A 283,527-nucleotide genomic window follows, 5' to 3' on the forward strand; every position below is an offset into this window, starting at 1 on the left:
TGAAGGAAGTGTCAAGGATCTGAAAGGAAGGAATAGGCGGATAAAGCCATGTGTGAGTGTGGTTGAAGAGATTTGATGCAAGAATACCATAAGTCTATAATTAGAGGATTAAATATTACGGTAATAGTTCTGAGAGTCCTGAAATAATCTAACATCAGACTTTTTAATATACAATTTATCCCTGAAGGAAGTAACACTAAGTGTATTTTTGTATTTCAAAACTTAATGTCACTGCATATTAGTGTTTAAACATAACATTCCTCTATTCAAGAGGTTTTTGAAATCTTAAGTTAATTTAGATGAAACATAATCAAAACTTATTAAAGTTTCTAGAAATCTTATCTTTACATATTTACTTACATACTCCTTGTCATCGTCAGAGTAAAAGCTTTATATGAATTATTATGTTATTTCAACACGTATCTTACCTCATTTTCAATCTTTTTGTTACTATACGCTCCAATACGACAGCGTCTGACTGCCTTAGCTAGCAAAACCGCACAATTATAAAAAAGGACGTACATTAGCATAATCTACGGCTTTGATGCGCGTAACTACATCATCACTGCATTTAACTCTAAACAAAGTGTCATAAAGCAGTAATATTTTACTTCATGCTTTCTTTAAAATTATTTAATCAATGCCTTTATTTAATTATAACAAAGATTTTAAAAATATTAAATAAATATATTTTACTCGCTGATTGTGTTTTCACAGATTTCAAATAAAATAACTTGAGGTTTCAAAAACCTCTTGAATGGAGGAGTGTGAGAGTTCAAACGCTCATGTTCGGTGCACATGTGTACATTGTAGAGCGACCTAATCGGATACAGTCGTTGCCTAGCGGCGGGGGCATATGACTGAGAACTCTTTTCGAGAGTTCGCATCTACTGCAATATATATTTTATAAAAAGGGTCTTATTCTTCTTATTTTGGAATAAAAAGGTGATGTTGACTTGATAAAATGATTCGTGGGTGACGGAGAGCAAGAATATATTCTGAACTTTTTCTGAATGTGTCTGGGCGCCCAGGGACCCAGATTATGGACCTAGAGTATTCTAGCGATGAGAAATTCAAAAACATAGGAGGTTCTTTTAACAAAATCGGGTATGTTATAAATATATTAGCATAATGATACCGAAAGGTGCCTCGAGTACTATAAAAATATGTGATATTTTAAGGCCTCACTTTCAAGAAATTCATAACAGGAATGCAATAAAATTGCTCACTGGTTGTAGAGTTTACTCCAATAATTTGGTTTACCGACGCGAGGTTCGGCTGAATTCAGGTTGAGGAGATTTAAGAGAGCTGCGAAGAGATTTTAACGACGGGGAGAAGCGTAAGAGAGAGAAGATGGGAAGAGGAGAAGGAAATGAATGACAGGACTACAATAATTTCCCTTACACATTGATCAAAAAGACAATTGGACAACAGATGATTGAGTATTTTACGGTACGGAAACTTGGTCATTGAGGCAAGGAAATAATCGTACACTGGAGTCTATTTAGTGGTGGATGGATGGGAGGATGAAAAAAGTGAAATGACGGAAAGAAAAGCAAGCAAATAAGTTCCAGGGATAGTGGGAGAGCAAAATATGTCGTCGGGAAAATAAAAGAAAAATTAAGAGTGAACGGGAGAAATAAATTCAAGGCATATTGAGTGGCAATGAAATGTCGAAGGCAGTGTTAGAAGGTAGAGTATTGGGTACCCGAGGGATAGGCTGGAAGCGAATTTTCTTTAAGTGTGTAAATTAAAAGAATGTCATTTTGTTATGCGGGTTTTAGATGATTTATTGTTGTTTCCGATTCGAGTTTAGAGATATAACTTGACATACTAATTGGATCCATTAGCCATTTATAGCTTATAGGAAATTAAGGAGTACATTACTGAAATAAGTGTTAAATGGGAACATTTTTGAGAGAACTCTTGTGCTGAGTGTCTTTCAACAATTACCCAAAAGCGTATACAATGTAACTAATTAGCCACCTATATTCTCAGAATATGTTTAGGCGATTGTTCCGAAAGACCCTTTAGAATAAAATTCTATCACAAGGAAAATATTACATCGATTTTTGATGAATTCACCCTTCGAGGACAAAAACATGTTCCAAAACAAATTAAATATTTTAAATTAGAAGAAATTGTTCATGATAAATCTAATAAGAAGGCTATGATCTCCAAGGCTCGTATAACCTTGGATTATTTGAATGTTCAATGAAGAAAGAAGAATTACTATATGTATATTAGCAGGTATCTTCCTTGAATTTTTTCTAACATATATTTAAAAATTGAAAATATAACTGTTCTAAAGAAATTACAGATGTTCTTCTCCTCCATTTTTATCTTTTGCAGAGGAAAATCGCACCAAGTTAGACTCAGTTGAAATATCCTTGAAGGATTCTTTTAGTCGAGTAGGTTGTGTTTCAAATGGTTCAAAGACCAAAGTATCAACAATATTTTCCTCATGGCTATTGCATCTATAAGCTTAGGTAGTTAATAGTATGGTTTTTATTTTCTTCGCATAATATATTCAGTTTTGTATTATTAATCATGTATTTTGAGTGAAAACAAACGAAGATGTGCCCTGTTTTTAATGATATGACGAATTTAATGTCAGCGCATAAAATATTTTAGTTGAGTATGCATTTAATCTTTTAGTTTTGAATGAATTTGGAAAAATTAAACACTAGGAGTTTTTTTGACTATGCAAAACCTTTTATCTTTTCTTTCAAAAACATTTTCTTATTACGAAAAAATCACTTTAATTAAAACTCATTTCTATCCATGAAATTTATAGAGAAGGTAGCAATGATATTTTCATAACAGAAAGCAATTTTGACGGAAGCATCCAAAGAAGAATATTCAGTGTATCTCACGGAAGAAATTTACGGTAAATAAATTTAAAAAGATACGATATTCATCTTGGTAGCTGGATTTTCATCTCTGTGCACGTGTTTTTGATTGCTCAGCCATGTAACTCCTTGATGTAACGCAAGGATTATGAATTAGCCCCTGCAATCAATAATGTGTACATTTTGGGAAATTCACAGAAAAAAGAATTTCGAAAGAGCTTTTTAATAATGCTAATGCGCTTTTCAGCCTCCTTATATAATTGTAAGGTAAAAGCCCCAGTTATGACATGATAAAATTCAATGAGACATTGATAAAATATTGCAACAATTACCAATAAAGAACCGACATGAGGTCCTTCATGTTGGATTATGTCAATTGCTCCTTTTCTTATTTAGAATTTCAGAACATTGGTTCATTTCTGCAATAGAGTTTAATACTATACTAAATCCTGGAAGGCCTGTGATCAGACAAAATAATTTCAAACTAAGAGTAGTAGTGCACACTTCGAATTAGATGTCCCTATCTTTTTGTGAAACAAGAGTTTAATTTTGATAAGGTGGTCTAAGGGCAAATGGTACGGTTCCACGTTCCATTCATACATTGTTCTGCGAAAATACTGAATACGGCATTCGTGTTTCGTGTACTTAAAACTTAAAGAGGAGAAAACCTGTTCTTTTTTCGATCTCCGACATTAGACTGACTGTGACGGAGAGGAAGAAATACTCATTTATTTGCACAAGACATTTTGCGGTTTAGAGGAAAATCTTCTCAAGGACCTACACAAAAAGAGAAGTTTTGGGTCACGTTCCCATGGTTACAAAGCTTGTCAACAAACGGGCAATGGCAGGCCTGGGAATCTCAATAAAAACCGCCGAAAATGGAAGGGACGGAAACAAAAGACAGATTCAAAGCGCGCTCTACCGCTTAATATTTTTTTACTCAAACGGCTTTTACATCTAGTAACAGCCGTCGTAATAACCTCTTTGTTTCGCTACCGATTTGCAATAGCTTTCTCCCCATTTCTCTTCGGATGACAGGATTTATTCTTTATGTACATGGCTGCCTTTCTCCACCCGCTTGAGTTCTCCTGAGATATGGCCGATTGAAGAAGCGAACACTTTTCAAAGAATCGGAAAAGTGTTCATTACAACTGTAGCGTAGTTTTCAAGTAAATTAGTCGTCCAAGCATTCCATTCAATATAAACTCATGGTTATCTCAATAGTTTCAGCCTCAACTTTGTGGAAGGTCATTTTAATAAATGAAAAAGAAAAACTTTGTTCCAATCCACCACATGTATGTATAAATATAAAATATATATGAATATATATACATATACATTCAATATGCATAAATATAAATCCAGTCCAGTCCAATACCGGAGGCCCCGGTCAGCAGTCCTACGCTCTACCCCCTGGACTACCGCGACCCACATAAATGTACATATATTTATACATATATATATATATATATTTAGCATGAGTCCAAAGACAGCACTTTTGGCCTTTTACATCGGACTATTAATAGTTAGGACATGGTGGACATGACTAAGGACACCCAAGCCCTAGGGAAAGGAGGGAAAACACACCCAGGCGGGAATCGAACCCGCGACCCTTACGTTGGCAGATGGGGACATTACCCGGCCACCACCGGGACCGACATATATATTTTTAAAACATAGAAACACAAAGAAAGGACAGTCACATATTTAGTTTTGATGTTTCGATGCCACAGTCGTGATCATATAACGGACGTTATTTCTGTTCTTTCCAAACGTACCTTAACCGGTAGATTCCCTATAATAAAAATAAATATGCATAATTTGTTTGGTTTTTCCTGAGAAGCTCATTTCTTAGACCACATAATTACGTAAATTCTTATCTTATTCCTTTGTACTACACCCAATGCAAAATTTTCCGCATATCCGTAGCATCAACATTTGTCTCATCAAATATTTCCTTCCATGTCTTCCAAGTGTGAAGCTTTTGCAATAGGAAATGTAGCTAGAAAGGAATAAATTAATGCTTTCCTTTCCAAATAAGTGTTCACCTGTTTAGTGGTTATGTATGAGTCACCCTGTGAAATTCATTCTTCCATTTCGTTGCAGATGAGTAGATGACTCGTCCATAATAATTGTCGTATCACTCACCACCATGAGTTCTTTGAACTGTTGTCCCCCCCCCACTCCCAAATGCCTCTCGCCCCTGACCGTCTCTCTCTCTCTACCCCCAGGTCCGCGGTCGAGCGTCTCAGCACCACTCTTCCTCTTCTCCTCGTGCCGCCGCGCAATGAGTCGGGGCGCCGATGATGGCGCTGGGCTCGGAGGAGGGCCTCCCCTTGCCTCCAATCCCGTCCTCGGCGGCCGCCTCCGCCGCCGCCGTGCCCACCCGGCTCTTCGGGGGCGGTGGCGGGGCGGGGGAAGGGGTTTGCGCCGCCTGCGGGGGCGGCGGGGGCCGGGCCCCGTGCCCATACTGCGGGGCCGCCCTCGCCCCTCCCCCCTTCGGCCACGGCGCCTACTTCGAGGCCGAGGACGTCTCGGCCCTCCCGCGGAGGGGCCTCTCCCCTCCCGTCCCGCGCCTCCAGAGGGCCAGGCGGCCCCCACGTCCCGGCGACCGCCCCCCCGGACACCACGGCTCTTCGCCCGCGCTGCCGCCGTGGCCGTCCTCGCCACCCCCTCGCGGGGGCGGGCCCCGGGGGAGCGGGAGCCGGCAGCGTAGGGCCATCTCGCCGGAGGAGGTGCTGCGTCTCTTGGGGCCCGGGCCAAGAGCCACGTCCCCCAGGAGGGGCAGGAGGGAGGAGCCCCCGCCACCGAGGAGGGAGGAGCCCCCGCAGTGGGTGCCGCCGGTGGACGGTGTGCGCACCGTGACCATGGACAGACCTCCGGACGCCACTGGACAGGGGTTCGGCATTTGTGTGAAAGGGGGCAAGGAAGCCGGTGAGCCGACCGCCCGGGTGGGGGGGTAGGAGGAACGTGGGGGGGTGGAGAAAAGGGGGCCAGAGGGGTCAAGGGGTCTCTCGACCCCCACTAGAGGAGGCGCTTCTAACTCTGGGGCTCTCCTTGTCCTCGGCTGGCGTCCCGTGTGTCAACTTAGAATATAGCAGCCATGGGGAAAATCAAGCAAAAAGTTTCACGTTTTCGACTCTTAGAAGGTTTACAATGGTGCCGTTTGGTTGAGGGAAATCTGTGAATCATGTTGGGGAAACCAAGCGATCACTTTGATAATCGGGACAAATAAAGGTCTTTCAGAAATTCTTCTTGGGGATGTACAAAAATAAAAATTTCAACAATATGCCTTATCCCTAATTCTGCCGGGAGTAAATGGGGAATATCATATTTGAACGTTAAATACATATTTCCTAATTTCGGATACCCCGTCATTACAAAAATGTCTGTAAAAACTGTCATAAAACTTCAATCGCAGAAATATATTCATATCCTTTCGTAATCGGAATCCAGAAAAGTCTCTTACCGATTTAAATTCATTTTATAGAAAGATATGTTTGTGGATGCTTGAAATTTTTATTTAAATTTCTCACTCCATTTAAATTTCAAGTTCTTTTGGAGAAAAATGCACACATTAACACTTGATTCACATCACAATGGGTCTCTCTAAGTATCAATGGTTAATTTACAAAGATTTGCCTATTTCCATCAACCAATTCTTATCCGTGTCATACTTCCTTCGCTCACTTCTTTCACGACCTGGGTTTAAATCTTTAGAGGTAACCTTCAACAGTTTTTCCACGTGCAACTGAAAGAAAGAAGATCAAGGGATATGAGAGAAGGAAAATGCATGCCATGTTCAGGCTGGTGCCTGGTTTCAAGGGTACTAGGCACAAATAAAAAAACCCTGAGTCATTACTAAGGTTATCAAGTCGAAAAAAATACAATTGATTCATTATTTCTCCATGGCCTTAAGGTTTCAACCATATTTCGCCAATTTCCATATTTTCATGCTGATTTCCGTTAAAGTTACAAGTGCTGAGAACGCATGTTACACGAGCTTGATTAAAGAAGTAATGCGAATCATAGAACTAAAAAAAACCCTGCGAGGAGCAAAATCACTTAACTTTGCGTGGCTTTACCGTGAACACATCCCAATGTAACCAGTTAGGAACCAATAGTTCTTAAATTTATGTTCAGAATTGATAATTATTAGACGTTTCTAATTAGTAATATACGAGGTATATCATCGCAATGTTGCAACATTTCAAATGTTAATTTATTGTCTCATTTCGTATGGTCTTTGGATGAGACATGTTTACTTTTTGGTTGCGATTTAAAATGGATTTATTAAAGTAATTTTGTTTCATGGGTTTTGCATGTTCATTTAGTGAAAGATTAGAGAAAAGCTGGAGCTGAAGAAAACCACTAGCTAATAAGTCCTGGATTCGATAAAAGTAGCGTCGACATAGCACTAGAACACGTCCCCATACTTCCTTTTCTCAAAATACACAGGATGAATGAGACGACCTCAAACTTTTGCATGCGTGTTAAGGGGGACTGTTACTTCCACATGCCACCAGGAATGCTTCTGAAGGTCATTTTGCTAGTGGTCTTCAAGTATGTGAGCATTAGGTTTCAGCCTACCCTCGTGGGAGTAGATTGGAGGGATAGAATACTTATCCGCAACCTGTATATGTCTCAGGCTGCTCAGGCGCGAGTAATGGATGGATGAGCAGTGTAGGAAGGACGGCTAAGACAAGGATGTCCTTAAACACCCGTATTTTTCAGTGCCTATGAGGTGAAAATGGTTAAAGACGCATGGGAAGAATAGAAAACAGGAATGAAATATCAAAATTAGGCAGAGAATTTCTTGAATCATTACAAAGAAATAAGTTCATTCCTGATATTCGCTCGTAAATACACAAAATACAAACAATACAAATAAATTCATACAAATGTTTTGTACAGAGATTCAGTCGTCACATTTAAATTGATAAATAATAAATGCATAGGAAATCTTCAAAAAAAATCATGTAACTCTTAATCTGACATCTTAATAACTCCGTTGCGTGCAATATAAATTATTATGAATTGCTAACTATGGCGATTTTCCATTAAAAACCGAAACTACACATCAGTTTAATTATTTTTAATTCGAACAGCTTTAATAAGGGTGGAATTAAGGTGTTCTAAGAATCTGAGGATTTAGATTGAAATTGAAATATTTTTCCTTTTGTCAATCTAAAACAATCCCTAATCCTCCTTATACCCGAGGACAGTTGTAAATTAAGACACTAAACGTTCGAATAAGGAGTATTTTAAATTAATTTTCTTGGATTAAATTCTCTAAATGGCTCTGTTTTGCTGATGAGATACATACATTTTGCGTACACAATGACGGATAACTTTGAGCGGAAAAGCGTTAACGAGTTACCTTAATTGAGGACTTTAAAATGCCATTCTTCCCTCCCTCGCGGTAACACCAACAGCAGGATTAATTAAAGCACTCTCGAAAACCCTGGGACTGCGCGAGTTGAGGGATGATGGCAAACCCTTTTTCGCTGGAGTTTCTGAAAATTGTGAAATTTTGATTTCATGATTTAATTCGTGGAAAGCGAGCGGTCCTCATTTGTATTCCCATAGCGCCGTGGAAGTACCGGCGGATTCCTCCCTCATCCCTTTTAATTACCCGGACAACGCTCAGCGTGAGAGCAGAAACGGAGCCCTTCCCGCACCTTCCGCAGTCTTGAACGAGCAGAGTCGAAACTCTCATCGATTCTGCAATTTTTTGTCTACCATTACCCTATTTTTCTGCATTTTTGATAGTAAAACAGTTTTGATAAGTACTTCGAGTTTTACAGCGCCAACCATTGCAACCAGTCAAGTCTAAATTAAATTATATTCCCTAACAATGAAAGATATTTTTTTTGCGAGAAAATGGGCCATAGGAAAAACATGCCCCGGCAGGAATGGCAAAAAGAGACGTTTGAAATAGCTTCGTCCTTAATATAGCTATTTAATTGGTTACTGCAGTCGATAGTTAAAAGTCTGACATAAAGTTTAAAAGTAGTTAAAGTTGGTCATCAGTTCCCTGAGACCTTTAAAGAATTGGAGAGGATGTTGATTTTTTTATTCAATCGTAAAAAGCACATCAATATCTTTTTTTAAGCGTATTTATTGCTCATTGCATCTTTGAAAGAGGAATTTATTTACGTCAAAACTAAATAGAGAGAAAACTATGACTAATGGTCATGGTGCAAACTTGATCAACATTTTGCAATGCTTATTTCGTGTCTCATGGGAGATTTTCAAATGAACGTTATGAAACTTAAAAATGAATTTATGAGTGTAATAGTCTCTTACCGCATGTGATTTATTTTGCATCTCTCACTTTTTTTATCGACGGGAGTGTTAAGTTTCTTTGGTCGCATCTGGACGAATACGTACAACCAATCGAAATCTTCAAAATATTAAGTCTCATTAAGGTGTGTTAAGCAACCACAGTTTCCAGGACGACCTTTTCTTCTTTTTTGGGAAAGGGAAAGAAGAACTTAGCTGAAGTAATTGTCTCAGTTATCTCCCCGATGGGATGTGCTCCACATCGGCGTCCACATCGCTTCGTTCCCCCTGTCGTTAAAATGTTTACGTGGTGCGTGGTACCAATTAGTGCCCTTCTCGATAAGGTCAGTGCGATTCCCTTAAGAGTGTCACGGTCGGGAGAAAGCCACCGCAGGGTATTGGGAAGCGTATTACGGAAGGTGTATCAGGGCCAAGGGGCCGCTCCCGGTCGTTGAAGGAAGGAAGGAATGAAGAGGGCGGGAGGGCCTCACTCTCCCATTCCCTAGAATCTCCACATTCTGTTGCTTTTGTAGGTGGCGGAGTTTACATTTCACGCGTGGAGCCCGGAAGCGTGGCGGAACGAGCAGGCCTACGACCCGGAGACTCCATCTTGCAAGCCAATGGTACGCCATTCCGTGGAATAACACACGAGGAGGCACTCAAGGTAAGTGTGCCTCCAGGAATGGAGGGGACCTAGAGAGAGAAGCGAGTGAGTGAGCGAGTGAGTGCATGAGTTCCCGGATGCGTGGGTTCGCTTGGGCTGTGTGCGTGTTTCCCTTACTTTTTTGAGTTTTGGGAAGGGAGTAAGAGGTCGAAGAGAAAAATAAAATGCAGAGAGAGCGGCTCCGCATGGAGAGAAGTGGGGGTCAGAGAAGGGCGAAGGGTGTAATGGTGTGCGCGAGTGTTCTCCTCGAGTGGGCGAGGTAAAAAGAGGTATAAAAAGTTAGTTAGTTAGTTATATTTATATAGAGAAAGAGAGGAAAACAAAAGAGGAATGAATCGCGCTCAAGTGAGAGGGGATGGCGATGGCTAATGCTCTTTCGGAGTATGAGTGCGTGCGTGTGGGAGGCTGTATGTGAGTGTGTTTGTGCGTGCATCTGAGGCTCAGGGTTTCTGTCTCTTTCTTAGTAAACTTTCTTTTATCCTTCTTTCCTTTCGTTTCTTCATTTTTTTGGTTCTTTTCTTGTCTCTATTCGCATATGATTTTTTCCCTACATGCATTTATTTCGCACTTTTATTGTTTTTTTTGAACCAGTACTCCTCTCGCTTTAATGTCTATAACCCTGCTTTTGTCGTAATCTGTTGTTGAAAATAGGTTACAGCTCTTCACAGTTAATGGTGTGAGGAATACTATGGAGTTCATAAACTATGTTGTTTTTTTATACTTTCCAACGAGGTGGTAGTTTTAGTTCGTATTTACAAAAATACTTCACTGAATACATATAGAAAGTGTATAAAAAGAATATGCACTGATTTTCATCCTCGTATATATTATACTTATCAATGGTTAACCAAATTTATGAACAAAAGTTTTGATTTTTCGTTTATTTATTTGCCAGCCGCATTGCAAACGGGGTTTACACGAAGATATTTTTTTAAACTATTATAATAAAATGTATTAGCATATTTATTCCCATCACATGTTTCAGAAGCAATTAAAATAGGAGAGTAGTTGAAGACTTGATCCTGCAAATTTGGAATCAGCAATGGAATTTTTAATAATGCACCCATCAATTTGATATTTGTTAATTTAATCGATTATGTATCTTTAGAGGTTGAATTGATAAATATTTGTCAAAGTTTTGCTTCGATTTGGTTATCAATTATTATTTTTGATACTATTTATTTTTTTTAACTGTAGGCTTTTAGGCTGGCAAACTTTAATCTTTTCGTGTGGGTGAATGGGGTTTACGTGTGTAGCAAGTTTACGAGCAAGCAAAAGAGCGACGTTTTATGGGGTCATGCTTCCACTAAAGTGATTGATCACACCGATTCATTATAATTAGTATGCATTTTCAAAGTCAGTCGACTGATATGCCTCCGAGCGGGAGAGAATATTGCCTGGGACAATTTAATGAAGATATCACGATGGGAGTAAGCGTCGTCTGCCAGGCCTGTGGTCAAAAGCATCGGCAAAGTTTGACGTTTTCTAATTGCTTAGAGATTTATTACTTGGATTCTCGTAACTGGGATAGTAACGAGCATACGTTCAGTGAATGATTTGTGTTTGAGCGTTTTGTTATTTATAGCAGAATCCAAAAATCGTCCACGAAATCTTTCCAAGGTAAGGACTGTTATGTGAAGAATTTAAAACCTAAACCATTCATTACATAAGTAGCAAAAATGAGTGCCTGCAAAAGAAATAATGATGTTATTTATATTGATCGCCATTTTTACTCTTAGGTGGACCTTATTTTGATAACATGGGATTCAGTAGCCGCTGAGTAGTCATTCAAGTTGAAATTAGTGAAGCGTTTGGGGTTGGGCATCATGGCAGGCACCCCAATTGAAATCAGACATTTTCTGAAATTTAATCATTCCAAAACACAGCGGCAACTCGAAACTCAAACCAAATATTCACACGGAACACAGTCAAAGTATAATATAGCATGGATGAATACGACGACGAATCAACTCCTTGATACGAACATTTCCTTGTCATTATCCGTGATTTGATTTAACTGGAATGGTTTCGGTGTTCATTTACTTTTTTGAATTTGTGTTCTTTGTGTCGTAGCGAGAGAGAGAGAGAGAAAGAGGGAGAGAGAGAGAGAGAGAGCGAGAGGGAGTGTGTGTGTGTGCGTACGTTTGTTTTGTGACAATTGGACTTGTTTCAATTTTTTTGTTTCCTTCAACTCCAAATTTCTCTTGTGATCTTGAATGTTCCATGATGCTGTTTCGCTTGACGCCGGGGATCGGCGGTGCAGACGCTGAGAGGCATGCTGAGTGGCACGAATGCAGGGTGTGACAAAAGTGGTGGGCTTAGGATTAATGTTGGAAAGAATAAGGTAATCATGAGACGAGGAGGAGGAGAGTTCATTTGAGGAGGAGTGAGCTCTCTCTCTTTTTTGTGGTAGTGAATGCCACGGACTCGCGCGCGTGCCTGAGTGAGCGAGTGAGTGAGCGAATGAGTGATTGATTGAGTGAGCGGTGAGGAGCCTCCGATTTTGGTGCCGGATTCGTCTTCAAGTCGAATGAAACGACTCGCAGGTCGCTTGATGTGAGTGAGGAGACCCGTGATTCGTGCATCCCGAAGTGTTATGAGCATCACTCTACACAATTTTTCGGTCGCTTAAAACGTATATGTATACATGCACTATGTAGTTGAAGCTGGTTTGTCTCTTGCGCGAGATATTTTAGCTTAGAATTTAAGATTGAATTTTGAAGGAAAATTTTCAGATCATTGCAATGCGAAAAACATAGGATTCTGGTTTAATTCCAGATGTAATAAATAGATTGTGAGAGTATTTTATTTCTGCATAGTTTTCGGCATTGACAATAATAGGATGGCAAAATCAAATTAAGGTGATGGTGCAAAATTAAGGGCGCGAATCAACTATAAGAATATAAAACGGAGTTAAAGTTGGGGAATTCAATTCAGTTGAGTTGTTTTGATTGAGTGCTTTGCAACAATTTGCCACTATTGTTAATACATCGTGATAAAATCAGTCGTTGGTTGGAAAAATTTTATTTTCAAATGCGGAGATTGTGTGCATTTTTTCAGGAACAAGTTCAGGGTTCTTAAGAGAAAAGTGATGAAAAATATTGAGTCTGTTGATGCTATCGCGAGAAGAGGGTGTGGTAGATTCGGCCTTGATCTTTTTCGTTTTTATTGATCCAATTTCGTCTTCATCAGATGAATTGCAGTACTGTTTTTGTTTTCTTATAAAGAGGGCTGTTGTTTTTTTTAAATTATTTTTGATGCAATTTTGCAGGTATTTCACCGGAATATTATTTTAGATCAATAAGTCATTTATGATCATGTGAAACTAAATTCGATATTCTTTTACAATTCTCATTGTTCTCACTAGGAATATCAACTGCTACGGTGACAGGATACAGAGAATTAAAGTCTTGGTTTGGTTTTACAAAATATTTTTCAATTTAAATTTCCCTTTAGGTATACGAAAGTGTTACATTAAATGTAGCATGAGTCAATATCATCTTCTACCAATAAACGAGGAAGACAAAATGGTACCAGAGGTTCTTATATAGTTCGTACACAAATTATTGCTTTCCGAAATGGAGACCAGGTTACTTTTGAAGTTTGGCATTTAAATTTCATTTTAAACACTTTGGATGTTTAAAAACAAAAACCATGTTAAGCTATAGCAATATTTATAAAAAAACTTTCATAAATCATGCTTATGAAAGATTGGATCAAAGGTACTTCAATCACAGGACTGTTTGGTATTATTCGTACAGCAAGTATAATATTCGACGAAAGACATTTAGCTTCAAAAAGAGAATGAAATTGAAAGTAGTCAGATTTTTATGAATAATCTACGAATATTTTTATATGAGGTCAATCAAAAGTCTTTATCCATTATATAAATAAGGCACTACACATTGTCTTGGTGATAGTATGCCTCAAACTAAATCTTTTACCAGAATTTATTTGCAAGTCGAGATATTCCAATGAAAAGTTTAACTGATTTCGCATTTTTCCGTTGATAATATAACTTTATCTAACCACCAGTCTGTCGGATTTTGTCCAGTTTTGATGAATAATTTACAATTCATATGTTTATTCCTCATTTCTGGGTATATGACCTCGGCAAAATTCAGATATATCTATCACAAGTAACATTTCAAAGAAAGCATCAAAGATGTATACAACTGAGAATGTTGCATGAATTTATATATAACGGGAATTTAGAAAATCTTATGAAATCGGGCCTTTAGAAAATGGCTTTCTCACGTATTTACCGCCAGAATATTTGCTAGTTAAACCTTATGCTTACTCTCGGCGAGAGACATCATCTCCACACTTTGAGGTTCCTTCAGGAGGAAATTTTTAAAGCGTTACTCCTTATATTTTTATCTCTCCATTTTAAACAATGCACGGAGAAAGAATAAGCATCTCTAGCCGAGTAAGCATTTATTCCTGGAGAATACACTCTTCAAAGGGGTTTTTGTCCTTTCCGAAGTACATGGTGATATTTCTGTACCATTTTGTCTAATGTACTTTTAATGAGTTTGACATTTGAGAGAATACCATTTGAGAATTTATTATCCGCCTACCATGAATAAGAAATCACTGGAAGTAATGTGACATACACACAAACACACTCACTACTGGGAAAACGAAATTGCCAAGGCTGTAAACTTGATTGACTCTGGATCCGTTTCAGGGTGTAGGTAAAACAAGTTGACAAGTTAGGTGACAATTGAATATCACACACTCGATTATTTGAGAGTGTTTGAGAAACAGTGACCCTCGTAAACATCAATCACACACAAACAATGCAAAAATAAATAAAAGGAAACAGACTCACAACCACTCGATCACTAGGGTGCGTTAAAGAATAACAGTGAATCTCGTGAATCTTATTCACAAACACACATTCCCACACGTAGGGTTTGCAAGGATTTCTCCTATGCCAGGGACTCGTGAATCTCGTACAGGAATGAAAAATTCGAAAGGAAAGGACCCAAGTTCACGCTCAGTCTCAAGTTGAATGATCTCTCCTGACGGTTATCATCGGTGAAAATATTTAGCAATCACGTTTATTTACCTTTTAATGGTATTGACTTTTGCGGGAATAAATATACAAGTGGAACAAGGGAACCAGTCTCAGTAACGGGTGGTTTCCTTTAGCGGTGGCATCGATTTATCTTCAGTAAATCTCACCAAAATACGCTATTGCCCTTTTATTCTTTTATCGAAGAGAGATACTGTTCAACAACGTCACCGCAGTAAAACCCAACTTTTGAGTCCTTAGGCTGGCCCAGGTCCCGGGTATTTTTTAAGTCTTTTAAATTGTCACAATGGGCGTTTATGGTGAGCTGAATGCGATCACGAGTAATTATTTAAAATAATGGTTTTATGAAATGGCTTATGAAAATTCAATATTTTGCGCAAAACTCGTTATTCCAGTGTCTTAAAAACTTTTCAAAAGAGTTAAAATCAATTTAAGCGGATCGAAACTTTTAGAAATATTGTTCATATCATACATGACGATCACCTATCAATAATCTGCGATGATTTTATTGCAAATGTTGATTTAGGACCAAGTTTTATTGTACGTTATTAATTGATGTTAAAACGTTTTTTACATTAATTTCTGTACATGCAGTTAAAACAGACTATATATAAAAAATAAATATATATCTATATATATATATATATATATACATATATATATATATATATATATATATATATATATATACATATACATATATATATATACATATATATACATATATATATATATATATATATATACATATATATATACATATATATATATACATATATATATATATATATATATATGCGAATATTGCCTTTGCCTTCATTCTTGATAGTATTTCCCTACACCATTCAAATTAGACGTTCTCGTGACGAAGCTTCCGCAGCCTTTTTAAATTCCAAGTCCCAGTCCGAAAGTGCACATTGGAATGCCGGGCATATGTATGTGTGCATGTGAATATCCTTTCCATAAGCAAAGCGGGGGGAGGTGTCAGGGCATCACCGCTGTCGGTGTGGGTGCCCCACGTGCCGGTCGAGCGTGTAGGCACTTTAAGAGAGGCAGGCGAGCGTTGCTTCACTCCAAATTATGTTGAGTAAGGCCGGAAGTGGAGACAAGGCTGGCGTTCCGCATGACTCAAGCGTTGAGACAGCTTCTCTTTGGAACACACGCTTCGGCGACTGTTTGCCCCGAGGATCGTGTTGAAGCAATTGTGACCGTCGGTTTTCAACACTAGGAAATAGAATCGCAAGAGGACAAGCTCACCGATTCCGACTTCCTTTGCATTGAATAGCTCCACAGACAATGGGGACTAACCTAGGAATTTAAATTGTAGATTCGTATGGATTAGATAAATATGAGACCCTCCGACGGTGAAACTTGATCTTCTCTGGACCAGGAATTAAGCGATGTTGAAAATTGAGGACATTTTTAGAGAAAATTAAATATAGACAACCTAGGATATATTTTATTCTTTTTACGGACGGGTCTGAAAGCATCCATTTAAATTCATACACATTAAGTGATATTGATTGATGATAAAATGTTGATCCTGTGCTTAGGAAACAGTTTGCCTTTTAATTTTATTAACGTGCTTTTAGGCATGCTCATACAGAGTATCTTTTCACCATTAGTTTCAAATACCACTTTGAAATAATTTACTATTTATTTTTTTTGGGTGCTATCCGATTTATGAATGAGTGGCGTCAACATTAGTTATTTCACCACGAAAACTTTTTGAGTTTTACCGCCAAGTGTGTCTCATCTTAGTGCCAATTCTCCCTGCCAAAAATTATCGTTGGCAGGAAAACATTAGAGAAAAGTTGATGGTGACGTCAGTGATGATTGCCAAATCGATTGTGATGGATAACATTCCTCCTCATTTTCAGGATTGGCAGGGCAACTAGTGCCCTCGACTCACCACCATATGACCTCGATCTTTCGTCTCCCTATATCCAATTGCCTTAATTCATCGACCATATCCTTAAAAAGTTATTAAAGGCTTTTGATGCGTGGTTCATCACTAATTCAAGTTATATTTTTCAATACCTGGATCATGGTTGCAAAGAAAGCATTCGGATTAAGGGAAAAGTAGGATAGACCTATGACCAATGTCTTCAACTAGCCTTCATCATCCTTCATCGGTCTTTATCTTTAAGAAATAAAGCAACATATCGAAATCCAATTTTATGATAAGTGAACTCAGTATCAACAGAATAACAGTGTGAAACAGGGAGAAAAGGCCACTGATAATTCGGGCGAAGAACTTTTTCAGGCGAGAGGTTTCCACCATTCAAGTCCCGGAGGATACCGGTTTTCAAATGACCTCCGCGGCGCGTCATCGCACTAGCAACCACTATCATTGAAATTGGCAAGTACCAAGGTAAAACTTTTAGCTAAACTTCTTGGCCCCGGTACAGAGAGGAGGTTCGCCTTGAGACGAATTGAAGACCGGTGTCATCAAAACTTAACGACGATGCTTTCAGCAAAATGACTCGGGGCCTTAAGAAAGTATGGGAGGAGTGGGTTTTGCGAATAAGATTGGCTTTGGTTTTTTTGCCCGGGAGCAACTGGCCTGGATTTTGAGCGTGCGTGGGTGAACGAGAGGTAATGGAGGAAGAAAAAGAGAAAGAGAGATTTTAAAAGTGGGTGGAATAGGAAGGGAGGGATGAAATGGGATGGAGGGGAGGAAGGAGTGGGACGAAGTAGGGAAATGGGGCCTCTTGAGTAAAAATAGAACAACTCTCTCCCTAACCAGGGAGGAGAGGTGATGAATGGCAATGCTTTTGAGACCCTTTTCAGAGGGTAAGAGAGGAATAGAAGGAGAGAGAGAGCAAGACCCAGAGCAGCAGCTCGCCGTGAATACACACTGCTTGTCTCTTCGGTCCCTCCTTGTAGGGGATGTAGTTTTGGTGCCTTTACCCTCCTCTCTTGCTCCGGGAAGTGGATCGCTTTGAGTTCTGGGAGGAATACCACGATCTCGAGTGTATCCCGGTCTTGGGAAGAGGGAGAAGGAGGGAGGGAGAGAGGTGAGGAGGTGTGGTTAGGGCGAAGGGTTAGGCGGGGGGAGGGGGAGCAAGAGGGGGTGTGGGGGAGGAGAGAAGGAGTGAGGAGGAACTCCGAAGCAAGACTTTCGAGGATAAGACACAAGTGAAAGAGAGGGAAGACAAATTCATTAGGCCCCGCTCGTAGCTGCCGTGCCGGGGGAAACAACGGGATAAACACGCTGGGGAAGTACGAAAAATGGGCGGAGTATACAAGCTGGGTGACGAAGCTCACCAGAGGGAAGACTCAAGTCTTAATATTACACTCTATTGTTATTTCTTCTTGAACGGTAGAGTCAAACATCGTCTCTTTAAAAGAATATCTAAGATCTGCTTCGTGTGATCTCAATTCAACGGAGAGGAAAATATTAACAGCAATCTAAGTCCTCTTGAGAGCCGTGCATTCAGAATTGTACAATTCAAGTGATTGTAATTAACAATGTTAAAATTATATCTAATTTATCATACCCACTAAGGTTTAATAAACTAGGTCAGTTATCAAAATAAGGATACTGAAATTATTATTACGTAAGCATATTATTTGCTTAACTTAACTCAATGCTGTTAATCACAGTTGGATGCATATTGAGCGATTTCACAAGAAGGCTTTACGCTATTTTTTGAGAAGAATCAAATATATTTTAAATGATTGGCGTACATATTTATCAGACCAGAGTCACCGCTTGGTGTTCAAGTAGAAATATATAAACAAAACCTTCATGTATCCTTCACAGGTTTCGCAGAAGGTTTCTCAATGTACACTAACCGGTTTCCGTATTGTGAGTGTCATTTATGCATTCTACCGGAAAGTCCTGATGAGTTCGTTTCAACTTCCGCGTGTTTTGTCAAACGCTTGATCCTCGTTAACTCACAATCTATACTTCCTTGCTTACTTTGTATCAATACAACCGTGCATTGTGGGGACTCGCCGCCTCCGTTTAATAAAAAAAACATTCGCGAAAACGTGAATACAACATCATAGAACCGGAGTGAAGACGAAGCTCCACTCGTTTAGCTGCAATCACTTTTTGCAGTGAATTTGAGGGGAATCAGTGATATTTTAATGGGATCCCATTTTTACACTGAGAGGTTTAAAATCCTCCATTACTGAAACAGATACATCAGTTAACCGATTATACTGCACTCTCTACCGACCAATTAACCATTAAGTGGCGCTAATTCCTCTATCAGTATCGGCAAATGTATTTATATAATTCATAAATCAATTAAAAACATCAGGAAAAAGAAACCATATGAGAGACCTGCCAAGCTGCTGAGTGAGAATTGCCAAAGCCGTAGTCGCAGTCTAGGTGATTAGCTAAGTCCAAATATCAAAGGTTGGCCTTTAAGTCGTTATTTTTTTCTAGAGAGTGTTGAGTACCTTGCCAAATGACTCGAGGTGGGCTGTACGGCAGCCAAGTAGAAAAATAATGGAATGATTTGAGGCGTGGCTGATTCACATGCAGGCACATCAGATGCCCTCCCTTCAGTCGCCGGGTCTAACTGTGCCGTAACTCCGCCGAAATTTTTGAAATGGGCTTTCAAACTCATCCTAAATAAACTTTCCACTGTTTAAAATAAAATTTGGGAAAACGGCACAAAATACTGCTGTTATTACTATGTAAAAGATTCAATAGTTCTCTCTGTTTCACTTTCAACTCCAGTCATGCTTTGAAATTTGCGGGGATTATTGCAGACCGTAAAGATTTCGATGATTCTGATGATAACTCTTCCTTCTCTATTGGCATCAATATACGTAAGCGTCTGGCGATGAAAAACTGCTATTGTAATTTGTTCTTTATCATCAAGCGGAGTATTTCTTTACGATGTCTCTCTAGAGAGTTCTTTGCTACTGCCCAATGGCTTGGTTTTGTCTTTGCAGGAGCGTACGTACACTAGAGAGAAATAATCGCTCCTTAAGTGCTGTATGAAATGCATTTTTCTCCGAGTTAAAATAATAAGTCCAATTATCATAAGCACAGATTTATTTTCATTTATACTGTAAAATTTTGTTCACGATATAAAATCATGCATTGGCGGCGGATTGTTTAAATATTCACAATATTCTTTCATTTTTTTTCATACTTTTCTTAATCTTAATACTTACGAATCATTATTATTGCTGCAACAATCACAAGATCAACCTGTACAAAAAAGTATAAAGCACACTAAAATTAACTTTTAAATGTCCGAGAAAGTTCGTTTGGCAATAAAACCAATAGTTTATTTTTTTCAAGGGGATCGAGATGGTGCGGGGGCTAACGTACTGGCTTCCCACCCTGAGGGCGCGGGTTCAAATCCCGGCGGTGTTGAATATTTTTCAGAGGTATCTCGATCCCTACTTGAGGTGCTTTGTGGAGGGCACTTTGAGTGAGTACGCCGTCCGTCGGATGGGACGTTAAACTGCGGACCCCTTGGCGCCTTTCGTAAAGAGTAGGCTAATGCCGACGCCGGGTTTCTCTCCACCCTTCATCCTTTCCTGTCCATCCCCTATGGCGCAAATGACCTTAGCTGTCGGTCGCCTCCCCTAAAAACTACTACTACTTATTTTTTCAACACTATAAACTTTCTATAAAAATTATATTCATGTGATTTTAATTGAATTTTTTTACTTGATTCAGGGTGTAGAGTATTCCTTTTTGCTTTTTTAGTATTTGTTTAGGTATCATATTGTATAGTATAGGCAAATACTTTGTCTGATTGATTAAGTTTATTGAATTCAGAGTGTTTCTTCCTCGATCGCTACGAAAGTTCATCCTAATATATCCGAATTCTTATGGTTGAATGAAAAATTCTATTGCACTCTGTTTGAAAAATAGAAAATATGAAGTTATCTAGGAATAAAATATTTTCAATGATGTACATTCACTAATAATTAATTTGGCATGGATGATTAACAGGACGTAAATGCATTAATTCGGGGAAGAAAAAATATCCATGATTGACCCATAAAACATTCGTTCCCGTGATGTGTTTCAACTTGTATAGCCTTTTTAATAAAATTCTATTCTTGGTTATCTGAGCTGTCAATCTGGAAAACTTCCATAAGAGATTAAATAGAACTTGTTGTTTGAAAGTTAATAAACGCACACATATTCATTTGCTGAGCGGATGAAAAGAGTAAACGAGTTGGCACAGCGGTTTCTGTAAAGCAAGTGCAAAAAGAAAGATCATAGGTTTGAATGACAGGGAGGCCGAATAAAAGGATTTGTAGGGATGGGTAGATCTTGCAGGGGGGAGAGGAGCAGAAATGCATGACAGAGGGAGAAGTGTGGTAAAGGTAATCGTTTCCAGATGCCAATTGCGTGTCCCGGGGGGGGGGGTGAAGGGGGAGGGGAAGAAGAGAGTGGGGTGGGCAGACGTCGGCCTCGCGTAATGAGTTCACAAATCGAGCACCATTCATAGGAGCACCATTGCTCTCCGATATCATTCTAAAATAGAGCTGTATTTGTTAATATATCAATTGGCGCCGATGCATTTCTCCGCATTGTTAAACTAATGAATCCCCTTTCTTAAAGAAATTAACGAGTGTTTGTGACAATTAGTTTAATTGACGGTTTTACCTTAGGCTGATTTTTTTTCAAGTTAGGTAGATTCTTTTCATCATCGGTTAAAAATAAAATCTCACCATTGTCTTTTTATCTGGTAGTTTTCTTAGCACATTTACCCGCTACCTTCGTTTTTAAATAATTTTCTGAATGATTTTCATATAAAGTTACGTGCAGAATATCTACCGATCGACAATACTATATCAATGTATCGTATGATAAAGATAGTTGAAGATATTGGAGCGTAGAAAGTGAAGCTACGGGCTCCCTTGAGAGAGGAGTTATGAAATGTTGCTCGATCGAGGGAATATCGGCTGCGAGAGACGGAATGATTTCATAAACGAATGTAAAATGGTGAATGAAAGAGAGAGAGAGAGAGAAAGATGTGAACGAATTTGCTGAATGATGAATGATGGGGATTTTTTCGTGTGGTATGCGTTGCTTCTCTTCTGTTAAAATTTATTATATGCACAAATGGTTTTAATGGTCTTGCCCTTCACCTGCCTTACCCTCAACAACAGAAATAATGTTCGCCAACTTTGATATTTAAGTTTCGTTAAATATTCTTACTGCAGAGGACTCAAATGTAGGAAGGTCATATGAATTAATTATAGTTTCAATTATGTGATGCAATTGACGTTTTAATTGATTCTACATTTTAAGAGTTTGTTAACGTAATATATGTTGTTCTTTTTTGGGGCAAAGTAAGCCCTTTCAGTGACATGTGCATTTACTCTCCATTCATGTACATAACTAAAGGCTGTTTGTGAAGGTTCCGCGTTCAAGTCTGGGAGATATCTCGTATGATGAATGTCTTCAGTGAAATATTCATGATTGGGTCTATACACATAATTGGGTGCAAAAACACTAGCTTTGAAGTTTTCAACTTTTATATCCTTATAATAAAACAATGTAGGTGATAATCTGAATGGAAAAAACCCCTCAGCTTCCGCAAAAGTGGCACATTGAATGAATCGGTTCGCCATCCATGATTGTGTGAATTTAACCCGTGGTAGGGCTAAGTAGTCTGTTCTTATCTATTGCGTAATACACCAAATTTCGATTCAAAGACCATAGTTAGGTTTTAATAAATTAATTAGGATAATTGCATAATAATGGAATCAGTTTATTCCTTAATGAAATCAATCATCATATTAAAGGCTTCATATTGCACCTTTTGGATGATTTCACCACGGTCCAACTTCCTTTCGGTAGAAAATTGTCCAAGGTGCTCAATAATTCATTCTTAAGACAGTTGATTAAGCATTCAGTGGAATAGTATTGCGTTTTTTCTGATTTAGTTCATTCCTAAATAGTAATGAGAAGATGATTACTCTCAATTGCTATTTCATCGTATCAACTGACCCTATAAATTCAAGACTACCGGAAAACGTATTCCTTTCAGAAATACACCGCACTGTAAAAAGTTCTCCTCAGTATTGAAGTATTCATTGAAGATTTTCAATACCTATCAGTTTCCTAAAACACTTCATTTTCTACTCCTACTAACATTTTAGGCAAATAAAGATTAGAAAAACAAATTTTCTGATGGAAAACTTACTTTGTGATAATTAATTCAATCATTAAAAAAATAAATTTAGCAAAGATATACCAACAAGAAAGTTGGAGATCCTTATAAACATTGTTGACATTAGGTTTCTTTCGATAGGGAAATCATTTTTTATATAAAATCTAATTGTATTTAATTTTCTTGCACATTAATTACTTCAATGAAGGAAGGATTCTAGCGAGGGAGAATCGAGCAGTATAGAGCAGGATAGCCGATCGTTTTAATTCCGCGTACCCATATTTCTTTTGAATTTTTCAGTGGTAGAGAACCCCCAAGGGAATAGCCAAATAAAATTTAAAACATTGCGGCCCCAGGTATTCAATTACAAGTGCCGTTGTGAAGGCATTGATTATTTGCCGCGGCCTTCTCCTCCCTAGCCATCGTGGTTTTGCGGCTGTTGCGGAGGTTATCGTGGTTATTTTCCAATTATCAATTACGCAAAGCTAAGGGATCCTCTGATCAATGTCCTCATTTCGTTTTACGCGTACCAATATACGCTTTTCTGAGTTTTATTTGTTTCTTGGTATATTTGGATCAAATTATAAAAACGAAACATTTGGTTTCCTGCGCATGCTTTCTGCTTGGGCTGTCTGGATATTTTTACTCTTTACTCCATAGAAGACATTTTTCCTCACTACAAACGAAAGGATTAACGTTTTGAGCGCGTATTGGGATAGTTTATAAATTTTTTCCTCATTTTTGAGATCAAACTTTCCACCATTTAAGAAATCAATCTCAAAAAATTAGTTCAGCAAAAGAAAAGGCTAAATAAAAAACGTTAAGAAACTCACGTTAGCTTCCTTTAACCGTGCATATGTTAAAGTTGAATCGCTTTTCAGCTTCATATTCAATAGTTAGGTATTAGGAAACTAGATTTTATGCAAAGGAAAATACTTATGCGTACAAAAACCTTAACCTTAATATTAACTGTTATAGAAACCGTCATAGCTATCCTTCTGCGAGGAATCTAATCGTACAGTAACTGAACTTTTCACGTGAAATTCATATAGTTTTTACATTCTTCAATATGAAATCTACAAAGATAAACCTGAAAACATAAAATACAGGTGTAATTTGTATTCCTTATTAATGAATTTTAACACCTGCTATTGATGTTGAAAAAATATATGTAACCAGTGAGTATATGTATTAACTGAAAGGTTTTGTGAGTCCTTTTTACAGTATAGAGTCGGTTGCCAAATATTAGCAACGTTATGAAATGCAGATTAAACATTCAATTTTATGTTTCTTTCATTGCATCACTATTTTTTCACTTTGATTAATATATAACAAATCTATAACTATTTTCATAACTAAAGGGGAGGCTCAACCATTTTATTTCAATGCTCTGCATTATCTTTATTTAAACATTCATTGCAACGCTATTTAATATTGTATCCATTTTTACGTTAAAGTTGTGCTCATTATTATGAATTATTAAAATTATTTGTCCTATGTTTGTGTTATTCAACTGTAATGCATTATTTGTACCATTATATTTGTATTAGTACGTAAAAATGTCAAAAGGAAAATATTGAGTAAAATAATAAATATTCAATCAACAGTAAAATTAATCTCTTTGCCATAAGTGGTATGCCCGCAAAAGTTCCGGGCCTTGCTCTGATGCTTATAACATTTTATCCCGGAATAATTCCGTGATCTTCATGATTTCAAAACCCAACCAATTTTAAAAACCTCCCTGGGGGTTTTTACTAGAAAAAAATTAAGTCCCCACTGAAGGGGTTAAAATATCTATTAACTCAGGAAAAAATACTTAATCATTTCAGAACAAAACTTTTCATTTTCCAATTAAATATGTGAATATATTCTCCAGAGATATATTTTTTAAGAATTATGGTTTACGATTAGCCGTCGTTCTATTTGCCGCTCGGTGATTTTAATGCCCGTCTTCCTTCTATCGCTTCCTTTCTCTGGCGCCCTCTGTCAGATGCTCAAGTCCTGCCGCACGCTAAGCATGACGGTGGAGAGCTCCCCGCAAGCGTCGGTGCCGGAGCCGCTGCCCTTGCGGCAGCACGCCATCCCGAGGATCCCGCCCCCGTCTGGGTGCCGCTACTCGTGGGTGGACCGCGTGGGGCGGCCCGTGTCCCCGCCCCCGCCAGTGCCGTCCGGCGGCGCTCCACGCTCCCCCCCGAACAGGGACGGAAGCATACGGAAGGTAGGAGGGAGACACGTCGTCCTTTCCCATCCGATAACCACCACATCCCCCAATCCTCGGTATTATTGCATTTAGATATATTGTCTGCTCCCCCCTCTCTATCCCCTACCATCCAAAATTCCCAATGTGCAATTAGACATCCAGTCTGAATTTCGTCTCGAACCAGAGTTTTCCCATCAACATAGGATAGTATTTAGTTTCTAGCCGTTCACTACTCGATTTCCCTGTCTATTGCTACTCCACTCATTCAACTTGATAAATAAATTTGAATCATACTACAGCTGGTGTGGAATAAGAACCTCTTTAAATACTTAGAATAGGGTTGCAATAAAAACTACATTAAAAATGACATGTAAAAATGGAAAATTATTGAATGAATGAGGAAAGTAAAGAAGGGAAATGGAGATAGAGTAGACGTAGTAGTAAATTAATGCCTGCTGACAAAAGTGGACCCTTAAAAAATTCATAGATGGGTATCTACGAAGTACTTAAGTTTTTTCTCACTGAGTATTGCCTTTTTCAGCTCCTGAAAAAAACCCTACCTTTCTCCATGCGGTTAAAATCACCCGGCTGTTTTGCCCATCTTCATGGTTAAACATGATTGTCTGCCAGAGCCCCTAGCCCCTTGAAAGTCCAAGTCCCTCCACAAACTATGTGCCTTCTTCGGTTGATAGGCGTAAGTGGAAAGATGTTGTAGAGAAATTAACTTAAGAAACTAAATTCCTGAACAATCACTCTAATTCACGTCGTGACGATCATGGGCCCTTGACAACCTATAGTGACAGATTGTTTTGTTTTTTTTCCACGCCTCATCCATATTCAATCCCTTTTCGAAACATTTAATATGACTCAATATTGATGCACTACAAAACATATGATATGCTATTTCTACCTAATAACCCTTCAAATAGTTTTTAACTCCACGAAAATTGCCAACAAAATTATTTTCTCCAAGATTACTCTTTATTGAATCCCTTTCCAAAGGATTTCATGACTCAGAAATCCTATGAAAATATCAACAATCCTATTGCCAACATCCAATCAACATCCTGGTCCTTCCTTCCCTCCGAATGACGAAGAGAAGATAAGAGTGAGTACCAGCTTATATTTATCTTAAATCCTTTCATCCCTAGTTTTCTTGTTTTGCGTTTGTCTCTTCAATACGCTCAACTTATCTTTTATCCTCCTCTTATTTATGCATTCTATTTACTTCGTCTTGAATTTTGAAATGATCAAAACCCCATTTTTCGGCAGACTGCTGGAGAATAACGTTGTTCTTTCATTTGCTTGTGAGTTATGAAATGGAGATGATACGCTTCGGATTATAGACTAGATTTTAGCCTCTCTACAATAAGTGCAATGGTTTTGTTCTTTAATCTTTCTTTTAAAAAAACAATAATTTTTTGGCATAATATTTTGGGATTGATCTTATGAATGAAAATGCTTTTTTAGAGCGTCACCTCTCGATTCCCCCCCCCCACCCAAAATAAACCTCCTTATTTTTAAAATCCACAATGTGTGCTCACAAAATATTTGAAGATGTAGTTTTTCAAGATAATTCAACACGCGTCAGTAGTCAAGAGGTTCAAGCTATTTCAACAACTTGAAAATACTGCAGGCGCTTTGCTGGTCACTCAGTGCATGCGCCAACGGGGGTAAAATCAATGCCAGGGTACGTAATAGAAAGTGACAAAATAATGCTTATATTGTTTTCCAAGAGTTCAAGCTTCTCCTGCGTATGCGGGTTCATAACTTATGCCCAAAGCAGGCGAACAGCATGTTGTTCATCAAATGCCATCGACTAAGAGTATCATTAAAGATATCACTCAAATACATAAACAGACATAATTAGCTCAAAATGCTCCTGCACAATTAAAACCAAAAATTATCATCGTTTAGAAACTCAGACATGTTATCAACATAACTCCAACCCTACCTATAGCGAAATAATGGAAGAATCTAATGTAGTCGTATGGAGGTTTTCAGAAGAGTAATCTGATGACTTTATTTTATTTTAGTGCGTATGATATTTTAAATTGATATAGATGATCTGTCGCCGCGGGCCTTTGTACGCATTTAACGGCCTTCTCTAGATTTAATCACTTCACTCTAATTGGATCGCTTGACATATCGTAAATTCAAATTGAAGGCAGCAATGCATTAAATATTACTTTGTTCAATATTTTTTGATTATACGCCAAAGTTTCTACATTAAAAGTCATGGTTAGTGTTTGTGATGATGACACTATCAATTCTACTATTTCCAAATGCATAGCACGTTGCTTCAATTAGTTGTTTTACTCGGACAATGCATTAAAATGCCTTATCAGCTATATCTTTCTTTTGATTGGATATAATATTTATATATTTGTTGGTTTGATATTTAATACCTACTCAGGTTCACTTACTATCACTTCATTATTGACAAAAACTTTTGGAATGATTAGTTTACTATATATACTGCATTACTGAAGCCTGAAAAATAATTTCCATGGAATTGAAAACTTTAAGCCAATAGGTCTCATGCAATTTTCCAATTGTAGGTACGTATCTGCGTATACCACTTAAAGATTCTCTACGTATTTCATATTGAAACTCTTAAGGAAGCTGATTATTGGCATTCCATTTCTTGTATTTGGATCTAGGGGGAATTGAGTTTTATATGCTAGGGTTAAATCCCAGAAGACCTGGCTTTTAGTGGTTTCTTGATCTTGTAGTTTCCCAAGAATTACTTAAAACGATTCATATGGAGTGACTAAAATAAGTTCTCCATGATGTATCCGATGATTTGGAAAACCGTGATCATCAAAGATGTAAGAAATCCAGTCGTTCTTCATAAATGGACTTCGCTTTAAACAGTTGAATCTTCTTTATAGCAGATAGTTAATGCGAGATAATACGAGTTGTTCCAATTACGTAATACAATACGTAGTTTCGAATCATCCAAAAAATGTAACTGATAAATATTGAGCCCATTCATTTCCTTCCTCGTTTCGGTAATCTGAATGAACAGTCCCCAGCGATTCGCTTTTATCGCACGATGAACATTGAGGATATCAGAACCAAAGGATGTACTTTCTTATTGCCTTTGACTTGACAGAATTAACTAAATTTATAAGTTATTTTAAAACTATGAAGGTCAGTGCGTAGGCATTATATTACTCCATTGACTGTTTCCTCAAAAATGCTCCATTTATCTCACTTTTAGATTATCCATTATAATTTTTCTATTTTTGGATAATTTGAAAAAGACGTTATGCAAATATTCTTAACCGGCGGGGGTGCTTTCTCTGAAAATATCCATATTATAAGACAACTGCCGTAAAGAAGGTCACGAGGTCCGAATCAATGTCGTCAATCTGCATGCACCTATGCCTGTATGGAATTGAAACTTTTTGCGGAGAAGCAAAGTCCGGCGTATAGTTAGCTTTCCTCTTGAGCAGACATGCTCAAAGTACCTGGCTCAATATTTTGAGAGACCGGAAATGGATCGCAATCCCGCATCTGTTTTGGCCCAATACAGGGTTTTATCAACTTTTATTGACGGAAGATATTAACGTTCAAGAAAGTAAGTAACCCATTTACAACAGTAGCTACGTTATGACTGCGGCTTTAAAGTAAATTATACTGATGTATTGAATATATATAATAACACTAAATTTGAAATCAATTAAATTGTTTGCATATTCTGCCAGATCTATCCGTATTTGCATAGTCAAAACCACGAGGGTTTATTTTCGCCCATAACACACTCCTGACTCCTATTTGAAAAAAGTTTATAAGAGAGCATTCTAAGAAATATTCGTTCTCAATATTATTATATGGTCATTATATGAACGCTGTTTAGTAATAGAGGGCATGGTAGATCAGTGGGTAGAGCGCTGGGCCCTATCTTTGTCCTGGAGGGCCCTTATTACTACTTCGATTTTATGCGACATGCCTGAGCTCCCTCAGCTACAACCAAGGTGTGTCATTTTTCAAGGAGCAGATCTTTATGGTCCCTGTGTAATGAAATGTATACGCCGTAGGGTTTGATGTTATGGTAACTTTACCTCAATTTATCAAACTAGTCTCGGGTTAAATACTGTTTTTTTCAATTACATCAAAAAAAGAGTAAACAAGTAAGTAACCCGAGGGCTGGTTTGATTTTTGGCTTTTTAACAATATTTCATTAATAAATGATGGATGCACGACTCTTATTCCAAGATTGACTGCATTAATCAGATACATAGATAGCCGTGGGGCACTATTATCCATTTGTATTCCTTTCTGTTAGGTAGAATCAAACCTCGACAATGGTATGTTTATGCGGTGCAGAGTTGAGAAAGTAAAATTGTAGACGGAATTTAATGGAGACGTATTTCAGGCTAATTAGAAAAAAATGAAGTTATTCTTCGCAATGATCCAAGATTTTTATACTCACGCTAGTGGTGATTGGAAGTATCTCATGAAGATCTTTGGTCCTGGGAATATCGAAGACAACTAAAACGGAAACTAAATGCTTGATAGCTATATATGTCTTGCTTTATTCCTAATTCCTATTTCTTGGTAGAAAGTTAGCAAGAATTTTTGGAAGCATGTCTCTCTTTCCCAGCTTCAAGCGTGCACGGAATGCTTTTGTGACATTTTTCAGAACCTTATCTGAAAAATAAGACCACTCTTTAGTCCCTCGAGCCTCTTCATAGAAATCTCTCTTTCGTCCACCACTTTAGCGTTCAAGAGAGGAGTATTTTTTTCTTATATTGTGGTGTACCAATGGGGTGATGTGGAAATGCCTTTTAAGATACCTTGAGCTCATTGGGTGACTCAAAATAAAGAGTCGCATATAGGTGACGCATATTCTTGGAAAAATCCACAGTTTTGAAGATTCACGAATTTTTCCACTTCGGTCTGTATGAGAAAAGGTGGGGGTAGTTCAAATGGTTGGTTTTTAATTTCATACCTTAAAATTTGCATGATACTTGTTTAGTTTTTTTTCAACCAAAAGATTACTCCTTACTTTATTCAGCAGCATAAGGCCTCCAAGACTGTCCGATAGGAGATACATAGTGACAAATGTCTGTGGCATTATACATAGGTATGTATACGTTCTCCATGATTCAAGCAACTTACACTTGGTTGATTTAAAACGCGGTTCGCGTTGATGATTAATGCATGACGGCCCATCGTGGGCTAAACTAATGAATCACTGATCTCATGTCCCCCTCCTTACCTACCAACGGCTGGAGTGGAAAATGTTCAATTGTATCTTGAAAGCAGTGGATGTTTCACTGTAGTTCACATTAAAAATTTTCTCTTTGTACTAAGCCCCTCGACGAGCTCACAGGTACAACATCTTGACGGAGGCATGTTCATGTTGCCCTGTTGTGTGACAGTGGTCCTCCCACACTATCGTTTCTTCCTTCTACTTCTGATGCATTCGCAGTTTGACGCTTGTGATTTCGGATCTCTCGCCCCTTTTCTGCATACAGGTGGAGCTGAGCATAGAGCCGGGACAGAGCCTCGGTCTGATGATCCGCGGGGGTGCGGAATACGACCTCGGCGTGTTCGTAACAGGCGTGGACGAGGGGTCGGCTGCGGAGAGGGCGGGCCTCAAGGTGAGGACGAGTGACGCCCACGCGTCGCGGTCGCCGCTGCTTGCTTCCTGGCGTGTGTCTCCAGGTCTCGGAGGGAGTAGAGTCTTGGGGATTTGAATAGGCATCATTAGAAGAAGCTCAATGGTGCTGGTTATTCTGTCCTAAGGACCTTTATAGTCATCATCATTCATGCGTTGCGAGTTTGCTCGCTGATGAAAAAGCGGTAGTGGGCATGTGGTTGGCGAGGAGAAGCAGTAAGACGTCCGTACAAACTAACTCACTCACTAGCTCTAATAATAGGAAGGAATCTCGGATTCACGAATTCGCAAAGGGGCAACATGCTGGTTTTTATATAATTCGAGCATACGAAACTACTCCAGAGGTTTTCCCCAATAGGAGAATATTCCTTTATACTTATACTATCGACCTGATTACATTGCACGTCACAAACGTTTGAGGAAATTAGACAGCAAGATCTTTTTTAGGTTTTTTTGACTTCATTATTGTGGATATTTCTTTTCAATATCTTGTAAATTAAACTTCTTTTATATTGAATTTTGAAAGATATTTAAAAACATATTAAGTTGCTTAGCTTGATGTTTTCTGGAAAAAGAAGTCATTAAGAAATGAGTAAATTTGAAAAAGTTTTTTATTCTTTGTTAAAATATAATCTCCGTACGGAGAGAGCGTTTTCTGAGAAAGTTAGCAAGCGTACGAATGTAAATACAGCCAACTTCTTAAATAATGTCGAAGAACTTGTTTTTTTTTAATAAAGGTAGTAATATTTTGTAAAAACTTGGAACATTTCATAAAGTATGTACTATAGTACGAATTATTAATTTGACAACTAAAATAAACACTGCGTTTTATACTAACTTGTTCGAGTGAGGTTACATGTCTCCTCAATTCCATGAAGTACTTCGTTAGCGGGTGCAAACCGTGAATCAAATTGCAGGCAATTGCAAGTGATGGATAATTGATCTTTTTGGTTGTGAAGTAGGAAGGACTCTTGCCCAACTGTTTAGGCTAATGATTGCACAGAACAGATTGGTCAGGGATATCTCGTTTCAAAAGAAAGGAGAGCTCAAAATTTTATTTGTCAATGTAATCATATAATTGGCAAATAGAACAGTTGGGGATATAAAATGTTTCTTTGTATAACATGAACTATTGTTTGGTACAGGTCTTGTTATTCACTGCTGTAACAATTTTCGAACAAATAAGCGGAAAAATAAGATTTAAAAAAATTAAACCGGGCGTAGATTTCTCGGCAGAGACTGCCGACTGTCAAAATGGTAGGACGCGGGAAGTCTCCATAGGGTGTAAATCCGAAATGTGTGAGGGTGGAGAAACTCGTAGAATGGAGATACTGTTGGCAGATCGTTGCATTTGAACAATATCCTGCGCATCGTGTCATCTTCCGTGTACAATTCTTCTTACTATTCACTAATATTGAATGTTCTGTGCCTCATTTCTTAATCAAAAACTCATTTCAATTTATTTTTCAGCCGGATGAATTTAAACAGTCAAAATAGTATGGTACTTAAAAAATATGACACAAGAAGATACTATCTATTTGTCCCTTGACGCAAATAATCATAAAAATTATTTTTCCAGATAGTCTCTGGAGCTGGTGGAATAGTTCTCTGGATCTGATGGAATTTGCCTATCTATATTATCTATAAAATTAGGATTAAAGAAGTTATTTTTTTCTTTCTTGACACATAGTTTTTCATAGTCAAAAGAAAAAGAAATGCTCTCTTATCTTTGTATTTTTCTCCAAACAAATTAGAAGTTAAAGCTTATCCACTGAACTTTTCGAGTTCTCAATTTAGAGAATGATCACAGCTGGCTATTATTCCCTTCCTTCGGAAATAAAAGGAAAGCAGGACTGGAACGTGACCTAACAAATATTTTCTAAAGTCCTTTTCCTCAAGTTTGCCTGTCATATCCCATTTGCCTTCCTCCTGAAAATCCAAAGTATTCACATTTATAAAATGAACTTGGTTAGGAAGTTGCGTTTGATGCCACGTTGATTTAGTGAGACACACATAGAAAGTAACGTTTCATTATAAATCCCACAATACTTAAGTTTGTGGATATGTCACATTAGCATTCGGAGAAGTAATTTTCGGCACAAGGTACCTTTAATTATCGTTGGTGAAATGGCTTTAAATATGAGACGGCACTATATATAGTATATGAGTGCTTGAGTGTAGTCAATTAGTAATTAGTTTAGATAAAAATAAAAAGGAACGACTAAACTGAAACTGATTGAAAGAAATAAAATCCCTACGGTATTTATTTCTTTTGTATCAGTGCTGTGATAAAACTGCATACATTATCACAGCCGCGTATAATTATTAGGCGTAGGTCATAGTTGATATTGACATTTAGTATTCAGAACATGGCGTCGAAGTATGTGGATGACACAGACTGTCAATTCGATTTATATCAGCAGTTATTTGTGAAAGCAAGCCTCGGATGCTCCGGCGAAAAAGAAAAAATAATAGCAGTGGTGAGCAGAAGATCCCATGATATTTTCCCATCTTGTTCATCTCGGATATTAAGGCCACATTTACGTTTATCAGTGTGAAATCTATTCTGCCGATATTCTTTCATAAGAGGCATTTGCCGATGGTTCTTTCAGCTAACACAACAGCAAATTAAATGGTTTTGGATAGTTAGGAGTTGAATTTTTATAGTTTTACAGTTATAGCCGGATTTTTTTGTTTCAAGAATTTAATACTTATCTGTATTATACTACATGATGCGACGCTTAAATCCGGACAAATTTCAATTAGAATTCCCCGCCATATCTTAGTTCCACTTGATATCGCTATTGGCGTTCTTGAAAGCTATAGGCATCTAGTAAACAGTCACAGCCTCAAAATGGCCGAGATGTTTCGCACAAGAGCGGAGTAAAATCGAAGAGCCGCTCTTACCGAAAGTGCTCGTGCTAGGCGCTATTTTTGCAAAATAGTGCGATTTTTCTGGTACCCCAGATCAACTGTTTATCATATTTTGGCTAAGTATAATGCTCCGGAGAAGTCTTGAGAAGGTTTCGCTAACCCGGCGAGGATACCTCATTCGAGGAAACGGATGTTTGTCCGGATTCAAACTACGCACCCTGTATTATAAAAAAAATTACCATTCATCAAATTTGAATTAAAAATAATTTAGCATTTGAATATGTGAAATAGTTTATGCAATATACTAGCATCACATTATTCGTAATTTGTTGATTATAATAAAACTAAAAACCCAACCATCAGAATGGATGATTAGGAATATTTATAATTACATTTGTTCCATGAAAATGGTTTTGGTCAATGAAAGCCTTGTCCAAAACCAATCTGCCCTCTTCTCTGAAGTCGAGATTTTAATTTTAAATCCAATCCGATATTTCTGAAATCCCGATGCCAAATTTTTATTTGAAATGCGTTCGATCGCAATTACCGCTCTATTAATTCCTTATTAGTTCAATGGCGTTTTTGTCGACGTGGCTCAATTCACCGCTAGTGAGGTTTTAGCTTCTTTTTTATTTACGTGTGCCCCTTTAACAGTAGGTCAGTGGAAACTTCAAAGACCTTGCTCAAATTTCCGGCGGCTCGCACCCCGTTGTGGATTCAATTCGTTAGTGGGCGGCTTCTCTCAGCCCCGTCGATGGTGCATGACTTCATACCCTATGTATTTCGGCGCACAACGTCCCTGCTCTCGCCTGCGCGATGAGGACACCCTGCTCCCTGAACTCTTGAACCTTGGCCGTTTGACTGCTTTCCCCTCAACAGCCCGAAAATATATGCTCGGAGCTAAACGCAAGAATCAAATTAAGTCAACGGTGACAGACACCATAAAGCGGTTAAACTCTAGCTTTGTAATCGTAAAGGACGCGTTCGAATGACGGAACTTTATCACTTCCTCTCCCAAAAGACCGTTTCTTGAGTAAGAGAGGAGAATTTCTAAAGACGTTTTTCTGCTCCTTCTCACACTCTCCCTCTCTTTCAGTGGAAATGGTGGTCTCAAGTTCATTTCATTTTGTCTCAAGTATATTTCGCGCTTTGCGCTCGTTTGAGACCCCCGCGTCTCCTCATCCCTTTGGTTGGCCCTCGAAAGTTAATCCTTCGCATCTTTACGAGTGGCTCGTAGAGATGCAAAGGATTACCTCTAGAGGACCAAGCAAAGGGATAGGGACCAACCTTCTATCTCTTTGCTCCTTAGAACTTATCGAATTCAGCATGTGCGCTTTTGCATAACTGTTTCGCAACTCGTTATTTTCAAGCGGAAAAGATTTCTTTTGAAGGTATATTTAGTGTAGAAAGAGGTCAATGGGTCGTCAAATCTAGTTAAAGTGAATGGCGATTGTGTGCCAAAATTTATTCAAAAACATCTTAGGATATCTTTTGGTCTGCATACCTCATAAAACTTGATCAATGTTTTTACGGCATTATTCAAAATATTCGAGGAAAAAAAGTTATTTGAGGCATTCATTTTATATTGGAAAAACTAATATTCTAGTTCCCCTTACTATCTATGACCAAAGTGCATACATGTACTCGTAAGTACTCCTTATTCGTTCTTTTTGAACGCTGGAGTTGATAAAATCATGAGCGCCAAATAAAGTGTTTTCCGCAAGCACATTATGTTGTTCATACCGAAGTTTCACGTTTTCCCTTTTTTTCTCCCTCCGATTTTCAATAAATAATTTTTAATATTAACATTATTTAAATGAATTGCACTGAAAGACTTCAGTTCCAAAGGGTTTCTAAATTATCGTGTGTACAATCCTGAGCATTAGAATCCGAGGAAAACTATATTGCTGAAATTGGCAATAAGGTAAATATAAACAGAATTAGACAATTAGAAAATTACATAATGCAATTAGGCTACATCTCAGGTAATAACGTCATTGAATGGTGGTTGTTTTGGAGGTGTATTGAAAGGTAATCGGACTCAATAACTCGAATTAAGGTATGCATAACATAGGTGCATTTTATTTGTTGTCAAAAAGCTTGAATACCATTTCAAAAAGAGGCCTTTGTGCCGATATTGACCATAAACAAAAATCAGGGTAGGATGAAATACATTTGACTGATGACTTCAGTCATTTTGCACAGAATCATGTTAACTTACAAAATATCATTGCTCATCTTCTTCTCTTTCATCCATTAATTATAAATTATCTTTTTTAAAAAAACAATAATCTTAAAAAAATATTTTTCATTAATTAAAACTTCTAAAAATCATAGAATCTACTATAATAGAATATCTACATTCTTATGTTTGAATTTAATCGGAAATTATGGGAAACTGTCGAATTATTAGCATTTTTAGAACGGAGACGACGTGAAAACATGGCCAGCGGTTTCGTAAGGTTTAAGAGAGGGCTGCAAGCTTTAAGTTTCTTGAATGTGTGTCCTTTTACGTGTTTCCCATTTATATATTTGTATTATATCGTGCACCCACACGTATAATTTCAGCTCTTATGTGTGTGTATATGTATATATATATATATATATATATATATATATATATATATATATATATATATATATATATATATAATATATATATTTGGGAGAAGTGAGAAATAAAAAAAAATAAGAAAAATACAGAAAACATATACAAATGATACTCATACGTATCCCCAATTTTCGGAATACGTGTAAGTATCCGGTAATTCAACGGGACGGTTCCGCTCCAATAAAAGTGTTGAACTTAAAATACCCTTGACAGTTACCACACTTTGAAGGCTCAGATAATAGCTTCCCTCTGCTCCTTAGAAATGCCCGCGGACGTCTTATTGCCAACGATCTTATTGGGATTCTGTTCGAAAAGAACAGCTCGAAGATAAACAAAAGAAAAGTGGGAGAAGTATTTGTCAAAATTACTCGCTTAGACTGTGACCAATCCTTTAATTTGCTAATTTGAACGATTGGTTTATGGAAGTCCAGATTCATGGCTTTAAGTTAATTTTATGCTTATATTTCAGTCCTTACATATTATTTTCTATTTCCTGCAGCGCGGATACACCAAATAATCTCCTCTTGCGCCTAATTTCGGTTCAGAAATCGTTCTCTCAAATTTCTGTTCGGGTCGAATGGCATCATAGGAGAGTGTGTGTATGCGTGTGTTTGTGTGTATGTGTTTGTGTGTGTGCGCGTGTGTATGTGTGGATGCCATGAGACCCGCGAATCGGACGCGGACGATGAGGTCGAAATGAGGAGGTGAGCTTCCCAAATGGAATCGACGACCAACCCGGCTCGTTGCTTCTTTGTCTCCGCGGGCGCGCGTGCAGGTGGGCGACCAGATCCTGGAGGTGAACGGCGTGTCCTTCCTGTCCCTGAGCCACGACGAGGCCGTGCACCGCCTCAAGCACCCTCGTCGCATGACGCTCACCGTGAGGGACGTGGGCCGCGTCCCGCACTCGTCTTCCCTCACCGGCCGCTCCCCCTTCGACTCCGGCTTCGGCGCGGGGTTCCCGGAGCCAGCGCCTTACTTGCAGACCACGTCGGACGAAGAGGAGATGGCGGTCGCTCCGGATGAGGAGGAGGAAGAAGAGGAGGAGCAGAGACTCCTGTTGCCATGGTGAGCGAACCCACATTGTTACCGCCCCACCATTGTTGCTTCCCGATTGAGTTGAGCGGTCACTTGCACGATACTATACCCTTAAGTAAGATTCCTCCAGGGTTCGATGAGATATCTTCGGACGCATACTAACGATATTAACTGGCCACCGTGCCTGCATGCTTAAATTTCGGCTATGCTTTTTTCAATAGCATACCTCAATAATGTAACATTTTTAAAACTTTAAAAAATATTGTAAACCAAATGTAGTTTTGCTACAACTCTTTTGATTAATGAACAATGATAATTAAATTAATTTTAATATTTTATGCTATTCAATAAACGGACATTATTTAACGCGTAAAATCTGCTGAAGTTAAAAAAAGACATTCGTCTCATATAACAACGGGTACTTGTTGAAATATATTTCCTTGATTCCCAAAGAAGTGATCTAATTAAGATTTAGTTTCTCTTTCACCATCTACTTGGTTAGGTATGTGAAAAAATTCCAAATTAATAATTTCCGTGGAAGGACATGTTGCGTACTTTTCATATAGTTCAATCGTAAATTCAAAGATTAAAGTTTCTACTGATGTTCACAATCAAGACTCGGATTTTATGAATACTCCATTGGGAAAAATAACTGGATTATGTGCTACACTTAAATTGGCACCAGTATTACAAATAAAATAAATTCGGAACAAAAATGTTTCAAGGTGCCAGCTACAAAACTGGTCTTGTCTATGAAATACTACTTTACAAAATGTACAAAATTTGCATTATAATATCGAATCGATTGAGTAAATTGACATTTAATCACTCTGACCTTTCCATTCACGTGCCCGATTAGTTCGCAATATGGCAATTTTTCCCCTCCGAATGACAATGCGAACGAAGTGTTTAATTAAACGTGATTTTATTCTGTGCTCGTTCATATTTCCTTTTTGACCGTGTCTGCTTTCTTCACTCGATTGAGGCCGCGGATTCGAATCCCACCTACAGCTCTCTTGTCACCACATGCATATTTCTCCATTGGATTACGAGTGGAATTAATTATCTTCCATCTACCTGGAAACCTATCATTTATAACCGTGTGCAACTGTCAAAACTGGGTACTGCAAATGTCACGGACGTTATTTTGACCTCTTATAATTAGAAATTTTAGCATAGGTGACCAAGAATGTTTTTTCACAAAATTTTTCATCCTTTTTTATTCTTAAAACTGAAGTATTAAAAAAAGCTGAAATAAAATGTAAAATATTTTATAAATTAACCGCGTAGTCTTTCATATACCAACTTGCATTCAATAAATCATTAAAGCCTTCACTCGAATACTTCGTCGAGTTCCAAGAAACTGTGGAAGATGCCGCGACAGTAACTTTAAACGGAGTCATCCGCTAAATGTGTATTACAAAGCGACAATTTCAGAGTGTGAAAATCATTCACCTTGACCGGGAAAGTTGAAACCCGATCAAGGAGAATGATTTTAACGCTCTGATATTGCTACTTCGTCGAGGATTAAATCTTGGAGAAGCATGGTGAATTTGATCCTCTCATTGATAATTATAATAATATGATTCATATAACATTAAAATTTGGGATTGTTGAGATTATTCGTCAGTGTTAATCCTTCAGAATTGTTTTTGGAATTTTCATGTCTGAGCTGCACATGTATTTTAAAAATATTTGACATTATTAATGAGCCAGAGAAAAATTTGGTAATGGAAAAATGGTTTTCTAGCTGAAGTGATATTTTTAAATGCATATGAAAGCATGAGCGGAATGGCAGTAGCGTGGAATGGATGGAGGCGGGAATAAGTATGGTTTAGGCCCGCTTGACGATGCAAACGCAAGTACTCTAATACCGTCGAATGTTTCCTCAGAGAGGTTCACTATCGCCAAAAGCTTTTACCGCGTGGGACTCGTAAAGAGTTCGTGGCCACTTCATTCGATCATCCGGTTCCTACTCTATTACAAGCGCTTCTCTCCTCGCTTTTTCCCCCACATTTGCTTCGAAAAAGTTAGTGGAATGGACGCCGCATTTCTTTAAGCATTAAAAAAGGTGCAATCTCGCTTTCATGGGCACAGTTTACACGTCATACAAAGGAGGATAGAATTTGTATCCGCCTCATTGAGAACATTAGTATCACCTGTAATAAAAATCTCTGGAATGAACGAAATGCTTTTGAAATTCAAGATTTTATTGCTATGTTATTAATGGTTGCTCATTTATAATTATAATTTATGCTTTCCAGCATCCTAAAAACTTATCTTGCTTTTAATCTTTGATAAGTGAATATCTAATAATATATTATAAAAGATTGCCCGTAAATATCTATACGGTTTACTCCCGGATGATAAATCAGCATCTATCGTTCAAGATAATATTGAGTTATAGTTTATCAGTGTTGTCTATCAAGGTGATTATTTAACGTCGCTGACATGAAATAAATGCTTTCTGCCGCTCCCTCAAATGTGAGGAACGATAATTGTTTTCAACCAAAACCGCCAAATTCCTTCACATTTCTTCCTGGATATGTCAATATAGCTTTGGAAAATGTTTCCAGGTGGTTTTCTTACATCATTATACACATTTTTGAAAATTACGCTAAGCAGACATTGCTTTTAGTTTTCCTGAGTCTCGGTCAAAGGGACTTAATCAGACGAGAATACCTTTCGGCATTACTTTTATTTATTTATTTAAACCTCTGCCAAAACGACACCAAGAATGTTCTTATTTCCTTGCACATTAATCAATTTTGCATAATCAAATGGCAGAAAAAGTTGTTAAATATTGAAAATACAAATTACAAATGGTATGTGAAAACAAGGTAACCCCTTAGCGGAGTCATAACTGCCTAAATGGCGTGTTAAAAGGGAGCCGCTGGCAGCAGGCGAATAGGTCCAGGGAATATTAGAATGGAGTGGCCAGAGAGTTGAATATGGTGCGAATATGGAAGAAGAAGGAACACTAGGATATGGAAAGACGGAATGTCGGCAAGTGTAGAAGACTACTCCTGACGCGTTTGGGCCGAGGGGGAATACGGATTGAAAAGGAATAAAAAGGTCGTTGGAGTCGAGATATCCGTTCACATTGCTGCATAAGAACTTCATATCAGATGGTAGATGGTGTTAAGATAGGTGTTAAACATCAAGGAAGGATAAATGATATTACGACTAGAATTTCTGTGGGAGGGGATGCAATGATGGGAAATGGCAATAAAGAAATTGACAGGACTGTTGAGTAGCTCCATAGTTTAAGGACCGGTTATGAGTCTGTTTCCTTTTATTTTTTTTCATTATTTGTATTTGATTTAGGTCCACGAAAGTCACTGTTTCCCAAACACACCCTAGTGACCGAGTGTGTGGTATTCAATTTTCCCTTAACTTGTCAGCTAGTTCTTACCTACTCCCTAAACAAATTAAGTGCCAATCAAGTTTACGGCCTTGGATATTTCGTTTTTCCATTGTGTCAAGGCCTTAGGTACGTGAGTTTTACGTCTGCATCATGGATGATTTTGAAAGATGGATATTTAGTCCCCATTTTGAGCACCATGCATTAGCGGAAGTGAGGGAAGTGGATTGAAGGAATTGGTGAACAAGGGTGCAGTCAAACTCCTTTATAATTTTGCAGTTATCAGTATAAAGCAAAATGTTGCATCCTCACTCGAGAACGTTGGCAACGTATGGCGAAAACAGAATGGGTCCAAGAACGCTACCCTGGTGTACTCCATAAGATAACAAAAGTTTTATAAGAGAACCGCCATCCGTTATTACCCGCTAATTGGGGGAGACAAGAAAGTTGTGGATAACACATGAGACGCTATTTTGAGCATTGTAACGCTGTTTACTCTCATGAAGCACAGAATCAGAGAGGAGTGATAAACGGAATTAAATGCTTTAGAGAAATCTAGTATACTCGTATAGCAAGCATCTAGTTGGGAGTTGAGTTCAGAGGTGATTGTGATATGATGTGTAAAAGAACGCGAGATTAATTTGTGACCCAGACATTAAGCGTCATTGATTTATGAGACGGATATTAATATCGAATTAATATTGAGATCTACGATATTTATATATTTTAATGTCGAAATTAATATTACAACTAAGAAAGGAATAAAATAAAATTCTATTTTCCAAAATGAAAACCAATTTTGCTGTTAATTTGTCTAAAGCCAAAATCTAATGAATTGATATGCTTTAATCACCGTAATACAGATCATGCATGCTTGCTCTTTCTTTCATATTGCGATAGCCAAAACATTAAATCGTGGATAAATGTAGTCTGTTAAGTATGAATGACGCCATATAATCAAACAAGTTGTATCTTATCATCAGAGAACATGAACCGATTATTTACAAAAAACTTTTGTTTACTCTATGTAAATTCAGGTGGCGGAGTTGAGAATGTCACAGAATTAATTAAATAAAATCAATTGAAGGAAACGAAGCCCGCAATTACGACATTCCTGGGCTTCCTCTCTCGCTCTCTTTCTCTTGCAAAATCTTGCACGAAGCCATAAGTGAAAAACTGAGCGACAAGCTCGGTGAGCGGGAGGGTCGGGGCATTCAGGTAAGGCTCGGGGAAACAGTCACGCCTCCGGTTGGCGGATGGGTTGGGACGCAGTGAAAGAAGATTAAAAATAAAGAGAAACCAAGTGAATAAATAATTATCCCTCCCTTCCACCACGCCCACACTCTATTCGTCAGTTTGCACCTCTCCGCTCTCCTACCTCGACCCCTCCCCCTCGGTTCCTTTCACCATCAAGTCCCCCACCCCCCCTTGCATCATCACACTCCACGGTCCCCCGTGAAAGAGTATGAAAAATAAAGAAATAAAATGAAACCCTCGGCACAACCCCTTACATATGTGAAAGGGTGAAAAAGAAGTTGAAAATCGTCTCTCCCCTCCCCCACTTTCACCATCTCGGTCCACTTCGGAGGCGCCCCGGATGTGAATCCCCTCTCTTCTCCCATTCGTTCCCTCCCCCCTCGTTAAACCCTCGACTTCAATCCGCTTATTATCCAACCGCGGACTCCCTCTCTCTCTCTCTCTCTCTCTCCCTTTTGCGTCCTCCTCCACTTCCCATCCCCTACCTCTCCTTCACCGACTCCTTTCCCTCTTTGGCCTTTCTCTTAACGAGAAGTCTCCCTCCCAAGCCCACGTCTTTATCCTCGTTATCCATGGCTCTGTCCCTTGGTTCCCTACTTCCTTACCCCCCCCCCCCCCCCCGAACCCCTTCTCCAACACATTCCATCGACTCCAATTCCTGACCCATTCCTCCACCTACCTACCACACTCATCCTCCTACTCCTCCTTTCTCTCTCGCCTCCGTCCTTCCTCCCTCCCTCAGTACTCACTCCCCTCACATGGTATTTCTTATTACACCACATGTTCTCTTCCCCCTTCGTGTCCATTCCTAAATCATCACATCTAGTACATGCATATATGGAGGTGGTCTGAAAAGTTATCCGTCTCGCTCATACATAGTATTATTACTCCCATGATTTTTTTCTCTCACATTGGCACAACTGCGAGTACGCAGACACCATTAGAAATTGCAGAGCCTTTCCATCAAATAAGATGAGAAATGAAAGGATTGAGTTAATGAAGTTAATACATCCGGCATTGTTTGGATTTGAGGTCCTTATGTAGATCGCAGTTTCTTAGAAAATGTGGGGCTGAGGAGAAATTAAGAATTATTTTATTTTGGAATTTTATTACTCGGGTATTTGGTGGCGTGAGCCCAGATTGGTGCAGCGTAAGTTACTATGGAACGGATCATTGATAGATAGAGGATGCGTTTGGTGGATAAAGCTAAGGGGGACGACGGTTTAAAAAGGCAGTAGATGGAGCGATAAGCGCCCCACCCTTTTACTAAGACTTAGGAGAGGTGGGAATTGAAGTTCAGTTTTTTATCCCATATTTGACCGAGGAACTTCTCTTCTTGCTTCTTCGGAATCTCCTGAAAGCCGAAATATAGCGGTAGTCCTTCGCCTCTTCTTCTAATTCTGAAGATGTTAACTACGCTGCATTTTTATGGTTGTACGGACAGTTTCCAAGTGCACATCCAGTCGTAAAGGTAGCCTAGGTGTTCTTGTGAGTACTCGTTTGCTTTGTCGGGGTGAAGTGAGCGGGCGGAGATTACGGTATCGTCGGCATAGAGCACTAAATTAGTATGAGGTTGTGATGGGATGTCATTAATATATAAGTTAAACAAAAAGGGGGATAGAACTGCGCCTTATGGAACGCCGGAGGCGATAGGAAAGATTTCGGAAGAGGCGTCGGACACTGAGGTATGGAAGGAGTGGTTAGTTTCGAAGGATTGTATAATTTTTTGTAAGATAAATTGGGAATGGTTGAGTAGCTATTTTGTGAATGAGTCCCTAGATCCATACTTTGTCGAAAGCCATGGCAACATCTAAAAAGGCAACCCGCGTGATCATACGGTTATTGTGGCCGAGGACTAGCTCCTTGGTTTTTCAGGCAAAACTTGGATATACCATCAGAGCCCGGTGCTTTCTTTGGTTTAAGGGAGTGGATGAAAGCGGTGATTTCCTTAGGAGTTGTTAATCCCGGTTCGCAAATAGGGGTAAATTGTAGGGAGATGATTGAGTTTAGAACCTCGTTTTGTATGGGGGATTGTGCGGTGTTAGTGAAACAAGAGGCTGATGAGCTTGCAAACATAGCCGCTCGCTCCTAGTTTGTCGTTGCAATGGTAAATCGGGGTGCACATTTTAAAGGGATAGAATCTCATTTCTCTGATTGGTAATTAGTGATGTCAATGATTTTAATCGCGTGTGAAGAAGAACATCCTGCAAACTTTTAACCCGCAGTTTGGAAAGGCATAGCAAAGCATTTAAAAAATCACACCTGCCCTCTGGATTAACACCAAATTCCTGGGGTAATTCTTACGGGCAATTATTCCCGAGGAACAGTGTCTTGAGTGGCTCTCTGTCGTAATTTTTTATCACTAAAATTGGAGTACACACTGTCCGCTTTTTGCATACTCCGTTCTAAGTAGCATCTGGTTTATGGCCACTTTAATTTCTCATTCCAATCTACCTTCCCACTTTCTCATTTTCTGAAATCAGAATACCTCCGGTTGGAAAGTGCAGTCCAAAATCTTAAGAGAAGATGTGTTTTCTTCCCTGTATTCATTTCCCCTTTAAAAGTTAAAATTCAAACTAAAAAATGAGTGGTCTATGTCTAAAATCTACTCTTATCTTTGAGTGTATGTATTTTGAATTTTTAGCTTGACGAAAAAACGCCGTAAAAAATTACTCTCGAGTGCCCTTCAATACTGAGCTTTAAAGTGCCTTCCTCCACATTCGGTGTACATTTGTCTCGTCGGCTAGCCTTACAAACTAAAGCAGGCGCACAATTTGCCCAAGCCTCCTAGCACTCACTTCATGATGCCCGCTTCTTTTAGGCATTCAAACTCATTTTATATCCAACAAAATATTTTTTTAAACCATTTAATGTCATTTGTTAGAAATTTTTAAAAGACTATAATATTATCTGCCTACTCTTACAAACCATCAATAAAATTTCATCAGTTAAACTCCATGTTTTGATTTTCCCAAACTTTTTCTCTGCTACCCTTTAACTGGGTACATCCCACTCAAAGCCTTAAACTTGTAATTTTTCCACATTAGCTTTCATTTATTATCCCCTTTTTTAACGTGTCCTGATTGAAATTAACTTCATCATATACATTACTTTATTTTCGTGGGACCGATTAACGTCGCAAGCCGAAAGGCAGATTTTGCATTTGCCTCTCCCGAACACATGACCCACGATAAACCTTACTTTTAAGTGTCGTAACAATAAACAATACATATTTACGTGAAAGTCATTATGCCTGTGAGATAACAAAGGTAAATAAATCCATACACACGTTTTATGATAAGGAGGTGTACGCATGAAAAATCAACGAACAAATAATCTTAAAGAAACCATTTCCCGTCATAAATTGTGGTACCAAAAATATTTTGGCTCCCCTTTTCTTTTCGGCATAGTCTGCTTTGTCATTTGGACGATTAATATGTATATTTATGGCGTAATTCACCCTAGCACTAAATAACTTGGGCCAATAACCAGCTGGGGAAAATTTATTTTCATTATAATTTCGTCAGTAACTAGCAAGTATAATAATTTCTAGTCTAGCAGACGTCGCACACCAGAGAGGATGAGGATAGCCCCCGCTGGACCATTTTTCTGTTCGTAAACAAAGGTATACTCCAGTTTTTTCGTCAATCTTTCCCCATAATCCAAATCCTATTAGTGAAATTAATTCCTTTTTACAATACACGACGCTCTCATGATATGGTATGCATTATTACAATGATAATACTCTCAAATTTTCTATTAAAGCATTTTATAAAGGCATGGTAATAGAGAAGAAATTCATGGAAATACGGTCGTAGGGGATATTATTGAATTGGTTTTGGAGAATATACATATATTTACTGGAAAGGATCGTGTTTTAAAGGATGTTTCCGATTCAGAGTCTGAAGAAGTGAAGAAATGCAGTGGACCATAAATCTTTTATTTCTTTGGATTTAAATGCGATTAAGTTGTAAATCTAATATGCATATAAACCAAAAAATTGTGGCTCGGAATATCTTCTGTGCTTTGGCCTGGTAGTTTCTGAGTTGCAAGGAACTCCAGTTGCCAAGGCATTTTAACACCTAACTCACCATAATGTTTCATTGTCGAGACGCGGAAATGAAGGCCCTGGCCCAATGTCCTTCTGCACACCCGCAAAGCATATTCTCTACAAAAGCTCAGAGTAAACTTGATTAATTCGGTCAACTTACCTCTATATTTCTTGTAAACTGTTGTTATTTTATGGGGTCTACTCCGAGGATGCGAGAAGTGGCTTGCCAAGAGTTAGCTAGGGTTGGTACAACTTTAGCCTCCTACAGAACTAAGCGTAAATATTTTACGTTGGATGGCTAGGGTCAGCAGCTAAGATCATTTGCACCTTTAAAGGGCTGGTGGGAAGTTGCGCCGCTAAGGGAAGGGAAAAGGGCGGCGAAAGGGGAGAAACTACCGCCGGCATGGTTTATCTTGCCCCTGCATAGATAAACACATAAAGGGTGGTATATTTTTTGTAAAGGATAGTCATTTATGTGGCTTCAGTTCAGTACGGTATTATTTCCCCATAAAAAATATCACTGCAACTAGCGGAGTGTACGTTTATGCCCAGTTTGTTTGAGATGAACAAATTTTGAGAGGTTGTTCGAGGTAGCTTTTCCAATTATTTAACGAATTATCCAAAATTCATTTAGTAACATTTTTTCGTTGCTAAAATTTTATAAAGTTTAATTACGAAAATTTGGCAACAAACCCAAAAATTTGTCACAATACATTAAAATTTTTGTAGCGATTTTGTCAATCGACATACAAGTTAAAGGTATTTTCATATTAGGACTGAGGGAAAATGGATCAAGTGTGGAAAAAATAAAAGCGATCACGGAGAAATTAGTCGTATTTATCTCAGTTACTTTGAAAAATGGTTACAGTAGTATTTGAATACTTTCAATTGGTTAAAAGAAATGTCATTAGTGCGGAATTCAGTAGAAGTATTCAGTTTCCAGTGAAATATTTCTTTTCGCCGGGAAGCGAATCACTGCTCTTTGGTTTCCAGGCGAAGGAGTATGCTACAGCAGGAGCTATGATCCACTGGAGAAGTTTTTGAGGATTTAATACAATTTCATATCATTTGGTTATCTCTCAAGTTTCACTAATTGGAATAGTTTTCAATGAAATTTAATTTTTTAACTTCGAATAAAATGGTAGGAAATTACATGAAGCTAGGTTAGCGCTACTCACATACGCATGTGAAGATATAGGAATTGCAACCATTTGACGTACGTAAGCCTGTACGAAAAGGAGTACCGCGGGGATAAAAAATTTTCAGTATTAAAATCCCTATGGCAGTTTTTAACGGAGTCATAAGAAAAATTGAACGGAAGTAAAATACTCGAAAATAATGAAATCAGAAGCAACCCAAACAACGTTTCTCGGAATTATTATTTCCGAGATAGGAACGAATTGTCTCATCAATTCATTTGCAATTCTCTCCCAATTTTTTGTTCATCGAACTAGCTATCGAACTAGAAATAAAAAATATTTCAACTAAATCATTTTTCTTCAGACATTTACGATTGATGATTTTCAAAATGTTCACTTAAAAAAACGGCATATTTCGGGGACATTATCCCAAAGGATCTCTGGAACGGACGAATAAATTGAGTGAATGTATAATGACTACGCCTTTAAAAATTTCATCTCGCAAGTGAAAATTATTCCCGTCGCATTGAATTTATTTCACATCGTTTTGCATGAAGAGAGACCCGCGATAGCGACTCTGTGAAACCAATAGCGGCGTTGCGCGGATGCGATAATTTCCTTTCGGTGAGGACGAAGCGGCGGAGATATAGGTATCTCCACCCCATACCCCTTTCCCCCTTTCTTTCTCGCCCTCTTTTTGTATGTACTGCGATTCTGGAGCGAAATTCCTGCCTTTTTTCAACCCCCTCCTGCCTCTCTCCTCCCCCGACCGGAATTAATTTTTCCACTTCAAAACAAAAAGGGATCGGAGCGGGGAAGTCCATTGTTTTGCGAGCCTGCGGGGCCAAGGCAGCCGGCAGAGAGGGTAGTAGTCGTCCTTTTCTTCCCCCCCCCCTCACCACACAGCTGGGGCGCCTTCCGCCTTCCCGCCCCAACCCAACCCCATCCCCTTTCTGTTTTATTTCCCTAACTCCCACTCCGCTCCCTTTTCCTGTGCCGTCTGAAGCTCCCCCCTCGCACCCCACCCAATTTCCCGCCTCCTCCCTCCCCCACTCCCCGCTGAATACCCGCACCACCACACACACCCCCCCTCACTCTTCCTCGCGATCATTCTCGCCCTAATCCCGTCCCAACCTCAATTTCGAAGTCGGATCGTCCGGACGCGACGCGCCGCGCTAACTCTATTCCCGTCCCGTACCCTTCCGCACCGCCTTCCAATTAAACTCCCTGGGAATCAAGTCTTTCGACGTCGGAAACACGACGGGTGGATCCCCCCTCCAATCCCTAATCCTCCTTCCCAATCCTATCACACAACCCACCCCATCCCCTTTACCCTCCACCCGCACTTGTCCCCATTATGATTTACCCCTCCCCCTCCTTCACCCCCCTCCCCGCGCGGCTAGGAGGGGAATGGATGTCATTTTTTAGGTTAGTATCATTATGCGTGCCGCCGCTAAAGATGTTACTTTGCGTGTTGCCGTCGCTGAGGAGGTTGGGGGGGGGAGCCGGTGGGGGCACCGCAAGTGTGCGGCTGGCGGGCAGACGGCGGCTCGCCCTCCCCCCCCCGCTCCCGTTCCTTCCCCTGTCTCCGGTGATCAGATTCGCCGGCGGAGGAACGCGTCATTAGTCGGGAACAGCCGTCTCCCTCCCCCGGTGGTCTCTCCCCCTGGAGTCCCCCGTCCTCTCTCTTCCGATGAAATCTGTCTGTCGCGGGATTTGCAGGCGTGCATTCGGGACGGGATGAGGGTGAGATCGAGAGGGGAGGAAATGAGATGGGGATTGGTTTGGTGATCGATAGTCAGCGTTTCTTTACACTGTCAGTTTTTGTTATCTCCCCATCCAGCGGATCGTTTTCGCGTGGGATTTTCGTCGGGTCCTCGAGGCGTCGATCATCGGATCGCGGAGGGAAAAATTGGACGTTGGGAGAGCTTCATTTCGTTTATTTTCCCGTGACCGTGGTTGCCCATGGAAACGAGGGAGTAGATTTTTTACGTATTTTTCCGTTCGCCAAAGTCTCGCTAAATTGGTTGCGCCATGGCGTCGTTATTAACTCCAAAGCTGTAATAGACAGTAATGTTTATTAAAACTGTTTGCCACAAATAATTCACACTGAAGATGTTAGTTTTGGATTAGCATATCTCGATATTTTATACACCATTTTTCCGACATTAGGTAAGGGTGTAAATTTCAGTACACGTGCAATAAAATTACACCCAGATGGACTAGATATTTTTCGAATATATCTCGTACTAATGATTCAGTTACTAATATCGGCAATATAAATTCCTTTTTCCAGTTCAATTTGCATTGAAGGAAGGAAGTTATCTTGCCACACCCTGTATAACCTATTAGCTGATCAAGGTTCGAAACGGAACCACTGGAATTTGTCTTGTGAGCCTCAGTTCATCTTTTGTAATGATTTTAGTTCTCTTTTTTGAACAAACACGGACATTTTTTTCATATTTTGGTCATTTCTTTGAAAATGCAATGACGATGAATTAAAATTTTATGCTGAGGTATGTATTTATGTAAATGTTGAGATTTATTTTACAAATATTTTAAATGAACTAAATGAGTGACATAAATGAAGTTCCGGTTAGCTTAATCGTCAGAAGTATCCATAAAAATACCTTTCAAAAAGATGCTTTCAATAGTAATAATAATCGTCATAATTAGTCGGATGAAATTTTTTGAACGTAAAACGAATCAAGGACATGAAAGCGTATTATTTGATAGCATTGCTAAGTTCAACAGATTCAGGCTTGAGGTCGTGGAAGTTCATCATAATGAAATAAGGACAATTTGCACTTTTCCACAGTTTATTTAACGTACGACGCGTTTTAACTCACAGAGTCATCATCAGGTACAAGACTGTTCTTGTACCTGATGATGACTCTGTGAGTTGAAACGCGTCGTACGTTAAATAAACTGTGGAAAAGCGCAAATTGTCCTTATTTCATTATGATAGCATTGCTGTTTGCCGTTTATGTATTACTAATTGTAATGCATAATTTGAATGGTCAAATGATAACAAAATTCAAGTTTATTCTATTATTTTTTGAAGTTACCATTGCCAAACACTGAGAATTTTCCAACTATTTTAATTTGTTGTCTAATTATAATTTATGAATACAATGATTTCATCATTTTAGAGGCATGTAGTAATTAGCTTCAGTATTTCAGAGAAACAATTGCAAATATAATTAATGCAAAAAACAAGCATTGTAGATATAATAATTCAGTTCTGCACGATTCAAAAACATTACGGAGGTTAAGAAAAGATACCACACTCCTAAGTGAATCCATTCATGTGATAACGGCAAAATAAATTCAATTAATTCAGGAGCAGTGATGAGAAAACAGAGCATGAAAGTGGGAGGGAGGTTAAAAAACCTTCTATGCATTTTTCCATTTTTTTCACACTCCGTCCTTAGACTAACAGAATGTTCCTCTTCTCGGGCGACGCACTGGTGAAGCGTAAAATCATCATCAAGCGATGCGTTCTCCCTCTGATCTCACTCAGCCGCCATCACATCAATCCGCCCGCGGCGCCGAAGGGGGACGCCGGATCATCCCCCCCTTTCAAACCTCCCCCTCCCAATCCGCACCCTCTTTCTCCCCCCCCCCCCGCCTGCCATCGCCCCCGAAGCCCATCGCGACCCGGCAGCACAGCATTTTTCGGGGGCGACATGACCTACATCCAACAGGAGTGGGAATCTCGCCGTTTCGGCGAGAGAGCCAGCGGCAGAATTTGAATCAATTAACATAATTTGCGCTCTTGTTTTACTCTTTTCCGTGTTAGGAGACAGAGCGTGGCGTAGATTTTAGGCATTAGCCACCAGACTACGTGGTGACATCCATCCAGGGCGAGTCGTCCTCGGAATCTCGTCAAAATCTATATTAAGTGGGTCATTTTGTGAGAGAGTTATTATCTTAATCAATGACTGGTCGGACATTTTACGTGGCGGGTCGTCTTCTTCCTGGTCCGGGGAAGACATAGAAAGCGTTCAAATCATTTGAAATTTTTAGCTGCATCTTCCCCCTGGGTCTTTGCTACTTTTTCGTAATTCAAGACATTTGAAAGTTTCTTTTCTATAAAAATGAAAACTGTGATGGTGGTGACATCTCACAATTTTGCATTCACGTGTTTTGCTAAACAAAATGACTCGCAGTTTAATGGCCTAATAAAATTTATAATTCAGTCGGGTATTTTCAAATTAATTTTCGTATTTCGCTCCTGAACAGCATTAAAAATGCGACAATCCGTTTTCCGTATCGATTTATGATGTTTTTTGGACTAATTAATTAAAATTCACGCATGTCGCATTTAGGAACCCAGCATTTTTTTAGATTTCTTTTTTAAAATTCTTATCCAATTACTGAAAGGCTCTAACCCTGCTTTCAAGTTTTGGGTGCTAGTTTTTATTTATGAGGTGGAGCCACATTTGGTTTTGTATATCGTACTTGTGAGAGTTCCATTGTCCTCCACGTGAATCGGTTATTATTACAAATGTGACTAATTGTAATAGTGTTTGTACTAGTTACATTTATTGCTACTAGTACTGTTACTAATGTTGTATCATCACTAAATGTTACTAAGTAACCTGACCTTATTCCTAATGCCTCTCTAAGTCTTTTGGATTCGCGGAGAGAATAGTTTTCAATCAATTAACTTGCTAAGATTTGAATGAAATGCTATTTTTTTGTGATATAAAAATTACCTCTTCCATTTGTTAAAATCTAAGATTGACGAAGGGAGGTTTTTAAGTAGGTGAAGTACGAAAATAAGTAATTAATATTAATAAACTCTTTGCATTCTTTTGATTTGCACATTTAACTATTCTAATAAAAATCTTAAAAATGCCAAATACGTGGAGACCCGTCAAGCGTGTTCGCAAAGTATTATACATTTGTCATGAATGTTGTCATCGTGTTAGTTGGGCGCTCAAAATCCCATCTCCCATCCCACGTCGTTAGACGACGTTTCGCTAGAGCGAACTCAGAGCCATAGGATGACGCCATGTTGCACCCACTCAGCTCTGTTCAATAACTCTGCAGGAAATGTTGGCCTTGGGAGTGGGGTACATAGCCTCATGACTGCTAAGGGGCAGATTCTCTGTCGCGTGCAACAGATATTGGTCTGAAAAAGGGTGGATTTAGGATGGTAGTGAGGCGGTTTAGGTGCCGCCTGACCTTCGCCAGCTGGATGGAAGCATGCCAACGGTATACGGGCCGAATGACGTGCGCCCCCGCCCGATGGTTCACTCATGCAGACATCGAGGCGCTCGATAAGAACTTGCTTGCAACCTGGTCGAACCAGTAAAAGGCATGTTAAGCAAAGATTGAGAATATTTGAAGAGATAACCATGCGGAACACAATGGAATATTAAAGTTTTTATTGACAGAAGCCTCTTTTTTGCACATTACCCAGCCGTTTCTTATGTCAACAGTGAAATAATATAGTCAATGTTTTAGGATTGTTTGGGAAATGATAAGAACGCTGAAGATTTATTTGTTTAAGTCTCACATATTTTGACGTCACATAATCAACACAACCATCAAACTCATGAGTCCGGGGCGTTATGAGTTTTACCGTCTGTGCGATTTCTTCATCAACCCCTAAAACGCATTAGTCTCGCAGGTAAGAGGACTTTCTCCGTTGAAATTTTCCAATATCCAAACTCATTCCTTCAAATTTATAAGTTATCCCTAGATCGTTATATTATTATAACGCTAATTGTTCCTGATGTTTTCCTTTTCATTTTAATACATTCTTATGGAGTGTCCATTCGCCTGTTGACTGCCGTATTACATTTGAAAGTTTCATGGACAGTCTTGCACAAGAAAGTGTAGAGAGGATTCCTGAGCCCTTTAAAATGGGTCAAACGGTTTAACTTCCAATCCGACGGACTTTAGAAAATATCCCTTAGTTGTCTCCTCCGAACACCCCGGCGGGATTCGGAAACAGTACTAATCACAAATCTCCCATCGTAGGGATTCGAATGCAGGCCCTCGGCAAGAGAAGCCATTATATATCGATCAGGGTATCGTCTTAGTGCCCTTCCAGAGTTCTCTCATCCACATTCTCCTGCCATACTATAGCTCTTGTTCTCCCATGGTACCTTTCGACGAATGCCATGCGGCGGAAAGGACCTCACCCGTCGAGACCCTGACACAATAATTCCTCATTCCACGCTGTGCCGGGAACACCTCAGCAATCTAATTATGCAATTCAGTGGAAAAAGTCGAAGATGAACCAAATGCAATGATGAAGAAGAGATCGTATTTCACGCAAGCGGAAAAAGTCAGAAGTGGCAAACAGCGGACTCCGCGTCACAATTACGCAATGTTCCCAAAAGCCAATTGTCGTCTCTCTCCTCTCCAGTTAGATTGTTGTGCTCTGGGTTCTTTTGTTACTTCACTTACAAGCGACTCCAATGTAGTCAAATCGGAACTAACTTTTATATCAGTTGATATGATTTCGTTCATTTAATGAACTATAAAGGGGGAATCATAACAGTTTCAGGTTTAACTTTGTGGAACTCCTTCATGATGAGGGTATAAAAAGAAACTTTCCGCATAAATATTCTTTTAAGGTAAAATTCCTAAAAGATTTCAATATCTTACCGCGCCATCCCCGCCCCCACCAAGGTAGTGTTGACCATTGACCATCCCTTAACGAAGGTCAAGCCATTGCAGACAAACGGTCTCCTAATTAAATGTAGAACACAATGTGCGTGTTTTCCGCGGCTATTTCTAAGAGCGGTCGAGTGTTACATTGTGTTCTTCATTTAATCATCATAAAATGAACATAAACTTCCGCAAATTTGAGCAAGAAACCTTCCAATACATACCCTCTCCCTCCCTTAACCCATTTATAGGTTGCTCCACCTGCACTCAACTTACCCCGCCCCCCTTACTCCCCCTATCATCCTCCCCTCTTCGAGCCAGGCTATATAAGTTAGAAGATTTTTTATGTATGTTACCTGATGATGATGCGCAGCATCGAAACCATGGTAGTGAAATATTGAATCTTTACGGTGGAAGGGCAAAGTTTCTGTTATTTTACTCTCATTATAAAGGGGAATATTTTATTACCAACTTTATCCATTCCTGAAGATGAAAATCTCTCATATCATACAGTTTGGTATGACAAATGGTCATCACTCGGGAGGGAAATTTATGCGGCAGCCTTGGCAAGGACGTTAGATGCAGGACCAATGCCCTCGGTCAAGTGGCTATGGTATATTCTTGGAATCGCTTTGCTTTGGAGAGCAGCTCTTCACTGACCTCTTGCTGGGATAAACCTTCGCCGTAATTTTATTGATGCCGATAATATTCTTCTGGTTGACCGAAATCGATATCGGAGAAATATATCTTCCATACTATGTTTTAGATTGATTATGCTAAAATTAAAATCCACGAATTGCTGACGTCGGAGTATTTCACTGTAAGTGTAAGGCAGCACTAAAAAGTTTTGTCACTCAGGTGTGGTCGGGTATCTGTCGTGGACCACGGAGAGTTAACTGTTTACACTTAATGCCTCGAGTTTTCGCACAGTCTATAATGAAATACCGGATTCGTGTGTTAAGCCTGCCTAGAAACATTTTCCAAAATTGGACTTGGGAAGGACATTGGGAAAGGGTGGGAAGAAAGTTGGCGTTCATTTGTTCGCCCTATGTCACGAGGGCGCCGGCCTTCGTCATAAGGGCCGCTAGACGCCCCCACTATCTCCAAACCACTCGGACATGATCGCATTGCGAGCTGTTTGTTTTTTTTTGACGCCATCCCTCTCTTATTTCGCGTGACGGTGGCTTGTGGGCGTAAGGGAGTAATTTGCAAGGGTTACTCAACCGCTTTGACGTCGGGGTCGTGGGAGGGGGGTAACTGGGGGATTGAGCAGACACCCCCCCCCCTTCCCAGACGTACACAGACCACCCCACGAGTTTGCACACACCAATCTCACATGTGCAAATCTCACTGTAAGCTAAACGCGTTGATTCTCGATTGACCCCGGTAGCGCGGACGCAGGACGTAATTCCGAAGGCGTCCGACAGGTGACGATACCGTGTCCCGGTCGAGGCATAGGACGAGCGAGACCTTAAATGAAATCCTTTCCATCACGCCGACCTTTTTTTACCTTCCTCGCGAAAATGAGTTGTCATAATGCGACCAGTCAACTCTAATAGATTCCGACCGCGGATGTTTGGTTTATTCTATATTTAGGGAGGATTGTTATCGCCGGATCGCTACATGTATCCTTAGCAGTTAATAATACAGTATTTATTCAATAGTGAGAGAGGGAGCTATTTATGTTCCGCGAATATTTTTGTATATTTGTGTTATTTAAATTAAATGGAAAATTTTTTGAGGTAAGTTCCCTAGGAATATATGTACTATGGTGTTTTATTTTTCACAGACTGATAATATTAAAGTAGTGGCGTTAGAGTCATATTAATAGTCATATATGTTTCGTTAGCAAGTTCTATATCACGTCAGGTTTATGACTCCATAATTTCCCGCCCATCAATTCTCCTGCAGTGCTCATAAATAAATGCGGCGAAAGGGACCTAGTCAGTCAGGTTTGGGGCCCTGCCTCATTCCACTTGCTCTTGGAGACACCTTAGAAACCAAATTATTTAACTGAATCGACGGTGGCAACCTTGTCAAACGTTTTCTTTCTTCATTTTCCAATACTTTTCATCTCAATCGCCACCAATGTATCACCGTACCGTGAGCATATTGGTATTTGAATAAAAAGTAAGCGAACATTCAAAAAGGCATACAATCCAATCAAAGAGGCGTATCTATTCATTCCTCTGCTAAATTATTCATTTTAATTAGTAACACTGTTTGTCCCTCCCTATGCGTATAGCATATGCATCTCTTCTCTCTGGTAAAACTCGGTCCTGATCGCGCTCTTACTCTCACGACTTTGAGCTTCGACTCCTAAAAAAAAATCCCTTCGGCAAATTTTGGTCCACAATCGGTGCAGGTTGGTAGGGCAACATTCGCACGATCCATCGATACGATTTTCAAATTTGTTTACAGTGATCAGTCACTTTATGTCTGTGTCCGTCTCAACTTTCATTTCTAATATTTCTAGCTTCGCGACTGACCATAAGTTTTTGTCGCAATTAAAAATGTATTTGTTGATTTTACTGATAATTATCGTGCACTAAAAAATACGAAATTCAGAGAAGCACTCTGCCATCTCCACCACCATACTATTCACTCTTATCACACACTTTAATCCTCGGCCGTTGCATGTGATCTACTAAGCAGACGGTATTTTTAAAAATATGCATTGGTTTTATTGTTTAAAGGAGTAAAATATTATATTTAAGCCACGGCGGAAATTATATGCATCTTAATGGATCGTTTCTCGATTAAAACCTCTCGGACTAGGCCTGTAGGGAACCGGGAGAGAGAGAGGCAGGGAGAGATCTCTGTGCATGAGCATATACGTATGTGATCGCAGGATCCGGGTGTGGCGGGCGAAACCGCGACCGCGCGATGAATTCCCATTTGAAGGGAAAGAGAGAGGGAGAGACGGCTTCGCTTGTTGAGCACCCATCCGAAGCACTGTCCCCCTTTTGACTGCCATCAATCTCACATCCCTAAGCGCGCGCGCTCACACGTGCGGCCTTGAATGAACCCTCTTTCCCTATTTATTTCCCGCCCCTCTCCATATCCCTTTCCCCCCGACTTCACTTTCCCTCCTTCCGACTCCCGGCTTCCTCCCCGTAAGGGCCGTCTCTCACACCTTGTGCCCGGGGGCATTAGCACCCCGCCTCGACGACAAATAGCCACGAGCACGCGATGCCGCTATTAAACCGCGTGGGACGACCACTCGGTCAGGGGTGGATTGGGTAGGGTTGGGGGGGTTGGGTTGGGTTGGGTGGGTGGGTGCAGGTGAGGGGGGCGACTCATTGGCAGGAGGGTGGGCGATGGGCCAGGATGGGGGAGAGGTGTGGTATTTGCGAGTCGAAGGTTTAATCAGGAATACGATGATAATAATAATGTAATGTGCCTGGAATCATAGTACAACTCCTTATACGAGGTATGTTCAAAATATACTTATACGAGGTATACATCTACGTATGTACGCAATGCTGAGAACTTCAAACTTTGTCCATATCTATAACAAGTTTGTCCTCCGATCATACAATTTTTTCCGAATAATATGAGAAAATCTTGTTTCGCAAAATAATTAATCAGTACTTTTTTGCTCGTAGTCTCGAGGTTCAGTAGAAATAAAAAGTATGAGGACAAGAGATCGGAAACAAACGACGATGAAAATTTGAGGTCTGAAATTCTACATTTAATTATCCACCGTAATCAACACGAAATTGATCAAACATTGATTTTTCAATTAACAGACAGAAAATATTTCGGGAGGGGGTAGAGTGAGGGTGCGTGGGGTCAAGAGGTAGGGGGGTTGGTGGCTGTGTAACGGCATGATCTTTTCCCCTTCTTCCATCGCGGGGGGGACGGCTCTCCGTTATCGCTGCCCTCGCCAATAGCGATCTTGCGCCGAGCCCCCTGACACATCCCTCCCGTCTCCCTCTTTAATTCTCCGCACCCCCTCCCCACCACCCCAAGGCCCCAACGGTTCGACACTCTCTCATAGGAATCAATTCTTCGTATGCACTCACTCCACGCCGCGAGGAAATCCATCAAACCGGTGGAGGAATGCTCTCCATCGGTTAATCTCTTGGTTAAGTTCCCGTTGTATTGTGCAACTGTACATGCCAGCCGCCCCCCGATGACCTCACCGACAAGAAACATAAGTCAGTACGAGTGATTCTTTTGTTTGGGCGCCAGGTGTATGGCATTAACCTGGCAGGTGTGCAACAAATAAAATCATAAGAAAACCATTAGAGATTAAGATTTATCATTCAAATTCATTTTTTTTACTAGAAATCAAATCCCACTAAACGAAGTTAGTTTTTTACAGTAGGATCTTCGGTGATAAAAGCCTCTTTAATGTAACAGTAAATGATATATCAAATGATCGATGCCACAAATGAGCATTTAAAAACAATCTGTTATATTTTCCAGAAATGATATGTGTACTACTATGTTTTCTCCCCGCGAAATAATTCATATCCAGGGTGCGGCGCTTAAATCCGGACAAGCACGCGTTTCCTCGAATGGAATTTCCTCGACGGGTAAGCGGAACCTTCCGCAGACTTCTCCAAAGCATTACATTTAGCCACAAGATCGTAAACAGTTGATCTGGGTTACCAGAAGAATCGAACTATTTCGAAATAACACGCCCAGCGCGAACACTTTCGATAAAAGCGGATCTTCGATTGTACTCCGCACGTGTACGTAATATCTCGGCCATGTTGGATTATGACTGTTTACTAGATGCCCATAGCTTTCAAGAACGCCAATTGCGACCTCCAGTGGTACTACAATATGGCGGGAAATTCAAATTGAAATGTTTCCAGGTTTAGGCGTCGCCCCTTATATACTTATTTTAAATAGCAGCGTCTGTTTCATTTATAAAATCCTCATTTCTCAAATAAACGCAATTCGTTTCTCATGGCTAGCATGTTCGTTCTCAGTTCAGTAATTTCATCCATGTTCAGTTTTATTTCAAATAATAAATGAGGGGATGAGAAAAGGTGCTTACTTATATTGAGTACGTAAGAGCATCGAGGATTAAAATTAGACTTCGAAATCAGAGATCAGGTCTTCCGAGCTTCAGTCTACACAGTAGTAATTTAATCATTGATAGGTTCATGAGCGGGAATTTGAGAGCTCTGCTCAAAGAGACATTGATGATATCGGCTAATAACCGTGGGGAGGCCAATTAGGGTGGATTTGCTTGCACTCAATGTGATCGCGTGGCTACCGAGGGCTTAATACCCTCTGTAATGCTTACCCCGCCGCCGTTCCATTTCCTTCCTCCCTTTAACCCTTTCATTCCCGTGAAGTGGCTTCGTAAAGGCAGTTATCTTTAGGAGGTTTTTAGCATTTACATACATACACAACAGCAGATTAACGGTGGATTGCTGTTGGTTGGTGGAATAAATTCGGAATTTTTAAAGGCATCTTTAGGATGTTCTAATCAGTCATCCCTTTGGAATACTATGATCCCGATGACCTGTTTTGTGGTACTTTTCAGACAATCCTTCCCCAGACAGGATTTTACTATCTATATCTACATATTCCATTTGGAAAAGATCAACAATCGCTATCACTAGTGAACCTTAGATTTAGAATGAATTTATATTGAGGAAACACCCGGATGTATTCCCAAATTCTAAATGCAAAATATTAAATCTTAACTTTAATATGAAGAGTTAATTACTTTAGCATAAGATTTCGGATCAAAAGAAAAAAGTGTTTGCATCAACTTCGGGGCTCAATTGAAATATTAGAATAACCCGGGACGAATCAATGTTTCAAATGTTTTTATTCGACCTTATCCTCTATCCGATCTCATTCTGAAATCAACGTACGTGCCCTGCTCTTCCTCGTTCAAGTTCGCAGGGGTTCGGGTCCTCCCGACAGTGATGCATAATTCATGGCCACTCGGCCATAACCATAACATTTCATGCCTGTCATCTTTTACAAACGATCTTGAATCGTCCATACAATTACGTCAGTATGAAAAGGTACTTGAAACCGGAAATGTCGTCAGCGAAATTAAACCGATTTTGAGTGGTCAATTAATTACGTGTATGTGTGGAGAGGATACGTTGACTATATGACGCTTGTTCTGAAATAATTTGCAGTCTCGTGTCTCAATCGTCCATCTCCGTCTTCTCTTTTAAACTCATTTCCCGATAGGATATTGAAATGAAACTACGAATAGGTGTGACGTCTGAGGTTAGTTTCCAAGCAGATCCTATGGGTTCGATTCCTGGCGATGGCATTCTCATTATAAGTGATGGGGTAAAAATTGGATAGAATGGGAGTCTCGATCAGAGAATTTTACTTACTGTACCGTTGAAGGTACTTATCGCACCTTAAAGCCTGCATAAAAGGTCCGTGCGCTATTTAATCATATTTTGCTCAAAGCCTACAACTCCCTTGTCCTGAGAATTGCAGATAGTACGACGTCAATGGCTTAACATTCCGTGAGCTTATCACGTTTCTCCTAGGCCGATCAGAAACGTTTCCAGTGTGTGGCGAGAGTTGGAGCACGGTCGAATCTAAGTCCTCCTCCTCTAGGAAGTCGCCTCCTCTGGGAATAGGGTGTTGCATAATTTTCAGGCGAAACCCAGGTGACATCTGGCGTGCGAACGGTAGGTTCCGTCTGGGAAGAGATCGAACTTGAAATGCAAAACGCCTCCACGTGGTGGAAAGACGGAATTCGCCCGATGTTATAGTTTGTCGCCGTATGTTTGAGGGCAGTGCGTGCTCCGGTGCCTCCTGTTTCATAATGCATAATTAACTCTTTAGATTGCGCAACAGTTGCTGTAAATACTTTTTTACCTTTTACTCCTCGACCAAACTAATGTTTGCACGCGTACTCTGATGAATTTCAATATGAGCGTTCCTGTAGAAAGGATGAATTTCCTCAATAATTGGACGGCTGAGTTGAAGTTTGAGTGAGGGTGTATTGAAGAAACGATTTGCTGTGGCCGGAATTGACTGCGCACATGGCGGAGCAGGTGGGAGGAGGCGGGCGATTCCGCGCTTTGCTCCCGTGAGGGGCGGCAGGGAGTGGGACGACATTCTGTTGCATAATTTAAGTTCGCTCTGAAAATGAAATCCATATTTTTTTGCTGGTTTATGTAATATACTTCCATCTAATCTTTTCTGAGGATGTTATATTTTTAACTTGATACGTAGTGCAAGACAAATCATTAGTTTTAGAAATTAGATAATCAAAAAGTACTCATGAAAGTGGCTGTTTAATCGTTTTATATTTCATTTGTACTGAACGAAAATAATTGTATAATCCAGGTTGAGATTGACACGGAAGTGATCGCAGGAAACTTTCAAAATAAGATAAGTGAATGTCAGCAACTAACCATTTGTAATATCGGATATATTATTTATGCATAAATTTTTTTTCAATTATCATGCAAAAATTTCTAAAAAATTTAAGCATCATTGCTTATAAAGGTATTTTAGTACCATTTTGGTGTCTTTGAAAGTTTTTTTTTTTACTTTCGTCGCAAACCTTTTGTTGTTATATTTAGTCGAATATCTTACTGAGTATGTTTTAGACGACTTAATTGGCAAATTACTTTTCAACGGCATGAAACTGCTTTAGTAGAGGTACCTTACAATGCCCGGTGAACAGATTATTTTTGACGAAAAAAACACGCGTTCTCTGCCGAGGTCTGGCGTGAGGCGAAGCATACGTTGAAGGTACTCCACTCTTGCCTAGAGTGGCGTGATGTGCCACTTGCTACACCAGAGTCAACTCAAGAGTGGCGTACTGGACGGGACGTTGTGAAATAATTTTAAATGAAAGCAAGTCACTTACCATCCAGCGGGACAGAAATTTTACCTCCCCACTTCGGTGTAAGTTGTGTAGCCAGTAAATCGGCTAATAAAACATTTACGATTAAGCCGTTTGAGTTTAAACATTCAAGTTTAACCATTTTAGTTCAGAAATGGTTAAATTTCAGCCTAGAAATATTTCAATTAAAATAACTCACATATTTAGAAGCTGGAAGTTATGCAGAAGCATCTCTTTATGGTTTGATGAAAACAGGTAGCTCATTAAAAGCTGTTTGTGTTAATTTTCACTCAGCAGACTTGAATGAAATATCCTCAGTTGCTTCCCAGTCTATCAAAAGAGATCCAAAGTATGTGATTAAAATTGAAACTTGTTTCAGTATTACGTCGGATTAAGTTATATAATTTGTGCAATTTTAGAGTAAAAACTTTGATTTTTTCTTAGAATTAAATTAAAGAACCTCTAAGTCGTAAGACTTGATACCAATGAGGTTTGGCCATTCATTTTAAGAAAAAAAGTTTTTTATGTTGGAATAGAGGATCAGAAAGCAAATACATTACATGTCGTCATTATAGCATTGACCGTTGTTGCTATTGGAGGCTTAACTAAATAATTGTTCTCTGTTGGAGAACAAGAATTCCGTCATGGAGGAAACTAATATATATATATATATATATATATATATATATATATATATATATATATATATCACTTTTTGAAAGTCTCACGGACGTGAATAATAATGTATAACACTTAGCACTAGTGGACACAGACAAAAACACGCAGAAACACACAAAAATAGTGAGTCTCTTTTTTGTGTGTTTCTGCGTGTTTTTGTCTGTGTCCATTAGTGCTAAGTGTTATACATTATATATATATATATATATATATATATATATATAATTTTATTATGTATATGTATATAATTTTATTATATATATATTTATTTATATTTTATTTTATTATATATATATATATATTACTGAGCAGGTATTTGCTGAGAAATATCTTAAGGAAATATCGTTTCCCAAGAGATAATCAGTAAACGAAGTAGAGGGAAAATTAGTCCAGTATTTCATCGCTCACTTTGCAAGGAACACGAACATTTGCGAACCATAGTAGAAGGTTTGAATAAAGACGAAAATCTATCATAAAAATTGCCTGATTCGTAAAAATATGATTGAAGGAAATACAAAGTGGCTCATCACTGCAAAAAAATGAAAATAGGAACCTTTCGAAGTAATGACCATCATATTAAAATGAAAATTTTTACAATAATGACTCCTAATGACTTGATCGCACAGTAATCCTAAAGGTATCGATTAGGCAGTAGAGATAGGCCATTTTTTTCAAGCATGCCTATTTCCCTTTCCCAATACTGGTATCCTTAATGGCATCACTTTCTGGGCACTATGCTCATGTAAAATTCATATTAAATAAATCAACTAATTGATTGAATTTCAAATTTGAGTAAATTAATGTAAGAATGATGCGCAGAAAAATCTAATTTCGAATGCAAATAATTGAGCTAATTAGTCCCTTCCCTTTATCATTAAGCACATTAGTTAAAATTAAGATGTTTGTAAGTAAAGTTGTTCCATCACAGTAGCTTAATTCTAAAAAAAATCACGCCAACCCAACCACTGTACTCGAGATGGGTGGGATTCGACCCCACGGTCCTCGTTCCGCTTGTGAAGCGCCTGCCTCCTGAGGCGCCGAAATTACTCCTAATTGCTTAATTGCACATGACCGCTGGTTTTCAAGTAACAGCGGAATCCATTAACACCCAGCCACTCAACAGAATCTATTAACATTAAAAAGGCCTCGGGATTCAATTATCGTCCTCTTTGGTGGCTTCCATCACCTTGACCCCTTTCGGCCCATGCGATGCCCTTCCTCCGAAGTTTTCCTTCCTCAGTGGACGGGACTTCCTTTGACCTCTTCCTGTCATGCTTCGTGATGGAAAGTGGGCAAAACCCAATGGATCGAATCAGTCGTGTGTCTTCGCGTATTGATCTGCGCCAGTGAGTGAGAGAAGGATAGGGGCTTTTAATTATGTACGGGCCCTTGTGTTTGTCCTTCCGCCCCCCCCCAACCCCCCCCCCACCCCCGTCACGGAGGCCCGCTCCCCTGGTCGTCCCCCCCCCAAGAGAGAGAGAGCGGGGCCCCTCCCCCCTCCTGATCCCTTTGGGGGCCCATCTCTCTTCGGGCCTTTCCCCCGACACTCCGCACGTCCGGAGAGCGGGCGAGGCGAGGTGTGCTCCCGGGACTCCAGTGGGAAGGGGGGAAGAGGTCCGGGGGGGGGGGCAGGCACGCAAGTACACGCGCACGCTGAGGCGGGCCGTGCCGCCCGATCGATCCGCGCCCTCTCTCTCCCCCCTGTCGGGACGAAGGGGGAAAGAGAGAGGGGCAAAACGCATAGGCAACCGCCGCGCGCTCTCTCTTGCCGCCCCCGCAGGTGCGCTAGTGGCCTTCCTTCGTCGTCGGCGGTGGACGGCGGGGGACGCGGTGCCCTGGGCTGCCCCTCGCTGCAGATGGTCGAGGAGAAGGCCAGGAGGGTGCTGAGGAAGTCCGAGTTCGCCACCCTGGCGTACTATATGCGGGAGTACGCCGCCCGGAGGATGGCGATCGACGCCTTCCTCGCTGTCCTCCTGGAGATGCTGAGCACGCCCGAGAAGGTAAGGCGGCCATCTTGTATCCTCCTCCCCTCCCCGTTCGCCTCCGGAGGGTGGAGATAGGAGAAGAGGGGGTGGGGGGAGAGGAGGAGGAGGTGTGCGTGTGTGTGTGTTTTGGGATTCACCTGTCTGGGAGTGCGCAATCACCCACGCCGGGCATGGTACGATATCGGAGGAGAGGAGAGGGACAGCGGGGACAAAGTTGCGCCTCCCCTGTTTCCACAATACAGCCTGTCCTCCCCTCTTGGCGTCACCCTCGGGCACCACCACCTGGGTCCCATCACCGCCTTCCTATATGCCTCAATGGAAATCATATGAAATCTTCCCGACGCCTGAGTAGCGGTCAGGAGAATCCAAGACAACAGTTCCGGAAGCCGTTCTATTCATCGCCACTTCCATCCCCTTCTTCTTCTTCGGCAATCCCTTTCCGCGAGTGCGCCGTACATTTTCGGCTTGTGACAACTCCATAGCGAAGACCGGCATTTAATTTGTATGCACGAAAGATATATTGCCCTTGCGTGGTAACACTGTTTTCTCTGCAAAATCCGCAAATTGTTGTACTGCGTAGTATCTGGATATTGATTGAAAACCGAGTACGCTCAGGTGGCGTGCATTTTTTCCTTCTATTCGGGTGTTATTATTCCATTCGAGCACGGTGACGTTGGAGAAGTAATTTGAGAACAAGTGGGTTTTCCAAAGTCCAAAATTTTAAATATTGCTCTAATAGGATTATGTACTGGAAAACCTATTTTTAATGCTATGCGATTTCCATAAAAAAAATTAATGCGAACTTCGCGATAGGTTCATCATTAAAAGATCGATTGACGTCAAGAACAATCCTTTTGGAGTCTTATCACAATTCATAACTTGTATCCTTAGGAATTCCATGGCGTTGGAAAGATTGCAAATGTTAAAACAGGTGGACTTTCGGTTTAGGCATATTTTACTCTCTCGTATAATTGGGGTACGAGGCTGAATTTTCAACTATTCTTGATTTAACGTGCCTCTTTTTTACTGTATATATATATATATATATATATACATATATATATATATATATATATGTATATACATATATATATATATATATATATATATATATTTATATATATATTTATATATATATAAATATATATATATATATATATTTATATATATATATATATATATTATTTATATATATATATATATATATATATATATATATATTTACATATATATATATATATATATATTTATATATATATTTATTTTTATATATATATATATATATATATATATATATATTTATATTTATATATATATATATATATATATATATATATATATATATATATATATAGAAATTCTAGTCAAAAATATGAATTTGTACTTATTAAATCAAGGACATTTTTTTAAGTTATCAAAGTTGTGATATATAAAACATCTAAAAATATATTGACCTCCACCAAGTAAATAAGCATATTACGTAGGCCAGACAGCCATTTAAAGCAGATTGCAAATATTAAAACTACTTGATACTGAACATTGTTTGTTTTTATATGTCCAAACATTGATGTGTACTCATACACTCTCTCCAATATACACCTGTTGACAAAGAAGACAAACAATAGAATTTTGTTTGTGCTGCATATTTTTTTTAGATTTACGCGTCTATTTCATTAAATGTCTCTTGAAGAATCAATAAACTCTTCCTGGAAATATTTGAGCAAAACAAATTTCGGTGGTTTTCTTTGGTGTTTCGATATTTTAAGTAGCTTTTCTCTCGGTGACTCCGTAATCATTTATCCTCGGCATACATTCTGCTCTTTAAGCAGAATTTTCATTTTCACCTAATATTGACAATTATAACTTCTCACTGCCCGCTATCTTATATTTTAAAATTAAATACCACCAATTCTACGCAGCGAAAATATCATTACAGTCACATTTTGATATTTTAAAACATCTGTCTAGAGTAATATGGCTGTATTGATATCAGTTCATTAATTTACCTGTACCTTATTTGATAAACGTGCGCTAGAAGCTAATAATTGTGTAATTAGTAAAGAAAAAGATATCGAGTTCCTCTTTTAGAGGCTAAATTATTTAGAATTAGTGTTTGTTATTACGTTAATCTAAATTTATTTTTAATCGAATAAAAATCAACCTATGTATTAATGAAATGCGTATATTTTTGATAGGATTTCTCTTAAGGTATAAGAGAGGTTCAAGAGAGGTCAAATCAATAGTACCTCTTGACGAAAATAGGAAATTCGAGAAAAAAAAGAAGTATCGATAAAGGAAAGGTAAGTCTCCAAAGCATTTAAATGTTGCTCTTTCAGAAATCTGCATAAGTTATGTGCTAATATTTCAATTTTAGAACTTAAAAGTTGTAATCAATATCAGAGAATAAATGTAAGGAAGAAACTTCTTCCAAAGAATAATCTTTACTTGATATTTCTCTGACTACCTAGTAAAATTTCAGAGCACAAACGTTTAATTGTTTCGTATTATATTTTTTAATATTAATGTAGTATAGAATATTAACAACAAACCCAAATGCACTTTGAGTAACTTACGTGTAAAAAATATTCATAAAAACATATATTGCCCGGAGGAATTCGGAGTTAATGAAAATTTTCAAATGTTTTACCAGAATTGGCCAAATCTTTTGAGTGTTTTAATTTAAGAGTAAATTGTACAATAAGGATATAGCACTTTTCCAAAAAATAATTACTTGGTGGAAAAATGGTCATATGCCTACCTTGAATGAATTATTTCCACTGAATCAGTCCTGAAAGGGTTTCACTTAATTTTAGGAGGCCTGAATTACATTCCCTTGTTTCTCTCATTTCTCCAGTACACCTTGCTTACGGAACTAAGGGAGGTAGTGGCATTGGAAGACCGCTCTCGATTCGACGAGTTGGTGTATCGGAGGGAGGCGGAGGGCCAGAGGTGTCGGGAGCTGCGTCAGATGCTCATGGCCGGCAATCCATCAAATGCCGCGGCGAGGGTGAGTCCTGCAAGGATTTCTTAAACAACTATTCTGTTTTGAAGTAATATTTTTGTCGACATTTCCTCCAAGACAACCAGTCCATTTTGAATGCTCCGTGAAGAAACTGAAATTAAATTAGAGAAAATTCTAATAAACTTTAAAGTATTGTGAAGCGATGGCCTTTTTAAAGGAGTGATTTGAGGAGGAGCATTTATGTTTTCATGTATTTTCCGAAGGATCGTGACAAAAACTCGAACACACTCGAACTCCTTCTGCGGTTTCAAAGAACTGTTACATTGAATAGGCAAGTTTTGACTGGAGTTAGGGTGTCTAGATTCACTTCTTTGCTTCCGTTTCCGAAATTTATCGGGGTTACTTCCAGTCTCCAGCATCTCGTTCAGGATGTTGTGAAATGTTTCACCCTATTTTTTTGGGAACTCACTCGAGTTCTCATTTTTTAGAACACTCAGCATTTTCAGGCTTCCGGATATGTGCCTACATAGGAAAGAATGACATTTGTCGTTTAGAAAGTATGAAAAATCGATTTTTTTATTTACAGACGGCATTTCAAAGTGTATCGTCCGCAGGGAGTTCCCAGATTTGTGTGTTCCTTTCAACCCGATACCATTTTATGCCTTTTTCGAAAGTTGAATCCGCGAAGCAGTCCTTCATCACGCGAAAATAGACGTAAAATATTTTTTGTGGGGCCATCGTCTGTAAATTTTCATGCTTTTGCTTGGAACTGTTCAATATATTTATTTTCCGAGGCATTTTTAGCAATCAATAAAATAATGTTTATAAACCACAGAATGTGTCATTTTATGGGAACATACCAACTGTAAGAACTATTTTCTTTATATTATAATGTAAATAGTTTGTAGTTGATTTTTAATGAAATTTAAAATGTTTTGCGTTATGTTCTTAGTAGTGAAAATTATTAACGATTCTATGATGCATGCTGAATATTTATTAGTATAGAAGTTATTCATAAACTTTTAGAACTTTCAAAATTTACCTTTCATCAGCACTCTTCAAAGGCTAACCCACCTAGTCTAATTAATACAATAATTGAACGAATTATTCGCAAAATATATTGGTTTTGCGAATGAAGGCCCTTAAACAGGATGTTTATTCCAACTAAGAATTAAACTAATTCTAACTAAGAATTAAAATATTTTGTGTACATATAAACTATTTGGTCGCATGCATGACCAGTTGACACTGTATGATAAATTTAACATGCACCTCGAAATATGCAAAACTATAACCTCGACGAATCTTAATTCCTGTATGAATATTTCGACTTACTGTTTATAATCACATCACTATTTCACTTTTAAAAAAATAAAATTAATTTCATTTAAACCCAAAAGGTATAAAAACTCACCTTTGTCTCACTCTCGCACATTTCGGTCGCGCCACTTGGTGAAGGTTCGATTATCTAATGAAAAAATGTGTGTGACACGCGTAACTTCACCGAGGCGTGACAAAAAGTCGACAAATATCCAAAGGAAACAATTAGGAGAATGGTTTTCAAGGAAGAATGGCTGAGCCCAGGATAGCAAAACACGCGGGTGACTCGCGATGTTGTCAGAGCGACGCGACCGAATTACGAGTCGACCGATCGCCGCGCCCTCCCCACTGACCTCTCGAATTGGGAGGGGGAGTAGTCGGGAAGCGGTGTTGCCGAATTTACCCGGGAGGAGGATGAGGGCCATAGGTAAAGTGAATGGATGCTGATTGAACAGCGGCGGAAGAGAGAGAGAAGAGAGGCTGAAGAAAAACGCGTGACAGGAGATGTGATAGAGGCGTTGCGAGCCCATAATCTCCACGACGCCCCCCCCCCCCCTAACCCCCAGCACCCTAGCGAAGGAGACAGAAGAGGAAATGGGATCCAGCCTCCCGGAAGTGGAAACTGTTTTATTGAGGAATTCCCGGAGAGGGACGCTCGATGGGAGGAAACTCGAAAGACGAGTGAAGCGGCGAGGACTCCTGAGAGAAGAGAGTGGTGCGTGTGTGCGTGGTGGGTGGCGAGTGGACTGAGCCCAGGTGCGGCGCCAACACTCTCTAACTACGTCTCTGGTGGAGGGGTTCATCGGGAAGAGAGCGTCTCCTGTCCTTCGCGTTTGGCGGCCGCCCCACACTCCCCGGGACCCCCCGCCCTCCTTGCTTGGGAGCGCGGGTGATCCTGGGGGTTCGCCGGGGGGGCAAGGTCCGGCCCCACCCCCTCATCTGTTGCGTGCGGGAAAGGAGACCGCGGGGGGGGGGGGGGGAGGCCTCGCGCGCCGGGGTGGGCGTCCCCGCGACGGGGGACGACGCCCCTTGCCCTTCCGCCGCCGTGCCCCCGCCCGCATTGACCCCGGCGATCGATTCCATTCTTCAAATGAGATGGGAGCACGTGCGCCGAGTGTTTTATGGAGGAGTGTGTGACGTATGATTTTGAGGAGGGAGGGAGGGAGGTACTTATACATCGTGGGAAACGCAAGAGGGTTATGAGGAAGGAGAATGATCGTAAAAACGTTATCCATTTTTCGGGAAGAAATAAAGACGGAGGGAGGATGGAAAATATATCCGGGGGCCATCGATAATGGTGATCATATGTTGCTGCCTTGGATGACATATTTGGGGAAAAATGGCGATCATAGCAGTAATTTGCTAACCATTTGTGAATGTTTTTACCTAAGCAAACAGCCATTTATAAGGTTTCATAAAAAGGTTAAGTTTAAAGCAACATATTTTGTAAGAATGTTATTAATTTTATATGATATAGCTTCGGAGAAAATGGGAAGATGGAAAATGTAATGGTATTAGTTAATATATTAAGAGGAATTCCGAGAAACTACGGAAGTTGCCGCAACAGTAAATTTTGACGGAGTCATCCGCTAATATGCATTTCAATGCAACAATTTTAGATTGTAACGAATCATTTTTACACTCTAAATTTTTTGCATTTAAGAAATGGTTTGTTAAAACTTTGATGTGGAGCGTGGTTTTTTACGGCGCGAAAACATGGTCGTTGAGGTAAGACGATAGACGTGCTTTCGAAATGTGGGCGTGGAGAATGTTGAAAATGGTGACATGGGCAGAAAGCAAAACAAACGAAAAGTACTCGACATTGAGGGGGAGGAAAAAGGCATTTTTGGGGGAAATCCAAGGGAGACAGGTGAGATAGATGCAGAGCGTTTTGATTGGCAAGGGGATGTTGAAGAACATGATAGAGGGGAGATCTTCGGGGAAACGGGAGGAAGGAGAAGGGATAGGATAGACATGTTGGACGGCATGAAAGGAGGAAGGAAGTCTATGTAAGAAGGGCTTATTGTAGCGTCGGGTGTCTGGTTGCGTTTTGTTGGGAGAGGCGGGGAAATGTATCGCTGTGCCGTTGTAAGGCCTGTGTTCTTTCCAAATCTGCCGTAACTGGTAGAATACTAACTTGAGTAATCAGAAATATATATTTATTCGTACCGGTAGATTACCTTTAAAAAATATTTATTCGTATAGCAGTACGATTGCATTAACATCGAGGGAAACATCAAGAAGGTGGAGAAGCGAGAAAAAGTCAAGAGCTTGAGTCCTTTTTTGTGTCATTTTAACTTTACATAATTACGCTAGAATCATGAAAGAGAAAATAACTGAGAACTAAGAATAAGAGTGAGCCCGAGTAGAAGAAGCAACCTGAGAAGGAGGGCGCCGGCGGCAGGAAGCAGGTCGGATGAGGAGGAGGAGGAGAAGGGGGCGAGGAACTTAAGGGCGAGCGAGCACTCTCCGATTAGAGAGGAGGCGAATCAGAACAAAAGGTGGATGAGTCGCGGAGAGACTTGTAAGTGAAGGGGTTTTGAGGCGCCGTGGGTCGGTAGGGGACGGGTGCGAGGGGGGATGGTTTTGCGGGTGGATGGTATGGGAGAAATCCCTTTCTCTTGCCGAAGGGTGAATGCACGTGGGGATGACACGGGAGAGATATTTGAAATGGGAGGGAAATACGGGGGTGTGTGTGCCCCGTGGTGCCGGAAAGGAATGGGTTCCTTAGGGCGAATTAAAAAAAAGGAATCTAGCGATGCGTGAAGGTAGAGGAGGAGAAGGGGAAAAAGGGATTGATGAAGGGGAAAACGAAATGATGAAAGGGGTTATAGGCTCTCAGGATGAACGACGTGGACGTATCGGTTATTTCGGGTCATTCTCAGACAACTTCAAATCCTCATTCGGTCCACAGTTCTTCCCTTTTCCACCCTAAAATAAGGAGCCCATGTTTTCGCTCGATTTTGTTTTTGCATTTTCATTGCCATTTTGACACACAAATCTCTTTGCCATCTCACCATATATCATTCCATTTTATTTCTTCATGCTAATTAGGAATTCATTATCCTTCGCGATATGCAAATCAAGTTTTTGCCTTCGGAGAGGTTAATTTTTCTTCTGCTAATGAATTTATTTACCAATTCTCAACTTCATACGAAATATTCAGTTTCAAAACTAATTTTTTTAGTATCATGTTTTAAAATCTTCTGCTCAGTTAGTTTTGCCTTACTTAGCTTCCAACGTTGGGATTTTATTCACGCTTCTTATCCAATTTCACTTCTGCTTAAAATGTAAATGGATGCAATTCACTTATAAATATACCTGGAGAAAATTAAAAGAATTGCTTCATTAGTGCTACTTGATCCTGTCTAGACCATTGTCATAAGTATAGATTCCAAAAAAAAGGACGAAAGCAGCAGATGATTGAATAAGGATCCACTTTTCCTTCTATTTTCCAATGTATATCCACTTAAGCACAGATGGCAATAATATCATATCCTGGACCGGAAGAAGGAAAACTTTATAGCAATTGAACAATATAATTTTCAAAGGCCAGTTATTTATAAATATAATTATTTTTTAGGAATATACGCGTATATATTTCACATTTGAGTACTCTTTCCTCACTTGCAATTTAAATATGAGCTAAGCTGGCCATTTGAGCAATCGTATTATTAGTCATGCATAATATGGGCAAGAAAAGTGTGCGAATGTAACAGTTTGATCATATTGAAGCGTATTTTATTTCGTAGGACAGTAAAGTTCATATCTTATTTATAGTCTAAGGTTACGGTAGGCATGTGAAGGAAAACAGGGAAGAGTTTATCGTCATAATTTATCAAGAAGTAAAGGATTTTACGGATGGTCAATAAGAGGAGGGATTTGGAGGAAATGGACCGGGAACTGATAAAGATTTTTATCAAGGAGATCAAAATGTGATCATAAAGACTGCTTTACTTGAGTGCTTCACTTTATTTATAATGGAAGCTTTTACTAGTTTTAAAGAAAATGTATTCAGCCACTGAAAATAAAAGATACTGATTAAACATACGATATATAATGTGAGTGAAAGCTCTCAGGCGATATCAACCATTACTCTAAACTTGAGAAAATCACGCAAGGAAAGTGAGCGACCGATGTTAAAAAATATTTAATTTTTTTGCGGAAATGATACTGTTTAAAAACCTCCTGGACTCATCATATCCCCGTGAATTTTTTTATGCCTGCCATGCTGTTCACACGCGCCGGGTGCGCTCGGTGAATTGGGGCGTCCACGTATCCATTCTCATCTCTTGGTTAAACCACATCTCAGGGACTGTGACTCTTCATAACGGCGACATTTTCCGAATCCTTAACTGACTTTTCACATTTCGCTTTCCTTCCATGGGATTTATATGCCCATAAAGTAAATTTTGTTCACTAGGCTGCACAGAATTCAGAGCTCTATGGAAAAGAAGTTTGGCGATATTCCAAACGGTGGGATAAAAATTAAATTTCAATGATAACGACGCCGAGTGATTTAAAAATACGAACGGAAGCGAGGGAAAACAAGAGATAAAAATTAGCTTAACTATTTTCAAAGGAGATATCCAAATATATTTTTCACTTTTTCTCTTCTTAGCCTTTAGTCTTTACAGAGAGGAATGATTTCTCGCATCATGGAATTTTGCAGAATGGAGCTTTGGGGTTCCCTGCCTCGTGTAAAAATATTGAAATCGTGTTTTTATATCTTAAAGGGGATAAATGTGAGGTATCGTAGTGTGTCATGAGAATTTTGCTGGTTTAGTTTCCTACCACTGTGCCATGATTTATGTATTAAATACGTGAAAGTCTATTATGGAAGGCAGCCAGTTGAGAAGGGAGGAGGAAAATTTAGATTAATTCAAATAAATTTAAAAGAGTAGGACAATTAAATTCGGCTTTACCATGAGTACCGTCAGCAATTCAGTTATTAATATCCCTTTAAACATATATACCTTATTTCTCACAAATCTCTAGTTATAAGACTGTATTCATGCGATCTGAAATTTTATTCTGATTGAAAGTTTAAGTTCGAACGAGCATAGAATTTATAGTGAATAATTATCATCAACATGCGCTCGAGGAGAAGAAAACATTAATCATCGGTATCTGTCAATGCTTGAATGGATTTGACGCAGATCTCCAGGCCATTTTCCTTTCTAGGGCCCTCTCCATATCCTCAGGTCTCTTTACTTTCGTGCCCTTCATTAAATGCCTGCTTCATATTATTAATTCACAGACCTAGCTTTGTATTCCTTACCCTCCCAAAGTCATCGTTTTTCATTACTCTCATTCCCTCAAACAAACCATTGTGCCTCAAGAGTTTGACAGATGAGTCTGTCTACTGTCATCTTCTCCGTTATCTTCCTTCATCAAGTACTCTATAAACAATTTTTAAGTTTGCCATTAACCCATCTATTTGTTTTATCTTCAGAATACTTATTACATCGCATACAAATTCCTCTCAGCATTTCATTCTTTATAGCCACCATTTGTCACGTATTTGAAGAAAGAAAAATCTTGGGCATATTTTAGAAGGATTTGCAATCATATCCTTGCGTTATAAAATTTCCTTGAAATGTGTCATTTGTAATTTAGTAAGAAAAGGCAAAGATTCCTAGAAGTTGGAATCAGGTACTCAAAAGCCATTTTAATTCGACAGAAATTAGCATTATCAAAAGTTACTGTTGTGTTACCAATATTTTTCTGCCATTATTTCTTGTGGCAGTCAAAAATTGTTGATTTTATTTAATGAATTTTTTTATAGAAGTTTTAAAAATCCCTTTAGATACCACTCACATGGTCATTACTGTGTTCTAAGCAGCATGCAGTGATTTAAGATTTCATATGTAAGTTAAAATTCATTTTCATTGCTCCAGTTTATTGAGGAGGAGATACATAATTTCGGGCTGCAAAAATGAAGGTGCTTCCAATTTGTACTGGAATAGTTGCCATAAAAATTAAAGCATGTAGATGAATATATTTCAATAATTTCAATGGCTTTTTTATTCCAAAAAAATATAATTTTTTGACAAATTCCACGGACACATTGAATTTAATCTGCTTCAGGTGACAGCAAGTAACACAAAATCATTCTATGAATTTTTAACATTTGATAATGGATCCATAATAAAATCAAGATTTTCATTTGTGATGTGAAATATATATACTAGTATATATATATATATATATATATATATATATATATATATATATATATATATATATATATATATATATATATATATATATATATGTATGTATTCTAACTATGAAACTGACAAATTACTCCAAGGTACAATCGATTATGACTCCGCCATTTTAATCTGCCCAAGAGCACTTGACAGATACACCCAATTACGTATCTGCTGTGTTTGATCGTACGGAGTTGGTCTTCATTAGGGAGTCATCTTTAAAATTAAGCCTTGTTGTCGGTTGAAACATTCGTGATTAAAGCGAGTTGCGGGTCGATGCGCTTTGCGACGATTCCAATAGGTTTTCAAAGAGGCTCACAGTCAATCTTGGGCCTGAATATTTTAGCCTAGGTGGCTACCCCACTTTTCTAGTAACGTGAGAGCTCTGGAATCTGTGATGAAGTAGAATTTTGGGCCCTATCCGAGAGAAATCAAGGTTCAAGATGTCACCCGTCAATTGGCAACAAAGTGCGTGGATGTATGTCATTTTGGAATCCACTTGTCTCACTGAAGACAGGACAATTTTTTATTTCTAATTACTATTTAGCATTAGTTGCGAATCACAGAAAATATTATTATCTGGTATTCTACCAGTTAAAGTTAATTTTGGAAGGACACAGCTTATACAATTGTACATACTACAGTAACCTGAAATCGGGCAATACAGTATGTCCCTCTTAAGTTCCGCAAACTTCTTTCCTCCCTTCATTACGCCCAACATGTCTCTCCTATGATTAACCCTTTCCTCGTTTCCTTAACGTTCTCCTCTATATCACAGTCACATCTTGAGGTGCTTTGTGGAGGACACTTTGAGTGAGTACGCCGTCCGTCGGATGGGACGTTAAGCTGCGGACCCCTTGGCGCCTTTCGTAAAGAGTAGGCTAATGCCGACGCCGGGTTTCTCTCCACCCTTCATCCTTTCCTGTCCATCCTCTATGGCGCAAATGACCTCAGCTGTCGGTCGCCTCCCCTAAATACTACTGCCAATCAAAGCGCTATGAATTCATATTTCTTGCCTCCTTTTGAGTTCCCTTAACAATCCTCTCTCCTCCAACACCATTCCGAACACTTCCTCGTTTGCTTTCCTTTCTGTCCACTTCACTTTCTCCATCCTTCTCCACACCCACATTTAAAAAGTTTTCAGTCTACACTTATCACCGTTATTCATTGATAATGTTTACGCGTAGTACAAAATTACTCTCCATTTCAAAGTTACACCGAGCCTTTTCTTGACATCCTTACTCAGCATCCTTGTTATCGATTCTTTCCTCCTGTTGAAAGGTTCTTCGCTTCATGCCCCTACTACTTTGAACTCTTTGGTCCAAAGCCCTTTTTGAGATACCTAAAAGATTTACACCTTCTATAGTTTTTGTCCTCATATTGTAACGTTTAACTTAGCCTTTCTCTTTTTTAAAAACTGCATAACTTTACATTTACATTTGCTCTAAACAGAGACAATGTTATTATAATAAAGTTACATGGAGAACATTTCTTTCGGACTCGAAGATTTTGTACTATTTTCACTTGATTGCTACTTCAAATTTCATATTTCAAATAATTTTGTCATTTAAAAGAGTTCTCCTTGTCGATATCACTTACTTATTCTCTCATACGTACATCCATTGTTCTCTTGGGTCGTCGAGAGGAATGGGAATGTGCATTGCTCTTGCTTTCGCATTACCATGACCTTAATATTTATTTTTATTTTCATGTTTTCAACGCAAGCATGTCGGTATGAAACTAGGAAAACAAAAAGGGGAGGGAGCCTGTTTGGATTGCCCTTTGGTGGTCAGCGGTTGAGCACATGAGCGATGGTCACGAAGGGAAGGAAGGGTTCGTCGGAGGCGGCGGAAGGAGAGGAAGGAAGGCGATGAAGGGAAGGCCGGGGGAAAGGTGGGTGGGGATCATTTACGGTGGGAAAGAAAGCAAAGAGAGTGCGAGTGACGGCAAGCGTGCGCCTTGGAGCTCGAGAGACTTAAGTGTTGCGTTTTGAAAGAACAAGAAAACTCCCACTAGAGGTACTCACTGCGGTCGAGGATCGATATTTACATCTACATAATACCTCGTAAGCCGCCGGAAGGGAGTGAGGAGGGGGGTGTAAGGTCACCAGCCTAGAATGCACAATCACAATTATTGTGTACAATGCACAATCACACTCGGATATTAAAATTCAACTGAAAAAAGCGCGTAGTGATGAATTTTTTGGAAAAAGAGCCATTCCCTCCCGAATGCCTACAGCATAAGAAACACCGACATGGAATGTGTTGACTCGATTAAATACCTAGGCGTTACCCTCACTCACGACCTCTCCTGGGTGAAACATATGAAAGGAATATGAGGACAGAGTAACAAAAATGAAGATTTATTAGAAGAGTGCTTGGCAAATGTGATGAAAATGTCAAAGGAAAATGTTATCTTCCGCTAATTAGGCCTCATTTAGAATATGCTGCTTGCACATGGGATCCTCATAAATTTGGGTTAATTACAGAATTTGATTGCGTACAGTGTAGAGGAGCAATAGCTGTAAAACGTTATTATGATAAACTTAGTAGCGTATCCAAAATATTACAGAAGCTAGGCTGGGAATCTATCACGGAGCAAAGGTTAAATTACAGATTAAATTTATTGCCTAAATTGGAAGGATGTCTCCTTAGCAGTGATATGGAAAATGTATCACTAGCCCCACCGTATCGGAGGCGAGATCACGGCACGAGTGCTCTCATACGATTAAAAGGAAACTCGCTCGCGAATCTGCCAAGAGCTTCTCGACTAATATGAATGAAGATCCAAATCACCAACTTCACACGCACCTTTCTCATTCCCATTTTTTCGATCACAAGTCGATACACATCACTTTTAGGGATACCGGAAGTGCACCGGAAACCTTGCGAACAATAAACCTGCGATCCCTGCCCAACAAGCCCTTCACTCTTGCAATAGTTTCGTCTCTTTTTGAGGTCAAAGAGCGCCTCAAACGTTCGGAGTAATTAATATCTCTTCTCCTACCAGAAGAACTTATGTCATTAAAAACACCCGACCTACCCATGGCGTTCTCATCATAAGCTGCCTTGAGCATGTCATGAGTCTATTTCCCGGTTTTTCCCAGCTCCCCGCACAATTTTATGGCGTAGCGCTGTTACAATAACTGGTTAATGACGGAGCGTAACGAGGTCACGTTATAGAGGTTTCACAAACGAACGATCCGCGTTCTGCAAATCCTTGGAGCCAACTGCCACCGCCTTTCAGCTTTTCCTGTGACTACCTTTCCTTGAACTCAGCCAGAGAAACTGCTGCCTGTCCCTCCGTCTATCCGGGAAAAAATAATTCTTACTACATTTGGGACAGACCTGGTACAAAGCTACTTCTTTCATTTCAATATGTTGAGTAAATTCCATAAACTTACGTCTGAGACAACAAGTTAAAAAAAAAATAACCTGCATTTCAACCTACGGTCAAGTAATGGCTCCCACCCTAATTCTTCCACTTGTGTCGCGACAGTAGTATGTCGTGAGAGATATGCGCTCGCACAGAAACAAGCATAGTACATGCAGTGAGTGTCGTGTTGCAAAACGCTGCGGCGAGAAGGGAAGCAGGGTAGGAAGGGGGGCTTGTGCGTGGTCGAGTGGACGTGCGTGTCCCGTGGTGACGGAGGATGGAAGGAAAACGGGAGAGGAGAAATATCGCCTCTAGACCGCCGGTGGTCCATTCATCCAGCCTCCCTCCGCCTCCCGCCGTCCCTCCCCTCACCCCCGTCCGCTTCTTCCTCTCCCTTCGGGACGATGGACTTCGACCGATCACCGATCCTCAACCCTTCCTTTTCCTCTCTTCTTTCTCCGGTTGAGTTGAGCGGATAAATTGAAAAGTGTACTTAACCTGTTATTGATTTGCGGAAAGATAAATCCACCGGAAAATGATGAATGTTTTCTCTAATGCTGGCAGGCACCTTTATTACTGTATCTATTCGATTCATTAGAACTGATTATGAATCAATGAAGTTGAGTAATGTTGCACTTGCACTCGCATTTGTCCAAAACTGGTGCTAATGCGTCGTGGAGTGACATAAGGAATTAGGTTTTTTCTATTATACGATGCACTATACTTAAAGTTACCTCTGCACGAAACCCTAAGAAAGATCGGTGCACTGTTGATAAATACCTGGGGATTCGCAGCTGGACTCTTAGGGGGATTTTAATCCACAATTTCATGGGCACCCATCAGTGAGGACCCTCGTTTAAGAATGTTACTCTTCAAATTAGAAGTTGCCAACCAATCCAACACGCTTCTTGACATTGGGCCCCAGTCCGTGTAATCCGTGTGTGTTACTTCCAACAGTTATGTTGAGCGAAAGCACTTATCATTAACGTTCAGAAATATTATGAAGAATCCTCGTAATCATTAATTTAAATGAATACTCAAGAGGAGGTTAAGCAGCGCACATCACTTCCAATGAGTTTTTCAGTTGTATTATCGCTCATATAAATTACTTTTCATTCACTAATTGAGTCAAATTTTGTAGTTAAGAAACGTTTAAGTTAGAATCTGTTACATTTTGTTCTTCAATGCATTTACCGAAACACTATTTTGTCGTATTCAAATTCACCTACGTGTATTATTCGACGATCACAATAAGATGAAATACAAAGTAGTTTAACAGAAGGCACAGGAGGTGCAATGAAAGGGATGTTTCGAATGTAAAATTGATGCATATTATATTATCATTATTTAGAATTACGTTGCAATTAAGCGATTTTCCTGGTGGCAACGGTCAAGCTTGGTCAAAGATAACTCTTTCAACGAAAATTACATATATACACGCACTAGAAAAACAGATAAGAGACAGAATATTCTTACATACAATGACACTTCCACATCACATACAAACAAACTTCCACATCACATACAAACAATATTTTAATAACTAAAATGAAGTTTATTACCCAGTGGCTGTTTTACATTTATACTTAAAACTTCTAAAATTGGATGGAAAGGGCTCAAACAAACCTCCAGGCAGCTGGTTCCAATCAATAATAGTTCTATTTAAAAAAGAGTATTTTTTCTTATTTGTTTTTGCGTCTTTATTTTTATCAAGTTGTCTTTTTCCGTTTTCCATATTGACAGCAAGCTCTTCATATTTCAAGTAGCTTCAAATAGTCAGAGATACTTTATACAGTCCATGTCCAAAAGCGAATTAAAACTATGAAATGATCTAAAGAAGGAGACTTGGAAAAGGATAATCGAATTAATCTAATTTGAAATGGGGAATTATTGATCAATAAATAATTAATAAAATATTGCAAAAATCAGCGCCACAACCTTAGTGTAACTTAATATGATGATACCAAGGGGTCGTCATCATATGTCAAAAATAACAATTCCTTAGAAGAAGAAAAGAAAAAAGCGATGGACGTAGTCGTGTTGTGGGAAAGAACGAATATGGCACAGAGCATAATTCACTCCTCACTTAAACGAGAAGTTTACTCATCACCGTCTCGGCAACTGGATGTCATACTATTTTGGGCACCTGTGTTTTCTTATAAAAAAACCAGAGGTGCTATATTTTCTTCCTCATGAAATCTCTTTATCCCTGGCTAACTTATATTTTAAATTGTAAGGCACCGTTCGCACAGCCAAAAGATGAGTTTATTACAGATTATTTACGAAGCTGAATTAATATATTTTTCACAACTCCATGACAATGACATGGCGGCATAGAGACTGCATTTGGCAATTCTGAAGATGTTTGAGACGGCCCTGCGATTATTGTTTAGATCAACAGTTTAGATGCGGAATTATATCATCTAACTAATGAGACTATAGTTATTTCTCTAGAGTCAATATTTCTCAACCGGTTATGCACACAAGTACATCCCCAGTGGCACAGCTAAAAGTACCGTGAAATAGACGAGCAAGTGGATCCAAAATGACTGACTTTAATATCTCTTTGTCATAAGGGATCATTATATTCTTATTGATAAGGTTAAATTATGGGCATATGACGCTTTTTTTGGTGCTGGTTTGTTGAATCGGTGAAAAAGATTGGGAAACCCCGCTCTACCAGTAAATTGCTGTAGTTCACGGAGACGGTGGAATGACTGAAATTAAAGGGCCGGAACGGAGTCCGAGGGCCGATCGTATTTCGGCGAGGGATAGCTTGGGAATCTTGTGGATGGTGGCGATGATGAATATGAGCGCGGTCTCTCCGCCTTACCCCGTCACCCCCCCCCACGCCCCCAACCGCCCCCCCTTTTACCTCCCCCTTTTGATGGATGGAGTTCGTGTGGCGTGGCTTCCCCACCCTCCTCCATCTTCCCCACCATCCCCCTCCTTCTCTCCCCCCACCCCCAGCATCTCCCGAGAGAGTACCCCGCCGAGAGTGACGAGGATTCGGCTCCAGATTCTCTCGCTGCAAATACACTCCTATTTGTAAACTCTGTTTGTGGAGGCGATGGCGTGATAAATTGACTGGTTGAACGAGGGCGAAGATGCCGCGAGGTGGAGCAGATATCGCGATTACATTAAAAGCGCGGACGCTGGAGATTCAGGGACTCACATTCGATTGGTACTTTGAGGTTATTTGATGTGAGCTTCGGCTCGATATAAAATTCCGCCTAATGTGAGATTTGTGTTGAGAAGATGATAAATTAAGCATGGTTCTTAGTAGTGACCTGGAGCACCACTAAAGTGTTTCCAACGGGATCAGGAATTGTTTCAATTTCACCTGCGTCTATGAGAGAAAATATTCACTCGTGTGAACGCTCCCTCATCTTTAGTGACAGGATTAATTACATGTAAGATGATGAAAGGGTGCTTAGAGAAGAGGGGCCGGCCTGTTTTTCGGTCTGAGGAGTAGCCAGCCCTTTAGATAGACTTAAAAGTATTTTCAGCAAAAATACTTTGCAGCCATTTTTGCACATTTCAATCAATAAGCATATGGCTAATTGGGTATACATGTGAACCTCGGCATTTAATTAGTATTTATTGGGATTTTTAAGATGAAAAGTTAATTAATCGGTTATTTAAATTTTTGACTAGTTTTGTATAATATTTACTATTAAAAGTTCAATATCTCGTGTAAGTATAGAAGATTTTAAAAATATTTTTGTGATAGATAATTTTCTCACAAGTTTTTTTTTTAATTGGTATGTTAGCATATTTGTACTGTCATTGGCAATATCTCAAATGCCAAGAGTTTCATCACATAATCCCGTGCATCTTGAATTACCAAAATGATTAACTATTTCCATATTGAATATCTCTTTTCTTGAATCATTGATTGATATATTAATGGCTAGAGGAGCACTGCTGTTCATCTAATAATAGATCCAAAAAAGAACTTACACCTCAGTTCAGTCGGATTGGTAATTTTCAGAATTTTTCCTTCGAGATAAATCATCATCAAGCACTAAAAAGGATGTATCAAACTCAATGCATTCGATGAGACTCGATCAAATATGTCGACGAAATCATCAAATCTCCGGCTCCAGCGGTGTCGACTGCAAATTCAATGCGCCTCGGCGACAGAGGACCAAATACGGTGGAATCTATGGGATTTTTTGATGTTCATTTTTTATTGGGAAACTAACTGTTTTCTTTCTCTCTTTTACTTAGACGCCTTCAATATGCACATCGGTCGAACTCCGAAAGGGTTACATAAAAAATAATTGTGCATTTCGAATCCCTAGCCAATTAAACCTGAAACCATAACACTGTGATTTTCTTAATATTTGCTCCTAATGCAATAGCCAGACGTTTATAGTCCTCAATTATAGGTACAAACGATTAAAAATAATTAGTAGAGCTTAATACGCGCTTAAAAGTGCAAGTATTTTGCAAACAGAGGTGTATTTTTTTACATCTCGCGCCTAGATACCTTGTGAACTTAAACCCTAATGGTTGTGATGAATTCGCTGCTCATATATGTCGTTGATGACGTAATACGAGTAATTGAAAGATTGCTGCGTTTCCAATTTCATTGTAATGTCCAATTAGATTTTGTAACTACGCATCATATTTGTGCCCCGGAATTTCTGCTTAAATCCATCAAAGATATAATTAAAGAGCCGTGCAGAAAGATGACCTTTTCTGTCTTATTTCAATGCCAATATATGTATGTTTGAGCGATAATTTTCAATATCAATGGTGGTATAACTATTTTTACACTCCAGTTAAAGGGCTTAAGAGAAATTTAAACCCTTTGCAGAAGTTTATCCGTAGACTTTTGGAACCATGAGTATATAATCATTTGGATTTAACAGTGAAAGGTGTCTGTTTCACTTAATCGCCCTCAAATCGAATTTTTCAAGGATAAGACCGTCTATCAGTTTTTGTTAACTATGAATTAATAAAGTTAATTATATATATATATATATTATTGATGTTTCTAGATGCTTCGAAAAGATATGGATGTATTAAATTTTGGATTTGAGAAGCCACGCCAGTAGTTAAGAAATGGAGTGAACACGGGACGTTCTAGGATCGTTAAGATAAAAACCAGGAGTTCATGTAACTTTTTGAGCAAATGCTAACACATTTCTCCTTTCTCTTCCTCTCGTGATTTTGAACACTCGGACGCAGTAGCTTTTGTGGATTAGAAGAAAGAAATACTACTTCAGATTGTGAACCCACAGGAATGTTGAGGAGGGATTTTTCTAAGGAACCTTCGCAAATTGGTCCAATCCCAAAGAAGTCGATGTATAGAAAAGTAGAAAGAAAAATATTTCCTTTTAGGAAGATCATTCGCCGGTTAAGGGATCTAGTTTTAACCCCACGGGGCGAGGTTCTTCTCCGACGGCGCCGACCCAACCACCGCCGCCACCGGTCTGTCCCTGGGATGAGGAGCAGCACACCCTTATTATACCTCACCAGAGATAAAATTAAAAAAAAACGGGGACACCCTGCTTCTGCACATCCTGGAAACCCCTTTTAAATCCACCCAGTGAGAGAAGGAGCGAGCGGAGGATCCCTCGTCCCTCATTTGAGCCCAACTAATCGCTCCTCTTATCCAAAACTCCTCGCCGTCTCGCACTCCAAAGATAACCGCTAATCCCAAGACGGTCTCGCTCGGGTCCACACGCAAAAAAAAGGAAATAACACGGAAACCTTCCCAACCACGGTCTCTCCCTCCCTTCACACCCTCCCCCCCAACACCATATCCTTTCCCAACACCCCAATTTTATGAAAGCGATCCCCCCAGCCTCGTCGCTTCTCTTTTTCCTTTCTCCTCGTCCGCCAGATATCTCACCGTCTCCCCCCTTCCCCTCCAGGAGGTGGCAGAGGGGTAAAAGAAAAAGCGCGGGGTATTGCTCGGGAAAACCGACCGCCGTCTCATATTCTTGATTCCCCCCCGCCGCTTGGCCGCCGAAACCCTGAGGGAGCCACCCATCGTGCGCCGCCCCAAACAAAACTTCCCTCCTGCACACACACACACCCACACTCCCTCTCCCACCCTCTCTTCCTCCCCCCTTTTTCCCTCAAAAGTGCTGACCCCATTCCATCCGTATCCCCTCCCCATCGCAAGACGCTCACGATGGCGGCGCGAGTAACCACCTGAATTTCCTCCCCCAAACCCCTCTCCTCTCCTCGCAGAATCCCTCTCCCACCCTCAAATCCCCTCCCCCACTTCTCTCTCTCTCTCTCTCTCTCACACACCACCGTGGGCCGGCCTCCTTCCTCCATCCTTTCCACTCATTTACTTCCATTGGCCACTCCTCCTCCCCCATTTCCTCCCCACGATCTCTCCGTGGGATCCCTCCCAATCCCATTCCTCCACACTCCTTGCTCATCCCTTCGTTTCCATTGGGAGGAATCATCTAATCTTAAGACTAATTTAAACCTTCGCCGGAAATAGGAACCCTCACTATCTTGTCTGATCGCCAGTTTTGGGGAAGGTTTTCCGTATATGGTCCCAAGTATTTTTGTACCATTTTTGCCTCCTATCATTTATTCATCGAAAAATAATCTTCGATAGATTTTGTCAAGGATGAGCGTTCACTTTGATTTCGTTAATTTATTATAATATTTCATTAATTATGCGGCGTGAACGTGGTCTTGCAGCTGGTAGACCGTTCTGCAACTAAACGGAGGACCAAGATACAACACGGAGTGGTTAAGGATACATTTATTCACGCATTGTAGTTTTCCGCATTTTTTCTACTTGCAAATTTCACATTTTGCAATTGAGCTCTTACATATATCAACAAGGTAAGAAGAGATAGAGAATTTCCAAGTTCGATGGCATTACCATTGAATGATGAATAGTGAAAATAAGAGGCCAGAATTCATCAAATTTTAGGAAAATAACGATTATTTAATTATATTCCTTAAACATGTTGACAGTAATACGGATCATGTGATCCTCTGATACTGATCTAGTGAAATACGAGGCTATTACATTTTAAAATGACTCCATATGTGCCCACAACATCGTTCATCAATCACCCAACTAAAGTGTAGAATTTGAAGAAGGTTTTTCCAACTCGAAAACTCATTTTTAGATAACATCATTATCAGTATTTCAATCCAACAAAAAACACATAATACTATATTGATTTACTATAGTCTTCCGTTCATCTCTATAAAGTGTTAATATCTCCAAACCATGATCGGTTATGTTTTACTTCAACCTTAATTCGCCCTCTGTTCTTGTCTCATGGTCTTCCTCGCGGGATCTTCCCTTTAATTTTCCCTTTTATTGAGTTGAAAATAAATCCATTATACCCAAAGGTATGTCCAATTCATCTGGTTTTTATTTTCCGTAGAGTTTTTCATATTATCTTTTCTTTTTTTTTCGTTTCTATAAACTTCCTAGTTTCACAGTTTGTCTATCCGTTTAATCTTCAGTGTTCTTCTTCAGCGTAATTTTTCATCTACACCACAATACCAAGCAAGCCTCCACAAGGGCGTGTGGCGGAATTTGTTAGGTCAACAGCCATGCATGTACAATAACTAAACCACTACTCAGACATCACTTTGATCATGCACTCAAACAAAATTATTCACTCAAAAAAACTGCTACTTGCATGCAAAAATATTTAACAACAGGATATACTCAAATCATGGGTGAACAGTGTTGTAAAAATGTGTCTATTTAAAATGCGTACAGGTTATTGACAAATTATCTGCACTACTAATTATAATTATTCCCTTTGCACCTGCAATCATGCCTATTTCGATATCTAATGGTACGAGGAAAAAACGACTTTTACAATCCTTTCGTTCTTCTCTATATCTTTCTATTTTTACGTAAGTGATCTGATCTACCATAGCGTGTCGGAGCCTGTAATATGTCTTTAACATCTTCGGATAAGGGACCTGCCTGAAATTTACGCAGTAAATTAAACCTGTATTTTAACCTACGGTCAACTAGCGGCTAACATCCTAATTCTTCCAAATGTGCCGTGACAGTGCTACGTTTTTCATAGAAAACTTTTCCCAACCTAGCTGCTCTTCGTTGAACTCAATCTAGTGCCAAAACTATCATCACCTTCCAGTAGAAACTAACTTCAAAGTTTTCTTCAAATGTTTCGCTGCCTCTTTTTTCCAATGTTCCTGGTCTATGGTCCGTTTAAAGCCATGCTTTATTCGGACGTTTTGACGAAATTCTTGCTCTGGGGACAAAACGTTGTCCTATGTATGCTAGGTGTAACACGGTATTTCGAGGTATAAAACGCAGACAGTATTTCGTTACTAAATTTTCTTCATCTTCATCATGAGTCGGCTTTATTCATTGCAGAACCAATTTCTCTATCAGCCAGTATTCCTCCTGCACAATCTTCCTCTGCTTCAAGTGTACCTTCTCTAGTGTACTCACGGATTATCTCGCATATACATAATTAACCATTTTTGCGTCTTTTCAATGCCAATGTCTTATATTTATCGAATTTTTATGTTATAATTTTAATTTAAAGATCGATCGTTTAACTTTTTTGAGTTGCGCATATTCGAAAGTCAATGCATATATAGTATGTCTTTGAAAAATTGAAGTAATTACTTGTACTTACGCGATTAGTCATATCTACCAAATAAATACGCACAATGAAAACAGTACTACTAATTCCACTAGCCTATTCCCCATGCACATGAAGATTTGAGATATCCTGAAATAAGATTGTCACTCAATGGCAATTTTATTTAATTCGATTTTAGATGTCACCATTTCTTTAAGACGAATTTTGGAAACCTTGACGCTGTCATTCCAATGTACTTCTCTCGTTTCGCCTTAATTTGGGAGTGTCATCTCGAAGAGTTTTCACCCATCCTCTCCCTTCCCTCGACCACCATTTTCCATCACCTCCTCCCCCAACCCTCCTTCCTTCACTCTCATCACTCCCATTCTCTCCAATTTCTCCACTCCCGCGCATTTACGAAATATCCTCCCCATTTCTCGCGTGATAAAAACCTCCATCATTGCTCCCCGCATTTGACTGCTCGTCTCCCACCCCTCCCCTCTTCTCCGTCAACACCCTCCCTTTCCCTCTCCTCACTCTGCGAAATCCCTCTCCACTCCGTTCAAATCCTCTCCTCTCTCTCTCTCACGTCCCCTCTTCACTCTCCTCCATCCCCCGGACCCGCTCCCTCATTCTATACGGACGCAGCCTTTAGCTTCTACCGCGACACCTCACGGCTCTTCACACGCTTTAAAACCGCCCTCTACCACACCCTTCCCCCGGCCACCGTCGGCCAGGGTACCAACGCCCATGCTTTCCCTCCCTTCCTCCCCCCTCTTGCCATCACCCGCCTCTCCCTCCTTCTCTACCCCCTTCGCCCACTTACTTGCCATCCTGACAATCTCCGACATCTCTCTCTCTCTCTCACCCTCTACCTCTCCTCCCCCCTTCCGGACCTCCCTCGCTTACTGCGTCCCTTCCCATCGCAAAAATCCTTGTGCTTTCACCAGCTCCTCCAACCCCACCCCTCTTACCCTGCCAGGGTCTCTCATACATGCACACACACACACGCTCATCGTGCTCACGCCATTTCAGAGAATGCGCCCTTACCTCAAAACATCAAACCTCCCTTTCACCTCTCCCCCAATGCCCCTCTCTTCCCCGCCCCTCATCCCCTCAATCCATCCCAGTCCCCCCTCGGTCTCCACCCCCCCGATGGTAAATCCCCACACCCTCTCGAACCCGCAAGCCCGACCGCTTTCCTTGCCCTAACGTCCGACAGCGCCACACCCTTGTAACATTCCTCTGGAAGACCCTTATCCTCTCTCACTCTCGCCCTCCCTCTCTCTCTCTAACTCCCACACTTCCCATTCCACCCCCATACCAAGGACCCATCGCCGCCCCCTCCGACCCAACCCCCCCCCCGCTACCGCGCCGGCAGTTTTTTTCCGTGGAATCCTGTCCCACCCCCTCTCCCTTCCTTCCTCCCCCCTCTTCCCTTGTCCATAATAGCACGCAAACCTTAGCCGCATAACCAAAGCCGTCCCCCCTCCCCGCTAACCCCTCCTCCCCCCCCGCCTCACATTCTCCCCAATAACCCCTCCCCCTCCAATCCAGACTCACTCAAAGGATGCGCCAATCCTGGCGAAGGAATCTTGTACTGTCCGAGGAGATGAATGGGCGAGGAGGAGTGGCGAAGTAAAGCGCTGACTTCACAACCCTTTCGCTATTGAGTTAGCGCACCGAATGAGATTAATGTAGCACTTTCAAATGCATCACTGTAGTAAATTCCCAATTGAAATTGTTTGTATCATCTTCCTTTTTATTCTCATATGCAAAGGAAACTATTCTCATAGCTTGTCCAAACTTCGCTTTATGCTCGAAAAGACATCTCAAATACTGGCGCGTTGGTTATTTCAGCTGATATTGGATAGTGAAAGGTGAATTTAATCTATTGTTAGGAGTATTTTGTTGAAAAGTTGTGAGACAGGGATAGACGATGATGTGCGAAAAGAGGGTTAGGACTAAAAGAGTGATTAAATATGCCTAATGTATATTCGATTGTCTTGGTTACGCTATGCCGCTAAGAGAAATCGTTTTCACCTTTTTTTCATTCGTTCTCGTTTAGGAGACGGTTTTTCTTTCCATTAATTTCTTCGCTTTACCCTACTTCCCTCTAACAGCAATAAGTTATCTAACACATTGGGATAATTTTTTTTTAATTTTGCCAACGCTATCAAACATAAATGAAATGACAATTTTTTATCGATCTGAAGATTTTATTTGACGTTATGAATTCCAAATATGCGTGTAAGTGATTGAAATCCACCCCCTCTTCATCTTCTTGCCCCATTGCTATGCTATTAGAAATTGAAGTCCATGTCTCCTCCCATGATGTCATGCTCTTCATCTCTCTTTCCGCGAGTATTCGCCCCCCATCCCTCCCACCCCCTCCCCCCGCGCACCCTCCACCGCAACAGTCCTCTCCCCATCCGCCACCGCCCGTAATCCCGGATTCGCACGAAGCCCCTTAATTCCGGGCGTACATCCACCGACACGTCGCCCACCAATCCCATTCTATCCCTCCTTTCTCCCGCTGAACATCCCACCACTTGCACGCACTCTTACACTCGTGACTATGGCTCCCCCAGAACAAAAGTGGCAGCACGTACTCAATCGTCATGATAACGACATAATTGCTCATAGTGCAAGGAAAATGTGAGTTGAATCCTGTGCATCTTCTACTCGAAAATAAATTGTTTTTGAGGGATGCGTTTGATACAATTATCGCGCATGATGTAGAAGTTCTCCTACAGCGTATATAATAATTTACCGAAAACGGAATAACGCTATTGTTGCGTTAAATACTTCATTCGTATACAGGTTCCGATCGCGATCATGTTGATCTTTAAAAAAATGTCCAAGTATTATTACTCTCTCGAACCATTATTTTTCTTTTCAAGTACTGGTGAGGATGGATTGAACGGGCGTTCGGGTTCAAAAAGAAAACGTTATGCTGATTTGTACTTAGGACAGGCAGGCATATTTGTCTCGTCAAAAATGGCGAAACAGGAAACCATTGGACAAGATGTTACTTCTCATCTTCCTCCCTCTTATTCTCGTCCCTCTTTCGCAATATCTCTCTCCTCTATTCGACGTTTCGTCCACAATGGGCGGAGCCTTTTATTCCCATCCCTCCTTTTACCGCGATGTCAAACCCTTGTCCTGCCTGGCCCTGGCTTCCGATAAGCCTCGGATCGCAGCGGTTTGAAGGGAGGACTCTCTTCATCCCTAAACCTTTGCAAAAATAGGGGCGCTATATTCAGCATTTATTTCGCCATCCTTCCTCACTTTTCCTTCCATGTTGATACGTACGTTGTGAATTTCATTATTCGATATGTTTCTCAATAGGAAAAAAATGACTGATAAAATGACACTTGATGCAATGTTAGATAATATAAAACGGCTTTGTATTCATATGCATGTGTATACATACGATGATGGCGTGGTCGAAACATTTATATTTTTGTAAGAGCCGTATTCCAAATATTTACTCAGAGGAAAATATAGGTGATGGATCAAGTGAAATTAAATATTCTTGCTAAACAACTATGCAAATATTGTGTAAAAATATTGAAATTGTTGGCGATCATTTTATCACGTTTTATGAAAGTCAACGAGGTAGTTATGAATCAGTGTTAGGACTATGAAAATTTCAAAAATAGGAAATACAAAATTGGTCTGGCCTACGCAGTCGTCGTGGAAGAAAAATCTTTGTAGTTCGCAATCATTTCTAATTATTAATATTAAACTGTGAAGAGATGATTTTCATTTGTTTGGATTTCTGCGTCATCATCTTCTCACTCTAAACATTAATGCATTCCCTGCCTTCTTCCTCCCCCCACCCCTTTCATCTTCACCCTTCCCCCGCACGCTACTCTTTCGTCTCGTTCTCATCCTTAAGTCCCTTCTCGCCCAATTCTCTCCCTTCTCGTCAAGTTTCTCGCAAGAAAAGAATTTTATATAAGATTCCACCCTCGGTGGGTGGTCAGATGCATGGAATTCTCTCCTCCTTTGCCTTTAGGTGGAGGCAGATTCTTCACCCCAGTGTCCCATCCGAACCCTCATACGGTCGGTCACCTTGGACGCTTCATCTTCGTCCCTCGGAATCCAGAAGAACAGGGCACGCTCGTCGAGAATACTTTGACGGGCCACCTCTTTAAATAAAAATTCTAGAGCTCTAAATTTTCTCGACCCTTCACCAGTGAAAAAAACTTTCATTGCTCAAACGTGAAATAAAATAAGATTTTACAGTATCCTCCACTTTCCAGGATGCTCACATGGGACATCAGTTTTTGTTTATACAAAAATCAAGTAATTTTATTGATTATTTTAAAAAAATATTAATTCTGTACAATGTCTTTAACTTCAAATCTAAAGCCTTGTATTTTATTTCTATTTTTGTTGGTTGTGGAAACAGTTGCGATGCACAAATATTTAAAATCCCTTGTATGTATTGGAAGTTTGAGTGACCTAGACTTCATATTTTAGAATATCTACTATAACTACGATAATTCTCATTGAATGCAAGATAAAGTTTACCACTGATGAAATAGTTTCGCACAAAACTTATCTTCCTCTTATTTTTTACTTTATAACATGAGCAAAAAACCGTTTTTGGCGCGTTATTATGCCTATGATGTCGCAATTCTATTGGTAAAGTGATGTCAATTTCCAGTTAACACGGCACATAAATAAAATATGGAGTTACTTCTCCAACGCCTCTCAAGTGATATCCAGACAAATAGAGAGGAGCAAAGAGAGACGACGAATTTTGCGAACATCCTTTGGCCTATCTTCCTGATGAAAGATCGGAAGCCAAGGGAAACAAGCCGAGCGTCGCGAGTGTCGTGGGCAGGGAGGGTTGGGCGGGGGAGGGAGTGCGACGGAATGGGTGTCGGTGATGGGGGTGCAGGGGTCATGAGGACCGCGAAATATCCTCATGGGGGGTGGGAGGGGCGTGAGGGGGAAGTTTGTCGGGGAGGGGGCGACACACGCGGACGAGGCAGGCGTGTGAAGAGGAGGTGGGCTTTGAAGCCGTCGATTCCCTCCCCCCGAAATACCCACTGGAGAAGTCTCGATGCCTCTCTCCACCCCTTTCCTCAACGATGGCCACTGGACCGCATGCTTCTCACCCCCAAAGAAGATACTCTCATCCCATCCTTCACCTCCAAAACGTCCCCTTCCCCGGGGAGCCGTCGCACCCTGGGAGAATTGCCAATGACCACCATTCCGCCACCATTTCTCCGACGGTGTCCGTCCCTTAGCATGGCTCACCCCCCATCGACTCTCGTGCCCACCACCCTTCCCCTCCCCACCCACCCCCCCTGGTGGCTGCTAGACTCAAGCACCCTCCTCCTCCTCTCCAGCCATTCCCCCCACCCCCCTTCCCCCCACCGCCCTTCCCCCCCACCCCCTTCCTTCCCGGCCCCTCTCCTCATCCGTCAATGCCAAGTGCGCGCCGAGAATTCTCAATAGCCCTTCCTCTCCATCACTCGAGAACGCATCTCTGATATCTCTCTCTCCTCGCAGTCTCCTTTAGTCAAATGCTTCACGAAACCTCACGTTAGTTATTTTTAAGTCTATTTCGACATGTTTTGTACTAGGTGAGTAATTGGTCAAAAATATTTAAGTTTTAATGATTACAACTTAAACATCTGTAATCCCATGATTGTCGATGGAGCCATGATCGGCAAATGTTGCAATGTTTTAAAAAGGGTGGAAGGATTTTCCTGTGGTTACTGTTGAATGTCAAACTGTTGAAATTGTGCGTTGCGCGGTAACTACAACTGCAACTTATGCATTACGTTTCGCCGCACACATCTTCCTTTGAAGCCCTCGTTTTTTTCATCTTCTGTCCTTCATGCTTCCTTCCAAAACCGAATTTCTTTCCTCTTCATTAATTATCCATCATTATCCCTTCTATTATGGCTTTTCACATTCCCTTAGCTCTCATTATTTCCTAAATTCACTCGTTCCTCTCTTCTTCTACCACATCTAAAACAAGTCGTCCGCCTTCATTTCTCCCCTAATCATTTTTTTCAAATTTTCTCTCTTTTTTTAATACAGCTGATGGATGATCTTTTATCAAGCACATATACTTTGTGTAGACGGTGGCGGTAGACCAGAGGTAGAGTGTCTACCTGCCGAAGTTCGCTGGTTCGAGTCCCGTGACCGGCAGAAATTTTCAGCTTAGAAAAAAATTTGTTAAAGGTTTTCCGGAACTAGGCAACCACACATTAACAGAAAAACCACAATAATGGTATTTCGGAACGAAACATCGAGAAAAATAGACCCCTGAACCCATGGTTAAAGGCAATAGATTTACCATTAGGCACTGGTTACCCAGACCGAGTGGGTCGGTCGGGTGAGAGTGAAGTGCATGATATCGGCCGCAGCTCTGCGTTTCGGAAGGCAACGGGAAATCACCACATTATTCTCCCTAGAATATGCAGCCATGCCTTGCATTCTAATAAGAGTAGAATATATCAGCTGCAGTAAACCAATCCTAGGTTTGAAATACTAAAAAAAATACTTTGTGTCACTTAAAATGTTTTCCAAAGCTTAGTTCTCCGTTTATAGTCGCCATCAAACTCCTCCCTTTTCTCTCGTAACTTCTTCCCCTCCCCCTCCATTCCGGGCCTTCTCGACGAATCCCTTTCTTCGACCACCTCACCTCGCACCTTCCACGCCCCTCGCCACACCTATCGCCATCCTTGGGGTTTTTTCTCCGTGAGGACAAGAGTTCGCCTCCTCGAGGTCCTTGCTCCCCAGACCCTCCTCACGAAACTCCCAAACCCTTTTCCACGCCCGCCTCTGCGTTCTGGGTCCAAGGCGAAATGCGAAGTAATCGCATTCCTTTGTCCTCCACCAATCCCTATCCCTCTCGTCCTGTGGGACGTTCTAACCGTATGATTCCCCCTCCCGCAATCATCCCCTCCTTCTCGCACCCCTTTCTTACGCCTTTCTTGCCCACTCCGACCGACTCCACTTCACGCTCGCGGAAATTCTACTTGCAGTGCCCACTTGTACTTTAAATCAAGGTGATGGCCGAGAGGGCTGGGAATGGGCGTCGTACACAGCACTGGGGAAAAGGTTTACTCTGATTTGGGAAGGAACAAGCGAAAACCGAAATCGCACACGAAACTGCATGCAAATTAAGCTCCTCTCTAAAATGTAAGTTGGCTTCGTTGGTCTGGTGAAAGAAATTGTAAGAAGTTCAATTGTATTGGAACTGCGGGAAATTCTAAAAATTACGGTCTAGCTCCATGAATTTTGAAATAAACAGCAAAATGAAACTTTTCCATTACTTCCAATCTTCTAAAAATAGCATTTTACCTTTAACGCGGTATTAAGCTGCTCTACATTTTCAAATCTCTTGTGATGCATGGTAGTGCTGGGTTGTGGGTGAAAATCTAGCAAAGAAATTCCCTCAGTATCGCGGTCAATTACGTCCTAAAACCTTGTAGTGTAAGAAGTTTGTTATACACATTAGGTAAATACATATTTTATATATTTATGCATACATATTATATATATAGCTTTTATCTAATGGTAATTATAAAAGTTAACTTAAATTATCAAACAAACATTATTAAGATTCATAATCATAGAAATCGTATTTTTCCTAACTATTTTATGGTAAATATTATTTTTTGTAGAAATATCAAACTTTTGTAGGTAAATTCTGATATTGCTCATAGTGCTCATTCTTCAACTCATTTTTATCCTATTCGTATCTTATTCTTATTTTTTTAAAAAGAGCTCAAATGATCGATATTTTTTAAATGCGGATTGAACCAGCTAAATAAAAAATGTATTTCGTTGCAAATCAGGTCATGTAAAAGTAAACTGTGCTAAGGGTTGACAATAATTCGCAGAGCTATCGTTTTATCGCGCGTATTGAACAGAAGTAACCACCGTATTCCTACAAGGTATTCTCTATTCCCTTCTGCACAAGCTTCAATTCAACTCAGGTAAATCCGTTTCTTTTTTGTAATAAAATAAAGTTTTACAGGCTCAACTTGAAGAAAATTAAGATTGACTGAGCCAGTTCATCTTTTGCCAAACACTTAAACCCCATAAAGAAGATAGATATCTTCCAGACCCTGTGATCATTCTCCGTCCCCTCGCCAAAGCGATATATTCACGAACCTTAGAAATCCCCCTTTCCAAGAATTGGTACCCTTCGAAACCAACGTTGCTAAGAGAATGAATGCTTCCCTACCTATTATTTTAACCTCTCTTTCTACAGATTCCAAACTCAGATTAGTTCACTTTTGAAGCAAGAGAATGGTATTCAAGAGAAGGGCAATATTGTCTGCTAATGGAGAGACAGACAACTAATAGTTTAGTACCTCAGCAAATGCATAAAATTGATCGATATTAATATTCGGTTCATAGTTAACTTGACAGCTAATCCAGATAGACAGTGAAAGACCACGTGATGATATTTTATCAAATCTACGTATAGTTATTCCCCAATGGAGCTCTTTCAGAACTTTGGAACTATAAACAGAAGCTAAAAAGAGAATGTAAGGCATCCAAAATCGATGGCGACATAAAAGGGAAAATAAAAAATATATGTTAATATATTTCATATTATGAAATTAGAAATATTCCTGCTCTCTATAGTATTTTATTGACACCCCCTTCTATTTTTATAATGACTAAAATATCACAAACGGTAACTTTCTTTCTTTTACTTTTTATATATTTGCTTTCCAACTGTAGGACTGAACCGGCTGAAACTTAAGATGCGGAAATTGCCTTTTTAGGCAACTTTACTATTGGAAACGTTCCAAATTAATGGTTACCAGAGCCTCAACTTTAAAATGCATCCATATGGAAAGCAGGTGTCGCCATTTTGGAGAAGAGGTTTCATTGTCATAATTGGTAAACAATCATGGGATTGATTAGGACAGCTGTGTCTAGGCAGCTCTCGAAACGACATATTTATTCCTATAGATTCATCTTCATCCCTGGCAATTTGTTTCACACGCGTCAAACGGGATATTTATCTCTCGCTCATCCAAATAACTTTTCTCCATTAACTTCTTTCATAAATCCTTGGTTTTTAAAATATGTTATGTGCTATTATCCCCTCTTCAATTTAAAAATCTCAATAGATTTCATTCCTTCGTGCTCTTTACATGCTTGTTATATTTAGGGAACTAATTCTTTAAGGAAGCTGATTTTTTTTGCTCTATTATTTCCTGAGTAGGCAATACAGTGATTTGAAAAATAAACTCCTGGGTTGTTTTCTAAGGAACACCTTTTCAGTCGCAAACGTTCCCCTTTTCCAGAATCAGATAATGAGTAACAACTTTATTTCAATATTTCGTATCCCGTGTATAACACAATGTGCCGTACAACACACAGTAACGTATGCCATGACGTACGAGTTGGCGCATTAGATATTGGGCGTCGCTAATATAACTTGGAGGCATATGTGTTCCATTAATTTACCGCAACGCTGTCTCCCTTCACCCCCCGCCCTATCACTCCAATTCCCCGGCCCCCTCGCCGTCCCTTCATTCGCGCGTGCCTTTCGCCGGAGACGGCTCTCCCTTTCACTCCCCCTTTGCGGCCGGAGAAGTATAAAGAGGTGTAGGGGGAGGAGTACAGGGGGAGAAGGAAGCAGGTGGGGGGAGGGGGTGTAGCCCCGCGGACGAGATGGAGAGGAGTGGGGTAAGAAAGGGTTTCGTTCGACCATGCAGAAACGAACGTAACGAGAACGGGAATTAGGGTGTAAGAGATAAGGCATTCGCCTGCTGAATGTGGAGTGAGTGATTCAAGGTACAGGGGATAATAGGAATCGGGGGTGAGGGCATAAACAAAAGCGCGAAAAAAATCCACGGGCCTCTTTTGCACACGCGGAGAGCAACTCCGGAATGTAACAGGTGCTGAGAGGCGTGCTCACTGGGGCGTAAACAATGAGTACCAGCGGCTTTCCTCGCAGGCAATGCAATGACATATGCTAAGGACTGGCTGTACCTTCCCTGTGTATTTCAGCGAATGCCCATCACGCTTGGAATTCATTTTCTGATGGTTTCCAGTTTAATAGTCGTAGGTGACTCATTTTCCGAGATCTTTTTGGTGTTTACGTTTGGTACTTTATGCAAGTAGGTCGTTATTTAATGCTTTTAAAAAATGTCTAAATTAAAGTGCCACTTTACTCGTAGGTTAACTGTTAGAGCGCTATTTAATCTCTCAAAAAAAACCGCGATGGAGTTAATTGGCTGCTGTTAAATGCAGTTCAAATGTGTAAGATGAACATCTGATTGAGAAAAAAGATTTAACAACCCATGATATCATCTTTTGGATGAAGGTAATTCTATACCAAGAGTCACCCATCAGTGGAATTGGACATTAAGAAAGGCAATAATATCATCATGGGTAGAATGCACTTCTTAAGTTTGTCAATTAGTGAAAATATTTGCTGGTTTGGCAATCGATTATTTTGAAATGTGTTTAGATGTTCTGATCATTATCCAGACGCATTATACATGGGGTTTGTGAGGAGAGTTCTTCTATTCACGGTGAGCAGAGGGGATGAATTAGCAAAGATGAAGATGGTATTGAAGGATATTTTGTGATATACTATTTAGGGCTTAGGATTACAGCACCACAGAGCCCATCAAAAACTTACCCTAAGCCAATAGACACTAGAAAAAATACTCTTCTTATTTAGAGGACCCAAGAATTTTTGTGCTACATTATACTCATCCTACCTCTTCTTTGCTCTTTAGATCTGAATTAATGGAATAAAAATAGTAAAATGACTCACAGGTGAGGTAGTTATTACCAATGAAAGGTGTGTGCGGGAGTATAATCGCCATATCCGGAGTATATTGGGATTTTGCGCTGATTAAAATAATAGAGAGTCCGTTTTTTAAAAATATTTTTTATTTTACAATAAGGCAGAGCTAAGACACTGTATTTACCAAACAAACATTTTCTTATAGTGTTTATTACCCTGTATCAGTATTTTGGAAATCAATTAAATATACATGCTGGGCAGAATACATAGTTTGAGTTAGGTATTATTTCCTTGAATATTCAATTTTTAAGTGGAATTCTGAGAGAACCTTGTTCTGGAGATAACAGTTGGTTACATGGTAATTCTTATATTGTCATGTGAAACAAATATTGGCAATTATATTCACATATTTTTTAATATGACATACATCTCTGCTCTCTCGGAGTGCACAATTTTTTGGTAGAGCTTGTAGTTATTTGAGGACACGGCCGACAGATGAGATAATGTGCGTCAGTTGGGGTTGGCGGGCAATTTGGCGGAGATGGGATTTTCAGGAGAAGAGTGGAATCCTCCGATGGCATTGGCCTACTCGTAACTAAAAGCCCCCAGAGGTGCACACACAAATCGTCCGATTTGAAAATCAGCGAAGTTACTTGAAGTGACCGATTGGATGGCCTGCATCTCATTTCCTTTTTTATTTTATCAAACAAAGGATCGCACTTAACCTACATCGAGTGATTACCATGAGAAAATATGCTACCCTTCTCTTTATGATATAAGAAACTAATCATCGACCAGAGAAACCAACGAGAAAGGTTTTTAATTAACCTTTGATTAAAACAACCAATTAAATTCACAGCAAAAAGATGAAACAGTATCAAAAAAGGTTGGTGATTGTGATTATTAAAAACATGTCTGTAGAGATCAGGAGAGAGAAAGAGAGAGAATGTACTTATTACATGGATAGCACAATTTTACCCCGTAATTGTGACCCCGAAAAATCTTCCGCGGAACTCGACCTCAAGTTGAAGGGGGAATGGGGGAAGGAGGGAGGGAATAATTTAGGGAGAGTGCGAGGGACGAAAAATTTCGACGCTCACATCAAAGAGCGGGGCTTCGGTGAAATAAAAGAAGGAAAAATGGGAGGAAGACTCGTTGGGGGAGCAGCATGGGAGAGAAGTGGTGGGTGGGAAGGTTGATTGAAGGGATGTTGAAGTGGAGGGAGGGGATACGGAGGGATGCAGAATGGAAAGGGTACGCAGATTGAGGACTCTGATTTCGTCTTTTTTCGTTATTCTATATTTTCCTTTAGACCCCGCCAGTTTTCCCAGACACCTCTCCGCTCGCTGGATGCCAGGGATGAAAAAAATAGATAGATTTGGGGTTGGAGGGAGGAGGGTTGAAAGGGGAAGGCGACGAGTGGAAAGGGCTGGGTGAGGTGGAGTGGGGAGATGGCGAAACCAATGGCTGCGGCGGGGGAAGGGGTCGTTGGGTGGGATGGAATGGGGGTCTAGGGATTAGGGGAGGAGTATAGGGAAAGGGGCGGTGTCGAAGGAGCCCTCTCGTGTATTTGGGGAAATGGGGCGTAATAATCGCTCCTCTTTTTGGTCATTTAAAGTTTTCGATGGTTTATTCCGTTTTTTTTTTGCTTCGCCATTGTTGGTAGCAATGAAAGGGCTGGAACTCTAACCGGTATACGAGGCGACAGCATAAGATAAACAGGAGAGTGAGAGAAGGAAGGGGGGACGAACATTTCTAAAAAAAGAATGCGTTAAAAAATACAATAATTGCAAGAGGATTAGTCAGCTGCAAATGTGCACGAGGGAAGGGCTTAAGGAGTTTAATGAGTTTATCTGGCAAATTCGGTTGCCTCGTAAATTTTGGGCTGGGGATACATGTAAATAGCATTTGCTACCAAGTTCATGGAATTCCTATGACAAGCGAGATTTTTTCAGTGGATATTATGAAAGATTTCAGTGTATAAAAACATAGAGAAAATCTTTTTCACCGACAAAAATTAGAAACTGGTTGAATATATTTTTGAGCGCGATTATCATTCATGTACCACTGACCTAGAGCGTAAATCATGTTGGTTTTATTCGAGAGAGATGTCTTGAACTACATTTCACCAACGTCACATCACAAAACGAAGTTGCCCACTATAATGTAACCTCAAACTCTTACTCAAATGTTGGGACGGGATATACATCGCAAACCGAGCAGTATCGGTCGTTATTACAAATGAGTGACTGTGATGAACCAGTCTTCGATTGAACTGACACAATGGCTCGACTGCCAAAGAAGTAGCAAAGAGTTTGTACATAATTTGCCATATCCTAGTCTAACCAAAGTTGGATCACTTTAAAAAAAACGTATTTTCAACTCTGAGGAGGGAAAGTTAACTTACCAAGATGAACTCGTGAATTTTCTATCAGAGAGATGATCGGTCAGGTCATTGATTTACGTACTGCAATATAGTATCAATCAGATTTGGCTACTTGAATTAATCGTACAGTATGTGTATGAGACCCATACATTTCAAATTTCAATCAAAAGCACTCAAGCTGAAATCATCATCAATCATAAATTTTGCAGATATACCTTGTTCTTATAGTCGCACATAGAGTAAATCTTTTGACATGGACTGTCCTTGAGGGATAGATCGATAGGCATGAATTCTTCAACGAAGTCTAAAACCTCCATTTGAGGAATTTTAAGGTATTATTATGTTATATAATTTTGATAGAGGCCAGAAGTATGCTATTCCAAGTGCAGTGGAGGGATTTATCGTTCTTCATGAGGGGGATGAAAGATGCTCCCGGCGGCGATGTCGACGTTGTCTCTATTGTGACAAAGATCCAATCTTAATTATCAGAAAAAAACACCACCCTCACTCCGTTAGACATAGATACATATTTTAGTACCCAGCAAGCCACCGCCAGGGTTTGTGGCAGGGGGTGAATACACATCAGACTAATTTTGACCCGAATATTTTTACCCCGACCGTAATCGGATATTATTATTCTGATCCCTTATCTTTCTTGGAAAAAAATTACATCCTATATCTATCTATTTTACTCTTAATTTCTTTAATTTTTATTAACATGATATCTCCTACCGTAGTACGATGGGGGTAATAATACATTTTCAACATCACTGCTAAAGAGACGTCCTTCCAATTCATACAAGAACTTCAATCTGTAATTTAACCTTCGCTCCGTGAGTGATTCCCAGCCTAGCTGCTCTAATATTTTGGATGCGCTACTAAGTTTATCATAATGACGTTTTACAAATCTATCTCTTCTACCCTTCGTGCGAGTGCACGCATGTTCGGCCAAAGAGCAAGGGCTCGTGTTCGCTTCTTCCAATCTGGTTGACTTATCCAGAGCCTCATTCATCCTCAGGAACCGAATGCAGTCCAAGAAAAGGCTTTTCTATCAATGTGTACGAATGTAACACACCGTAGAGATTTACTATTAGGAATGATACTGATACCGACCTCACTGACCTTCGAGTTGAATGCTGTGTTGAGAGTATAAATCCTGATAACATACAATATTGGTTAAAGAATATTCATTCGGCGGATTCTGCATCGTAGATTCGCTTTTCCCCGTGTTTTTCTCATTCCATCGTAAAATAATTACGGCCTATGGACAGTTGTGAGAGACGCTAGGTGCTTACTTTCCACTGAAATTTAAGGAAACAATCGTCTTCAGGCTTTCCATTGGAGTTACTGGACTATTTAAATAATGGAAGAGAATGTATCGGACGTCGTATTCACGTTGCCTACTCCCGAGGAAACGTTAGCCATACGGATTAAGTCACTTGTCTCAAATAGGCGCATTCCTTCTCTGTTTATTCTCAGGGTTTCTACTCTTTCCCCCTGTATTCTAATTCTGAATTTGTTCTCATATATTACGTTAATTTTGGTAAAGTTTTCTGTCGGCTATCCCAGTTTTGTGAATTCAAGGTGTTCTACCTGTTAAAGATGGGTTATGTGCGGTTTCTAACGATAATTATCTTATACGTCTCGTGAGTATATCATCTGGTGCTCTCTGTATTGTTTCCTTCTCCGGTTCTCCATAACTTCTAACCGCCTTAATGATGTCTGAAAGGACAATTCTTTCCTTTCTCCACTGACTTAATATCCATTAATCTAGGGCTTAGGTGGTAGAAGAGACTCCATAGTCCCAATCTCGCACCAAAATATAGACGAATATCTATATATTTATCTACCCTCCCTTCTATCACAGTTGAAAACATCACAGCTAATTTTCAAATCTTTCTCCACCCGCTTTCTCTGTTTTTTTTCGAATTTCCCGCAGCAATTCAACCCTCGTAACCCACCAAATTTAAAATTAATCGATTTTCTTTCTCTTTACCCAGATTAAATCTTCAATTCTTCTCCATGCCCAAAATTTTAAAGCCACTAACTTACAGTCATCCTGTTGCCTCCATGACTAGATATCAGATCAGTACAAAGCTACTAATCTGGCATCTACTACTGATACTAAAGTTACTGTAATCTGTAATTTTATTTTCATTAATTTTCTCCATATTTATATGTATATATCATTTCTTCTTTTGTTATTTTTCGTGCATTTCTTTATTTTTATTTTTTTAATAGTAAAAATATAACATTAGCATTATCTATCTGTAGGTTTCCGCAGGATTTTCACACTCCCCTTCATTTGTGGATGTTTTCCTGCAGTGGGGTTTTTCGTCTAGGATAAAAGTCTTATTCCGTACGTTTCTCTCACAGTTGCGCATATCTTTCTACACTCACTAAATCGATTTTCATCATCTAGTTCTTTTTCTATTATTTAGCATCAAATGTAATTATATTTTCATTGAATATATTTGACGATGGATTAGATGGAAGAATGGACTCTCCATATCGAAATCTTTATTAATATTTTCGTAATACCTTCACCTAGCATATTTTCTATCAGTAACCTAATTTCTATTTGTTAGAATGAGTGCTCATGATTTTAGTGACGAGGTTCCTTACGCTGTCCTTCAGTTCTTCGACTTATGAGTAGGGTTTTATTATCCAGAGCATCGGGGTTTCATTTCGAGGAGAGAATACTTAGCGTTGTGGGGTGCACGAGAGGGATTTGGGGGTGATTGACGAGTCTCTGGCGTGGGGGATGAAAAGACGCGTCGGAGGAAGAAGTGCGATGCCAATGGCGAGGGATCATGAGAGAGAGAGAGAGAGAAGGGGGGGGGGGAACAGATTGAAAGGGAGCCATGACACGAGAGGCAAAAATAACGCCAGGTATGCGACGCGTTGATTGAGAGTTGTGCGCAACAGTATTTCAGACGGCGTAAACAGGAAAAGAGATCTCTCTGACTTTAAAGCGGAAGATCCGTTTAATAATCAGCATCCGCGAGAAGTTTCTCAAATCTCCGTCGACAATTTTTGGTTTGATAAATTAAAGTCTGAACAAGTGTAAACTTAATAAGATGTACAGTGAAGGTTGGTGAGTTCTTCCTCACTATATCATAAGTGAGGGCTCGGAAGTTTTCCTAGATCGGAGGGAAGTAAAAGTGAAGTAAGTTCGTTACATTTCACGTAACAGTCCAAGCTCTGATTCGCAATTGGAAGTTTGTATTAAATTATAAATTAATGCGTCTCTTGATGGCTTGGTATGTCCCTCAATTATTAAAAACATTAAAAGCATCAATGTTTTCATATGCCACTAAGATTGTGTCCTAAAATTTGCTTATTTTTATTTTAAATACTCTATTTCAAAACTTTTTCTATATAATTAAATGTATGCTTCTCATCTATTGCACAGTAAATTTTACTTTAATCAAGGAGGTACGAGTGCTCCCATAATGGTTCCCGTCATGAATTGAGGATACAAAAAGTAATTATTTTTCTTTTTTTATTAATATGGATATCGTTGTGGCGCTACAGATACATTTCTAATTTACAATGTTATGCAATAAGAATGTTTTCCTTTTGCTAATATATTTTAATAAAGAAACATTTTTGGTCCTAATAATGTAAAATGATCCTAAATCAATTTATCACTGAGTAAATTTATGACCAAAATGATTCATCGAATCTAGCTTTCAAGGAAAAAGCGTTGATTTGAATGAGGTCGTGAGTCGTTTTTCAACTTCAGTCAAGGAGATAAATACTATAAACGCTAATTATCATAAAATTCACACGTGATGGATGAAAGATGAATGAAAGGTCCTGTATGACTGGGACTTGAGCCAATGAAAGTTAAACCATTTCGCTGTAAGTGACAGCGGGTGTAAAAACTCCCTATTTTGTGTGCTGTGGCCAATACGATATTTTGGTTACAATTAGTAGGCACAATAAATGAAGATTAGGAAGGGAGAGAATTTTTGGGCTTTGAGAAATTCAAATAAAGGGGAATCATTCAGCGGTGTGTAAAATTTGTCAATTCTGAAGCCGTAGAATGCCATTAATTTCTCATTAAATTCGTCTGAGTCAACGGGTTTAATGGTCAAATTTTGGACAAAAAGCGAAAGGATAGAAATGAAGGTGAAAATTTGATGTCACTAAAGCATTTCATGTTCAATCTTAATTTAGTCTGATTGTTAGGGGAATTCCAGTGCTAAATGTTGTACACGAGATACGTGGTTCAATTACTATCAATTATATTCAGCTACTTTTTTGTTGGAGAAAAATTTTCTCCGTAAGCTTTGGATATCGATCAATTTTCTCAACTTTCGTAGAACTTTCCATGCAAGGGGACTACAAGAATAAGTAGCAGCAACAGCCTAATGCGCGATGTTTAAACATTAACACCTATCCATTACGAACAGTTTGTCGGACAGCTCACTTCACCGTGATTAACTTAATCAACCCCATTCGCCTTAAAATAAAAAGGATTTATCGTTCCATGCTCTCAAAAACAGGCCTCGAAGATTAATCATTCAAAAATGTATTGGAACCCGCACTTAGAAACTGGTAGTGATCAAGGAGTTTTGGGGTAATTTGAAGATAGAAAGTTCAATTTGCCACCTCTCGGAGAGGCTCGTCGGTTCTCGTCCCTCTCCTTAACCACTAAAAGACCCCCCTCACCTTTAACCTCGCTATTCTCCTCCCACACGAGGCCCCAAACTCCTTTTCCCCTCCCCGTGGGCCCAGACATTCTGACGCCCTTTCCGGACCCTCCGTGAGAACTCCATAAGCCTCCCTTCGTCGACGGCGCGTTCGGGGGAAAGTTTTACTTAATGATCCAAGGTGTCGGGATGCGGAAAGGGTGAAGAGGATGGGGGAGGGGAGGTGGCGTCTGGCTCCTGGGCCCGGTGAAAGGTGCACCCTCTCTCCGCCCACCCTCGCGCAGTGGGCGGGAAGAGCGGAAGAAAGCTCCGCGTGAAAGTCCCCGTTCAGTCCATAAAGGGTGTCCCGGCAAGGACACGGAGTAGAGTGGACTCTAAGATCCCTATCTGGAGGATGACCAAATGCGGACGGGCAGGTTGAACTTGCAACTCTCGGAGAAATGTTACTATCTCTAAAAACTATGTTTCTTATTACTTTGGCAAAAACATAATCCATGGTACTTTTGGGAATTTTGGAATTGGATCTTTCCACACGGTGAAACTGCCCCTTGCTAATAGTACTAATATAACTTTGACTTAGTAACATTGTGGGTGGAAACGTTGAGTGATGGCACCAGCTTTCGAATTTCATATACGGGTTCGGACTTCCAGGCCTGTGGATATCTCGTCAGACTTCGAAGGGGAGTTATTTGTTTTTATTTTCTGTTCTTCGGATGAATGCGGGGAGCGAATGATGGGTGAGTGGGGCAAAGGGCATAAGACAGGGCCTCCCTCTCTTGCCACACGGTGTGAAGACAGTGTGACTTTCTCCTGTCATCTCGTCAAAAATAATCAGACTTCCAATCGATGGTACGTCCTTAGATAGGTTGTGGCGAATCAGACGGGTATGCAACGGTTTAGAGGAAATATGCATATCTTGCGATATTTATTGCCTTTCCGTAATAGTATTTATTGCATCTTTTAGTATTGCTAATGTGATATGCAATAAGTTGTATATTACATTGGCATTAGTAAACAATCAGAGAAAATATTGCCCTTATGAATTAAAGATGTGTCTAGTTTAAAATTGAAATTATTTTCATCTAGAATAATTCGTCGGCAAGACAAATGCGAAGGAGAACTTTAATATATTTTCGCCACTAATATTTCTTAGCTAATAAATATAACAATTGTCTAGATCCATCATACGCTGTTACTTCATTTGGGCTCCAAAAATCTCATTATATCCATCAGGATACCATTATCCCTGCGAGTTCTGAAGTTTTCCGTTATGACTCCTCAGATTGATTGTGTCAGCACAATTCAATGCAATCCAACTGTTGTACCAATGACTTTACGAAAAAAATATTAAAAGTAAGTAATGGCAGTAATGAAATGTGAGGAGGATGCTTCTTTCATTCCGAATGGACCTGGCCTGAGAAATTATCGGAATCTATATTCTAGAGGGTTCCGAGGCTGCAGTTTTGTTAATGGATGGATTAAGAACGGAATGTTTTTTCCGAGAGCAGGCGAGGGAAGAAGTGTGTGGAGGGGGATCGACATGGTGCGGGAGCTAACGCATTGGCTTCCCACCCATAGGGCCCTGGTTCAAATCCCGGCGGTGTTGAATATTTTGCAGAGGTATCTCGATCCCTACTTGAGGTGCTTTGTGGAGGGCACTTTGAGTGAGTACGCCGTCCGTCGGATGGGACGTTAAGCTGCGGACCCCTTGGCGTCATTCGTAAAGAGAAGGCTAATGCCGACGCCGGGTTTCTCTCCACCCTTCATCCTTTCCTGTCCATCCTCTATGGCGCAAATGACCTCAGCAGTCGGTCGCCTCCCCTGAATACTACTACTAGTGTGTGGAGCGGGTGGGGCGGTGTGCGACGCGATGCGGGGGAAATCGGAAGTAGCAAAGCGAGAAGCGAACTGTGATGATTGGGTGGGAAGGGAGATGGAAGAGAAGGAAGAGGGGGACGATTGGAAGGGGGAGGAGGGCGTCCTGTGAAGAGGTGGGGGGGCAGGGGGGAACGGGAGAACTGTAGTATGGGTTATTGCGGCGGCGAAGGGTCATCAGCATCCTTTGACGGCGGTCCTTAACCTTTTGACCAAGAGGTCGTTGTTGCATGTGTCAGCAAGGAGGGGGGAGGGAAAAGAGGGAAGAGAAAGGGGGCGGGATAGGGAGGCACCGGGAGGGGGAGGGGATAGTGGGGAGAGTGAGGCAAAGGGGTTAAGAAACCTTGGCTGGTCGGCGTAACAGTTTTCTCCGTCGGTGAGGAGCGTCTTCCGCCGTCTACATCACTTCGGCGATTCGCCGCATAACGGCGAACTCCCGCGTCCATTAGTCCTTTATAAGCGCAAGAGTTAAGGGCGAGTTCGGAGAATCATCGCTTTAAATCGCCGACAGTAATACTGCGTATTAGGGTCTACCTCAAGTTTTTCTTTATCCGAGTTTCATGGGATAATGTTGAGGAAAACTCATATGCCGTTGCTTCACTCCTCACGCGACTAGAGGCCTGGCCTCCTGGAATTCCCAGGGCGTAGTTCTTAGGTGGGAATGGGACGATCATCGTAACACTTGAAGAGGTAACTTGAAATACACAGAAATTTCGCAATACATTTTGTTGAAAAAATTTTTAGAGATTAAGGAAAGCAAGAAGAGTCTCAGGTTTCCATGGTGAATACCCTAGATTAAGATTTCTCGGACTCTAACCGGGTTTTTGTCACCATCAACGTTTCAGCGGCTAAATCCGGCGTCTTCAAACTGAAGTATTGATACGAGCTACTTCAACTGGAGAACTACGTAAGGCTTAGAAATGACGGTGCTGGCCAGGGCTGCTTCCCAGTGGGAACCCGAGAACTCTTCATCCATTAGAAGAGGCATTCTTCCTCAGACTTGGCACATTTTTCATGAAACTGGGGCAGGATTGTCCTCCGCAAAGATTCACTTACATTCCCAGAACGAGTTGGCATGCTTCATGGTGATTTGCATACTCTATATGTCTACGCTGAGGAAACTGTCAAACAAAATAACTATATTCTGGGCCCTGAGTGTGCCATTTAATGCGTCCAAGATAGAAAAGAGTATTTCAAAATGCTTAAGTGGCCCTTGAAACAAATGTCTTTCCTAATAACTCAAAAACTCTGCAGCTATAATGTTGGAGGAATGTGATAGAATTTGTCATTTATATAATTTAACGCAGACAGTAAAGCCAGGAAAGTGAGGATTGGGAATGTGAGAATGGAGCAGAGATACATTTGGTGCAGCCGTCAGTGTGTGTGTGTGTATGTATATATATATATATATATATATATATATATATATATATATATATATATATATATATGCATATACATATATACATTTATATACTTATATACATATATATATATTTACATGGTATTTTATACTTGGACGGCACAATGGAACACATAAATATATATACAGAGAAAACACGTTAAAAGACACTAACAATTAAGATAGTTTGAGCTTTTGACCTTCTCTTAAGCCCTATGAAGAAGGCGTAAGAAAAGGCCGAAGGCTCAAACCGTCTTAAATGTTAGTGCCCTTTAAATTGCTTTCTATGCATGTATATTTTTGTAGTACATTGTGCCGTCCAAGTGTTATTTTGCTATCTTTAGTGCCTCTACATCATCGATATATAAATAAATATGTATATATATATATGTATATATATATATATATATATATATATATATATATATATATACATAGATTATGTGGAATGTCAGTGTCCTTTAACGTGTTTTCTATTCATATTTTTGTGTTCTAATGTTCCGTCCAATTGTTTTACTACTCTCGCAAGTGCTTCTACATCATATATGTGTGCGTATATATATATATATATATATATATATATATATAACAAACTCGGGCAGCAACAAACAATATAAGAACACATAAAAAATCACTCACACGTTATTTCTTCATCATTTCGATGGAATTCAGCTCCGTCTTCATCGGAAGAAATAGAAGTAATGACATGACAAGTAATAAGTGACATGACACAAGTAACGGAGTCATTACTTCTATTTCTTCCGAAGACGGAGCTGAATTCCTTCGAAATGATCAATAAATAACGTGTGAGTGATCTTTTTATGTGTTCTTATATTGTTTGTTGCTGTCAAAGTTTGTCATTCAACACTTCTGTGTTACTTCGGCGAAATCATATGTATGTATATATATATATATATATATATATATATATATATATATATATATATATATATATATATATATATATATATATATGCCCTAGCACCATCAGAATTCTCTGCAACCAAGGCGAAGTGCGTCCCCGCAATGAAAGTGCCCGCCACCAACCCCGTTACGGGGTGATCAGTTGTACAGTAAGAAGAGGAGAATGAGATCAAGTGCCGAAGGAATCGATGGTGAAGGACGATGAAGAGGAGCGATCGACGGGGACAGAGAGGATGGAGGGGGGTGGCGGTCACTTGCCGGCCGACGTCGGCCCATTCTTTCTCGAGGCTTTGTGTCCCTATATCCGCCCCCTCAGGTGACATCGCTAACGGTATGCCGTTCGTCCCCGCTCCGTTGCTATCGTCTCCTCCGCCCTCCGACTTTATTAGCGCCTTTTTCTCCGCCGAGCCACTCCCACATCGCCGGGACGAAAATAGGGAGGGAGTGAGAGAAAAGATGAGTGTGTCTCACCAGTGCTCGGCGGCAGAAAGGAAGGCGATCATGACGACGTGAATGCATCATTCGGGGCACGCGGGAGCAGGGCTCCCGGAGGTTTTTCCCGAGGAGACGTGCGCGATTCCGAACGAGGGGATTGATATCAGCCGCACGCCACTCCTTGCACCCCCCCTCTCCCGCGCCCCCCGCCGCGTTTCCACCTCCCTCACCCAATCGAATGGGGGTAGGGGACGACGCATTAGACGCTGAATCCCCTCGCTACTCCTGTTTGCAGATCGGAAAAAAAGAAGAGGAAATTAATGAATAGATCCACTCCTGGACTTCATCTAATTCTAACCCAAGAAATAAGGTCGCGTACATTTTCATACTTTAAAGTGTTCCCCTTTAAAAAAATCCAAACAACAAATACCTTGTTGTAACCTGGCGGGTGTGTTCTCACGTGCGAGCGCTAAATAATTGGATAAAGAAAGATAAAATTAAATTTTTTTTAACTCTGGCATTGATGTAATTAATTTTTCCTTATAAATCTCTTGTGTATAAAATATCCCATCCTGTAAACTATCTAAGTCATTCTTCGCATTAAAATTTTGAAATAATTGTTTAATGTATGAATATATATTTTATGGTCAATGTGTTTACTTGTGTAGTACCTTGTCAGCCAAATTTATGTGCATGTGTAACGCTTCTCTAGTTACTTCCTCTATCTTGGATATTTTGAATGTAGAAACTTACTGGAAATGCACTTTCTCTTTTGCCTTGGTATCTCATCTCTTTACGTACCTCGACTCTGACTCCATCTGCACCCTGTCAGACCTCAATGCTAACTCACTTCCACGATATCATGCAACTGAATTTGACTTCACATCCAAGACACATTTGAACTTCTTGGCTTACATTTCCTTCTCATTTGTACGGACTCCATGGACTCAACTCCTCTTGGTCACTACGAATCTCTGCATGCGACTTCCAAAGGCATTGCAGTCACCACGCGAAATGTTGTCTTCACGCTCTTCCACCACTTGCACCTATCACCAAGGGATGAGCGCCGTAGAATCCATGTTAACCGAAAGCATATGTCCTCAAGCATAATATTTAATGCGTTGGCACTCCTAAATGAAAACACTGACGCAGAGGTGTCGAGGAAGTTTTTTTTATTTACTACGGTAAACTCTTTACATTTAAGTGTGCTCAATCGTCAGTTCACATGAGCGAGCAGTTACCAGACGTTGTGACTTTACCGTTTTCCCTTCAGGATGGAAAGCAGAAGTATGTATGGCAAAATTTCAAGCAGATTACGAACTTCATTTGTATTGAGTCTTTCATCGGATTCTTCCACATCACAGTATCTTCATCGCTTTAAATTTGAAGCCACATGGACTATAACCCAAACCGGGGATTCAACCCGAGAGCATTCGTTTAACGTTGAATTCGTTGTCATCATTTCTAAATGGGACGACTCCACACATGTTGGTCGGGAAATGAAAACCTCCTGAAAGTGTAACACCTCCTCATTTTAAAAGAAGTATGCTGTGTAAAAAATTGGAGTGAAGAATTCATAATAAATAAGTATTTGGAATTATATTAGGGTTGGAGGAGATACGCCATTTGTCGTACAATATTATAATAATCTTGTAATCTTCGACTTTTTCAAAGATACCACTTGCGTCAGGAAATCGTCAGAGGCTTGAAAGGGTCTAGGTTTTAGAACCAAACGATAATATTTCATGGATGACTGAGTCACACTTTTTTTGTTTAAATTTAGGAAAACGGTGGAGGATATAAATAGCAATGTAATTTATCGTCCTCTATCCTGAAACCCCGAACAGGCACTAAATATTGTTTCGCACATCCAATGATGTGTCCAATAAGGACGATTGAGAAGCGAAAATTTGATGTTCGAAACCTCTATCACAAATACCTCGCTAAAAATGCTCAAATGTGTTCTTTTAACATACTTTGACTTCGTGGCGTACCTAACTACGTGATGGCTGGAGGATTTAGTTTTCCCATCTTTACGCTTGAGTGAAATATTACAGCATTTTCGTGAAATACAAAAGAGCACTTAGAAGTCCGCCATTTCTCAGAATACAAATATTGCGTGTGGCTTTTCTTCTTTTTACGCCATCACCAAACACGACCGCAAGAAGATTTTGATGCCATAATATTCTCTAATATACAGAAATATCTAAACCTTCTGGTGAATCGAAATTTCAGGTTTTTTTGGAGGAGTTAGGAAAAAAATAGAACGAACAACAACTGAAAACTATGGACGATGGCTTACTTTAAGCTGAAACTTGTGCTTTATTCAATTGTTACTCAGAAATCATTCGCTTGTTCCAATCAATGTGCATTAAAACTTTGTAATTACGATTTTTTCGCATTCAATACATTAGTCTTAGTGGCATTTCAATTAGAATATGATCCCTCACGGGCAGAGAAAATTTCTCGCTGAACTACAAACAACTGAATGTAATTAAATGTATCCGCCGCAATTTTGCGCGCACGCCAAATTAATCAAACTCACGATCTCTAGGAAAGAATAGATTTTCGCAAGCTGTCAAAATTACAAATTCATCTGATCAACACAGAGAATACTAACCAGTACGATTCCTATGTTAACATTGATTTTAAAAACTGGCTGTTAAAGAATTTTTAAATTTAATTAATGTGAAATGAATAGATTGAAGAACTGAATTATTTGCCATATCTTAAGCGCTGATTCGTTTTCCTAAAAGGCTTGAGTGTATGATCATGGTCTGTGGTCAAATAAAGTTACGAGAATTTCACGGGTCAACTAGTTTGGCTGATACAATTAGGTGAAAAACTTTTCGGAAAACGTTTCTGCAAATACTCATGGGCGACATCTGAATTAGATTGACGTGAATTGGCGTTCAATGGTGAGCATATTCATTGGGGATGATTAGGAGACGTCTCGCCCTTCCAGCGTTCTCGAAGAACACTTCGTGGAGAGTGGAAGAAGCCGAGACCGAGCTGGTCGACGAGCGAGGCCCGCATACCTCCTCTGTGAGGTCCGCTCTCTTTCTCGACTCCCGTACGAAACGCGACACGTAATCAACGCGCGCGTCGCGAAGAAGACGTTCACCCTCGCGAAGAAAATCTCTCGAAATGCGAATGGGCTTTCTCTCTTCCGCCTGGTGTGTTCTCGAAGGGTGTGTCAGGAAGTACCCGGGGATGGGAGAGAGGCCGCGAGGCTTGGAAAGGAGTCGGGGTAGAATGACCTGAACCGCTTTTGGGGGCATGCCTGGGGCAATTTGTCAGATCGGAGTCATGAGTCACGGCTTCGTCAAGAGCTCCGCGCGCGGGGAGGGAATTAGTCACACACGTCGCTCCCTCCCACCATCTCCCCAAGGCTAACGGAACGCATTTACCGGACCACAAGTACACTCGTGTGTTTCCGAGTGAGTGTAGGCATGATTTATGGGAATTTTGGGACGGCGGTGAGGTTTTCTTGCCTAACCTCATCCGGGTGGAGCAGATCCGCTTTCTCCAGATGGCCCTAGCGTCGTAGTCGCCGTTGATGCATTCTTAATCTGCAATGAAACAGTAAGCGACAACGCAAAAATGATTTCAGCTATAAAACATTGAAATTTATCTTAATAATAGCTGACGCTAGTAAGAGATGGGGATGAAGTCATCAAGACAGAATATTTTGGCGTTGAACTTTGGTAACAATTTTTAAAAAAATAATTTTTGCTAGTATTAACTTTTAGAGAAAGGAAAAATAAAGTAGATAGGAAGGATGATTTCAATAATTAAGGCTTACATTTACGCTTAGAATTAAATTCAAACTCCTACATGTTGTGCCTAATAGTTTCACGGTATCATTTAAATCTTACCTTTGACAGTTAGACTACAAGTAGTATTAAGTGTTAATAGGAAACCATTTGCAGGCAAATTAATTAAAAATATGTAAGCATTTAAATCATTGTGTTATAAAAATTCAATTGACTGCGATGGTGGACTATTTCCAAACACAATCACTGCGAAAACTTCAGATAAGAAATATTTAGTAACATTTACATCCGCAAGAAACATATGTAGTGACTAGTACAGTATAGGAATCGGATAATTAACCTATGAACCCACTTTCAACAGGGTATAATGTTAAAATTCATCATTACTCTAGCATGTCAATATCCTTGTACAATATCGAATTTATTATTCAAATATTGGATAATTTTCAGGGAAAGCTTAATGGACAATAATAACTATAATTCTGGATAAATATATCGCCAGGCAATTTGTCCTATCTCCTTAACCGTAAATAATTCACGCCACTGTACTTCAGCCTTCATGTCCAAAATAGGACCGTGCCCGTAGCTCCTTCATCATGCGACTCGCCCGTATATGTCAGCTGACTGCGAGAGAATTTTGCTTTTCAGCGTGTGGAAGGATTTGATCATAACATTTAATCTCTCAGGACTGACTTTCGCTATTTAATATCCCATAATAGATGCCAATATGCACCGAATTCAGGGTTCGACTATCTATTTGTTGCGTGTCGATACTATGAATTTCTCTGATTAATCGATCGGAGAAATTACGAGAAATCATTAGCTCTAACTTAAAAACTATGTTTGTCTGAATAGTTCGTCGTTTCATAATAGATTATCTGAAACGTTTTCTGCTTCCACCGAGTTGGTTTTGGCGTGATGATTCATGCTTTCTAAAGAAACCTCCTTTCCGATCCTAGAACACCAACGCCACCTGGAAGGAAGCGTTGGCGTGTTCACCAGGGAAAAAGTAGAAAGGGCGTCCTCGTTAGAAGCACCTCGACTCTCTTGACTCGCCCACGAAACGTTTTGAACGGCGCTCAAGAGCTTAAATGGCCGTGCAGTCCAAACCAGAACGCTCGAAATGGGTTCATGTCTCCTCCACGGTGGGTGCAGTCGGTCACGAGGTTTGTAGTTCGGCATTTGCTGCCTACGCAATCCTTGCGTCTCTGCAAAACACCGGACGATGTTCCAAAAAGCATTTAAAAATCTCACTACCATTCTCCGTGTGAATTTTGCTCATTATTTAAGGGGTTGTATCGAATATTATTCTCTGTTATGGCTATGGCAGTTAATGTCTATTGTGAGTGATGATATCCTGATGACATGAGGCTTCGTTTAAGTTGCCACATTTATAATATAAGATGGACATCGTCCATGTCATTTTGAACTTTTCACTTCATGATATAAACTTTTAGATTTTACATGTGGTGAAACTTTAACACGTACGTACGATTTACTAAAATCTCCGAAGAAAATACAATTACCCATTTCGGGGCTTGCATTTGAATTAACTGGCTTTCAATGAGTGTAATATTGGCAGGCATGGATACTAGTTTAAATAATAACACGGTGACTAATCTTCAGGGGGTTTCAACAAAGCTAATGCATTTTTCAGAGGAATATTGTCCGAACGAAAAAATGAATTGTGAGTCATAGAGTTCTTTCGAAATGAAACTTCAAATTTATAAACATTCAGTGTATCGAAAGGCAATTGTTTCCCGCAGACAAACTGTAAGAATTACATAATGTTTAACTGCTCCATTCAATCATTACAAGACTGGGGAAACATGCCGCGAACGCTCAAATTGCGAAAAAGGCTTGGAAATAAGTCGTGTGTTGCGGATACATTCTCGGAAAATAAATTGCATCGACTGATAAAGGTTTCTCAAGTTCACACCGCACACAAATCCGTCAATCCTTGCACGAGGGCGTCCCTCGCCCGCCCCTTCGACCTCTCTTTAAAACCTTCCCAGAATGCCCCTGGTCGTTCATTATTTCAAATCTTGTGTAAATTCTTTGTTCCTCTTTCCGTAGACTTGAGAACCTAAAGTTTTTGTCGTTCCCACGTACTCTATGTGAGGCGTTGATTGTATTGACTGCCAGTTTGATTATGATGCATGAAATTTCCTTGCTTTCCCCTCTTCAATTACTCTATTCGTACTTTGTTTTTGACGATATCTATGTACAGGTTTGGTTGACCTCTTGTTCAATAGTTTCCTCTTTCTAATGTTCACTTTCTCCTCTCCCTTTGAGGATTTCTAACTTACTTTTTTTCTCCGTTGTGTCTTGTGGTTCTCTTACATTCTGAGTATATGAAAATTCCTTTTACAGGTTTATTATAGGTTTGTTTAATATAAATTTGTACTGCGCTACTGACGAATCTCTAATAACTTTTATCATTGTAAAGTATGCTGATAATTAGGTACTTAAGCCGTCTTCCATTGGATTCCTTGAGTATTTTTTTTTATCTTTAGGTTAAAATTATCACACCATAGTTCAACGTAATTTTTCCTGATTCCATGTAAACGCATGCGTTTTTATTTCATAGTTAAAAGCAATTCTGAATTAATTTGATAGAATTTTTGTAATAACTACCATTATTTATACATTTGTTAAAATTAGTGTATTTCTCGCGTTAATAGATGCAGAAGGACTGGAGGGGCACCAAAAGCGACAAACCGTAACTTTTTCAACAAAAGAACGGTTTTTGCCAGTACAGTATTTTCAGACCATTTTCCTGAATTTAAGAGTTGCTTAGAGCCCAACCTGTTGAAATTTTGTAGAGTAATATTTGTCTCCTGTGCTTGTTTTACTTATCGGTATAGTATTTGTCAAAATTAAACAAAGTAAGATGCTTAGAAGGCTTGTTAGTGCCCGAACTCTAATTTGATGTAGATGCCTAAATTATAGAGTGGAAGTTAATTCTGTTTAGAAAATGTAGATTGTTCAGTAAACCCCTATGTATCATTGATGGTATTTTACCTTCAATTAATCTATAATAGGTCAGAATCAAGCTGAGTTTAACTTAGTCTAGCACGTAGTGTTTCCATTACCAAAAATTCCTATAAAGTATTGCTAAATACTGAAATTATGTCATAAATTAATAGGTAGGCAGAAGAATATTTTTATTAGTTTTGCAGATATATTTTTATTTATTTGTTTATTTTAAGTATATTTATACAGTTTAAGTCTAGTTTTTAAATTTGTGTTTAGTATTTTAATGCTGTATTATGTGTGGTGAACCGAAAGCTAACTTGTTAAATATATTCCATTGATAATTAGTGAACGGGATGTTCATCTTTTAACAGTCGCCTAATGAAATATGTTATATGTTTAAGTTATAATATTTTTAGTTGGAGTTATATCATTTCATCTAGTTATATATGGTCAACAGTCCCTATTGTTGACCATTTAATTATTTGTTCTCTTCCGTTTCTTTTGTTTTCTGATATAGTTTAATGATTTAATTAGCTCAAAAACTCAGCTATTATAACCGCATATGGTTTCATATTTAAACTATCAGCAGCAATTACGAAACAATATGGTATCGACATTATTAAAGTATCAGATATTTACACCAATTAGTTTCGAAATTTGAATTTCATCCTTCCAGGAATGATAATCTTTGAGCAACCGTTATCTTTGTCAGGTAATATATATTATTCCGCTAATGAAAATTAACATAAACTGCGATTAGTTCGTTTTAATTTCTGGCCAGTTAAATTAACTGGAAAAAACAGATTCAGTATTTCAGGTAAACTCAGGTTTAGTCAAAGATTCGGAAATAAATTAGCGAAGATATTTTCATAGTGCAGATAACAGACAATTTTTTCAAATCTCTGCCGATCAATAGATGACGAATGAATAAAACTTACTTTACTAAAGTAAAATTTCGACCCTTGAAGCAATGTCCGCACACAGAGCAAAGAAATAAAAAGGGTAATTAAATCAAAACGCGAGCACAGTTGGAAGTGGGTCTGGAATACCTTACGTTGGCATATCCGTTCTTTTACATTTGAAACCTTCATGTGTTGTGAAGTCCATACCCTAGGTATTAGATCCAAGTGGCAGTGAAGGTGGATACGTCTAGTCAATTTGTGTTTTACAAAGTCGTTCTTGGCTCCCCTCCACGCCGGAGCACCAAATAATATGTGAGGGAATGACCAAAGTAAATCGAGGAGTTACATTATCTAAGATAGTTACTGTTTTTAGAACTGTAACTTCAGCCTCTCAAAAAGCTATTAGTCCGATTCCACTTGATATCCGAAATCCGTTAGTGCTTGTGTCAACGTCCCGAGAATTACAAAGCATATCATTTTTTAAGTTTTCATTATTTAAGGATTAGAAAGCTCTTTCTATTAATCCTTATTACTTTATTCAGTGACTCTGTAAAATGTTCAATTATCATTCATTATTTATAGTTTCCTGAATTTGCTTGAATCTTTCAATTATGATTTCTTTTGTTTCTTCCCATGGGAGAAGCGAATAAACTTTATAATATTTTGACTTAATTTATCCCTTTGAAAATGGTCTGAGATAATCTATAGAATGCGCAAAAATCAAATTGAGCAATGATCATATCTATCGATGATAATTTCTACGTCCACGATTTTCTTAATTCATTCCCTCACGCACGCAGTTAGGAAAGGTTTGTTTGGACCATGGATAAATGTACAACGCCACCCATTCGAAGCAGTGAAACATCTTTTACCTGAATCTCAAAATTGTACCCTATTAAAAAAAACCTACTACTTAGAACAATTCTTAAAATCTCCTCTTTCAATCCAGATTCAAAAGATCCATAAAACCTCAGCCCTCGAACATCGCAACACGCCAAACTGGAAACACTGGTTTTCCTCGACCGTAAACACGGATAATTAAGAAGGATAATTCAATTTTATGACCATTTTCGATCACTCTTTTTAGAAAACTTTACTTATTTCATGTGGGTTGTAATTGCAGAAAGTGTGACGAAAATATTTTGAAGTATGTCAGGAAAAATGGTGCCTTCTAGTCCGAAGATCGTATTTTTCTTGCGATTTCCCGCTGGGACAATATACCCTCCGTGAAATATCATCAGGGATAAAATATAAAGACGAAGCCCTCGGAAAATGTGCGGGGTCGCGTGGTCAAGCGCGAGTGCGTGTGCTCAGCCTGGGCCTCACACGCACACACACCCTCTCGTGAGTGTGGGAGAATTGGCAACGGCGGAGCATCATCCCACATTAAGTCATGAGGTCCACGTTCACCTTGGAAGGAGGTGAGCCTGCAGACCCTCGCGCGCGCGTGCAAAACACTCGAGATGAGGAGGAAAGTGCCGTTCGTCTCCTCGCCGTTGAGGACACGGCCGAATTACACGGCCACTCGCACGCACAAACGCATTAAAATCTGTTGGCATGGTCAGTGACCAAAGTAGCAAGACGCACTTTAGGGTGTCCAAAAGGTTAGGGAAGACAAAACGTTTGCCTAGAGACATTGGAAATAAGCTCATGAAATGAACGATGAATATTGTATATTTTTCTTGAGTAACAAAATACCGGAAAAAATAGCCCATTGAGTTCTGTCTTGATATCCTCAATCGCTGTGATTGTCGTGAGATCAGAGAATCATTTTAAATTAAAATCATTAAAATAAAAATAACTCTATAATCCAACGCTGAGATAATTCGAAGAAGACATTTGATATTTCTATCGAATACGAAAGTTTAGCTTTAGTACTACATTTGAATTTGTCGTTTTTTTATAATTCTGAATTAGATTTCAATGCAAGAGTAATTTTTTATGACGATCGTCTTGTCTCTGAGTTTGCTGGAAATATAAGTGATTTAAAAGCCAGTTAAATATGGACACTCTAAACGAACCAATCGTAAGAATTCAACCTCACACAATAGTCACCATTAATGCGTTCGTATGTTTGGCATTTTGTCGTGTCATTTTTTGTCTAACATTTCACCTTCCTGTAAACTGAGCCTTTGGCGTAAAAGAATTTTCACTGCTTCTCCGACAAAACTCTTTATTTCCATCACTCCCTCCGTATCTTCCGCTTCTCCACCACTCTCGCGAATGTGCAGCCCCCTTGGAACTCCCCAAATTTCGTGTTTTTTCTCTCTCCCTCTCTCCACCTAGAAAACACTATAGCCGACCAATAATATTTTACTCGATGTCTATGTATACATAAAATGCGGTCTGTTCTCCTTGAGACTTTGAAGCAGGATGCGTGCATTTTTACTCGTGAAGTTTGATGTATTTTTCACAGTATTTATTAGAAAAGATATTTATCTCCAGTTGTTCAAAAATTCATGGCTCATGATGACAAATTTTAATCCCATATATGCAAACGAGTGAATAATAAAATGAGGTAATGAACATTGTCTTCGATAGATTTTTTATTACCATTTCATTGGAAAGAATTGTTTCACAAATATGTCGAAAATTTTATTTTGAAAAACTGTAATTGATACTCCGTATTCGAAAATAATTGTATATTTTCAAATGCATCACCAACTTTCTACGTCGTATTCGTTCGGTTGATGGAAGCCTTCGATAGTAGTATGTCGGTGTGTTGTGGTCGTGATGGATTATGTGGATTCCCATTCACTTTGATAAAAGGAAAGGAAAAGCGACGAACACAACATTCTTTCATTCATATTGGGGCAACTACGACGTGTTGGATGTCAGTTTTGGCTCTATTAACGTTGTCATCGGTGCAATATAATCCTTATATGGTAGTCATTTTTCTGGAAGACACCCTTTTTTTAAATTAAAACTCTTCGTTTGGAAAAAATCTGGTTAACGCCCTCGAGCCTGTTCAATTTCTTTTCTATCAGCAACGTTTCATCACCATCCATTTCTAGGACACTCTACCGTTTTCTTCAATAATGACTACGCTATTTATAAAAAAACACGTATAATCTGGCAGTTTCGAGGAGAAAAGCACTCTCCGCTTGAGTGATCGTTTGATCGGCCTGCGGAATTCGGTTGTCGATTGCGTAGATTACCGCGTGGTGCGCGTGCTTTGGCGGTTGTTTTTGAAGGGCAAGTGTATAGGGAAACGGAGAGAGGGAGAAAAATGAAAGCGGATGAAGTTAGGGGAGGAGAAAAGGTTGAAAGTCCCAAAAGCGTACCGAGGGTGACGCTTGAGGGGTGATGAGGGAAGATACTCTGTGCGAGGGAGTGAGGAAGGGGAGTTCCTTAATGGTGAGGTGGTGTCGATCGGGTGCGGGACTGGGAGGGGGAAGTATTTGAGCGTGAGAGGGTGGACGAAAGGGGAGTGCTTGTCGCCATGGAGGGAGACGGAGGGACGCGGAGTGTGTGTGAGGACCGAAGGAAAACCAATCGAAGGCCAACCTATGAAAAACGAAGGCATCGAGAGCTTAAAATTAACAAAAAAGGTATTAAGGCTATGGAGATATCCTTTGTTTTATTATTTTTCAAAATTTTTTGCTATGATATCTAAGAAGCCACTCTGTGCCCAGCGTGCCATCGCCCTTATATCTGCCAACGCCAAAATTATCCAACGTCGAGTTGAAATTTTACTTTTTTTGTATGGAATTTTCCATTTTAAATAATCTATTTGCTAAATTTAATGAGTCCGTCAGTATCTTTATTCTATTTCACGCCAAATTTTCTGAGTGTAACCCATATCATTACAGTTATTTTTTCCCGGCACCATCCATATACATTTCCTAACATATTCTCATTCACTGGAATATTTGGTGAAAGAATTAGATATTATTGACTACGTTCAAAAAACACAATTAACATCGATTTCACAAAATACCAGCTTATAAACTAGAGAAGTTTATAAAATTAAAAACATTGGAAACATTTACATAGTACGTTTTGAAATACGGCATATGTCACCAATTGAATCACGTTCTTCCCGATGCTTATCACTTTCCATAATATTTTTAATAACACAATTCTTTCATTCCGAAGTAAGCTTATTGACAAACTTTCTTGAAAATTAAGCAAATATCCGAAAAAACTATATTAATTATTTGTTGAAAATTATTCTTTTAAAATGTACATTTACATGTACTATAAGTGGTTAATAGATGAGTTTTAAAACTCATATTGCTTACTTAGATATCAAGAAATCGCTCCAACAAAATTAGTAATTCCGTCTTCCCTTTGTCTTTACGAATTGAAAAAAGTTCGTTATATTATTAATTAATCCATATTTTCCTCAAATCGAAATCTTTTTTCATCAAATTTTTTAAGTGAGCTAAACTAAATCTTTACTGACAATTTCAATGTGCGGCATATAGTGATACCGTACAACGGAACATTGATATTAACGGGAAAACAAACACAGTTCTAAGCACTCTGGTATTATCATCGTCTTATAATTTTAATCCACATGCAATTTCACAAATCATTCACGCAGACTAGCTTTCATTCTTCACTGCTCCTTAACACGTTTTTTTAAACATCTCCATGTTTTATGATTCCTATTTCAAAGATTTTAAGGCTTTAAATCTTCTTCTTAAAAAATAGATTGACCTTATTGAACTTAGGAAATCGGTTTTCTTCTAATGTGCCGCATATCTTAGTAGGTTATTTCCATTACTTACTCAATCGCTTTATGTCGAAGGGCAGATGCACGAATCGAAATCGATGATTCAATTTTGTGACGCGGACTCATCAGGCCAAGACCGTGATCATCCATAATCGACCATCGATATATCGACAAAGGGTCAGAGTCTCGGCCCATCGCTGATTCAGGTGAACTCGACACATCCGGCCTTCGATTGTAAAAAGACGTCCTCTTCCGCCGCTCATCCCCTCGTCCCTCCATGCCCCCCACCTGCTTGCGCGCGTCATGACGCGCTGACCTCTTTCTCTCTCTCTGTCTCTCGCACCTCCTTTGACCTCACCCTCCCCTTGCCTCGGTCCCCCCCCCACAAAACCTCCGACCACGTGGTGGTGTCGCACTAGGCCCAACGTCAACAGCAACACCACAGCTATCACCGGCGACCCTCCCCCCACCACCCAGCGAACCACCCCCTTCGAAACGCGCCCGAGGGGCATGAGTCTTCCTCGGCGGGAGTGGGCCGCGGCGCGGCCGGCGAGGAATACCGCACGCCCACGAGCGACGACTCCGGCGTGGATGTGAGTGGGCCGCGGGGAATGGCGCGGGGGTCTCCCGCGAGCATCGATCGGGCGTAAGTATCGCCGCCGTTCACACACGAGGGGGGGCGAGGAGGGATGTTTTTTTTAGATATCCCGAACGAGGTGACACGAGAGGACGGAGGGAAAAAAAGAAAGAAAGATCCTGGTATCAGAAAATCCTTCTGTTTTCCCCGAGTGGTTGCCCGCGTTGGGACGTTCTGTGGGACGCCACCGCATCGGGTCCTGTGGGGGACACAAAAGGACCCTGCGCGGTGAAGACCACGGAAAACAAAGAAATTTCAACAACCGTGCAACGGAAATCCACTAGCTAACATTATGGCAATACATCTATCGATGTTTAGTAAGTGTTGAGTGCGTCGATGGTGGCGCGCAATTGGCAGGCTAAAATGTATTAACATAAAGAGCTGCACGCTAGGTTTCATCTCCCTACGGAGGATTGAGCGAGGATCAATCTCAGTCTTAGGCCTCAGAAGCTTTCATCCACTGAATACAAACCTCATATAAATTCAAGTAAAGTTTATAATTGAGAGAGGAGATTATAATTTGAAATAAGTGAACTTTGAAAAAGTGATGATGACAAAAGTACGTAGATAAAACATGGGCAGGATGCAAAATAAATACCCAACCGATTACAGACGCTTTAGTCTTCAATGGTTTTGCAAAGTTTGCACCAAACTTGAAATAGAGTAGCTACGAACCGCCGCACTATTAAAGGTCTTTTTGTATTAATATTCGTTTAGCGCTGGCGAAATGCATTCATATCTTCAATATTTCTCCGTTCATAAGCAAATATTTTAAGAATTCAATGACACGACTATTTATAAAATGTTTCAGTCGTGAATAGTATCAAAAGGAGAAATATAATTTTGCAAATTAGTATTTTATTAATTCATAAAATAAAAAATGGGTAATTTGTAAAATTAAATGTTAAATAAAATAATTTTTATATGCAGAGTATCCATGTTAAACACAAAATTCTCCAAAAGCATAGAGAAACTTTTAACGTAAAAATATACCTTTAAAATTTCAGGAAAAAATACAATCTCTAGTGAGTATTTGTACGCTCTTATAGCATTAGTAATCGTTTTATTTGGTTGGAATCGCCTACATTTGTAAGAGTTTGTTGGCGAAAATGAGCGCATGTGATAGCTAATCTAGTTTCTAAATAAAACATATTCATTTGTCTGTCAGCACGATAATCTTGTAGGTGAAAAAAAAAATGTCAGCAATATTTTACCTTAATGCAAAAAAATCAATCTCTCTGTTCCTTAGATGTTGATACGTGTACAATTATATCACCTACTAAACGATCCAGGAAGAAAAAACACTCGCTGCATAACTTCTGGAACCATTCAACTTGTAGGGAACCTTTTCTCCTTTGTAGTTCGCGGAGTTTATAGTATTCAACGCCAACCAAATCATAATAGGCAGTGTTAAGAATTTTCCTTTATTCTCTTACTTACTCAGTAAATGCCAAGATTCTACTTTATTCTATCATGCAATCGATATGACTAAATCTTAATAATTGTGGTTAACTTTTGCTGATTTGCCTATTTTCCTAGATGCAAAATGGTGTCAACTCAATACTACGTCATAACCACCACATAGTTGATTTAATTGAGTATTCGTTTCGACCGCTGAACGATCATAGATCACTCAAATGTTCAGATTAGTAAACTCTTAATCAAAACCTTCTCAGGTGAGGCGAATAGTAACCTAGAACAGAGAAATGTTGAATATACACTAATGACGCCCGAGTGACCTTCAGTATAAGTACAACTGGTAATTATAATGTAGTCAGTCGGGAATTTTCATTTGCTTCTAGCTTTGATTTTAACATTTTAGATGAAAGCATTCTGTAAGCGGTGTGGTAATAGCGATCTGTCTGGCATTTATGATAAATCTTGTGAAATGAACCACAAGAAACCAGCGCGAAGAGGATTACGATGCAATTTAGTTTTTTCCTCGATTGATTTTTTTCGCCGCATGGATATTAGCTGCTGACTTGATGTGTGTCTTCGGAAGAATCGCTTTGGAAATAAAGACTTATAAATATTCCGGATGCTGGGCTCTCCTTCTCTGGGACCGGATGGCGTTTCTCTATTTTGTGCCATCTCCTCACTAGTGTGAAAATATTCTGTCAAAGCTTCATTCGAGAGTTCCTTAACTCAAACCTCAGCGCAGAAATTCCTTTGCTCACTTACCTTCCGACCGGCCTTATTCCCGCTGAAAGGAAGCACTGTAACTTGCTCTAGCGATAATGGCTTCATAAAATATATATGGCAATATTTCGGATTTGAATTTTTATATTTTCCAGTGCTTCCGAGGAGTTGTTTCCCATTCAAATCGAGAACAATTCCACGCCATGCTAACGGACTCGCCTCCTCATTTGTTTTTTTTTTGCATTGCACATTTACCTTTCGCATCAAATGCGTATAATTGGATTTATTTGAAAAAAACGCATTTGCAGGTTGTCTCAAACATTAGTCCCAAGCATGATAATAGGAGAACATACTAAACATCGCATGTTGCGGAAATGCCTTGCTAACAAACGCAGTTCACACGCAATACGTTTCAATGCTTTCGTTTCATATTTCCGTAAGTGGAAGGAGTAAGTAATCACCTTTTTATTACGTTCTTCATCATCCAATTGCTTAGATTTTTCAATGAAGAGGTAAAGAAAGTGTGGATTATAAGTCGAGAACTCTACCTAGCACTTTGAACTCGAGGATTATTCATGCTAAGTGATCCAATGAAAAATTTAAGCCACAATCGTTCAGTGATGCATGGAATGCGGTTAGCGAGTCAACTTCAATGCTCATCACTCGTCTCAGAGAAGAGATTTTTTGTATGTTCTTTACGTAGAGTGGATGAGAACTTGACGTACTGTTTCCGTTATCATTGGAAGTTTTGTTTATCATTGTTTATGCACTTTCGTTTCACGCTCTAATGCCGTCGGCGTTCGAAATAAATGATCGACCTCGAAAAGTATTCATGATATTTGGAGCGGATGAAATGTAAGTTGATATCCTCTAGTGAAGTCCATAATTCATTTTCCTACGGAATACTATAGTGAAAAATAAATACCAGGTTTGTGTGTCACGGTCCAATTAACAAATCGTATTTGGTCATTTCCGTCTGATGATTATTATGGACAAAAGGCAATCTCATCCACATAGGTGTCCATTCGCACCACTAAGCAGCTCTCTTAAGCTGTGACTATTCATTCGAAAGTGCGCCATTTCGGCTCGGTGGATGTTGTCGGGTATTTTGATCAAAGTGTGTTCCGGTAGTTCGGGAGTCAGGGGTCTGTGGATGTGGTTGAATTACTCCATTTTCACCGTGGATGGTTTATTAAAAAATTCAATGCCAATGAGGGGGGGTGGGATACATTTTTCTCTGGTTTTCAGCCGTCGGAAATCGAAAACTCGACCTTGGGAACGAATCGTTCCCTTAATATAGAATATCGATCCAACCTCTCCTCCAGAGGACATAAACAATATTATTTTCCCGGAAGACTTTAGCAATTTATTTTGCTCCCTCAGATAATAAATTCTCCTATGCAAAATCAAATAGATGTTTACAAAAATTCTCTACCATCAGTTAATATCTACTTGTAAAATTGCATGTTGCAGGAAATTTATGATAATTTTTTCCAAATGTTGACCCAACTGCCTCTTATTGAGTCTTTACAAGCATATTTCGCTAAGATATTCTCACTTTTATCGGGATACAGAGATAAAATATAAATACATGCTTTATCGTAGACAGTAAATATGTTTAACTGAAGAAAATAGCTAAGCAATAAAATCCAAAATAAATATTACGATTGTAACAGTTTTCAGCTGTAAGATATCTGATTCAACGTGAAAATTTATGGTTCCATTGATTTCCGGTCTTTGACGTAAAATATCGATCGGTGATGAATTAGACTATCTAAATTGAATTGGTATTTTTGGTAAACTTTTAACAAATTAAATATAATTTTGGAATTTAAATATTCTTTGTCTCTTTCTAGTTAAATGTTCTGTTTTTTCATTAAGTGCAATAAAATCACAGTCTAAAGATGTCATATCTGGATTTAGTAAAAAAATATGCATTGTTATGACTAAGAATAGGGTAACAAATAATAAGAGGTCAGGTTTCTACGTAACGGCGGGAAGCATAGGGGAGCGCACCCAGGTAGGCCATGATCATGTTCGTGGGACGTGAGTTTTCGTGGGATGGAGCGATGGCAGAGGAGCAGGGAAGTAAGAGGAGAGAGAGGTTAGGGAACGTGGGAGGGAAGAAATTAAAATTCAATGATAGATGACTACAGTGCGTAGATAAAACTCAAATGAGGACTTAAGCTTAGAATTCGAATAGAATTTGTAAACAAACGCTTGAAAGTTTGATCACGGCTATTTGTTAGTTTAGAATGCCTATTTTTAGACTTATGGAATCGAATCATCAAGTTATTACGACAATATTTTTGCGATAAGCTATTTTCTCAAGTTCTTGGTCCTCAGAGTGTTAAAAAAAACATCTCTTGTAAAACTGTTCGTGAAGCACATTGCATATATTAATAAGTATTTGTGTATGTTGCTCTATTCCTCACGTAAGATGTGAATTGTAATCTTTTTCTTCTTTGTAATGCGAAATTCCATGAGGGAAAAATCGAGTGCCATGAATCGTAAGGTCCACTGCCGAAAATTATCTGCAATTAATGTTTTTCACGCTACTAGTAAGTTCTGTTGGTAATAATACGAAGTAAAGATGTCCGAAGTGATTTACAATATACATTCAATCCCGAGAAACCAGACGGAAATCTTGCTGATTTCCTGGTGCGGTGTTACTTTAAATTAATTTACTTTTTTTCGCTAGGCCCTCCTTACCTTCTCTCTTCATATAAATCGACAAATAGTTTTTGGGCGAAGAAATTTCCTTGTTCTAGCAACGGAGTATTTCATAACTCAATATTTAGAAAGTTAAAATATCAGTAATTTCTGAAGGCTAAGCATTAATATGAAATAAAACAGAAGGAATAATCACAATGGGAAATTTATTTTATTGATAGGGAGGCATTGGGATTTTAAAATTCGTTTCTGCGGTTCCTGGAATATCAGTTCTGTTGCAGTTAAGGATATGCCATGGATCCTCTTTCGAACTTTGTAAGAATTTATAGATTGGTTATTGTCATATACATGGCCAAAAATGTATTCAAAATTTTTAAGGAAACGATTCGAGATGTAGAGTATTTGCTTCCCTTCTTAGCTATTTTTTGTAAAAAAAACTTCAAATTCACAACTGTGGTATTGATGAAGGCAATATATCATTGGTTCAAAGAGCCAGCGATAGAAATTGGGGTAATTATTTAATTATATTTCATTCATACTCAAAATTTACAGCTCTTTTTATTTCATGTGCATTAAAATTTTCAATTGCATTGTTTAGTTTCCAGATACTCTGGTATATCAGAGTTAGATGAATTTCCATTAGTGTAGTCACATTGAAGGTAATTTCTGCCTAGTAGTAGAGCAATGCGGATTATTTTGCAACTCTTTGAAAACAGTTTAATATTTTTCATAGTCATGACGAGTAATGCGTCATCCGAATTTGACGTGGTTATTACAAATGACGGATTTGAATCGCGATGTTTGGATCGATAACTCTCGCGAAGTGGGAGTGTCGAGCTTCGATAACGTCAGATGATTTTTTTCCCTGCATCGCTTATGAAAAGCTGGCTTGTCTCTCGATACTACGGTACCATCACCATACACGCAACGATTTAGTTTATCGATTCCAGGAAAAGCTAATGCAGAAATAAATTATTTTATTTGCATTCTCATGCGCTATCCGAGAACATAATAATCACGCGATATTCCGATGGTGAGATGGTGCACGTGAATTTATAAACTTTCTTCTCATCTTCCATTTTGCTTTTATCAAGAATTCCTTATTTTCTAAATACTCGTGGTACGCTACTAAAGGTAACTGGGTTTTTTCTCCGAATATCTTATGTTAGAGAATTAAAATTCACAGGTCGCTACACACATGCCAAAATACACACATTTTGAGAATCTCGTCTCTACCTTTGAAATAATAAAGCCATTTTCATCCCTATACTTATTGAACACGAGACGAGAATGAGAGAGATTTTTGTTTATGACCCAGCAACGCCAGTTTCCTTGACAATGAAGGAGATTTTCACCACAGATTTCAATTCTCTTCTTTTGGTTTCTGTGTGGAAATCCTACGTCAGGGTTGGTGAAAAAACTAAGAGAAGATTACGTGTGAAAAAGATGCTGAATTTTTCATATAATTCTACTTGATCAAAATTTGGTTTTTCAAAGAATGCAACAAAATAATTCCTTGGAGATAAGCATGCGTGTTTTGGGTGTTTTGGCGTCAGAAGCCACATCACACATCCACTGTAGAAAATGGGTTGTGAGCATAGTATATGTTGCGTTATTCTTCTGGAACTGTGGAAAGTGGAACTGTGTTCCGACAGTTTTCAGCAGATATTTTTCAGCGCACTTGATCCTAAGCATCTTCTTTTATTTGGCTGTAACTAATGCCATCGAGCATCCCAAGCCTCCTCTCGTTCCCTCACTTTCTTCGATTTTCACTTCTATTTATCCTTATGATGAAGGAATTCCAAAAATTTAAACCTAAAACTGTCATGTGCATGGCTCTTTTTTACAAGAAAATCCGGCGCAATGTATGCCCAACTCAAGATGTCTTCCTCGTTTTTCACTTCTCTCAGGGCTTTTCTTCCCCCTCCTATTCCCACCAGTACTTCAACCTCCTTCAGTCTTATCAGTCCACTGCGTCTTACACATTCTTTTCATCAAATAAATTTTGAAACTTTTTAAGTACTTTTATCTTTCTTAGGAACTGCTCATATTTCATCGTTTAGGACAGATCCAACTGGACAGATCCTGTTGACTCTGTCAATTACCTTTTCCCAGTTGACAAAACATACGAGGTGGGTCCTACAACTATCCGGCCTGCGTTCACATCTCCGCATTGGTGCTAATCTTCGTCATCCGGGCCGTGGCATCCTTCAAAGTTGTCCCCATTTGATTGAACCACACGTTTTCAGCGAAGGTGAAGATGCCAGTCACCGCTCGACCAAAGACGCGGTCGTTTTCTTCTTACGGCATCACGCAATCTTTTCAGAACTTCAACGTAATATTCTTTGATGATCGTCTGACTTCTTTAGGCAAATTTGTGGTGCACAACACCCTCACAATAAGAAAAAATAATTAAAAAAACGTAATTCGGATACTTTTTGAACATACTTTTTACACCCACAAATGTGTGTAACGTGATTTACGTAGCAATTAGGAAATAAGGCAAAAAGGGACTTCCTCTATTTTATTTCATCGCTAAATGAACCAGTTAATGCTTTGAAGGTAATTGTAATGGAATAGAAACTATGTAATATAAATCTTGCAGCAAAGAAAGTAGCCATTTCTCCGCACTTGAGTGATATTTATATTGTATATTTTATTATTGTTCATACATATTGTTTGAGGACAACTATCCTGTTATTAAGGTTTCGCAAAGATTAAATTCCGTTTCGCTCCGGTAATTTCAAGCCAAAATTATTGATATTTTTAAGAGTTAGAAAATTGATTTCTTTCGATTAACGAACTATAAAATTCACAAAAAAGTTAAACTAGAAAACTTTTAGGCATAAAGTATTGTAAAAAATGAGAAAAAATGCATTCGGATCAAATAAATACATTTTAGAAAGCATAAAGATAAAATATCCAAGTTCACATCTGTCGTAATCTTATTTAAGCCCTAGGTCAGTGCTTTAACTTCTTTAATCTTACCAAGTTCTATATTTATTATTCCAATGTGGCGATGAAGAAAAGTTGTTGAGTCAGGTGTATTTCCCTTTGATCACGATTCTATATTTCCTACAGCACACATATAAGACTCAGGGACAAAAGTCCGAACCCTCTCCACTTTCATTTAATTGTATCCGGATTTCCCGCAAGAAATTCAAGTGTTGATCAATGGTGGGCTAACATGCATGTGACATTTTTATAGGTTTGAACAGGCGGACCTGATTGGCGAAAAATTAGCAAACATGAAACATCACGAAACTGTTGTCGATCAATTTTCGCTTTTACATTCTTCGACTTCCTTGTCAGGACTACTTTCTCCTCAAATGTATGTTACCCTCATTCGCCAACATCTTCCATGCACGGTAAGAAGATTTTTACTCCCAAACTTTCTTCAATTCGAAAGGCAGGATTACCGGTTGTATTGAATACATTTATTGCAGAACTTTCGTGTGCTTGTTTAGTATTTCACATATATGAGGAGATAGTTTCGCGAGAAAATTATCAATGAATGTTGAAGATATAGTTTCTATTCGTCTCTTAATTGTTCAGCCAAATGGCATAAGCAGTAAATGGGTGGCGATTTCTTAAAATACTAAGATTGGGGGGGAATGGAAAAAAGCGGAGGACGAGAAGGAAATGCCTTGAAGGAGACTCCTCTCTCCCATGTGTAAACCCTTGATGATCCCATAAAGTGGCCGGTCGGTTGTGTTCGGGAGTAAAGTAATGACTGTGACCTGTTCAAGTTAAATGAAGCTTGTCTGAATGATACCTATGTCACAGTTCATGTCCAAATGGTTTTCGTTTAAAAAAACCTTAGTGTTTTCAATCAAAATTAGAACTCTAGATTCATTGTGCTCCCATTCGCTTAGTGGGGTTTGTTATTTTGCATTTTTAATGTTTATCAAGCAGTTAAAAAGGTTTATGATATTACTTGACCGTTGGAAATAAATATTAATTTCCCTCATTTATGTTAATGTTCCCGTGATGTTAGGTGTATTTATATTTTATAGAGGGTTATGTTGAATTGAGTACATAACTTAGTGATATTTGGTTTTAAAATATTCTTCGAGGATAACGCTAAAATTGACAAAAAAACAATCCGTTTTACAAAAAATTCATCTTGGTACTGTTTTAAGCTTTCATTTTCTATATTTAAATGGGATATTTCTCCTAAGTTTCCCCAAGTCATTTCGAATCAGAGCCCGGCGTCTTAGGGAAACTTGTATGTGGACAGACAGTTTGCGAATGTCGTGAACGAAGAAAGAGCGTACTTTTTTCTCCGTTCCATCTGAACTTGTTCTTTGATCAGTGACCGTTTGGCACACTTCTGAACGCCCGCAGAAAATATTTGCGGGCAAATGAGTGATGAAGGTAACCTGAACAGTGCTAAAGAGACCGTGAACACGTAACAATCCATCTCTGAATTGATAGTTCTTGGGCTTCAATTATTATTACCTGGTCTACCAATGGGTCCAAAATATCCTCGGTTAATTTTACGGGCCCGCTTAATGTTGCCATAAAAAAAGAAGTGTACCTTAAATCATTTTAATAAAATTTGATTTTCTTTTTGTTTATCCATTAAAGCATAGATGTATATTATAGAGCTTAGCATAGCTTAGAGTTTGCTCCCATAAGGTACAACGTAAATATTTTTTCAGATAAATACATTTTCGCCAATTTAACGTTTAAATTGGCATATTTACGATTGAAAATGAAGATGTGCTAGTTTAAATCTAAACAGAAGTGATGAAATAAATTGTATTGAAGTTTTACCAGGATTATTTTACTGCATAACTTAAGGTAGTTTATAAAAATCAATATGAGAAGAAAAACTGCATGTTTCTAAATTGTGTATTTCAAATGCAGCTCCAAGTACATAAAGTTTACATTTAGGAAGTCATTATTGAAATTCAAGGGCAAATAGATTTATAATATTTTACTCATTCCTAAATTTTGATAACGCCCACACGAAGTTAGATCTCAAAAATATTTGTTCAAATCTGTATATATAGGTTAACATTAAGAATATTTTCATGATAAAAAATATGACTTGAGTATATAAAACTGAAAATAGAGAAAATTCATATTCGTCATTTTAAAAAATGCCAATTGTATTGTATTGAGTTTTAAGAGAAAGAAGAAGACGAAGGCTCGACTGACTTTATTGTGGGAAATTTCCCCTAGCGTCAATATTGTGTCCTCTGATCGTTTGTCGTCCGCTCACCGATTGTTCACGACCAAATTCCCCACGCATGGTTTGGACAGCAAACCGGCCGATGGTTAATTAAAATTTAACTATCCGAAACTACTCCCGCGTATAACACCCAAAATAACGACTCCGCTGACGACGATTGATAATCGCGGACGCCGATGGACGGGTCCCGACGCATGCAGCAGTGGAGAAGGAATGTGGTGTGGTACTACCCAATAGGAGACATGAAAGGGGCAATCCACTCCCCCTCCGCCCCTCCGTCCCCCGCGCCCCTGGGTCGCTCGGGACCCACTGGGGGGAAGGGGGGGTTATCGTCTCTTCCACCGTGGCCACCTGGCCGTTTCAGGGCCCTCTCTCCGGAGTCCCGGGCGGCGACGTGGGGCTCTCACGCCTCGCCTCCGCACGCGCCGCTCCCGCTCGTGCCCCTGGCCCCCCCTGGCGGCGGCGCTCGAAGTGCCGGGTGGGCCGGAGTTGCAGCGGCCGGCCGAGAGCCGCAGCCCCAACAGGTACGGCACATGAGCCTTCTACCCCTCCTCCTCCCACCCCCCCGCACTCACCCCTCCCCAATCCACTCCTCCCGTAAATTATCGCGCACGCCCCACCCCACTCCCCCACACGAACGACACAGCCAAAATCCACTCCCTCTCCTCTTTGGCACTGCCCCCTCCCCACCCGACTCCTTCCCGCCCCCGGGCACGAAAGGCGGCTCCTTCCGATGTGTGTTGTGTGAGTGTTAGAGCATGTGACTATTTGTTCTTACTATCTCTTTTTCTATTGACGGAGGGTATCGCCCGATGGGTGATAGAACCTCCTCGTTGACGCCATTCATTCACTCCCCGCGACTTAATTGCGGTAACGGATGGTGTTCCAAATGTCTTGTCTTAGACTATTAGATATAACGTTCGGAATTGCCAATGCAATGGCCGAGTGATTTTTACTCCCATTCCTTCCTTCTTATTCCATTAAGGCGAATCCCACTGCAGAAATCAACATCCGACTGTAGCTGCGGTAAGAGCACCTGATCTCTCTTAAGTGTCGCGGCCGCAAAACAAAAACAATATCAAGTTTGTATCAAACAATATCAAGTTGTATTCTGATGCGATAATTTATGGATCATTCGCTCGTATGTAATTCGAGAAATATTTGGGTTACCTGGAGATTTGTTAGGCAAATATGAATGGAATGGTAGTGACCATTGTATCACACACACACACACACACATATATATATATATATATATATATATATATATATATATATATATATTTATATTTATATTTATATATGTATATATATGTATGTATGTTTATATATGTATATAATGACCACTCTTCAAGAACCGTTTAAAAAATAACTTATTTTTAATGAAACGTATCTAGTATTGCACTGTGAAGAGATGATAATGAAATTGAAGTAGCAATGCTTTTCACGGGATTTAACCATCAAAAACCTTAGTATGCCTATACCGAAATGCAAGTAGAAAGTTTATTCTCAATTTATTTCATATAAATGGTCAAATAAATGGGAAAGTATCAACTCGTTTACCGGCGATTTCTCTTCAAACGAATTGGAAGATGACTTTTGTGTTCCCATTTATTTTTAAACGGTGTCGCGAAAATTTATTGGAAATAAAGCTCAAATATACCGAGAAACACACAAAGAAGAATCGATCTTTTTTGTGAGACTTTGATGGCAGACGCAAAAGAGATTAATGTGTAATTGAAGCCAGAAGAAAGGTTGAAGAATTCCGTACCGAAAAAACCAATGATTCCTTACATTTCATGCAGGTATACGGAGAAATCAAGCACTACCTCAACTTTCAAGCCTAATATTCTTGTATTCCTTATATAAGTTGCTATGGTAGTTATGCCTTAATCATGTAGCAATTTCCTTATAAAAACGAAATGACTGAGTATGATATATTTTCAAGTTGTCTCACGATTAAAGAAGGTGGATAATTATTTGTTCAATTTCCCTTTCTGTTGCTGCATTGTTTTAGCTGAACTAGTGTTGGTTTCATAGTAGCAAAAATATTAATGCGTAAGTTTTCTCAATAGACATTTAAATCTTGGCTAAATTTATTGATGACCATTAAATTTATTTAATCACGCCTAAATCTGTACTAGTCAGAGTCGTAAAAAATGCATATTTTGCTCAAAGGAGTAATTACTAGTTCGTTGTAGTAGGTTTTTGGGGAGGCGGCCGACAGCTGAGGTCATTTACGCCATCAGGGATGGATAGAAAAGGATAATACCTGTAGATGGATTAGCCTACGCTTAGCGAAAGGCGCTATGGGGTCCACAGTTTAACGTCCCATTCGACGGACGGCGTAGTCACCCAAAGTGCCCTCCACAAAACATCTCAAGTAAGGATCGGGATACCAATGAAAATCGATACCGATGAAGACCAGGATACCTCTAGCATTCGATCCCGGGCCCCCTGGATGGGAATCCAGTGCGTTAGCTACCGCATCATTCCGATCCCCCTTATTATATTGTAGAAATACTAAAAAATAGAAATATTTTCCTATTACGATTGCATTCTTTTCTAATGCGAAATACAGAGTTATTTTCCTTGAGGAAGAGCTCGAGCCAACCCGGCAGAAAATTCCTCATTTCTTTCATGATGTGAAGCAAAATAAGACATAACTATCAAGCCTATGAGATAGAAAAAAATAACGGTGAGGAAAAAGAGCTACAACGCTTTTTTTATTTCGTTCTTAAGAGAACCCGACACATCATGAGACTAGATGTTGGCCATCGACTCGATGGTATTCGATTTTTCAACCTCATGAAACAAGATATTATGTTAACAGATAGTGCATATATGTTATTTTACCTTATTATGGACTGATTCTCTAAACCTTTTGCACAAAAAGATAATGCCTAACGGGTTCAGAGAGTCATCTCAATGCGCCACGACTCATATAAGATCGCGCGATTTAGGACTTTGACCGTTCCAGTTATAAAGAAAAGATGAGGCCAAGTTCACCAATCGAATTCCCATCATCATCTGCAAATTTTGGAAAATAGCTGTAATTTTGAAATGTGCCTTTTTATGTTGCTCTCTAAAGCAAATGTGGTCCCTTCGACATCGTCTGTCACGAGAAAGTCATGCTCCTTCGTCCGGTTAAGCCGCGATGTCGTAAGCACCTCAAGCTCTTTCTTATCGAAAGCGGTCACTATGCTGTCGAGGATAAATAATGCAATCGTTTCTTCTAAAGATTACCTCTCAGTTCTTTTCCCAGAATTATAAATTTCCCAAGATCAATATGACAGTTGATATTAAGATGGTATCGTTGGTCATAAATTTCTGTTGAGTTTTATTTTCAAACTATGGCGATGAATGATACTCAATATTTATCTTGATTTCCTTTAGGATTTATTTTATTTTTAGCTAAAAACTGATAAAATAGAACTCCGATTTTGTCGTATATTATATCCCTGACTTATGTGATTTTTTTCAGTGCTGCCCTCTTTTCTTCCACTGGTTTCCTCTGTTTGATATTCATGTGTACTTGAAATATTTGTGAAATTTGAAGTTATTTCGAAGTGACAATTATAATATGGCATATTAGGGATATTTTTCAACAGCTTTTTGCAGTTTATTCTTGTTTCTATTTCTGAAAATACTCGACATCTAATACAGCAAATCATATATTTTTGCTGAACGAGCAATGAAATGCAAACTCCAAGTTGGAGATGTTGAAATATACAAACCTTGGCCGTAATTGATTTCGAAAAAATCCCAAAAACTTCTCAAAAGATCACTTTAGGAAAAGTTAACAAATATATAGTATAATTATAAGTTGATAACGGGTCAGGTACCAAACATGGTGATCTGACTCGTTTACTAAAGAGATTCACCTTTTTTTGAAAAATTGGATTATATTTTTCCCATCGACGTGCATATTTTAACCTGATAGATTTTGTACAGCATTCTAGTCGATTAAATCCTCATTATATCAGCAGTTTTTATACCAACAGAGAAGAACGTAGCAATTTGATTCAATTTTACACATGAATTTCTTTCAAGAATGTTCATGCGAACAATCAGAAATTAGCTGGATGATTTTTCTGTGATACCTCATTTCATAACTATTGCTTCTAAGATGTTTGTAAGTAATATACTGTAGCTTTTACTCGCGTAACATTTAAATAGTTCGCCTTTCTTGATAAATGCTACTCTGACGATATTTTGTAGAGATTCTACTCCAAGTTTTGCGCCTGGACTTTGTTTTAAATGTTTTTCTATATTATTTTATTCAAATTATAGTATCGATTTTTTTCGAGGCAGTATGTGTAGTTTGTTCGGGATAAGTTTTGAGAGAACATATTTCATGACCCTATTATTTTTTTATGAAAAAATCAAAAAAAAATTTAATTCTTTAGTTTATATAGTCTTAGTTTCGGCTTTGTTGTGAAGAACATATCATTGCCAAAACGGGCCCTTTTTATGTCTTTTATGCTAAAGAATTCAAATTAATGTATTAAAAAAAAACAATTCCTTGTAGATATATATTTCTATAGCATTTAGTTACAGGGTTTGACTCCTCTAATATTAGTGTTTCCAGGGAAATAGATGCATACTTTTGGAAAACATATCTTACTATATATATATATATATATATATATATATATATATTTATTTATTTATTTATTTATATTGTGTTTTGTTAGGAGTAATAAAATATTTATTTGGTTGTTGTGTCCATCCAAAAAAACTACCTTAACCGGTAGATTACTTAATAATAATTTCACACGCCGTCGGGCTTAGTACTGGGTGATCTCTACCATCACCTACCAAACCGACCTTCGGGTTTATTACTGTGTTTATGGTTATATATATATATATATATATATATATTTATTTATTTATTTATTTATATTGTGTTTTGTTATGATTATATATATATATATATATATATATATATAACCATAAACACAGTAATAAACCCGAAGGTCGGTTTGGTAGGTGATGGTAGAGATCACCCAGTACTAAGCCCGACGGCGTGTGAAATTATATATATATATATATATATATATATATATATATATATATATATATACATATCTGCAAATTATGACATCATGCCTTGACAATACCTTCTTGAATACCCCATATAGGTAGATATATACGGCCATTGAATTTTTACCAGAGCCGTGAATGTTTCTGTTGACCTCTTGTGCAACAGATAACGGTTTTATCTGCAATCGGGAAAAGTGCGCGATATTTCGCAATCTTCGGATAAGTGGACGCGGAGCTCGATAGGTGTTTCCAAACAGCTTGGAAGCATTGATACCTGCTTTATCCGTATCAAAGAGATATGCCTGATCTGCGGTGAGTTTTTAGGCGTAAAACAGCATCAAACAGTAGCTTATCATACGTGGATCTCTTTCTTTCTAAATGAATAGTATGACGTGACATCCTTCGTAACGTATCTCTTTTTGCAATCTTCGGATTCAACGATTCAGCGCCGAGGTTTGAATGCTCAAATTCATTATTTCCCGAATATCTATGTGGAGTCGTTCTTGTTTCGTTTTCCTTAATTCTTCGAGTTTTCACATTCAATCATCCAAAGCAATATAGAGAAAATCAGACACAGGTTACAGGTATTAACCTTGACGTACAAACTGCCAACAGAGAGCCGCCGGTTTGGTTTCTTCTTGAGAATTCGGATTGAATGTGGCTTCCATAGGGTGAAAAACTTAGAGCGTAAAATTAATAAAGCCACAAGATAATTTAAAGTGAATTCTAACACATATTAAGGCTGATTGTTACTGCTTCAGATTCATAAAATATCAATTTCGTTGCCACTGTAACACTCCAAACAATGTCTTCATTCACTGAATCTCTGCATTCGCCGAGGGCTTTACGTAAGATTCACATTTCGTGAAGCCTTTTGTTCTTCTTGGAGAAGATCATCCCTCTCTTCTTCTTAATGCAAACCCCAAAACAATTCCATATGACTGATGCGCAGAAACATCTGTTTTCTGTAGTTGTGTGTCGTAAATGGTGGTCATAAATATCATTGACATATTTTCTTCATGATGACGCTTTTATTTATCATTTCCTCAGATAAAGCTCCAGACGTTTGACCTTTTGACGAATTGTTTCCCGCAAGAATTATTTTCCCAGACAAATTCATTAATTCATCCTATTTTGTTTGCATCAGAAGGGTGGCGTGAATCGCACCATTTAATGGCAATGGTGGATTGAATATTCAAACTAAATATCCCAAGTCTGTTGTTTTGTGCATTTCAATATATGAACCCTTGATTTTGTGGCATTTTTCAAGCATTTCGAATACTAGGCTGTCCAGAAACTTCTATGGAAAACCCTTCTTAATTAATATTTGTTTCCTTTGAAGCCATTAATTTGCTGACATTGGCGCTCGTACAATTGTATTGTACCTTAATTCTAAAGTCGTCGTTAACCTCGCAGAGCACATTTCCATGCACAGGAAATTCAGCCGAATCGACGTAGGCCATCGATCGGGGAGGGGAAGGAATCGATTGGGGGAGGGCATCTATTCATCGCCAGAATCCACCCTCGAGGACGAAGGGACGCCTCGTTTAAGGACCTCGTGGCATACCTTCGCTTCCGTTTTCTTTTGTCTCCGTTGTAACTTCTTAAAAACATAACCAAAAACCTGCGGAGTTCACCCAAATAAAGAACGATAACGAATTTCGAATTTTTTTTTTATTCATTTCCCCCCACGAATTTTGAGAGACAAGATGTCGACATCTCTCCCGATCGACGCGCGCTAAGTCGGCCAAATGTGAGACTGATCGACTCTTCGTCATCCAAGACCGGATTTTTCCGAACGCACCGATGGTCTCCCTTCCACCCAGCCCACCGCCTGCACACGAGGAAATGCGGTGTGTCGCCTCCGTTTCCCCTGGACACCCCAGTCCCGAGACCCAGGCACTTATGGTTTGGAGCCCGGCCGACGGCGTGAGTGGTGCGCGCCTTCGTCGAGAGGACCTCGCGGAGCGACCGGGATATTTCATTGAAATCACGGTGATGGGGAAGGAAGCAAGCAACTCCCAAGTGCTTCATTTGCGCCTTAATGCTAGGGGCGTGGTGCAAGAAAATCCCCGGGGTCCGTGCGACATGGACGACTGAAGCGAAAAACCCTTTCGCAAATGTCATCCCTCTCCTCTACATGCGCTGGAGTTCCGGTGTGAAACAAAGGAATAACGAAAACAGTTCTCCTCTATTTCATCGCTTAGCGGTATATTGATGATGAGTTACTTCACCACGAACATGAAGACCGACGATTACCCCTGGATAGTAGTAGTAGATTTGGTTGAAACCCAAAACAGAAGAAAAAATAGTTTCATGCAATTGATCATTTGCCATTGTCAAATTTTGCCTTTATTAAAAAAATGTAAAATATTTAACAACATTTTCATGTGAACAAAATTTCATATGGTTGCATATATTTAAGAGCTATGATTGGAATCATTTCAAAATCCAAAAATGTTCTTGGTCTTAACTGAAAATAGTACGAAACCTTTGAAAGGAAAACGCTTAGGGTCACTCACAAACATTTGCTTAAGCATGTGCCGTCCTCACAAATGCATACGCGCGGTGCATAAAATTGAACTTTTTAATCTGAGCTGGTTGCTATATCTGTACTCCCTCCCCATTGAAACATTTAATGACGTGGGTTGGGATATTAATAATATTTCCTGAAATGCACAACACTCTATTTACTTTCCACTTCCGCTTGCCGTTAGAAATATTGTTATCAGTGGCATTCAAGCGGTTTGTGCCTATTTGTGATGAGCGGAATAAGAAGCGTTGCACTCGCATATTTAAGAAAATGTTATTAGAGACCGCACTCCTCATTTTGGTCAGTGGGAGATCGGGAAGGGGGGACAAGAAAGCATGCATTTTGCCTGGAAAACATAAAAAAATTTCAATCACCTGAAAATGAATCTTTCTCGCGGGGGAAAAAACAATGGGTGGGGGAAAATGTTATATGTATAGAGAGAGAAAGAGAGAGAGAGAGAGAGGATGGGGTATGGAAGGGAAGGGGGTTGGGGGAAGTGGGAATTTATGGGGGGGCGGGTCGGGTCGATATCGATAAGTCTTTACGCGATCGAGTGGGTTTTGAAATCGAGTGGGTTTTGAAATCGAGTGGCCTTCGAGATCGAGTTGGTTTCGAGATCGAGAGGGTCTGGGTCGATCGATTGGTTTCCATCGAGCGAAGGCGATCGAGTCGAAAGGCGGGGCCGGGGGGGGGGGCGAGGAGGCCTTTGCTGGGGGTCATGGGGACGGGGAGAGGGGCTCGCTCCGTACGCCGTGTGAAAAGAAACCCCGTCCGCCCTTTCGCAGCAGGGCTTGATGCTGGTGCGTCGGTCCGGCCGCCGCCGTCACTCCCTCTCCGGGGCGGAGTGCTGCCCTGGGCTCCTGGCGGCGGACGGCATCGCGGACCCAGGAGCCGACGATGACCCGCTGCGCGCAGCCTACGACGACCCAAACATGGTGAGTGCGAACACATAAAAAAACAATACTTGGCTACAGAGGAACTTGAAATGTATTTAGCGGCTGCCGCAAAGCATATTATAAAAGTAATGAGCAAAAATTAATATATATATATAAATATATATTATATATATATATATATATATATATATATATATACATACTAAATATTGATGATAATAATAAAGAGCCAGAATGCTTCCACCTTCCTTGTGGCAAGAGTGAGACCCACCCTTGACTTGCCAAAACTAGAAATAAAATATGAGACCGCACCCTCGCCAATCCTCACCCTCAAACCTCTCTCTCTCTCTCTCTCTCGCTCTTTTTTCCCTTATGCTGAGCAGTGAACTTGATAGATCTCGTTTGACGGGCGAACGTAAGAGTCGTAGGCCCGTTAGGCCTCGCCGCTTACTTTAGTTAAAACCCTTTGGTAGAATCCCGCTCCTCTCTTCGCGCAAGCTGAACCCGTCCGCAGACACCAGCAGCTCCCCTTAGCGCAACAGTTATTAGGAACTTGATTAGAACATTATAGGTAACGCTTTCCTAGAGAAAAATATTCATCATCTTATCACATCACATCTTTTGTCTCAATAGGTTCTTCAAATGATTCTGCAGGAGGAGTTGTGTCCGCTGTCACTTCGGAATGCGAACCATCACCAAAGGTCATTAAAACATTTAGAAATTAAGAAACAAAGTCTACTTGAGGAACTTGTATTCTATAGGATCAATTAATTTTCCTCCTCAATAAGTATAATGTTTCCTCCATGAAAAATCATGGCAAGCCCTTAAAGTAATTTACGCCTCTATAACCCTTGCCACCTGTAACTTGAAGGCAAGATATCAGGCAAATTTCAAGAAGGACGTTCAGGGCGTCGATGGTATCAAAAAGAATGCAAAACACTATGTTGCGTCGTCAAAGAATAACTTAATCGCTCATGTTTCTATCTAATATACCTACTTGTTCTATTTAAAAAAATTAATTAGATTTTTAAATTTACATTTAGTATGTTTTTAGGGTATATATCAATGTACTCCGAATAAGCAGTTTCCTTGCTCAGTCCAGACATGTGATTAATTTAATGATTACATATTTAGCCTCTAAATCTTTTCAGGCGCGAAAAAAATGGGAAAAGTTTTTGCAGTTCCTTATCCCAGTCTCACAGGTTCACGAAGTATTTCCTTTGGTAAACATTCTGTCACAGGATTATTTTCAGAACTGTACCAAAAAATATGTTCAGTACTACTAATTTATCATTTTTTATCGTGCATCTCACTCATTGTAAAAATGAGTACATTTCATAATAAAATGAAACAATCATGGAGAAAGTATTAGATGAAATTAAATGATAGGTTTACCACATTTACTATAAAATCATCTTTATTTAAGATAGGGATTGAACTAAAGTGAGGCTGCGAGGAGAATTTGTTAGGAATATTTTGGATAGATAGCTCAAGCCCGAATAACCTTGATAAGCATAGGAATATATCATGCCTGGTGGATTTATTTAATTAGTTGGACTTATAGAGGAGGAGGAACGATTGAACACTGTCATTAGCATTATCGTACTCTTAGATAAAAGGCTAGCCACTAAGAAACACATTTCATCGCCAAATTGGAAACTGGGTTCTTTTTTCTTTTCTTGTCCAACGAAACAATGCATGCTGATTTCCGACATCGACCTTTCTTCAGAATTTGAGCATTAACCCTACGTGTGGGAGAGCAGGGATCTTCATTCATTGCAACATTTCAATTCCTTGTGACTGAGACCCAGATAATGTTCCGAGAGAAGATTCAACAGAAATAACCGGCATGACGCCTTCCTCAAAATAGACAATGCTGCCACTAGTTCCATTTCATTTTACTTTCACAAGTGAACTAGTTTTTAATGGGTCACCCTCCTGTGCAAACTCGCGTCAAGACATACTCCGAGTGAACCCGCTTCACTTTCGTTCTTTTTTCCTCTCCTTGAGCAAATCCTTCTCCAGATGGTTTCGTCTCATGCTGAAACTGGTTCGGATTGATAATGCGCCGACGGCCGCACGTACATGTGCCTCTATTGCCGTCCGAACCATCGAACTACAGAAAAGGGTGTTGGCTCAGGCGGGCGGGCACGCAGGCGACGTCGTGAGCGCATCCCATCATCGGGCGCAAGAGGTGAGCTCGACTCGGCGGCAGATCACACTGTCGGAGGGGAAGGGAGCGTGGAGCAGGTCGACTCCCGAAGGCAGTGGGAGTGAAAGAAGACAGGCTCTAGAATCGAAGGAAAGGAAAACGACGATTCCGGAAACTGTGGGTGCCAATGGGTTGAAACTAATTTCTTGCTTCCAATTTCGGGGAAGGGCCGAGAGCTTCGATGTTGCCACTCAGGATGAAATATGCTCTCTGCGTAATTTAACTACGCAAGAGGTAATGAAACACAACCGGTTTCTACCTGCTAAAATTGTATCCTTGACTTTTCTGAAGACGATCATTTGATCCAAGACCGGTTGCCATTTCTCTTTTTCTTTATCGGAAAATCGCGCATTTCAGTATTTCAATCCTAAGAGCAAGTGTGAAACAATTTACAACCGTGTGTAATCAAAGGTCATTTAAATGTTAAGCTTTAATGGTGTTTATATATATATATATATATATATATATATATATATATATATATTTATATATACACTCATTCAAACACGAAATCCCGCCATACGGCGAACAAATATTCATTCACACATGGAAATGTAGTAACACGGAAGGGTTGAAAAAAAAACTTAAACAGCAACAAATAATATAAGAGCACATAAAAATAACACTCACACGTCATTTCTTAATAATTTCGATGGAATTTAGCTCCGTCTTCCTCAGAAGAAACAGTAGTACTCGTATATAGTAGTATGTATGTATATGTATATATATGTATATATATATATATATAACTATATATATATATATATATATATATATATATATATATATAGGAATATGTATATACACATATATATGGAATATATATGCATGGGTGATCGTATATATTCCAGAGGTATATATTCCAGGCATCTCGTATAGGCCTTCAGGTTATCATCTAGTGTCATGCCGAAGGCTCAAATTCAAACAAATTAGGCGAGTGTCCTTTTACGCGTTCTCTAGATGTAATTTTTGTGTTAGGATATGCCTTCAAGTTTCATGAATATATGAGACACTTGAGCGGCATAAAAATAATGCAAAAATTATCTAAAGAAAGCACTTAAAAGGACACTGACATTATAGATAGATTGATGTACATATATATTCACATAGGTTATTGGTACGGAATGAAAAATAACGAAAAACATAGTTGTATTCCCAATTACTTCAATCCATCTTATTATGTATTGAAGTTTTATTGCCGAAATAAAGTTACATGGAAGTTAAAAATATTACTAGGATCATCCCTTTTATAAAGGGCCGTTAAGTTTATTTATACAAATATATATAGCCATAGGCGAGGCCCAATCAGCACGGGTCCAAAAAACAGTGCGAAAAATAAAACAATAGCTCAAACAGCAGATACATAACTGGCGCTCTTCTCTCTTTTCCACACCTCCTTCAGCAATCCATAGATTCCACACTCCACCGACACGCGTATAAAAAAGTATTTATGTGGCGAAATGTCCTCAATTGAAGTGGGGAAGGGGGGGGCGGAGGCGGGTTGGGGCCGGCTAAAGCTTCTCCTCCACCGCCCTCCTCAGCTCCTCGGCCTCCTCCCCCCGACCCCTCGACGCCTCTGACGACCCAGAACCCGGACCCTTCTTGGAGCCCTTCCCGCCCCCGCCACTGCCGCTGCCTCCCTTGGCGCCGCCCACGCCGCCGGCGCCTATGTCGCCGACGCCACCGTAGTCAGCGGGCGGCTCGGCCGGCCTTCCGGACGCCACTTTGGGTCTCGGGATCCTCATCTTCTGCACATCCAAAAGCCACGATTCCATCTTTGCTCACCCCTGTTCAAGTAGGAGGAAAGAGAAAAGGCAATCAGGTGCTTGGCATGACAATTTGAACTCGATTTGGGTAGGTCCTGAACAGTAGAAATCAGACATACTTCCCGAATAAATGCAGTTCATAATGATCATCGAAAACCATCTGCAATTTTATCATAATTTATTCATTAACCTACCACCGGTTCACCGGCTGTGAGAAATATCATCTGGTAACTTCAGCCAGACACTTCGGGTCAGCGGCGAATGCGTTAACACAGGCGAGAGTGTTTGTAAATATACATTGGCATTTATAATTTGGTATATTTTTCATAGTCCTTGTTCATCGATTATTAATTATTACAAAGTTAAGCCCGAGACTATTGAATTCATTCTGCCAAGAAAATCATTGGGCTCATGACTGTGAAACCAGTTTTTGGGTCATGAACTCAAAAGTTGATTCTCGGCCTTGAATAATGAGAATTCACGTTCTCGATCAATCATAATGACCAGTCTGTACAAAAAAAATGAAAATATCCTGGTAATTCGACTTTCAATGCCACATGCAAAACATTAAGTACACATTTGTGGATCACCTCGATCAAAATTCGAATTTTTCAATTTAGAATGACGAGTGTAAACTATCTGGTACAAGGGAATTGATATTGCCAATGGAGAATTTTTCATGAATATGTATGAATCAATTTAAAGTAATTATCGTTAAAAATATTCTAATTTTAAAATAATAATAGACGTCTTAAGGCGAGGGACATTTTCTATAGCGAAATTAGGTTATACGAATATTTGTGTTCGTCCTTTATATGTGTTCCTATCCCTTTTCCTTATATCTGTTTCTGTATATAAGAGTATATATATATATATATATATATATATATATATATATATATATAGTTATATATGGTTATATATAGTTATAATATAGTTAACTATATATAACTATATATAGTTATATATAGTTATATGTGGGTCGCGGTAGTCCAGGGGGTAGAGCGTTGGAGGCACTCTGGGCACCTGCAGCTCCACCCAAGCTAAAGTGATTTTTCGGGTACCAGGTCTTCCTGGGAAACCATAAGCGGCACAGGGAAAGGAACTGGCCCCCCTACCCTAAAGTGTGAATTGCACACGCCGTATAGGGTGAACTCTACCATCACCTACCAAACCGACCTTCGGGTTGATCACTGTGTTTATGGTTTATATATATATATATATATATATATATATATATATATATATATATATATATATATATATATATATATTTATATTTATATATATCGTATATTATTGTTTCAAGGTGGTATCACCCATTCCGAAACCCACTCAGGAAAAACTACAGCCATTCACGTTAAGGTTGGCTTGTAAGGGCAAACCTATTACCTCGTACTAGAGCCTACGACATATGATGCTCACGTATTGAGGGAATAGGGATGCCATTGAATTTTCCTTTGACGGTGATGGTTTCTCACGAAAATCTGGTACACCTAAAATGAAACAGCTTGAGGGAAACTGGGGTGCGTCACACGGATATAAACACGAAACCATCCTTTTCGTAGCCGAGCGCTTTGCCTACTAAGCTGCCACATCATAAACCAGCAGAGGAAAATTCCTCCAAATATGACCGCTGCTGCATTACTAACCGATCTGAAAAGTCAGAACAGGGGAGATGAGTAATATAATCGGAAGTTTCCGGGCCCTCCTTTTGATATTCGGAACCAAGTTCCTGACCCTCGCATCCGGATTATTCGGAAAGTCGCATTACAGTAGAGAGTTTGGTTAATAAAAAAACTGGTTATTTGAATAGAGATAAATCAGAATGGTATCTGAAACCCCACTCTCGATGATTTGCATGTAAAACTTTTCTGGGAACCATCTCCATGCATAAAGAAGAAAGTATGTTTGTACTTCTCGCAATAGTAAAACGTTCCACCGATTTGGACCAAATTTATTTTCCCTTTAAGAACCGTTGCTACGTTCCTGATCACATAAATCTTGGATACACTGCCTCTGCCCTCTAAGAGTCCATCCACTTCACACACGAGAATGTTTCTTAAGTTGACAAGAGTCAAATTTTCTACAGATAAAGGGCTGATTCCAAGCATCTTAAAGTGAGAGACAAGACTCGAATGTCACAATGGACCGGAAGTACCTCGCCTGAAGGCTCTAAGTTTAAAATACTTCGAGAAATTTGAACCGTTCCAGATACCCACCCGTGTCACAATTAAAATCAACAAGATTTTGTGTAGAAATTCAAATTAACTGCGTCAGATGCCGTGGCAATATCTTTCAACGGGGGTCAGTCGCTGATGAGCACCATAATGTAACAAATTTGAAGTGTAAAAATCATTCGCCTGGACCGGGTTAACAAATTTAATGTAGTGAAACCTCCGCGGATTTTCCACCAGGTCAAGGTGCCAGCTGCCTGGCAGGCAAGAACCGGGTAAATACCAAATCTTACAAATTTAATGTTGTAAACCATGCCGGTGCGAAACAAGATACATAAAATAGTGTTTCTCTTTCTTGGTAATAAATTAAATCTTAAATGAATTTCTAATTTGGAGTTCGATCTTCTCGAAAGAGAAAGTCATTTTTAACGGAAATTTATTTTCCAACACACTTTAAAAAAAAGCTGTTAAACTCTCCGAAAAATTGTTTCCATTGTCAATTGCAACAATCGAGTTGTCACAATTTCACCAGATTTCACCAGTTGTGTCATGGAGAGTACTTATTAGATTCTGAGGTTTGATATTTTTACATGATGAATGATAACTTTCTTTTTCCACGACCAGAGGTGGGTGTTTTGAAGTCACTTTAACAGAGATAAACGAATAAATACAAGTTATAGCTGCCGAGTGAAAATGGTCAGCGAAATGTTTTAATGTTTGAATTTATAGCAAATGAAAAGTTATTCCAAAGACACCCTCCGTATGCTAGCGCTGTCAAAACAATGCTATTCTCTAATTAAGGTTATATTATACATTGACATATATACGAGAGAATATAGCAACATTTATGCTGTATAGGAATCTAATAAACTCATGTAGTAGAACTCTTATCGAGAAAAGCATTTGCATGGAAGTTTGCACGCCGATCTAGTTTTTTCTAGATTTAAAGTGGTAATTGAATATATATATATATACTCTTCAGATCATGAAAATGACCAAGAGTAAAATGATACTATTAGAATGTGGCGTAGGCTTCTTCCTCACACTCTTGTTTTCGGTTTCGACGATGCATTCCTTTGGATCAAAATCCGAACTGCGTGGGCCATCATCGTTTCGTCGGGAGCCAACTCGATAGGAGGCGAAAGTCGCTGGTCTGGACTCAACTGTCGGTGGAAATTGAAGAATCTGAGAGGCCCGTTACCCAGTTGACCGAAAGAGTTTAACGCTCGAAGTGAGTTGTGAATGGCTTTCAATTTCCCCCTTTCGGCGGCGAGGGAGGAGGAATGATAGCGGAGAAGCCTTTCCGGGGATGTTGGCTCACAATCAGAGATGGGATTACGGACCGTGAAACTCCTCACACGTGAAATTGAACACTGGAGATAAGGTATTCAAAGCGATTTCCGTATTTTCCAAGGGGAAAGCTTGTTTCAACACTTCTGTGTTGGCTCGAAATCGTCCGAGCACAATGCCATTCTGAAATTATCATATTTCTTCACGAAATTCAAGGTTTTAGCGTAGTTGGTACGTGTTTTATCTATTTTGAAAGTTCTAACAAGATGTTTTAAGAAGCGCCATTACAAAATCCAACATTTTATTGAAAATTTGCTACTTTTTCTAATTTTACTGACATTAATCTTTATTGTTAACAAAATATCGGTGACGTTAAATTACCGGCCTCGTTATAATAATGTGTGAGTGTACTAGCAGGTGTTTTATGTTTTTAAAAGGTTTAAGAAGCTCTGAGGACATTTCAATATTTCACAATAAGGTTTCTACAATCTTCACTGAGGATTTGCACTCCAAATACAAAATGTGGAGGATTCGGCAAAGAAAGAAAAGGAGAAAAGGTTTCGTTGCGGTCCATGGGCTCCGTCCTCTCAGAAATTCGTTGTCACAGGATTTCCGGGGTAAATGGGCGTGTTGCGAAGTGTTCTCCTTTTCGGAAGAAGCACTGACATTAATGGGTCACCCTTCGAACACGCGGAGTGAGTTGAAAAACGTGGTTCCACTTTGCGACTGCTTTGGGGCTGGATGGAGGTCCCTTTCAAATGTAAAATTCGTCGCTTGGGTAATATTTTTAAGCCATCACTTTTGAAGTCTAGCAATTTCAAATGGTCGGACCATTAAAAAAATGGAAAGTTTTAATGTAGTTATTTTCAATGCATTTTGTCTTGATGTCATTGGAGTAAGAGGGGTTATATATTTTTGTAGAAATAATATTTAAGACAATCATGATATGTTATTAATTTTATTTCCAATCAATAGAAACTTCTGCTCCACCTAACATTCCTTTTCTTTATTTCGCAACAAATGGTGAGTTGACATTTTCGTCGGATTATTTAAAAAGATATATAAGAGCCAGAAAAAAAACACAAAAACCCAAGTTCTAGGTAAAGGAAACTTTTCTAAGCAGGGATCGAACTCGCGACGTCTGTAGGCGAGAGCTTCCACTCTTCTCAAATAAACATCTAGAATAAGGAATCCTCTCTCCCGACTCACCTTGTCGTCCTCGGAGAGTTGCATTAATGCATCAAACGAGCGTGTGGAATTGAAGCGAACATAAAAAGTATCAGGACGACGCGAATATAATTGAAACCTAAATCAGGTTTTCTATTTCCATTCTCTTTCCTATAATTGTCTTCTGGTTCTTATCAAACAACTGGGAGGTAAATACGACAAATTTTAAGAGTGACCGGTATTTCAAGGCTTTTTTTAAAGTTCTGAGAGCAAATAATAATTACGCGCACGTTACTCCTGTATCATTAAAACTTACAAATATGTCATATGGAAATGATTAATATGCCTTAGCAGTAATGACAAATATCGAACTTAAATCCAGTGGTCCTACACTATAGCTCTGGGGATATGATTGAATAGTTATTTTATGTGTTAATTTAGCAAAAATAACATCGTTATTTCGTTTATTATTGTGTTATCTTTCGATAATTTAGGTTCATACTGATCACATTAAGAGTAAAAACTTCAGCTAAATTATATCTCTGTTACTTTTATCGATTTCTTCGGGTTCTCACGTTGCTATCTGTTTGGGGCGCATTGATACAATAGCTCTGTTCTTTCAAGCCAATTATCTGAGTTCGATTCTCAGAGGTGGAGTTTCTTTTGGCAAAACCCTCTCTCTACGCAGATACTACGCGGTATAATACATTTCAACACTGTCGTATCGTCATCGGACGGAACTTCTAAATTGTGTACTTTCAGGCTCACGTTAATTTCAGACGGTTGGGTCACCTCAGTTTTCATTCTTTTCCCTAATTATTGGGCCATCGTAACTAGTCAATCATCTTAGACTGACAAATGACTCCATCCGTCCCGCACGTCTCAGGATAAGCTTTTGCAATGAATACTCGTTTAACGAGACTCGGGCGGGGTGAGCGATCACTCCCTGATGATTTGGAAGGAGAGATGGGAAGGGGAAAGGCAAACATTTCGCGCGACTATTGAACGGTGAACATTTGATTTTGCGTAAGCTCTTAGCTTTTTGCCACCCCTCCGCCCACCCCCCTCTCCGGGCAGGCAAATGTGTATGGGAGCCGAATGCGTCGGTGACATCAACGGGAGAGTTTACCTTTACCTGGTGCGAATATGCGCCATTCTTGTATCGCCAAACAGTCTTGCGCCATTACTCCCAGCCTGTTCAGAGTTCGCAAAATCCACGCGATAACCTTGAGCCACAAATATGATGCTCGCCTTGGCATCGGCCGAAGGTGGAGACCGTTTTTAACGGATTATTCTTTCACCATTACTTGAAATGAGTTGTCATCTGTGATTCGATGGGAAGGATGCAGATGGTAGTTCATTGAACCCCTAAGGATTGCCGTCTCGTAGATATTTAAACAGAAATAAAACAAGTCGTCAGAATTCAGGGAATCCATTCGCTAAGCTAGGCAAAATACTTCCTTCGGTGCCACTTCGCATACGCACATGCATGTACATAGCGTTGAGAGACTGTTCTTGGTTAGATCTCTAAGCTCCTTGATCTTTTTGTTCGAACTGAGAAAAACACAAATAAAGAATAAATGCCCTTTGGTTAGTTATTTCAAGTGTCAATAAATGATTTCGGTAATTTTCCGCTCCTAATTCAGGGTATTATAAATCAAAAGGAAGCGGTGGAAAATTATTTCTGCCAAAATTATGGAGATATGAATTCATTTTTACAGCATAAAAAATCATGAAGACAATAGTAATAGTGTACGTTTACTTGTCCTAATTAATTACAGTTTCAATTAGACAAAGCAAGAGACGATCGAGATACATCCCTTATGATAATCATTTACAAATGCTACCCATTCGTATAGAGTATGCGCCGTAAAACACAAATGTAAATTTGAAATCATGTTAAACGCTGGACGCCGTTCCTTTTACAAGAATTTTCTTTAATTAGTCAATGAAATCATATCCAGTAAATAAGATGCAATAACCGAATAAGCATTGAAAAATATATCAACTTTCCATACAGCGTTAAAAATAATTTATTGAAATGATTATTACCATTTTAAGAATGGGAGCTAACAGCTAATCTTTTTATGGCTCTCTTGAACAAGTTTCAAGATGAGATGGCTTTCCTCGAGATGAGAACTCGATTCAATCCTAAACTTAGGTATTTCCCTTTCGTAACATTGGGTTCAATTGCGATTAGTCACTATTGACAATATGCGCGCTATCTCAAAAAATATAATCTGTTTTTTCCAAAACTAATTGTAATATTATGATATCCAATTTGACCTGATTTTTTTATGATTACTGGGTTTTATATTTAAGAGGGGCTTATTTATAATATTAAATCTTTTACGAACGTAAACTGACAGTGAACCCACCGATGAAACATGTGTTTCATCGGTGGGTTCACTATTTTGACTCAACTTGGACATTACACAATGAACTTGCAATTTTCACCCGCGGCATTGTTCGGCATTGAATTATGGAATTTCTTGGCTTTTTCACTTATTTACGAAAACACTATGCCATCACGTTTCCCTATATCGCCCTAATTTCCCACCAGCACTTAAATCGAGACAAACGACCGCGACAACTAGGGACCTTCAAAAGCGATCAGATCACAAATTGCCGACTCCATTTTTTTTTATTCTACCTGCAAATATTATTCTCCGCTTTCAACCTGTGAGCTTTGCTGTACTGAAAATAGCTCGATCAATAGGCCCTAAAATATTTCGACGACGCCTTTTTATGTGACCAGGACCTCGTAAAATGCGAGAGACAAACGACGAGCGGAAGCGTACCAGTAAATGAGAGCGAAACAGAAATCATCAGAGAGCAAGTCCCGCGCTTTGTTATTTCCGTTGCAACTCTCACTAACACTAGCATTATTATAATTATGTTTCTTAGCTTTCCGCACATTGTTTTGACTACTATACTCATTCATTGAGGTAGCCATGGTGGAATGGAACGTGAGGACTGTCGTATTTTTTATTAAAATGTCTTTTCTGTTTTCTTTTCAATCGGACAATGCCTTCTCTAGTGAAAGTGGAGCAAAGAACAGACGGACGGTGTGCGGTGGCGAGTGGGCTTTTATACTTTCCGCTTATGGACGAGCGAAATAATGAAAGACAAGGAGGTAATATGTGTACACAGAAGAACTCATATATCACAAAAGTACCCCATTAATCTGAGACGAGAACGCTTCTTTTGAAAATTCATCGCAAAAATATTTATGAATAAAGTAAATTCTCACAATTTTCATATACTGCTGTTTCAATGGCATTCTCTGTTGTAAGTATGTACTAAAATAAGAAAATTGTTTCTTCTAAACGTCTTTACAATTAGACGGCTTATATATGCTATCATGTCCAAAGAAAGGATATTTTTGGCACCCTAAAATTTCCGCTTCCAAATTGAAAAACAAGACATATTTTCCGTGAATCAAATACGAGAATTAGACTGAATCTGTGAAACGTACGATTGTACGTACATGAGAAGTGGGAGAGAAAATTAACGGTCAACATAAATCAGTGTAAATTTGCATACAATTCTAAAGATTATTGTACGAAGTAAGTTATGACTGTTTGTTTACGGAGAAAGGCAGAAGATGGAGTTTTTAATGCTTACGTCATCGAACCCAGCAATTTAGCTCAATACAGTATCTTTAGGTCGCTTGCATTTGGAATTCATGTAATCATTTAACGAGTCATTCCAGAGAAAATCGGGAGTTGAGTTACTTCTTATTTTCCCTCGCTCCTTGATGTGGAGTGGGATAAAAAACCGAAGTAGAGTTGCGCAGGATGGAAGAAGTATTAGGAGCGATCCCTTCACTCGGAAACATACTCTCCAGCCCCTTTGCCACGTTCCTTGGCTGTAAAAAATGTCTTTCCGTGGTTTGGTGGCCTATTAGAGTGACGTGAGAGGATGGGGGAGGTTGGTTGCCACACATCTCGGTCGCATGGATTCTCTGTCGAGTCCCCCCATCCCTCCGGCCGCGATGATTGACAAGGCCCGATAGACTCGCTCCCCTGGTGGGTGACACACGTCGCCGAACAGATCTGTCACCTCTTTTTTTTCCTGAGCTGGAATTCAGCCAATAACCAAGGCAATAAAGCTCACCATCCATCGCTCTGCAAGGTGGTGGGTTTAAGAACGCCACCGATGGGGACTAGTGAAATCGAAGAGGCCATGTCAACAGACGTCATGGAGTACCTTCAAGGGAAAAGTAAACCTTTCATTTGGCACTGCGTTCGATTAAAAGGCTCCCCGCAAGCCGGGTTGTTTTTCCTCTTGGAGTGAGGGAATTGTCGAATTAGGTGTAAATCATTCGCGTTTACATTAGAAAAAATTGAAAGAAGGCGTAGGAATTGTTATCGGATCCTTTGGCTGCTTTTTTTCTTTCACTGACGAATATCGGCGGACAAGAGCCTAGCCAAATTGACACATCGGTTCCGATTAGACCACCGAAGTTAAGTGAAGTTGTGTCCGGACGGAGGCAGGATGTGTGACCTCTATGCCTTCCCAGTGGTGCCCTTGTCGCCTGTCTCCATGTTGCAGGCAATTTTAGCATGGGTTGGAACGATATAACTTATACCATGGGCCCCCTTAGTGCCTGGGACTCCTGTCGAAGGCCCCTCGACACAAATCAATTTATTTCAGCAATTCGTTTCGCTTACTTAAGTTAATCGGTAGAATATTTTCTTTTGTGTATGAAGGCAGGAAGTCTTTGCGCTTTAATGAGTTTTTAAATTAGTTATTATTTTTCGTGTGTGAAGAAAAATCAGCTGGGATGCTGAGACATCATTTTAGAAAAAACAGAAAAAAATATTATATTTATTAGTCATTGAATCTTTGCTTAGTATGACTGAAGTGACATTTTAAGTGTCGTTGTATCTACATGAAGGTAGATGCTTCTTTTTTTCGATTAAAACTGACAAATATCCGAGAAAGTATGCCAAAAATTTAAAGCAAATTATTCGTTTATGTTATTCTTGCATTAATGCATAGTATTTTTTTATTATTAACCTCTATATAAAATTGCATCTGATAGTAAAAGTTTTCCCACCTCAATACACATTTAAACTTTGGGCATAAATGAATTCTTGCAAGGAATGTTTATGCTTCATTGCAACCTAGCGCAGACAGCACCGCAAAACCCAAGAACTTTTCCGGCAAACTTTTAATTTATTCAGCCTTCCAAGAGATTTAACGAATTTGCAGAACTTCCACAATTCCCGGGAAGAAAACTTGCTTTCTTGTGTCCCGGCTCTTATTAAATTCCTCTTTCTCTTCCTTCTTCAGCCAAGAACAGGATTTCATGTGGCACCTACCATCTCAAGGTTTTATGAATATTTCTATTTAAAAAAATCATTGAAATTATAATACATATTTTTTAGAAAAGTTCTTTATCTAACTTATGCAACATTGGCATTATCCACACGAAATGCCTGAATATCAGTAATACTGTAAAATTGTGATTTCCGTCAATTTGGGTAATAAGTGTAACGCGAATGACGCACATCTCTCTGGACTCATTCACTAATTCGTTTACCATACGAGACATCTAATATTGAAAAATAACTTTCGAAATCAAACATTTAATTATTTTTTAAATAAAAATTTCAAACATTCTAAATAATATATATGAAATATGAAAGCGTGAGCCAACATTTTAACCCAGATAATCTCGAATAATATCACGTACCCTCGATTCTACTATCTGAAAAAAACTGTTCAATATTTATCCTGCGATAAGTTAAAAAGTGTTTGAGTAATTTTTTGGCTCTTGGGTCACATTTTAGTAAGTACACTTTGTTTAATACAAAAAGCACGCGGATTAATCGAAATTGCTTCTTGAACTCAATCACCACATCCAAAAAATTTAAAATTGTTTTGGCTCATTCCACATTTTTTATCTTTTGCCCAAAATTAACCTCGTTATTCGCAAAAAAATACCACTTTGGAGAATAGAATGGAGGAACGAACGAATTCCACGAGGAAATACATTTAGATAAACACTCCACGAACCATATAAAAATGACGAAATATATCGAGCACAAAGCACGTTTTAGCGTGATATACGGTATGCCTCGGGCAGCTCACAGCGGTGTAGTAGCCTGGGAATAAAGCATATGGCTTTCGAGAAAATGTAATTTCCATTCGTCGTCGTGACACGGGATAATATCTATGTGTACGTAGACACTGAGGTGACAGGAGGGAAAGAGCCTGTGGGCAGGAATACCATCGGAAGCAATGGCGAAAGCAGTCAGGTTCTCAGCGACAAAAAATTTGAAACATCTTATTCAGACTCTCAGGAGCGAATGAAGTTTTTTTTTCTTTTTCTTGCTTTTTACATATTTGCGCGGTGGCTTTTTGCTTACATTATTTCGGTCGGGTTGTGCAGCTTCGATTTCGTTACCAAGGTGCTTAATGAAAAGTGCATATTTGCGTAAAATCGAGGATTTTGCTAAAATTGAAAAACATGATATCTGTCAGAATTCATTTAATCCCGATAAAAGAAAGTAAAATTCATAGTTGTCATTTTTAGAAGTGAATTGGTTCCTTCATCTTTATTTTCTAGTGGGGTTTTTCGGGCTTAGAATTCTGCTATAATACGAACATTCAAATCAGCCACCTTATTGAAAAATAAATTTGCACTCTTCAACAGATATATTCGTAACTTACTACGCGTTTCAGTTCATCGAACCATCTTCAGGTACAAGACTTGTACCTGAAGTCGGTTCGATAACCTGAAACGTGTTTTATGTTACAAATGAATCTCAGGAAAAGTACAAATTGTTTTTCTGATGATGACGAACTTCCTCTACATCTCGCCTGAATCTGTTAGATATACTCCTTATTGACTTGCGTTCAAACACTTTTCCTGTGATTTCTTACGTTTTCTTAGCCTCAATGATCTTAGTTATCTTTTCAGCGGCTGCTGGCGAAGTCGTACTATTTCTACCCCACTTGTAAGCTCTAAAAGCGTTTTCTTATTTTGTTCCTCTATGACTAATTATGACAGACTGATGTTCAAACATGAACAAATGAACGATTAACTGACGATATATTTTGCGTATTTATGCGAAGTTCATGAATTAAAAAGTGTTATTAAAATAATTCGTGCCGTCTCAATTTGAAATCTAAAATTCTCTTCTCTCCATTCCCTTTCAAGCAATGCAAAAATATACCTTGGCATTTCTTAATATATCGGTCATTGCATAAACACTTCAAAAAATCGGTGCGCCATTTGAAAATAAGTATGCTTTAATACCCTGACATGTATTTGATGAGGAATATAGCAATGGGAACCGTTTTATTTTATTATCGGGCAACAACATCATGGATGCTCCACTGATAACGTGATCTTTTTGCAGTTAAGTACTTATCATTGCCGAAAATCTTAGGTTACGATTTTATCTCACTATTTGAGAATTACACTGGTACTTGAAGAATAAAAAAAGCTTATCGTGATAAAATTAATGGCCGTCCTCTCTTTAAGAATTAAATAGAAAATGGGTTGCGCAACATGTTCTAGAAGCACTTTATCCCGCTTTCTGACTCATAGACCGTTTTTCAGTGTAAAAAATTACCTGAATCAAAATTAATCTCTGTGGAAGGTTTTTGCTGTAGTCGTGTAAAAACATAAATACTAGACGATTCTATGAAAAGATGTAATTACTAATGTAAAAGTGTCCTATCTCCGAGTTAGAGAGAAAGGGAAAAATTGAGGAAAAAATTGAATTTAGGACTTGAAGGAAAGTTTAACGAAAAAGAGAAATTAAAATAGATATTACATTTAATGTTTGAAATTTATCACTCAGTCTAGGCTACTAGTCATATATTTTTCACTCAACGATCTTTTAGTATTTACTCTGTTAAAAAACGCTTCGCGTTGAATGAAAGTGCCAAATTCTGTAACTCGTTTTGGGCACAACCTGTACATCGAATGGTATCAATTTTTTCACCTGCTTGCCGGTTAGAGGATAACAATGATGGAGATGTTGCAAATGAGCTATTAGCGTTGAAAAATATTTTCCGCGAGAGGTCTTGTCAATTAATCAAGTCACAACGCGCACTCTTCAACACGAACATGTATGATAGATGTAGGAAGTAGATAGAGGAATTATAGTAGTAGATGCAGTATAACAGTAGAAGTACATAGTAGATGCAGGAAGATTTATTATTTACTGTTACTATTATGCTGACATATTCTTTTGACTCCCATGAAAATTTCCTTAACTATCGATTTATTTACTTTTCTTTTGTATGGATACCTTATTTCGTTTTATAATTTGCAAGGGCCATCGTAAAAGTCCTCCGGGATAATTATTTTAAAAAAGCGTCTTCTTAATAAACGTATGAATGTTTTGACTTTCTATGCCTGTTTGAAGTTGCGATTACGGGCAACATTCTACTCGATTGGTCATTATTTTACAAGTTTCTCTGGATATATCAACCCAGTCAACATCAATGTTCATTAAATGCTATGATTATCTAATTAGTTACCATGCTAGTTATTGGAACTAATTCTTTTGGGGAACTACCATTTACTTTCGCTGTTCAACTTACAATTATTTCATCAATAATAACGAATAAAAGAGTGAAGGATTTAAATCAGTAATTTAAATTATTATACAGCATTTAAATTTATAATAAATATGCAATATCAAATAAAATTTATTTTTTGGGTTATTTTGTGAATTGAGATGACGGAGGTCAGGAAACGGATTTTTTATGCATAACGATTTGCAAAATAGTTATTTTTGAAGTTTGTGTTTCTAAATAGTGCTAAATTATTGTGTCTCTAAATAGTGCTATCACTTAAAAAGTCTGTCAAAACAAGTATTTTTATTCTTGAAATGATCCTTTGTGTGTCAAATGAGCTTTCTCTCACGATAGATAGGACGATGAAAATCTTTGGTGAAGACTGCTTTCCATATTTTTTTAACCTAGGACTAAGCGAAGCTGTATCATGCATATCATCAGTAGATAGTTCGGCCTAAATCTTCACTGGGGTCTAAATATCCTCCGAAACACCCGCTGTGTCCGAGGGCATCATTTTTCCGAAAGGAAGAACGGTCGGCAGGCAGCCGTTATTTCCATGAGCGTGTGGGCGATAAAATCTACCATTCTGATTTGTGATAACTTCAACAAGGATGTTGGATTATGCAGACTGATAAATAAACGTCCCATATAAAAAATTCTATTTTTTATCTTGATTCCTTGTGCGATTCTTCTTCCGGCAGTGTTTTAGGAGTAGACCAGAGATTTTCTTACCTTTAATTCGCACTTTCAATACGAATACTTGTAAAATATTTTTTCTTAGATATGTCTATACTCGTATATTACCTAAACATTGTGTAATATTAAGTTTATGGCACAATTCATTATCATTTTAGAAGGGTACCCACAAGAGGTACTGGCATAAGAGAAGTATTTTTACTATTGCGAACGCGGTTGTAAAAAGCATAAATGTTATTCCTTTTTTGATAGTATGATTAATTATTGGGTTGACTGATTATAATAGCAATGCCACTTTTCTTTTCCCTTCACTTGATGGCGCTATAAAGAACCCTTGGTGAATTTCTTTTGGAAGTCGATTTGCCAACTGTTGAGCAAACAAAGTATATCTACATCAAGTCCTAATATTAACGGACGTTGACCTCTGTGGACCGAAGAATGAACAAGAAATATGCCCCTTTATAATGATAATCTTTAAAACTATGAACTATCCCGTCGGGGTTAAATTTTTTGTATGAAAGTGTGCTTTGTGAGGGAATGTGAACCATATATGCAAATATTTTTGGAGTAATATATTTTACATTGTACAAATGGTTATTTAAAAATAATTTTTACAAAATAATTGAAAATACACTTTAGCTTAATTAATGCAGCATTTTCATCTTAATTCCAAAGCTAATTGCAAGATATTACTTGTAGTCATTACCCTCGTTCTGAGGAGCAGTATCTTTGATAAGAAAAACTTCTATAACTACTCTTTTCCCCGATAATCGACAAATAACATCTTTTGTGATAAAAAAGTTATTGATGTTTTACCATAGACAGTTTCGAGAACCCTCCTTCCTAGTTTTCATTGTTCTCTTATTCCGCAATTAACAATTAATTCAATTATTATCATTGTCTCAACGGATCATATATCCCCCCATCTTCGTATACACCTTGCCACTTTTTCCATTCTTCCCACTTCCCCTGACTCCCCTTTAATGGTCACCGGTCAACCGGTAACGAATTAACTTCGCACGTAGTTACGCACGGCGATCCGCAGAAGCGGTCTAACACCGCCTATTTAACCGCCAGTGACTTCAATGCTTGATTCGACGACTTGATGATAAAAACGCGCACGCATGCTCTTTATGTCCACGACAACGAATGAATACACCGTTGGAACGGTTAACCAAGGAAGTTAACACACTCTCCGCTTCAGTGGAGAGAGCTTAAGAGAAAAAAAGGGTACACATAAAATAAATACGTGCAGAAGAGCACGAAAAAGCCTCCTTGTCAACTAAAGGGCAAGAGAGATACGAAAGGAGTTGTACGGAAGAAAGTGTATGGGAGAGAGAGAGAGTGAAGTAAAACATGAGACGAAAGGAAAGGGAGTTGTCGGCTGTGAGGTGAAAAGAGGGGCAGGCACGGGCGGAGGAGGAAAGGCAACAGCATAGGGACGTGCGTACCGTTATATGCGCGAGCACTGTGTCCGATGAGACGAGGGCACTGCCGGAATCAGCCGGTTCTTCCTTTGCGGCGTCGCCGTAACACGATTTGTGAAAATAAAAAGAGTTCTTGCTCACTCGCACTTCAACTCGCCTCCTTCCTCTCCCGGAGGCTCTTATCCTTCCCGCCGCTGCTCCCGTGGTGTCGCGGGGATATTAGGTGGCCTCCCCGAAACGAACACTCTTTCACCCCGGCGGGCCTCACACAACCGGCACGCAGGAGACTTTAACGCCCGCTCAAGATACACCGACGCATTCAGCCACTTTCACGGATCCTGGCTACTCGAATCCTTCTCTTGACCAAAGGGCGGCCAGTCAGCTTGAATGCCTAATGGCCAGGGGCCAGTGTATCCGGAAACTTGAAGATGCAGTAAATACGGGATGACAGAAGGGTGATGACCTCACACCTCAGTCACATGGACCCGGCGGCACGTCGCTCACGGACCTTTCCGCGACTACCTGCCCCAGATCCTGGAGACGCTCCCTCCCTAGTGCTGGTCCAGGAGCGTGAAAATGCTCTCCTCGAAGCACAGCGGCGCCGTCAGCCTCTTGTTTAAGCGCCCCAAGTAAGAGTGACGATGGGGAGTCCGCAGCACGGCGCCTCCCCCAATTCCCTCACAGATATTCCCCGTTTCCTACCACTCCTAGCCACCTTTCCTACCTTTCGTCTCCGGCGGTCTTTTTTCGACGTGCTCACTGTAGGATTCACTTCGCACTTCTGATAGCCATTCCCTCACCTCCTTCCTAACCAACTGCAGACCTCTATACCCACTCCCTCACTCCCCTCACCTCTCCCTGACTCCCGCCTCCCTCTCTTTCTCTCTCTCTCTCCCAGAAGAGAGACCTCCATATCTTTCCCTCCCCTCTCGGCTCTCCCCTACCTCCTTCCTCTCCCACATCTCCCGCTTTCGCTCCGCGGTGTTGCCACATGGATCCACCTCTGTCGGTCAGCGTCCCTCTCTCTCATCCGTGGGAAGATGGCGTGGGACAGAGCGCGGAAATAAAAGAGCGCTCTGGCGCTGCCGGGTGGGGGTGGAAAGTGAGATTGGAGGTGATGATTGAGGTAGGGAGATGTGTGGGGTTCCTAAGGGAGTTGGATGGGGGCGACAAGGGAAGGGAGGCGTCTCAGCCCTCGAGGGGTGCCCAGGACTTTTGGGCGCCGCCGCTTTGCAAAGTGGAATGAGGGGCGTCAATAAGAATATTACGCGTGGGGAAAAGGAAAAGGTAGAAGAAAGAAAACTTGAGAATGAGGCGAGAAGAGCGAGGGCATAGAAAAAGAGTTGGAATTACCGAAGTGATGAGGAGTAGGCCACACAAAATAAATTGAAAATGCCCTCCTATTAACGATTTCCTTTATGTAACAGAAATCCAAAACACTTGGTCACTTTCTTTTCTATAAATAATGTTCAAATATACCTGCACCGATAGTAACGTTTAAGGAGACGATGGAACCACAAATTCTTATCACTCCTGCGTACAAATTGTGATTTGTTCACGTTTTACTGACCAATGCTATTAGCTCCTGCACTGCTATTTATATTGTCTTTGAAAATAGAATCGCTTATTCCATATATTTCTGACCTTGAAATCCTACACCAAGATCTTATGCATAGATGTAACTTCGGATAATGCCCCGTAATATTCGTGTAGATGAGAACTCTTACAGGATTACGCGGTAATAGTCTTACGAAGAGTGTTTCATTATTCCGCACACATCTTAGAATACTTATTTGGAATATCCATGGTTATTAATTCCAAGCGATGGCACCTTGTGCGGCCTATTTTTAATTATATCTCCCGTTTTGTAACTTTATCCGAACACATTGACTGCAGTAACTTAAGAAGTGTTAATTTCAGCGTTAAAAACATTGATTTGATGAGGTAAAATTCTTAAACTTTTCGATGAAAATATATTCCGTCATTTTCAGATTATTTAATGGTTTTAAATCCATCTTGAAGGCAAAAGAAAAAATATTTAAATTTACAGTTACCTTGAATGATGTCAATCGGTTTAAAAAAATACGAAATGCTCACTTTCATGACGATTTTTTTAATCAGACACTTATTATTAATTTACTTATGTAAGAAAATGGGTTAACAAAGATAATTCAAACATTTGACCTTTGCAGGATTCTGTGGTTTCGTACTAAATTTTCTTAGCCTACCGACTACTTACTTTATCAATTTCCTCAAGCGTGTAAAGGAGTTAGACTTATAGACATTTTTTTAAATAGAATATCGTATCTGAAATAATAATAAATACTACATTCATCTAAAATAGTTCAAATTTGCAAAAAACACGAAAGAATTATCAAGCAATGATAATGCAAGGGTATGCTTTTTCATATTCATTTTAACTCATTTTTCTGCTTATCGAACATTCAACATCTTCAAAATACGACTTAGTAAGAAATAATCTGTTACAATAAAGGCAACAAAATACGTTCAAGTTTTATGGAGTACCAGTGAATTAATCGGATAAGGAGAAGGAAATACTAACTGCTTCAATTATACGTTAGATATCTCCAGAGGCTCAAAATTTAATTTAAATATTAGTGGAGGAAGAAGACGTGTGTTTTTTTATATTTGGTCAATCGGCAAAAGGAACACAAACGGAAATCTTGAAAGAAGTCACGGCATAATAAAATAAGGATACCTGCCAAAACATCAACTCATTTTGACGCATGTGAGGCTTGGCAAACCACAAAATCTCTGCAGAGAATATTTTATCTTTTATCGCTGTTCTGATGAGTAGAGGACACTTGGCTTGTAAATATGGATTCCCGTTTTCAAATGACTTTAAGAGTGAAATATCGAACCAGAGTTTACTCATATGCCCTTGTCATGATCACCAACGAAAATATGGGTTGAAGGTCATCCTACGTATTTCTTCTTCCTCTGTTCTTCCTTACATCTACTTATGTTTAACGCCTCTTCATATAGCTTAGAACTTCTCAGAGCTTAGATGCATCTCAATATTATCATCATAGTTCACCAAGTAAACTCTTACATAGCATAACAAATTTGGTTCGTGCGTTAGTAAATCGTCCAAAGAATCCTTTTTTCCATACGGCCAAAAAATGAAAGTAAATTAATTTTAGTTTAGTTTGCGGCGCATGTCAATTAACTGGACCGCAGCAATTGGTTGTACGTACGATCAGTGATTGATACAGGGAGGTTGAAGAAGAGAGACATTTCTGAGAGATTTTCGGCGATTTAGCTAAGTGAAAACTTAGAGCAAGATACGTTTTGGGAATGAATGAAGGGCGGAGGAAAATCGAACGTCGTCTTAATTCCATTGTTTACGTAACTTGGGACACTATTCATCGGAAGAGATTTTTCTGGTTAAGTTTTCGGCATATAGGACTTGAAAAATGGCGCAAATTGAGTCTCTAAGGCAAATAATACCAAAATTAAACACAGAACAAGAAGGCGATGAGTATTAAGCGAGAGAGGATTGCCACTTTAATTAGACTGGCGTCATAACACGATCCACGGCGAAATTTTGGCGAGACTATTACGCGGCACCAACTGGCTACCGTAGAGTTTTATGACGCAGCGTTGCTATAGCACTTTGGCCTCCACTTGCTCTCCTCATCTGTCTAGGATTCAAACCCACAATCCCCTGTAAGTACGCCATGCTGACATTTGCCTTTCTCCAAATTACAATTTCAATATAATACGTGTTATGTTGCAACGGCAAAAAAACTAAATTTTTCAAATTTAGATCTATATAATTTAAAATAGAACAATAAATTAAAATATCAAGTAATTTGTGTTAAAGTTAATTGATATTTCGCTGAAAATCGTTTGTTTGTGGTAGCCCTCGCACTAGTCTCGGTCCATAAGGCTACCTGTCCCCCCGACACAATCATCAGCACAAAAACAAACATTTTCCTGAGAATAAGTTGTATTTTTTATCTTTAATCTCTGCATTATGTACTATATCGTAATTTTCAACATAAATGAATGAAATGATAATATTTTTCCATTGAAAACTTTTATATATCCTAAAAATTCACACTTACCGTTACCAAACCGGAGATTTGACGGCCCTCGGCATCAAGCAGCTAGCGGGGCTTTCTTAAGCCATATTTGCATTGATTTAAAATTACACCGATGCAAAAAAAAGAAAAAGCATGAGCAGGGACGATATTTTTCTGCCAACTGTGCAGCTGTAGGAACTTCCTATAAAACATTAATGATATGCAAATGCGATTTAGCAAGGCGCCAGTATTTTTTTCCTAGTACGAATTGCATCTTGCGTGAGCTACAGGTCGCCTCCTTTTGGCAGAGTTAGCCGGAGAGCCTTTCTCATGGCTTCCGTGATTACAAGCAGCTCCAGGAAATCCCTCAACAGATGACCACCCGAAGAATAGCAATAATGCTCACTTAATCACTGCCCACTCGATTCGTTCCCCGGTCCCATTGTTCAGACGGTGGCTCGAACTCGTAGAGACATGGGGCTTGGCGCGCGCGCTTGCTAGTGTGTGTGCACCCAGACCTGTGGCCTTAATCCAAGAGAGGATCGTTAACCTTATTCTTCGATGGCGATGATAAGGAAATCCTCCTAGACGGTGGAGTCAAATGATGATGAAGGGATGAGCTTTGGGAGTTGAAGGGACGGCGAGAAAGGTTCACTTTCCGCCTTCCCGGGGAAAGGCCGGCCTTTCGGAAGAGGGTCCTGGACGAAGAGGAGTGCAAGGGGCAGAGCGAGGGCGCGCGTGTGTAATCCCTTCGTGAGATGAGTGGATGAGATAAGGGCTGAGCGGTTGGTGAGTGGGGTCGAGGTGGAAGGGACGCGAGGAAGAGAGGCGTGGACGTGAGGAGAACGGTGTGAAACACTCGCGGCGTGTTTCCGGTGCCGTACTCTCTGAAATTAGACGATACGTCCACAAGAATTGTTCTGAGAATGAAGATAAGATATTGAGAATGGTAAAATCGAATTTTGTCGGGGAAATTATGAAAATATTAATCTGGTCTACGTAAACGGGCTGTTGGGCTGCGAGTGTCATAGGAGGAGGAATTTGCTGACTCTGGCATGCCCTGACTCATCTCCGAAGAAACGACCGGGAATAATTAATTAGATGTTAAATACAAGACAGCCAAAGGAAAAGACGTTACGATGAAGAAACGACTACACTCAGGATAATAAAGGTACCTGTAAAAAAGGTAAACTTCAAAAAAAATGTTCTGGAATGGCACAGTACGAGTACAATAGGCAAAGAGCAAAGAAGTAGTACCTGAATCTGCGAAACGCGTAGCTGGGGCTGAGGGATTAGTATCAATTGGACGATAAATTTGAAAGTGAGAAGCGTGGAATAAGTGAGACACGATGTGTTTGCATTTCGCACCAACGAACGACTAGCAAAAACAACATTAGTCGGAGAAACCATGAAGCACAATGGCCACGTGCAGGACGTAACGGAGAGACATTGAAAGAGAATGAAAAATTTGGAATTATTCGTGGATAATTTAGAGGGATAAGAGCTCTAAAGAAAGTCGTAAATGTTTGCAGGGAGTAATCGTAAAATTCGTGGGGAAAATCGTGTGGGCTTCAGTCACCAATCTTCAGGTGGAAACCGGAGATGATGCCCTCTTTCCAGGGAGGCGTTCCCGAGGCGGTCGGAAGTTTCGTCAATCTGAATTTCAAGGTGGACGGGAAACGGGTGCCGTGTATTAGTCCGTCTTCCAGGCAGTGCGTGCGTGTGTGTGTGCCAGAATTGTACGAGGGAGAAGGGGAGGCGAGAAGGGAAAAAAGATAACCGGAGATTGCGGGGAGTGGGAACGTGATTGAGCGCAGATATGAGCGTCACGAAGGGTAGATAATGGCACTTGCGGGTGTCCTTATTACTCTCATCCGAATGGGCTCTCCTCGTCTCCATGAATAGCTCGCTCTCTCGCCATTGATTCGCGTAAACCTGCCGTTGTGCATTTGAAGGCTCGGCAAGAAATAGCGGGGAGGAAGGGCGTACGGATTGCTACTATTATCTCAACGTTCGGTTCCTTGGAAAACTTCGGTTGAGCTGTTTGAGGATAAAGAACCATGTGTTGTTTCGTTTTGAAATTCTATGGCGTGTCTTTTATAGACTCAGCCTTCTTTGTGATTAAGCGGTTTGCCTCTGTAATAGTCACATGTTTATTTTGGAATCCATCTTTATGAGGAAGTGTTTTTCCCGTCTTTTGTAAAAGGATAATTTTTTCGGGAAGTTAAACGGTACTGTATTATGACAAATAAATCGAGAGAAATAGATACTGTATTTTTTTCAGTTTATTTGTCATTTTCCGTGACTGTATTTAACTTAAGTCACGTGCTGTTTCATTGCCTCGGTTCATCGTCATGTAATTTTCTAGATAGTTTTACCATACGTTTAAGCCTTAGACTGCTTCTTCAAACAAAACGGAAGGCATTAAAAAATATCCGGTGTGAAGATCGTAAAAAAAGAGGTCATCAAACTCATTCGCCGCAAGAAAATGTGGTGTGCAATGAACTCGACTCTCGTCGCCAATCGACCGACTGTGAGAATATTCACGCCGTCACTTTCATTGGCATGGGAGTGCTGCCATCCCGGCGACTCTCCCCGGGGCTACTCAGACTTCAATTCGAAAGAGCGTCTTCCCACGGGATGTATCGCAAAGGAATGTGTGAGATTTGATCGGGCCAAGTAACCCTTGATTGATCACTCTCGTTCCGCAATCGACTGCTCGTTTTTAATTGGTGGTCTTGCTCGTCATAATTGTGAAAGACAAATGTGGAGGACCTATCGTGAAAATCTCACCTGAACAGTCCAAATCCGTCTCCTTCCATCAAAGTTGTAAATTAAATAACAATTGAAAGGAGAAATCATTTGTAAATTTTGAAAATCTGGGAAATTGTGTGGAAAAAATATTATTTTAATGGTAAGAGAACTGCTCAGTGAATTCTGTATCCTATCACTCCCGGCATATTTCTTTGACTGTTTGCGTCTAGTTGACAGTGATGATCATTAAATTGTGTATGAATGTATCACTCGAATCATTTAGCTCGGTTGAAGTGCTTATCGACCACCATTAATGGGGCTCGTATGCCTACGCAATGGTGTGCAGTTTATGTTTTGCCAGATATGGTATGTGGTCTGTGGAGCATTTGGTTGACGTAACTACCACTAAGTGGACTGGTTTATCTGGCATTGGTCAGTATAAGTATGTTCTAAGCGATAAATAGATATTTAATGCCGATTTTAACAAATTACTACTGCAACTTGTACATTCTTGAGTTTTAGGCAGCGTGGATGATATTTATATTCATATATGGATGATGCGTTTCACTGGTAAAAAATGTTATTAAAAATATACCAATTACCAAGAAAATATAAGCGATATAAATGATGAAACGCATCATATACTTGAATGGAACAGTTAGACAAGGAAAATAAATCGAAGAAATAAGTTAACAAAAACTCCTGGTTATCAACTAAAACTATTACAGGAATTAATTTTTCCGAGTAGGAAGGGAGGACCAAAAGCCAAACTTTATGAGCAACCAAACATGGCTAATCTTTTTTGGAATCGAGTCGGTGATTCGTGTTCTACGCGGCCAAAGGGTTCGTCCTTAATCCCACGGTTCGGTAGGATGATTCGGTAATGATGTACACTTGGTCCACCATCGAAAATACCATTTTCCCGATAAATTCGCCTGGTAACCCAAAGGTCCTAGAAGGTAGAAGGTAACTGCTGATAATAGCGTTTAAATGTATTATCGCTTAGTTACAAAATAGCCTCTGTCATAGGAACACGATCAACATTGTAATACTGAAAATATTTCGATCGGAGTGGGGCGATAATAAGATAAATCATTCGAAATTCTTTAAACTGGCAGGGAACTGATAATGGGCTAACAAACGCACTCTGAGGAATTCAGTAGATAGTGGTGAAACGCTCCCCGCAAATAAGCGAATTCTTCCTGAGACGCTCTCCATTTCTTTAACTCTTGCAAAAAGGCATATCCCCATACCTCCGACGCAAAAATATATTCGCGTCGTGAATATTCCATTTTGCCGACTCGCTCAACATCTAGTAAACTGTCGCCAGTTTTACGTGGCCTTGGTGTGACTATTTGAGACCCTAGGAATACCTATAAATGTATTTAATTCGTTGCAAATATAAAATCGATTCAAAAGGCATGAAAGTATGTAAATCTAGTATGAAACCTGTAAATATATTACTGGAAATAATCAGCGCCACTGACTATTGGTATTTCTGAGAAAATACACAAAATACCATCAAATTTACTGTGTATTTGAAACCTTAACTTACCGTTACAAAGACCTGTTTTATTAAATAAAGCAACACTCTTCGCTCGCAAAAATTAATTACCAAGTTATATTTGAATAAGTTTCTTGGAAGTTAGCCCTAAAATAAATAATTTTCGTCATTTAACAGCAGAAATACTCAATAGTTCCTTTGCACCTAATAATGAATTTATCACCGCAAATGTTAGTTTGTAAACGCATAAATGAATTACAGGTATCTGGATTAAGACGAATTTTTTCCTTTGCGAGTGGAAATTCGAAATAATTGTGTTTTTAGCACCAATATTTGGACTTAAACATCCCAATGTAATGTAGTTAAGCATATATTTTGTCATAAATCACAAACGCAACATACTTGTTAGGTATTATTTATTTAATTGTGATATCCGACATATGATAAATGTTCTAACTGCAGATATCATAATTTACCTTAATAATTCATTCAATTCTTCTAGAGAAAATATTTTAAGCGAGTTATCGAACTTTTTCTTGATACAACAACTCCCTTTAGACATGCTTTTGCGACATTTTCTTTTGGTGAAAAACCACTTCGGATGTTATTCGACCTGAGGCAGAACCACCGTCTGTGCCTTTCCTTCCGCCGTTATCCTGCTTTCCATATGGCTCTCTCACTCTGTCTCCCCTCACCCCTTCGGGCGGGAGAGGATAGATGGTGATCTACCCTCTCCCGCCCACACCAACTTAGGAGGATAATGGCGGTCGAAGGATTCTCGTTGAACAAGACGAATAGATGCATTAAGATTCTGATGGTAATATTGACGATTTCGAGGTGCTCTCGTATGTAATATTTCCTATATCTCCGGCGTATTTCAATATGAATATCCGTTGGAATGATTTCCCAAGCAGTTTTCATGAGTAACACTACCGTTCGCAAATACACAAGAGGGCGTTGATTTAATTTCGGGTCAAATTATGACTTGCTGGTGAATATGCCGTGATACTCAGTAATGAGGAAACCATTGTATTCTGACACATTGTCACGGGTGTCACGGGGGTTTTCCGGGTGGATTTCATGGAAATTCAAAGTGGGATGGTTAAAATATTCCCGACGCATTCGAAGCACGTACTCTTTCTGCTTGTGGTTGGGTCATGAGACGGGTTAAGCTCCAAAATTCTACTCTTTTCATTAAAAGTTGGGGATACATTTTATCATCCTTTTACTATCATTAGGGAAAATTGCCTAGTTACGTAAACATCGAGGTGTGTTGCGAATTATTAAAACGCTCATACTTTATGTAGGTCATTGGATAAAAATTAAACTAATATTTCGTTAATCGTTTCACCAATGGTTTAAATTTAGGAGACCATAAAAGTTCTTAATTCATAGTTGCAAATTGGTTTCGTGAGATATAAGTGGTGATATGTGCATCGTTGATTTGAAGATCGGTCGTTGGTACGTTTAATCAGATTTATATATAGAGGTTTGAAACGAGCGTTTAGGGGTTCTTTGGGCAAATGCCGCTATTACAGCAATCCCTCGATTGAAACCTATCTGTCTCCAATTCTCAGTCCGGAGAACGTAATAAATATGGTGGAAGTCGGTACGTAGTGGGCCATTTTCATTAACCAGTGTTTGAGGATAAAATATTTTTAAACTTAAGCTATCATTAATAACTGTTAGTAAAGCTACTAGTAAATCAAATCAATTAAAAAATGTTCTCTTAAGAATCGTTATTAAATACAATAATCATTAGCTCTCACTTTTATAATTGCAGTTGGATTTATAAAATATTGCTAAACTTCACCTTGAAAATCAAATTGAGGGGTTCATAGCGAAAAAGAGGTATCACGTGCATGAGACAATATTCTGAAAGAGTCTTATCAATCAACGTGTTGAACGAAATCATTCATTTGCGAAACATGTCCCGAATTTCGACGACAGTTTTGTGCCCCCAAATGAATATTATCGTCTCGTCAAAAGCGTTGAAATCTATCTCCCCATTTCACTAATCCCTGGCCATTAGGAAAACAAACTCATTCCCATTCCCCTCCCCAATTCTCAGTTGTGCCACGCTAACTTTTCAATTGATAAAAAAATGAGAGAGGGGGAGGGTAGGAGGAAGTGGGTGGAGTAGGAAAGTCGGCGTTAGCAAAAGGGGAACATTTCGAGAAATTAATTCCAGCGCCCGTTAGCCATCCACGATACCTGTGTTCGAATTGAATACGCAGAGGGATAATTAACGATCACGCGCTCGCAGATTTTAAATGAAAAAAACGGCGAAAGAGTGTGTGGAAGAAGTCGTTGGGCAAAAAATCCGCGTATAAATTCGTGCGCACGACGGCGTATCGTCGAAGAGGGAGGGGTCGCAAGGGGAACGGGAGGAGGAGGAGGGGGTGATCGAGTAAGTGGATTGGGAGTTGCAGAGAGGAGAAGTAAAATGGAAGGGGGGATGTTTTATTTTTTTGAGAGAGGAGAGGGGGAGGGAAAGATCCTGGGATGGGACCGGCGCTGCTGTTGGAGATAAGATCCGACGTCGAAAAAGAGGAGACGGGATGGCGAGGGATAGTGTATGGTAGGAGGAAGGAAGCCCCCCGTCCAGGGTTTGGCAAAAAATTTCCGCTGGCCGTTTGGGGATGGAGGAGGAGATATTACGGGGGGGAGGAGAGCGGAAGGGAAAGGGGCGGATGGCAATGCTATGAAGTTCGAGACGAAACATCCTCGGAGAAAAATTATAGCTCATCGGCAAGTATTGCAAATGGCATATTTTTCATTCACGCAAGGTTCGAATAGGGAGAAGCATGACTTCAAGAAATAATGTATTAGAAACACAAGGGATACGATATCATTTTGAGAGAGCGTTGATTTAATCTCGGATCAAATTATGCCTGGCTGGCGAATATGCCATGATACTCAGGCCTTTTTAATGAATAGCAAGCAATACTCAATTAATAAACTCCAAAGCAATCCTTTCAGAGTATTTTATTGCGGAACAACTGTTCGCTCAAAATAAAAATGCGATATCTATGATTTAATTGAAATAAAAAAGACCGTTAAAGCAAAAAATCTTGGGTTCGATACTCACGTGGTTTTTCAATTCGCAAACAAAAAGCTAATAATTTTAACTAGAAATATCGGTGGATAATATTTTTTTCGCTTAACCAGTCGTTTTATACTACAATAGTTCAGGAATATTGGATCCTTAGCAACGGACAGATTCAGAGGAAATATTTTTTTGTACAATACTAGTTAATTACTGGAATCACTTCATGTATTTCATTGCGAATGGTTGGCTTGGAGGTAGTATAGTTTTTGCTGGACGATACAGAGGATTGATACTTAAAAACAAAAATAATTATATATTTTTAAATTTAAGTCGCCCGTGATCTTTGTACTTGTATGTGTATATTTGGAGGAAAGGAACTTTATTTCTGGCCGCGGCATAATTATTTTTGCAAAGACAACCCAAGTGGATGGAATGGATGCAATTTGACCACTTTTACTTCCGTGGCATTATAATGGATAGAAAAACCATCAATTATATCTATCACCATCATGTCCGTCTTAATCAGTTCTAAGGGACCTCGTGTTGTACGTAACCTTGTGTGGATGCAAAATTAAGCCAAACCTGATTTATCATAGTGGAGCTAAAATAAACTTTAAATAAAAATACCTGGAAATATTGCGTCCTTGACGAATGAAAGTAAACCATTCAGAGTTCCGTTAACTGATAGTTCATCGCGCTGATTATGAATAAATATGAACTGCAATGATTGCTTAGATAATCTGTGACGTGAGTGCATGAGTATATTTATCTATTACCTACGAGTAAACTCGATCGTCTCGTAAACTCTTTTCCTTCAAGACGAAAGGGATTATATCTCCATCGGGCCTTTTGCTCTTTTGGACTTCCACTCTATTTAATTTTAATGACCTGAGAATTTGTAATGGTCATATCATTCCAAATCACATCATTTTCCGGGAATTTTTTAAGTTCAGCCGGAGGGAGCTTTGTACATTCATTTCGTCGCTGACTCTTTTCATGAATCCTTAATCTCCTTCTGAACATAATTCATAATAAATATATCCATTAGAAGAGAAAATATAATACCCTCAAGGTCTAAAAAAGCTGGAATTGAATTATGTCATCAAACGTCAAGCGCGCAAACTCTCAACGGAATCAGTTCAAGAACATGACGGACAGGGGCACATATCATGGCTACATTTCTGTGTGACTGTTAGATGGAAGTTTTCTTCATTTTTTTTCTTTTCAACGTTTACACTGAGGGACAACGTCACTACTTTAAAACTGATGAATTAATTAAAATGGTGCTGATATTAGATCTTTAAGCATCCAAATTTGCAGTATTTCAATAAGTCATTAAAGAACCCACTTTAAAAAATTACTGATAAAAATTAATTGAATCGTATTTTCAATTGAAGTTCTAATAACAATGATGATGACTACATGGTTGGGCTACCTTTAACTCTCTTTCGCATAATCTTGCCTTTAGGCCTTGCGTGATCCCATTAAATTGACGATCTGAAGTCAAATACTTTTTTCGCTATAAATTACGAAAAAGGAACTATGCAGTTTTATTCGATCAAATAAATTTACATTTGTGTTTCTTAAATCTGCTGTTGATGAAACCAATTTAAAAGATGGAGAGGAAAGTGAAACCCATCTTGATAAAATAATTACGCACCGTGACTTATCCTGAAACCAAGCTTCAAGTATATAATCGGAGCGAACATTGGCATATTCCCTGATTACGTTTTCCTCCAAATGGATGGAATATCATTAGAATTCACTCAATGCACTACATGTGTAATCAGCCACCACAGCCTCTTGTTTTATGTCGGAAGCATAATTGCTGAGATGCCTCCTAGAGCAGTCTTAAAGCGACCTGTTAGCCACCAGGAAATCGTCCGAGACATTTTAAATTGGTCCTTTCTTCATATATTATTATATCGATATCCTGCTTGAAAAAATTTCATTCGTATCTATTGAGCTCAGGTACGATTTAACCATATTGTTTTGGATCAAAGATTTGTTTTGGGAGTTTATGATACCAGAACGAAGCATTAATTTCACGTGATCTGACAGTACCAGATTTCCTAGATTGCATTCTTAAATCGAGAGAATTATTGCTGATATATGGCTGTAAAATATTTGTTTTTAATTTTACTTTATTCCTGATTTATTGATAAAATTTATTTTCCCAATAAAGGCTACTAAGGATTTTAAAAAATAGCAAATATCATTCAATTTAAAAGCCCACATTTAAAAGCCCCTTCCTCCCTAAAAGAGCGGATCTTCAACTATTTGTCATCAAAATAGATCTTAGAATCGGGAGATATCTCCTTGATTTAGAATTATTCTTCAGGGAGAATATAAAGCAAAATCCTAAATGTTTAACGAATACAATCTTATTACATTTCCTCCGTAAAACATATTTTCACATATATATGAATACTATAGATATATAACCAAACTCTACCTCACTCTCTCCCATCTCCTTTTCCCTAGAACAATGTAATTAATCTCTCTTCCTTTGGCATTTACTAAAAAATTGAAATAATGCCATTAATATTAAAATAAAACAGAAAATTCAACGAAATTTAAGAAGAGAGCTATCATTTATGTGGAATTATACGTGCTTTATCTCTCTCGTAGCAACCAGTCGGACATTTTAAGTCAACAATTCACTGCCAATGCCGCGAATAAAACGATAGGGACCTTCTCAATCCGACGGCGCGTGCAGTTACAGCTCTATAGCGGCTTATCGAAGCCAAAATTCCATTCCCAGAGGGTTTCTTGAAATTCCTGTTCCTGCTTTAACATAACAAAAGCAGAAAACACCAAAACATTCTAACTCATCCTCATATCAACGTCGCTTTGCGGTTTTTTTGGTTTCCTCTTCGAAACACCGTCAAATCCCTGCATGGCATTCACGAAAAGAGAGAGCGCGTTTTGACGTCCTCGTCCATTCCTGGCGTCCTCTCACCATCAGCCCCTCCTGGATGGGCGTCAAAGCTCTGAGAATTATCCTCCCGGGCGTCCCGACGCCAGCGAGGCGGAAAAGTCTGATGGGGACGCCCTTTCATTCCTCCGCCACCACAGAGGGTCGACCCGCAGTGGGACCGCCAGCATTAGGTTCGTGATTGACGAGTGTCGTATGCGCCCGCTACACCGGTGGCGAAAGCGGCGGCACGTGGTACGCGCGGTGCTGCGGAGATGGAGGGGGGGGGGATTGTAAAAAAAAGAAAAGCTTACTCTCGTGCGGTCGAAGAAGTCATTTCGTGCCGCACTCGTTTCCTTCAAAGCGGTGATGAAATGCGAAAACGTCACGCCTAAAGTACCCACACTGTCTTCCACGTGGAACGATTCCAACATTTGCAGAAAGAAAAATAATATTCAGTGGTTTCCGACCGTTAACCTAATGCGCTCAGCAACCTTACTTTTTCTTCAGCGCTAAGAAGCCAAGTTTCGATAAAATTTCAGATGGAGACGTCAATTTGTTGTCGGAGTCTGAATACGTGTCCGCATCGCCGATCACGCTACACCCATTAACCTGCGCGGCTGTGACGCTTACATGACGTAAGAGATGGGATGCTCGTAAGCCTCAATTCTCTTCCTTCTACGTGCTTACGTCTCAGGCTATGTCCTTGGGATAACGCTGGAGGACTGGGAGTGAGGATTGGCTTTGAGTTTTTTACGTAAAAGGTATTGTGGTGTCAGTTCGGAAAAGGCTTGTGCCCCGTAAACATAGTTCGACAACTACCATTTTCGTCGATCTCTCGAAGAATGGATGTGGAATTCTTCAAGGATAATGAATGTTAGTTATGATGTAACCATTTAAAATTGTAAAAATCATTTGCCTTGACTGGGATATAAGTCATTTTCAACTCAGTTTCTTTTAAGAGTTTTCCATACAAAAATTTTAGTTACGTATGACTTAATCATCATAAATTTAGGAATTATAAATAAAGTAAACTGGATAAAGGGTCCAGTTTACGTGTTCAGTCCTTTGACCGAAGCATAAATTGGTTTCCCACTAAATTTCATTAAAATTATTAGGTTTTCCATCAGCTCCACATTACACCACAAGAGCGACCGAGATTTTTCCGAGAGGGGAAGGAAATATGCGGATTAGTACAATTTTATGTATAATTGAATTAGAGGACTTCGATCCCAAATAGCGGCTAATTTTCATGCTGAAAAATGTTAATATCTTAGGAGCAGGAGGTTGAAATATTCGAACTTTAGAGGATACATTAAGCAATGTGGCAGCCAATGACTTGAATTTCTTAAAAGGACCTCAATAAAATCAATTGGGTATATTCCAATAGGTTAAATTAAAAAGACGGGATGATGACTGTGGAAGGCTGAGAACAGCGTTGTACTCTGTTCAATAAGTTGGAAGGATACCAACCTCCTTTGAAATGGAAAAACTCTGTTGGTTGCCAATGGAAGGCGTACAACCTTATTGGCCAGCCTCAATCGAATTCCACAAACCGAGAAATAAGGAAATTAGATCGGGAGTGCGGAGGGGAGAGGAGGACCTCCGTCTGAAGCGAGGAGGGCCCGACATAAATTGAGAAGTTTTGAAGAGGATAGACAAGCGAGAGGGAGAGATGGGTTGGCATCGTTGAAATGGGAGGGGGAACTAAGGTGAAGAAGGGAAGAGCAGGGGGATAGGAATCAGGGAGTGTTTGTGGCTGGAAGGAAAGGGTAAGTTTGGCAAAAAAGTACCTTTTTTGCAGTTACCAGGCGGAATGGAAAAAGCGATTTATAAAATCCTGGTTTTTTGGAGCTCATTGCAACCTTCGATCATTTGCAACGTTTAGGCAATTGATTGGGAGTGCGTGTATTTTCATCAATTATTTAGACTCTTCTGCGTTCAAAGTAGAAACTACGAAGTACGGAGGAAAAGGTGGAGGGGATTTCTCCATTCCTCCTCGGAGCTATGACGGAATGAAGAGTTTGGCAGGGAGCAGAATACGCAATTTGATTAAAATTTATAAAGAATGAATGTAAAAATAATTTGATTTAAATGAATTGTATTTAAATAATCCATCGCAAGATACCAAATCATGAACCTAAACAACGTAGAAAGATTCTAGTGCATTGAGAATTTTATATCAACCATGTGGTATGAGAATAATAAAGTGGTTAATCAGCTAAACTGAGCAAAAGGATGCAAAAATTCAAGTACGTAACGAGGAAAAAACAATGAATTAATGTATTGCCAAAAAATATTCTCCGATATCTGATTAAATTACAATGGCAGGCAATACTCATACGCCGTCATGCGATATTCAAATTAAAATATAATAGTCATTTCCCACGGTGATACCATAGAATGAATTCTTACCCGTCCTACCACTTTGAAAAGTGAAACATTTGTCTGATTGTGAGAACTTTTTAAATCTATAGAACTCATTTCTTACACAAATTCTTATTCATTTTCAAGTATTTTAACATGGAAAATGTTTTGAATTAGTCGCATGAGTTTTTTTAAAAAAATGTGCGTTCCTCCATTTCATCTGGGCAAGCAAACACGTAATTGTAAAATACTACCAGTGGAAATTTTGATGTTTTGCAGTAATTTTATTTTGTAGTCAACGTTACCACCTTCAGCAATTTTTCCTGGGCTTCAATTTCGTCTTTACTGACGGAAGCGATGGAAAAGTACGAAAAACAGGAATCAAGAATGAAGACAAGAGGTCACGCATGTAGAGAGAGAGAGAGAGGAGAGACAGAGTGAACAAGAGGAAGGGAACAAGGGAGATGCGGAGAAGGAACGGAGGAAGAGGACACGATTGAATGTCAATAGCGGCGACGAGGGTGGAAAATGGGCCCGTGTAGCAGTTACGAGCTGCGGGAAAGGTTTCGTGTGTATATGGGGAATGAGAATGGTTTTTAATGTTTGAGGGGAAGCCTTGAGTGATGAGTACTGCGATCCTTGTATCATGGGGTGAAGGGTTGAAATGGTTGAAGACGAGGGATGGAAAAGGAAAGAGGGTAGTCGAAGTGAGCACATGTGCAAGCTGTACACATAGAGAGGAAGTTGGAATGAACATATATGTTGGTAATACATATGTAGAGTCGTGATGAAAGGTTATCGCATGCCCCCTCTGCTTTATTTCACCATTTCTCACTCAGCCTTCATCACTCCCCGTTACCATTACCCCATTCATTCTTCTCCTTCCTCATTATCGTTCTGACAGGCATTTGTTCGTGGAGCAGGAATTTCGGAGGTTTCGCGACAGTCTTCGCCGCGTAATTTTTCTGCTAAACTGCAAAAGGAAGGTGATTTGGGAAGACATACCCGCTTATTCATTTGATTCTTCTATTTCCGTTTATATTACAGCGGAACTTTTAAAGATAAATATTACGAGTTAAATATGATTGCGTGGCTATGTGCCTTGTGTAGGCGTGTTAATGACCAAATGATAATATGCATGCATCATCTTTATGTAGAAATTGCACGCCTTTCTTGCATGGTTGCGGTCGATCTGTTTGAATAACTTTGTATCTTTATCCACTGCGGTATTTATTTTATACGAGTCGCTGTCAATTCCACATCGTCCTGCTCAGGTGCACGTATATCTACGCATTTCATTTCGCAGGTGTGTATCGATGACTCGAGCGATTACTCAAACGAATGGCATCATCAACTTAGCATAATGCATTCCATCAAATCTAAGTGGAAAAGATGAAAGCATTTTTTTCGAATGAAAACGGTCGAATGTCATTCGAATAATTTGTGTCGACATTAATGGGTCCTGTCAAACTTAACTTGCATTTTAAATTTAGTCTTGCGTAGGTATAATTTTCTAGTGACCTACTTATCCCAATTCTGCACAATTCAAAGTACTATAAAACCCTCGTTTGCTTGAAACGAGGGTTTTATAGTTTTAATAAATGCAAAATATTGGAATAAGTTTGATGGCTGTATAAAATGCGTTCATTTTTAAAGGCGTAAGTTAATTTCTTTTAACACTAGGGAACGAGAGGATCTACTTCTGAAACAATTGCTTTTCTTGTTTTTGTTTTGCTGATCTGCAAACCCCCAGTAAAATGCATGCCGGTTCCAGACTAGAATGCGTGTGATTAAACTTATAATCATTGCTTCATTATACAGTACATATATTAGACAAGCATGAACCAAGGATAAAAATAAAAGCATTTGTGATTATTACGTGACGTCTATATATTTCAGCTTTAAACGATTGTAGCATTCCTGATTCTTCAAATGATCAATAGCTAATATCATGGTCTTGGAGTAGTGATTCTCTTTCGATTCAGTACTATCCACGTTTTTAAGCCGTAAATCAGAATGAAAGGCCCTCTTTTCGCCCCAATGTGTAAGATATTTTTTCCCGTTTGCCTCGCAATTATTTTCTTTCACTAATCACTCTACTCATTTGGGACTGAAGTGAGGCATAATCAGACTCTTTTATAGAATTCTTCGAGAGAATAACAAACCACATGGTCAAACAAAAAAGTCCAGATCTCTAAAGCGGTATTAAATAATGAAGTTTGTCAAAAAATATTCATATCACCTCACGGTACGTTATGCATACAACATTAAGGCTACCAAGAAACGTTAATACAGATTATTTTTTTAATCATAGTTAAAAGGCCATTGCAAGGCGACTATGTCCTCGACATATCATTTTAATTCGTCAAAGAAAAATTCTTTTTCTGATTTTTCATAATTTTAGTTTGTTTTAGCTTTGATAATCACAGTGAACGGCCCGAAGCATTGGCTTTGAAGTTGAGGATAGGGCTCACCTAATAGTAGGAAATCCTCTATGGATTGTGGAATCCACGCATTATGGGCGCGAGGGGGGAGCGAGTTTATAACCCTGCAGAGGGAAAGGAAGCCAGTGAGGGGTGGCAGTAGTATTACCAAGAGGTAGAAACAAACGTAGTATACATTGAGCAAGCGAATGACAAAATATCAATAATAGAAGTTAAAGTTAAACCGGCAGTCTTGGACATTTCCTGATCTATGTACATGCAACCTAGCAATAGGGAGGGAGAAGTCAATAGGGTGCACGATCAGTTGGAGGACGTAACTGCAGGTGCTCCCGGAGGGAAACAATTGGTAGTGATGGGGGATTGGAACGCGGCGGGGTTGAAGGAGGAGGTGGTAGTGAGGGAATACCTTTTAGGAACAGGGAATGACCGCGGGCAGAAAGCAATAGTTTTTTTAAAGCCAAGACATGATCAAAGCAAAAACTTGGTTTAAGCACCACAATAGCAAAAAAATATGCATGAAAAATTCCTGAAGATCAAGAAATAATAAATCAATTGGGCTAAATTATGGTCAGGCACAGTCGCGATCACAGTTTCCCGAGAGTGGATTAGGATTCAGATGATAATTTACCACTGAAGATGTGTTGCATCAGTTTCAAGAGGATATGAAAGGGAAGACAGTAGAGAAAGTACAATGTATCAACATTAAACTGGATGACCAAAAAAGTGTATTAGTAGGCAATAGAGAATAAAATGGGTGAGGATGGAAAGTTGGGTACAATAGAAGGAAAATGGGAAAATATGAAAAAAGGGATTTCAAAAACCGCAATCGAAACTATAGGAGCGATAATAATGGATAATAACAATTACAATCAAACAATAATACGAAACTATATGAACAATATGTAATATATTTGTATGGTGTAACCCATGCGTGCTGGTACAGGTACGGATGGGAACTTCGAGTGTTTTTAAACACTGTGTTTCATATATGTTTTTATTTTTGTTCATTATAAGGGTTCATCACTAGACCGTCGAAGTCGGGCCTTTTGCCTAATTGTAACGAAATGTAAATAACAATGATAAAAATAATGAATTGGAAAAGGACAAGAATACCATGCGTTGCAGATAATTAAAAAGGCTGACGAAAAAAGGGAATGGAAGAATGTAAACATGGAGGTTAGGTGGAAGAAAGTGCAAATAATTGTGTAATTAACTGAGGTGGGAAAGTATGGCGAGAGAAGTGCGGTGAAAGACTCAGTGCGCGGATATAGAAAGTTTCCTAAGGATGAAATTCGTGCGCTCTACAGATGTGTAAAACCACTGTCAGGAGATAAGACGAGGAAATCCGTTCAGACAACGTTATTTGAACTAGAATACTATCTGTTGAGAGCGAGAGAGATGGAGAGGAGAGCAAATGATTATTTTAAGGGATGATCTGTTTGGGTTCAGGGAGTGGAGAGGCATGCGTGATGCCATTGCAATAATGAGGTCACTAATAGAGAATCCAAATAATCCAATTGATACAATCAGGATATCGTTGCTTGTTTAGTACATTATAAAACTACGTTTAATAGAGTGTGTTGGGTAGAATTAATGAATGCATTGCAGAAACTATGAGAGAATTTGAGGGATATGAGACTTATCCGCAACCTATATGTGTCCGAGGCTGCTCAGGTGCGGATGTAGTGGTGGATGAAGAGTCAGGGTGGGCAGAGTTAAGAATAGGGATAGGGCAGGGGTGTGTGCTCTTGAAAGTATGAGTGGAAAGTATACTTATAAATATATTTATCTCGGAATCGATTTGGACCAAAATGATAAAATTATAAGGGGCATAACCAGGAAAATTGCATTAGTCAAAAAAACTTGCACAAAAAATGAGGGAGTCGATGACACGGACGTTGGGTAAGGATGTTAGGAAAAGACTCGTGAAAACTTTGATTCGGACCGTGGTTTTGCACAAAGCGGGGACAATGTCGTTGATGGAAGACAAAGACATTGATTGGAGATTTTTGAAATATAGGTGTGGAGGTGTAATAGGCGAGATGGACAGAAAGGAAAATACTACCTTGATCAAAAAGTTCCCAGAATTTATTCAGAAAATTAAAAATACAAGTTTATTCATCTAAATCTATATCGTCCCCTTCAAAGTAATCCCCATCGACTGCAACACACTTATGCCAGCGCTTGATCCAATCCTCGAAACATTTTTTATATTCGGTTTTCGGTATGTCCATCAGTGCTTCCTGCGATTTTTCCATTACTTCCTCTCGGCTGCTAAAACGCGTTCCCCGTAATGGTTTTTTAACTCGATTGAACAGAAAGAAGTCACAGGGAGCCAAATCAGGTGAATTCGGTGGCTGTTGGATGGTATTTGTTGCATTTTTCGTCAAAAAATTACGAATAATGATAGCACTGTGCGACGGTGCGTTATCATGGTGCAAAATCCACGGGTTTTCTGACCACATTTCCGGTCTCTTTCGGCGAATTGCTTCACGCAAACGTCTCATAACGCCCAAATAATACTCTTTGTTTACTGTCTGGCAAAAATTCATGATGCACTACACCGTTGTAATCCATGAAAACCGTCAGCATTGCCTTCTTTTTTGACTGAAAACGACGTGGTTTTTTTGGTCTCGGCTCATTTGGTGAACGCCATTCACTTGCCTGATGTCTGGATTGCGTGTCGTACTCATAAACCCACGTCTCGTCTCCAGTAATGATCCTTTTGATGAATGTGGGATCGGATTCAGCCTCGCAAATCATGTCTTTTGCGACGTCAACACGGTCTCTTTTTTGCATGAAATTGAGGTCTTTTGGCACCAACTTTGCTGCTACACGACGGAAACCCAAATCATTAACCACAATGTCTTGGGCGGATCCATAGGCAATGTTCAAGTCCTCCGCTATTTCTCTGATGGTTAATTTGCGGTTATTGACCAACATTTCTTTTACTTTATCAATTTTTTCACCGACTTTCGATGTCGATGGTCTGCCACTGCGTTCATCATCTTCGATTGACTCACGACCACTTCTGAACCGCTCGTGCCACTGGTAAACGACCGTTTTTTTTAGAGAATCGTTGCCGAAACACTTTTCCAACATTTCCAACGTCCGTGCGCCACTAAATCCGTTTTTTACGCAAAATTTAATACAAGTTCGTTGTTGCAAATTTAAATCCATTTCTGCAATTGTAAAAAATCGCCAACACACACAGAGATAGATGTACTCTTGGCTACGTAACTTTTGCAAATGTCAAGTTATGACACTAAGATTTAAAGGGAATATCAACAACAGATGTACCAATTTAACAAAAAAAACAGAACTCAAATCGGAACGATGGGAGCGCCACACGGTGGTTATTCCGGGAACTTTTTGATCAAGGTAGTAAATGAGGATGTGCTACTCATGGTGGGGGAAGAAAGGGGTTTGTTGGGAGGAATCTAAATTAGGCCAGATGGATGGATGCAAAGCATTTTGTTTGGCAAGGGGATGTTCACATTTGTGATAGAGGGGAGAAATTTGAAGCAAGTAAGAAAGGGGTAGGAGTGGGCTAGAAATGTTGAAGGGACTGAAGGGGGATAGGAAGAATGTGGAACTGAAGAAGGGTTTGTTGTGGCGTTGGATGTCAGGGTGTGATTTTATAAGGAGAGGCAAGGGTATTTATTACTGTACTGTGGCATAGTTTGTGTCCATCTTTTAACCTACTTAAGCTAATAAATTACCAATAATAATAACTTTTAGGAACCTGTCAGCGTATTTTGAAAAAAGCATGATTACATTTGAAGATGGAAAAATAAACAGATTCCAATACTCATATATTTTTACGCCCACACAGACACACCCACATACATACTTTTTACAGAGGGAAAAATGAAGGGTTGGGAATGCATCCTGGTTCAGAACGCGCAAATGTAAAAATCGGGAGTGGAAAAAGCCGCGATCCTAGACGCGAAGGGACGTGACAGGAGGACTGTTCTTCCCGTTGCTTCTTCGAACCATGTCATTTTTTTGCGTTGCGGGGAGTCGATGCTCATCTTGTTCAACAACGACAGTTACACGATTCAGGGGTGTATGGAGTGGGGCAACAATGGGGCGAGGACGCGCATGCACGGTCGCGTCGCGTACACAAACCCAAACACCCTGATATTCAATACCCTTTTCGTAATCGGCCGTAGTATCCGGGGCGGCCCCAAAACCAACAATCGATTAACAAGTTTCCTCCATTCAACGAGACCGCCCAGGGCTTCCGACTCTCATTTCCTCCTCCCATTCCCCGAGGCACGTTCGCCGCTTCCACCGCCCCAGACCTATCTCGGCCCCCGCCCCCAAAGGGAACAAATTTTGACGAATTTCCCCCTCCTCTCACCCCCTCTGACCCTATCCTCTCTAAATCATTCCTCTGCCGCGGCGCTCATCCCGCGCGCAATTCAATCGGAGAAACCGCAGTAGTTTTTTTCAACCCGTTTTCTGTGACGCAATCATTTTCGTTTCCATTTTCGCTGTGGCGCCTCTACTTACTCTGGCGCCCCGTGACCCTTGTCCCTTCTCCCTTTCCAAATCCGCACCGCCCCCCGTGATTTCACCATCCACATGAGGAACGATCACCGCCCCTTCATCACAATGAGTGGTCCGTGACAATTTCGAAAGCTGACGCCATCAAAGCATAAAATTCCAAATGAAAATCATCGAAATAAAATTTCGGCCTTGAATAAAGCCAAAGTAGCACTTAAAAAAAATCAATGATAAGAACGATTTCGGAATCGCCTGTGAAAGTGTCGTTTGCTTTTTCAATGTCGTTAAGTACCCATTGAAATGTAAACAAATATTCTTATTTTCACGTAATTAGTTGACGATGGCGCGGTTATTTAATAATTAACATTTGGGTACCCATTACCACAATATAGAGGATGCTAGAATGATATTCATAAAAGTGACACAAGTGTCTACCGGTCCTCACTGCTTTTCTTATGAAACAACGTGGGGAACCATCCTGGATGGAATGTTAACTCATTTGGTGCTTAAGCCTGCATTCTATGCCATTTTGAAAGGAGTTCTTAGGAAAAAAATTTGTCATCATGCATACGTTGATATAATACTTCAATCCAAATTAACGGCTGGGCTGTCAAGCCGAAAGCGTCGAGCATTCCAGCAGTTCTAGTTACTACTATGTGAGTCAAAACCAATAATATAACTAACTTTTACTATAGGTCGATTAAGTCTTAGCTCTTTTTATCCAATTCTTAGCTTTTTTCCAGTACCACTTATCCTAAATATCGCAATAAATGATCTGACCAGAATGTTTACATCTAATGGGCTCAAGAGCATTTCCAATTTTGCATCCGTAGAGTCTAAATGCGGAAAATAATACCACCGAGATGTAATTTTGTTGTTCTTTTTCTCCAGATGATGAATTTCATAATTACATTCAAAATGTGTTCTTGAACGTTGGGTAATTTGAAATGAAGAGGCGCACAATAGATCAACTCGTTAATTTGCAAATCTCTTTGTCAATAATGGAGTTCTTTAATTACATTCTCAAGCCGCTCTGTCATTAAAATAGCTGTACGAAAAGAATGTCTATAAGAAGATAATATGTCAAGAGCAGACATTCCTAAGTATCAATATACTCATAAACAATATTTTCTGAGAAAATAAAGGGAAAAGTGTCTTCCGACTCTCACTTACTGTGCATGGAACTCAGTCCTCACATAGTCATAATGGGAGTACGAGTTTCTGGCTGCCCTGATATTCCCACGGATCAAAACACAAAAGACTTGCTTATAATAAGCCACACGAAATATGTCACCTGGAATGGAAATTATTTACTTCTATCAATTTTCCGACAGATAGCCTTTTTAAGTACAATCCGAATAGAGTCTTTTATTCCTGCTTCTTTAAGTATCCGCGAAGGAGAAAGTGATGACTTTTCTGAGAGATACATTCATGCTAATCCTGTAACGTCACTTGATTTGGGAAGCTTGTTTCTCTTCAAACAAGCAAGAGAAAGATATCGCAAGCTGCTCGTCCTCACTCGCGAAGTCGGAAGAGGGGAGCGTGGTCTATCTCATCAGATGTCTCGGTTCGTTGAACGGGAAACAAACATTCAACTCGAGCCAAAAGCCTTGTGCGGCGGGCAATCGATTGGTACTCGCATTTATTCCCAATGATCCCGCACTTCGCTGCGCCAAACCGTTTTTATTTTCGTTTTTGTACTAAGAAATTCATAATTATTGGCGAGGTCATTCCGTTCGGTACTCGAGCAGGAAAATAGAATGCTTGACCGAGACCGATAGGAGATCTATGCTGGCCTTACATGAGAGGTAAAAGTGGGTCATTGAGACATCACTTTTTGAAACATCAGATGATCAGTGGCCAGATTTCCTATAGATTAACTGCCAGTGGCTTTCTAATGACAAATTCTGCAATATTTAAGCTTAATTTAAGAATGAAACTGATTCACTTACAACTTACTCTCGTGCGGTTGATTATCTAACGGGATCCCTTTGTGACCTCGATCTTGGGGACATTCATTTCTATGTTTCAAAGTAGACGTAGAATGTTGAAAGGCATGCCTGTATCTGTTCCCTTTTTCCTTAGTCTCTTAGTAAAAAATGGCAGATGGCCTCTGAAGAATTCGTCAAAATCGCTCATTGCAATGCCCCAAATTGTTGCGGAAAAAACGTTTGGCCATTCTGGTACGGTCTAATATACATGATGCATCGAAGAGGTTTGCAGCGAATTCTTGATCTTCGTTCTGTTACTCATTTAGGAATCGAATTGTCTTTCTTTACTCAGGAAAACCTCAAGGATAGTAATAGGATCTCATGCCTTTCTGCCTACGGCCAAAACTAACAGACAGAAAAGCACGCACTAAAGTCCAGAACGTGCTGTTGCAGACTGAATCTTCAATTGTAAAATGGTGGGATGGCGGGAAGATAATCACCCCATCACCTATAAAATTGTCCTTCAGATTAGTGACTATGTTTATTGATAGATAGTTTTAGAAATTAATGGAGGAAAAATATTTTTACAAGTGGTCAAAGGTATTTTTAAACGACAGGGTCGGTCGCAATGTTTGGGTTGGTTGGCGATAATTATATTTTAGCCATTTCTATCGCTTAATTTTCCAATACCCAACCATTAAGTCGCACTCATTAGAGATTGGTCAAACTTACCAAGTTAAGGAGACATAACTTTCCCTCTTTAGAGCGTGACGTGCTCCCTCGTTGGAGGGCTATTAGTACGGGAAAGAAAATAATTACGAAGTTCTAGATAACCATAAAGGACACTTTGCTAAGAATATAATGCCCCGAGTTGATTTAAGCTCTGCTGATGAACCTATATCCATTAAAAGCAGCTTTGGCATATTGCCGTGTCTCTCGTGAGTCTCTTAATTAAAGGGATGCGAAATCATTGCCTCGCATAACATCTGTCCTCGCTCCCATCACTCATTATTATTGTGAAAATGAAACGGCCATTATTTGTCAATTTCCCACGCATCATTCCGTTAGATAAAAATACTCTTGTCCTCGGGGCTTCCTTTCCGCCTTATTATGCCGCTTTCTTTCTGGCGTTTCACGGAGACTAATTAAAACCCAGTGCCGTTGCTCATCGATTTATTGAAGGCGACCACATTTAAGAGAACACGGAATAATGAGGCCAAGGTTTCCGAAGTGTGCCTTCGCGTTAATCCCATACGTAGACTTCAAAAGCAAGTGTGGGAAAAGATAACTGAAATCTGAAAGTTGTCAATGCTTTTGACTCAGCAAAACTATGAATTTCTCGCGTGAGGTTGTGAAATAAAGGTCGACAATAATGTTTGAACGAAAATAATGCAGTACTTTGGTCTTGTGTGTGTGTATGTGTATATGCATATAAATAGACATACAAACAATTCCGCAATATGGCGAACAAATATTCATTCGTATGGAAATAGGTTTAAGGAAAAGAAATAGGAACACAAAAAAGGCCGGACACAGGAGAGGTGGGGAAGGCGGAATCGAGCAGATCACAAGGACAAAAATATTTTCTTGACGGGGACTTAAACACCGGGTCGATGCTCTAATATATATATATATATATATATATATATATATATATATATATATATATATATATATATATATAATATGCTCTAATATATATTATATATATTATGCATATTTATTTTAAAATAAAAATTCAGAAAAATGTAAAAAGAGTTTTATTCAAAGTATGCTCCATTGCTAGTTAGACATTTTCCCCATTTTTTGGGCATTTTATGGATACCACGCCAGTAAAAATCTTTCCCTTTTGCCGCGAACCATTTATCGAGCAATTTTTTCATATTTTTAGGCGATTTTCCGCGTTCCTTGTCAGCAACGTCAAATTCACCACTTAGGATATGCCGAAGCCATCGTTCACACTTATCTAGCGATGGAGCATGTTCACCATAGATAGGCTTCACGAAGTACTCGCCATGAATCAGCAGCAGTTTTCTTCAAATGATAACGAAAGATTAATGCTGTCCACGAATACACTTTATATGGTATAAATTACGACATAATTCAACACAACAACACAACACTATGCAAACACTTTTTCTATTAATCACTCATGCGCGGCTGACACTTGTTGATGGCACAACAAAATGGCATAATGGTCAAAATGTTTGTACCACAAAATGCATTGGTGCACCATTTGTTGTCTGAAATCCGCATTTCATACTTTTTACACCTGGAAAAAAAAAATATATATATATATTTCTTATATATATATATATATATATATATATATATATATATATATTTAATTACATAGAAATAGATATAAGGAAAAGGGATAGGAACGCGTATAAATATCTATTTCCATATGAATTAATATATTTTTGCCATATGGCGGGTTCCTATATTTAAATGTGTGTGTGTATACATATTGAGACATGTTACAATAACGAATGAATCTTGTGGCTAACGAAATTATGAGGAGAGGGTAATTTGAGTCCTAATGACTTCAAAGAAATGTTATTCAGTATTGCAAAGAGCAATGGGGAACTATTGAAGTGAAAAATAAAACTTTATAATAAGAGTCACTCAATTTCAAAAGAGAATTTCACTTTCGGTATCGAGAAAATGAGTCAAGACCTGCAGGGCAGCATTCATCTGAACTAAGAGATAAAATTGAGAAGTCGGTCGCCTAGATAATAGATTCGCTGACTTTTTTCTCCCCAAACCTTTCGTCATCACAAACAAACAACAACAAAGAACCACAGGCATTCCTAGAATGGGATGCAAAATCATGAACATTTAAATAGTGACCCCTATAACATTAAATGTCAAATCCGCTTCTTTATCATAAACTCCCCGGTTTCTTTCTCGCACTGTGAGAGATGAGACAACATTTGATTGGGCATGAGTCAAACACGTGTCAGCCGAAAACAGAGAAATAATCAATTAGAGAAACAATGATCGAGTTCCGAGCCCGTCATTATGGCTGCAGATTTTCTTCCTTTTCTGGAGCAAAACTGGCCTTTTTCCGAGCATTCTCCAAGTAAATGTATGCACGAACGGTATGCTTTTGTCTCCGTTTTGTTCTAAAAAGTAAGCTTTGCTCAGAGGAACACAGGGGAAAAAAGAAATACCTGCCCGTCATTATCCTCTCCATTGGCCGTGAAAAGCCCTTCATTTTCGTCCCTTGGTCGATTTTTGGGAGCGCTTCCGAGACTTCCGCCAAAAATTTCTCCCCGTGCTCTATCCTCCTCCCTCTCCCTCCCTCCTGACTTTCGTCGGGTAAATTTTCGTTTTCATTCAAGTTTTACGCGAAGCGGTAAAAATTGGCCTGCGTTCAGCGAAAGCATCGAACGACTCCCTCCCACCCGCCAGACACCCACCCCCTTTCTTCTTTCTCTCTCTCTTTCTCTTCTGGTGTCTGGCGAGCGTTTGTCTTCCTCCACTCCGTGAAAAAAATATTAAAGGAAAGAATTTCCCGCGAGAAAAATGATGTTTCGCTGGCATTCTCTCTCGACGCTCTGTTCCCGTTGTGCTCCGAAAGTGGTGGTCCGGGGGGGGGGGGAAGGAGACGCGTCCTTACCCCTTTCGAAGCGCTCGTTTTGAGTCTACAGTGACGTCGGGTGGTGGCAGGAATGACACTTCAAAACCATCTTAGGGTTTCATTTAAATCCGTGCGTGAGAGGGAGTACGTCTTGTCGTTTTTTTATTCTCCTAAGAATTTATCAGCGAAAACGAGTTGGTGGTTCTTGTGTGTTCGACTCCGTCTGTTTCTGAAATGTTTCTCCGTTTGGGAACCCAACCTCTTGAATCAATTTCTTTCCATTTTCTTAAGAGGCGTGCGGTAGATCTTCCGTGGTAGGAGGATTTTAGGAGGAAAAAATTTGGGCGTGCAACGTTTTGTTAAAGGAAATTAAAACACATTATTTGCCTCAATGTACGAGAGCTATTCAGTATATTCAGTGTATTGATCATAAATTTTTTATTCACAAAATTTCGAATTTTTGCTATGCTTGCAAAATTTTAATTTTTATTTTTTATCGTTAGTACACTGTGTGACACTGAATCTAAACCTTGCTTTTTGTCTGAAAATGCGTAAATATCGTCCAATAAAAAATGCCACAGGAAACAGTTAAAGTGTGTTCTTCCCTATGGCGCAACTAGAAATACTAGATGGTTTGAAATATCTACAGAAGGGAAGCAATTTCATGGGACGGGAGAACGGGGCCTTAAAATCACTTCCTTTACGTAAATAAACATTTACACAGCGGTTGCAATCGAGAGAGAATATTGTCGAATACCGTGAAGAGCACTGTCAGGAATATTGAAAATTTCATCGGGTGCCACCGACATGTTGGTAACAGAAAAATTGAACGAGTTGCATGTGTTTATGCGCGGTATGTTCCGCAAAATTGCAAATATATTGGGACAATCAATTTGAAATGTGTTTTACATCCTTTCAATGGTTCGGAAATGCGACTCCATGCGACCGTTTCCTGTTTCTCAATGTGAATAAACACAAAGGGGTTCGTTTTACATCATCAGAAGCGTGCGAAGGCGAATTAAAAATGCTTCAACGTGAAACGGCTCCCTCTGATGCAATGCCTAACCTAAATCAATGAACATTGTACCACACAGACATTTCACAAAAAGATAAATATTCAACCCATCGTTCAATAAGTCCCGGGAATAACTAAGAACACAGCATTTGTTTCGCAAAATTCACTTTTATTCATCAACATAATCACCTTTAAGAGCTATACAATCATTTTAATGCTTATCTAACTTTTCCCTTGTGAAATGATTTTTCCCTGTCCTCAAAATAAGCTTATGTTTATCAGTGATGACTTTCTCATTCGAGGCAATTTTTTTCCCTGGAGCGTCTTTTTGAGATCTCCAAACAGCCAGTAGTCGCTGAGGGCTGAATCTGGAGAGTTCGGAGGCTGGGGAAACAGGTTGAAACCCAACTGGTTCAATTTGGCCATTGTTTTCATTGATTTGCGGAACGGTGCAATGTCTTGATGAAAATTGATTTTTTCATCCTTCATGTGTGGTCATGTTTTGCGATTTCGTCCTTCAAAAGCGCCAATGACACAATGTAATGTCGCTATTGATAGATTTTCTCTTTTCAAGGTAGCCGATGTTAATTATACCTTGCGCATCCCAAAATACATCGCGTTCAATAATTCCCGGGACATTTTGAATAATGGGATAGCATTAAATTATCCTTTTTCCAATCAATACAATGTTGCAATGTTAGAAAATTTGCCATCACCCTCATCAATTGACTGCCTCCTCTTAATGCATTTCCCTTCTGGTGCCGTGACGCTATCATTGAGATACGCAGATTGAAAACGGCAGGTATATAAGAAAATAATTTAAATGAGTGATATTGTCTTAATTTAATTATGTAATTGAATGCATAGAGGTTCGATAACTTTATTTGTGCATTGAAACAAAGAAACGTGTAAAGTGGACTAAAGCTCACCCAGTCTCAATCCGTGTCCGATATAGGGTACTCCAGATGATTCCTTATGTTTATCTTTCTAAATAAGTTTCTTTATTATATTAAACGTATTTGCTATTCGCTTCAACTCGTTGATGGACCCACTGTAGTTCTCATTTTCCGAATAAAATGTGAGTATTTTGAAAAATGTATGATCTAAAAAGATATGTTCTAAAAATAATTCTTTTAACAATGCTTTTAACGCTATGGAATGGAGTCGCTTATGTTTGTCTCAAAATGTCAACAGTAATTTCTAAAACTATCAACGTCAAAGTCAATATTACTAGTGACAGACGATCGTCCCGAGATGTGTTACGATAATTCAATGTCCTTCGTTTAGGCGCTGCCCTGCCAGCCACCAGTAAGGCACTCGAGCAAGTGGTTTCATCGGCCCGTTAGTTAATGGAGACATTAAAAAAGAATTCATTTTAGTATTTTGAAATGAAAGACTTGAATGAAGCGAAAGTAATCGATCATGAAGAACAATGTGATCTTAAACAGTGTGATCACTTACATATATTCTCGTGACGTACTATTAATTCTTGTAATTCATGGCGTGAACAAAGGAAAAACAAATAATGAAGTATCTTATTTCATTGAAATCAAATTTCTTTATATTTTATCTCGATGGTCTATTTTGTATATTGTGTGAATTGCTAGTTTTCGACCGTTTCATAATTTAATTCGAGTGTCCTATTAACGTGTCAATCTTAATTTACTATATTTATTAGAGTAGATAACTTTTTAGTTTTAAAATAAATGCGAGGAACATTTTTTTCATCAACCTTTTGATTACGGTATATTCTTTGGTCTTTAGAACTTACTCTACGCGGAAGAAATGCTTTCTATTAGCTACTCGTCGTCTTGGAAGACTATCCATTTCATTTATCTCAATCTGTGCACTACTCTCACCTTCTTGATCCTTGCAATGAGATGAAAGTGAGAGTCAGCTCAAGTTAATTCTAACGCCGAGAAGTTCCTTTATCTATCCTCCATCCTGCGTTTCCATAGTGCGCAAACGTGTTCAACATCCGTCCCGAGATTACCAAAACGTGCGAATGGGGGCACGAGGCTTTACGACCCGGCGAGAGTAACTGTTGTTGTCGACGCCATTATTATTATTATTATTCGGCCAAGTAGGGTGAGAACGCAAACTGGAGCGTGGCTGTTCCGCGGAATCATCTCTCCCGCATGAACTAGTGTGGAGCACTGGAGGCATTCATTCCTTCCCCCGCACGCCGAGGATGGAGCAAAATCATTTCGGGCTCGGTGCAGGGTGGGGGAGGAAGTTTTGGGGGTGGTGGGGGGAGAAGGGAGAATCGAGGCCGGGAGATGGCCGCTCGTCCCTCCGGCGTCAGATTCGCTTCGCTCCCCTCCCCCTTCCCCATCCTCACGACGACCGACCTGACAAATGACTTGACGGCCTACGAATTTGATCCTACTGCAATGCAAGGCAATTTCGCGCTCCAGTAAGATAAGTTCCACTCTATTTTTATGCCTTCCATTCTTAAACGTTTGTAATAAGTCCTATGAGCGATGATTTTAAATTTAATCCAATCGGGTCAGCCATTGAAACGATCATATTCACACATTTTATCCCGAAAAAGATACAGTCCGATGAATTTGAATGACAATGGAGAGCAAGTATAGGTGTTCAGCGAACACAATTCTAGCTTCGTGACGTTGCGGCCAATCCATTTTTAAAATAATAATAACTTTACTATGCTTCCATAACCGTTTTTACTGATACGGCGAGCTTCATTATTCAAATGACACCTGAATGGGGTGAAAGCATTTAGTTCCTTATGGGTTATGTGATTCTGTTTAAATAGGTTAGCGAGTCATACTAATAAATTTTTGCTAAGCAGACATTACAGTAGTAAAAATATGATTGAATTGTAAAATTATGATTTGAATCCCTAGGTCTCAATTTCGCATCGGTACAAATTTTTGTACATTGATTTATAAGTCGAGACATAGTAGTTAGAGGTAGAGGTATTAGGTTAGAGGTAGTGCGTTATCCTGTTGCAACTATATGTCCTGCGTACAATTTTTCAAATGCTTTTCATCATCTGAAAAAACGCTAATGATCCATTTGTGGGCATGATTGGGACTTGGTACTGTACTGGACACTTACATTCCAACGCCGACGCCAATCCATCGATCTCCCCCTCCTACCTCCTAGAGGGTTCCAAACAATTATCTCTCGGATTTGATGGCACAAAAGTTCGGGTAATAACTTTTCAACCCAAAGTTCATTTGTCACATTTCTAAAACTAAGAGGCAAATATAAATGCACTTCGTTAAACTAGGTCACAGTAGCTCAGCCTAAGATAGATGACCGTACATTTCGGGGATGCATTCCCTAGGCTTAGAGCCCTTTGCATTATTTCCTTGACTCGTAAATTGCAACCTCACGTGGGTGACTTAAATGGCCTCATCATTTGTGCAACGGACAGAATAATTAGCGAAATCTATTGCCTACTCCATAAAATATACCAGCCGAAACCCAGTTGATATTCAGCTGGGGGAATTATATTGAAATGAGTAATCGTCATAATCACCAATTATTTACGTACGCATACCTAAATAAGATTTTTTCTTTGAAAACCAATAATGTTCATTTCATTTTACAAAGATTCTTCTTATTCTTGACATCGATATCCAGACAAATAATTCCAAAAATTATTTAATTCAACTTCTGTTCTACACCGCACAGTAAGTGATTTTATTGAATGACAACCCCACGTTTCCTCACGACATTCCTCCTCCAAGTTCAGCTAATTAATTCTTGTTTCACCTCTAACAGTTGGTATTGTTTTCACTCGGCAACCGCTTCACAACAACTTTAAATGTTTTTGAAAGGTTGGTATTGTTACTCAGCCAATGACATCATCTCTCTTCCTATATGCATTTTTATTGGGACATGATTCCATATACCTATTTGGTTCCTCGGGTGATTCTATTATTTTATTCCGCAATAAATCTCATCCCTACTCGCCATTTGTTTTCCAACTTTTCAATAAAAGAATTCAATTCAAGAATTTTAATTCAAGAATTTACTCTCTATTAGTGTGTACCTCCTAGTACATTTCCACCCATTGTCATTGAAGATTTCATTTCGTTCGTTGAGTTGCAATTTGTCAACTTCAATGCTTCACAGTCCTCAAACTCTCTTTCATTTCTCCCTTCACATCGGCAAATCCGTTCCAAAATTAATTTTTATCTACCTGGTTACCCAAGAAAAGAGGCTTTATATTTTGCTGCATCTTCCTAGAACTGGACTTCCCCAAATTGTTACTTCAATTGTCTGTCCATGAGAAAATATTTCTGGAAAAGTTCTAAAACCTGATAGATATATCAAAATCGTATTATAATTAATGTATAGGAAATAATATTGCCTAGGCCATACGATACTCGTATATCTTATCGTCGTCTTCTTCTTGTTTAAAATACATAATCCTTCCCATATATATATATTATATATATATATATATATATATATATATATATATATATATATATATATATATATATATATATATATATAAACTCTTACTTGAAACGATCTTGGTAGTAATGTTCGAATGCAGGTATGTCAATGCCTTTGTTACATTAATAGTGTAACAAATTACTTTGTTCAAATCAAACAGAAATATATATATGTTAAATATGAGTTTTAGATATCTTCCCCAGAATGAATTTTTAGAGGTGATTGTGATATTAAGTAGCTCGTACAATTTTTTTATAGATAGCCGAAGATTATATATGCCAAAACAGATGCGGTATAGAAACCTTTCATTGTACATCCGGATTTCCAGTATCAAGAGGGTAGGCCGTAGAGGTTTTAATGGCTTCCATTATTCCTGCGATAATGCAGATTTTTTCATCAAAAATATTTAAGCAGCGATCAAATTTAACTTTTGAAAGTTGTTGAATGAAAATCGGCTAAAATGCTAGACAAATAGCCATTTTAGCCTGATTGGTGTCCTGGCTGTGAATGGAATGAATTCTTTTCAATTAAATTTCCACAGTATTTGAAGTTTTATACCATGTGATATGTGCGTCTTTGACCCAGATCCATCGAACCATAAAATGATCCTTAAGGATCAAATATGCCTAAATATTTTCACTTTTATTCGAACACATTACATCTCGTTTTAAATAATATCATTGCACACCAATTCCATCCTAATTTTCATTACCTTTTTTCAAAAAATCAGATAAAATAAATATTCATCTGAAGCAAAATTTGGATAGCATCAAGATTTCGATTGTGATTGCTTCAAAATTGTTGATAGCGGAATAATTATGTATTAATTAGTCAAGTGACGAAATATGTTTAAAAGCATGATTTTTTAAATTTGATTTCCATTAAGGACAAAAGATCAGGCGAGTTCCAAAGAGTCACAAGAAAAATTTTATTTATGGAGAATAGTATAAAAAAATGTCGAATCCAGAAGATATATTTGAGGAACGAAATAAGTCCCTTTCCCTTTCAAAAAATTTAAAAAAACACTCTCGTGATTATTTCACAAAATTATTCATATTACCGTTTCGTAGATGTACACTCCTGTAATGAAAACTATAGTATTTCCTTAAGGCAAAAGAAGAAGGGACTACCTTCCTGGTCGTCAAATGTGTGTCTCAGAGAATTGAGTGTAATACGGAAACTTACAGAGCTAAGTTTCAAATTTCGGGATTCTGTCTGGATGAGTGTTCCATCTTTATCTTTCTTTAATCGTAAGGCCTGCGCATCTCGACGTCGTAATTTCATCCTCAGCCGCACTCGAGCACAAGCCGAGCATTTTCCTTCCCATTTCTGGGAAAAGAGAGCCAGTTTTGAATCCGACGGAGGGCTCCCATCCAATTAATGATTTTTTTATCCGTCCATGAGAAGCGAACTGGTCAGAATCGGCCTTCGTTTCATGTCCCCGTCACCTTTAATTTTCAGCACTCCACCGCTGTGGTAAACTTGATCAAAGGAAATTTGAATCCGCAATAAATAGCTCCTTTTCATTCAAAGTGCCGTTCTGTTCTTTGGAGTACTCAAGATTCTGGAAAGAGTACTTGGAAAATAAAAATAAAACCAAAAACGCTTTTGCGGGTGAAAACGGGCATGACAAAACACCAACCCTTTGAAAATTGATACTCATGGACGGTATATGGATTATGTACTCTCTACCTGGTCTGTGGCGAGACGGTAAATGCTTTTAACATTACATTAGTTGTGCTTATTCGCTCGGAATTGACAGATTAAACAGGATCACACTTACTACCTTGAACAAAAAGTTCCCGGAATAACCACCGTGTGGCGCTCCCATCGTTCCGATTTGAGTTCTGTTTTTTTTGTTAAATTGGTACATCTGTTGTTGATATTCCCTTTAAATCTTAGTGTCATAACTTGACATTTGCAAAAGTTACGTAGCCAAGAGTACATCTATCTCTGTGTGTGTTGGCGATTTTTTACAATTGCAGAAATGGATTTAAATTTGCAACAACGAACTTGTATTAAATTTTGCGTAAAAAACGGATTTAGTGGCGCACGGACGTTGGAAATGTTGGAAAAGTGTTTCGGCAACGATTCTCTAAAAAAACGGTCGTTTACCAGTGGCACGAGCGGTTCAGAAGTGGTCGTGAGTCAATCGAAGATGATGAACGCAGTGGCAGACCATCGGCATCGAAAGTCGGTGAAAAAATTGATAAAGTAAAAGAAATGTTGGTCAATAACCGCAAATTAACCATCAGAGAAATAGCGGAGGACTTGAACATTGCCTATGGATCCGCCCAAGACATTGTGGTAAATGATTTGGGTTTCCGTCGTGTAGCAGCAAAGTTGGTGCCAAAAGACCTCAATTTCATGCAAAAAAGAGACCGTGTTGACGTCGCAAAAGACATGATTTGCGAGGCTGAATCCGATCCCACATTCATCAAAAGGATCATTACTGGAGACGAGACGTGGGTTTATGAGTACGACACGCAATCCAGACATCAGGCAAGTGAATGGCGTTCACCAAATGAGCCGAGACCAAAAAAACCACGTCGTTTTCAGTCAAAAAAGAAGGCAATGCTGACGGTTTTCATGGATTACAACGGTGTAGTGCATCATGAATTTTTGCCAGACAGTAAACAAAGAGTATTATTTGGGCGTTATGAGACGTTTGCGTGAAGCAATTCGCCGAAAGAGACCGGAAATGTGGTCAGAAAACCCGTGGATTTTGCACCATGATAACGCACCGTCGCACAGTGCTATGATTATTCGTAATTTTTTGACGAAAAATGCAACAAATACCATCCAACAGCCACCGAATTCACCTGATTTGGCTCCCTGTGACTTCTTTCTGTTCAATCGAGTTAAAAAACCATTACGGGGAACGCGTTTTAGCAGCCGAGAGGAAGTAATGGAAAAATCGCAGGAAGCACTGATGGACATACCGAAAACCGAATATAAAAAATGTTTCGAGGATTGGATCAAGCGCTGGCATAAGTGTTGTGCAGTCGATGGGGATTACTTTGAAGGGGACGATATAGATTTAGATGAATAAACTTGTATTTTTAATTTTCTGAATAAATTCCGGGAACTTTTTGATCAAGGTAGTATTTTAGTAACTCATTCGAGATAATTAAAACTCAGAAATCTCAATTGTTAATTCTAAATGTTAATTTGAGAATTCGAAACCGAATTTATATAAAATAACGCAAATGCAATGAAAAAGTACCCAATTTTTATAAACGAAATGAAAAATATCTTAATGCATTTTTATTTTCGTCAAAGCTCTTACGCCTTTCCATGTAATCAATTAAGATTTTACCATGCTCAACTCCTAGTCGAATTACCTAGCCTCCCGTTTTTATATATACTCTTTAATATTAGTATGACTAAAATATCTCATAGAAGAAAATACTACCTTGATCAAAAAGTTCCCGGAATAACCACCGTGTGGCGCTCCCATCGTTCCGATTTGAGTTCTGTTTTTTTTGTTAAATTGGTACATCTGTTGTTGATATTCCCTTTAAATCTTAGTGTCATAACTTGACATTTGCAAAAGTTACGGTCGGTTTTCGGTATGTCCATCAGTGCTTCCTGCGATTTTTCCATTACTTCCTCTCGGCTGCTAAAACGCGTTCCCCGTAATGGTTTTTTAACTCGATTGAACAGAAAGAAGTCACAGGGAGCCAAATCAGGTGAATTCGGTGGCTGTTGGATGGTATTTGTTGCATTTTTCGTCAAAAAATTACGAATAATGATAGCACTGTGCGACGGTGCGTTATCATGGTGCAAAATCCACGGGTTTTCTGACCACATTTCCGGTCTCTTTCGGCGAATTGCTTCACGCAAACGTCTCATAACGCCCAAATAATACTCTTTGTTTACTGTCTGGCAAAAATTCATGATGCACTACACCGTTGTAATCCATGAAAACCGTCAGCATTGCCTTCTTTTTTGACTGAAAACGACGTGGTTTTTTTGGTCTCGGCTCATTTGGTGAACGCCATTCACTTGCCTGATGTCTGGATTGCGTGTCGTACTCATAAACCCACGTCTCGTCTCCAGTAATGATCCTTTTGATGAATGTGGGATCGGATTCAGCCTCGCAAATCATGTCTTTTGCGACGTCAACACGGTCTCTTTTTTGCATGAAATTGAGGTCTTTTGGCACCAACTTTGCTGCTACACGACGGAAACCCAAATCATTTACCACAATGTCTTGGGCGGATCCATAGGCAATGTTCAAGTCCTCCGCTATTTCTCTGATGGTTAATTTGCGGTTATTGACCAACATTTCTTTTACTTTATCAATTTTTTCACCGACTTTCGATGCCGATGGTCTGCCACTGCGTTCATCATCTTCGATTGACTCACGACCACTTCTGAACCGCTCGTGCCACTGGTAAACGACCGTTTTTTTAGAGAATCGTTGCCGAAACACTTTTCCAACATTTCCAACGTCCGTGCGCCACTAAATCCGTTTTTTACGCAAAATTTAATACAAGTTCGTTGTTGCAAATTTAAATCCATTTCTGCAATTGTAAAAAATCGCCAACACACACAGAGATAGATGTACTCTTGGCTACGTAACTTTTGCAAATGTCAAGTTATGACACTAAGATTTAAAGGGAATATCAACAACAGATGTACCAATTTAACAAAAAAAACAGAACTCAAATCGGAACGATGGGAGCGCCACACGGTGGTTATTCCGGGAACTTTTTGTTCAAGGTAGTATTTCATTCGGAAAACAGATATTTTGCAAATTACTTCAAATGCGAGATATAACGTAAGCAATATTTATTCTGTGTTTTCTGAAGAGGCGGAATTGGAGGTCGGATTATTTCGTTCAGGAGGAGACACGCGAGGAGTGAAAGTAAGTTTTAGCCGTCTATTATTATTAGTTTGGGTAAATAGTATTGGATAAGAAGAGAAATTTGTAATATTTTCAATTTTGTACATAAGAGAAGTATGATAAAAGCAAGATCTTTAGTATTCGACATTCTAAAGTCATTATAAACTGGCACAAACTGGTATACACACATTAATATTTCTTTAAGTATGGCATCAACAAAAACTGAGATAAATTCTCCCATATGTGTTTCCACGATCTTTTTAATCATCATGACCGTATGTAAAAAAAATATACGTCTTTATGCCAGGCAGTGTACGTAATCGAATCAAATGCGTAATTCCAAGGAGTTCAGCCAGCAGGTCATCTGTGGCATTGGATGTGGCGTCTTCGTCTCCCCCGGAGCGCTGAGCTGCTCATTGAAGTGAGCCTTTGATTGATGGCGTTTTTGTGGGGATTGCAGTGCGCCTGGTTGGGTGATCTCCTCTCTTTCAACCTCGCCGCCGCCGTAATTGATGACATGGACGTCATTGAGCGCGTTTGGCCAACTCCGGCCTAACTGTCGAGCAGCTTTCTTGTCCATTCACTTCAAACATTTCTCTCCGTTTCGATTTTTCCGGTCATTCCTCACCGAGACCTTGTCATAATTTGAGGGAAAACTGAAGAAAAAAGAATCGTAGAAAATATGTACATCCCTCATATATTCTGTGCGCTTCATATACATATGTATTCTCAGAAGTTCTCGGTTTAACTCTTTTTGCACGATAATATTAAGTGAAACTGATTCATGAACTTTTTAATTAATCATCATCAATGCCATCATGAATATAAATTTGAATGTGCGATCACACACTAGCTTTTATGAAAATTGAAAGCGAAGAAATTTCGTATTGTTTTCCGTGAAATTTAGTGCTTATTACTGATCAAAACTAACAATCAAAGCATTCACATTAGACATCCGTTTTAGTTTTTTTTTAATTTATTTGTAAGCACAGGGATTATTTTATTGTAAAAATAAAGTTGACTCCAAAACATTTGAAAGTCAAACCAGTAAAGTACGTTTTATTGGCAGAATTTCTGTGTGAGTACCAAGGGATTCTGAGAAATATCTTAGAGAACGAAGGAAACTTGATCGATCAATCAGAGCTTTATTGGCTGATAAATTTGAAAAATTTAAACTTGCAAAAGTATGGGATATTAGAATTCGACAAAAAACCTTGAAGAATCCCAAGAGCCAGAAAATGGAAATTTCACCAATATCACCAGCTCCCTTTCTCTCTCTTTCCAGTAAACCGCCTCATCTTGAAATTGCGTTCGGTTCGGGAATCGTAGGATCAGATTCCAAAGCCAGAGATCATCTCTGCATTTGTCATGGGGCATTCTTTAAATCTTGAACGCACCATCGGATGAACCAAGGTGTCCTTCGCCCCAGAGTGACTTCAAAACACCAGCTACCTCCCTTAATCCCCGCCAATCTTTTGTAACCTATGATCATCAACTCATAATCACTATTACGTCACCCTAGGAAATATATATGTTTACTTATTTGGCTCTTATATTTAACCCACCCTATCCTAACTTAATGTAGGTATTTCCCTTCTAGTAGTTTTAAATTTGTCATACAATATTCATAGAACTCTAAAGGTCATAACGGCCAGATTTCAAAACCATTTAGTGTGCAGTTAAACCTGTATAGAAGTTACCATTGAAGGTGATTGATGACGTCGCTGATTATACTCGTTGAGATGAGAGTTGGCACTGTCCACTTATCCCAGAGGAGAATATCCACAGCCAACTTCGGAGGACTTTTTATGGCGATATAATGATGGCTGCCCTTCAACCCTATTAATAAGTATCGATGATTAAATTAATAACTACCGGAAAGCAAAATGAATGTTGTGTTGTTAGATCCTATTTTAATATGAAAACCGGGATTTTTTTTCTTATAGTTTATTATAATAAATCCAACTCTCTTTTCGACGACATTTGGTAATTAGCGGATATCTGCGTTACACCAGAAGCAGAAATAAACACTTCACAATTCTGTTCTGGGAAACAAAGAAACATTGTAATCAACACCAGAGTATCTCTCAAAATTCTGCATATTTATTTTATTATTTAATTTGAAGTGCATGCATATCTTTTTTGTAGTCAATCTCTCTAACACTGTGAGTTAATAGAAGTAGTTTCTTTGTAGATGTAGTGTATTTTTGTTGTATTTGCGCATGTGTAGTATGATGAGAAAATATGAGATGGAGAGAGTGAACGTAGATTATTTTCAAGAAAAATAAATGTGATCGAGAAAGAGGACGATTGTTGGTTCAAACCGCAAGGTGACCTGATATCACGAGAATGGTACGGGTTTCATTCGGGACATTTGCATAAATTTTGGAAAATTATTCAAATATATAATTTTCATAAGATCGTGTGGTAAGTAGTTCAGAGGTCAAAAGCATGATCATGTTTCACACGTCATCCACGTGAAAATAATTGCATATGTATAGCGGTGAGCGTGGATTGGCACATGCGCTGCAAGCACAGTAGTACACTGTGCACCAGATTGGTGCACAGTGTACTATTATGTCAGCCGCTCGCAGCAATCCAAAAAAATGCTGCATGTGACCGGCGAGTCCCAATGAGTGCCCATTTACGGTAAATTGTTGTCAATATTATTTAAACTGAATTTAAAGGTTACTTTTGTATTTTCAAATTGCATACATTTTCTAAATATCTCATTTCATGTTAAATTTTTCGTTGTTTTAAATAATCAAAAGATGATTTTTCAAAGTTAATTAAACATTTTGTTGCCTATTGTGGTGGGTTTTAGTTTTAGCGGGTTTTTATATGAACCGTTCAATCTGAATATGGGGTGTTATTTCTTGTATGTATATGGCGATGAAAGTCTTGAAATTCTCGGAACAAATTAGGTAAGGGTATCCTGTGATTTAGTATTTCTGAGTATTTATCCCACCATTTTCAGTGATGAGGAAACGTATGGAATGCAATTGAAACTAAGTACAACTCAGAAATTCCTAATGTAATTTACAGTACTTTGTCCAGATAATTTAATTTAAAATAAAAATGGAGGAAAAGGGGACGTTTCCGCGCTTGTTAGGATGGTTTGTTTTATTACTGATGGGTCTCCCTGATTCGGTTTCCCTATGCCAAAATAGGACTCGTGATAGTGGTCACCCTGGAAAAAGTATCCAGCCCCTCAGGGTTGCTTGCCATCCCCGTCTCCCGCCTTGCCCGCCCGCCTACTCCCCTGGCGAAGACCACGATCCCCTCTTTCCCCTTTGCAATCCCCCCTTACTCCCTCCCTCTCTCTACCTCTCCCCGATACTCCGAGGACATTCCTGCTCCCTCGCAACCTTCCCATGGCGCCCAAGTTTCTCCCCCGCGCTCGCTAATCGCTTTCCCATTTTTCTTCTACGGTTACAGTGCGGCTACTTGGACGGCATCCGCTCTCACCTCGGCGATTGGACGCAGCGGGTCAAATCGTGGTACTGGGGAAGGCCACCGGTGAGTCCTCATACTTATATCCACCAACTATATTGTCAACCCCCAGGGGTGGTGTGGGGTCACTCATGATATTTAGTCACTCGTTTAGGGGTTAGAAAGGATGACATATCTCATTTTCAGTGTTTAGTATAAGCATACGCCCAAAATACTTCAAACTAACTTACAGCTACTTTAAAAAACAAGAAAATATCTAAAGTCTTTGTCCGGCGTATTTTTTTGAACGCTCAGACGAATGTTTTAATTATAAATAAGTAGGTGGACTAACTCAATAAATAAACCATCTTGGGTTAGTTATAACTTGGCTATTGGTCAAATTATGTGCCCTGCATGGAAGTCATGAAGTCCACGACTAACATCTGAAATAGTGGTTTTAATAATCACGTCTGGAGATGGAAAGGTCTCCCACGTGTGTAAGAAGGAAGTTATCATTTTTTTCACAGATTATTTGGATAGAGGTTTCTCATCGAACATTTACATCCTCTCTAATTTGTTTTTGTAGTTGAAATCGTAATGGTAATTCGATATTTTACAGTTTTCATTTCTCCAGTAAATAATTTGGTTCCAATCTAGCATTTGCTACCCACTCGCTCTTCCTATTACATACTTCCAACACATAATCCCTCACCCGATCTTAATCTTACTTCGGGTTCTTTTCGTTAGGATTTTCTCTTCGCTATTTTTTCACCGTTGCTCCAACATAATTTCCCTTTATCTCTCTCTGCCTCTAACATATCGCTAGCTTAATTTTAGGTTTCTGAATTCCAGAACACTGTAACACTCGGTGAATATGTAAAGAAATTAATAAGAGTACAGTTTAAAAATTTTGATTTCGAAAAAAAGGGAAAGGAATAAATAAACTAAGAGGTAGATAATGAAAAATATTTTTACCAATCACAAAGAGTAATCATTCGTCAAAAATAAATCAAGGAAACATGAATAAAATGAAGTATTGGCTTTTTCTTCCTCTAGATTTACCCTCAGTTCTACAAAAGGGAGATGGGAAAAACTGTGTTATGTGATATGAAATTGTATATTCTTGCAGTGCGCGTCAATGATGAATCATTAGTTTATGCCACAAAATATTATGGGAGTTTCTTTAATGTTCTTAATAATGAAGAGAGTAATTTTACGCAATTTTAAATTGGAATGATGAAGTAGGATTGGTACAACAGTCTGCCTCCATAATTATTCCAAATAGCTTACTCTCCAATTTTCAACTGAGGCAAAAAATAATTAATGCCCCCGAGCATGGAGTATGCGTTACTGTGATATACCTCCTTCCTTGTGCCACCTTCATTATCTGCGCGTATGTTGACGAAAGTAAATAGTCAGAGTTATCAATGCAATGCTGGTGCGAAACTTTGCAATTAGAATTTAATTTTAAAAGGTGCGTAGTGATAAGTTTTTGGAAAAAGAGCAATTCCCTCTCGAACGACTACTACATCGGGAATACCGAAATGGAATGTGTAGATCCGATTGAATACCTAGGCGTTACCCTAACTCACGATCTCTCCTGGGTGAAACTTATACGGGGAATATGTGGACAAGATAACTAAAACTTAGGATTTATTAGAAGAGTACTAGGTAAAAGTGATGAAAAGGTCAAAGAGAAATGTTATCTGTCGCTGGTTAGGCTTCATTGAGAATGTGTTGCAAGTATTTGGGATCCTTACGAAGTAGGATTGATTGCCGAATCGGATCGCGTGCAGCATAGAGGAGCTAGATGTTTAAAACGTGGTTATGATAAACTTAGTGGTGTATCCAAATTATTATAGTAGCTAGGCTAAGAACCGCTCACGGAGCGAAGGTTAAATTACAGATTGAAGCTCTTGCATTAATTGGAAGGAAGTCTCTTTAGCAGTGATGTTGATAATGTGTTATTAACCCCATCGTACTACGGTAGGGGAGATCATGTCAATAAAGTTAAAGAGATGAAGTTTGGAACAGATAGATTTAAGATGTATTTTTTTCCACAAACGATAGGGCATCATAATAGCATTATTCGAACGCTGTAGAGTCATGTTCGGGCAAAATTATTCTGGTGTATATTTACCCCCTGCTACCCTTGCGGTGGTTTGTAGGTTACATAAATAAATAAGAGGATACGCCCGAATAGATGATAGTGACCACAAATAGAAAAATTTGTTTTTGGCCTTCTTTCCTCCCTATCTCCCCCTTCAGAATATCACTCAACGCCACGTATCAGGAGGGAGGGAGGTCGAACTCCGGACCCGCATCGGCTCCTTGCCCAGATTAAATTTCGAAACCCACGAAGGAGCTTCCGGTACAATTGGCCATTGCCGCGAAGGGCAGCCGGAATTACGATGGCGGGCGGTACGGGTACACTAACCGGCGATGACATCGATCGTCACCGCAGCCAAATTACACGAGCAGTCTCCAGCAGGAATGGAGCCAAAACTGCGACGCGGCTGGCCGGAAGCGGCAGTTCTTCACTTGTTCGTGAAGAAGGGGGTGGGGAGAGGGGGTTGAAGGAATTGCCCTGTTGCTCTCCCTTCTTTCCCAGGTGGTGCCCCTCGGCCGAGCCTCGGAATTCGCCCGGCTCGCGTGGAATGAGGGGCATCACGGAAGGTAGGGGAGGAATTGACCACGCGAGGGAATTCTCATTCCGTAAATGCACTTAAAGGCATTCGATCGCTGGCATAGCACACTGGTCGCCGGCGAGGAAAAAAGATGTTGGGCGTGAGCATCAATAGAGCCATGTTTGATTCAGTGGTGACTTCCAGGAAATATATCCCCGTAAATATTCATGTTCTTATTATCTTGCTTCGTAATCCATCCCCTATCGACATGCAGACAACACTGTCCTGTCTTGTTGGTGAAAGTTAAATCAATGAGAGAGACATCTTTTTCTTATAATATCCTTTGCATAAATCTCTTCGCTTGACGACGTTCTAACTTTTGCACTAACGGGGAGTAATACATGGAAATTAATTACTCATTTTTTTGTAAAACGCTAAGTAGTATGCTCTTTCATAGGATTTTATGGTCTGTAATAATTTTAAGGTGATTAATTAGAGCTGGTTAGAATTAACGTCACATCTTGTGGCCTTCTGAGGTATTTTCTTCGCGTAGGTGTTCCAATCTTCCGTTTTGCGAAGGATTAGTAACACCGAACCGTTAGATGTGTAGCGGAAGGGGTCGAAACTGAGGGAGGGAGGGGAGTGGGGGGTCAATATGTACCGTCGGCAGTTATTTTCTTTTCTTTTTATTTCGACTTCGTATCCGATTTCTCGGTTCTTGGAAAATAGGGCATAGCACTCTGAGAAGCGGACGCATGTTTTATGTTAATCTATCTATTATATATATATTATTATAATCTATCTACTACATATATATTTTACGATTGCAGGGCTTAAAAGGCGCATTAAAATGTTAAAAGCACGAATAAAAAGCTTTCTAAGATGAATTTGAAGCTATTTACCAAAACATTTGATCTACTCTCACCGAATGTTTGTTTTAAAACACTTTGTTCTTGAGACGCAACTTTGCGTTGCATATGGGAGGAAAAAAGCCATTTTAAAATAAATTGATTGCTCTGTTTCGCTAACATATATTTAGGAAAAAAATCAGTTCTTAGGTTGTATTCATTTCCATTAAAGGAAATTCTACTCAATGAAATGAAAACAAAATTTTCCTTTCCTCTTTTCCCAATTCGATGCAATAGCTCTAGGAATACTTGTCGATTTGAAGTGAATAAATTAAGAGAGAGTAGCATATTCCATTTTATTTTATTCTAGAGGAACATGCATTCTGTAATTGACTTTATAAAATTCCCCTCGCAACTTTTCCTGCAAAATGTAACTGAATTTATCCCTTGTTAAATAACTATCCAAAACTATATCGCGCGGTATTTTTTCCAAAATGGCCCGAACTTTCCCTCATCACTATGGGGATAGTCTATACATTCAGGGAAAATGTATGAATTATAAAATTTTAAATATGAAAAATACCTTTCCTGATACATTACGCTTTCAAATATATATTTTAAGTATAGAACTTTTAAATTAGTAAAATTTAAATAAAGTAGTATCGCCAGAAGGGCTTTCTCCAAATGTGGTCAGATAAAGGAGAGAAAGAGATGGGATGTGTATTTAATGTGTCATCCCATATCCATGTTATGGTCATTAAACAATAGGAGCCAGTAATTAAATATCCAAATAAACTAGCTTATGATCGTGCTTCTTACACTAAACTTATCCAGCTGTAGAATTAGAAATGAATTATTTTTGACCTTTCACATGAAAAAATTATTTAAAATACCATAATATCCCGAGAAACACTAAACAATTACCATGAGAAATGGATAGCATATGCCACATAAATCGGTGTTCAAAATTGATTCCTTCTTGATTTTGTGAAATTGGCCAAGTTTTATCATAGATCATTCATAAATTCATTTATTTATTTATGACATTTGCTTGAAAAAATGTATTTCTATCATATACAGGTATCTCTCTCAGCTTTTAACTGCGCTCGTGGTTTAATTTGCGTTGTTCCTGCAGGGAACTTGTCACACGTCGTAATTTATCCCACTCTCCACCAAAATATCGTAATCACCTCGATATTGTTACATCGGAGGTCGAGATTGCTAGTATCCCAGATCTGCATACACGACAACGGTCCCTGTGTAGTGAGAGTTGTGATGGAGTGGTCAGCGGTTGGGGGGGCTAGTGGCTCCCGCCGCCGCCGCCTCCACAGCTGACAAGCACCCTCCCCCACTTGTTCCAGGAGCCGTCGGGAGGCGGGGGGGTGTTCGAGGGGTTGGCCGTGGGCGGAGACGAGAGCACGACGGGCGAGGAGACGGGGGCGGAGTCGGGCGACGGACAAGGGGGTGCCGGCGGCCGCGGCGGCCAGGGGGGACAAGCAGGGGGACGGAGACCCCTGCTAGGTGGCGGACAGGGCGGGGACTCTGCCGCGGGGCAGCCCGGAGAGTACGCGGACGGCGAGAACGCGGTAAGTTACCTTGCCTAGTTACGCCATCCCCCACCGTTGCGCGGAGATATTCATGTCCTGCAAATACGGCAATCGTTTGTTTCTATGTCGACAATACAAGTAAAGCCACGTTCACAGCCGTCCTTGATCCCCTTTGGCAAGTCTATTCTTAAGGGTGCATGTCGGTCCCTACCTGCTAATAACTCTCATCAATGCTAAAACAATTATTGCTCCTGGAATTTTGTTTTAAGCGATACACTTTCATAGGAATTTCATGTCTTTTAAAAGTTCATATACAGGATATGCATGATATTACAGTGTGATGTGATATCTCTCAATGCTACGAATAAGTAGAGATGATACATTAAAAAAATAATCATATTTCATCGTTGGAGATTAAAAGTAATAGTATCAAATATCTAAAACAATTAGAATAATCAAATAAAATAATCATTAAGGCATATTTTCTCAGGATCCAAAATGAAAAAATTATATTCAAATATAAAATACATTTACTGACATTCAGCCCTTCAATTAAACAAATGCTTCATTGAAGGGGATTTCCCAAATTAAAACATTTTTTAAATTAATAATTACTCCTGGTAAGGTCAGTCCTACCAGTTAAATTGAAGGTTAGAAGATAGATGAATGGTAGTCCACCCAGTGCCTATTCCTCAGGAGGGTGAATGCAAATGTATCTGACTGCAGTTGGGCTGCCATTTAATTAACGATATGGTATTAAAAACACTATTGAAGAGGGCAGATGGAAACCACTCAATTATTTCTCCCAAGAAAATATGATTTACATGCTGATGAGAGTGTGCCCAGGAAACTATGTTCCACGGCCCACTGCTAGGCTTCTACAATCGTCATCACTCCAAATCCTTGCAAGGTGGAATAGACATCAGCAGGGAAATAGATGCAGAATAGGACCAAACCAGTTAGTATAGGAGTTTGGAATGAGAGAAAGATGTTGAAGCCAGGGAAATTAACAAAATATAAAGCAGGAGATTGTGATGTGCAAGCAAGTACATGTATAACGGTATACCAGCAAATACATTTATTGCTGGGTTTTACCCATTTGGATTAGAGGACCCTCTCTTAAGTATTTCCACTCTAAATTACTTAACCTTTATGGAGTACTGAGCTAAAAAAATACATATATATATTAGTGATGACTTGCATATTTGGCCTAATTTCCATTTTACTATATCCAAAAATCCATGAAGTAATTTCCCACAAGACCTGTGTCGGAGAAAGGAAAAATGAGATTTTAAGGACTTTAATCGGATGCAATATATAGCATTGCCTATTACGTACCATGATTTTCTGGCAATAGTAATAAAAGAAACTCTTTAATTGCTTGTCACTTTATTTCATCTACAGTGCATTCATAGGTTTCCAGGCCAAGGGAATAGAAATACTATATGACTTGTTAAGTTCCATAAATTTGGCAAACACTTTTATTGATAAAGTTGCAACTGAGAAATGCTCTTTTACGAATATGTGCAATATGTTTCTTCCTCTGTCTCTCAGAGACTTCCTTGGACTTAGAGCCTTAGGTTTTACAATTATGCCTTTTTCAACACCAACGTTTCCATCCTGCAGGGTAACTCTTCAGTGGTTGCAGATCAGCAGGGAAATCTTCGGATAACAGTGAGAAAGACGAGGCCCATGTTGGGCATTGCTATTGAAGGAGGAGCCAATACCAAGCACCCACTCCCTAGGATCATCAATATTCATGTGAGTGCAACAAGTCTTGCAGACTAGAATAGATGATAATAATACAGCAATATGCATTCAATAGAATGGCTATAAGAAGCTCATCATGCAAAGTTAATTACTATAGTTTATGATCATTTGCATAACCATTCTTGAATGAATAAAGTAGCTATTATGATAGTTTTATATTAAAGAATACTTAATATGAGATTTATAATTTTAAAAACATAAGCAATAAACTTTCCAAATAAAATATTTTTTAAATTTATTTTTTCTTAATTTATCGATACATGCAATTATCAAACCAAGCATGAAAATCTTCCCTGCTTCAGGGGATATTAGTTGTTAGGTTAGTAATTTTGTATTATGAATAATTTATTATATTCACTTGATGAATATTCACCCATAGAGGATATTTAGAGCCATTAATGTGATCAAATTTTTTCAAATTTTTCTTTACAAAATGAAATGTAAATATTTAATTCAAAAGATACATAATGATAGCATTGAGCTCTTATGGCTAGTAGTATTGAAAAATGAAAAACTCAAATTGCTGTAAACAGTTTACCTTTGAAAACAAAATACAAATGAGATTATTTGGCTCGCTACAAGTCAAAGGGTAAATGGTAAATAAGGAAAGGGATAAGAAAAGTCTTTCTTATCCCTTTCCTTATTTACCATCTACCCTATCCTTTGACTTGTGGCGTTAGCCAAATAATCTCATTTGTATTTTTTTTCAAAGGTAAACTGTTCATGGCAATTGGAGTTTTTCATTTTTCAAAAGATATATGCTATCCTTTCATGTTAAGTGCGTACCTCGAATTATTTGGTATTTTTTACTTCATTAGGCTGTAAAATGATAATTAATTAAAAATGTCAAACTAAGCAATGTAGCATTTTTATAAAGGCAAAGAACTGAGTCTTATTTTCTCCTCGTTATGCAGGAAGATGGAGCTGCCTTTGAAGCTGGGGGCTTGGAGGTTGGACAGCTTATCCTGGAAGTAGATGGTCAGAAGGTTGAAGGTAATAATATTTACTTAAGAATTTCATAGAACAAAGAATTTCATAAGAGTACTAAACGTATAATGATAGGAAGAAAATTAAGTAAGTAATTGTACAGTATTTTTTATTGATACCAATTCGTCACACAATTAGAGAGGTAAATATTGACCTATTTCAGTAGGTATTACTATCTGCTGGATATAGCAGACACAAATGACCTATGTGATGCATAGTAAGACAGAATTTAATTTATGATAATGGTAAAACATAGGTATCTAATAGCAAAGCTATCCAAAAGATAAAAAGATAGAAACAATAAATTTTTGGTTTATCCAAGATCCAAAATTTAGAGTCCCATTCATTGTTCCATTAACGTGACATAAAAGGGATGGAAAAATATTTGAGTAGTGAGTGATGTGAAACCTGTGATTGAACATTTACTTAAAGACCTCACCCACTTTGTATTTCATCAATTTATGAATTCAAGGTCATCATCATAGTCACAGCATAAGTTGGCATGGCATTATTATACAGTGGCTTAATGAGGATAAGTAGCTGTTTTGGGTAAAAATTTATGGGTGAATATTCATGAAGGGTGTCGCGGTAGTCCAGGGGTAGAGCATTGGACTACTGACCGAATAGTCCCGGGTTCAGTTTCCGGTTAAGTCTCTGGCCACCTGCAGCTCCAACCAAGCTATTTGGTTTTTTGAGTACCAGATCTTCTTGGCCCCCCTACCCTGATGTGTGAATTTCACACGCCGTCAGGCTCAGTACGGGGTGAACTCTACCATCACCAACCAAACCGACCCTTGGGTTGATAACTGTGTATACAGTTTTTTTATTTATGAAGGAAGGCCCCATATGCATGCATGAATCAAGCACATGGTAGCATATTTGAGGGAAGAAATGCAAATACATGAGGATATCAGCCAATGGTGTTGCTAAATGGTTTTTGTCAAACCAATCCTAGATTTATGACCAGTTATTATGATGATTCTAACTAATAACCAACTCACTAGCTATAAATTATAATAGTCAATAATTAATAAAATAATAACCATTAAAATAATAGCCACTAAATAATACAACTTTTATCATGCAGCATTTTATTAAAATGAAATACTCAACAAATTTCTTCTTAGTATATTGTTTACCTGAGATTTTTTTGTGATAAAAAATGTCTATGTGTACCAAATTCCCTACCTATTTCTAATGGTGCAAATTACTTTAGCTGTCAGGCACCTCCCCTATTGACTACAAGTATTCAATTATATCACCATTGAAACTCATGATGCAGTTATTTTTCCTATTCTCCTTATCAAACACAATTGCATATGTACTTTCATATTAGGTGCACATTTGTACTTTCAATTTCATTCTTTCTTTTAATTTCCTAGCTAAAGGTATCAAGAACTAACTCCCACTAAATCTGTTGGACTTTCGGCTGACAATTCTGCATCAACAGTATTTATGTGTAAAATGACTGGTAATAGTCATCATTACACTTATTAAAATAAAATTGATGAAATATTGAAAATATAGTGGCTTGAGTTCATATTGATAACATTTTGGTATTAATTAATTTTTTAATAGGAAATATGGCTGTGGATATCTTGTATATTTATACTGAAATGAAATAAGTAACTTTGTAATTCCACTCAAACTTAATTTAGAACAAGGCCTTGGCTTCGATATTGGACATCACAACTTTGTAAATATACCTTCATAGCTGGGAAGGGGGGTTTGGTCAGAGGGGGAGGGAACAATGAACAAAATATGTGTAAAGAATAGGAGTATAACAATATCCCTCTATGCAAAGCACCTTATCGAATGTGACCACAAAAGTGACTTTGAGACTGAAATTCTCCATTTCAAAAATAAAGGCCATAAAACGTGTCCGTTGCAAGGATGAGCTTGCCAACAAAATTTTGTATTCCTCCCACTCCCCTCTCCTAGATATATCACTCTTTCCCATCCAGTGGTCCCCGCAGTAGGTATTCCCCTCCCAAACAAACCCCCATTAACAGCCAATGATTTTTGCCGAAAGCTGTACTTTCCTTTTCCTCCCAACTACATTGTGTTTTATATGAGGGCCACCTGATAATGATGTCCAACATTGAAACCTAGGTTATGTCCTATATATAGTGTGTGTGAATTTACAAAGTTACTCATTTCATTTCAATATTTTGGGTAAATTTCATAAAGTAATGCTGGAGACACCAAATTGTATCTTAATACTGAAATATATGTATAATTTTATTCTCTGAGAGTTAATCTGAAGATAAGTCATTTTCTCCTCACATATATTCCTTAAAACATGCTACTATACATTCCATCTAACAATTGGCTTTACCTATATATTTGATAAAGAACCATTCATGATTTACGAAAGTGAATGAAACATTCTGCTATTTAGTTACTCAAATACCAATGTAGGCATTTAATTTTTTTTTTAACTGTTCTAAATGAAAATAATGCTTCATAACTACTTAAGTTAATACTTTCCCAGTGATCCAATATATTTTATTTTCAGTGAATAGTTTTCATCGTATGTGCTTCATCATGAGGTTTATATGTTTTAATCAGCAGCATGTGCATTCAGTTTTGATTCCTGTCTCATTAAATATCTTTTTTTCCTTCAGGTCTTGGGCATCAGGAAGTTGCACGGTTGATTGCAGAGTCCTTTGCGAGAAAAAGTAGACCAGGGATAGAGTTCTTGGTCATTGAAGCTAAAAAATCAAATCTGGAGCCAAAGCCAACGGCTCTCATCTTTTTGGAGACTTAAAAGGTGACTGCCTCCATGGAAGAATGGACGATGTGAAATACTGAACCTGCCTTCTCCTCGTTCCTTCCATGCCTTTACCAGTCTCTCTTTAATACACTCTCTTTCTCTCTCTATTTGCCCTCCCATCTAAGAACCCTCCCAAAACCCAAAAGAAACCCCACTGAAACAAAATGGACGCCTCGGCAATGTGTGGCCTTTTGACGCCTCCCGTGTTCTATCTCAGTCAAACACTCTCATGTATGACACTGAGTCATTGCTAATTGGTCATTGAGTACCTCTCTGCAATGTTGTAGACTGAATATTTAAGAAAAAACTAAGAAAAAAATATTGTCTCGTTATACAATGTGCCAAATAGCCTATTGTGGCTTGTATGAATGTATGATAAACAGTCGCGCCTTTAATAGTGCTACAACTGCTTTACCCATGGCCACTGTAATGTCACTCATATTTTGTTGATAGAAAGAGAGCAAAAGAAAGGAAAATGCTGTTTTCTACCGATATTAAACCATCAGTCGTTCATTCCTGATGCTTGTTTGATGCAAACATATTACTCCAAAGTGATGTTGCTAGTGATAATAGTGAAAGAGGAAAAGTGACACCCCCCTCTCCCTCATATTCCTCCACCTCTCATACAAGCACCTACAGTTGTTGGACTGGTACACTACAGTCCCTTGGCTAGATGGCTATTGATAGAAAAATTTAAACTCCTATGCAATTAGATTAGTGATGAAATGTCTGTAAATGAGCCCCATTTTTTTGGGTTTTGGTAGCCACCTAGTTGTCCAATAAAGCTGTTTTGTTGAATAGCTTTGATTAGTGGCTGGAGCTCCTGCGGATGATGAATAAATTCGCCGAGGTGAGAAATTAAATGAGCACAGAAAATTAGATGAGAGCGCCATCATTGCAATGCAAATATTTAGGAACCATTATCCATTCTCGAGCAATGGAGAGGAGTGATGTTATACTAGATTTTCTTATCATTGTTGCCTACTAAAAGATATATATATGAACGAATAAAAAATATATATATACAAATTGACATGTTTATGTCGCATGTTACTTTTGTGATCATGTTTTGCATTGTTCTGTTTTGTTGATACTTACCCGGGGTCACGGTGGGCAGGGAAAGAGCGGGGTTTTGAGCATAATAGTTGCGTGGAAAATAAAGATGGGTTGGAATATTTTGGTCAAGCTGTGATCATCCATGTTCCTTTTATGCAAATGAAAAAAGAAAATTGAAATTGCCTCATGTGTCTAAATAGATTGGGATTAAGGCGTGAGATGCCCAAATATTTACATATCTATCATTGCCTTAAATGAACATTGTACAGCTAAAACAAAGTACTGTTATTTCTGCAAATACTTTTCTCTCCTTGTACCTTCCTACATCCCCTGTTTGGGTGGAATGCCACCCTCCCATCTTGCTCCCCCATTTCCTCTCCCCTGCTCTTTTCACTCCATTGCCAGATGCCTATTTTTCAATTTTTACAACTGCAATGGACACTGTCCACTAAACTGTAAATAACAATGCCAGCAAATGTGACACTTCCACAATGATTTTTGTAACTGGAAAATAAAGAGAGCTTCTTCCAAACCTTTACTTTACTGTTTTTTGATTAAATATTACTGAAACTCATGAATAAAATTGGTTAAGTAAATACAGCCAATAACATGAAGCCTGAAGTATGCAATTGCATTTCTCTGACCTTATGATGCGGTAAATAACTCCAATGTTGGAGAAAAAATTAAATTGAGGTACATTCTTCTTTCCTTCTTTAAGGTTTCTTTTGAAACCTTATCCATGACTATATTTTCTGAAGAACCATTCAGTATAATGTACCACTGAGTTTTTTCATACCCAATACTTTTAGAAAGAGTAGTTTTCCAATGGAACTGAAGAAGTTTCTAGCTTTGAGGGAAATCTAAGGAACTGTGAGAGCATATTTTGTCCACTTAAAACTACATAATTCATTCAAAGAGCTCTGGATAGCATTCTGCATTTCGACTGTATCCTAATCCTCAATGACGTTTTGCTCATTTTATTTATTCATTAGTGCAAACCTCATTAAGATGAAAAGCTAGAAAATGAAAAGGGAGGAGCAGTCCATAGCAGAAACTCAGAAAGAGTGAAGCACATTCACAGGGGATATTTCAAATGTATATCATGATAATGTTAAAATAATAAACATATTATTTAGGATTTATTATTAGTACATGATTCGGTACTTATGCCACTTTAACAAATTGTAATTTTTAAGTTACCTATTATGGAATGGTACATTTCACTACTAATACTGGCTTCAACATTTGAACAACAACAGGACAGCATTCCCTTTAGTCATATGTTAGTTCTATAGGGTTGATTTCCCAAAAAGTTGTTTCAATTTTTTTCTACACTTCAGTTGACTTCTCTAATTTTTTCTTGCACTTTCACCATCTAAAAGGTATTTATATTGAGGTCAGCAGAATTCATACTTTTCACGGACATGAGCTAAAATGCCAAAAAGAAATTAGGTAATAGAAGAAAGATGAAAATACAAGAAAACAAGAGACCAACTGAAGATGAGAATAACTTAGAAGATTGAGTGACTAGTCATCCAATAGTCTGAAAAGGCCAAGTTGAAAAATCTCATATGAAAGTCAACAACAACATGGATAATGGACCAGCCCTCCCCCCATGGACCAAAATTTTGATTTCATGAAAGAATTGTTCTTACAAAATGCTCCATTCACCTCAAGAGCTTGTATGCTGGCAAATAACTACACCTTTTAAGGCCATTCATGTCAAATAGGTTGAATGGGTTGCAATAACCACCCTAGAGCCTAACTAGGGTACCCCAAAGGATAAATATAAGATTAGATTATCTTTTGAAGACTGTAAACTATTCTCGTATATTTAGTCAGCAGTCAAAAATGAATTGCTGAAGAAAATGACTGACTTCATCTAGGGAGTTCTCTGCCATCCAGACTGAGCACTGATGGGACACGGTGTCCCTAACAGGGTGCATTGGCAGGGGTGGAGACACTTATTCTATTTCCTCCCTGATTACCACCAGATGGCAGACAAGAGGATGGAAGTAGGAGAAACGATTAGAGAGAAATGCATGGCCAAAGCTGTGAGTAGAAAGAGTGATGACAGGTGGAAAAAAATGATGGAAGGAGAAGAGCAGGATATGGAGAGAGGCAGAGACAGGGTAAAATTAGTCCACTTTACAGGAAGGTGAAAGAGCTGTCATTAAAAGAATTGAGAAAAGAATATCAGAGTAAGATGACGAGAAATGTAATAATTTAAGCAGGAAAGATTCAGACTAGATGGAAAAAATCTATAGAACTGCATTCATGTCAAAAATATTAACAACCAATTAAGTTTATATTTAGAAAGGGAATATTAAGCTAATGAGGATAACTTAGGTCCAGGTGTACTTGAAATTGAAAAAGAAAAGGCATTGAAGAAAATGACAAGGTTTTGAGTGTGTCCTTGCAGGGCAGCTCAAAGTTTGAGATGAACATAAAATGAAGGGGTATTATTGTATCCTGTTGGATATTGTTCAGCCCAATATTGACGTACAAAATGGGATTTAAAGTGTGATTTTTGATCTTATGAAGCAATTTAATGCCTCTTTAGGGAACATCATTTTTTTATTCGTGCCCGTCTTAAACATGATTTTGGTTTTAATTTTTTCTGTAAAAGCAAACTTGTCAGCTCAACTTCATCAGAACAGTAAAGTATGAAAAGTTATTATTTTACTGCTTAATTGGATGACTATTCCTGCTTACAGAGAAGGTAAGTAACTCATTTTTCTACGGTCACGCCAAAGGTTTTTTTATTCATTTCAATTATGTTTTACATACTTTTACATGGTTGATTTTTTTTGATTATTGTATTCTCACTTTAACATGCCTAATAATTTCGAGGATTGCTCATTAAACGATTGAAAAACCAAATTCTCACAATATTCTCTGGAATGCCAAAAGCTTCATATAATAAATTATCTGATTTGAGTGCTTGTCAATACCGGCGATTCTAGTTAATGAAACCAACGGTGGTTTGAACAACCAGCCCCTGGGAGAATATTTCTTATTTAGCAAATAATTTGTTTGCTGCGCGGATATGTCTTAGTTTTTTGAATAAAGGAAATTACCTAAAAACCTATGTAAATATATACTCAATTACACTGAAATTAATTTATGATTATATTATTGAAATATAAGTATATTTTCATATCTAAAGAGTAAGGAAAGTAATTATTATAAATTTCTACCAATAGTATAATTTACGAATATTCAATCTGAAGAGGTTATTCGTGTAAATGTGCCGTTGGTACGGTATTATATTTAAGAGCCCACTCGAAATGGCGCGTTTTGGGCAGCCAACCAGCCATAACTCGCAGTGACCCAGAGCACCTGTGCATTTCGGTCGTCTTTTTGAAAATATCTTCCGGCTGTTATCCTTAAGAAATTAAGTTTTGGTTCAAAATCTTAACAAATTTAATGCGTTGTTGAAAATTGAAAAAGCAGGTAACGATCAGTTTGTTGCCATTCCTTTTTAACCTCTAAATTATATGATTGGCAAAAAAATTGTCAATTATAACACGTGTGTTTTATAGACACTGGGAAGACTCGGTACACTCTGAAGAGGTAGCCCTTCATTAAATTTACTCATGTGATGTGATTTATTTTATAACTCGTCGTGTAAAGCAGTAAATATGGTGTTCTACTTTACGAGTAACGGTACGTAATGCCAATCCTTGAAAGTGTGAAGCCATAAATTATTTTCAGTGATAGGAAAGTCTAGTTTTATTTATTGCATAAAATATTTTAGTATCTCTCCAATATTTACTTTTTCTCATATCTATTGGATGGTCAAATATAATCGTCTGCATGCATGGTACGAAATTTTTTGTGTTGTTTGGCAATTAGAGCTCATTTTGATACCGTTTTTGTTGCAGTTGTCTCTCCTGCCGTGGTTCTGTTTATGGGAATCGATAAATATGAAAGTAAGTACATACCTTGTTATGAGAACTATTTTACCTCTGATAGATGGAACTTTTTATCGTCACGTGTGTTTTTCATTTGAGGAAAAACTATTCAACTTATACAAACCCTCATTTACGAGTGTGTAGGGCATCACTATCAGTTTATTCTGCGAAGTCCCATCCGTATGTGATAAGGGACGATGAGATGAACCATCATTTCAAATTCTCAATTATTAAGTAAATACTGTGGATAGTTTTGAGAAGGTAGCAATTGTCCGTGATACGTTGCTCGATGAAAAATACTGTCTCTCGTTCAATATTTTCGAGATTTCTGTTGGCTGAACTGGCTGTTGGATTAATGAATTGTTCGTGTGTTGTGAGCGATAGCTTTTCGGTCTTAAGTTAGGGTGCCGACATGGCCGTAGATACATTTTTCTCATCCTAAGGACTAAAGGCCAAGTGAAAAGAAGGCACGGCTTGTCTGCTGACAGAACCGCTTAAAATAAAATGAAACCATATGATATTCAAATTTACACTCATTATTAATGAGTTCATTGAAAATGTCTGGTGACATTTGTAGACTGCATCGCTCTCTTAAAAAGTAATTTTGTTCTCAGTAAGTGGAGGTTTTCTAAACATTGGTGGAATAATCCAGGGAAATGCCCATTGTAAAGTGTGATTCAAAATGAAAGAATATTAATTAGGTGGTATTTAAGAATCTTATATTCTGAACTGTATTTTATATAAGTACATATTACTTTCCAGATGAAGACCTCATCAAGTGGGGTTGGCCAGAAGATGTTTGGTTCCATGTGGATAAGGTTTCATCTGCCCATGTGTACCTGAGATTGAATAAGGTAAGACTGCTCATCATTATCTTCAGTTAACACTAGTTATTTTACTTAGATTTTTGTGGAAATTTGACTAAAATATCCTTGATTTATATGTATACTGTCGAAATTAGTCCATTTCCAAACTCCACACTCACTCACTACTTTAATTCACATAAGAGAGTATTGTCTATTTCTAAGTGGTAAACAGTGGTAGTTTTTACCCAGGCCAATTGAATGTTGTCCTAGTCTGGAGTTTCTCATTCCTTCCCATGAACCCTGAGAAGAAAAAATTTATCCGTTTAAATGTGTGTGCATCTGTACCTTAATGAGTTATAACATATGTGCATTAAATGCCACCGGATTTTAGACGTTAAGTGCAGTTGCCATGGACTGCTTTTGAGGTTTCCATCATGTCAGTTAAAATGGAACTGCTGGGCAATTTTTCATTGTGAAAGTGCACCATGAAAAATTGCCAAGAAAAAGGGACCACTGTGGCCTTAGTGAACACCATGACACCTGAGGTTCAAGAATTTAAATGTATAGCAAAGTCAATATTTGAAAATGTTACTTTGTAAAATGATTCTTTGATTTATCCTTGTTCGTTGCATGCACTTTTTACTTTTGTTTGGAAATATATATTCTTTGAAGCTACATCAGCATTTTGAAATATTGCGTTGCACTGGCATATCTTAATTTGGAAATATTTTATTACATATACTTTAAACTTAACCTATCATCTTGTGAAAGTGCAGAACAAAATCTGCAAGTGTTGAAAGTTGAAGTAAAAGATAAAGTGTAGAGCATTGTTCTAACCCATGATTCCTGCATTGGGAACTGTGTATTTGCGTGTGTGCGCATGCATGAGTGTTTTCCTTGAGAAAGTGAATGAAGGTTTTATCATATTTTACTACAAACCTTTTTTAAAGCCGAAAAAGTTGCATTAGCAACCTGGGGAAAAAAATGTGATACCTCCAAATGCATCAAAAATGTTCTTGAACTCAGGAATTCTTGGTGGGACTTATGAATCCTGGCAGGCATTTATCTTGAAATTTTAAGTTTCAACGTTCCATTTTGTCCTGACGACCTCAATGCAAAATAAATCAAATTTACATTCAATGAAAGCGCTAACCACTTTTAATTTTCCTCATGATTAGTAACTTTCATAAGTCATCTCATTGATGTTCATTGCCACCAATTCCTAATGTAATGAGCCAATGGGGAAATGCCTTCCAGTTGCCACCCTTCAGTTAATCACATTTTCCAATGCCACCATTTTTTCCGGAATGACTAAATTGAAGGATGGCACATTATTCTATGCTAAAGATAAAATATATAATCTGGCAAACAATATTTTTTAAGCATTTTTTAAATCATAACTCTGTAAGTAATAATTTAAGAAAGGGGAATAGCAATTAGCCATATTAGTTTGTCTTAATTTCATGGTATAGTATGCCAAAAATACCAAAGGTTTTTTTGATGCATACTTACAGTTTCAGATAAAAATTTATATAGAAACTTCTTAAGCCAAATGTTCATATTTTTATTCTCCAAAGTTTCAGGATATGTAAAACAATTAAAATAAATGTTCTTTTCGTTCCGCTTTAATTTAGGTGAAACAGAGAGAGGAAGTTCAGAGTATTAACAAAGTTGGCCAAATGTTTGGCCCATGGCATTTTTCACTTGTACCCAAAGGAGTGGTAGATCGGGCCGTTTAAAACTGTGCTTTTATTTGTAATTTACTGCAACCCCATATGAAATTGAGGCATATTTAATTATAATAGTGAGTACAAGAAGAAATGTAGCATGAAAGAGGATGAAAGTGAGCTATTTACAAATTTTAAAGTTAATGGTAATGACAGTTATTTCAATAGATGGTCTGTATTATAAAACCTGTGAAAACTTTGACAGCACGTCTCTGCAGCATAAACTGTGGTTATTATTTTGCATAATATACAAGTTTTGTCCTGAAAGTAATGTCAGTCAGTCAATTACAAATCATTAATTGAATTTTTTGTTACAAGTGTTTGAAAATCTTTAAAATTGGCTCCTTTTGCATTAATACATCGGCTCCAGTGGAACTTCCAGCTCTCAAATGTTTTGCAGTAGGCCTCCTTTGGAATGCCCTTAAATTCCGCAGTACAAGTTGCTTTGATCTCGTCCATTGTCCCGAAATGTTTGTCTTTCAGGGGTGTTTTGAGGTGTTCTTTACCCCTAGAGCTAAATTTTGTTTGGGTAAGAATTTTCTACTTCTATGATTGGTACCAGCAACATAACAACCTAGCTCATGCAAGTGCTTTTCCAGTGGTACTAACAAAAAAACAAATTATGCAAAAATATATGATATTTTCTTCGGTAGTTCTCTATTTTCAATAATTTCATCACTACACTAGGACATTTTTTTGGATTTCAATTTTTTCTATTTCACACTTTGATCCTTTTTGTACAGAAAATGCCTAACAATAGTTAATGGCAGTCACACAACATCCAAAATTTCATACTCCACTGATTGTGGTGCTTATTTGGCGGATACTGCAAGAGTTGTAAGGTTATTTGTTCCAAATAAGCTGTTATCAACTCTCAACTGCATATGCGGAGTGTAATGTTGTCTCAATATTTGCATGATCAATGAGAGGTTTAATTTTGGCACATGGGTCATATATAGGTCCAGCAAGACATTTTGTATCGGCTGGGTGGAAAAATTTCAATATCCTTTGGAAACATTTCATGGAATCATGGTAGACATTGGGATTTTTGAGAAAACCAGTATGAAGCTATTGTTGGTCGCCTAATTACACCCATAATTATAAGGCAAGCAATAATGCCTTTCAGTTCAGGCAAAGTTATATTTGTCCATTTCTGTGAACGAGATTCAAGAGATAAATTTGCACATGGAATGAGAAAATTATTTGTGGATGCATTTGTTTCTTTTACCAATATTCTCAAAATAGCAATTTTTAAAAATAAGTAAAAGCAGCTGATCGGAGGTGTAATATAAGGGGGTATATGCTTTGGTCCTGGTAGCTCTTGATACATAATGGGATATGGGAGGGTTATCTTTGTTTGCAAATACTTCCCCCAAACGTCTTCCTGGGAATCAGCTACTACTTATCCTCTATCCAAATCTTCAAACAGGGAACTCTAGGAAGAAGATATTGTTTATTTTTTTGACAAAGTAATTTCAATTGAATGAATAATTGAGTAATCAAGTCTCTGCTAGTCTTTCTTAAGCAACACGAAAAGAGCTACTACGGAGAATTCCCTTCCAGAGCAAAGATAAAATGATTCATTTCCATTGAAATGAATTATCATGTGTCATCGGAAAAGGGTTTAGGATGAGAGGGATGAGGTAAATAGTGCTTGCAACAAAGACAACCTTTTAGTAATGCAAAGACACATGATAAAATGTTAACCTATAGATAATCTTATGTTGATGCAGCATCTGCTATTCAGGAAGAGAAGATATGCTATAATGCAGAAAACTTGTTATGTTCAAATAACCAAAGTGTGAACATACATTTCATTTTCATCATGAAAATTTGTCAGCAATGATATAAAAGCGTAACAGATACCCAAACATTGCCGACAAAAGCTTTGCGGCGCACAGAAAAGTAAAGGTTTGAAAGAAAAACACCCGGCTGGTAGATCGGCCAGTGACATTCTTCGGCCACGGCCGATAGATCAGCCCACAGGCACTAAAAGGGTGGTTAAATGATAGGCTGCATGTGTGTTATCACGGTGCTCAAATTGCACTATTTGAATGCGAATATTACATATGTAATTCCAAGCTGTCCTTCTTCTGTAATTTATGCCTTTCTCTTTTTTTTAAATGTCTATCATTGATTACATACTTTTTATGAGCATAATTAAATTTAGTTTCTTATAATGGCCTTTTGTTCAGTTTCTGGTAATGAACTGAAATGTGCTCAGCAATTACTTCAATCTCTTGGTTTATGGCCAATTAAAGTTATTTTTAATTGTCTCTTCATTTCCAGCCTTTTCCATGCCTCATGTCAGCATAGATGTTAAATAGGAAAGGTGGTACAGTTTGTCATATCTTATGTAACACTGTCCATTCCAATTTTCCTCTAGTCATACTTGTTCACTCTGCTATGTATAAACATAAAAAAATAAATAAAGACTGATATGAATTACCATTTAATGGGCATTTATTTTTTTAAATGAGTACTCATGGAAATTTTGAGTTTATTTTTTATGGATAAATTGTGAATTTATATAATGTTTTGTAGCTAGTGGATCCAAAACTTCGAGAAATATGCCCAGCACTGGAATGCTGACCTCGAGGCACTTCATATGTTTTGGAATTGTGTTACATCAGTAATTTTTGAGAAAGGCAACATTTTGTGATTTTTTTTAACAAATTTTACCTTGATCAGAGTGGTGGGGTATGAGTAAAAGCCACCGGTACCCCTTGAACAGCAGAGAAAATCTCCAATCTTGGGTCTCCTAAAGCATAATTTCGTGATTGGTTCATTTATGGAAAACTGCAACTTGAAATGGAAGTCTTCCATGATAACACAATGATGTCCCTGTATGTACTTCTTCTATTACTGGCACATTAAATCACTTAGTCAGAATGTAGCATTGTTGGAAATGATTGCGGTCACCTCCTTGTTTCTCTCTAATTCTTATTTGTTTATATATAGGAGCATGGAAAAGAATATATTTGATTTCCACTGCAGCACTACATTCCTGAGGAACTGCAGGCAGTACAGGGGAAGGAACTGGCCCCTACCCTGATTTTGTGAATTTCACACATCTTAGGGCTTAGTACGAGGTGAGCTGTACCCTCGCCTATCAAACTAACCTCAAGTTAATTACTTTGGTTTGCGATTGTGGCATTACAATATGTTTTAGATGGGAGGGGGGGGTGACATATTTGATTTTTCACTTTCAGATCTAAATTTGATTCAGAAAAAGTGTAAATCATAATATGTTGTGAATATGTTTCTGTGTGTTGAAACAGTCAAAGGCAAGATATCTTATCAAGGTTCTTAAATGATAAGTAATGAAACACTTGGAGCTTTACTTTTGGGAACCATTACATGAAACGTGATAATGGTTTCACTTAACTTATGATAATAAAGAATTGGAAGGAAGAAGGACTCACTTGGCTGGACCACCGAACAGGAAGTTACCGCTAGGTTTAAAATTTTGCTGAGATCCACTGAATTCTTACTCCTAATGTTATGCTAATGCAATGGAAAGTTTGACAAGACAAGCAAGATAATTTTCAGAGGAAAGCTATGTGTTCTTATTTGCCCCATAAATTTAGATCGAGCCAGGAGGAACAATGATAAGAAGAATCGTGTATTGTAACATATTGCCATATAAGTTGAGTTCACATGGTTGGGCAAGTGGAAGACTATGAATAGTCTGCATGGCGAGACTCCCCATGGCATCAGGTGGTACATTCTCTCTGCAACATTTTGCAATGATATTCAAGAATCATTGCATGGATTGTTGACGAGGACATTTGGGTGGCCAATAATCCAAATAATGACTCATGGAAAAATTGGAGGGACTTGCTCAAGAGATCCCATTCATGGTGTGGACAACTGTAATCATGGAGTCCCTGACCCGTATTAAAGTCAGAAGCATTAACGTCAGATGAATAGGGAATGCTGGAGTAAGAGAGTAGCAATGAAATGTGAGAAGCTGGAAAAATGTGTAACCGGAAATTATGCTTCATAAAATGGGTACCCCTGTGCTGCTGTAGATGAGGTTGTTGTAAAGTAATAGGTGTTCATTTAATGTTAAAATGGTAAAAGTATTAAGTCTAAGATCCATATTTAAAAAATAACCATTTTCAAAGTACATTTACTTTGGATGGACTCTATAGTTGCAGATTGTGTAATTATTCAATGTTGAAAATATGTTTATGTTACTTTCTTGAAATGTTATTCATCTCTGTCTTGTAGAGCGAGACTCTGTAAATTTCTTTCTGTTTCAATAAAAGCTGAATACCATTAATGGATTTTGGAAGTGATTGAAGTCAATTGCTTCTGACTAAATATTTCCAAAAGCAGTACGAATATTAGTTGTCCACATAATGAAGGCATAAATTGCTTCACTTTACTCTTTGCTATCTGGGGGCAGCATATCTCAAGGGCACTTTCTGCTGTTCAAGGGGATGGCCAAGTACAACTGTTCTAGTGCAATGGGCTCTGAAAGAAGAGTCACTGGTAGTGTCTTATTGGAGAGGTATTAGAGAGGCGGTTTTCTCAACTCTTTGGAAAATGTCAATAATTTTTTCACTTTATATATATTCTGGATAAGTTGGAGGCCTCACACATGCACGGAATGCTCTTTCTATTCCTCTGAGACTGATGGAATTTTCCTTCCCTCCCTCCAGGGTCAGACTTTGGACGATGTTCCAACTGACGTGATTGAAGATGCAGCTCAGCTAGTAAAAGCCAATAGCATTAATGGGAACAAAATGAATGATGTGGATGTTGTGTACACCATGTGGGCCAACCTGAAGAAAACTGAAGGAATGGAGGTTGGGCAGGTTGGCTTTTACAAGGATAAGGAGGTTTGTATGTGTAATTTTCCAACAATTTAACAAGGGTTCTGTGATCAATTTCTCTTTATAATCATTGATATAATTTGATCATGCATCATCAAAGTTATGTAATTTCACTGTATTTTAGTACCTTAAATTTATAATTCAGTTCTGAATGCACAATATTTTCATCCCTCCATAAAATGATCTTCTGGTAAAAATATGTAAATTAAACAGTTTATAGGATTACAGACCACCAAAGCAATCACTTAGGTACCCATTCGTCTCCTTTTTTCAAGCAAGGTTCTGGTAGTCTCTGGAAATAGGCTATGGACTCAGCAGGGCTAGTTATAGCACAGAAAATAGTATTCTGCATGTGATGGTTTGCTTGAGAATTATTAGCTGAATGGTCATTTAGGCAACCAGAAACTTTTGTGGGATCCATTAGTTTTATGCATTGTGCAACACACTCTGCACCTGAACAGCTGTAAATTTTCAAGGTATTCAACTACTTTAAAACTGTATTTCCTTATTATTGTTTGTTTCTTAAAATTTTTGAAATCCCCCTTCACGAATGCTGTTATGATAGCAGTGCATAGAGATGTGACATTAGGGTGCCTCGTCTCATTGGCAACTATTTCAACCATGCTGCAAACATATTAGTCGAGGGGGTTCAAGTCCAGGCTATTCGGGTGCCAGAACTTCTTTGATCAGAACATGTCAATGTTATCTGAGAGCCAGTTTTGAACTAAATGACTCATATGAGCTGGTACACCGTCCTTTCGAAAGACATATTGTCTCCCCGAGGCCACAGTTACCATTCATGGTTTCACAACATTCTTCAAAATTTGCAAATTTGCACAATTCCTCGGAAATCAGTGCCACTGAATTTCACTGGACCCAGCATGAACACTTTGGATAATAGCGACTCTTCGATTGTACTCCGCACTTGTATGTAACATCTCAACCATTTTGAGGTTATGACTGTTTACTGGATACATATAGCTTTCCAGAATGCCAATTGTGACCTCCAGTGGAACTCTGGTATGGTGGGAAATTTAAATTGAAATTTGTCCGGAGATAACCGCTGCACTCTGTGCAGGGCATTGACTCTAATGCTGTCACACTGGGCACAAATGCCCCTCCACCCATTAGAGAATGTTTCCCTCCAAGTAATTGTTCAAAGCTTGGATGATAATTCCAAAAATTTTTCAATTATTCTATCTCAGAACCAATTACAGTGCTTCGAATGCCACCTGTAAATATTGTCAGTTCACTTAATTTGTTTGGTAATTTTAGTCATGTCAGTTCTATCCTCTGATTCTTTGATTTATTGATTTTGAAGACACCGAAACCGACAGTGCATATCCCATTCCAAAAGATTTGTCCAGCAAAGCAATTCACATAATGAACGATGAATAATATTGGTTAAGTAAATACAGCCAATAACATGAAGCCTGAAGTATGCAATTGCATTTCTCTGACCTTATGATGCGGTAAATAACTCCAGTGTTGGAGAAAAAATTAAATTGAGGTACATTCTTCTTTCCTTCTTTAAGGTTTCTTTTGAAACCTTATCCATGACTATATTTTCTTTGATTTATTGATTTTGAAGACACCGAAACTGACAGTGCATATCCCATTCCAAAAGATTTGTCCAGCAAAGCAATTCACATAATGAACAATGAATAATAAGAAATGAAATATAGTTTTACCCTACATAATCAGTGCTTGTTTTCTTTGGCTTTGAGGATCACTCAGCTGACACTCTTGTCCTCCTTTAAGGCAAGCGTGAAGTTGAATCCTCCTCCATTGCTTGTTATCAGTTCCTATCAAAAATCTTTGGGAAAGATTTTTCCATAGCTGAATGTCAGTAGGATCCAACTATTTATGATTGTGTAACCCATATGGTGGAAAATTAGGCACCCTGGATGAGGACATTGAAATATCAAAGCCAACTTGTGAAATTTTCCTCAACAATTTTATTTCTCCCACCCTAAAAATGGAACAACGACTTTTTAGTCCACTTCTATGGAGACCTTGGGCAAAAAGTCTTTTAAATCCTGAATTAAGGCTGGCTTTTCAACATTCTCATCACCAGATTCTCCTTACCCTGGTGGATTGGACTTATTTGTCAACATATGGCTTTCTCTGTATCCTTTGATACTGTCTAAATAATAATAAAAAAATAATGTAATACTATTCTTTTGAGAGCACATAATCCCCTTGTACAATTTTCAGTTTTTTTATATATGTATTTTGGCATCCATTTCCAGTCTGGTTTAGTAGTGCCAAAGCAGGAAATGCAATGTTTTATAGGTCAATTAAATGTGTGAAGAGAAAAAGTAACCCATGAAAAAGTTGTGGCCGTTTTCTTTTTGTTTCTTGCATGTCAGTTGTGTGGAACCTAGTCGTATAATATGTTTCTACCTGTCAATCCTTATGCAAATGCATATCAATCAAGTCACAAATTTTTTATACCAAATCACATCTATTTAATGAGTATATGTTTTATAAAAGGGGACATGGTATTCCAGGGTTACCATATACCATGAGCACTCTGGTCAGTAGCATTAGGCTACTGACCAGAGGGCTCATGTTCATTTCGTGGACATACCCTCAGCTTTACCCAAACTGCGACTTTTCGGGTACTAGAACTTCCCGGGGAAACAATAGCCGGCATATCTGCAATATCAGTAGCTGAGCAATATTAACTGACCTTCAGGTTGATAATTGTGTTTATGTTTATTGTCTAAAAATACTCATTGTCTTTATGCCTACAAAAAGTGTAATAATGAAATTTTGTCTAATTTTTCATATCCGATCATGTTTACTTGGCCTTTTTGTGTGGTCAATTAATATTTTCGGTAAAATAGCGAGGCAGAATGTGAAAATATCTTTCTCATTTGTATGCGGTACATAAAAGGGCATGTGAAATCACATGAGAGTTAGCTCATAGTCTTTCAGCATGTTTTGTGTACAAGGACCATGTTTCAAAATAAAAACATCATGAGCAATTTCAGATCTCAGAGAATGTCCTTCATCATAAGGTGTTGGTGGCAGTGCCTATTTATCCTCTTAACCATGATCAGAATGTCATTACTAAATAAGAGAAAGAAAAATGTCAGAGGCAAACCATTGTTCATATTTGGGTCCTTAGTTCTTTCATCTCACAAGGCCCAGAAGTGGAAGGATGCAGATTAGTATTTTGTCCTTGAGTCTGTGCAGGTATCCAGGATGATGGATGCAATGTCACCCATCCCCAATGGATGGTAGTTATCTCCATTTGTTTGCATTTTTGTATAAAGTCATTTTCTTTGCCAAATTTATCACGTGCATCTCAATTGATATTGGTACACAACTCAGCTTCTATTTATTCCTCTTGATACTGTACTTTAGAGTCCTTCTATGAATAATAAAATAGCTGATGATGAAGTTGTTTTTTATAATAATAAATATTATGGAAAATAAGAAGGGATTTTAAAAATTTTCACTTTTACTGAATAATTTTGACAAGTAATGTGCTAAGCTAATCTTTTTGATGCAGAAAAAGGCAGTCCGTACCTTATCTAATTCATGTCCCCTTGAACACTGTAGACCTCTCTTTTTGAATTTTAAAATTATGACTGTCTACAATTTATATATATTCTATTCATTAGTTCATGTAAAAGAAAATATGAAATACGAGTATGTATGCCACTAGGGCTGACGTTCACAGCCATAACACCAGAGCAAAGTCTAATATGGATTTTCCATACTGTAGGCTAGATAGGACTTACAAAGTTGAAGGTCTACCTATCAAATTGTTTAATATGCTTCCAAAATCTGTAAAGTCAGCCCGCAATGTAGTGTTCCTCAGGGTGCTGCGTGTTTGGCTTACCTCCAATCCTTTATATTCAATAGAGGAGTATTATGAGCTCGACTTTACTAGCCTAAAATTATAAGGTCTAGCGTGAGTAGAATACTAGGTGTATTTCAATGCAACAATTTCAGAGCGTAAAAATCATTCGCCATGACTGGGATTCGAACCCAGATCCCTCAATATCCGGTCGAGTGCTTTAGCCACTTAAGCTACCGAGGCGTCCTCTTAAACTCTGAAATTTTGGGGCTTTTAAAGGAACAAGATGTTGTGACGAAATACCGTACATACAATGTCACAGGCATTCGTATTCGTGCGCGACGCGCCGTAACGAATACGAATGCCTGTGACATTGTATGTACGGTATTTCGTCACAACATCTTGTTCCTTTAAAAGCCCCAAAATTTCAGAGTTTAAGAGGACGCCTCGGTAGCTTAAGTGGCTAAAGCACTCGACCGGATATTGAGGGATCTGGGTTCGAATCCCAGTCAAGGCGAATGATTTTTACACTCTGAAATTGTTGCATTGAAATGCACATTAGCGGATGACTCCGTTAAAAGTTACTGTTGCGGTATCTCCCACAGTTTCTTTGGAATTTGTACTAGGTGTATGTATGCAAATATTTTCAAATAAGTATTTTATGTGATTGTATATTGTGCTGTATACTATATTATCTATGAACAACTGTATGTTCCTAAATGACGACATCTACCATATGTGAATATGATTATAAGATGAATAAAGTATATTATTATTATTGGTTTGTAAGTGACTTTCCTAAGGCTTGGCCTCGGCATTTCTGTGAGTGTTGAATTGTCTGCCTTGTCCCTCAGAACAAGTGCCAATGGAAAGCACCACCCTAAAAATGCAAATCACTAAAATTTAATCTGATCATATGACCAGAAAGTATAATTATTTCTACTCAAGCTGCTTTAGGTGTATCACTGTATTCCACAATGGATAGACCCAGCTACCCTTTTTCATTGGCTGCACAGCTGACCCCTTCAGCCAGTTGGGAGTGCAAGTGGATTCATTTTCATTTAATAAATTGCTAAAGATAAAATTCCAGTGCATACAATATCTCATTGGTGATATAGTATTGAAGAACAAATTGAGTAGCCTCAGGCGTGACATGTTAGAAGTCAGACACAATGAATAACCAATCGTAGCACTTTTCCACTTGATACAAGTTTTATTTTACAACCAGGTTTCGATGTATTACATGGTGGGACCTATTATTGGGACCTGGGACCTATTACATCCTAGGACCACCTGATGATGATGTAATACATCAAAACCCAGTCGTAAAATAAAAATTTCATCAATCAGAAAAGTGCTACGGTCAGTTATTCAGTATTGAAGAAGGTTATCATTAGTTTTTCCTCTGATGTTTCCACCCACTTCACTGGGTAGTATCCGAATGCTTTCTTTTTTTTGTGCAAAATGAAAAAGTAATTGGAACATGAAAATTTCTCTAATTTGTTTTGAATGAAAATAGTTTTTATTCAATGACAAAGTGTTTAATAGGAATAATGTTATTAAAATTATCAATTTATTTATATGCCTTGTGAGGAATGACTTAGCAGAAAACATGCATAATAATGTTTCATAAAATTCTTATTAAAAAAATTAATTAATCTCATGGAATATAATGTTAATTTTAATGTCATTGTAACAAGTAATGACTATGCTGAATGAAATGGGAAAAGAATAAACCTGTATCAAATCAGTTGAGCCTTCATGCTTGGACAGTAATTTCATGATACGGCCAAGATTTATTTTTATTTTGTAGTGTGCGTTTCATGAAGCATAATGGTAAGTTTTTGGGGTAGATCTGGTACTAGATACTTTCTTAAAGTAAATTATATTTTTTTCTCATTCCTGGTTGTGTCAGAACCTTGTTTCATTTGCTTATTTGCAAACAAAGTCATGAAATAAAGGAAATATGAAATTCATATTGCAAATACCAAAAAAATAAAATTCAATCAATTAAACTTGATTAGTTATATACCAGGAAAAATATGAGAAGTACTTTCATATTGATCACCTTGGGCATGCATGAAATAGAATCTGCTTCACGTAATAGGGTTGTTCAATAAGTAATGATCACAAATTTTAATTCACTTAATAATTTAATTGGCTTATTGGGGAATAATTTATTTTTTTAATATTATTAACTGAATGTGTAATTAATGTGTGGGACAAGTTGTATTGATTTTACTTAAGTATTTGAGGTTATTTAGTGCCCCAAGAGGCTTGTGGAAAGTCTGTTTTCCCCTAGAGCAGAGCTATAGGATATTTTAAAATGTTAAAAGAGGTAGGAGAATTAATGACAAAGGAAGGTGGACCTGGAGTGTTACAGAAGTCGACATTAATTAAGTTAACATTTTCTGCCGCTGCCATTGTAAGGGATAATCATTGAGTGCACTATCAGAAATATTGAAAATTTAATTGGGTTCTGCCCATTCAATGGTACTGACAAATTTTGCGTGAGATGTGTTCTTTTATGGTGGGATCTGTTAAACTTAATCATGATCATCTTGAAGTGTGATCCTCATACTCACTTTAGACAAGACCTAGCCCCAAATGAATTTTTCTTGTGCCCCAATATGATGTAACAAAGGCCTTTATGGACAAAATTTTTCACCATCAGAGGCAAATATTGGTGAACTGAAAATGTTTCAATTTGCATCAGCTGCCAATGACACAGTATTGGTGGCCAATCTATGAAAATTGTACCACATGGATATTATACACATTAGGTTGGTGATGTAACATGAAATTAAAGTTTTTCACTTAAATTTATGCAAAAGAAAAGAGATTGATTAGCATTTGTTTATTACCCCTCATAAATCAGAAAGAGTGTAAGTTTACCATCCTATCAAGTTGTTTTACCTATTGAAAATACTTTTCAGGTGAGAAAGATAAGGGTGGCAAAGAGAAGCAATGAGATAGTAAATAGATTAAATAAGACAAAGTCAGAGAGGCAGCCAGACCTTCGAGCGGAGCGTGAGGACCGGGACCGAAAGGAGCGTGAGGGTGAGAGGAGGCTGCAGAAGGAGAAGAGGGAGCGGGAGAAGGAAGAGGAAAGGCGCAGGGCTGAGGAGGCCAAGATCCGGTGGGATATTAAGGGTGCTAGGCTGGGCTGCCAGCACATTTGTTATGTTTTATCATTTATAGACAGTTCTCTCAATTCTGAAAAATTGTATTCTTTGCACGCTCCATTAATCCTTCTCCAAGAGATTGTATTATAATGCTTTTTTATTAATGATTGGCCTGTTCCACTTTTTTTCAATGCCAATGCCAATTAGGGTCTTAGCTTTGGTTTTGATAAGTGATAAGTTATGGAGTTAGGTGTCATTATGCACATAAGGTCTTTATGAATGAGGATATTCATGCTGTATTTTATTTAATATTCCTTCACATCATAAGAAGTCATTAATATAACTACAGCATAAGAAAGAATTATTTCTTCTCATCTTTTTACAAATTTTAATGAAACATGAACTCTTGTAGGTTCTGTCTAACCATGAACCATTGTTGACCACATATACACAAAATTGAATTTTGTGAAACAATAAATCGTAGGTACAATACATTTTCAATCAAGTTGGAAGGCAAACAAATCAATAATTATTACAAATAATGGAAACCCAGTTAATATACCCTCTACAAAAATTTGGGCATGTTATGTATGGCCTTCTGTCTATTTTCTGCTGCTTGTAAAATGTAATTTTCTTGTCAAGGCACCACTCGCCAACACAACGAAGGTATAGCTCAGCTTGGGAGCATCCTTGAATTCTAATTTTCAGAAATATGAATGTTTATCAAGCATTTCACTCCCAATGCATTGCAAAGAGGTATGATCTTAGGTTACCACAGGTGAATGATTTTCCAATAACTATTTGGTATTGAGTTTATTGATTGATTTTATTGACTAATAAACTTACTATTGATTGATTTATTAATTAGCAACTTTTCAAATTATAAATCATCTCGTAATCCCTATACAATGCCCTGTAGATCATCCAGATCCATAGAACGATCATTTTGACCACAGTTGAAATTCAAATCATCTTTTCTCTCATGCTAGCCCATAGAAATTTTTAATATTTCTTGGCTTTTAATGAATTCTACTCTTGCATCCACATTTAAATCATTTTGATTGTTACCATAAAGTCTCTTTATATTAATTCTATGTTTCCAAAAGCACTCTTTTTCATTGTATTTAGGTATTGTAATGGTTGAATTTTGAATGGACAAAATTTGTCTTGTGTTCTAAAATTTTTTTTTATTTTATTATAGAAAGGTATCCTGTGTTCATTGCATAGAATTTCTTGCAATCATCTCAATAAATAGGATGAATTGCATGTATGAGGGTGGTTATTTTTTCAACCTCAGATGGGCCATAAAAAAAGACAAGTGAGCATTAAAGAATTATTTTATTACTAAAAGTTATTTACACTTATGGTTACTTTTCGACATAATCACCTTGACAATTGAGGAATTTTTCATATCTGTGAACAAGCTCTTCATAAAATGCCGCCGCCAATGAATTTAAATGAGTCTTGACGTTGTCTTGAAGTTCCTCGTTGGTTTGGAAGCGTTGCCCTCCAAGCCACTTCTTCAGTTCAGGGAAAAGATGGAAGTCACTCGGCACTAGGTCGGGACTGTATGGCGGGTGATCGAAAATGTCCCGTTGAAATTGCTCCTAAAGGAGCCGTTGGGTTGCACCAGCACTGTGAGGACGGGCGTTGTAGTGGATCAGAACAATAATTCCAGGAGTCAGCATGCGTCTTGTTTTGTTTTGATTGGCCCTCCACACAGTTCATATTGTTTCACAATAAAAAAAATGCATTCATCGTAGTTCCCAGCTGCTTGAACTCAACAATCAACACACCCATATGGTCCCAAAACACAGTAGCCATAACATTTCGATTTTTGAAGGTTTTTTAAATTTATTTTGTGTGGTGAATTTATGCATCCATTGTTGTGATTGTTGCTTTGTTTCAGGGGAGTCACATTGAATCCACGGCTCAACTCCAGTCACAATTGATTTCAAAAAGTCTTCTCTTTCAGCAGCATGACAATCGAGGAACATCAAAGCTGAAGCCATTAGGTAAATTTTGTAGTTGTCAGTCAACAATTTTGGGACCCAGCAAGCACAATTTTTTTTTTTTTTTCAAATGTTCCGTAACTACGGAGTACAGAAAAGATCTTGAAACTTCTGGAAATTTAATGGACAAAGCACCTATGGTTAACCTACGGTTTCCTCTAACCACTTTGTCAACTCATCGAACAAGGCCGTCTGTGGTGACAGACTTGCGTCTTTGACCCCCTTCATCATGCACATCAGTTTGTCCATCTTCAAATTTTCGACATCAGGCACAACACCATCACTCATTTTTCTCCGTGTACTTGGTTTATTCTTTGATGAATTTCAGCAGCACTATTCCCTTCTACTTGTGGGAAACGAATAATGCTTCGCAATTTGCACTTGGCAGGAGAATCAATTGAGGTGGCCATTTTCATGTGGCTGCTACTCAGCACAGACTGACGACGACTTGAGCTCGGCAGTGGCAGAGCGTGAGGTATGGGAGGTGCTCTGTTGCCAATGAGGCACAACATTTGCCTGTCACTTATCTAGAGTAAATGCTGTGCGATCAAAAACAAAATCAAACAAACCTTCTACAAAAGAGACTTGCTGACTTTTGGAATTATTGTTCTGATCCACTACAACGCCCGTCCTCACAGTGCTGGTGCAACCCAACGGCTCCTTTAGGAGCAATTTCAACGGGACACCACTTTCGATCACCCGCCATACAGTCCCGACCTAGTGCCGAGTGACTTCCATCTTTTCCCTGAACTGAAGAAGTGGCTTGTAGGGTAACGCTTCCAAACCAATGAGGAACTTCAAGACAACGTCAAGACTCATTTATATTCATTGGCGGCAACATTTTATGAAGAGCTTGTCCACAGATACGAAAAATTCCTCAATCGTCAAGGTGGATTATGTCTAAGAGTAACCATAAGTGTACATAACTTTTAGTCATAATAAATAATTTTTTAATGTTCACTTTTTTTTATGGTTCATCAGAGGTTGAAAAAATAACCACCCTCGTAAATTATAATTAGAATAAGACTTTTGTGAGTTCTATAAGTGTTTATGAAAGGAAAGTTATATCATCATATTTGCTCCCTCCTTTTTTCCTTTGCGTGCCCCATAGGATTCTCCTTCTCAACTCTCTTTCAATCGATTCCCTCCTTTTACAATAAGGTTCGAGTATATTTCAATGAGACCTTGAAAATCATACGTTGCATTTGAACATAGTTGGCCAATTAAAGCTATTCATGTGTGTTTCAGTGTTTACGTTTTCACCAATAATCATTAAGTATCTGACAAAGTGTCCTGTTATGCTTTGATGGAGGTGTTCATACTGGTCTATTCGGATTATATGACTGAAAATAAATGCCTTCAATACTGGCTTTCTTCATAACATGCCAACATTTCACTATGGACATACTGTTATATGCCTTCTGAAGATCTATAAACATCAAAACTCTTTCTGATTTACAAGCCATTCTCTTTTCCAGGAGTTGTTTCAATGCAAATATGTTACGCTGTTGGTTTGCCAGCTCAAAATCCATTCTGTTCTCTCTCATTTCTTTCAGACTCAATTTTATTTTTTAATATAATGCTGTATAATATTGCTTTAGAATTGATTACACCCGGCCGGAATAGTTAAATTTATCCTATCTCCCTTCTTATGAATATTTTCTTTATATTCATAGTTCTCTCAGAAAACAAGTGATTGCAAATGGCAGACGTTTCAGTCATATTTTAGGTGTTCTTTTCTCTAGTTTGATGGCTACTCCAATAAGTCATTATCCCTTTTTCATAAATTTAAGATTTCTTAATTTCTTTTTGTTGTCTTGGCAGAGGTCACAAAAATGTTTCCTTTGGAACTCCATGGAAAGAATATTTTATATAGAAAAGTAGTTGTTCCCTCATCATTCTCACCTTTATACTCAAATATCTTTATTCATATTTCTGTGGGTCTTTTATTCATAATATTAATTTATTTTTCATCGTGATTCCCCATATGTGCCAAAAAAGCACCAGGAATTTCAAGGAAAGCCTAATAGGGTGGTATAAGACTAATAGGGTGGTATTGCACTTGCAAGATATTAATAATGAATTAATCTGTAGCACTAACTACTTTTTGTTCTATCAGATAATCACAGACCTTGGAATGTTTTACCCATTGTTGTAGGGGTTTTACTCTAACTGCAAATGTTAATGTGTTTTCAACCTTCTCATTTGGAGGCCGTGGTAAATTTTTCCTTTTGGCCTCCCCTTCTTCTGCTCAATAATGACGGGTGGACAGAAACTGTCTTGGATATTAGTTATTAGGCTTTTACATGCAATTCTCTGGTGTGTTCTTCTTTTACACAAAAATGAAAAGGATATCAATTTGATGCCTTCAAATCCTTCAATTTCAGGAGCTACAGCACATTGATGGACCCAGGAAACATGACTTCTAATCAAGAAGCAAGCGGCTATGATTCAGATGATTTTATGTGAAAGCAGTTGATACTTTTTTGTTCTCTTAATTTAATCTTTTACTCTTCCTTTAAATTGAAGGGTTTAAGCATTTCTTTGAATAAATGGTGCCATGACAAACCTTTTGAGTGTGGAAAAAACTCCTCTAGGGCATTTTTTAATAAATTTTGCATTAATGTTTTCATATTCAAAGAAATTAAAATGCATAATTTTTTAGTAGTTGTTGGCATAACTCTTCATCATGTTTTGCCTATCTTATTGAAACTTCTATTTGGTAATAGGTGATATTCAAAGAAAATTAAGCTCTGCTTAATTTTAGAATGCATTGTTGGCTGTATAAATTCCAATAATTTACAATTGCTGCACACTCATTTTTTTAAGCAAAACATGGCCATTTTAACATTCAGATTATGCATTTAAAGAAACATAATGTTTGTCAAAATGTCCAGTGTTGGCTATAAATTTTGCAAATGTTCCACTTTACTTGTTTTGATATCTATTACAATTTCTGTTATCAGTCACTCCTTTCATTCCAAGTCTTTCTCACAATTATAAAATAGTTTCACCGATGATTTATTGTTACCTACATTGGAGCAATTGATTAAGTTGTACACTCTGCACGCAAACATTCAGTTCTGTCCAATCAATTACTCAGTTAAAATAGTAAATCTGGTCTTTGTTGTAATAGCTATTAAGGCTAATAGTTTGAAGGCAGCCATTCCTTTCCATAAATGTCTTGCTAATACTTCAATGTTGTATATAGATTTAATATGGAACTACATGATGCAAGAATTCCATTTCTCATCTAAATGAAAATAAGAAATCTTAAGTTTCAAAAAAAATTTCCACAAATTCCACCTTTTTCTTAAAGGTCATTGACATTTGCCAATGAGGTACTGTCATTTTATTGTGGTTCACAATATAATAATAATTTTTGGAAAAAATTAAAATGATAAACCTTCATTTTCTTTATTAAAAAGATATGGATTAAATTGCTTCAAGTGATTATTTAAGTTTTGTAGTATTGGTGTAATGCCAAAGTTTTATTCATGTTCAATCTAATATGTACATAAAAAATCCAATATAATTTTTACCCTCATTTTCAGAATATATATTTATGAAGGAACTTGTGACAATAATTTATAACTGAACTAAATCATAAGTGATGGAACTTCTGTGCAATGTTAAGTCGAGCATATAATGTATTTAGGAACCTTAATCAATACACCGTATTGAGGAATTTCAGAGTAGAAAAAATGAAGAAAACACCAAAAGCTGAAACTTAATTCCGAGTACCACGGGTTTAATCCATCTATCACTACGTACCAAGAGCTACATCCATTGATATTGTAGATACTGCCTCTCGCTAGTGCCTTCCATCTGTATACATTAACCCTTGAGTATGTTCACTAGGAGATTTAGCATGTAGAGTATTTGTAGGAGTACAATATATTTTTATTAATTTTATTTTAACAAAATCTATAAAAGCTACAGTTTTATACATTTAGGGTGTAATAAAAGTAATATTAGCATATTTTAATTTTTTCTTTGGTGAAATAATACATTTATTTGGAGACATGGGTGTCAGATACCCATTGTACTGGTTAGCCATGTGCTGTGACTCCTTTTCATTGTTTAGGGAATGTATAGGGAAGGTTAACAGGAATTACTTAAACATTTCTGTTTTAGAAATCATTTATTTTTGTGCTGGAAATAAGCACAGCCAATGCCATGCTCATGTCCTTGAGACAACATCCCAATTTCCACACTTGATCCTTTGCCCTAATGCTCTTCACACGACTCCTGAGAGGGTCGGGGAAGGAAGGGAGAGGCTTTGGTAAGAAATACTCATATGGGAATCTTAATCAGCATCTGGTAGAGAAGCAAAGGGAAGGCAGTCAGGGGATTCTGGGATAGGAGGCACTCTGCAAAATGCAACCTTGCACAGTGGCCAGATGTATCCTACCATTTGGCTACCTACCCGACTCCCCCTTCCAAAAGAAAAGTTAACCAATGATGAATTTCATGATAAAAATGATAGATAAACAATGCCTCATGGTGAAGCACAAAAATCAATGCAGGAAAAAATAAAAGAACATAAAAAATGATACAACGTACCTTGAGCACTGATTACATATCAATGCCTTACAAGTTTAAAGAACTGAAGCATTAGCCATTTGAATTATAAACTTGTAATAAGCTCACTTGGTTGTAATGCACGAACAGATTACTCATCAATAGGAATCACAAGGACAAAAGTATCCTTGCCCCAAGTCAGGGAGACCTGGGAGGGGTGTGATTGACACAAAATATACAAATGTTGTGTCCCTCCACATGTACCCATTTAGTTATTTGATCCAGCTCATTTAAGTTAATAACATGGGTGATGACGGTTCATTTAAACTGCTGCTTGAGAGCCATATGGTTTGTTGGACGACGTGTGGGTGAGCGTTGTCATGGAGAAAGCTTATTCAACATACCTCTTCTCTGGTTCTTAATTGCCTTTCTTGAGTTTTTAAAGTATTTCACGGCATTTATTGCGGGCCCTGCAGGCATAAAGCCAACCAACAAAACCCCCTTTCCATCCAGTTGCCATGACTTCACTGGCAGACTGTATTTGTTTGGAATTTCATGGTTTTGGCAAAGAGGAATGGTGCCACCTATATGATTGTTGTTTTTCATTTGATTGATTGACTCTTTACACCACTTGCAAATGTTTTTGATATCCATACCAGACTCTCCCTTCACTTCCTTCAATTGGAGAAGAATAATCAGCTTTATGCCTTTCACATTCAAAAACAGAATAACTGTGCAAACTTAGCACTTGGCCATAACGTCTATTTGAATCTCCATGCTGGATGGCTGCCAAGCCAAGACTAAGCATCCCGGCAAAGTGTGTACATGCTTGTGTGTGGTGGGGGAAGCTACATTCACACAAATATGGCCAACTGCCATGCGAACATTTTCTCTCCATCCCCAACACTTAAAGAGACCTTACTTTTGGGAATACCCTCATAATAACACAGGATCTCCTTAATATCACCTTTAATGTTTATCTATTGCCTCTGGCTGCCTATAACCCTTTCTTACCATTTAGTCACCAGTGCAAGCAATTTCTATACAAATACATTGAGATTATATGTATAAACAAGTATGTATTACTACACCAGTCACCATCCTTGCATGTAAAACAAGTGCATTGTCGGAATCGATGCTGATCCATGCTCTTGACAATAACCCTCTTGAAATAACTCATCGCATCACGTTTTAAGTAGTACATTCTTCTAAAGCAAGACCCCCTAATAATAAGTTTCTCTTCACATCAAATATCTTTTCAACGGGATGAACAATTTCCCTGAAGCTACCACAAGTAAGAATTTCCTGCGTACCGTGGACATCTGTCGAAATCCACTTGAAATATCGCATTCAGATGATGATGCTCTGCATTTAACCTGCAACTCTACCATGCCCCCAGGAAAAAGAAATCATGTTAGCAATCTGGCCGAACCCTCCTAAAACATGTTTGCTGAGCCGGATGCATCAAAATTAGGCCATTCTGATATTCTAAATCCTCATGTAATCAAAGGTATCTACTAGAATCGAGAAATGACTTCTGTTGTAGTTATTTAATGTAATCTTCCCAATTTTTCATTTCAAATAATTGAGTAACACCTCATGGTACATGTGGAGAGTATGCTTATGTTACATCTTAAAGGTAACCTCCCTTAAAGGTCACCGAAATGCTCATGGATTTGGGGTGGGAATCATTGGCTGAGAGACGATTCAATGCAAGATTGAAATTATTAAATAAATTTAGATCCGCATGTTTCAGCACCGAGGTCTCGCAAATTATTCGTACTCCTACATACATTGGTCGCTTGGATCATGCATATAAAATTCGGGAAATAGATGCCAGAACTAGCCGACTCAAGGACTCCTTCTTCCCACGGACAATACGAGATAGCAACTGCAGGGTTATAGATAGCAAAAATTCCACTTGCCACCCTCAGCGTCTAAAAAATAATTAGTTCTATTTAAATGCATGCTCTTCCACTAACCTTATGTGTTTTGCTTTGATAACCCATTCTTTCCGAATTACCTTATTAGTGCCCTGTTCATCTGTTTTTAAGTTTCCCTTTCAGTCCCTCTCCGCAGGGGCAAATTCCTGCTACCTGCAACGTTGGGTTGCATTCCCTGCCTTTTACAGACTCTTTGGGGGTAGAGTGTTTCGTGGTGCATTTTCATGTGGTGTTTCAATTTCTTGCTTGTTGTGTCCTGGCTTCCGTGTTGTAGGATGGCTTTCGTGCTGCATCATGGGGTGCAGTTTTTTAGTTGTTTTGCGGTATATGTGTTTGCATGAGTATTGGATGAAGGGATTTTTGCATGAGTGTGTGCGCTACTGTGGGTGTAATTTTCCGTGTTGTTTTTTTTGCATGTGGTATTTTTCCTTTTTACGGTTGGTGACCTAACACCCCCCGCCACACGCCCTTGCGGCGGCTTGCGGGGTATTATGTAGATGTAACCAAGGAGAACTTGGCCGTAACTCTCAGCTAATTTCCAACTGCAGCTGATACCTTGAACATATTGTAATAGAGGGATCTGTGATTACTGGGAGTAATCATTTATAATGCCAAATAAATGTTATCCCTAATCCTTCAAAATAATGCTAAGAAACAGATGTGGCAGTATCAAAATACTGCTCAGGTTACTGTGCACAGTTCAAGAGATGCATACACAAGGTCCATCCTAGCCATGAATAAAATATTCCCCATGTGCTGCAATATCTCTTTCTTTTATCACCTCGTTTACCCTTTTCCAATAATTCATACCCATAGTCAATGGTTTTTTCCCATGAATTCTATTAACTTAGAGACAACATCCCTAATAGCAGTAGTAGTTTTATTTATCCTTAGGCAAAATTCATTTGCATGGAGTCTTCAAGAGGGAAACAAAACAAAGGCACACTACAGAAAATAACACTATTAAAGCACATATGCTATACAATAAAATAATCAAAATACAATAAACTAATTTGAAGACAAAAGTTTAAACATGTTATATTCCAAATGTGCACTAATATTATAGACTTTTTACTAAGGGGTTTTCTATATATTATACACAGAGTTTGAATTTCCTGTGCCCAGGCTTTTGAATGTTTAATTGTAGTTTGTTGAAGAATTTGAAACCTTTGGGTATGGTGCTGTTGAGGCATTTTGATTTTTTATGGCTCTGAGAAATGAATAAGATCTTGTGTTAATATTATGGAAATCTGAATATCTTATGAAGTAATTATATTTTTTGGGAATGAAAGTCACTGTTTCCATTACGTACATTAATGGTAATAGCAAAATGTTGAGTTTAGCATATATCAGTTCAGTAGGAGTTCTTAATGGTTCACTGTTTAAATTAAAATCTTTTCCTTGTCTGGAATATTTTTTTCACACGATACGAGGATCCCCTAAGTGGAAATCCTCACTATTCTGAATGGTCCTTAGGCACTGATGAACACCCACTTTCAAATAGAGTGTTTGCAATAAATAACAAATATATCTACATTTTCACAGAGAAAATGTGTGATTTGTTCATGCACCTCTTTCATTTTGTTTTCAACTTCTCCTTCTCAAGAGTGTTATACATGCATTTTATTAATGTCTCTTATCTAAAATACAGTTGATAACATTATCCATATTTATTCTGTCCATTATTGTTCACTTAGGCAGTCAATTTCCTTCAATTTCTGTCATCATGCCAACCGTTGTAAGTCAGCACTAGGATTATTCATTTTGCACCTAATTTAATGAGTGATTTGAATCCATCTCAAAAAATGGTGACTGCAATAGCAATACTTTCAGTGGCTCCTAACTCAGACTATCAAATAATAATTTGATAATAACAGAGATGAAGACTAATACAATTTTCCACTAAGTAAAAATTTATTCACGGCCAGTTTGAATGCACTGCATCATTTTCAAAACTTGAAAATGAATCAGTGCAATAAAATGTGTATTAAATGGCACATTGTTGTAGTCTTCATCTCTGTTACTGTATTATGGAACAGTTGCTCCACATCACTCCTGAATCTATAATTTATAAATAATGTGATATGTCATAACGTCAGATAAGGTAGTCATTCAGCACATCTATATTTCTAGAATTGGTTAAGGCTGAAAAAACAAATATTGAATTACTTCCTACAGAAGATGATACCATAATTTTTCTTATATTACACCTCTTTGCTGCAAAATTTCATCAAAATATTACGATATTTTGCATGGTTACCAATAAACAATGTTAAGGGTGTTTTGTTTTTTCTAGGTGAAAATTGAAATTTTTACAAATATTGTACGAATAAAATCTTACAGTTTAATTCAATGCATTGAAAAATAACCAGAGAAAATAATAATAATCTTAAAGTTTCAACTATACTCATCACTGAAACCTTTGTTATTATAGTAACTGTATTATTTAGTTGACTGAAAAATTTGCTGAAGATATGCATTTCACATTAATTGATTGCGTATATCACATCTCCAAGAACTTCTCCATTCTCTTCGTTATCTACTTATGTTCCGGTTATTGCTGGAATGCCGTAAGCAGAAATAGTATAATTAAGAAAGCCATGCATACCGTTGACGATGAGCCCGAGATCGCTGCTCATTTCGTGAATAATCTATCCCTTGGTTGAAACTATGGTTGCTATGTCCCGGTATCGAGCCTCGACGTGCATGATTTGCAGAGGCGACATTTTAAATAGGGGAAATGTGATACACGGGCGCCGAAATTACATTGATGGGACGAGGGGATCGTATCACAAACGATGTTGGCTTTATTACGAAAACGCCGCTGTTTACTTTCACAATTTTCGCGGATACGATAGTCACTTGATTATACGCGAAATCATACGTAAGTTCGGCACTCACGTGCAATGCAACGCCAAATCGTTCGAGAAAATAGATGTGATGGCCGTCCTTACCGAGGAAACACGGTTTCGAATAATGGATAGTTTTAATTTCCTACCTTCCTCGCTGGACGCCCTATCCTCTGCGATCGAATTCCCTAAGTTTTTGACGTCACAATATCAAAGAAAAGCTCCGTTTCCATACGAGTGGTTCGATTCCGTAAATAAACTACGTCACTACGTTTGAAGTACCTCAAAGGGTCCTTCGTATGGCGGCTGCAAGGCGCCGCGGGCTCTGTCAACCCTCACGAAAACATGTGATGAGGACTTCAGTGATTTAAAAACGAAAGTTGGCCGAACGCCGTGTCGTGTAACGGCTTGAGGGCTTAATCTTGCCATATTTTTCTTCAGCTGCACCACGTAACTAGTTTGGTCACCCATACTGAAGTCCTGCGGTGGGGAAAGAAATTCACCCGGGAGTCGCAGCGGTTCTCCGTACACCAGCTCAGCTGCGGTACACTTTAGGTCCTCCTTCCAAGCTGAACGGAGACCCAGAAGTATGGCAGGCAGTACGTCCACCCAATCCTCTGTCTCGTGACACCGAATTGCGGCCTTCATTTGGCGGTGGAGGCGCTCAACTAGACCGTTGGAGGCTGGGTGATAGGCCGTCGTTCTTAGGTGAGTGGCACCAGAGAGGTCTGCCAACTTTCTAAAAAGCTGACACTCAAATTGGCGGCCCTGGTCTGTAGTGATGCGCTCGGGGGTACCAAATCGCGAGATCCACTCACGGAAAAAGACTCGCGCCACCGCCTCGGCTGTTGTATCCTCGATCGGGATGGCCTCAGGCCATCTCGTGGAACGATCGATCAACGTCACACAGTACCGGAAACCTCTGGAAAAGGGTAGGGGACCAACCAGGTCTAAATGTACGTGATCGAACCTACGGCTGGGAGTGGGGAAAACACCAATGGGAGCAGAAACATGTCTTGAAACTTTTGAACGTTGGCACGATAAACATGTTCGTGCCCACTCTCTACAGTCTTTTTTGACTGATGGCCAAACAAAACGCTCCGCTACGAGCCGCGCAGATGCCTTGCAGCCAGGGTGGGATAGGCTGTGGAGCGAATTGAAAAATTTCCGCCTTAATGCAGTTGGGACAAAAGGTCGAGCCGTTGGGGTGGAAAAATCACAGTAAAGGGAAACGTCATTGTCGGGGAGGCTGACCTTTCGGAGCGCGAGGGAGGATGAATCCGTGCGGATGAGTGCGGCAAGTTCTTCGCCACCTTCCTGTGCCTGCGCGAGGACATCGTGGGGCACCGCCGGGGAAACTCCTTCAACACGCGAAAATGTGTCTGCGACCACGTTCTCCTTTCCTGCGACATACTGTGTCCACCGTGTACTGGCTAATGTAACTTAAATAGCGGAACTGTCTTGGGGAGCACTTATCAAGTTTCTGGCGAAAGGCAAAAACGAGGGGTTCATGGTCTGTGAATATCGTAAATTGTCTTCCTTCGACCATGTGGCGAAAATGCCGCACCGCCTCATACACGGCCAACAGCTCGTGATCATAAGGGCTGTAGTTCCTTTGTGGGCCGTTCAACTTGCGCGAGAAAAAACCTAGAGGCTGCCATCCTTCTGCCGTCTTCTGTTGGAGAGCCGCGCCAAGGGCGAAGTCCGAAGCGTCGGTAAACACTCCCAGAGGTAGGTTGACATTTGGATGAGCGAGGAGTGCAGCCTGTGCAATGCTATCTTTGCACGCCTCGAAAGCTTCCTTGGAAGTAACACACCACGGTACGTGGTCTTTGCCCTTAACATTTCCCTTCAAAAGATCACTCAATGGCGCCTGGAGTGTGGCGGCGCCGGGCAGGAAATGACGGTAAAAATTTATTAAGCCCAAAAAATGTCTGAGGCCTTTCACCGTTTGCGGTAAAGGGAAACTCTTAACGGCCTCTACTTTTTCTGGGAGCGGCCTGGTGCCTTTCCCAGACACAGAATATCCTAAAAAAATAACTTCCGACTGGAAAAACAGGCACTTCGAGAGGTTTAAAATCACACCAAATTTTTTCAAACGTTCGAACAACTGGGTGAGATGGGTCGTGTGTTCCTCCTCGGATGTGGACGCCACCAGGATGTCGTCGATGTACGCGAAACAAAAATCCAGTCCCCGTAGGACCTCGTCCAAGAAACGTTGGAATGCCTGGGCCGCGTTTCGCAACCCAAACGTCATGCATGTAAATTCGTACAGGCCAAACGGTGTCGTTATGGCTGTCTTCCCAATGTCCTCCGGGTTGATGGGAATTTGATTATATGCCCGCACTAGGTCCACTTTGGAGAACACTGTCTTACCGAGGAGGTTGTGGGCAAAATCCTCGATGTGTGGCACCGGGTACTGATCCGGGACTGTCCTCGCATTAAGCGCCCGATAATCGCCACAGGGGCGCCACTCGTCTCCCTTCTTTGGTACGAGGTGCAGGGGAGAAGACCAACAACTCTCGGACGGGCGCGCAGTCCCAGCGCGTAGCGTGGCACCGAATTCGTTTTTAGCTATACGAAGTTTATCGGGGCCAATCTCCTGGGTCTGCTGGAAACCGGTGGGCCTGGGGTGGTGCGGATGTGATGGACCGTTGAGTGGAGGGGGACCTCGGGTGAGCCGGCGGGCCGCGTGATTTCTGGGAAATCCGCGAGGATGTGATGACACCTCATGTCACTTTTTAGCGCTTTTATGTGTGGGAAAGGTTCGCGCACAGCGATTCCGCTCACTTTCAAGGTTGTAATGCCATCTATGAGGCGCTGATTTTTCATGTCGACCAGTAAGCCGTAGAATCTAAGGAAATCAACGCCAATGATGGGGTTTGTCACATCAGCTACCACAAAACGCCATCGAAAATCCCTTCTGAAGCCGAAATTGAGGAGCAACTCCTTGCATCCGTACGTTGCGATGACGCTGTCATTTGCTGCATACAGTTGGTATGATGACTTCTCGCGGTGGCCGTGAACTAAGGCCCGAGGGTATACGCACAGATCGGAACCGGTATCCACGAGAAACCGTCTCTTGCTGGTGGAGTCGATTATGAACAGGCGGCCTACAGGAGGGCGGTGATCAGCTGCCGCGTCTACAGACTGCCCTGCTGGTTTTCCGGGGTGAAGGTGCAGGGGAAATGCACCGCGGGCTGCGTCCCCCCACCTGGTATGGTACCAGCATACTCCATCCTGTCGCACAGCGTTCCGGGAGTGAGAGCGATGGCGGGAACTGCTTCGTGTGTGGCCGCGAGCGTGCACGAATCGTGGAGGGATTGCTGACCTGTGCAACCACCGTCGCGGACATCTGGCTCATCTGGGCCGCTAATGCCGCCACCTGGCGGGTCAACTCTTCAACCCTCTGCAGCATGGCGTCGCTGGTAGACGCGCTGGATACCTGAGGCTTGGGCGCTACCTCGTGGACGCGATCCGCCAAAATGGCGAATCCGTCCAAATCGCCGCCATCTTGGACGGTCACGATGGCGCGCGTGGTGGCCGGCAGGCGATTCAGCCACAGCGTCCGTAAAAAAAGTATCCGGAACGGTAGATCCGGCGAGGGTACGGAGGTGCCGTAAAAACTGCGACGGCTTGCGGTCGCCTATCTCCTCGTGTTCGAGGAGCTGGCGGATGCGTTGCTCCTCGGACGCCGTCAGCCTTCGAATCAGTTCCTCTTTGAGACGGGAGTATTTTCCGCCCGCCGGAGGGGAAATAATGATGTCGCTCACCTCGGCCGCGTGCTTCTGCGACAGTTGGGACATCACAAAATAATAAATAGTGGAGTCCTCTGTAATGCCGTTAAGGCGGAATAACCCCTCCACCTGTGCGAACCAAACTGCCGGATCTTCGGGCCAAAACGGGGGAATGCGGATGCTTGTTCTCGCGAACTGTGCGTTGGTTTCCTCGCTGGACATTTTCACCCGCGTTTAGCTTTCAACGAGTCAGACAAAAAATAGTGTATGCTACGGCACTAATGCCTCCGGTCACCTGACCACGTGGTCCCTCAAACGCCGGAAAAGATCACGTCGGGGTGACCAAAATGTAGGGTTACACGCGGTTAGGTAGGAATAATGCTGGTGATATCAGGTAGTACTGTTTATTGCGGCGACTTAGTACGAGTACAATAAGGAAGGTCCTCGATAAAGAAACGGACGGACTCAATGTGGACAATCCGGTGGATGCGCGCATACTACTTGTCCGGAGTAATTGCCGCCAGGCCATTCTGGTCATTGCCGCTCGGCCCTCTAGGGCAATTGCGGACAATTGAGAGTCGAGGCGCGAGCGCGTCGTCGGACAAGTGAGAGTCGAGGCGCGAGCGCGTCGTCGCTACATGGAGCACGTGGAAACGATGAATGAACTTCCATCTGATTGGGAGCGTTGGACGCAGGATGGCGAGCGCTGCTTCCTTGCACTGGTGGATCTTAGTTATCCCTCCGAACTTCACGACGTTCATCACCAATACCCCCTGGCTCCACACAAGTATAACGAGAGACTTTGCACGACGTTCGTGGAAAAAGCAATATTTGGTGCACGTGAGAAATTTACAGTATTATGCGAAGATGGGACTCATCATCACGAAAGTGCACCAAGTGTTTGTTTTCACACAAGGATACGTTTTCAAAGAATATGTCACGCGAAATATAAATTTGAGAAAAGAAACTAAGAGTAAATGTTATTCTACATTATTTAAATTGGCAAATAATAGTTTATATGGTAAATATTGTGAGGACCCATTCAGATACAAAAGGTTTGCTGTCCTCCAAGAGAAAATAAATCCAGACACCGGGAGAAGGAATTCCTTTCTTCAGGGTTGTCAAAATTATATCATGATAGACGATACATTTTTTTTTAATTCAAAAAGAACGAAGGTTTGTTAAATAAACCTGTCCAGTTAGGTTTTTGTATACTTGAACTGGCTAAACTGAGAATTTAAGAATTTCTCTGGGGTGTTCGGAGACAATGCATCATGTCTTTATTCGGAAACCCATTGTTTAATGGTACATTTTTCGAGATGCAAGCAGCATCCCTTGTTGACCATGCTGCATGATCCGATACTGGGACCACTGCTGGACTACGAGGACGTGCCGGATGACTACGTCATCAAAACCAGCGGAAGCCACAAGGAAGCCGGACTGTGGTCAGATGAGAGTGGTCACAAGAAAATTTTGGAATTCGTTGGATTGAGAGCTAAATCCAATGCCATCCGTTTCGAAGACTGGTATAATTTAAAGAACAAGGGAACTAAATTCTCTGCAAAATCTGTCTCGGATGGCTCGCGAGTAAATTTCCAAGATTACAAGTTTTCAAATAAGAATATTTTCGTGGATCAGTACACCATTCGGTCCACAGAACACCACTTGCACACGGTTAAACAGAGAAGACTGTCACTGTCCTCTGAGGATAGGAAAAGGGTTGTTTTAAATGACAGGATCAGCAACCTGCCATATGGTTACATTTGTAATAAATTCAAAGATGTATGGCCGTGTGAATAAAAACATGTTTAAAGAGTGAACATATGGTTTTATTAGAAAAAAAACAAGTAATCCATTCATGTCAAAAATGGCATCACAGTTCCCATGTCATTGTAGTTTTGCCTTCCATTCACCCATACTCCCCAAGCTCGCAAATGGCACATGTCCAGGGGTGCTATACTCGATGTCTCATCGTCCCTAATTACAAAGGTCACTTGGAAACTTTGTTCCAGCATGCATGATGCTCTCATCTTCATGAGTGCGCTGTTAGCTTTCTTTATGGGAACCATAGTGAAAAAATGATGTTGTAAAGGTTTGTATTTCACAAACAGCCATTGACTTCCTATGCTATATCATACCTTCTTGTGTGAGGATGTGGTAGTCCAAGAGTAGAGCATTGGACTACTGACCATGGGGCCCGGGCTCGATTCCCGGGGCACATCTCTCTTCTGCCTCCCTTCATTGTTTGCTTAACATTGTCCCCTCTATCACAGTCTTCAACATCCCATTGCCAGTCAGTATGTTGTGCATTCATCTTTCTTACCTCCTTTGGATTTCTCCCAGCAATCTCCTCTCCTCCGTCACCATGCGTAATACTTCCTTGCTTTTCCCCTTTCTGTTCTTTTACCTTTCCCATCCTTCTCCATACCCTAATTTCACGGACCTCCAATTTACGCCTCTCATCTTGTTTCAACGACATAATTCCACTCCATATCAAAGTTTGGATGAGGCTTTTCTTAACTTTCTTACTCAGCATCTCTGTCATCAATTCCTTCCTCTTTGTAGAAGATTCTTTGTTTAATGCAATTCTTCTTTTGTCCCTACTACTTTGACCATTTAGTCCAAAACACTTTCAAGACAGGTGAAGTGTTCCACCTGCTCTAATGTGTGCTTTATTGATGTTAAATTTAGTCTTTTTCATTTTTGGAAATCTCATAACCTTTTTTTCAACATTAAATCTCATAAGCCACCTTATATATGTATCCTCAAGAATTTGGATTGATTGATGAATTACATCACTGGCAAGGTTGAGGAGCTAGATTTGTAAAATGTTGTTGTGGTAAGCTCTGCAGTGTGTTAAAATTAGTAGAGTTACTAGAACCATCGTACCATGGTAGGCGATATCAAATCAATAACATTAGAGAGATTAGGTGTGGAAGAGATAGATTTTAGATTCAGTTGATAAAGATAAAAACAACTGACGGCACGGTCTGTCACAGGTGTGACATGTATATAATATATAGTAGATATTTGAAAACATGCACGTAATATGATGCTACATCGTGCCAAACACAGGTGTGTGTTTGAAAGCAATGATGGGTAAAATTTCAAAGCAATCTGTGAAGAGCTTACAGCGATTTAAGATTAGGAATAAACGAACACATACCTTTTTATTTACAAAGATATAGCTATTAATATATCATTATACCATTGCTACATCATAATGGTAAGTGTACTGATTTCATTTATGGCAGCTTAATTAATATCGATCAATTCTAAAGCCTGAATTAACTGTGTGATTTAAATCCTTCAATGAACCCTTGTACACTGTCACTTAATATAGGAGAGAAAAAGATAAATGGTAAGTTAATCATACTTGTATCTTACTCTGTTAATGCTCTTCTTTATCTTAATAAAGGGAATTTTTTTCTTCCAATACGATTATAAAAGTATTTTTTTTACTTTTGGTTTAGGGTCCCATGGGCATGTAATTGTTTTGACTTTATTATTTACTGCTGAATTAATAAATATTTAAAAAATAATGTGGTGGAGATGAGCAAATTCATTGGTTAGGAATGGATGATAATTTTAATTCAATTAATTCTTTAACCTGTGCATTTAAATTTTTCCTTCATATTAGTTGGATAATGATGTACAAATGCATGTAATTTTTATCAAAAGTAATGGTCCAATGTTATTTGATCATGAAGAAGGAATTTTCCGGTATTTTTGTAAAGAAATTTCTAGTATATTCTATAACTTTAATGCACTTTTTGTCTTTTATGATGGTGACATCGGTAATATGAGCAACATACATTTAATTATAATTCAGATGGTACATACTTTTCAGTTGCTGTATACCTAAAAACATAACCTTGGGGGATGTTTTTCATCCAATTATTCTTCCTTTACGTTAACGAAATTAACTCTGTGGTTAGTACTAAGATATGTTTATTTGCCAACGATGCCGTAGTTTACAAAGATATCCGTAATCGTGAGGATAAAGCAACTTCAGCAGATGACCTGAATGTTATACAATTCTTGGAAACCAGAATTAAACTTAAAATTGTGCATAGTGAATAATATTTTATGAAAGAGATTTTGATATTATCCCACCCAAATGTCCACCATTTCATAAATACCAAAAATAGAAAATGTAGACTTAATTAAATACTGAGGCATTACCCTCACTCACGACCTCTCCTGGGTGAAACATGTGCAGGGAATATGTGGACAAGCTAACGAAAAATTAGGATTTATTAGAAGAATATTGGGGAAATGTGATGGAAAGGCCAAAGAGAAATGTTATATTTTGCTTGTTAGGCCTCATATAGAATATGCCGCCAGTATATGGAATCCTTGAGAAGTTGGAGTGGTGGCCAAATAGTATAGTATGCAGCGTAGAGGAGCTAGATTTGTGAAACACTTATGGCAAATTGAGTTGCATATCAACATTATTAGAGAATCTAGGTTGGGCATCACTCATGGAGCAAAGTTTTAATTACAGATTAAATCTCTTACATAAATTGGAAGGATTTCACTCTTTAGCAGTGATGTTGAAAATGTATTAATAACCCACATCATTCTTAGGGGTGTCATGACATTCCTCTCACATATCATAACCTTACATATATCTAGCAAGCATCACAGATTCAGAAAAGAGAAATGCAAAATGCTGTTGTAGCTTTTTATAAACTATACTCTGTAACCAAGGTGAAGGAACAACCAAATAGATGTAATTTTCTTGGATTTTAAAAAAACCTTTGGAATGTCTCACCCACCAATTGAAAGTTGTGAGGGTACACAATAATCGATAATATAATAACCCAGATTTCCTTACTAACTGCAAACAAAAGCTAGCCATAGTATTTGGCTATAAGCCAATATACTTCTTTCAATACTGTTCATTAACAAGTAGAGCCTGATGCTTATCATTACCACTTAATTTTATTGTTGAATCTTAGTTGTTAAGAATAGAAGAAAAATAATTAATATCATTTGTGACCCAAGTCTTATACCTCTGATTATTATGGATTTTCTTTGGTAATTTGGGAAAAGCAAGATTTTAAATAATGTAAATATTTCATAGAACTGTTTAAAACTATCATTTGTAGAAATTAGTTCATTCATCAGTTTGAAGCAAGTATTTGAGCCAAGACATATTTCTTCAGTGAAAGATCCTTTGCAATATAATGTATTGACAGGAGTAATGTTAAAAGTCATAGATGACATTATAGGGAAGCGAGATGAGGTATTATGGTAAATGACTCTAGTTTGAATGTTAAGTGTTTATCAATATTAATAAGCATTCATTAGCACAAGGTCAATGAGCATTTCGGCATTTTGTGTAATTCTTGTGGGTTCAGAATTGGCAACATGAAGTCTGAAGAAAGGCATCTATAAGCTCTGTTCTGATTTTAGAAGATCTCAGAAAGTTACAATTATAGCCCCCCTTAGTAATGGCACTGAAAAATTGATCATTTTGGCAAATTTTTTCAAGCAGAGGACCAGACTTTTAAAGAAAACACTGAGTGAAGATTGGATTGAGGTATTTTTTAAGCTCTATGATGAATTATAATACCTTAAAATTATAATTTTCATAATTTCTCTTTCCTGCATAAAATATGAAGGCTCTTGAACAAATGAGCTACCATGAAATTTTTCATGGAAGGTATACATTATGTATAAGTGGTAACTGTATATAGAATATTATTACCAGCAGTAAAATTTTAACACAAACGGATGATATTATAATATGAGTACATATTTATTTTTTTTTAATGCTTAATTTTACAGTATGGAAACAATTGTTTTGCTTGTTGTGATTGTATATGGGAACAATTGTTTTGCTTGGCGAGTTTCACTTAACGAGAAAGATTCTTGAATGAATTATGCTCATTGTGCATGGTTCCACTGTGTATCTTAAGCTTGTTTAAGTAAAGTTTCATCACTAGTTTGTAGCCTATGAAATGTTTCCATGACCTGAAAACCCATTAAATTATTCTTAAGCATCCCTAATTATGATTAGCTTAAGGAACTTCCTTTTATTGCCCACGATTAGGTAATATTTTGAATTGCAAAGGAAATGTTAAAAATCTCATATGGATATACAAGTCAAAGGAGTGAATTGGGAGAATCCTTCAACTCTCAGAGAAGGGATCCTCTCACTTTCTATCCTTCTTGGTGCTTTTGCTTCGTGTCTTGAACACAGTAGGGTCCAGTTGACATGGATTACTGTCACTCCAATCCGAGTTCTCAGAGAAACATCTGCTGCAGGATTTCAGGAATATAAAAACAAATGGTAATTCACATCCTGAGGGAAAATGAATGACTGTGAATAAGTTGCGCCTTAATGAAAAACACAATCAGCACATTTTCACTATAAGAAAGGCAGTTATTCATTTTTTAAATTAATTTATTTGTAATTAAGCAGATAGTTTTTAAGGTAGAGGATACTTTAAAAAAAAAAAATATATATATATATATATATATATATATATATATATATATATATATATAAGGAGTTTTTTACACCCCTAGGTAACTTGGGATGCGGGTGTGTGATTTGCGTAGAGGGTTTGGTGCTTGAGGTTAAAAGCTTAGATAAGCAAAATGCACTGGAACATTGGCTATGTAATTCCTTGATGAACTAACTAACCAGCATTCCCAAGGACTGAAATAGTTAATAAACAACCTATTTATCATGAAATATAGTGCCCAAGTTTTCTTCAATCACATTCAGTTACACTGTATTATCAATTAAAATACAAATAATTCATGGGGCAAGGTGATTCCAAATGGCCATCCTTTCATTTCCTGAAGATCTGTGCTATGCCAACGGTAAAAGGGAAGAAAAATCAGTGCTATACCAACGGTAATAGGGAAGAAAAATCAGTGCTATGCTATAGGGTAAAAGGGAAATATCGTTAGAAAATGTCTACCCTAAAACACAGTGAAAGTGTAGAAAAGGTGTGTCAACCCCAGTAAATGAGTGACGGGTCCCCATGTTTGGCCCAAACAAAATCCAACCACAATGATCTGCCATTGTGAAACCGTAACAGATATGTATGCATTTTCTAAAAAATAGTTAATTACAATTTCAGTTTTATTACTGATATTGCATTCATAAAAAATATCAAATGCATAATATCCTACATTTATCTACACACATAATTTTATACATACCTACATAGGCATAGTCAGGTAAAGTGATGACATTGCCGGGTACAAGTGTAAATACATTACAAAAAATAGAAATAGAATTCACCTAGGGAAAGCCAACCTTGGTAATAATTGGTTTCAAAGTTCCTTAAATATGGTAACCACAACACATTTAATGATAGCATGGCTTTATTAAGCTCATCTCTTACTATACTTACTGTACATGTCTCAAGTGCGAGTGGGAGATGGAGGGTCCGGATGGGTAGTGTTAGGAAGATAGGTATTAAGGCAAGAGTTTTCATTATCACCGTTGCTATATATATATATATATATATATATGTATATATATATATATATATATATATATATATATATATATATATATATATATATATATATATATCTGGAGATAGGCATGAAAGTCGGCAGGAAATTTGTGAAATCAGTTAATTTTGCTGCTGACAAGCTCTAGTTTGTCAGTCAGCCAAGGGGTTGCAAATATTGCTGAGGGAATTGGAAATTCAGTGCAATAGATATGGGATAAGAATCAAATTAATTAAACAAAGGTTATGTGATTTTCTAGGAAGACAAAGGCTAAGCTTAACATTAAAATAGAAGGGCAAAAACTAGAGCCGGTGGAACATTTAAAGTACCTTGTTAGAGTTTTGGACTGACATGGTCAAAGTAGTAGGGACGTAAGGAGAAGAATTCCTCTAGGCAAAGAGGCTTTCACAAGGAGGATGTAGTTGATGACGGGGACGTTGAGTAAGGATATTAAGAAAAGGCTCATGAAAACTTTGATTTAGAGCATAGTTATGTATAGTGCGAAAGCATTGTCACTGAAGTAGGATGAAAGATGAAGATTGGAGGCTTTTGAAATTTGGGTCTGGAGAAAGTAAATGGGACCGAAGGGAAAATAAACAAGGAAGTGCTAGGTATGGTGGGTGAGGAGAGGAGATAGTTTGAAGAAATCATAAGGAGGCAGAAAAAATGAATGAAAAGCATATTGATCAGCAGTGGGTTGTTGAAGTCTATGATAGTGAGGAGAATGTTTGGAAAATGAGGAACGGGCAGATATAGGATAAGAATGTTGGACGGAATGAAGGAAATATATGGAGATTAGAAGGGCTGGTTGTAGAATAGGATTTGTATTGTGTTTTGCTAGGGGAGACAAGATATTAATTTGGTTGTTATGTCCATCCAAAAGCTACTTTAACCAGTAGATTAAGATTACCTATAACCTTAATAATAACCTTACTTACATTGATCAACCAGTAGACTGAATCAAAATTTCCATTGTGTTCATTACATACACCAACTCAAAAATCATATACAATTTTCAGTTAAAAATGAGTTTTTATACTTTCAGTCATAATTTAAAATCATTCCTTTGCCTGTTTTAATATAAATAAACATAAATTATTCTACAATATAAAATAGATCATATTTTATGAGCATGTACTGATCTCTTGTGGTGCTCATGACTTGCCTGGGGGGGATAGGAGCAACATGAATGTGCATTTCAAGACCTGATTAATTTCCACAATGATTCTGGGATCCTAGAACTGAAACATCATTTTGCTATATCTACTATTTAGAAAAATGCTACTAATATATCTATCTCCTCAAATCCAGAATGAAATTGCTGATGCTTATATCAAAGATGATACAACAGAATATGTGAAGAGGGCTGGTCTTTGCATATTCTGAAGGCCTTCAACACTGGTCAATGAGATACCCTATACATCAGGTAAGGAGCAGTTGTACATGAGCTTGCACTTATTCAACTATAAAAAATGGAAGTTTGAGGAGAGTTTGTGGGTTTTATGGAACTCCCTTCCCTCGATGCCATTACAATTGCAACACTGATAGGAAAATCCTGGAAGAAGTACATGACCCAGAGGAGGCCAAAGTTATGATGGGTGTTCAGCTATGGCTGGCAAGGATAGTGGCATTCAAGCAATTTTAAGAAATAAGCTTAAAAAAGTCATGTTTTTCCATCTTGAATCACACAAACTGGATATTGTGGTGAACAACTTGAAGGGAATTCCAGAAATAGGCAACAAAATCTCCACCATCAAGTAAGTTCTTCAAAAAGCCAGTTTTGAGAAGTAAATACGCCTCATACATTTCATTCCCCTTAAAAGACTCAATGGTCCCAAAACCACAGAGTAAAGCAGTTTCAGATAGAGTCAGATGTCGTGATCTTAGTTGGTTAATGTTAGAAGAGGACATGACATGAGGTGGTCATTGCCAATGCAGATACCTGTTTTGAGGACATTACGAATTCCTACAGGAGATAATATTGACATATTAATAAAAAAATTTACCCAAATTAATTTGTTTTCTAAGGACTTATTGAATGACACACTTATTTTATGAATTTCAACTAAAATGAAATTATCCTGTCGTAATTCTCTCTCATGGTTATCAAATTATCTTCCTTGAAATATTCAAAAACCTTCCTAAGGAATATTCACCTCAATCACTTATATTATTAATTGCTTGAGTTCCATAGTCCTTGAATAATGCACCGTCCAGGAGTGTTATTTTATGTGAGCTAACATACTTTTTTATTTCACTATAGACTGTTCAAACTCACCTCCCTCCGTGTCCACAATAAGCGTTACCCTGTTCCTCTAAATACCTCAATCACATGCACTGACTCTCCAGTCAAACTCAAGACCTTGGTGCACATCTTTGAAGCTTACCAACACCAGCCACTCCATATTGTTCTCTAGGCTCTTTTCCCAATCCCCTCTTTTTCTCCTCTCCCTCTTTCAACTGCTCAATAAAATCCTCTACTCCCTCTCCCCTTTCTTTCCCTTCACTGAAGAAGGTGGTAGTGCCACTGAAAAATTTAATCAATCCTCGTGAGAGTTACTTTTCCTGTGGATTCTGTTTTTTATTTACTCATGGCACATTGCAAACTATGATAGAGGGAAGAAGTGGGACATAAACCTGATTTTGGGTTCATGGGGGCATGGGTTAAAAGAGGAGTTGAACAGAATGAAGAAAATAAGTATGTAGAATTTAAGAGAGGCTAACTGCAGTGTTGGATGCCAAGTTCTGTTTTGTTAGGAGAAGCTAGGAAATTTATTATTTCTCCATTGTATAATCTGTGCCAAAACTCAAACTCAGTAAATATTTATTAGGAAATCAGTTTCTTGCAATATAGGCAAATGGAAGTATAGTGCCTTACTTGTGTGCTCTTTGTCATTCAATTGCACCTCCTAACATTTGCTGGTTTGATTCCACAGTGGTAATGAGAATATAAATAACAAGATATAATATACTCTTAGATGAGACAGTGATGCCTACAGGATGGGATTTGTGACTCAAAATGCATGATTAAACTTTAGGTAGGACCAAAGAAAAGATTGGTTCAACAATAATACTTATCATTTTTCATATTTTACATTAGTATGGCACAGCAATAATCTATATTGTAAATCATGTATTATTCATAATTTGATAATACTGCTAGGTACTATTGAAATTAATTCTAGCATTCACTTTATGACAGCAGGTATCAATCAGCTATGCATCAGTGTAGTAAGGATAGGTCTGATTTTAGGGGTAGGATTCCTAATGGCAAGGGTTGGCTTGATAGGGAGAGGTGTTACATTGCTGGTTGAGATGATTTCAAGGATTGCATAGATTGACTTAAAAAATCGCCTAAAGAGGTAGATTTCAACAGGACATTTGGCAGTTTTGCTTGAAAAAGCTGATGACAGTTAAAAGTAATAAGAGCAGCAGACTAATTCAAAACCAACTAACATGCTAACTAGTCTGCAAAAGTGAGGGTAGCAGATGGAGGAATTAGATACAGCGGTTACAGATGAGTTAGTTGTTTCCCTTTTGCATGGTGAAGGGTAACCCCTCTTCAATTTGATGGCACTGACTCACCTCAGCCCACGGCGTGAGTCCCATGGGAGTGAAGCGGAACTGCCACTGGGGGAGGCCCTGGTGCACGAGCATCATCCGGAAATAGTGAGCGAAGTCGTGTGCCAAGAAGTGCCACTCGAAACACCGGTCCAGAAGCCAGATCCTGGGCTCCTCTTTCGAGACGGCGAACGAGGGCGTCGCTGTGGTGGTGCCGCCGCACAGCTGCATCAGACCCGCCTGTGACGCGCTGCCCTCTCCGGCGCGGTCGTGGTACACCAGGCACACCTTTCCGAGGCCCTGGCACGGATCCAGCTCGAATATCTTGCACTTGACCCCGAAATTGGGGAACTGGGGCGGCGGGGCGTGGGGTTGGTGCACCTCTGCCCGCACGTGCTCCTGCGAACACATCTCGATGTCCAACAGCGTAGGGCCGTCGCTCTCGGGGCCGGGCTTCAGACCGCCAATCCTCCGCAGCTCGGAAATGGAGTTGATCTTCATGTTCCCGATAGCCAACACCTCCCCTGGAAGGAATTACGCTCTGAAGTTTCCGTATGTCGTTCGTGGCATTCGAAGATCTCATAAATATTTCGCTAAACAGAAGCGTCGCAAAGAACAGCGGCGATGAATTTCTCAATCTCATGTTGGTTTGAACCAAATTTTTCACACCGACAGCCAGTTGTAGTCGTTGGCTTTTCGGGTGGTGTAATTTCACAATGCATCAAAGTTCACCCCCTCACCTGCATACTCATAGTTCCAGATAAGGCGGAATCCATCAATGGACAAGTAGAATTGCTTGAGGTCGTCCGGAAGGATACAGCTATACCTCTGTTCCCAGGTGGTCATCAGCTGCCGGTCACTAGGAGACCTCTTCTCCAGCTCCACCCCTTGCACTCCTGGGGTCTCCTCTTTAAGAGAGAGATGGAGATGTGAGATGAGTGGAGATCACTCGCGATTGTTGGCACTCGTCTCAATTTGCATGTTCACCAAAAATAAGCACATGTCTGTTGTGAGGCACGTATCTTGAGTAAAACAAGGAGAGATTTTTTAAGTGTTACTTCATGATTATATAGAATTGAATACCAGGATGTTTCCACCAGTACTGCATATTAATGCATGATATACCCGACTCCAGAGGGTGCAGTTACTTACAAATACTTACTACGCATTAAGTTTGATGCTAATTAAAAATTTCATTATTTGTTTATGAAATAGTATTGTGGCATTAAGTCTCAGTTGAAAATGAACGGAAATAAAAATTTTCTTAATTTTTGTTTTCATGTAAGGTCAAGATGTCAAAAAGTTAGATAAGTTTGGGAGGTCTATACTTTGATTACTGCCCTGGGATACCTTGGCCCACATTAACCAAATAAAGTTCATAAACTCTTCGATGTAATTCAGTAATTTTTAAATGCATGTATTCGTGGTGTACGTACCATACTATAGGATACAAGATAAGGTACAAAAATATTCTTTAAAATATCTAGCTGATGAAGCTTCAAAGAATGGAAAAATTAAGTAACACCAAACTGTTTAAGTTGTGTAATATGAAAATGAAGGATTAAGCGTGCCCAAGGAACGCAAGAAGTATGCCAATTGCGCGAGGGGGAGGGAACATCTGCCGTCCAAGACGATGGCCGATTAATCCAGTTTCGGTGCGCGTTCTATATTCGGGGTTGGCTATGGGAGGCAAGGGAGAAGGGAAACCCTAAGATTCACCGCCATCAATGTACAAATGCCATCAATCACTTCACCAATATTTTTTACAGCTCAAACACATAATTAGCAAGAATTTGTTGTCTTTTTACCCAACAATTAACATACCAACACATTTTTAAGCATCTTACAAATTTTCTTAAATATAATATGTCAATTACCATTAAATATGAGACTGCAAAACCTGCCAGTTCGTGTTACCTATAAGATATATGGATTTATATGTAAGAGATATGGGTTATATAGAAGATGAATGGATTAACTGGCGAGCTTTTAAAATTTTTTCCGCTATCAATTCCTAAGTTTTTAGAAAAATATGATATGCCCTAATATCGATAATTTGCAGTCTGGCTGGTTGAAAATAATATTTTTATCATTGCTAAGTTTAAACCAAGACACTGTAAATAAAAGTTCGACTAGGTATTAAATGAAAATAATTACTCTTCTCTTTCAAATAATCGATTAGCAAGAAAATAGACAGCGAAGGTATACCGAGAAGTTTGACCAGTCCCAATGTGAGGTTCTCGTAGAAGGAGCTCTCTATCGAGGCGTCCATCTGGTTGGAACCGAGGTGCCTTGCGCCCGCAAGTCATAAGAGAATGAACGACTTAGGTCCACATGTTGTGGCAACGAGCGATCGGCCTCCACCTTTGTTGTAGCAACGCATGGCGGAGTATGGCATCGGTGGCACGGCGGGAATTGGCGATCGATTCAAAGCATTCGTATGGTCCCGACATCGGGAATAGCGATGATATACGCGGTTGCGACTCCAGACGGTGCAGTTTTATACATACCTCCGAAACGGTATACATTGAATGAAAAGGCATGTTAGCTCACGAAATATAACACTCGTGGACGACGCATTATTAAGGGCTACGAAACTCGTGCTATTAACAGATTAGTGATTTAGGCGAATATTCCTTTGCAAGGTTTTCGAAAATTACCAGGGAGATAATTTGGCAACAGTGGGAGAGAATTTTGATAGGATAGTTTCATTTTAGTTTAAATTCATAAAATAAGTGCGCCATTCAATAAGTCATTAGAAAACAAATCAATTTGGTGAATCAATGCTGCTTCCAGGAATTACCGTCGCGTAGGAATTACTCGCGATAGACAACTTTTTCAAGAAAAATTTGGGTAGAATTTTTTATTAATATGTCAATATTATTTCGTGTAGGATTTTTGTAGGTCCTCTGATCAGGCATCTATATTGGCGATGACTACCTCGTTCGACGTGAATCGTCGTGAAATATCCGTATCTGCGCATCTCCAATTGCCTCATCCTCCTTTCATCCTCTGTAGCCACGCAGTCCCTAGAGGGTAGTAAGTATATAGAATTTATGACAGCAGGCATCAATCAGCTATGCATTAGTGTAGTAAGGATGTTTTTATATAAAAAATTTATAAAAAGGGGGTAGGTTAAAACAATGAAAGTTATAAATTAAATAAATGACAATTTTTTTTAGATTCAACAAAGGCTACTTTATCGTGAAAAATAATGTCACTGACCTGCTTAAATAATAAAAATAAGTCCGCAAGCCATTTAAGATAATCATTCAAGCTGCCCCCCTTTTCCCACAGCAGGTGACTAATGCCTGTTGAATTAAAGATACTTTTAAATTGATATTGACAACATCTGCAAGAATTTGAAATTAGTAATGTGCTGCTCTGAGATTTTATTTCCGATCAACAGTAACTCGAGCCTTTAATTGTTCTCTTTTTATGTTCCGTTTATGTCAAAATGAGTCAAACAAGTGAGTAATGTAGAGGCTTTGAAGTTTAAATTTAGTGATGCTGGAGTTATTTCAAAGGGTTTTATTTCTCTTTTCTTCCACTATTATTCCTTTTTGCGTATTAGCTTCAGTAAAAGGACTTGTGATTAGATATAATATTCTCTAGAAAATTCTCAAATACAACCTGCTGATATTCCTTTCTTGTCAATCCAATGAATACGTCTCAATTCCATATCCTAACCCGCCTACCTAGCCTTTTCTCTTTGAATCGGCCGCTGCAGTTTATAAAAACTAAATTGTGATGAGTCCGCATCCGCACCCGGAAAGCTGTGCGAATTGATCTCACTTTTCCTAAACCCGTGCCTAACAATAATATAATCCAACTGATACCTTTCTGAGTCACCTGGCATTTTGCATGTATACCTACGCCTTATGTGGTGTCTAAAGCAAGTGTTGGTCGTCATCGTGTCTCGCCGCAAACGCGGCTTTTTTATCAGAGGATGCCTTTTGTAGGCTTTTGCTCTGTGTCTATTCTAATGTCGTATTACTCTCATAGTTATATAAATGTTATTTTTATTATTATTGTTGTGCCTATAGCAAGTGTTGGTGATGGCTAGCCCCTGTCTAATGCAGAATTAAATTGCTTTCTCCCCGCGGTCATTCCACCTACCTAAACCGTAATAGCCTACTTCATAACCATCTTTCCCTTCGCCTACTGATGCATCCTAATCCCCCATCGCTATAAATTGCTTTCCTCCGGGAACATCCGCGATTATATCCTCCAACTGATCGTATGCTCTATCGACTTCTTCCTCCTTATGAGTGCTTGGTGACATGTATTCCTGAAAAACGATCGAGTTCGTCGGTTCTGCTTTTGATTTACCCGGATAAAATTCTATCCGTTGCTTGCTCCTTGTTGACTACGATTCTTCTTAACTTTTTATTCAATATTATGGCAACCCCGCGTCGGCTGTCGTCCCCTCCACTGTCAATTACTCTATAACTATTACTTCAGTAATCCCGGCTATCCTCCCATCTCGCCACGCAAGTGCGTAGTCATAGTTCACAGAAATGGAATGCGTGGAGTCGATTAAATACCTAGGCATTACCCTCACTCACGACCTCTTCTGGGTGATACACATATGTGGACAAGCTAACAAAAAATTAGAGTTTACAAGAAGAGTGCTTGGTAAATGTGATGAAAAGGCCAAAGATAAACGTTATCTTTCGCTGGTTCGGCCTAATTTTGAATATATACATAAGAATAGAATAAGTATATGGGATCCTCATGAAGTTTGGTCAATTGCCAAATTGGATCGCGTGCAGCGTAGAGGAGCTAGATTTGTAAAAATGTTGTTCTGATAAACTTAGCAGTGTATTCAAAATATTAGAGCAACTAGGCTAGGAATCACTCATGGAGTGAAGGTAAAATTATAGATTAAATCTCATTCATAAATTTGAGGGAGGTCTCTTTAGCAGTGATGTGGAAATGTATTATTACCACCATCGTACTACGGTAGGGGAGACCATGTCAATGAAATTAGAGAGATATAGTGTAGAATAGATGAATTTAATATGTAATTTTTTCCACGAACGATATGGGATCAGAATAGCATTGTCCGACCGCAGTGCCATTTCTTCGTCAATACTAGCATTCAGGCTTACGTAATTCTTGCTCCCACGCTGAAAAGTATGCGCCGACAGTCTTCGAAATGGCTGGGCGCCTCTTAAAGGTAAAAAACCACGACTTAAATGATAAACCAAGTATTTCCTCCATCGCAGAAAAAATTTAGACCTCCTCGATAAATTAAAAGGTAATAAATCTTTTTGAGTAAAAGAGTCAATTAATAAATTGAGGTAGCTGCCAAATTTCATCAATCATCTCTAATTAAGAAACAAGTAGTGTCATCGAGGAAGTAAAGATTTTATACGTATTTAGATATACTTTGAAATTTGGATTGAATTTACCGGGACAACTAAACATGGAGATAAGCCTAGAATGCCTAAATGAATCTGTCGCCGAAAGGGAATGGCTGCGATGGCCACATTCCTGGAGAATTTCGATGGAAATGGCAACCATAAATATACGGTTCTCTCAAAGTCCTTCGCGGCAACCTAAATATTGATCCCAGATGCACTGTTATGGCGCCGTCACATACTCCTCGCGTAGTTTCAAGCACAAAGTTTCACCGAAAATGACTAGCAATATTCTGACCTCAACTCTCCCGCTTTTCATACGACATGAAGTGTCACGCTGAATTACGGCCGATCCGAATTTTGAATAGCAAACCATAATGAAGTGTATTGATTGTTTCTATACATTCCAGTCGGTGAACAAAGGGCATTTGAGAGTATAACGGTCTGAATCAGTCCAGTATGCTCTCACTTGTACTTGTATAATACACTGTAAACTCTGATTTTTACTGCATTCTAATGGGCTAAGCACGATTATTTTCATTCCGTTCTTCGTATCAAATATTCAGAAACGCCATGCTCGGTTTTTGAAGCGATGGCTTTGGAGGACCAAGTGAAAGGATTTCGGAGTAGTAGTAGTTTTGAGGGGAGGCGACCGACAGCTGAGATCATTTGCGCCATAGGGGATGGACAGGAAAGGATGAAGGGTGGAGAGAAACCCGGCGTCGGCATTAGCCTACTCTTTACGAAAGGCGCCAAGGGGTCCGCGGCTTAACGTCCCATCCGACGGACGGCGTACTCACTCAAAGTGCCCTCCACAAAGCACCTCAAGTAGGGATCGAGATACCTCTGAAAAATATTTAACACCGCCGGGATTTGAACCCGGGCCCTCTGGGTGGGAAGCCAGTACGTTAGCCCCCGCATTATCTCGATCCCCAGGATTTCGGAAAAAAGAGGTCCCTTCCAATTTATTTCAAAATATATTAACGTGACGAATGACAATCGACAGGGAGTGGATTGGCCCAGGACACCCGCATGAGGGTCGGGGGATTGAGACAACCAAGGAGATGATAGAGTCACCGCGAAATAGGATATGAATGCTACCCTAGGATATCCCAGTGCACCACACAGTCCGTAGGATGGGACGCAGTTGACTCATCGCACTTCCGTAGCGGGATTGGCAATGCTGCTTCACCTCCGCCTCAACCCTCCCTCCCCCTCTCCTCTGTCCATCCGTCCAACCCACCCTCCCCGTTATGTACAAGGTGCCATGCCCTTATACGTAATAAACTCATAGAAAACTTTTCAGGTTCGTACCACCTCCTGAGGAATAGTAGTTGCCAACACATTTATTTTACCGAGTTCCTAATCAAATTTTCCTTACGGCAATTTATCGCCAATTTCATTTGACCTTGCAAATTATTTTCCGGCTCGCAAGGCATTATCATCTTCATTGAGCACATTTACTTACATGTGGGTCACGGCATGTATTCGTATAGACACGGACTAACAGTCAGATCCAAGTCTGGATTAACTGAATGTTCACACGATGGCTCGTTTAATGACGCGCGCGCATTTCTGGAGGGGCACGCAATTGCATTGTTGGCTGGTGGTCTTGGAGAGAGCTGTGCGTACACCCGGCACCCAAGCTTTCGACGAGGGAGGGAGGAAGAGTTAACTGCAGGACTCCAGTTCGCTCCAGTACAAAGCCCTGCGAAGATACGCGAAATGCGCACTTTCGGAATTGAAATGGGCTGACAACTCTCTCCGCCTCCTTTTCCATCGCACCAATTCGATTTCACTCGCTCTTGTGCGAAGACTTCCATTCGATAAACCTCCTTAGTTACGTAATAACTCCCCCGCCTTCCTACCGAAGTCCTCCCCTTACTTGCCGACGGGTATTTGGTCTCGCTAGTTCGCTTTGAGAGCCGAGATGAGCCAGGCGACAGAAGCTATCCCGGAGTTCGTGAAGCTCGCGAGGGCATATTGTCCAGCTACCATAGAGAAGATGAAGCGGTCGAAATCACGGGCAGCTCTTTATCAATGGTGAGTGGCGATTTCAGTGTATCAAGTTTTAATTGTCAGTTTTCTATTATCAATGTAGATCATAGGATCACTTTGCAAAATTGACGGTCGCATGTTGGAACGTATGTAGTCAGCCTACAAAAATTATTCTGAAATGTGTTTTCTCTTGCTGGGATCCGTAATTACATACACTGAGCAAAGGGTTGAAGTACGCGGTAAATCTTCAGCTTGGCTCAATTGGCGTTGGTTATTGTCTCGGGGATGCATTAATAATGGTCCCGACACAGTCATCCCTGGGGATCGCGATGGTGCGGTGGGTAACGTACTGGCTTCCCGCCCAGAGGGTCCTAGTTTGAATCGTAGAGGTGGCAGGTATTATTCTAGTTTAAATCCTGAGGCCTCCTTTCTCATCCACACCTAATGGTGCTAATAACCTCTGCTTTCGCCCACCTCCCTATAATTACAAATATTGTCGTTCCTCTGCAATACTGAGGTTGCAATCACGACCGCGGTAACTTTCAATTCTTGCGTGCACACAAATTGACATTTCAACTTCCGACGTCCAATACTTCGTCATTGTAGACGCTCCACAATTTATAATCTAGTCTAGTACCCCTCGCTTGGCATGCGATTCGAAACGGGGAGGGACTGCAGATTCGATCGCGTGTTAAGTGGATAAAAATTCAACCTGAATGTTGTTTTATTCCTTCGTTCGAGACGTTTGCACCCTAAATAGTATCAGACGCTCAAATCTAGCGTCAGGTTTGCGAGCGACTGGTATGTTCTTCCCAGGAATCCTTATAAGGAAAACAAAGCAACCGTCCCGGCGCGTTGAAGCTCGGTGAAATCGGCCACCAATGCCTTAATTTTGTCAGTCTTAAAAAAAAATACTTCTCTGAAATTCTTCTCTTTGCAGATACGCTTCAGATGAGGTCATTCCAGGACTGAAACATGTTGAGTTTCCGTTGTCATTTTATCCTAGGCCTATTGCAGGAAAGTCACCTGAAAAAATGTCCACCTGCTGCCGAGAGGATAAAATATGGGTAAAATGTTATAACTTAAGGTTGCTCTGGCTCTATTGAGACAATCTGCCAAATATTTTCTTTCAAGTACGATGAAGAATCATTTATAAATTTGTCTCAAAAAATTTTTTTTAGGTTATCTTTTTTTTCTTGATGATTGATTGCTGTTAATGAGATGGGGATTTTCTCGTTTTGTGATAGAGATTTGTTTGGAAGTTTCCTTTAAGTGAACTTTTGTTTTAGGACTGATTTTATCTATTGTCTTTTTTGATGACTTGCGACAGTCAGGTGTGCCCCCTGACACTGTCTATCTGCACATGTGGATTTTAATAATAAATAAATAATAAACCAGTAAATATTTCTGTTGCCCTTTTGAGCACACAAGTATTTACATTTTTGCTTAAAACATCCTACAAGTGGTGTAGAATACCACTTTTTTTCAACTTAAAATTCATAATCATATTTAAATTGTTTTCCCTCAGGTCTTCCATTGGATGCTTATGCTGGGTGAGAAGAGGAGCATCCATGGGAATCAATGTTGATCAGCAAGCTTTCTCACTGAAGTAACTAAGGAACTATGGCGTATATTTCCTTGCTGGTGCCAATTTGGAGGGTGCCGTCAGCATTTAAAGAAGTGCACTTCATGTGGCTGTCAGCCTTATACGAGGCCTCTGAATAGACTGCAACTCCTCCACCGCTAACTTTGTGGATAGTGGCTATGAGTTTGAGTATTTCAGGAAAAGTTTTTGGTTAAAAAAGGATGTTTGGAATACTGATACAATTTACAGTACACATTTATCTCATCAAATGTATTTATGAGAAATAAAGATGAAAGAAACAATGAGTGTCATCTAATTTTTAAAAATTTCCCTTTGTGTTCCTTTTGAATGGCTAATTTTTTCTTAATATGCTTAAAAATTAAAAAGAGAAATACAGAAAATCCTCTAAAAATATATTTTTCTGAGGTTAATACTTTATGAAAATTTTGATTTGAATTGTTACCTTAAGTACAGATAACTCTAAATGAGTATATTCTAATAATCTCCAAAAACATAATGGCAGTCTGAATATATTTACACCCTCTGTCATACATTTAGCAATGCGGGTTCAATTCATTATGAATTAAAACAAATATAAGTGGAGTTTAACTTTAATAGATTGCCGGTATTTCCTGCAAATATCTATTCGAAACAAGTTGTTATAAAATCGATTGTTTTAAATCCAAAAAACCGTAAAAGAGGCATTAATGCAATTAATCATCAGCTAGAAATTGTCAAGTAGTAGATTTACACTATGTAAAAAATTATGTATTATGTGTAGCATATGTAAAATATGAAAAGATCCCTTAATCCGTACGTTGGTAATTTAAAATGTCAACTTAACCTAATGTAATTTTATCTTATCCTGAATAGCAACATTGTGACCACTCTGACCAATTGTTCTTTGGTTTTTAAGGTGTAATTCGTGATTACGATGAACATATGAGCTACATTTGTTCGCACCGGGTCAAAAAGTTCGTCATGCACCGAACTGAACGAAGTCCAATAATTGGAGTTAATTGGCCTATCACACGCGAAAAAGCATGTGTCGAATGTTCTTTAAGAGCCGGCTCACCCTTCAAAAAAGAATCGCTCCATTGACGGCCAACCGCTCACGAGCCGTCTCGGAGTACCGTGAGGCCCAAGGTGAGGTGCTAAGTTTCCCCGAGGAAATAAGCGTGCATTCAAGTCCCGAGTCGGACCAGCGAAAAATATTTTAAGTCCAGAGCCCCTCGCCAGGCGAGAGAGGCGTCGAGGCAGGCAGATGCCTCGGATTCGTCAGGTGAGAGCCTTGCTGAGTTCATAGAGTAAATTTTGAGAAAAAATCGGCCAAGTCCGTAGTTTTTCAGAACAAATAATAGTTCCAAACCCAAAATTATCAAGATACCCGCTGGCCTGTGGGATACGAGGCGGGTTCCGGAGTGGAGGCGATAGAATATGCTGCTCCCACTCGCTTTTGCTGCCAATTTTTTTTTTTTGCCAAATGTTTTCGATTCGCTAATATGCACAACATTTTCACCAGAGATTTTGACGGCAGGTGCAGGATGCCACGGGAGATCAGAAAAACGATTAAATATTGAATACTATGGTGAGGAGGTCTGCCATTTTTTCCAGCCGGGCGGCGGGGCGCCTGGAAAAATGCTAGCCCTTTTCACAAAAATATTCAAAATTTAATAGTTTTCCTGATCTCCCGCGGCATCCTGAACCCACCGTCAAAATCTCCGGTGACAATTAGTGAACAATAAATTAATTAACGGATTGGTTGAAGATTCAGCTAACAGGTGGCGTATGACTTCACTTGTTCATGACACCACCTCAACTACCAGAACATCCTAATACATCCTTTTCCCACTGGAGACACCAACTTGTAATTTCGAAATTCAATTTTTACGTATCTACACAAAATGAATATTGTATTTCGAATCAGGCTTAATGGGATTCGTATGAACTTGGGGCTCCGTTAGTATAAAATGACACACCCTTCAAGCACATTTTTATAGAATGTGCTGGAACTTCATAATGTATTTAAATATTAGCTAGGTAATGTTTAAATATTAGCAAATCATAGTGCTCAAATGAAAAATGGGACGGCCAACCTACTCGGTTGTCGGTTGCAAAATCTTTTCGCGCATGAGTAATTTCTGAATTTTTTGTTTGAATGAAATCTGCCAGTTGTGAAGTGTCGCTTGATCCAATAATTATGAGTTAATAGCATTTTCCCATCATTCCTCGAGTACTTGATCTCAACCCTGCTTCAATGGTGCAGATGATCTATGCAGATTTTCTGCTACACTGGTTTCAACTGCTCCTTTTTTTACTGCAGTCATAGTAGTTAACATTTTAATTATACATTAGAATAATTAATGCAATAATATATGCTAAACCTTTATTAATTTCAAATATCTTGAATACAGAAATGTCAACTAAATAAGTAATTTCTTCTACAACAATGCAAACAAAACAGTTTCTGAAGACACTTTAGGGTTCTCCCTGATATTTCCGGGGTAATATCAATACATATCCAATTAAGTTTCTTCAGCTTTCACCCAAATTAAAATTAAGTTCATTTAAAAATGTTCACAATATTTCGTCTCCACAGGAATAATTCGCTCTCCAACACCAGGACATGGAAAACCTATTAAGTTTGCTTTCAATTGAACCATAAAATTAAGTGTAGGAACTACTATCCAAATGTCACTTAGTGCGTCATATTCTTAAATTATTTAAGTTTACCTGCCAAAGGGATTCATTAAAAACCTAGTAAAAATTCATTTACTTAGTTGCACAAGCATAGGGAATTTAGATTTTAGTGAATTTCCCAACTGCATGTTATTAGCCCACTAACTATTAGCCAACTAAAAAGTACTATGAATCGTGATAGATTGCTGGGAATAATCAGGCAGGAAAGGTGGATGCAGACCTTTTTGATTAGCAATTAATCAATCAAAATTGTAACCGCGGGGAGAATGTTAGGCAAGGAAGGGGTTGTAATAATAGAGGTATATTAGACAATGGAGAAGGTATATATCAATTGAAGAGGGGTCTAACGTAGTGTTGGATGTTGGGTTGCTTATCTAGGTAATAAAGGAGTTGTCTCGGTACTGTTTGGTAGCCGATTTTCATCAGAAACCTACCTTTACCGATAGATTAATATAATAATTGGCCCTATGCTAAAAGAATAAGAAAATGTAGCAATTTAATGAAAATATGATGCCAAGATTTTTAAAATAAAAAGATTTCAATTAGGAAATTGGTTTGATTTGTGTTTAATCTGACATCAAAACAAGGATTATGAATAGAGTAATTGTTATTCAAAACTGTTTATTCATTGGACCAAATTTACCAACCAATTACAGAACTAGAAGGCTAGATCTTATGCCAATGGAAGGGTTTTAATCTTAATTTTATGGGAACTTATTTGCCTAAACAAATAATGAGACTCAAATCAGGAGTGGATAATGTTAGATTACATCAAAATATAATCGATATTCTTCATACTTCATTGCACCTCTCCATTCACATATCCAATTTAAGATTAAGAATTTGGACCTTGGGGAAATAGTGGGGGAAAAAGAGGAGAGAAAAGGCATTTGGGAGGATTGGAGAACATTGACCTTTATACCTGGCACCTGTTAATTAGAAGAAACATTTGATCAAATGAAAGTAAGCCCAATGAACCCAAAGAGCCTTAATCACTCGCTCATATTTTAGATAGGAGTGAGTGGTTAAGGCTCTTTGGGTTTCATGGGTATTAAAGGACCATTTCAAAGGGCCACTCAATAACAGATTCTTCACTATGGTTACTTTATTGCGATGAACTCTTCGGTGCTTGTTTACTGTTTTTCAAGCTTGAATAATTTAGCTCATTAAATCACACTTCAATTTAGTCAGCTGAAATCATCTTTTCAACCACAGGCACCAGCCTACCTTTCTGTTCATTTGCTCTATCTGTTGCGCTAGATCCATGCAGCTAAAAAATGAATGGCGGCCTGTTATGTTATGTTAAAACACTGCATTACTCCGCAAATGTATGGGAAAAGTCTTTATTGGCATGTTTCATGTTTAACATTAGATTACATCAAATAGGGATAAATCTATTAAATATAAAAACATAAGCTACATCATGAAAAACCACTAAATACTTACGTGCTAGGCACCGCTGTGATATCAACCACAAAAAAATCACAGTAATCAACCCCAAGGTCTGTTTTTTTTAGTGATGGTAGAGTTCACTCAATACTAAGCCTGACGAGGTGTTAAATTCACATCAGGGTAGGGAGGTCCTTTTCCCTGTGTCAGTTACGGTTTTCTATGAAGATCTGGTACCCAAAAAAAAAAATAGCTTGGCTGGATCCGAGGGTGCCTTAGAGGCATAACTTGGAATTGAACCCAGACCCTCCAGTCAGCAGTCCAGCACTACTCCTGGACTACCACATTTCCAAATATGTTCATTTGATTTCTTCCTTTACCATCATAGCAGGGTGCATTTTTGACATTTATCACAAATTTTGGAAGCCATTAGTTTAAGTTGAATAACTCAGTTTCTGTAAACAATACAGTTTATGATGATTGAAAACAAAATTTAGCATATGTGCATATTTGAAAATACTATAGCATTCAAAATACTTCATAGACCTTTACTACGGACTGATTGATAAAATGTGCGATTGGTGAGTTAACCAGATCTCCCTGGGAAACCAGAGCTGGCTCAGGGAATGGAACTAGCCATCTTATTATCCAATGTTGTGAATTTCACACATGGTACAAATAATATTAATTAATTTAAGGAGATCTCTCTTATTAAACCAGTCTTCAAGTAGAATTGCATTGTTTCGATTTAAATTCAATGAGGCAGTTTCTTGCACAGAAAGTAGAAGTTATAGGGTCTGACCAGAAGGAAACCGTTTTCAACCACCTACAGGTCTACCCATCTTCATTTCATTTTTGTCTATTACCATTTTCAAATATATATTTGAGAATCTCTTCTCGTTTGTACTTGGGACCAATTGTGTTGGTCTTGGCACTAAGATTAACAGATGAAACTTGGCATTGCCACAGATACTATATTTTCCATCCATCAGGTAGCAAAAATCTACCATTTCAATGAGCTCATCTCTCTAGATGTATCACATGAGGAAGCACCCAAGGTTCATATGAAATAATCTGTGATATTCCTTGGCTGAAGCTCTTGTCAATGAGCAATAGGGATTGTCTCACCATATATGCCTCAATCCTGGTTAATCTCATGTTCTAGTTAGCCCCTGAATTTTTACTTTAAATATCCACTTTTTACATTCCTCTGGTGTAAGTAGTGTTTTGTTTTATTGAATGTTTACGAGTTCATTCCAGTGAAGTAATTTTAATGATAACTTGTGAACTTTCATGCATGCATGTTTTCAATAAAGATGGAAAGAAGTTTTATCAAGCACTTTCAATAGTGGGTATCAAGTTATAAACAATCGTATATACAAATTTATTTAATCAATAGTGAGACCCACTTCCTTCAAAAATTCACCATTGCCACGAATACTGCCCACATGCGACCGCTACAATTGCTTTATTTTACCACTGTTATACTGCAACAATCAGGATTCAGAAGCAGCTGTAGGACAAGTCATAATAACATCACTATTACAAAGCTACAACGGCAATGAATTTCAAAATCAGACCTTGTTGAAGTTTAACTCTGATCGCAAATGATTTTGTTAATTACTACAAATACCCTCTGGCCCATGTAGGTCAACCCTTTATTTTTTTCATTGAAAGTTTCATTTAATGGCCTACCCAGTGGAAATCTACAAGTATTCAGGGGAACGAGGTTGCCCGGAGAAATTATTTTTTTCAAAACTTTTCTCTGTCAAAGAGTCATTATGAAAATATATCATGAATATTGCTTGCAGTAATCCAATTGATGTGACACCAAACAGCACCAATCGACTATCACCAATGATTCTCGATGGCTTGTGGTGATGAAGGGCTCAGAGAAGATGGGGAATGCAGTAAAAGGAAGAAATTGACGGAATGGGGAAAATAACCGGTGATAGAGAAGGTGCCCTGCCAACTGCGTCTCATTTGGTCCCTCCCATGACAAAGTCTTCCACCTTCCTTTCTGAGTTTTCCATTCAGCCTCATACCAAAATAACCTGGGTCATGCCCCTCAGTCCCTAAGCTATTAAAATAAATCATTTCAGTGCTAAAACATTTAAGAAAACTTTTTGAGGATATATCCTAGGCGGGTTTTGTTGGGAGTAAACTTTTCTCTCTTAGAAGTGACAGAAAATTTGCAATTGGGATTTTCAAAATGGATTTAATCTAATTTTTTAAATTCTGATATTATTCAAATGATGATTCTGATTGAAACTCAGATTGCTTGAAAACCATCATCATTTTTAGTGGATTTCAGCTGGTAATCCCGCATAAAACCCTTCAAAGCCCCATTTGGGATCAAAATCCATGGGTCCATGAAAACCTGAGTACTAAGGTCTATAAAACATAATTGATTTGTAACTCAGTGATCCCTTTGGGTAAGATTGAATAATTCTCTCAACTCATAAAGGAATAATATTCAATACAAGTCTGCATATATGTCAGTAAGAGTGGACTTTGTTGATAACAGTGAAATTTCAAAAGAAGTAAGCTATAATTAATCATTGCTTTCAAAGCAGACATGCGGGTTCTAGAAACTTTAAATATGAAACATCTTACTCATTAAAGATTACCCTTCAGTGAGATTCTGCAGCAAGTGAACCGACTTTCTTGGACAACATGGCCGAGCAAAACAAGGTAATGAAAAATAGGCTAGTACAGAGAAAAAAGCAAAGATTTGGAAGAAAAATGTGAGGAGAAGGGGCTGGGGCTGATAAAGAGGTAAGAAAATAGGTAACAGAGGGGTTTATCAGGTGTTAATTGCTGTAACAGAGGGTTAGGCAATGACTGGGAAACAATCAATTGTCCTGTGTTTTCCGCATCTTTGGTCTATCTAATCTGCAAGCAGTTTTGCAATTAATCCAAAAAAATTTATAATTAAAAACATCCTAGGAGGCATTTTCATGGTGAAAGGTTAATGCCACAAGTGGTACATTGTCCATTCATACAGAACTCAACTTCCGCTTGCAATAACACAATAGAGACATTAAAAAAACAAGCCATTCTTTTTGTTGGTGATTGCATAATGTGTGCATAGTGGCCTTCGCTCAACATGTAATTTGGAGGGGCAAAATTAATGGCCATTGAGAGCTGATTCTAACTTGAACTCATCATAGAGACCACAGCAATCGTACAAATAAGCTCAGAGGTTCAACAGAGGATGCCCACCAATTCATGGAAGTGAAGATTCAAACAGCCAAAACTAAAGAAAACCAGAGACAACATCTTCACATCAACACTATTGGTCCATGAAGGCCATTGAATTTAATAGATACTCTGATTATTTTCAACTTTTCTAAAGATAACTCAACCTTACCAGCTCCATTTTTTAGAGAAAGTGTCCCAACCATCCTTGAACTCATTGGAGAGAAACCACCTTAACCACAATCCCTCTATCCACATATGGCTCGTTGTGCTTTTCAAAACAAATTAAAAGACCAAGAAGGTACCACACCTATGTTCAAACAAATTTATGCCAAGGTTCAAAGAAAACCATTTCATAGAGCACATTAGATGACTCGCATCCGACCAATTAAAGGGAAATATGAGTGATTTGGAAAAGTTATTCTTCGCTTGAAAGATTCATTAAAGAAAGAAAACTTAATCAAAATTTGAATAGTAAAATGAAATTTTTTCGAGCAACTAGTCATCTTTGGCTTGAGACATGCCACTAACTACATATAACATTACTTCTTGTAGAAGCACTGCAAAGATCTTGAAATCTATTATGTCCAAATTTTCACAGAAGGGATAAAATATATAAAGATTTAAAATAGCTTACATCACTACTTACGGTGTGAATCTTGCTCCCTCTCTGTACCCTCTTCTGAGTCAGCAGACTTCAAGTGGTCGAGAACACATCAGAGTGTGGCTTCTTTCAGTTGAGAGCACACATTTGGTGACACCAAAGTTATGCTGATGATGAATAGGATATGTTAATTAAGAAAAGCAACTAAGGGAAGGGTGCCAATATGGGGGAGTTAGCAATTGAAAAATTATCATTCAACCACATGAATAGTTAGGAGGTCAAGGCAATGAAGAAAAAATTCAACAATGAGTTATGGAACTAGGAAAATTTGGTTGAAAAACCTCCCTACTAGTGGATCTGCACGTTTGAACTATTATTGTTTTCACTTTTTCTGTACTGGATGGCATTTGGTTAAATGATTTGGTCAAGATAAAAATAAGACTGCAGTAAGAAAAACAAGATTTCCAAATACAGATTGATATGATGCATGTGATCAGAGTTGTGAATTTTTTTCCTTTATTGTTCTACACCTATATTAAAGTAATTTAACATTTAAACTTTTCAGTTCTAGAAACAACTACATGCTGATTACATTTTTTGTCAGTAACACTATTTTCAATTACTATGTATTGCTACATTATGAAAATTCTTTAAATATTGATTTACTCACAGTATGATACTTTCATTTAAATTATTTCCACAAAATCTTTCCAAAGATGACCACCAATTACTTCAGTAAAGTGAAGAACTGCACTTCTCCCAGTTATATTGTGTCTGTGAATCTATATTTGTATTCCTGCAGTAGTATGCACATTTGTTCAGATGTGCTTGTATGTACCTGAAGATAGCATAGTAATGTGAAAATACTTTGTATGTTGTAATAAAAGAATGGTGGAATGGAACAAACAATGGCACAAGCTATCACTCAGTACATACATTTGGGCTGACCAAGTTCTGGTGTAAAAGAAGCTGCCTAACTTGTACAGATTGGCACACTGGATGTTATACATCTCAGACCTGATAAGAATACCTGAAATATTTTATTTTAAGCCTCATTGATCATTTGAAGAAAAGCAAACAAGGATCATAGAGTAGGTTCATCTCCATGACCAATATTTGAGGGAGAAGTTGATGAATCTTCTCATTTGTGCTTGAATAAATACCCTGGGATATCAATCTGGGAATAGGGGTAGGGAGAGGACACCATTTGTTAGCATTAGTCTTCTATAAAGGAAAGATGCCAAAGGGTAGAGGTCACACAATTAAATGCTCCATTTGAAGGATGGACTACTCCATTATAGCATATTGCACCCAAGTAAGAAATCAGGATATCTTAGAAAATTAATACCACCACTATGATTTAAACCCAGGCCTTCAGCATGGGAGGCCACTACACTGGCTACTGCACCAACCAAATCTCCTTCATTGAAGTCATGTTATTTAGCTAGTAACTAAGAATGCAAAAACATTATAAAAAATTTGATATTATGTAAAGATTATTATAAGTTACAAATTTTTTACCAGGTCATAATTACATGGCATCAGTTTTAAATAACATAACTCAACTATGAGTACTTCTTACTTGGAACCAATTTTAGCCTTAGTACATGAAGAGAATAATGAGCAACTTATCTGCCTGGATCTTTCTTTGCTAAGTAACAGCTCAAAATATTACATGTATATAATACATTAATATACCTAATTTAATGATCCGATGTGGCAGTCTAGAAAAAATAAAATTTTACATTGTTAAATAGTCCCCAGAATGAAATCCTGGTTGTTATATTTGGAGAAATCTGAAATTAAAATAGAAATATTATGCGGTATTCATAAATTGAAGAAAACTATATTATGGGACAGATATACGATTTGAATGTTTCCATTCACTGGATTCTAGAGTGGCACGTGGGCTAAGGGAGTTCATCATGAGCTGTACAATCAGTCATCTTCCAAAAAATCCTTTCGGCTCGATTACAGAGATAAAAACCACTGGCAAGAGTCGGTGAAACTCATTCAAGCCCACCAGGAATACACAGAGCTGCGTACAGTAATTCCATCGACACTGGAGTGGCTCAATCTTCCCTCACTCTGACATTCACTCCGTGTCCTCCCTCCGCAAAGTAGGTATGCTCTCCAAAAGCAACATAGGCAAAAGGGCGATATGGAGGAATGCAGGGACTGAAGAGCTGGAAGATGCAGGCACAGGAAGTGGCGGAGAGCAAGCAAGTGTAACGGGAGAAAATGATGCCCACCAGGGAGTGGGAGGGTATATGAGGGAGGAGGGTTAGAACAAGAGTGGGGAAGACAAGAAGGAAAGAAGGGAAAAAACTCTTCCACTCTTGATGACCTGGCGGATGAGTGCATTGGAATGGTGAAATGAGTGGAGGAGGAGGGGGGAAGAGTTTGTTGGGGTGGAGGTCCTTTCACCTTGACCTATTCGCGGGTGGGTGGGGAAATTAGGGGAGGGGTAGGAGTGATTTCAATGAAACCGGGTCCATTCGACCATGGCAAACGCAGTGACATTGTGGTCAGCCAAAGCCAAAGTTAGTACGTTGCCCTTCCAAGTGGTGTGAGTTGGGGCTGCTGTACTTAAATTTGACACAAGGCTTTTGTGAGATGGTTGTGTGGGCAATTTCATTAAGTCTCCTTATTGCGGACAAGGGTGGGGTGGCCCCTTACCAAAAGTATTTCCTACAAAGCGAGCCTTTACAGTCTTTTCCAAAGCTTTCTTGTCAGCTATATATAGGGCTGGTAGTCAAGTACTGCACTCTGATTGGATAGTCCTCCTCCAGGAACCATTTAATGGATATCCAAAAACTATGCATTACAATTACTTAGTACTAAGGTTCCACAGCTTTGAATTGCTTGTCTTTGCATTTCCGGGGTTTCCATTCCGTATTCGTTGACGATAATGTCTTTTGTTGATGTTAGTTTTAATATAGGGCTGATAGTCAAGTACTGCACCTTGATTGGATAGTCCTTTTCTGCGCACCATTTAATGGATATCCATCATCCATATTGATATTTTTTGGTCTTCGACAAGAAAGCTTCGAAAAATACCTTATACCTAAAGATTTGGGCAGGATGGCCAGGGAAACTGTCATCACTTAAAGACAAGCTACACAGATATGCAAAAACAAGTTTTACAATTATTTATTATTTGAATTTATTCAATGAAAAATCGGAGGAATCACGGAATTTTAATTTGAAACCACTATTTATCACTTTTTCAATGAGTTTGGTATTGTGTTATAAATTATTACACCAATTACCATTGGGATTTTTATACGAAATTGCTGATTTAAGATTAACTTATGTGGATGTTACGATTTCTAGTTGAATATGAGTGAATATTGCTATTTGCATGAAAGATCTAGATATTATTTATAATTAAGACAGACATGGCAAATATATAATACATAAGAGGAATAGTAAGAAAATTTAAAATTTTCAAGGAAGGGCCTAAATGGTCAAAGATAATTTTGTAAAATACACATGCAGATGATCCCCAGAACATTATTCCATATGAATCCCCTTAAGATAAAAGTAGAATGATTCATTAGTTTTAATACCTTTTAATAATAAGACTTATGCAGGAACCAAATAGTGTACATCAAAATGTGCGGCTCCGAACACATTAATATCAATATTCCACGCACCAGTTTATTAACCATGTAAACCTAAAACCCATGTATTAAATGAATAAATAATTATTTCTTGCTGAGATTAAAATCAATATCCTCTTTCAATATTACAAGATAAAATGCATGGACTTTTGTCTTTTTGCAAAACTAGTACACAAGTATGCTGATACATTGATAGTTTCACCTGAAATAAAAGTGTGAAAAATGTTATAACTTAAGTAATCTTTAGGTATTTAATTTATTTTAAAATAGACTTTTTGTAAAAATGTATTTTATAAGAAGGAACTAGGCAAAAATTGACACATTAATAATTGATCCATCTCAAAAAAGGTGATTCTTATTGAAATAATTTTTCAATTCAAAGAAAAGATGAAAAAATGATATGAGCGACTTAAACATGACACTTTCATATTATTTTAGAGTAATATAAATTTTACTAGCTTTCTTGATGATTTATCTCCTAAAGAAATGGATTAGGTTCTTGACATAACTTTTACTGTGGATAAAAATACTTTTGTTAAATTATTCTGAGGCATTAAAGCTAATTCTGATTTAAATGAAATTGTTTTAATTTGGTTTAATTTAACTCATTCAAAAATATGTTACACAAACTAAGCAGGGGGTGTGGTAGTACAATGGGTAGCATGATGGTTTACCACCCCGGGGGCATGGATTTGATTCTGAGTGAGGTCTCTTTAGACCCTCCTCTGTCCCTCATCCATGCTGTGGGATTTTTCGGCTACTATATCTTCCTGGGAAACCACAAAGTGGCGTAAGAAAAGGAACTGGCCCACATTAATACCCTGTTGATTTGTGAATGTCACAAATTCAGCTTATTAATAGGCGAGGTCTATCAAAGCCAACTTACGGGTATATTAACATGTTGGATAAAATGAAAATAACATCCCAGCCAGCATAAGCTTAGTATATACTATGAATCCATTGAAGTCAGATTTTCAAATTTCACTTATGTATTTGGGTGTAACACCCAAATCCATTGAAGTCAGATTTGAAAATCAAAATAACCAAATAATTAAACAAGAGTAACTACAGGTATCAGCACAAATATTGATTTTTATCAATATGAGAGTGCATCTCAGCTCACAGAGGCCTCGGACATGTGGGATCAAAAAAGTTTGACAATACCTCACCCCCGGCTGCAATGGTGTTTGGCGAATTAGTGCATCTAGCCAAAATTAAGGAACAGAGATGAGGCAGTTCATTTCCTTGGGCTGTCTGTGGTTTGCATGCTGAGCACCCTAAAAATAATAGAAATATAGTGAGGCTAGGAAATTTCCTAAGTCACCAGGAATCAGGCCTGACCCTTCAGAGTTGAACTGAATTATTTAATCCATAGGCTACCACACCTCCCAGACGAAACAATTGCATGTTAAATGTCCATCATAAGACAATGATGAAATTTGAAAAATGAATTTTTTCAATAATTAATAAGATCTCAACAACCCTGCATCATTGGGGTGATTACAGATTGGGCTTATTTGGTTACTCTTTGTATTGTTTCAACAAATATGTACCGCTTTCAACATGGGCCATTCTACTCTATATAAATGCTAAGTTGCATCTGTAATTGCACCTTAGGTGTCATAAAACTGATAACGTTCTTAGTCATATTGATACAAAAAAATCTCCATTTACTCACTTGATTTGGCAGATAATCCATATCTAAGAAGTGGTCTCTCAGAATCTTTTGCAACCACCAGAAATTGGTGCCATATTTTACAAAAAAGTGTTCATTGTGGACTGATTTTCTTTACTTCACAATTAATGGTAAAACATACTTAACTAATATTAAATATTTCACAATTAATGGTAAAACATACTTAACTAATATTACGAAATAAGAAAACTAACTTTTAAATTATATATCAGTTCATCGGTAAATTAACGTTTTAAATTGGTATTGGAATGACACTGAAATGCAGCCACTTCACTTTTCAACCTTGCCAAAAAAGAATACCCGACACCACACACTACAATAAATCCTTCCATTCCACCAAACATCCCTAGTATATTCCTACAGTCACCTGTCTTGACGAATGTTCTCCCCTTCAATGCACTGAATATCGGGCTTGATTGTGTGAAAATTTATTTCTGAATGAGAGGAGAATGCGATGTATTTCCCGCAAAACTTTTATTGGCTACATTTAATTTCAACAGACAGGCGTCATCTTTAGGTACCCAAGGATTAGGACTTTCCTTGAAACTAGTTGTAAATTGTAAAGGTTTGTGAAAAATACTTCGTAATCTTTTATTCACGGCTGTATTGCAGTGTCGACGTTTACACCATTCCAAATTGCTGAGACAAAATATAAATGATTCATCATCGTACTTGAAAGAAAATATCTGGCAGATTGTCTCAATAGAGCCAGAGCAACCTTAAGTTATAACATTTTACCCATATTTTATCCTCTCGGCAGCAGGTGGACATTTTTTCAGGTGACTTTCCTGCAATAGGCCTAGGATAAAATGACAACGGAAACTCAACATGTTTCAGTCCTGGAATGACCTCATCTGAAGCGTATCTGCAAAGAGAAGAATTTCAGAGAAGTATTTTTTTTTAAGACTGACAAAATTAAGGCATTGGTGGCCGATTTCACCGAGCTTCAACGCGCCGGGACGGTTGCTTTGTTTTCCTTATAAGGATTCCTGGGAAGAACATACCAGTCGCTCGCAAACCTGACGCTAGATTTGAGCGTCTGATACTATTTAGGGTGCAAACGTCTCGAACGAAGGAATAAAACAACATTCAGGTTGAATTTTTATCCACTTAACACGCGATCGAATCTGCAGTCCCTCCCCGTTTCGAATCGCATGCCAAGCGAGGGGTACTAGACTAGATTATAAATTGTGGAGCGTCTACAATGACGAAGTATTGGACGTCGGAAGTTGAAATGTCAATTTGTGTGCACGCAAGAATTGAAAGTTACCGCGGTCGTGATTGCAACCTCAGTATTGCAGAGGAACGACAATATTTGTAATTATAGGGAGGTGGGCGAAAGCAGAGGTTATTAGCACCATTAGGTGTGGATGAGAAAGGAGGCCTCAGGATTTAAACTAGAATAATACCTGCCACCTCTACGATTCAAACTAGGACCCTCTGGGCGGGAAGCCAGTACGTTACCCACCGCACCATCGCGATCCCCAGGGATGACTGTGTCGGGACCATTATTAATGCATCCCCGAGACAATAACCAACGCCAATTGAGCCAAGCTGAAGATTTACCGCGTACTTCAACCCTTTGCTCAGTGTATGTAATTACGGATCCCAGCAAGAGAAAACACATTTCAGAATAATTTTTGTAGGCTGACTACATACGTTCCAACATGCGACCGTCAATTTTGCAAAGTGATCCTATGATCTACATTGATAATAGAAAACTGACAATTAAAACTTGATACACTGAAATCGCCACTCACCATTGATAAAGAGCTGCCCGTGATTTCGACCGCTTCATCTTCTCTATGGTAGCTGGACAATATGCCCTCGCGAGCTTCACGAACTCCGGGATAGCTTCTGTCGCCTGGCTCATCTCGGCTCTCAAAGCGAACTAGCGAGACCAAATACCCGTCGGCAAGTAAGGGGAGGACTTCGGTAGGAAGGCGGGGGAGTTATTACGTAACTAAGGAGGTTTATCGAATGGAAGTCTTCGCACAAGAGCGAGTGAAATCGAATTGGTGCGATGGAAAAGGAGGCGGAGAGAGTTGTCAGCCCATTTCAATTCCGAAAGTGCGCATTTCGCGTATCTTCGCAGGGCTTTGTACTGGAGCGAACTGGAGTCCTGCAGTTAACTCTTCCTCCCTCCCTCGTCGAAAGCTTGGGTGCCGGGTGTACGCACAGCTCTCTCCAAGACCACCAGCCAACAATGCAATTGCGTGCCCCTCCAGAAATGCGCGCGCGTCATTAAACGAGCCATCGTGTGAACATTCAGTTAATCCAGACTTGGATCTGACTGTTAGTCCGTGTCTATACGAATACATGCCGTGACCCACATGTAAGTAAATGTGCTCAATGAAGATGATAATGCCTTGCGAGCCGGAAAATAATTTGCAAGGTCAAATGAAATTGGCGATAAATTGCCGTAAGGAAAATTTGATTAGGAACTCGGTAAAATAAATGTGTTGGCAACTACTATTCCTCAGGAGGTGGTACGAACCTGAAAAGTTTTCTATGAGTTTATTACGTATAAGGGCATGGCACCTTGTACATAACGGGGAGGGTGGGTTGGACGGATGGACAGAGGAGAGGGGGAGGGAGGGTTGAGGCGGAGGTGAAGCAGCATTGCCAATCCCGCTACGGAAGTGCGATGAGTCAACTGCGTCCCATCCTACGGACTGTGTGGTGCACTGGGATATCCTAGGGTAGCA

At 38.9% G+C, this 283,527-nt stretch overlaps 3 protein-coding genes and 1 long non-coding RNA gene across 5 annotated transcripts; 3 read left to right on the forward strand and 1 right to left on the reverse strand.

The window, feature by feature from the left end:
* Positions 1-5,569: 5,569 nt before the first annotated feature.
* dysc (whirlin protein dyschronic) lies at positions 5,570-214,848 on the forward strand. The gene is made up of 14 exons (XM_071590149.1): positions 5,570-5,786; positions 9,671-9,801; positions 12,065-12,145; positions 24,944-25,171; positions 30,643-30,768; positions 37,046-37,335; positions 64,009-64,228; positions 67,068-67,220; positions 140,452-140,601; positions 202,706-202,786; positions 207,536-207,760; positions 209,348-209,482; positions 210,406-210,484; positions 213,106-214,848. Exons 1-14 carry the CDS (start codon positions 5,720-5,722, stop codon positions 213,246-213,248), a joined length of 2,109 nt encoding a protein of 702 aa, XP_071446250.1. The 5' UTR covers positions 5,570-5,719; the 3' UTR covers positions 213,249-214,848.
* Positions 214,849-217,669: 2,821 nt separating this feature from the next.
* LOC139687642 (coiled-coil domain-containing protein 25) lies at positions 217,670-238,102 on the forward strand. Of its 2 annotated transcripts, XM_071584892.1 has the most exons (7): positions 217,670-217,766; positions 217,856-217,979; positions 218,198-218,245; positions 218,990-219,081; positions 225,431-225,610; positions 232,355-232,557; positions 236,943-238,102. In XM_071584892.1, the coding sequence occupies exons 2-7, from the start codon at positions 217,955-217,957 to the stop codon at positions 237,022-237,024; spliced, it is 630 nt and encodes a 209-aa protein (XP_071440993.1). In that variant the 5' UTR covers positions 217,670-217,766; positions 217,856-217,954; the 3' UTR covers positions 237,025-238,102. The 2 variants fall into 2 exon arrangements, with proteins under 2 accessions (XP_071440993.1, XP_071440987.1); XM_071584886.1 differs by having other exon boundaries at positions 217,677-217,979.
* A 17,324-nt stretch (positions 238,103-255,426) lies between these two features.
* On the reverse strand, positions 255,427-261,107 carry LOC139692576 (tubulin polyglutamylase complex subunit 2). Its single transcript, XM_071590831.1, has 5 exons — positions 261,019-261,107; positions 260,863-260,945; positions 259,395-259,562; positions 258,679-259,178; positions 255,427-255,480 (listed from the first exon to the last, which is right to left on the reverse strand). The coding sequence occupies exons 1-5, from the start codon at positions 261,105-261,107 to the stop codon at positions 255,427-255,429; spliced, it is 894 nt and encodes a 297-aa protein (XP_071446932.1).
* Positions 261,108-265,919: 4,812 nt separating this feature from the next.
* LOC139698772 (uncharacterized) lies at positions 265,920-267,876 on the forward strand. The gene is made up of 3 exons (XR_011703012.1): positions 265,920-266,063; positions 266,959-267,085; positions 267,547-267,876. It is a non-coding gene; the product is annotated as an uncharacterized lncRNA (long non-coding RNA).
* Positions 267,877-283,527: the final 15,651 nt, after the last annotated feature.

The sequence above is a fragment of the Hetaerina americana genome, unplaced genomic scaffold (genome assembly GCF_022747635.1).
Source record: "Hetaerina americana unplaced genomic scaffold, ioHetAmer1.1.p SCAF_1, whole genome shotgun sequence".
In the NCBI taxonomy this organism is placed as follows: Eukaryota; Metazoa; Arthropoda; class Insecta; order Odonata; family Calopterygidae; genus Hetaerina; species Hetaerina americana.

What these genes read in the sequence shown, in the direction of transcription:
- dysc (XM_071590149.1), top strand. Translation starts at nt 5,720, where the DNA reads ATGGACAGACCTCCGGACGCCACTGGACAGGGGTTCGGCATTTGTGTG. An exon ending in CGGAGAGGGCGGGCCTCAAG is followed by an intron (nt 30,769 to 37,045) that starts GTGAGGACGAGT and finishes GCGCGCGTGCAG; the next exon opens with GTGGGCGACCAGATCCTGGA. An exon ending in CAGAGACTCCTGTTGCCATG is followed by an intron (nt 37,336 to 64,008) that starts GTGAGCGAACCC and finishes CCGCCCCCGCAG; the next exon opens with GTGCGCTAGTGGCCTTCCTT.
- LOC139692576 (XM_071590831.1), bottom strand. Translation starts at nt 261,107, where the DNA reads ATGTCGGGACCATACGAATGCTTTGAATCGATCGCCAATTCCCGCCGT. An exon ending in GGGACTGGTCAAACTTCTCG is followed by an intron (nt 259,563 to 260,862) that starts GTATACCTTCGC and finishes TCTCTCTTAAAG; the next exon opens with AGGAGACCCCAGGAGTGCAA. An exon ending in CTGGAACTATGAGTATGCAG is followed by an intron (nt 259,179 to 259,394) that starts GTGAGGGGGTGA and finishes AATTCCTTCCAG; the next exon opens with GGGAGGTGTTGGCTATCGGG.
- LOC139687642 (XM_071584892.1), top strand. Translation starts at nt 217,955, where the DNA reads ATGGTGTTCTACTTTACGAGTAACG. An exon ending in GTTCTACTTTACGAGTAACG is followed by an intron (nt 217,980 to 218,197) that starts GTACGTAATGCC and finishes TTTTTGTTGCAG; the next exon opens with TTGTCTCTCCTGCCGTGGTT. An exon ending in GCTGAGGAGGCCAAGATCCG is followed by an intron (nt 232,558 to 236,942) that starts GTGGGATATTAA and finishes CTTCAATTTCAG; the next exon opens with GAGCTACAGCACATTGATGG.